The 246411-nt window shown below is 42.0% G+C and overlaps 1 protein-coding gene across 5 annotated transcripts; it reads right to left on the minus strand.

The window, feature by feature from the left end:
* Window positions 1–6129: 6129 nt before the first annotated feature.
* PRKAG2 (protein kinase AMP-activated non-catalytic subunit gamma 2) lies at window positions 6130–227152 on the minus strand. 5 transcript variants are annotated; one of them, XM_086741804.1, is made up of 16 exons: window positions 226586–227152; window positions 161351–161422; window positions 148928–149207; window positions 79475–79689; window positions 58693–58771; window positions 39339–39448; window positions 24619–24700; window positions 23038–23096; window positions 18701–18746; window positions 17938–17992; window positions 16496–16622; window positions 15580–15745; window positions 15201–15238; window positions 12312–12458; window positions 9904–9997; window positions 6130–7256 (listed from the first exon to the last, which is right to left on the minus strand). In XM_086741804.1, exons 1-16 carry the CDS (start codon window positions 226685–226687, stop codon window positions 7225–7227), a joined length of 1704 nt encoding a protein of 567 aa, XP_086597930.1. In that variant the 5' UTR covers window positions 226688–227152; the 3' UTR covers window positions 6130–7224. The 5 variants fall into 5 exon arrangements, with proteins under 5 accessions (XP_086597930.1, XP_086597931.1, XP_086597933.1 ...); XM_086741805.1 differs by lacking the exon at window positions 226586–227152 and adding an exon at window positions 174895–175020; XM_086741807.1 differs by lacking the exons at window positions 161351–161422; window positions 226586–227152 and having other exon boundaries at window positions 148850–148986.
* Window positions 227153–246411: the final 19259 nt, after the last annotated feature.

Below are 246411 nucleotides of genomic sequence, written 5' to 3' on the forward strand. Positions count from 1 at the left end.
GCTGCGGTAACTGACGGCGTTTAAAGAAAGGGGCGTGGCCGGCCAGCAAGGGCAGGCGGGGATGCGGATTGGACCGGAGGGAGCTTGGAAGCCGCGCGTGCGCACTGGCGCGCGGCTCTTTCGGGGGCGGTTGGTGCTTCCCGCGCCGCGGGCTCCAACGGCCGTCGCGTGCCTGGGGTGGGGGGGGCCGCCGGGGTCCCCGTTCCTGGGGGTTCCTCCCGGGCAGGCGGCTGCGCGGCGTTAACCGGTGAATCGGACCCCGGCGGGACGGGGAGGGAGGGGGCGTCGCAGGCTTTTGGCGACGGACGGCTTCCCCGTGAAGGCGGCGGGGAGCCGGCGGGCCCCGGGCCGCGCTCGCAGCTCGTAGAACCGGAGGCTCCAAGGACAGCGGTGGGCGGGCCGGCTGTCCCGGAAAGGGTCGCTCCGCCGGGCTGCGACGTTTGTTTAACGTCGTCTCAATGCCTCTTCAGAGCGTTGCCTTCGTGCGCAGATAGCTTCTGGAGAAGCATCGTATCTGAGCCCCTATAAAAGTGCTTGCAATTGCATGTGGAGGGAAGGGGAGGGAGTGTGTGTGGGGGGAAATCGTTAATTACGGAATCCAAGCGGTGGCGAGTTTTCCAACTTTGCACAAAGTAAGTGCTGCATGTGCTAATGGTGACCTCAGCACTTAATGGATGCCGGGTTTAAGGGAGAAAGGCAGGAAGAACAGGAAACTTGCCCTTTTCTGCATTTACTGCTACTTATTTTACAAACATTTTTGGTCATATTAACCCATTGTACATCTTACTGAAAAATGAACAATATTTAGAAGTAAAAACCATGTCCTCTATGTGCATCTTGTCTTTTTGTGAGCGTGCTCGTATCTAACATGATTTTGGTGGGGTGCATTGTTAGAACTATACCAATCTAAGAGCTTGATGATGTGAACAGCAGCGGGTTTTATTCTTCCTGATCTCAACTATTCATTCCCATGTACTAGCATTCATCTAACCTGGTAAAAGGGCAGGGAATTAAAGCAAAAGAAAGCTAGTTATACACAAAAGCAATTTGCTTCTGAAGAAGCAGACAAGCTTTAAGGAGGTATCTGTGTTTGGCATAGTCTGATTGGACATTTTCTGGATTATAGGATCTTGAAGGCTGAGTACCAGTAACTGAAAGAGCAGGTGTGCCTTCAGTGAATAGGGGTGTGATGAAAAACTAGATATTTGATGAGAAAATGGGAGTTTATGTCCTTTGTCAGTGATGGCTGTGGTGGATGTCATTCCGCATGCTCTTTCTCCATCTCCAGCCTCTTTTCCACTCGCTACAGTCCAGATTCCCACTTTGTCACAGCTCTGGAGTAGCACAGCGCAGGGATTGGTGCAGTGCTACTGCACGGATGGATTTGGTGGGGCTGAGGAAAGAGCAGCGTTCAGAAGTCCTGCCTTCGTTAGCAGAGTGGTCACGTTCGCAGCTCCCCATGAGGTGTGGAGGGACAGCCCTGCCTGATGCGGGTCACTGTATTCCTTTTTGCCCTGCATGTTTTAAAAGATTTAAGTCTTTTTAAACACGACGTGAGGATTGCAGTAGCCATAACCCTGCAGGACCATCACTTGAGCAGTTCTGCAGCTGTGCTGTCATCTTTGCACCCGCTCCCTCTGGAACTACGGCAAGGTCCAAAATTTGGGCTATTTAGTGAGCCAGAGGACTGACAGAACTGAGGTAAGAGGTACCTTCCAATGACATATCTGGATTTGGAAATGGGTGAAGTTTGTGGTAGTTATACTTGCAACTTCCATATTGTTACAGTTCTTACAGCTTGGCGTGTTTTATTTAGGCACTGTGCATTGCACTCTGCTGAAACCTAATTACCTTTTCAGAAAATACATTCAGATCTTTCCACAAGCTCAGAGCAGGGAGTGGCAAGCACCAATATTTTGTGATCTCTGAGAGTTTCTGGTTTTGCTCCCTCCCTGACACCTCGCTTCTCTTGTTTGGATATTTTCCCTTACTGTCTTTTTCTTAACCCACCCACCTTTTGCACCCTTGTCTCTTACTTTTCTTGTTTCTGTTAACTTGCACTTGTTAACTCTCTACTTGTTTCGGAGAGCTCGCTGCTGCAGGGTTTCTATCCCCCTGCCCCGCCTCAACTGCTTTATTTACTGCCTCTAACTGCAACAGTCCCACCTTAGGGTACCCTCTGTGCTTGCTCAGCCAGTGTTGCAGCTGGGTCACAGAACTCATCCTTCATGGGCACAGATGTTTTTTAAACTCACAGAAAAAAAAAACCCGATGACTTTCTTTTCTTCCACTGGTTCTTTAGAAGGAAGTGTTCTGCAGCAGCGGTAGCACTGGGAATTAGAGCTTTGCTTGTGCATTCCCTGGTCCCGCTCCAGCTTCTTCGTCTCTACAGGGGTCGCAGGTTGTGCTGTGAACTACAAAGGAGTTCAGAGAACTTTAGGACAAATGACCTATGCCACGCACCTACGCGCTGGCCCTACTCCAGGCCTGCCTCATATCTTGCTTCAAGGTACTCCTTCAAATCAAATGTAGCCTTCGTTATCAGTTCAGATGATAAATTATATTAATTTGAGTAAATGAGTTAATGGTCAATGAACTCAATGCACCAGGTATGGCCTAGGTTCTGAAAGAGAAAATACCGCAAGGGAGAACTGCAAACACTAATGGAGTCTGTGTGTGCAGCGAGATCCGGAACAGACGCTGAGGGAGGCTGCAAATATGGAACATGTCTGTCTTTTGCTGCCTGTTATCTGCTTTTTTGTGATGGAGGAAAAACCACGATGAATTTCATGTAGTAAATGTAACTCAACAGGGAACTGTTTTTGCGATAATACCGTACACGGAAACCCACGAACACGCTGCTGCTCAGATTCAGAATGCAGAACCGCTCTGACTTGTACGTTCAACTCCTGTAGCAGCCGTTACCACTGCAATCGCCTGCTTGTCCGTTGGCAAACCAGGACCTTCCCGAGGAGCGTTTTGCAGTGCGCCCAGTGCTCGCATTGGGCATGCTTCCACAGGGAAGCAGAGGTTACAAAACATATGCAGTGCAGTCTTACACTTGTTCCTGCTCTCTCCTGCGTTTTCACAATGATAGTATTTTTCAATATTCAGATAGAAACACTGGCAAAATATTTGTGGAAGCAAATGAAGGAACTAATTCAGCTCACAGGGGCTATTGACTTCTCAGGCTAATGCCATGCAGGTCCTTCTATGCAGCTGGCTGTGGTTTTTTGGGTTTTTTTTGTGGGTTTTTTTGTTTTTTTTTTAAAGGAATGAGGTTGATGTATAAGTACAGGTCACCTCCTGTTCCCGTTCACTTCAGTGGGAACAAGTCTGACTGCCATCATCATAAAACAAATGGAGACTCAGAAAGTGACTTTCAAAACCACATATTTGAATTAAGACCTGAAGTTAAGAGTAACGAGCAGTGTCTGCAGAACATTCTTTTTGCATAAATGTATTATGTGGGTACAAGGGTAGTTGTTATATTATTTGGAATGACATTTTCCTCTGGAAATTACCACTAATAAATGTTCAATATGGGAGCATAAGGCATGAAAGTTCATAGCAACTTTTGAAGTGAACTGGTTACTTCTAAAACTGACAGGAGAGCTGAGTGCGAACAGTGACACAGCCTGCTGTGTGACAGGACTAAGCACGCGCGGTTTCACTTCTAGCTGCACCAAAGCTGAAAGACTCCAACTTGCCCTACGCCATCTCGAAAGATGGCGAGGAGCGTTCTCAGAGCAATGCGCCGTCTTGGAACCGCTTCAGTCAGATTCCTCGTCTGCTGTCAGGACAAAGAGCTCAAACCTCAGAAAGTGAGGCTATTTTTTTTTTTTTTCTGTGTTGCCCAAACATTCCCAGCAGAAAAATATTCTTTAGTAAAAGATGAAGAGGCCTCAGATATGCAAAAATTGCAGTTCAGTTCCTAGCAAACAGCAAATACTGTCTGCGGGGGCTTAAAGACCTTTTAACCGCAAGGACTCCAGTAGTCAAACAGGAAAATGCTTTCATCAGTCCAATGATCCATGCCAGCAAAGGGTGATGTTCCCAAGTTAGGTCATCAGAGCATCTCTAGCTACTGAAAATACTGAGGGCTAAAAAGTCTACCAAGAAACATTTTTCTTACGCTTAAATGGCTAAAAATATCCAGAGTAGGTAAAACCCAAACTTAATCTGCTCCCTTCCAAGACCAAGAAGCACTTACAGAATAATCTGTCAGAGACATCTCTCACTGGGCAAGGAAATGCACAGGGAAGCACAGAAATCAATCATGTTTTACAGTCCTGCCGGTTAAAACAGAATCCATTTCGACAGGGTCTCACATCCTCAGGAGGGAAGATTGCCTACGCTATTGAACAGGCTTTCGGCAGTCGCAGGGGAAGCTCGCTGCCATCTCTGTTTGCAGCGTGGCCCTGTCGGTGGGATGAACGGGAGCACCTGGAGCCACTGCTGTGGTCTCAGATCTATAAGTACTGGTTGCTGCCTGTCCAGGGGAAAAAGCGTGCGAGAACTTGAGTCTGACCATTCTTTTCCATGGCTGAGGCCTCTCATGAGCCACCTGAAGAGTCCCAGATCAAAGCCCTAGTTGCACTGTCACTTTAATCTGGTACATGCAGCAGTGCTGCTGAGTCACCCCTCCTATCTCTACCCTCACTTATTCCTGTCCCTCCCTTACACTGAGACAAGAATTTTTCTAGCTTTGTAGCAAACTGACCTGTATTAAAAATGACATGATTTCTTTAGTTCTGTTTACTGCAACAGCACTGGTACTTGTGCCAGTACAAGCCGAGTGCCTTTTTGATAGCACGGCTGTTTATTCATGCTTGGGGAGTTACACTGTGATTCTACTTCCCACAAATTCAAAATTCAGAACTGAATTCCAGAAAATAAGGGTGGAAATTCTCTAAATACAGTTTTGTATCTGTGAAGAGGCTGCTTTCCATAATTTTGCTAGTCCTGTGTCCAGACCACGTCAACAGCACTTGTAATAATGTTAGAACATGAAGTCTGTACGTGGTTGCTCAAAAACTGCAAATTCATTCTGGCTTTCTGCATACTAATTTATGCAAACAGGCTCAAAGCTGTCTGGATGGAACAGGGCCAAAAGGCTTAGTGCTAAAAAAAAAAAAAAAAAAACAGGAAAAAACCCAAACCTATCATTGGCTCAACTCTTCATCATCTTTGAAAATACCCTGAACACAGGGCTGAAGAACATGCTCCTGCAGGTGAGTGATAGGTACAGACAGATCTCACGATGCATTTAAGCAACTCCTAAACAACAGTCAGGCATCCCACCTCCCAGAGGAGGCTCCAGTGCAGGTGCCGGAGCAGCGCCTGGGCTTTCCCAGAGTTGCATCTGTGCAGCGTGGGTGGCACTTGCAGGTAGCACTGCCGACCACTTATCCACAATACAAAGTTCTCACCCACCATAAATTGTCCCCTCCACACACCCCGTAAAGAACAAGAGCCGCTATTTTTAGTTTCTATCACTCCCATCTCCCCAACAGAGATAATCAGAGCTGTGCTGATGTCACCTCCAATGGCAGCAATCGCACCAGACCCTCAGGTCACCGCTGTTAGGCCAAACTAGTATTTCAATTCAATACACGCTGGAAGTCGCTATTCACCCACTCAGAAAAGGTGCCGGAGAAGAGCTGACAATGTTTTTCACAGAGTAAGAAAGTGAGAGAAAGTCTAAGAGAACAGTTTCCATTATGTACTACAGGAATATTTTTATACAGGAAAGATGTCAGTAAGAGAAAAATTTTCACTCATTTAGTTCAAAATCTAAATTCTTATAGAAAGTGGAAAAGTTCTGAAGAAAGGGGTTTTCATTAATATTAAAAATGTTGCATTTCCTAAGCAAACTGTTAACCCTTTACCTCAATCTTTAGAAATTGAGACCAATCTAGAAATAACAGATCAGTGTACTCCCATTACTCCAGTACGGTACTCAGGCTGGAAAAACAGTAAGAAGCACGGCCTGCGTTATTCCATTAGCATAAGCCGCCTTTAAAGTCGAAGGAAAATGAGAATGCTTCTGTACTTGGTTTACACTAATCAAAATGCACGTACATTTATACATGCAGAAGAACTCGGCAAGAACTGCTAAAAACAAACTGATGTTGTAGGGTTTAATTTCTTCCATCTACAAGAATCCACAGTTATAAAAGTCTCATCTTCAAACTTTACAGTACATTTACATTAGCAAATACCCCACGGCTTTCCTCACTCCTCCACCTCTGTACAAATCATATACAATAAAAAGTTTCAGTTTTGTTGTACAAACATCGTTTTACACTTTAATACAGGCGAGAATATTGTTCTCTGGCACCTCATTTCCTCCGTGGTGCCTGTGTATTACAGTACAGGGCTCTTTTGATCCATGCTTCTGGAATCTTCAGCTCAAGTAATATGGACTGATCAACAGGCCACAGCTTCTGCAACTCCAAAGTTTTAAATAATGAGAAAAAAATCTACCACTTGTTTGTATAACAATCAACAGTTTATTAATGGATATGGTGAAATTTTAGCTATCCACCAAGGATGTGTAAAAAATTGTCATGAAAGTAAAAATAAATAAAGCTGTTTTTAAAATCAGTCTTGTTTTACATCTCAGTTCAGAATGCAACATTTAACACAAACCTGTCATTAAAGTTTTAAAGAAGTCTACTGATATTCAAATTACAGCTTTTACGACAAATCGAATGAGAACTGAAACTGATTTGGTTTTAGGTTTAGAGACTTTCACATTCAAATACAGTGTCTCGTTTAGCACAACACTTCCTTTGACAGTGATGGGCAACAGTGATGACATATTGCTGTATTTTGACATAAGGCACTATGATATGAATATGCCATACACTCGCCTTATGTCACATATATCCGTTGCTGACCAGTGACTTCTGTCAAATACAAAATGAAAAAGTTTCAGGATACAGTGCATTTTAATGAAGGACATCGGGTGAAGTCTTCCAGCAAATGTTTTGAAGACATTTTGAAATACAAGCCTACATTTTAACATAAGCTTTTGTCATGCTGCTTTTTTTTTTTTTGCGACATCACTGGGGGGAAGAGACTCATCATCCATCGCTAAGTCCCGATACACATTCTCAACCATCCTGCTCTGTTCTATTGCAGTCACTGTTCTTGAGACAAACTTGACCCAGAAACTTTGTTCAAGTTCTCCTACAAACGCGTATACGTTCACAGCAGTCATTCGCTCTCATTCTCCTTCTGTTTGGCACCTGTTAACAGAAGAGGAAAGCATGCGTGATTTCCTTATGCGTGAAGCACCTGGCTTCTGGAAAAGCACAGCTCATCCTGAATGCTGCAACTTTGTCTGAGCACGTTACCAGAATCCCAGCACCGGATACCATTTATAAAGAATACGCAGCAGAGTTGCTAAATGCTATCGTGAACAGAGCGAGGAAGGCCTTGAGACCATTACTGCTTCTGACTTCATTGGCAAGGTAGTCTAAGTAACTCTTTGAGGAAGTTACTAAAAGTGGCTTTGAAGATTCTCCCCAGCACAAAAATTTATTTAAAAAACCCAACCAAAAGCTACAGCCCAAACCTGTCCATCAGCATAGAAGCCAAGCTTAATCATCATAATAGCCACAAAAATGAAGTCCTGCTTGAGAATAAACTATATAGGAATTCAGTTTAACTACACTCTGTTGATGGACCCATTTTTCCTGGCTCAGAGGCAGATTTTGCTTCCAGCAGGGATCCGAGAGACCTGTTCAGCAGGACTGCACAGCATCTTGCCTCTTCTCCAAGTACTCGAACTAGCCACATGCTGGGCAACGACTGAAGCCTATGGCGAGTTTGGCTTCAGCATCCAACTCTAGAGAGCAAGAATCTCCTGCCAGCAACCTGGAGTTGCTACTTGTAATGTATAATCAAACACTGAAAGATTCATTAAAAACATCCAGATCTCGCATCACAACTGATACTTTTTTCCCCTAATGTAAGCTGGTCTTAATTGCTGCCAGTCAATGAATTTTCCTTTCTAGTCTGTGAAGAGAAACGGACCCTTTCAGCACATGATTTATCTGGTTGTTCTTACACTTCCACTTTAAGAGGTGAATCACAATCCAGACTCTACAAACCAGATCTACATTGCAGACATCCTCACTTCATGAGACAAATCCCAGTCTAAAATTGGGCAGTTCCCTGTGGAACTGCAATCTAATGCCTAACTGCTCCTAAAAATGCCTTCCCTCACCCCATCTCTTCCCGTGGCATAATCCTGCCCCCTCTGTTGCTCTAACCCCTATACGCAGTACTAGATTGTTCTATGAGCCCGTTTAGTGTGCCAAACTGACAAAACTCTGCAGCTTTTTTTGCTGGCTCAGTTTCCTGTTAGATCAGTGAGTTACAGCAGCTCACAGAGGGATCTCCTGAGTGTGGGTGCTGCCGCACACCAAATGCCAGAAGCACATGGCCCAGAGCATGGGCACAGGAACCGCCCTTTTTAATCACAGAGCACTGTTCTATCAGCTCACAGAGTGGCAACTTAAGTGTCCATGTAATTCCAGTATAGCAAAGCTCTTGGTTTGTCAATATCCAGATTCATCTCTTCCGGCTAAACATTGCTCCATTAATAGTAAGATCTACCCTCCTTGGATCTTTCTACCCTCCAGTCCTGGGGGAAACGACCTCCTCAGCCTGGAGAGGCAGCATCTGCCTGTACCTCTCCCTGGTAGCAGGGACATACCCCTCTCCATTCTCTTCCTAGGCAGTGAGCCCATTTGACCCAGGCCTGATTCCTGATACTCATCCATGCCTTTCAGAAAGCTGGGTCACTTGCTCTTCCAGGCCAGTAAAAGGAACTGGACGCACTGACACAGTATTTCCAGCAGTATCACTGACTACTACTTTTCAGAGGATAAATTGTACTATCTTAAAAAGCTACATTAACTTTTTTTTTAAATCTGCAGAGGAGAAGGACTTCTGCATTATCATGTCGTTATTAGTGCAGAAAGACTTTTTCATTATCATGTTATCTATCAGTGCAAGTATGAGATCCCAGTTAAGCCTGCATTTAGACTTTCTTTTTAAAGGACATATTCAGCTCCATTTGCTTAGTCTGATATTTTTTGGAGGTAAAATTGTAATTCTCAAGACATTTTTTTCCTTCCTCACAAAGCCAGAAGAGGGCTTTGCTTTAGTTGTGACATTGAAGTAATTTATGTAGTCAAAGTGAAGTTACAATTAGGAACATGAAGCAGGTTAGTAACTTGGGCAAAATGTAAAAAACTCAACAAAATCAACCCCAATCCACTCCCCCATCCCAAACCAAAATAAAAATAGTAGAAATTTTGGCTTGTTGGATACTGTCATTAAAAGGAAACTGATCGTGTTTAGTAATACACTAGAAATTTCTACTGGAGTAATTCTGGGGTGACGTCTCTGACGTAGTTGTGCCACCCAAAACCCACAGCGTAGCTGGACAACTGCTGGGCTCCCAGGAGGGGGTTTTGCAGAGCTCGTGGGAAGCACCGCTGCATCTACACTAGGAGCACTTGGCCAGAGCACAGACAGTCAGGAAGGTGGGGAAGGCGCCCCGTTGTAGATGTTGTCTATACATGCAACTTTCAACTTCATCCTGTTTCTCCTGTTAAAACATTAATCGAGATCTTTTGTCCTAAAAAGGAGCTATATGGACAGCAATGGCGTTCAGGAAGCTTCTGCATGCATTCCTCAGTAAGCAAAAGACTGACAGTTAGTATTTTGCCAGCTTTTTCCTAAAGAGAAATGAAAAGTGTATTTAAGAACTACGATCAAACACTTACAAAAGTTGAAATTCAGAAGTTTGTCATTGTCAAATGAATTAAACCACACACTACCAAATAATTTATGGCAAAGCTCAGAAGGCAACATCCGTACCTGCTGGTGTGAGTACCAAAGCTTGTAGAATGTCAGAAAGGGAGATGATTCCCACAATGCTATCTGCTTCATTCACTACCACCAAACGATGAACCTGCAAGCAGGGAAAATATTTTGAGATATTTGCTCTATTTAAAAGAATAGCTAAAACAAAGAAAAATAAATTAAAAAAAAAGTTAAAGTAATGCAGTATGAAGACAAATAGGAAAAAAAGAAAAAAAAAGAAAGAATGGGTCAAAATACTAGCAATACCAATCTTACACAATAGTACAAACTTGAGTACCCTACACAATTGAAAACTAGCGCATGTTTAAAAAGCACACAGCTATCTGACATGGCAACAAAATCAGATTTGCAGTGACAGCTGAGCCAAGATCTAGGCCTTTCAAAATACTTCTGCTCTTAAAAAGTGGCACTCACATCGAACACTTTTCCCCAGCTTACAGGCTCTGCCCAACTCAGCTTGCAATCTCAAAAAAAAAGATACTACACAATTGAAACTGAGTGCCAGATCGGTTTTAAAATCCTCATTTTGCATGAAGACAGAAAACAGCTTCAATTTATCTGTGCAAACTCACTGTAGAGTTAATAAACACAAGGATACAACTTGGAAGAAAGACTTATCAACAGTAAGACTGTATTTTTAAATAATGACTTTATCATTACAAATCTACTCTAGGAAACATTTTATACTACAAAGGCTTTGTCCTAACTGTGAGGAAAGTAGGTGGATACTCCTGTACCCTGAGGCTCATCAGCCAGAGCAGGCTGGAGCAGTGACAGACCCCTGCAGAACCAGGAGAGTGCCCCAGTGTCAGTCCTGGCACCAGAGTCCACTGCAACTGGGCAGAGCTGTATAACCTAAACACCGCAGCTGAACCAGCTCGTAAGTAAGCAATGCCAAAAAGGGTGTTATCAAAAGTTGAGACCCTACTATACATTTACTTTTTACTTAAGTGAATTCTCTCTCTTCAGTATCTTGAGTTCAAATAATCAGATATAATGGTGAAGAAAGTGAGGAGAATTTTTCTCATCTTCTCAGAGGTGATTATCAAGAAAGCTGCACCAGTCTTGACTTAATAGATATGTTAATTTACGGTTGAGGTCAACCACTTAATTGCTAGTCAGAGACAAGAAAAGAGGAGCTCTGAATTATTTGAGCAGTCATACCCATCTGACAGGGAGGAAAGAAAAGGAGGGGGAAGGGAGAGAAAAATATTGTCTCATTTTCTCTTTGATGAAACTCTGTTGGTGATACTTTAGATGGGGTTATTAGTTTTTGTATATGCATGTATTTAATCATTTTATTCTTCTTTCAGTGTAATGAATTCAAGGAAAATGGACAATATAGTTGTTTCATTCGTTTCATTTCCAGTAAGATCAAGCACTCGTCTGGCAGCTAAAAATAGCTCGTAGTTTTGCCTGACTCAGTTTTGCATACAATCTCACTATATTTAGACTGAACCAAAGGGTAGGAGTTGTTCTTAAAACCTACATGTCTAAAGCTTCCTAAGACAATAATAACACTATCCAAATTTGAAATTTGTATATCAGTAATACTAAAATTATTCAGTTTTAGGAAGAAGCTCAAGCAGATGCGGGAAGTTACATGTAAAAATGGCCTAATGGAGGTTCTAAGGGGATCTTAACAAAGTGGAAGTTTTACTCCTATCAAGTATATATATGGTTACAGCCCTGAAGATTAACAAAAAATAATTATTGAAATTGAAGAAATTAAAGCATCTAAACAGAGCTGATCACACTTTGGAGAGAAGTGAAACTGGTAATACTGATTTTCTTCTGCAGAGACACATAACAGGGAAGGAAGACCTACATACTCATTCACCTCTGTGTGTAAGAAAGTTCCCAGTATTAACAAACAAGATAAACAGCACCAAAAGAATGGAAAGCACACAGATAAATCATTTACAAGAGCAGTTAGTGAAAGCTTATTCACAAGAATTTATTTTCTGGCCCTGTTTCACAGTATTTGTATGAGAGCACTGCAGGACTCTGTGCATTAAATAATTGTACCCATTAAATTTCCTGAACAATAGGCCAATCAACCTAGCTATAAGCTGGAGTTTAAAGAATTATTTGTCTGCAAAACTTGTGGCAGGCTTGGAAGAAACGTGATTCTTTCAAAAAAGCTTTGCATTCAGTTCAGTTAGTGTCATAAAACAGAAAAGCAAATAACCCAGTATTAGTACAGATGTGCTGTACAGTATTCTGCACATCTATAAGCAAGGTCTACAAAGCAAACTGATACCTAATACATCTAGGTATGGAAAAAAATCCTTTAACCGAGTAACCAAAATAACTTAGAAAAGATAAATTTGTACTATTTATTAGTTTGGTAATACAACTTTTAAACTTACAGTGAAGGGAAAAACAGAAAGCAAACTCACCTCAGCCTTCACTATTCTATCCACAATGGTCTCCAGTGTTTCCAGCATACTACACTTTACAACACCTTCAAAATACTGAGAACGGTGCTGTAGGGCTTGCGTCACCGTGATATCTAGGTTATTATATGTTTTTTCAGCAGCAAGATTCTGGAAAAAAAAAAACAAAAACAAAACCCCAAAAACCTAAGACACATAACACGCATCAGTACTTCATAATAAAGTACTCATTGGCATCAAGTAAATAAACATTTCTGGTGTAAACTGAGTCTATTCTAAGTCACATATTAAACAAAGCAGATGCTCTTCAGCTTTTTGGAATAATCAAGCATGCAATTACGGTAAACACCGTATGACAGGCTGGGTTAATTGATAAAACTGTTCTGTGATATGCATTAGGCCAGTGAAAAACTCCTTACTTTGCTATCTGATATTTGACTTGATGTCACTCATCCTGCTTTTGTCAAGAGCAGAAAAATGTAAAGATGAAGTTCTACAGTCTTTAGAATATACAGACTATACTTTAAGAATATACAATTTTTTGTTGTTTTTCATAGGACAGGAGGGGACACCAACTGCTCTGAACACCAGCCACGCGTAGATCTTAGTGGAGATCGAAGAAAAATAGTAAAGGTCGTCTTCACCTTTCTTATTTGTGGGCTCAAACTCCCTCTCCTGGACTGTGCTGGCACTGCCATTTCATAACAATTTTTGTGTGTGTGTATTTTTTAAGAAGTACTACAAAAATTATACCAATTAAACCCCATCACCACCACTGAAAGAAAGAACATTAAAAAAAGAGTATGAAAGCTGGCATTCTCAATTTCATTTTAAGAACAGGACCACACTTGCAGCAAGAGGACTCTGTCCAGACCAGCAAAAGCCTTCTTTGTAGGTGAGACCATAGCAATATTCTGATAGCGTTGGCACATCCTGCCCTATTGATTTTGTGTACTGAAGCACTGAAGGAAGAACAAAGATAGACCTTAAAAATGAAAACACTGAACCAAGCAATAAAATTAATTTTTGCCTAGAACATACTGACATTGGTCAAGGTTTTGGATTGGATTACACTGAACGTGACGCACTAGTTTTAATGACCGTGAAGATACAAGCAGTTTTAATTAAACTCATTTAACTCATTCCTGATGAAGGACAACAGGAGAACATGAAAAGTCTCTGCAAACTGAGCTCACTCTACACACAGTAACTAGTGTAATACAAAGCTATTTCTATGCCAACACACCATTAGCAGGTTTCTCCCATCAAGAACTGGAAAATTAATTTAGAACTCTCTTAAAATGAAAGAAAGCTATGAACTTAGCCAGCTGTATATACAGGCACAGCTTGAAACACTGATTTAACTAAGCATATTAGCCACAAAAATCACTAGTTGAATCTGGCAAATTCTATGTTTATTTGAAGATCAGGTCATATCTCAGATTTTTTTTTTCTTCTTCTTTTAAGGCTTAAACATCAGGTTGAAGCAGACTGATGAAAAACTGGAAGCCTCGGAGGTGCTTCTTCACATTTAATAAGCCAACTAGAACATGAGAGGAAAATCTCAAATAATCGATAGATGCCCTAACTCTTTCCCGTGTTACTAGCTGGAAGCAAACAATTATATCTTAAAGCATTTGCAATAGTTTGGTTTTTTTCCCTGTTTTCAATACATAGTTTTTCCAACTAAATGATCCAGCATCTCTAAAATCCTACGGTTTTTGTTGCCTCATCACTTAAAATGAGAAAAGTGAAAAACACGAGGAACCCTCTTCCTTTCTGTATCTTTTTGAAACATGTCCTGCCTGAAAAATCTAATGCAGTTTTAAAATAAATTGAAACACTGAACTCGCCAACTGTGAAATTTCATTGTCTTTGGTATGTTAGACCACTCTTGCTACAGCTACTACCTATTCCCTGTTCAGCCTTATGGCAGAATAGCATCTTACACAGGAGAGAATCCCAAAGAAAAAGACAAATGCCTAGAAAAGACAGGCAAGAACAGTGACATTGCAAAATTTTCAGTATTAAGAGCACTGTTTGCAGCCAGAGATAAGATAAGCTTAAAGTATTTCCATTTGGGACTATTCCCAGATTTCTAAAAGCATTGTATGCAGCGTTTCCGACATCTGGATTCTTCATTGGCACTAGTAGGCTGGTGGAATAAGCAACTTGGGCACTTAAATCCCTAAAAAATAATGTAGCTATTAGAAGTTCCAATTAGAAGGCAGGTGCATACAGCTGGGAGGGGGACAGGGATAAGAAAACCTAAACATGTTGTCAAGTTTCTGAAGATCACAAGAATAGAAGAGCCCTTGCTCTCCAGCGCTGGCAAATCATGGCATGAATCTGAGTATGCTGTTGCACTCCTGAGGGAAAACCAGAAACAGTGGCCTAAATTAGATCTAATCCAGAAGGAATACAGATGCAATAGTGTGGAGTCGGAGACTCGCACAAAAGAATGGGTCATGTAGTTTTAATTCACTGAGAAGGTCAAGTCGTACAAAGTAGCCAGACTGCACGGAGAAATCTGCCTTCTCTTTGAAACAGACCATGGAATGTCAGTGGCTAGGAAAAGAAAATCCTATCTCAAAACCACAAACAAACACAAAATGCCTATTCCCTCTTTTTGTAAGAGTACAGCCAGATCTAATTGCAGGTAACATCCAGAGCAGTAGGTGCTTGTGTGCAAGTAGTATTACTAAGGATAGCCTAAATAGTAATAATAAAAAAATAAAATGCTGTGCAGGGCGAATTGCATCTGCTTTATTCAGTCTGTTAACTAAAGCCTAAGGAACAAAATAGCAAAACAAAAATTGACATATTAACACATTAATTTGCAAATGCTTCCTGTATATAAAATATTTAATAGAATTTAAGAGGTATACTTACTATTACATCAAATTTGGAATAAATATCTACAACTTTTCCTAAAAAGAAAAACAGACATTAATAAAGTTCTTAAAATACAAAATTAGTTTTCTTGCTTCCTGCTTTTATTTATTGTCTTATAATTACACAGAAAGAAAACAGACAGGTCAAGAAAGAAAGATGGAAAAATTCCAAACAACCTATCAAACCATGAAGTTTTCCCAAGCCTCTCAACCTACATCTTGCATAAGTATTTCTTTTTATTCCCTTTCTCCCCTCCAACTTTTAAAATTATTTTTTTTTTATTATTCTTTCCCCTCTTCCCCCCTCCCGCCATCAATCCAGGGTTCAGCACCATTTACCTTACCCCACTTTTGTGTACAGAAGACCCAACACACACCTGACTCATCCACAACGGGTAATGCCGATATCCTTCTCTCTACAAATATATTCAAGGCTTTAATGATAGGAGTGTCTGGATGTATGAAGGCAATGTTGTGGTAAGTTCCTATTCCAAGTTCATCCAGATTCTTCTTCATAAAGGCAGGCTTTGGCATCTCTGACATCTAGGAAAGTCAGAATGAATGTATTTACAGCGCAGTTTTCAGCATCTACCATGTTTCCCTGTGACTGGTAGATACATTAAGAAATCCGTGTTCACTCATCCATCTACAGACTCAAAATCATTGTTACAGATTGTTACGGTAATCTGATAATAGATCAATGTAAAGCCAAAACAGCTCAGATCTAGAAGCATTTCTGTTCAAAGAAGTGCTAAATTAAAACTACGTAACTAAGTTTTTTTCTCATTTATCTATTTTTGTAGTAACCAATCACTAAAAGCTTTTGATCCTGAGCTATGTCATTCCCATTGAAACTGGAGAGAGAAGACAGCAACACATACTACACGCTGAATGCTTATTTTGAACTCTTGTTGCTTTGTTTGGCCTCCTATTCATTCCTGTGACTAACATAAACTACAGTGAGTAATGATAATCTCGTCTCTGAGAGACAATTCATTTTTCTATTCACGTAAACAAGCTTCTGAAGCTGAGCAGATCTTCCAGAAAGGGCAGCGAACTACTCAAATAGCCATGTCCTTGGTCTTTAGGTTTCTTTAAATGACTAAAATAAAGTAAAGGTAACTTACAGGTCCTACATCAAGCTTTAATTTCTCTCTTATCAAAAAAAGATACACACAAACACAAGTAATATGGAAGTTTATCAAGAATTTTCTGTACTAGGACTTAAATTAAAGATGTCTACTGGGGAAAAAAAAAGAATCAGTTCAGCAAAACGTAACTTTAAATACTTACAAAAAGCTGGAGGAACTTGAGGATTCTTTTATGGGTAAGAATATAAAGTGCATTTCCACTGACGGGATCTATAACTGGCAATCTGTGGATTTTGTTTTTGATCAATGAATATACAGCGTCAAAAAGGCTGAGGAGAAAAACATTAGTTTTTCAAAAACAATTCTATTTACATACCCCCATTTACAAACCCCCATTAAATACGTATCATGAGCAGTTATTTGTATCATCTTTAATGTTATAGGAAACAGAATTTAAAGGATTTCAAATTAACTTTTGCAGCTCGTAAACCTGATCAACAATGATATGCTCCTGAACATCTACAATGAGTAAGAAAATGTGATGGAAAGTGACTTTTTGTGGTAGAAAGAATGGCAGAAATGTTTCTGCACAAATGTAAATTGTTTTTCCAGTTAAGTGCTGTGCTCACAACATCCCTGCACTCAGAATGGACATTTCTGTTCAGAGACAGACAAACAGCGAAAAACAGAGTGTTTTTGCCCTTAACGCATCTCAATCCCAAACGTCTACAACATTTTCTAGGAAAAGCATTTTTGTGCATAAGTGCATATATGCAATTAAGCCAAAACAATTACCTAATCATTTCACTGAATTATTACTGGGGATTGGCAAAATCTTGTTCTCAGGAGATCTGAAATAGTCCTACACACACTGCAGACTACAATTTAGTAACACTCCAACCTATGCAAGTCTGCTCTTCTTGCAAGTCACGCTTTTTTTTTTTCTTTTTTTTTTTTTCCTATGGTCTGAGTAAGACTATGATAAAACAGCTGACCACCAATTGCAATAAATCAGTGAGTAATAAAGTAAGTAAAACTTTGATAAAGGCGTACTAGCTGGAGTAGGCTTCTTCCCACGTACAGTAAGCTGCATGTTCTGAGGCCATTAGAGGGATGAGCTATCCCCATTTGACATACGTGGAGACAAGATTCCCACCACTGCAGTGCAGATTCCACTCCTGGAATAAGCATTTAACTGCTCCTAAGTGCTGCAGTCTGACTGTCACAGAACCCAAGTCCGTTTCTGGGTCAGTTCTTGAGTTGACTTGCTGTACCCTTTTCTACACGTCCTATTGCGTCTTCTTTATTGCAATACTTCTCTTGCTTCATCTTTGACTGAAAGCAATTATACTATTTTGTTCTCTTAACAATATTCTTGGCAACCAGCTACCACTCAAAATACATTCCTTATGACTTCATTGAGTGACCTATTCACGACTTAGAGGCAATTCTGTTGAGGATTTAAAAGTCCTAATTTGCAATAAAAAGCTCTCACACCTTCTTGATTACATGAAAAGGCAGCCCTTCATTATTGTACTCCAGTCTACAATAAATTGTTTCTTATTAGATAAAGAAGTCTTGAATTCAGTGTTGAGCTGGAGTTAGTTTATTTCAAGTTAAGCAAACTGAAAAGGAAAATCCTACCTTGCATCTGGGGAGATGTTCACTAACGGTTTAAATGTCTCCTGTAAATACAGCTCTGTGTATAGAAAGTTAATAGACCAGTTAATTTGTACTAAATTAAGTGGAAGCACAAGAGCAACATACAGTTACTTGAGATATTCTACCACTAATGCACACTCCTCTATCTTAACATGAAAAAGACAAAGTTTCACGAGCAGGACTAAACTGATTACCACCAGGTGTCACTGCAACACCAGCGAAGAATTCTTTACCAGTTTTCTTTTATTTCATGGCATTTAGTCTATTTACATAAAGCTTCCTCTCTGCATTCAGCACTTCTGTTCACATCCAGCAAGTTCTATGAATTCCTGGTGGCATCATGCAGATCACTCAGGCACAGCTTGTTGCTCATCCGTCCGTTCACTCAATACGTAGGGTCGTCTATCTGTTCTGCATCCCAGCTCTGATACGTTTCCATCCCACATACACCCATCAACTCTACAGCCATACACGCCACCTTGCTCCAATTTCTCTCTTTAAGAGCGAGATGGTAATAATCATGAACAAGCAGCTAAGTGGTATATAGCCCAGATCACTCCAGTCCATGTCCTGTTTCAAGTAGAAAAATAAGCAGCAGGAGCCAATGGACAAGCTTTTACTATTCCTGCTTTGGTTAAAAAGTATGCAGAGAGAGACAGGCTAAGTCTATGATTAATTAAAAATCCACTATACTGAAAAACATTAGAACATTTTCAATTATTAACCAAGTAGTAAATATTCTTACCCCTCCAGGTTTCTATCTTATGCTCCTCCAATTCATAAATCTGAACCTACAATGGGTAGATGGAAAGTTTAGCTTGAAATATTAATTTTAAACCCCAAATCATTAACAATATGATTAATATCTGAATAATTTCCTTACATTTCATTGCAGACAATCTAACAGAGTAAGAACAGTCCAGAGCAACATTTCTTGGCAGTAACTAGAAGAAAGGGTGCAGTCCTGCTCAATGCAGAGTACGATACTGGACCTATCATTTCAGGGCACAGGAAAGATCTTTTACCTGCCTAGGTTTGTAGTCTAGATCTCTTTTAGACTCAAGGGCATCTCCTCAGTAATTTATCTCACCTTAAAACAATCATGCCAGAGTAAACCCTCTGATGATTCCTCACGCACCCAAACCAGTAAAAAGCTTACCCTGATCTTGATTTCTTAATGGTAACAGAGATTAATTTTACTGTTACTTGATTACAAACAAGCAAGAGCGCTTGGTTTAATGCTCAGTTCAATCAGAAGAACCACCATCATATCCTCCCTCCAAGATTAATCTTTTACTGATATTACATTCTTCAAATATTTTTGGATGCTGTATCTAAGCCATGCATGTTCTCAGCATTTCTCCTGTGCCAGCACTGTTGCTCATCTGACTTGTGTTCCTCTAGGCCCAGGAACCAAACAGGCAAAAAAAAGTTACAAAAATGTTGTTAGTTTTCTGCTGGTTTAGCTTCCTTTCCTGGCTGACAAAAAGGACAGGCAAATGATACTGGACAAAGGATGCAGCAAGTCTGCACCTTTTGATGGCAGCTTATCATGAGATCAGATCTCAGTAACATCAAACCACCCTCCAGAGTCCAGTCTTTGAAGTTTAAAACAAAACCAAAAACAACAACAACAACAAAAAGACATGGTCACATCACCAACTTCCTGCCATTCAGCAGCTATTTCACAAAGTTCTTTCTCAAAAGACCGCATAACCTCCCTACAGTAGCTCCTTCCATCTTGCTGATGGTTCTCTGAAAACGTTTTGGATGTGAAAGCTTCCTTTCTCTAGAGGTACTTTACTTGTAGTAGTAATTACACTCGCTATAGCCTTGGCCAAAGGTGTCCATCATCCCCTGCGTGGCTCTTTGTCAGGCACCTCTGCAAACACTGCTGAAGCTGAAGAGTTCACAGGTGAAGGGTAGAAGTCTCCACAAAGCCTACTGCATTTATCTTTGAGCTAAAGGAGACTACACTTGGATTACTCTCTGGAATTAGCATCCTTTGAAGAGTGTAAGGGAATATGAATATGTGACAGTATAACTAGACTACTCAAATATACCATTCTTGCCTGACATAAAAGATACCTACATAAGTAAGTTAAATAATCTTTTAGGGCACTTAGCAAAAAAGGGCAGTTAAAGCGGTGGAGTGCAGCTCAGAAGATCTACTGATGCGATCAGAGTAGGAGACCGCTTTCGATGCTGATGAGATGAGGCTAAACCTAGTTCTCAGACCACACTGTAGGAAGAAACTACTTGGATACTCCTCGTTAATAATTTAAAGATATTAGCTAGTACATGAACAGCAACATGCTTCACACTGTATGTGTTGTGATGTATTTAGAAAAAATGACTAAAATACTTATGATTTTTATTTTCAGCATAATTTTACCTATTAAGACTAGAGTACTTCCTGATGGAACATTACTTTTTTTTTTTTAATAGAAGACTGCATCAGTCACATAAATCAAATGTCGTCACTTCTCAGCTACTCCTCCTTACTGCTGCACAACCCATGGAATAGGACATTAGACAATGTCAACAGGAGTGAGAACAGTCAGATCTAAGGTAAAGCAAAGGGCTTTGCAAAGCGTTTGACACTGCCCCACACAACATCCTTCTCTCTAAACTAGAGAGGCATGGGTTTGATGGACGGACCACTTGGTGGATAAGGAGTTGGCTGGATGGCCACACTCAGAGAGTGGTGGTCAACGGCTCAATGTCCAAGTGGAGACCGGTCACGAGTGGTGTTCCTCAGGGGTCCGTGCTGGGCCTGGCCCTGTTCAACATCTCTCTCTGTGACACGAACAGTAGGATAGAGTGCACCCTCAGCAAGTTTGCCAATGACACCAAGCTGTGTGGTGCAGTTGACACGCTGGAGGGGAGGGATGCCATCCAGAGGGACCTTGACAGGCTGGAGAGGTGGGCCTGTGCCAACCTCATGAAGTTCAACCAGGCCAAGTGCAAGGTCCTGCACCTGGGTCATGGCAATCCCAGGCACAAATCCAGGCTGGGCAGAGAGTCGACTGAGAGCAGCCCTGAGGAGAGGGACTTTGGGGTGCTGGTGGATGAGAAGCTCAACATGAGCAGGCAATGTATGCTTGCAGCCCAGAAAGCCAACTGCATCCTGGGCTGCATCAAGAGAAGCGTGGCCAGCAGGTCGAGGGAGGTGATTCTCCCCCTCTGCTCTGCCCTGATGAGACTCCACCTGGAGTACTGTGTCCAGTTCTGGAGTCCCCAACATAAGAAGGACATGGACCAGTTGGAGAGGTTTCAGAGGAGGCCACGAAGATGATCAGAGGGCTGGAGCACCTTTCCTATGAGGACAGGCTGAGAGAGTTGGGGCTGTTCAGCCTGAAGAAGAGGAGGCTCCAGGAAGACCTTAGAGCGGCCTTCCAGTACCTAAAGGGGGCTGATAGGAAAGACGGGGAGAAACTTTTTAACAGGGCCTGTTGTGACAGGACAAGGGGTAATGGTGTTAAAATAGAGGGAGGTAGATTCAGACTGGACATAGGCAAGAACTTTTTTTACAATGAGGGTGGTGGAACACTGGCACAAGTTTCCCAGAGAGGTGGTGGATGCCCCATCCCTGGAAACATTCAAGGCCAGGTTGGAGGGGGCTCTCAGTGACCTGGTCTAGTGGAAGGTGTCCCTGCCCATAGCAGGGGGTTTAGAACTTGATGACCTTTAAAGGTCCCTTCCAACCCTAGCTATTCTATGATTCTAACGTTACATGGAGAAATTGGTACTACTGAGGTTGAGAGTCATTATGTTATGGAAACCATTTTAAGGAAGTTACCAGTGTGCAATCGTTTTTAATTTGCTTCTCCCCTCACCTCTTGTAAATCCCCAGGGGGAAAAAAAAAAGAAAAAAAAAAAAAACAAAAAACCAAAAAGAAAGGACAGTGCACCACACTATTGGCATCTGACAAGAATTTCACTATAAATTTTTAAAAATAACATGAGCTTTGAGAAGCTTAGTAAATCAGATATCTGCTTCATCCAACTGTTCTTGATTTTCTACCTAGTAAAACATAGTACATATGTTTTAATTGGTAAAGGGGGAATTGTGATTTGATGGGAACAAGACAGGGATGTAAATGTTTGTAAGAACATGCAAGCTAGAGAATTTCATCAACTGACTGCCAATGGGAATTTTAAATTACAGTTAATTGAAGTCACAGATCTCCAACTGATTGTGCAACTCAGCCATGTAACTAAAATATTTGCATCTATTTAACTAGTTTAACTTGTTTATTCTACACCATCACTCCAAGAACAGAGTAACCTTTCAATGCCTCCAAGCCTCTGTGCACAAGCATCCTGCTTAACTCCGCATAGTCCTTTCAGAATAGCTCTGTCACAGTTAGGAGACAAAGATGATTATACAAACACGAGAACCACACATAGCTACACACTTGATTTTTTTTAAAATACAATGAAGTTTTTCCTGTAGGTTAAGGAAATCTGTCTCAAATGCTTTTTGGTTATATTTGCCATTTATATAGAACTCTGATTACTATTGAAATACATGCTTTGAAACAACCTGAACACAAATAAATACAGTGATCAATAATCAACTACTTTTCTTCATACTTTTTATATCACATCTACCTTTTAGTGGCTTTAGTTAAGCCAGGTCCTTCATCCCAAATGCATTATTCTTGAGTTGCAACACTAAGTGGAGCCTCGTATCCAAAACAAAGGCTATCATTATGGTAAGCACTACACAGAACATAGTAAGTGGTAGTACTCACTACGGAAATTCCTCATGTTTATGCACGTATAACTGAAGCAGGCAGATTCTGTTATCTGCCCTATACAACCTTCATGGCTAAAGCTGGGAATGGAACCCAGGTATCCAGATACCACTCCATTACCTAGCTCACAAGGCCATCTTTTGTTTCAAAAAAACCCCAAAAAAACAAAAAACAAACCCCACAGTGAGTATGCCCATGACATATCTAAGCTTCCAAAGACTTAAATACTAATAGCAATCATCATCAGTCTTTCAATTTGCTATTTCAGTCTCTGTACTGTATGGCAAATGATAAAGGTACAGCTTAACATCATACTTACCATTGGAGACTTATAGTATCTATGCAGTATGTTAATGAAATCTGTAATTGTTAACATTCCTGTAACAAGTGATATATAAAAAAAAAGTTCTTCAGATACATAGTTAACATATGGAACTTCCAGCTATTTTCTCTCTATATATTCATAATATATAATCTAATAAACATTTAATCCATGTAACATACTATTTGTGTTTGACTAATCAACAGTGGCATTCCAAAACTATGTATATTCACTGTCACATCGATACAATGCTTCAGACTAAAACCACACATCTTAATTCAAATATTCAAAGTGATAACCTATGTGCTGCTTCTCTCAATCTCACTCAAAGAAAACCTTGAATACAGACTGCATCCACCCCCAAAAGCACAGAAAGAAAAAAGGCAGTTTAGAACATCCTGAAAGGCTGGAGATCTACCCTTGCCTTTCCTTTTCTTTTTGAGTGAGACACTTTTTTATTATGTACTTGCCAAGGCAGGCAGACTCTCAGACTCAAATTAAGGAACACTATAATCCATTCTCTTGAATATCACTTAAATAACTTAATTCAGTCATTTCCATGGTAAACCTCAACATCTGTACTGAAGTGTGACTTTTTTTTAAAAAAAAGAGATAGTACGTCCATAGTATATACATTTTAACTACCAACAAACTATGTAATATAATATTTATGATTAGTTTGGTTACCTGAAAACATTAATCTTTTTTGATCTTTCAAGTTCTAAATCTGAGAAGATGTAATTGCTCCACTGTTTACTACTCCTACATCTAAACTGAAGAAGCTAAGAAATGGGGAAGGGAAAAATTAATCCGGAGGTCAGCTTTAAATCACTAGAGCTTAGTTACAGACACAAAATGAAATGAAATATAAAAGAAACAGAGCATTCCTATGATGTATTACACGAAACTACTGCTCCTCCCCCCTTGGATTTAAAGTATTTTAACAAATGCTTTCTGAATTATCTACCATTCATTTCCAAGAATCCTCAATCTACATTCCAGGTCACAAGAAGTATATATACTAATATCTGTAACTGCCACTGTGACTCTGTTTTCTAACTGCAACAGAGATCTCATTTTGGAAGATTATTGTGGCAATTAATTATATGACTTTTTAAAAAGCGATACATAGACCTAATGTTTTTTCCCCAGTATGGGACACATCTGTAGCATTCAACATTAGTTCTGGTCTTTAAAGATTTCTCAGTGCACCTTACTGAGAATGTGCAGAGACAGACATGCCTGTATTGCATGTATATTAGGACATCGTAACATTAAATTCTTTTTATAGTTCCTATTTTCAAATTTCCCTTTTGTGACTGTTACTTTTATTTTTAAATACACAGTGAAATGCACATATTAGAGACCAAATTTCAAAAGGTGAGAACCTAAAAGAAACATCGTGATTCTCAAGGCACAGCAACGCTATGAAAGCCAGCAACATTTCACTCCTTACATGGAGGAAAAAGAAACCCTCTTTGCCACTAAATCTCTAGGATGTTAGACCATGACTAGCCCCAAATCATCTTCTACAACAGTAAAGCACCCTGGAAATTCAAGTAATCCTGAACTACTTACCTACAAAACTTTGTTTTTTACTCTCCCACAGTGGAGCTGCTCTCACACCATTTGCCACCAAGGCAAAAAAGGCTTTCTTTACCTGTAAAAAGAATGAACAACAAAATAAATCTTTGCTTTTAATGTAGCATACCAGACACCAACAGAAGGGTTTCCCCAGTTACTAGGAAAAAATGCAGTATAAACAGGTAGCTGGTATTCCAAACAGAACAATAACCACACACACCAAACAAAAACCTTAAGCCTTTTGCTTCTAAAATGGTTAAAAAGCTTAGGAAAAAAAAAAAAAACTTAACAAAACAAAAACAGATTTGGTTTTGCTATGTGAATATTCTTACTTCTCTGATGAAGAAGTAAGCTGATACAGCTGAAAAGCTATGTGCTAACCTCAAATTTATTCCCATTTGATATTATCCATAAAAGTAGCCCCCAAATCATGACATGGAATAAATCTGTAATGAACATAATTATCACAAGTGTACAGTTTACTGATATAGCTTAATATTTGAAGACTTTGCTATATTCTATCTAATGTTCACTGTAGCAACACTTGTATTAAAAAAGACTGAAATAATCAAAGTCTCGTTTCTTCTCTAGCTTTTAGACTCATGAATTATACAAACTGAAAGGGATTGTTTGATTATTTTAAATATGACTTAAAGTTAAAAGGACTTGCTAGCCTGTTTTGCTGCTAAAGAAACATAACCAAATCCTTTCATTTTTAATGAATTAACTCCCCCCCCCCCCCCTTCTGAATCAGAGGTTATAAGGTTATAGTGTCATTCTCAAAAGAAAAGAAAAACTTCCTTGTGAACACTAGTTCTCTGAAGCATGGAGCAGTTGGGCTCTACTGCACCTCAAAATCCTGATCTCTTGGTGATATGCATGAGCATGTTATTGTTCCTGTCCTGCCCACAACCCTAAATACATCTTCACATGTAAAAAAACCAACCAACCAAACAAAAAACCCACCCAAAAAACCAACAACAACAAAAAAACCAGTACAGTGATGGTTCTTGTCCAGGTCTTGACCTAGTACAAAACTAGGATATAGCCAATCTTTAAGTCTGCATCCATGAAATTGGTACTCTGCCCAAATACCACAGAAGGAGCAGTTGCAATTGCTTGACAGTTGCAATCTGAACAGACCGTGATTACACAGTGGTCTCTTAAGTGTCTACTTATTATGTGCCACGGAGCTCCTCTCCACAAGAGTCAGAAATAAAAGGGCTTCACAGTCAGTGGAATCAGCACCCAAAAAAAATAGAGGCACACAAAAATGTAGGCAGAAAGAAAAAAAAAATAAAAAAATTTAAGTCTGCCACTGTTAGCTACAACCTTCTTGGAAACACTTGCAAAGCCACTCAAATGATAGGCAGATATGATATTTGACAGAACCTCCATTTAGACTCTACTTAGCGTTAGAATGTAGCAGCTTAAATTTCTAGAAATTAGCAAGACTTCTACTTTGCACCAGAACACATCACCCCAGGACCACAAATAAGACTGTAAGATGCACACCATGTAGTACTTATCTAGAAAACGGTTAAGTAAAAAGGTCCCAGAGGTATTCAGCCACTTCACTGACACAGGGAGGAGTCAGGTAAAACAAACTACCAAATCCACCCCAGGAGCACACTAACTCATAAGGAAGACTGAAACCGCAAAGAAACCCTCCAGGCAGACACATGAAGCCTTCCCACATAACAGCATCACACTGACAGTCACTGCAGCGAAAGCTGACAGCAGTGAGCTATTTGGGGAGCAGATATGAGACAGAAGCGAGTTCACACAGACCAACTCCACCTTGCGCAAATCAAGTAAGTTCTACCCATTCTTCATTAAAAAAAAAAATATTTAAAAAAGGGAAAGTACAGTCTAACTGCCTGAAACTGAGCTTTGATATCTTCCCATAAGAACAGCTATCACATAAGCTAACGGCCACTGTCCACTCATGTTCCAAATCTTCCGCAAGAGTAAGATGTTCAAGCTGTACCAAAGCAATAAGGTAACAGCTCATCTACTAAAACCAAGGGGGAAACAGCCTTCTTCCAGACAGCGATCATGCAACAGAACTCCTCAAGGTTACAAACTCTGTAATTGATAACCTAGAGAAGAAGCATACCCACAACAGAAAAGAAGCGGAAAGCCAACTGACTTCAGGCAACCTCCAAATGCTTGCTACTACTTCTTTCTCAGACACAGTAGCAGCAAAGAACACCACCTGGCACAATGTTCAGATGGGCAAGATGGTAAAATTGGGGTAGTATTTTAGATTCAGAAATTATTCTTCCGAAGAGACAATTCCAAAGATATACTGGGCAAGAAACTGAGCTTGTAGACAATCCAGAAGGAAAAGAAAGTTTCCTCAAAGAATCAGTTCTTGCCCCGATTCTTTTTGATTTATTTGCAAGTTATTTGTCTCCAAGAATCTCAAGACTTTTCTGTTAGAGGCCAGCTTGTTTAGCTTTAAAAGACAGATTTTGGAAAAATGGAGGGTTGCTGAATAGACACAGCTACTAAGACAGCTCAGACTTAAATGCTTCATAAACACAAGGAGTTCAGCTTGAGGATTAGGATATTAAACATTTGACATAAAAAAATCAAACTTTAGCACAGTCTTCTTCAGTTTCATAGTAGAAAGGGATATACAGTTACCTTTTAAACAAAATAACAATGCCATCAGTTCTTAACGTTAATACTTGTCTCTTATTTAAGTAAGGTAATTAGAAAGCAAAAAACCAACTTCATTATTATCTGCTAAAACTGCTCACAAGCACAAACATACTCTCATCCACTCACACTTCCCTTCAGTTTCTGTGGTTTAACAGTTTCAGTTGCCCAAAGTACTGCTTGATGGCCAGCCAAAGCACTGGGGTGTGGAGCTGGGCTTCTGTCCAGCACATTTAGATGTTTCAGTGATGTTCATGCAGAAAATACCCAAAAGGACCTTCCTTTCAGATTATATCTAGTTTGCAGCCTTTGAAGATCTCTACCATGTCCCATCTTTGGACCTCCAACAGCGCTGTTAATTCTCAACCCCACCAGCGCTGTTCTTTCTCTGATCTTGTGTTGGACTGGCCTGACCTTCACAAAACCATTGTTCTTCAGCCAGATCCCATAGATCGTTGCTGTTCAATACACATGTACATGTACAAACACTCTTTAAACAAAGCACTTTTGTTCTTACTAACCACGTAGTGGTCCTAACACACACAACGAACCATTAAGAATGGTATTTATCTACCCAAATTTAGAGGTTGTTCTGACATAAATGCTGACCTTGCATATTCACCGCATCTCTTCACAGCCAACCGGAGGAAATAGTAATTTCTGTAGCATGACTCACTAGCCTTAGATGGAGATTAAGTTATATGCCACAGACGCCATTTCCCCTCTTACTGACTATTAGATGTCTAGACGTTTACAATTAGAACAGCAACTGAAATTCTAGAGGTATCGTACATCACCTAAACAATAGATGCTACTACACTACAGCGAGCAGAACAGGAACAAGTTTTTCTTACTACAGGAACTCACTACGCCAACTGTGAATATGCTGAATAAAAGAACAGACTAACTTAGCTTAGACAGGACTTGTGGAGGTTATTGCTTCTGCAGTCCATCCAAACATTTCCACTTAATGAGGACGTAGCCTCTTTCAGCATAACAGTCTTTACCAAGAAAGACTGAGTTAGACGCATACTTAGGAAGTCCTGTTCCTCAGGTAGTAGAATATTTGGAAAATCTTGTCCCCACAGTTAGTGAGCTCCAAAATAGCTTGATTATCAGGCAGCAACACCAGAATACACAGAGAATTTCATCTGACTACAGAAAAAGTTTTTCCTCACTGATGGGAAATACTGAAAGGGACCTTCCTCATTACGATACACCAGACCAGTAATCTCATGAGCCCTTGCAGAAATGCTCTGTCAAGCAAACACCTGCGAATCGTAGAATCACAGAATTGTTAGGGATGGATGGGACCTTCAAAGGTCATCTAGGGACATCTCCAACCAGATCAGGTTGCTCAGAGCTCTGTCCAGCCTGAGCTTGAATGTTTCCAGGGATGGGGCATCCACCACCTCTCTGGGCAACCTGTGCCAGCGTACACAGTGTACCCTCAGTGTAAAAGGGTGGTAGAAAGAGGGAAACATCTGAAAGGAAAACTGAAGATGAGCTTGTTTCAAAGAAATCAGTGTGTGTACACACACACATTTTTATCCTGTTTTACTTAACGACCGTGAAAAAGTCTAACTACACGCATAAGTGAGCAGTGGGGTTTGAACTTGTCTTCCAGAACTGTACCATAAGGTAAGGAGGGTGACTGCTGCTGTTGCAATCACAGTTCCTGGTGCCAAAGGGTCAGTGCTGGGTAGAGTAGAGAACGCTAGTGTGCTGAAAGACACACAACTTGGCACCATTGTCTCAATGCCAAAGTTAACTTGGAAAAGCCGGAAGGTAACAGAAGTAAGAAACATAGGTATGGAACACCTTCATATATGCCAATACTGCGCAAGCGGATGATGCAGAAAACTAGTAGTGTGGACAGTGTTAAAAGATCTGTCAGAACTTCTGTGGTACGGCCGCCATACAAGGGTAAGATGATAAATGTCTCTCTCTTTCTTGCCTCATCTTTCACTATATAAACCCACACCAGGGCACTGGTTTTACTCACCTGAAAAGCCCCGAATGTAACCCCAAGAAATATCTATTTTACCAGACTGGAATAAAAAGTAAGAAGCTCCTGCTTTTATTTTTTGGCACAGAGCTCCCATAAAAGCAGTATCAGATATAGTTGATCCTTGACACTTTTATCATCTGATTCCTGATGGACGGACGGATGGATGATGTCCCTGCTCCTTGCAGGGGGGTTGGACTAGATGACCTTTGAAGGTCCCTTCCAACCCTAACCATTCTATGATTCTATGATTCTATGCTCAAAGGCGAGCTAGAACATTCATCGTCATTTTCACTGGATACATTGACAATTTCCTAGTCTTGTCTCACGATGATTTTTAAAGGGCTACAAAACTTAGAAGGAATACTTGCCTCAGAAAATTCACATGTGGACCACAGTGTCAAACCCAAATCTTTCAAGCAGTCATTGAGAAACAATAATCCTTCCTAGCATAACAAAATACAAAGTTTCATATGTAGTTAAAAGAAATTTGCAAGAGGAAGGCATTCAGCCTTAGCAAATTGAGTAAAACCAGCTGAAGAAGTACTGCAGAAGGTTAAACTCAATATACCCATGTACTCACATGCTCTAAGCATGAAAAAGCAAGGCATGGAGTGCCTTCTCAATGGGTCCCTTGGGGAAAAAGTTTTCCATTTTCAAGGGATAACAGTATATATATCTTCACAATATAAGCAAATATAACAAAGTTGCTCTAGAATACAATCTTTGTTCTCACTGTTAGAGTAAGAAGGCAAAAGAAAAAGTTACTTCTCTCTTAGAGACTTAACACTTGCATTTCAGTAGTTCTTACCAAGTAAGAAGACCAAGAGTAGTACAACCAGTCTTTGTTGTAACGGGAAAACCATCAGGCCTCTGCTGTGACCTTTGTATTGCATAAAAACTGGGCAACCTACACTTTACTCCCTTGGTCTGAACGTGTTTATGGGCTGACTGACTCTCAAATGCTTTTGATGTGAAAACATGAGGAATGGGGCAACAGTTTCTAGTCCAACATAAACAGGACTACATTTCTTTAAGTGGCATGCCAAGTTCTCTGACTGCCCAAATCTTGGCAGATCTTTAAGAAAGGAAAAAAGTGAAGAGTCCCAAGTACTGCGTATGAGGGAGATCTGCATACTGCGTACGCCTGATGACCGAGCTGCAATAAGACAGGTTTATAACACTTCTCCCCTGCAACTCCCTCACATCACTAGGATTTCAGGTAGTCCTTCTTCTGTAGCAGAGGTTGTAAGGAAGACCTCATACAAGGAATTAATCACTGGTTTTGTATACTTGTTTGACAACACAGCCAGCAAAGAGGTAAAACAAGGTAACTACTTGAGTCACGCTAACACAGTGTCAAATGGGGTGCAAGCCCACTCTCAGGTCCAGCAAATGATAATCTTTTCTTATCTGAAAAACACTCTTCAACAATGACTGGAGGTGCTCACATTGTCTTTTCCCCCCTTATTCACTCTCAGCTTCTACTGAAAATCTTTAGATCCCAGGTAATGTGATACAGTCCACTGGAGAAGGCCAACCACCCAATTTTCACCTGAACAGTGGCCTGTGATACAGCATTTGGCAACATAAAAAAACCCCACAACACTAAGCTGAAAATATCACTTTGCCACAGAAAGGTCTTTAGGCAACCCTCCTCTTCTACACTAGCAGCATAATCTTCAAAGGATTTATTTCTATGGCCTGAAAATTTTTGTAAACTAGATTGGAATCAAGGACTCCAGCATTCATCCCTGGATCCCATGATTATCACCTTGATATACAAAAGCATTACAAGCCAAATATTCTCCAAAGAAGTACCGCACTTCTGCTTTGAAGCAATTCGCACCCAGATGGCAATGACATTTAAACACCTTCAGTTGAGGAGAAAGTAAATTTTCCCAAACTTAAGATCTGAAGCAAAGAAATTTCCATGAGCTAGACCAATTTTCCAGAGAATCTCCAAATCAGCTTTTAAAGTGGTCAAGAGGAAACTGAAACACACTTCTCCTAACTTGCAACCTAGGGACGACATCTACTATCAGGAAACAGTTCAAGTTCTCACAGGAACTGCTCTCTTACTTAGAGGATCATTAATTGCTTTGTCTTTATGTTTCCCAAAAAGTGGCCAATAAAACATTAGGAAGGATATTTAATATTAACTTGCAATTCCTTTTTTCCAAATAAAGCTGTAATGTCCAAGCCAGACATCTCTTTGAGCTACGGAAAACTACAGTCCTGTAAAAGAGCTATTTTGAAAAGTTAAAAACCCTTTTTGAAGTGCATATATATATAGTTCAGTGTTTTTATAGATTGGCTTGTCTAGAAGGACTAAACCAGTATGCAAGATGACAACCAACCATCTCAGTGTGATGATTGTTGCATTCAAATTTATTTTCCAATTATTTTCTTCTTTGGTCTATCTGGTAGAAGCATTTCCTCCTTTGAGGAGTATGTCTTTAAAGAAAAAAAGCTACTTAAGGACTCAGCAATAAAAACTTTTGCCTAGGGCGAGGGCCAAGCAGATCTCAAAGAGAAGAATTTCCTCCTTTATCACACCCTCAAGTAGAGAAAAATTGGACAAACCTGTTATTAACGGAGAGTCTACGTTTGCTTTAACAACTGAAAAACCTCAACCAACATCCACAAGCAGCTCCTCTAGCTCATGTTGAATCTTGGAAAGCTTACATGAAACCAGATCAAAATTCAGTTCTCTTGTCCGTTCACAAGAGACAGAAAGGGAACACTCCTGACAGATGATGTACTACTAATGGCCACAGACTGCTTCGTAAAATTTAAGAGCTGATGGAGTAACACCCTTCAGACCCAAGCCAAACCCCAGAAATAATAGTGTCTTATCCCCAAGTTAAAGTACACAGGCACATGTTCTAGATTTCTCTACGGAGTTTCTAGAAACTCTATGTCAATGTGCCCATATTGTAGCTGGCAATTAAGGTCTATCCTCTAACACCACACCTGCTGATTTAATCCAGATCTCTTCTGGACAGCCGCTGGTCCATCACTACAGTCAACTCTGCTACTAAATTTGATGAGGTATTCTGCTGATACTTACTTCCACCTGCTGTTTGAGGGAAGCCTAAGCATTCCAGCTAAAAAAAAAAAAAAAAAAAAAATAGCACAGCTCTGTTCTGGGCAGCAGGGAAAACTTCAAGCCAGAATTTCTACTGCTAGATTTCATGCCACAGTGGCTAGAGTAAGACCTTAGGTAAGCCTCATAGGCAGAGGCACTGGGAAGGGTACAGAAATTCTTTCACAGAAAGAATTACCAGAAACAGTGGTGGTGGGGTGGGGAAGGCAAGAAGAATGATGCATGACATTCACTCAGCCAAGCACAAACACCCTACCTACACTCTGTGTAGACCAAGAAATTTCAGCTTAATTGGTACAATGAATTTACATTATCTTCCTTCAAGATCCAGGACTGAATGCTTCCTATTGGTTTTGAGAGCTGCAGGGATTAAGCTACTACGCTTGTTGTGTCCAAGCAACAGGAGTAGCCCTGAAAAAACACAGGAGTCTTCCCGTATTATGCTACTGATTCCAGCCTGATCTCAATGAAGGGCGCTTTTATGTGGCTTGTTCAACTGCCTCAGCCCACATGCCAGTTCAAAGCTAAATTACACCATTATCTTACAGTTCTGTGTTCACACACCTCAGAAATGCAGACAGTATATTAGTTTAAATTTAGCAACTTCGAAGAGGAAAAACCTCAAAGCCAATTAAGGACCAGACAGTCAATCCTTTTGTAAAGCTGGGAGAACTCTGTTGCGACAGCAGACCCAGAGTCTGCTGTGTGTTTCTGGAAGCAAAAGATTCTAGAGCATTCTTCCTGCAAGCCTGGTCTATCTCATTACCTTGGAGAGAGGCAACACCCCAGTCAAGAATGACCTGGAGGGAACAAGAATAATAAATCAATTTACCGAACAGAGTCAGCAAAAGGAAGAGAAATAAAAATTCTCTTCCACTCTTCTCATGTGGAATCCATTGCATGCTCTGCAGAAGTTATATTTACTTCCAGCTTGTTAAACCACTAAAGAAGCTTCCAGAAGACTGTTCCAAATATTCTTCTTGTTATGTGGTAGAAAAATAAGTATTTGAGCTCTTACTAGCATGTGACAGTTACTGATAAAAGCCTACATTAGTGGTAACATCTGGTCCACTACCAACTTAGATAATTTGGTTTAATAGAAAGGTAATCTAACCATCAAGTCACGCAACTGTCCAAGATTTCTTCAGGATATGAAAGGAAAGAGTCTTTAGGATTCTTAAAGCTTATTTTGACTACTGTTTCCACATAAACATGATTTATTGGTTTATGAAGAAGTGCTGGACAAATACTTTAAAAACAGCTTCAAGGTCATGGTGAGAAAAAGCTACATATGTTTTAGTATTAAAACATAAATTTACTTTTAACTGGCAAGAATATAATTTATTCAAAGGTTAGGTAGAGCTTTTCACCCCATGAGAGCTTATACAAACACAGCCACTACATTTGTTAACATACTGTTCTCGAGACTGCAGATTGCTGCACAATAGGGAGCAGGTAAGTCCCTGTCTTACACTTACCTTTTACATTCCTCTGGGAGGGTTAATTGCTCTGTGCTGCAAAATAAACTAATCCTTCTCACCTTTATGCAGGCTAGGCAAAGTCAAAACAAATTAATAAAACTTGTTTGAAGGCCAGACAAAAATCTGGCCCTAAGAAGGTTACGGAGAGACAAGTAATCCAACTGACAGAATGTGAACGAAGTGCTATATATTGTTGACATTTAAATTTAATACAGGAATTACTAAAATTCTTGTTTTCCTTCCAAGAATTAATATCAGTTTCAAAGGAAAATAAAAGACCAGATTGCTGTGTCACTGTATGTACCTGATACAAGTTAAAAACAACAAATAGAAAGTAAAGGCAGATCTGGATGTCACCTTATTTCCCCAGATCATTGCCACACAAATGCATTAAGAGTTGCTGTGCTGAAGTATTTGAGTGCTGTCTCACCACAACAAGCTGGTAACCAGTAAATCTGCATTCAGCTCAGTGTTTTCCTGGATTCTATTATAACAATAATCCAGATCCAGTTATTTAACAATTAGAATGAAGAAGAAGAAGAAGTGGATGCTCATTCACAAAGCAACCCTTCAGGGGACAACGCTCCTAACTCCCTCAGAGGGGCTGTGAAGTGTTTGTTCTCCTATTGTTTGCATCTGGGAGATGCACAAGAGATCAGAAAGACAGTTTATCCACTGCAAGCTGCACACTGTTGCAACTTGCCCAGTTTCCCCACCATCCACAGAGTCAAATTTCCAAACTTCACAGGATAGCTCATAACATTTAATTGTTTCTTGACTCCCTTCCTGGGGCAGATCAGACTTTTAAAGGTTTCTTTAATTTACGTCAAGCAAAAATAGCATCTTCTCTGGGAAAAGAAAAAGGCTGAAGCTTGTCATGGTCAGGGAATATTCATGGGTCACACGCAGGGGAAAGCCACAGCACTGAAGTGGAGTTCAATATGTTTCTATAAATATTTATGAGGAGCAAATACTTGCAGGCTACATCTGTATTAGGAAGCTAAAAGGGTGAAAGAACAGTCCACTATCAATCTAAAGAAGAGACCTGTGCCAGTTAGTGCTCTCCCAGACAACATCTGCCACCTCTCAGGGTTCAGTACAGGTCAGAGATCGTTTCAGGCAGGCAGACCAGGTGCAGGTACTCTGCTTTGGGGGAATTATAAGCTAAGCTATACTAAGGCAAACTGCTGTGTGCAAGTTGGTCTCAGGCAGGTAAACAGACCTTGGCTCAGTACATTTTATTTATTTAGTACAGATGTTGCTCAACTGTGTGCCAAGCGACCCATTCTCCAGCTCAAGCACAGCACAGTTGTCCCTTACTACAGGATCTGATGCCTAACGGAGGCGCAGGAGATGAACCGCTGCTTTCACAATCGCCAAGTGTAGGTGCCAGTTGCACAGGTGTATTCTTGACATGCCAGACCAGACTGGTGGGGCAGCACTAGAAGCAGTAATTGCTGGAACCAAGAGGCCCCCATGCCTTCTGACTGACAAATAATCAGGACTGAAGCGACTGTCCACCCATTCCTGCTCTTTACGAGCTACTATTTTTGTTATTTAAGGCCTTCTTTGCATTTCCAACGTTATGGCACCTTACCATCTCTTCTCTTACACAGAGTTAAAACAAGATTCCTTAAAAATCCTTACACTAAATCCCTCAAAGACATTGACACTAAACATGGACTTTTATGAATAGATATTTCTTCAGCAGTATGCCTTGTGTCACATTATATAAGTTAACATCTCCAGTTTTCCCACAGCTAACAACAGTTTTAGAATACTTTCCACAGTATCTCATGAATAGTTTTCCAGGGTAGAAACATGTGATGTGTGCTGTGATTGCTGACCAGTAGATGGAGACGGGATGCTACAGTCAAATAAAAATCCACCAGCAGACTCTTCCAAAGGATGCCATTAGAACACAACGCAGCTTCATTTTTAGTTCTTCTTCCATTGATTGCTACTAGGTTATGCTACGGGAGGCAAAAAGTGAGCGCTCATATGTTCCATTTTAGCTCTAGCATTATTAAAACCTGAATTCAAACCTTTGGAGAAATTTTTGAAGGCACTAGGCTTTTGTTGTGGTTTGGTTTTTAAGTTAGGAGAAACACTGATGTGAGTAGGGGTGCAACAGCTCCAGGGAAGACAAATATCTGCAAAATCCTCTCAGTCTGAGAAGATTCATGGACACTGAATGTTTCACAAAGCTTTCTACTACGTTTTCAAAATAAGAACCGATTAAAAGTCCTGAATTATGGGAAAATAAGAAATTTATACATTAAAAATTAAACCACAAAGAACATTTTAGAACTTTGACTACCCTTATTAGGTGCATTCTCCACAGAGTCCTTATTTAGTTGGGTTTTTTTTTTAAAAAAAAAAAGCTATGCTATTTTTATATTCCAGACATCAGCCCATGCGCGCCAGCCACACTATCAAGCTGAAGAAATAAAACGTGTTTTGAAGATACTGAAGGTGGAACATTAATTCAAGATGCTAGGTAAAGAACGACAGAGGGAATTACTGAAGAGAAGAATTTAGAAGACCTCCTAGCACCGTAGCCCAGGATAAGCATTCAGATCAATCTGTTTAATGTTCTCTTAAATAACCCTGTAGTCTACTAGTTTTGCAAAACCTGCAAAGTTGGAAGACAGTGCCAATGCTGGAAGAGGACTACTGCTTTACAATAACATTAAAAGTTTATAAACTAGGAATAATGCAACTGGGATTAAATGTAATGGCGCAAAGTCCCAAAAATGCAGGTTGGGGGTGGGGGGCGGGGGAAGAAGCAGCTCCTTATCAGTAATCCAGGTTCAAGATATGGTCCACATCTGTCATATACTAGTCTGAGTAACTAACTACAGACTCCCCTTCTACCACCACTGCTTTCAAATACCTGGAGAAGCAGACTGAGAATACGACCTCAGGATCACAGACCAAGGCACACCTTGTTCTTCTCCAGCTGTAATCCATGATCATCATTAGCGATCCCAAACAAGGCAGGGATTTTTGTGGAGTGTTGGTGAAAGTTTTTTCCATTACCTGTTACCTGTTTTCCTTTATAGTGAAAATTCACAAGGTTCATTCACTCACACTCTCGTTCTCCAAGTATTACCTCACACTGGGTGACCAACTGGAAATGAAACTCTAGCTTCTTTACATTAATCTCAACAGACCTCCAGCAAAAAAAAAAAACAAACCAAAAAACTGGTATCTGGCATGATTTTATGTAATTTATCAAGAGATCTGGCAATCCAAAAGGAATGATCTGCCCCAATGGCCCCAAGATTAAGTGGTTCCTGGAGTAAAAGAAAATTCATCTTTCCAGTTGCAACAGTGATCAAGCTCAAGCCTTTGACCCAGGTGACCTCTGACAGCTGAGAACTCAACAGGTTGTGGGTCATGCCAACAAGCTGCAAGTACCAGCTCCCAACAGATTATCTCATAGTGTGAAAATAAATGTCCCCTGGAATCAAAAGGAAACTAATGGTCTTTGAGAAGAGCAGAAAGTGCAACAGTAAACACCATCATCCTACATTTGACCTTTCAGGTCAAAGGAGTCTGAATTCTTTAGTTCAGAGTTGACAGCCATTCTCTCTTTCCAGCAGAAAAAAGGAAAACCTGCAGAAGATTTTCCTTCTTAGACAGTGAAAAAGTCAACACAATCAACCTCCCAAAGAAGTAAGCTTCTGAGAGACAGAGAAAGAAATCTCTGAAAAGGAACGTGGCAAAAAGTATTCATTAATATTGTATCTAAATGGAACAGACACTCTTTGTTAGAGCTTACAGTGCTTGCACAGTCCATGCGACTGGCGAAATGCAAGAGCACATGCAGTTGAAAGACTATCAAAGCAGTTAAGAAGTAGAATATACAAAGAAAATCAACAATATGAACATTTAAATTCTGTAGGACTGACGTCTGTGCTTGACAGCTCGTCCTCTAAGACTACAGACTACCTTTTCCATCTCCAATCACAGATGAGGTGTCTTTTCACTACAAAATCCAGTGTCCAGTAAAGCACATGGAAGAACCCTAGGGAAATAAAGTGACTGTTCCATCGATACCAAGCTGCTTAAGGATAAAAAGCTTCCAGTAGAAGTCTGTCTTTCTGGGCACAGAAGGAAATAACCTGACAGGAGGCATTGGTGACCAACTGTTACATTCAGCATTGCTTTCTTGTCTACCAGATCAGTTAGCAGCAGGAGGTCCCCTGGCACACAGGCAGAATCTTAACCACAGCCCTGTTCAGGTTTTATCATAATACTGGTACTGGATAGGATACCCATCTTTAAGGGCTCAGCCAAGCTATCAGAGGCAACATGTTGAAGCCTCGGCGTGCTCAGAGTTTATGAGTTAAGAGATGAAGGAAATCCCCTCACTAGCGAGACGTCTGGATAATCAGAAAAAGTCCAGTGCTGGAGTTACAAAGTTGATTTCTTTTGTACTGAGCAGTAACTGCAGCGTCAGTGCTCTTAGCTACGCTGCAGAACTCAAGAAGGATGCTGTCAGTCACTGTACAAATAGATTAACACATGTGCAGGGCTCTTGATCCATCCCATTACTTTGCCTTGTTGTGTAATGTGGGCTTTCCACTTCTTAGATCAATGCACCCAATCTAGCATTATGTATGATTATCTGATACGCAAGATGGTTCTGTGAACATTTTGGGACTAAGTATCTACTACATGACTGCCTCTGACTGTGGAAAGCAGAAGTCTAATTGAGCAGTACATTCCAGACCAAAATTACTTAATGGGCTTAGTTAAGCCAGAATTGGACCATCTTTAAAAGGAAGAAAACACACCGAAACAAACAAAAACCAAAGCAAGCCAGAAAAACATCAATTGTAAAATCCAGGAAACAAAAAGAAAGCCACAGCTTTCTACCACTGCAGAACAGATTAGTCTGTTTCTATAGCAGGCAGCTAATGCCTTCTTTTGGCAAACAAACTCTTCAGACAGAGCCAAGAGTCTAGCAAATGATTTACTCATTAAAAGTAAAATGAGAAACTGAAAACAAAAATTTTCTGGAGAATGTAATAATTTGCATAATTAAGCCATCCATTTTAGTCCTAAGTTGTCTTACCAGTATAGTGCCATACACCAATTGCACAGGGATCTTCACACAAAACATCTTTATATAAATTCTGATAGCCATGAAGAAGCCAATCTAAGTTTGGGGTTGTCTGAAAGTTTTTTAGATAGTGATTCCAACCGCAAAACAAATTATATCCTCTCTTTCTGTTCTGCTAGGAAGTCTTAACCCCCCCGCTCCTCCTCTAGTGTAAAATGAAAGATACAGTTCAAACAACATGGTTTTGTACAGTCAAAGCACAGCATTATGGGAGAATTTCTCTTCAAGAGATCAAATTTCATTTAACACTCAGGAAACATTCAGTTAAAAAAAAATGAACTGCAAGCAAAGGCAGACTGAAAGGAGAATACTCACTTGTAGCGTAGTGTCGAAAACAACAAGCTTAGAGCTTGTCGGAACAATGTCATAACACTTGTGTGACCTCATGAATCGCACATAAATGTCACTTTCCGATTCTTCAAGTGCTGTAAGTAAAAACATTATGTTGTTTTATTTAAGCTTAAATAAAAGGTAAAAAACATGCCAAATCAACTGAACACCACTGCAAAAGGACAACCCTAAAGCAAAACTCAAATTCACACTTTCAGATCTGGGCAAACAATCATAGTTTTCCACTTTGCATTTCAGACTCATCTTTCCTTTCAAATTAAACAGAATAAAGAAAAAAATGCATCGTTCTCCCTTGATGAGAAAGGACATCCCTACTGAAGAGTTGTATTTTTAAAAAGTCTTGTTTTTCTAACAGCAGATTATTGGAATATGCATCTGAACTCTAGTTATGTACAGAGGAAGCCAGTTTGAAACTTAAGTAGTGTCAGGCTTGACTAACTCAAGCTCCTTAAATTAATACTTCTCCAATCTCATCCCTGTCCAGTCCACTTTTCACATCCTAATTTTGTATTTTATGAAGAGGCAGCAAGTTCTGTAATCTGTTCCATTCTCTTCAGGCCACCTCACATACAGCATCACACATCCAGCACGTGCTTTATGAAAACAGGATCTGTTTGACGGGAATGATTTTAGTGCGGTGTGTCTGTAGCAAGGAGGCACAACCCAGTCCATATTAACTTTACATTACTTTGCATTTGTCAGAGTTCAGAGGCATAAGCATATGTTATTCGGACCTGCTCAGCTATGATAATTTTTTTTTAAGCAGTTTGGTCTTCCGTTCTTTACAGCAGGTACCTGTAACTTGGTCAAGGTTAATCCCTCCATCAGATATGCACCCTTTATATTCTGTACTAATGCACAAACTTGGTCATATGTTAAACTTATGAAGAGTGGGAAAAAAAAAACCAAAACAAAAAACCCATTTGAAATACCTATTGATCAGTGAAGTACTTCATATTACGAAGCTAAAAAACTCAGAAGTCTTTGCTAGATTTGCTCAGAATCAATTATCTAGCACTGGAGACATTATTTGTCACTTCCACAGAGTGGCTCAGCTCAGCTTCTTGAGCCCAGTTCTACAGAATCAAAGCTGGACATCCCCTGCAAGTGGCTACTGTAGGATACAGGCAGTCTCTTCTACATACTAAGAAAGTCCTTTATCTCCAATACTCACTACTCTTTTAAAAAAAAAAAAAAAAAAAAAAAACAACCCAAAACACCCAACCCTTTCCCCACTGAATCACAAGCAACATGAAATAGAAGTTGCATAGGAATACAGAAGAGAGTGTCTAACTGGGAGGAAGTAGAAGGGAAAAAGAAAATAATTTGTTGGATTTATGTTCCCATAAAGGTCAGGACCAGGAATGAAAATAGCAGGAGCTAAGAAAAACTGATAAGAGATTAGGAAACCATGTGAGCAATCTAATAGCAAAAGGACTAGGACAACGCTGGTGGGAAGCAACCTTTATGAGATGATCCCAAAGGAGAACTGGCACTGACTAGTAAAGGGCACACAGAGAAGAGGCTAAAAAGGGTAGTTTGGGACAGAGGAACCTTTATAAAAGTCCATAATCTACCAACATCTTATCATCCTCTAACTTCTGCAACAGTAAAAACAGTTACTGTCTGTACAAAGTGAATTTAATGACCTTGTGATAGAGTGAGTTGCTGAGAGGGGTTTGTTGTAGTTTTGGGAGTTTTTTTGTTGTTTTTTTTTTTAAATACACAAACTAGAAGCAAGGAGGGGACAACACTAAGCATTCAAAACAGTATTATAAGAACATTTAGATTACCTATCAAGAACTCTGGTCTTTAGGAAGTTAAGGTTGCTTCTACAATCACAAGTGCAGTCCCTCTGTGCAGTATCAAGAGTCCTTATTTCATCTCAACTCTTTCCATGGGCCAGTACACAATGAGAACGGCACTTGAAATGGTAAATCAAATCACCAGTAAATAAGACTGGCTACTAACATGATCAGTAACCACTGGAGAGACACTGCACTGTCATGTTTTTCCCCAGCACAAGAACTACAACAGTCAGCATATGGAATAGGATGAAACTCCTTTCTTCCAACTTCAGTCCTCTGCCTCTTTCATGAGGTACATTCCAATTGCTGCAGCAAGCAAGACAGTGGTCCAGCAGTTCTGCATCATCTGCAGACCAAATCTATTCCCCACGCTGACTGAAACAGAGGTTCCCCAAACCTTACCAAGTACCCAGAAACTACTAGAAGCATATGTAGCCAGGGAAGTTACCATACTAACTCTGAATCTGTACTTCCTATTGATTCTGTAGCCTTAACAATGTGACTTTATATACAATTAAGTACACTACAGGTAGAAACAAGCCTATGAACATCTCAAATGGTTGATAAACTACAAAATAACCAACTATTTTTGGCTAAAAAAAAAAATTACACTTTCAGCAGAGGACATCATTGATCATTACAGTCTTGCCAACTTACCAACAATTATGTAAACTTAAGGTATTACAATAGCCAGCGCAGTCGCTGCAAAGCAGGAGATGTTGCCAGATTTAATCAGGGAAGACTGTTAATGGCAGCCACAGTTAAGGATTCTATTGATCAGCAGAGTGAAGTTGTGCCTATAAAACTTCCTCTCACTCACTACAAACTCCCACTCTCCAAACACACAATTTCAACCGGACCTCAACAATCCTCACCCGCTTAGGGTACATGGGATGGGTTAGGTGCTATCTCAGCCTACGTTGTCTTCCAACTCAGAGAAGGCACCACAAAGCAACTGCTTCCCAAACTGACACTGGGAAGTTACAACTAGAGGTATTCTGAAGCTATCTGTGAGCGCTATTTAACACCCATATAAACAGCTAGGAAACCCTAGCAGGATTTGAACAAGGATCCCATTGTCCAGCTGGAACCGAGGTTTATTTCCACAGAAGATCCTTACACTATAAATAAGTACAATGCACTACTTTATTAGTTACCAACTAAACATGCAAGACATAAGCTGAACTGATCTAACTCATATGTCCTATATGACTTCATCAAGTGTCTGGTGGAAAGGATATTTAAGGCCTTGTAACATCTTCAACAACTCGGGACTACTGAACAGGTGCCATAGCCTAATTCTTTGTACAGGCATTGCATGTGCATTATGTGTATACAGCTGCTCAAGGCAGAAGAGGTCTCTCAAGTTGAAGACTCAGCACACCTCGGGGTGCACTCACACCCATCTTTCCCGCACAGCACAATGGACAGGGCATAGTCTTCTTTACAGTTCCTCTCACCTCCCAGAGGACAAACTTACTGCATTCGGTTGTATCCAACCACCACTGTGCTGCAAATACAAGTCATCAAATACAAACACCCCAATCTCCATTAGGATATTTCTACTTTATTACCTATTTATTTTCTAGTTCCAGTCTTATTTGTTTTTCCGATAAATGCTCTTCCTTTCTGGCTACTATTAAGCTTCTGCAGTCTTGTCCAGTACCTGCAAAGCAGTACCCCCTTCAGATGGACAAGAACAGATGCCTTTCTGCTTGACTTAAAATCTCAGTCTCTGCATGTAATATCTGATCTGCACAGACCACGTGCCCAACATGCGGGACCTATGTATATATACTGGCCACTCTTTCACCATAAAGTCAGTAACACCTTCAGATGTTGGTATGACAATGGTGTACTACATGAACAAGAGGTGACAAAAATCTCTGCTCCTGCTTGAGGAAGTGACTGAGGTATCCAAAATCAGATTTGCATAAGAAGCCTCGTTTGCAGAAGCCCCAGTTACACTAATTTAATGCTTAAGATTTCCTAAGCTATGTCACACTGATAGGTGACAGAACAGAAAGACTACATGCTACAGCCCAAATTCTTAGATCAGGAACTTTCTAAGAGAGTTCTCCTCTTCCTCAGAAGCTGAAATGGAGCCACAACAGTGCTGAGCATCATCTGTCCTTGACATTCCTGCCAACTGTATTCCTTCTCCCTTGGTCAGATGCCCCATGCACGCCTTTCTCATATTGCTTCTGCAACAACTCTTGCGAGGAACGGGAAGACGGAAAGGCACCAGACGATTACGATTGCCCTGTCACGGCAAAGGCAGTTGCAGATAAGCCTTATGGAACGCATTTGCTGGACCTCAGCTTAGGTCTAGACCAAGACTTAGGACACTGCCCCTAGCCAAACCTCAGCTTTTGATAGTTCATGATCTGTAAGTCAGCTGGCTCACAGACAGAGCAGACTCCCAGCAAGAGGCATCTTAATCTAAAGCAGGATCAGGGGCGGAGAAGAGTCCACTAACAAGCAGTTGAATGTATATTTCCATGTGGGTGTTCACTTACGAAAGCTTATTTCTTGAAGATTCACCTGAAACTTATTTTGCAAGTGGACGTTCTCCAAGTGCACTCCCTCTCTCCCAAAGTCATAGACGAAGGCAAAAAAACCCACAAATCCCCAGTTCTGTTTTCTCCAATTTTTAGTAGAGCACAGTCACACCTCTGTTTTTAAAAAGATGCTAGAGAATTAGTTTTACAGTTAAAGACAAAAGATATTTTTCATCCTAATGTTTACTACAGAGCTGATCCAAAAGCAATAAATTAGGTGAAGTTTATTGGTATAATTATACTGATACTAAAAGGTTATACCAAGAAAAGCACTCTATACTATTCTCTCTTACATCACTTAGTCAAGGAAAAGAATTAGTCTTTTGTTAACACAGAAAAAAAAAACAACCCCACCAAACTTAGACAAACACATATCACTACAGTGAAAACAGGAATTGGGAGAGTTGTTCATGTACATCTGGCTTAAGCTGCAATTTGAAAAAGAGAGATTTTTCACATCCCTGGCCAACACTCCTTTGTCAGTAAACACAGAGTAACTCCACCTTTCCAAAGGCCAGGTCTAAAGGTGTGGCTCCACAGCAGCATAAGCAGCAGCACAGCACAGCACCAGGAGCCGCTGATCCCTCCACACTGGCTGTGTAATTCCATTCCCTCCCTCACACTGCTTCTGGATCTATACAGAACTGTTCCACAAGTTGGCAGGAAAAGCTGAATTTGTCACAAGCTATCAGCTTCGTGATAGTGCCAGTTTTAGGTCTATTCAGCTCCCATATCTAGCCATGGAGCAAGCAGATTATTCCTGCCCTTTCCTTACGCTAGAAGCCATACAGTACAAGGACACCATCCCTGCTGTGGCAGCTAGCCATGAGATCAGCTTAGCTAAGTCAAATGGTGCCAGAAGACACCAGGGTGACTAATCACTTACACAAGCCAGCGCGAGTTCCCCTCTCTCCCTACTGGTACAGGTAACCCTTGACAGAGGATACAATAGGTAGAAGACGTCATTAACCTTGTGAATTGTTCTTCTGCCTGCATTTTTATCTGGAAGTTGTCACCAGAACTGGGTATAAAGCTTCTGTTCATTCCCAGTCTGAACTTACTGAGTTCCTTAATATCCTTGACAACCTCTCCCACAGCTTTCACAATGCAGGAGATGGTAGTAGCAGTAGTAGTGTAAGTCATTAACACAACACCTCTAACAGATCTAAAGAACCATCCAGAATGGATGTAGTTAATCTTCTCCAAGAGTAACAGTGACACTACGTAGCAAGAACCACAAACTATTCTTCAGATGTCTCTACAAGCTCACCAACAGTCTCCAAAACATGACTTTTGAGGAAAATGGAGGCATCTAAATGAAGACATGGGGCTTCAAGAAAAACGTTTCAGGAATCAAAATGTTCAGGTTGTTTGTTTCCTCAGCCAAGGGACAGACAGGAACAGATTCTGAACAGGAAGCCAGTACTACGCTGTGTACAATATGTTGCTGTGATCATGAGCAACAGCTTTACTTCAACCTATCTTCTACAAAAGAAATTAACTCATCTGTTTGATTTTTAGATAGGTTTGAATGATACATAGACAAATTAAAGTGTACATGGCGTATCCTGTGAAAAGCATGTGAACTGAGAGACTGGGAGAGAAGAACAAGAAACTGCAATTTTGTCACAGAATGATGCAGTGAGGGCATGACTTTTCAGTCTGCTGAGCTGTCTGCTAAAGAGCCAAGAACACTGAAAACAGTGGACAAGAAACAAGATGCCAGAAGCTGAATCACTGTCAGACTTGGTAGGAGAAGAATACTAACATCATTTAAGAAGTGTAAGCACAGAAAAAAAGTGATGTTGTTTCATTTGATTTCTGCTTAATCAAGAGTAAACTTTTCTCAGAAGAAAACCCCAAACCCTCACCAAAATAGTCACCCATGTAATCAGTCACAGGATAAGACTAAGTGGTAAAAAAAGATCAAAAAAGTGGGAAGAGATGGTTACAAGGATGACTATTCTAAGCAGCAGGAAATAAATAACCATGAAGTTTTTAGAACATGCTCGGCACAGAGATGGCAACCAATGCTAGCAAAAGGCTATTTCCAATTTTAGAGGGGAAAACACCCAAACAGGTTTAAAGTCTAATACACAGGAAGTAATATGATGACAGTGATAGGAGTTGGCTATTCCATCGCAAGCCAAAAGGATTTCAAATGCAAGGAAAGGAGGTGATTCTCCCCTCTGCTCCGCTCTCATGATATCCCATGTGGAGTACTGCGTCCAGCTCTGGAGCACCCAACAAAAGAAGGACATGGACCTGTTGCAGTGAGTCCAGAGGAGGCCACAAAGATCATCAGAGGGCTGGAGCACCTCTCCTATGAGGACAGGCTGAGAGAGTTGGGGCTGTTCAGCCTGGAGAAGAGGAGGCTCCAGGGAGACCTGATAGCGGCCTTCCAGTACCTCAAGGGGGCTGATAGGAAAGACAGGGAGAAACTTTTTAACAGGCCCTGTTGTGACAGGACAAGGGGTAATCGTTTTAAAATAGAGGGAGATAGACTCAGACTGGATATAAGGAAGAAGTTTTTTACACTGTGGAACACAGCAACAGGTTGCCCAGAGAGGTGGTTGATGCCCCACCCCTGGAAACGTTCAAGGCCAGGATGGACGGGGCTCTGAGCAACCTGATCTGGTTGGAGATGTCCCTGCTCCTTGCAGGGGGGTTGGACTGGATGGCCTTTGAAGGTCCCTTTCAACCCAAACTGCTCTATGGCTCTATGAACCGAAAGAGAGTACGTCGTGACAGAGACAAGATTTTTTTTCCTCTTTCTGAGAGCTGCAAAGAGCATTAAAACATTCTGGCAGACCACACATTAAAATTACACAGCAGCATTACTCACGCAGCCACAGGCTGTATCATACGGATGTTGCAGATTGAACGTTTCCCACCCAGATCTAAAGGAATGCATGAGGTGGCAGCTAAAGAAAGTTCATAGTAAGTTTACAGATGTAAGATACTCTGATACAAAGAAGTGATAGGAAGTGTATCTGGAGATCAGCATCAGAAGCTTCTTCAGTGATCCAAGGTTAATTCAATTACATATTACAGCATGAATATATGACATGACAGGAAGAATAGGATTTTAGAAGAAGCGTGAGCAGACAGAGACAACATTAGAGTCGGGAAGCTCTACCTTGCTAACTGTAGCTCATCTTACAAATAGGTAGAGAGCCTAGAGGCACACAAAAGAAGAGGGAAGACTAGGTACATTAACAAGTAAATAAAAATGAACAGAGAAGTAAGTGCATACTGTCTTGTTGCTAGACTCTTGAGAAAAACAGGTTAATCATTTCTAACAATACAAACAAGCTAAAAGAAACCCTAACAGGTCTGAAAACATTTCAGTTCAAGAATTATATTCTTAATTGCTTAAGACACTTTCAGACATAACATTCAGGATTACTTGCATCTACACCTTTTTTTTTTTTTTGGCATGTTTCCGTATGTCTTTTGAATTCTAGAGTGTGTGCAACTGTTTAGTCACTTTAGATCATTAAGGTAATTGAGATGTTTTCTCCCCTTGTTACAAGGAGTTGCTTGATGCAGAGACAGCAGGTAATTACGTGTGTGAACAGGAGTCATCCCAGTTAAAAACAAGCATTCCTGAACTCTGAAAGTTCATGAAGAAGAAGATACAGTACCAGTCAAAAGGACAGAAAAACAAATTCAAAACCAGTCAGAATTCTTAGGTAGGTATCAAAGCAAGTTATTAAAAGCAGTGTATCCTACAAAAGAAGCTCATCAAAAGCAAAGAAGAAAGCAAATACGGTTGTGTCAAGAACAGTTCAGTTCAACCAGTTTTTACTCAGAATAAAATGATCAACTGGATGAAAAAAAGAGGGTGGACACAAAATAATTTAGAAAAAAAATCAAAAATCACAGCACACTTGATACACTGATTTCAAAGCAAGCTTGGATACTACTACATGTGGAAAGGACACAGTAGAAGCACCACAAGGTAGCTGCATAACAAGGAATCCTAGCTGCAAAAAAAACCTAGGAGGATGCTCTTCCCCCCCACCCCCCCCAGTGGACTTGCACAACTGCATGACAACTGTGTGTTTTTAAGAAGAGATGAACTCCAGTTCAAACTCTTCTCAAAGTTGGAACATTTGCAAGGTCCATCTTATGCGACTCAGCTAGTGCAGAATGGCATGCCAGTTCATGCTACGTCTTTAGTTTTCTACAAGTCACTCTGGAAGAGCTTTTACCAGTAGCTTGACATTTCACAAGGAAAACATTGCAAGAGTCTCAGAAGTTTGGGGCTTCATTTTATTCAGCATTCAAACCAGGAATAGATCTTCAAACCAGGAATAGAACACGCTTCAAAGAGTTTGCAGTAAGAGTTAGAAATTGTTACAAGACTTCAAACCTGACAATATCTTCAAACTGAATTCATAAGTGGTTTGGAGTTAGTATGATCTTTCAGACAATACCAGAATCTGAAAGGAACACTCAATTGGAAGAGTGCAAATTAGGGGAGAGACTAAATATCACTTCTACTGAGAAAGAACTACCCTGTTATTAATTTGATCTGCTATAGCAGAAGTAGGGAAGAAAAGCCATGGTTTGCTTAAACAAAATAACAAGCAAACAAAAAAAACCACTCCAGCTGTTAGAGAGCTATTAATGCATTCCAGGAGCTGGTTAGACAGAACAAAGCAACCTTAGGGCATTGTACAGTCTCCTTGCTTAAAGGTCCTAAACACGGAACAAGACAAGTATCCGCAACTGCAGAAGCACATCCTGCTTTAGTGAAGAACAAAAAAGGTTGTTAGTTCCAGAGAACGCTTCTGAAGATCCACTTCTCTGGTTTTGAGGTTTAAATATCTCCACGTCTTCAAACTTCAGTAGTAGTCAAGACTTGTAAAAGAAAACTAATGTAAATAGCTGCCTCAAACAATGAAAGATTCAGATTGTGTTTCAACCTTCCTTGTACTCATAGCCCTCTAAAAATGAGAAACAAAATGCTGTGCAAAATTTTGGAGTTAATAAGTCTTGGTAAATGGACAGAGAAGTTAACACTTCTTTTTTACTGTAGCTCTCCACTGGCAATGTGGATAAGCAAATGATTACACGGGATTTGAGGCAGACAGAAAAAAAAACCAACACCACCAAAAAAACAATAGTGATGAGCAGTGTAAGAAACTTCACATTCCAGAGCTAATCATAGTAACTCTGAAGTTTCTTGTCCAGGCAGGCAGAGAAACTTATTTGTTTATAAGCAAGAGCTGCCTTGTTTACGGAGTAACTGGTAAATAGCATCCAAAGTCCAACTGAATACTTTTGAAACAGCCCACTGTCTTTTAAATCAACTTTTGGTCAAAGTTAAAGATTTGTACTTTGAGGAAAGTCACATCACCGTGGTTTTGTGAATAAGGGTAGCAACTTCAGCCTGAAACCTAATAATTCTTCTGAGATTATCACCACAATAAAGATTAAGTTGACCTGAAGAATTCTCTAAAACATGTTCAAGATCTTCCCTTGACAACAAGCACTATGATGTTTCCCTACGCACCCCAACCAAAGATCTAATTTAAGATGTCGCCTGTCTGGAATGCAGGCATGCTCTTCAAGATTGCGAGACGCAGGCCACAAAACACAAGAAACTAAAAATGGTATTAAGCCTCTGAATATTAATATCAGCAACCAAATGCTGGAGAGTTGAATTCAAGGGAGGTTTAAGGTACGTGATTAATGAAAGAATAAAACAGTCTGTATCCTTAGTATCTATACTGGAAGACTGGTAAACAATTTGAACTTTTGCTATTTCTTTTGCTATAGTTTGCACACACTTCAGAAAAAAAAAATATATAGCCATTTAAGTCTTTTAGTAATTAGTTTAAGATCAAACCTAAACAAGCAGCTTAACCAAAGTGCCACTTCACAAGACAAGCATTTCCAAAATGAGTACAGGGCATCCTTACAAACCACAGCCATATCCTTACTGAACAGGGCAAGTATCTAACCTTCAGGTCCCCCACTGAAGACTAACAATCTAAACTCAAAACATCATTTATATAATGCTTTCACGAGAAAACCACATTTTTAGGCTTAAGTCTTAAGGACTTGGGACTATGTTTGCTTGAGAAATAGTTTTGTCAGGTCTAATGAACTACTGGTCTCAAATCCTGAATGACTACTTACAATATCTTAACTTGAAGCTTTTAATAATTCAGTATTTACGTGTTCATTTCTTTCTAGTCTTCCCTTACACACTTCTTCCCTCCTATGCACGCCAACATTTTCTAAATAGCTATTATTGCTGTTTCTTACTAGAGTTTATGAATTCGTATGCACACTTTAACAGATTATGAAGTACTGTTTCAATATGCCACTTAAGAGACTTACCTAACAGCAGGTATAGCTTGAAGCTAGACAGAAAAAGAACTAGCAGCTTCCTAACTCAAGTAGGTGAGATCCAACACACATTCAATGCAGTATATTTGGATACCACTTTCTGGAACCTAGTCTAGAAGTTGTATTGATCCATTCTCTATACTACCAATAAACGGCAACTTCACCCAAAGCTGATCTTCCTCTGAACTCACACAATGTCCAGCACCCTTGGTTTTGTTTGTTTTTAAAGGAACTGACTCAAAAATACTAGGGAGTTCAAGTAAGCCTATGGCAGGAGAGATGCATGCAAGAGCTCGTGTAGAGCAGAGCATTCACCTTCTGCACTATGGCACTCAGAGTCTTCTATTAAAGGCAACCACCTAATCCCTTTCACCGAGTGATCCTGCTCCATCCTGAGGTAATTCAAAGCATTAGAAGTCTATCCTACAAACTCACTCCTATAGTAACAATGCTGGAAGTTAGAACATTATTTCAAAGCTTATACAGGAAAACTTTATATCCATTTGTTCTTGTGCCAATGTTGTTCTTCAGCTAATTTTTCTCTTTGGTGTTTACACCCTTCCCACCCCTTACAGGATGTTTTCATACATACAGTGTTATCACATCCCTTCTTGTCTTTTTGTTTACTGAGCTAAATGAGCAAAGTCTTTTAGTTTCCTCCTTTAATACAAGTTCTATATTCTTGGACTGACAAATAGCCCTTTTCTGTGCCTATCCCAGTTTGCTCCCATCTCCAGCACTGCAGATATCTTCTTCCTCTGTGTCTTTGCATCAGTAGAAATTCATCAAACAAACTAAGCAGCAGAAAAGAATACCACAGTGTAAATGAATGGCAGGAAAAAAAATAAAGTTTGATTCTATTTCTTAAAATATCCACTGTCGGAACTGACTAGTCAGTCACAATACACAGAGAAAAGCAAAATATTGTCAAAAAACTTTTTAAAAGTCACCCTTAAAAGGGGCTAAAAAAAAAAAAAACCAAAACACTACCACAAATAATATCACTGGTCTGCAGCATATGAAAATTGCTTTTAGACAAAATGTAGAAGTGCCATTTAACTTTTTCCACAGTAAAAACTGGCAAGGCTTAACTAACAACTGAATGCTTCACCAAACTGGTTCATATAAACCAGCAAAATCCGTATAGAATACAGCAGGAGGAAAGAGTCTAAAACTAAGTGATATGTATTCAAATAGTATTCAAAAGCTACCTTGAAGATACCCACATTAGAGTCAAAAACCTCTTAGATGTGAATCACTCTTAGAAGGACAGGGTTATTTATCTTTCCAAAGCTCCGTCTAGATGCCGTGCTGGACACCTAAATGTCAAATTCAACTTTGCTCTATCATAGTTATGCTTGTATTTGTATTAAACTGCTTTGGCTATATGTTAATACTAGCCATCGGTGCAACCCTTTCACAGAAGGATTTTCCCCTGAACTTCCAGATTTTAATTTGTGAGTCTTCTCAACCTGTAGAAGAGTCACAGTAAAGCCCACCACAACATGCATCTAAAGGCAAACAGTACCAGTATGGAGAGGTACATTTTGTTTCAAGATGCAAGAAATGTTACCAAAAAATGGTACCAACAACTCTTGTTTTTATGTTGGAAATGCTACATTCCTTAAGACGCTTCAGACTTACCTACCTTCCCCCAAACCCATGCAATGCTAGTATAGTTGTAAGTTCTGGAAGTCCAAATATTCAAATCAATAAAATAACTGCAGGCAGCTTAAGCGCTACCCAAAGAGCAAGTTCCTAACAAAAAGCAGAGCAGACGTAAGTGAGCCAACTTAAAGACAGGCTCTACAGACAAAGCCCTGTGATTGTCCACCCTCAAGTTATCAAAAACACAATATACATTACAAAAAGCCCTATCTTAAAGGACAGTCACATCTGCTGCGTATGATTAGCAAGCAGAAACATTTCTTCTGACTGTTTAGCAACAGCTAGATTGAGACAACTTATGTAAATATTCTCCTATCAATCTTGTCACATTGGCATTACTGCAGCTTAAAGCAAGTCACCTTCATTTAGTACTCAGGCACGTCCCAAGGCACTAGGTCTTCCAAGAGCACTGACTTGACCATGACAGCCAAATTTAACAGCTGAGGTTATCAAACTACCAAGACAATATTGTTTCATCTACAGTGTCCTCCCGCTACACACAGGGCGTTGGAGAGGTCTATCAGATAAAACATTGCAGACCACCACCTAGGAAGTTTCTTGAGCAACGGCCTCTACAGTCACCCTACTCAACCCTGGTAACACTCAGCAAAGCAGCCATGGGCAAGGAACAGGATCTTGTAGTCGTCTGTAAGCCAACACTGATACTGTCACGTCTTCCATGTCTATCGTTACTCGAGCATGCAACGCTGTAAAATCAATACCTCTAAATCAGAGGGTTCTCGGGACACCGGGAAGTTGAAGTGATATTGTCCAATGCCTTCAACCTCATATCAAGCAGTGGTTTACCAGCTGTGACAGCCCACTATCAAACAAAACAGCTTCTAGATCAAGGAAGTTCTGCATGGAGGTTATTAGCAGACTTGACGTTGTCCCTCATCTGGTGCAGATGAAAGTGACAGCACCAGCAAGAGTGGCTGGTAAAGGTTACTGTAAAACAGGACTTCACGTTGGCCACCAGATACTCACACGTATTCATACACCCGAAGCAGCAATGCATTTCAAGTGTAGGAGAATACCAAGTTGTCTTGAATATTCCTCACAGACAGCCACTTGCCAATAATGGTTTTCACTTGGAAGACAAGATTTGCAAATCATGCAGGTGCAACACTACCTGGACACAATCAGCCCCAACACTTCCTGTAAAACTGTCTTGAGTTGCTTGCAGCTTTGCCAAAGCAATTACAGGGACTCATTGTCATGGTTAGCATTTTTGTTTACTTTTTTTTCTAGGAAGTTTCAGCTAGAATGGTTTCACTGTTTCCAAAAACAAGTTAGGGAAAATAAAATTTTAACGTGGTCAAAACATAACGCTTTTCCATCAAGAAGCTCCTGCATCCCCCCCAAGACCCAAAGCAGAGAGTTTTAGAACATGTCCTGTGTAACAGGGCTGTCTCTTCTGCTGTACTAAAACGTCACTTCCCAGACTGGTAAGGCTTAAGAAGTTTTGTTTCCTGAGAAAGGCTGCATGCTTTAGCTGCTATGAACTGGTTATTTCCTAGTCAGAGAGAGTGGCGTTTTCCTCACTGTAAGACTAAATAGCATGTTAAGAATAAGAGTCATATCTTACATAGGACCAGGAAAGCAAGACTGCTCCAAGGACTACACTTGGAGATAGCGTGCACTGGGCTGACAAGAAGAACCACGTGCAACACTTGCACAAGGTAAAGTGTGCGGACTGTGGAAACAATCTTCATCTGAGACAGCAGAACTCCCAACAGCTTCTTTTGCACTGCTCAATTAAAGTTGTATACTTTCAATTACCTATCATTCTACACATAATTACCAACTTTTAAGGTGGAAATTTCCAGGAGAAAAAAAAAAAAAATTAAAAAATGATGTTACTATAGAGCAAACTGGCAGACAAAGGACATGAGGTTGCCTAAGACAATGGGGCACTTGATCATAATTTCTTGCACAAACTAATAAAGTTGAACATTTGAATACTCTGGATATGTTGCTCTTTAACAACTCTGGAAAGTACATCACAGGAAAGCTCATCATCCCATTGATATCCTTTGTGGTAAAGTAACAGAAAAATATAAGCTGAGCAAATTCAGTGGAATAAGCGGTTGTCTGTAGTTTCAGATGCAAGTGTTCAGTATTACTTCAGATCAGATGGCCAGGACAAACAGCAGTAAGAGTAAGATTTTTTTAGAATCTGCTATTGTGCCTCTTATATCACATCACAAAGTAACTCTAAAGCAGGAAGACAAAATAATCCCAAACTCCAAGACTGTATGAAGTCTATTAATAGCAATTATGATGTCTGCTTAATAATGTCTTGCTATGTCCACTTTGGATTCTAATCTGCTGTGGAAAAGTTCATGTAAAACATCCCCTGTCACTCTTACCATGTGCCCTGATATCTCAAAGCACATCTTGCGGGCAAAATACCATTTCTGTACTGCAGAGATCATCAGCTTCAACAATCACACAATGAATGTTTATTAGAAATTAATTACAGTTGCAAAAGAATGCCTTGTTTACTATCCGAACCAGAGAACTTTATCCTTCAGTCTTAAGAATTAAACAACATCTAGTATGCACATTAACATGCATTGTATTACAAGCTTCTTTTAACTATTTTTGGCCCGAAAGTGACATCTGTTCTCATACCTTGAATCGGATATTCAGTTGACAGCAGGAGGCTGGCAGACAGGAAGAGCTCAATAAGAAACAACTCTTAATAAGAAAGAAAGTCTGCAGAGCAGGGAAGGAATGACCCCAGACACAACAATTACTTAAGAGGAGATGCAATTACTGGTGAAAGTCTATTTCAGGAGACAGCCAGAAACGAGCACGTGACAGAAGAGATGGATGACACAGGAAGTGAGATGACGGCCAGAGCATTACTAGCAGAGATTCCACTCTCATGCAAACTGTTTATCAAATAACTGTCTAAATGCTGCTTTGTGCAACAATCCAGAAAAGCAGAGCATCCAAGAGGGAGTACACCAGTCCCATGACGCTGATGCTACAATTGCTGCACGCACTTAGCAGAACTTTTTTCCAGACTAGGAACTGAGCAGAGAATCAAGAGAACCCTGCAATTAACTTAACTCTGCAGAAAATACCTTGGAAAGACACCCTGAGTTAGCAGACGCTACAGAAAAGTAGTTAACGCTGCTTTCAGTAGCTACTACCCAAGCTGAGCAAACGGAGGAGGATTAACGTGGATGAGAAGTAACACTATAACAAAACTAGTTTACAAAATAACATGCTAAAACTATACCAATTAAATCAGGACAATTGACAAGCATGCATTTGCTACCCTAACCCAGTTGCTTCTCTCACAGCACAGGTAGTTGTTGCAACACAATCATTTCTGGAATTCCAGCTTAAGAAATTGAAGCTACTAAGTGTAAATCGTTAACTAAAGCCCTTTTTAATATTAGATCTTCAGAATAATTTCTCCTTGCTCTTTTCCAAGATCATCATATCCTCCATAAAATAAAACCCAGAACTACTCTTGATATTGATCAGAAGTAAAAACAACCTTAATATAGAAACATGACTGCGCAAACACTAGAGCTGAACAAGCAAGCCCACAATATCTGAGAAGATAACAAGTTTTTCATCATTTATATACACTCGTGAGAGGTCTCTCAGCACTAACCTATTTCAGGCTACAACGAGAAACTCCACATCCATCAACAGGTAGCTTTCATACATTCTGAGGACATGTAGGCAGGTCATTCTCATCCAATATTAACAAGCAGGATGAGTTCAGAATATTTCCCTCTAATAAAGTTTTCTGTTTATTTTTAAACAGGCCATCCTTCAGTTAAAAAGAGGCTCTGGAATTCTCACACGAGTTTTTACTTTCCTGCTCTGACTGCTGTTGGAAAAAGGTCCTTTAGGGAGTCCTTCTTCCTGAGGACCATCCAGTGCTTCTCCTCTGTGCTCATCATCAGCCTACCACCCATTTCAGCTCTCGTGCAGCTGTTCAACAGCATCTCACTAAGATCTGCTCTTACACAAAAGTCGTACTATTAAACCAACCCTAGACAGACCTAGTGACCCACCAATAAGAAGTTGCACTGATCCTAGAGAATCCAGCCAGATATATGAAGTAAAGATGTTTTAAACCAAAACCAAGATGATCAGCACTTCTTTCTGCAAGAGCATCATGTCTAATACTGTCCACACTAATTACATACAGAATAGTTTACATGCATTCTTTGTATATAACGCATATAATGAAAAAAAGTGCCCTTCAGTTGACAGTACCACTTTATTTAGAAATCGCATTGTCAGGCTGGACTCTGCATATTTCATTACAGTACTACTTAGACTACAAGTCTTTCTAGTACCATTTTTTCAATGTAACCCTCCTAATTAGAACCCAAATTAAATGAATGCTTTCTGTGCTATCACATTCCCATTTGTGTATCCTCTGAGGAGAGTGACAAACAAAAATCCATTTCAGCATACTGGATGGCATTTAGTGCACACATTGAGCCTCATTTTTCAACTCTTTTTATTAAGATCTCAGTTTCAAGAAAACTGCAGCATAATTTGATACACAAGATAGTTAGCAACTGTTGATGGATACAGAAACGGGAAAGCTAGCAAGAGCAAATACTCAAAAGTACAGGCAGTCAGGAGAGCAGCTTCAAAACAAGTTTCAAATTTCTCATTTAATTCACAATTTCAGGTATCAGTGGAGAGACTTTACTTTTGACAAAAGATCATCAGTTACAGTGTGGCTACTGAAATCTTATCAACATTTCAAATAAGTTTCTCAACTTCTGAGCACTTACTACTTGCCATCCCACAAGAAAGTGAACACCATCAGATGTCATTTTACTCACTCACCCCCAATATTAGCATGAACACAACTACAGCAACTAGTGCAAAAATTTAGGTCACAAAACACACATTGCAATTAAGCTGTCACATTTCCATCTGCATCTCTATTTTTTATGATTCTCCTTCTACACGCCTGCTCATATAGAAGCATTCTGGGCAGTAAGTTTTGGTCTGACATTCATACTCTTAATTTTACTTACATCTTGAATACAGAACATCTGTTGAATACATCTGCTGAATACAGAACTCTACATCCTTTCCACTTGGCTTTAAAATTAGGCATAAAATCAGGTTTTCATTAAGCCTGAAAGGCTAGCAACATGACTATTTTCTTTCAAAATTCACATACTACTTTAAACTGAACAGAGGTTTGCTAGACACATCCCTGAACTCCTCTCACCCACCCAGGCTGAGTACTTACAGACAAAGTCTTAGTTTTAAAGCTAAATTAATTGAGAGACAAAGTGAAGCAGAAGCCTGAAAACCAGGGGAAAAAAAAATTAAAAATTAACAAACTTTCTGAAGAACTTGAGTATCTTTTTGCAGTGTTTTAGAAGACATATAAATATTCAATCTGATCAAGTGCCTTCAAATAATACAATGTTACACTGTTAAAATAGCAATGGTGTTTCAAAACGGAAGGGGTTTTTTTTTTTTAATCCTTTTCAGATATCTAAATTTATAAGATGTTTAAAATAGCTTTTAAAATGGCTTACCTATTAGAGATTCAGCATGTTTTAGGATCTCCTATCTAGCACTAACAAGATTTATGTAAAAATTAATACCTAAGCCAGTAACTTTCTAACTCTCCATAAGCACAAAATGAAACCCTAACTAAAAACAGGAGGGAAAAGATCTACAACTTAGCAACAAATCCTTTGCACCAAATAGTCACATTTCATCATGTTTAGGATTCACAAAGGCACAAGTATTTCATTGCAATTCAAACTCTGCCTGGATTCCTTAAAAAAAAAGCTTAAAGAATTCAATTGTTAAGAGCCTCCTTTTCTCACACACAGAAAGCTTAAAATAAAGGTGTTACTTTTTCTGACCAGTCCCACAACTGTAGACAGCAGGCTAGTAACCATGAAGCTGGCTTATTAGCATGCCGGCTTAGATATTTCTTTGCACAGAATGACTCAGCCTACTATTTTCAAAGTTTTCCTTAAATATTTGTCCTACATTTTACAATAGCAGTTACCAACTACAGAAAAACACATCCCATGAAGTCTCAGCCAGTTTACTGAGCACAGAGATTAGCTATGCGTCCACATTTGCATCCACTAATCTAATCCTTTCTGAAAATGAAAGCTCAAGATATTAAACATGGATCTTTCAGAGGTAAGAGAATGCTTTGTGCAAGTTCGAGAAAAAATATTCATGCTCCTCCACTGCACAGTTTAGTACCTGCAAGAGAGAAAAACTTGCCAGGAGTTCCCCTATCAAGAACAGCACGCTCTGTTAAAACTGCAACTCTTAACAGGGCAGCGAAGAACAATGTAAGCCAGCGGCCACATAAGGAAAATTTCGTTTACAGCTGTCCACTTCAAACAGATGTATGCATATCCATAAGGAGCAGAAGCGTCAGTTGAAAGAGCTTTCCATCATTGCTCGCACCTCGCTCTCAAAGTCTATATTTGGTATCGCAGACGGATTCGAGGAGAATGAGTGTTTTATGGGGAGGAGGAGGAGGGGGGTGCCACGAAGGGTGCCTTCCCCCCAGTGCCCGGGACCCCGGCTGACGGGACCTGCTGATTAAAAGCAGGCACGGCCGAAGCGGCCGCGGCCCGGGAGGCGCAGGCATGCGCTGCCATCAGCTTCCAGGCAGCGAGCGAGCCCGGCTGCAGCCACCGGGACAAAAGGACCGCAGAGGGATCGGCCCGGAGCGGGAAGGTTGCGACCCGCCCTGCAAGGACACGGCCAGCGCGGGCGGCGGCACGGCGGCCGCCCCGGGCATGGCGCAACCCCCTCCCCGGGGCGGGCTCCTCGGCGGGGATACCCCGCTCCCTTCCCTCTGCCCAGACCCCGCTGGGAGTGCGAGTGTTCGGCGTACCCCGGGCCCTCTCTTCCTTGAATTTTTACCTTCATCTTCGAGCTCTAGTTTCTCCAGCATCCCTTCGGAGGCGGCCGGGAGCTGAGAGGGAGCCGGAGCCGCTGCCGCCTGCGGGAGGGAAGAGAGGAGAAGGAGATGAGCATCCAGGCGCGGACTCACCGGCCCCGCGGCGGCATCGGAACAGCCCGGCGCGGCGAAGGGGAGTGGCGGCGCTGAGGGAGCGGCTGGCGCGGTTCCCGCCGAGCGCTGAGGGGAAAGGAGGGCGGGACGGCGCTGAGGCCGGGCGGCGACGGCGGCTGCCCCTCGGCCTCTCACACACGCACGGTTCGGTGCGCGCTGCCTCTGACACACACCGAGGGGGGAGGAACCGGGAGTCGCCCTTCCTCCCCCCTTCGCGGCGGCTGCGCCCAGCCCATTAACCCTACGGCCGCCGGGCTCCCCGCCACCGTGCCTCCGGGAGGCGCCGCCTCTGTCCCTCACGGAGGGAGCGGCCGTCGGTAGCCATTAGGGCGCTCAGGGAGGCCGGACGCCCTTTCGCAGGACAGCGCTTCCCGCCACACCTCGCCGCCGCCTCTCCCGCGCTCCCCCCCTCCGGTGGAGAAATTGGTACGTTCCATTTTGCTGCAGTCAAGCCCGTTGGTCAGCAGCGGGAGGGGAAGGTAACTACCACTTCCGCGGGCAAAAGGGAGGGCGAGGAGAGAAAGGTTTACTCCCCCAAGCGCTCTGCCAGGCCAGCCGCCTGTCGCAGCCGGCTCTGCAGGCTCGGCTCTTTGCCTGGCTGCTTTGGATTAGGGCGGTGCAAGACGGGGCGGGAGGGGAGGAAAGCCCTCTCCTCCCCCTGCGAGACGGGGTTGGTATGGTCCCGCGCGTTCACCTGCAAGGCAGCGGCGGGGAAGCCGACAGTTCCACTGCCCTTCGGGGGGTGGGGGTACCCAGGGGGTTTCCCCCGTGTGTGACAGGGAGCTCCCGCACTGGGCCGAGCCACCGTCCCGCGGTCCCTGCTCTGGAAACAGACGCGCTCGTTTCCATTTAAAACGTTCGAGAAGTTACAATTCAGGATTAGCCCGAATGTCGCGCCTCTGTCAAAGCTGGTCGCTAAGCCTCGGAGCAGTCTCCTGAGGAGGAGGGAGGCGGCCGGGCGGCCTCATAACCTGCTGCACCTCCGCCAGAAGTTAGCGGGATTAGTGACTGAAATTGCAGTTTACATTGTGCAGCAGATCAGACGAGATTATCGTACTTTAAAAATCACTCCTGAAAACCTCCCACAAAAGTGAGTGCCCTGCTGTTGCTGTCGCTGTAGGCGGCAGCGGCAGTTTTGGAGCAGTTCTCAGCCGCGCTGGTGTGAGATGGCGTGAGGCCCTGAGCTCGCCCTCAGGCCCCTGAGCGCAGAACGCCGACAGCCCAAACCTCTTGCTGTTACCAGTGGCTGAAGGACGGCATTCCACTTGCCAGCGTTCCGCTTACCAAGAATGGGATTGATTGCACCCCACAAGACTGCTTCTGAGCTCGTAAGCTAGGCCACAGCAGAATCAACAGAAATAATGAAATATTTGAAATAGATTCATAATTTAGATTTATTTAGACAGTGAGATGTGGTAAGCTACAGCTAGTCTTTCTTACTGCGTCCAGCTCTGGGATGCCCAACGTAAGAAGGACATGGACCTGTTGGAGAGGGTCCGGAGCAGGTCACAAAGATGATCAGAGGGCTGGAGCACCTCTCCTGCGAGGACAGGCTGAGAGAGTTGGGGCTGTTCAGCCTGGAGAGGAGGAGGCTCGGGGGAGACCTTATAGCGGCCTTCCAGTACCGAAAGGGGGCTTACAGGAAAGCTGGAGAGAGACTTTTGGCAAGGGCATGTAGTGATAGGACAAGGGGGAGTGACTTTAAACTGGAAGAGGACAGGTTTAGATTAGACATAAGGAAGAAATTCTTAACTGTGAGGGTGGTGAGGCACTGGTGCAGGTTGCCCGGAGAACCTGTGGATGCCCCATCCCTGGAAACATTCAAGGCCAGGTTGGATGGGCCTTTGAGTGACCTGGTCTGGTGGTAGGTGTCCCTGCTTATGGCAGTGGGGGTTGGAACTAGATGATCTTTAAGGTCCTTTCCAACCCAGACCATTCCATGATTCTATGATTCCTTAACTGTAATGAATAGGTCTCCACTGACTGTTCAGGAAGCTCAGCAGGACTAGCTCAGACATGGACGCTGTAGAGGTGGATAAACCGATTATTTCTTTGGCAATGGCAACAGATCTTGTGGGCAGGCATGCATGCATGGTCCTCCCAATGAGTCACAGGAGCCATTAGAGAACATTTAAACTCTATTGGTCCCTAAGGAGAGGCTCAAGCTTCAAAAGTTCAGCAAGTCCTTCAAGGAGGGAAGGTTGAATAGATCTAGGATAGCACACTAACGTGCATATAACATAGGAAAGTATGAACGGTAATTAGAATTAAAGCTATGATGGGAGGAGAGAGACAAAAATTAAGGGAAGACAGAAAGCTGTCTGTCATTTCTCAAGTCTAGAGAAGTTTCAAGCAAGGAAGCTAACCGCTGGTGACAGCTTCTTTTTCCCCAGATGCCTCTTTCTAGGGACACTTTTAAGGATAGACTAGGAATTTAATATCCGGTTCTTCCTTTACTGTAAAGATCCTTTGGAAAGAAAATCCTAAAATATTTCATTCCTGGTTGTATTTTTAAAAGACTTCCAGGATTTCAATAAATACTCTAATTGACCAGCCACAGAAGATACCAAAGCAGTTCATATTAATTTATAATATTTTCAGTCTACTAATTAAAATGCTTTGGAAGCTTTTCATTATCTCTGGGAGCTATCTTTAAAAGCTCTAAATAACTTATCTTCCTTATCGTGTGCCTTAATATTGGTAAGAGTTTTTAACCTCTTTTGCTAGCCGAAAAAAGAAGAAGGTGGTGATATATCTGATTGGAAATAACCGTCATGATTTTGTTTCTTTTTTTAAAACAAGAAGTATTTACTCTCCATAATTATCTAGTAAGCACCAGCCATGAGGAAATAGAACTCCGCGGTTGTTTGTAGCCGGAAGTGGCACTGAATCTTCAAAGGTGTGCATTGCATTTCGCCTGCTACATACCATGAGCTACACTGTGCTGTCAATCTCGGAGCTTGCTGCAAGATCAGGGTTTTACAGTGGCAGAATCTATATCCAGAGCAAGAGTACTATGAGAAACTCAAGATAATATAAAGGCAGTAATTTAATATATAACAGAGATTTGTAATGGAAACATTATAGCTATGTTGTAACATCCATGCTGCTCAAAAAAAACCCAAAGGAAATTGAGAAATTTGTTCAAACCAATTTTGGAACAACATGCTGATCATGACATTCATTTTGCTCCTCGGTTTGCATCCCTTTGGCTCGTAGGCAACACGGTGAGTCAGATCAGGAAACTGATGCAGCTGAAAACCACACGGACCAAAAGAAAAGATTGGTTTTTATCCAGATCAGTTCCTGATCCAACTCACTGCGCAGTTCTACCAGCTAGCTACCAGCTACCTTGGCACAAGGAGTGCCAAGGGCAGGAGTGACAGTCGGACCACACTTTCTGGAAACAACACACTCTTCAGTCAGCTTAAATCAATGGTGAAAACACCGTCTAGTTCACTGTGAACTACTACAGCATCACACAAAAAAGCGGGTCTTTTTAACAGTCTTAGGTATTACCTCTCTCTGCAAACTCTGCCTGCCATTTTACAAAAGGATTACTGGTTAGATACAGGGATCTTTCTTTCAAAGGACCTATAATTCCCACCAAGATGATATTAATATATCGTAACATTTCAGTATCTGTTTATTGTGACTCTTTGTTCTACTGCCACAGGAGCTTTCTGTGAACTATAACCAAGGGATTTGTCATGGTTTAAATGTTTGCTATCAGAGTGTCTCCGGTAACCCATTTTAACTGTTTGGGACACCCAGCACAACAAGACAGTATATACTTTGTGTACTAAATACTGCTAAGCAAAAAAAATGTTATATATAAAAGTTTAGAAGAGAAGCATATGCAAAACCAAAACGGCCTGAATACATTTCTTCTTTGCCGAGTTTCAATTCAGTTTCTACAGGGGCTTTACTTATGCCAGAAAGCATGGACCTACGACATAACGCTAATACACAGGTTTAATACAGCACTGCCAGCAATCTTTATAGAGGGAAAGGAAAACAACTCAAGGTTGAAACACCAGCTAAAGTCATAAAAAGGTAGATGTAAACAAAAAAGGTTTTAGGACTTCTGGGAAGGCGAGAACATAAATTTTAATAGGCAACTGCTTCCTTTGTCTCTGCCTGTTTTCTTTAGCTTTCTAAGGTAAAGGGAGTTACTAATACTCTGCAGAAGTCCTGTAAATTATATATGCACTTATAATGAATATGATAAAAGCTATCTGATAATCTAGGAGTCCTTTTAGTCCCATGACCTATTGAAGGAATCCCATTATTTTCATAAGAATACACTACGTATTTAAATTGCAGGGACAGTTCAGGGATCTGAACAGCAATTAACATCACCTGATGATTATTTTTGATGTAGTTTCCTCCCATCTTGCTTCCCTGAATCAGCAGGAAGGCATCCACTGGGACAGGGATCTATCAGTGGCACTCATCAGACCAGCTATATCAAAATGCTGGGAACGACACCTGCTGTGTAGCTTTTTATATTGAACGAGTTACCCTGGGCTGCTGCTATTGTGTAAGGGAAGGTGGGGGGAGAGAGCCAAGAAATTATAAACCAGACAGTGTAACTTTGATTCCAAGATGGCTAAGAGAACAAATACACCCATTTTAAGTGGTAAGGGGAAAGAAAGATCATCAGTAACAGCCAAGGTGTATAAACAGTGCCAAGCCAATCTCCATCATGTTAATAACAGACTACAAATCTTGCGGTAAGCAGTTGCAGCACGAGTTAACAGGACTTCTGACACTATCTTACATGACACTCACGTAAGCAAGCCAGATAGTCTGGATGAAACAACTGCTAAAGGTCACAGCAATACTCACAAGGAAGGCAGTAAGATTTCTTTATCTAACTGGAAGCGTTTAAGAGAGGGTTCCATGGAAGTCTGTGTCCTAATATCATTTTGTGTTTTCACTGATGACTTGATGAAGGAATAATGAATAACCTGATCTTATTTTCAAATGATGCAATGCTAAGAGACTCTGTTCTTGTAGGGACAGCCTTAGAACTTAAAATAATCTTGAGAATTGCTGCAGTGCTTTAAAAAACAGGATGCATTTAGATATGGGGCATGTAAAGTGCGTTACACAATAAAAAATGCAAAATAAAATGGGAAAAGATTGGCTTGCAGCAGTCATGCAAGTAAAAGACCTGAGAATGAAACTTACTGTCAGACAACAACGTTAGATTCTTGGAAAAAAAAAATCACAATATCTACCACTGTGTTACGGGTAAGACATGGAGAATCTGTTCTATGCATTCCCTGTTAGATGCCAGCCAGGATACTGCCTTCAGTTTTGGGCACTGAACTGAGAATGAACCAAGAGAGTCCAAAGCAAAGCAACAACAATGATCTAGGAGTTCAGAAAACATAACCTGTACAGAAAGACTTGAAAACCTCCTGGTTTCTTAGTCTAGGGGAAAAACAAAACAAAACAAAACAAAACAAAAGAGGACTGAAGGAAAATATAGTATCTCCAAAAGCAACGTGTTTTTGCAAGACGGAAAGTGATAAACTGTCTTCTGGGTTCACTGGTTATGGGATAAGAAGTTACCTACTTAGCCTTCAGCAAGGAAGTCTTAGGTTGGACTTTGGGAGAACTTTCCAAATGTAACAACAGTGAAGCGCCAGCATGCTTTGCTGAAAAAAAAGTAAAATCTCTGTCACAGGAGGTTTTCAGCAACAGGTTAAAAAAGCATTTGTTTGGATTATTTACATATAGTTGATTGTGCTCTGGGAGAAAATGAATTTTTAATGTCCTTTCTAGACTTACTTTCATTTCTATTTTTGTTCAATGTCTAGAAAAATATATTTTGTCTCATTATGATAATTCAATGAGAAATCTTTGTATGTATGCTTTATACAAAAGCCAGTTTACTAACAATCTAATACAAACGTAAATTAGCTTCACTTCCCCCCTAAACAAGTAGCCTTAATTCTAAATTAGAAAAACTCTACAGCAAATATTGTTTGAGTAATAATAAAGATTATGTATTAGTCTTTGATGACTGGGTAGGAATAGAAAGAATAACCTAAAAAAAGAAATACTGCTGCAAATCACAAGTCTGCGTGGAACAGAGTTATTCAAAACAAAAACGTTACCTGTGCTTTATTTAGAAAGAGGCATTTCCAGGTAAATTCAAAGCTGTCTGTCTCAAAGCTTTTCCTGACTTTTTTACTCCTCCTTTCATCCTGATCAAGGAAGGCAGTGACATAATAGCGATGTGGTAGGGGTGCCACCTGCACGGCTCATAGTTCACCAGTAAAACGGAATGCCCTTCGAAGTACTTCAGAAGGGAAAAAAAAAAAAAGCTACTTACCTTATAAAAACTAATGGATTGAAGAGCAACAAGAAGGAATTCACATCTAAATGCAAATCAAGGCAAACCCATTTTGAATGCAAGAGTAAACTACAAATGGTAATTTTCCCACCATTTGCTACTGCTCCTTACTACAATTACAGTTCTGTACAACTCGAGTAGTTAACAGCTCTTCTGATGAGCTGTCAATGAACAACTTAGAATTTTTCCAAATGTATGTCATAGATATGCTTATTCCGTTGCAATCTGGTTGTGCAAAATTAATTTAAAACACTTACTGCCAATTTTTGGTTTCATTTAGTCTGGTTCATGAAGTGCAAAAAGACAGAAGTTACCAGAAAAAAAAAAAAAGGTTTCATCTGCTGGTTAAACTGCAAATCAAACTCCTATTTGTTTTCTGCTAGAGCATGATAACTGATACTGTGGTTTACGGCAGCTGAGAACACAAGAATCAGTGAGGCTCAGATTAGGATCCCGTCTCGCATCCCTTCTGTATTCAAAAATGCTAAAATGAGGGGATGCCTCATACAAAACACTGGATTCAAGTTTTTTCTTCTGTACCTGGAAGGAATGCAATAAAATTTGCTCTAGACTTAAAAGGCTTTTGAAATATTAGATGCTATGATCATGTCAGTGTGTTGCATGTATAAATGAAGGTGGTGACAACTCAGAGATTACAATTTGTTTAGAACGCAGTAACCAAATTTCTTAACAAAACCTGGCATCGAAAATGCATTCCGTGTCGGCAGCGCGTGTTCTCCACTGGATCGTAACTGGCGTGGGGTCGGTGCTCTGCAAGGCCCTCGAGGAATTAGAGCCACAACTACCCTGCAGCAGGTATGAAAGGGATGGAGCGAGTGTATATATTCTATATCTATTTCTAATACTGTATGATGAGGTTAAAGGTAGCTCTAATGGTTTAATTTTAAAACAGCTCAGACAGAGTTTGCCATTAGATAAGAACCCTGAAAGGATTTTTTTCTTTATCCCAAGATCATCATCAGAATACAAATTGCCTAGTCGTCCTAAGCAGGAGTCTTTTGACATGGAATACAGATCGAATATATATTACTTTTATATTTTAGAACTAGTAACTAGCCTTCGACTGCAGATATCCTCCCACATAACAGTAGCTGTGACATTAATTACTCTGTAGAGTTAATTATTACTGATAAGCAGTCACAGTTGGGGATTTTTTGTAAGTTAAATGGATAACATAAATGGAACAACAATCAAATTTAGCTAAATCCTTAAAAAAAAAAAAAAGGAATACAGGAGTGCATTCAGCACTAGGAAAGCTGATGAAATGGAACCCTGCATTTCTACTAAATCTCCACTGCAGTTACAGTACTGTGTGTTGAAATCTGTTTACCCTGAAGACACGTGAACCGAATGTGCAGAGTGATTTCACATTTTTAATGGAGAGCCCTTCCTAACTATTTCTGTATGGAAATGAACTTGCAGTTTAATCCCAGTGAGTTCTGTCACCGACTTAATTGAGAAACAGGAGAGATTTACAAAGCTTCCTTTGATCTAACACCAGAAACAAAGAACCTGTCTTATACACAAACAGTGTCCTGCAGCACCTCACCTTGAGAAAGAAAACAAAGGTACCAGTGACAGAAGAGTTAAGCACTTTTTAAAAATAAACTTCAAAGGAAGTAGGAGACCAAGGAATAGTCTAGATCCCCAGCTGAATTCTGACAGAGAAGGTAAGGCAGAAGTGGAGAAGAGGCAGGATTTGTTTACGTAACCTCTAATCTCTAGCTGTGTGTCTGATCCCATATCGCTCTGCAACTCAGATAAGGCAGAGTTTTGAGTCAAGGGTATCAGAAGCAGTCTCTACATTAAGCCTTTGTGGCGAATAGTCATTCCTCACATTACTCACGTAGAATATAGGTGGAGTCCAAATAGATATTATCAGCATGACACGTTATTAGTCAAACAGGCCAACAATTTAAATTCTGTCCTTCTGAATGCAAAGTCCAAGAAAGTTGAGTACTTGTGAGGAACTGACCTGAATTTGTTAAGAATACTGGTGTTACAAGTGCACTACTGATTCTGCAAACACATGGATCCCACTTACTGTTTCAATCTATTCTAGAGTTTTTAAGTGTTCTTGTCTTCAATGTTTGTCATCCTATATGCTTGAAAAGATACACTTTAGCTCTTTTCACACACATGCTTGAGTGCTCCTTAGTCTCTCTGAAGTGGGACCTAACCTCTTACCACGCTGAGCGGCATGGCGAAGGGCAAGGGGAAATTCTTGCTGGAGAGAGCTGCAGTAATCAGGTAAGAAGCATAATTACAGTAGATATATTGTTGTGACAAATAGACATAAAAAAAACCCTCAAAGAACAGACTAAGGTAATACTACTGGTAAAAAACAGGTAACTATCCTCTAATTGAAAGTGAATGGAAAAGAAGAGTAAGCGTGAGGCCACATTTTCGGGTCTTCATTCACTGGCATTGAACACAGGATTATTTGTGTTAGTTAAAGTTAAGCACTCACTTAAGTACTTTAGCTGGATTGAGGCCAGAGGACTGATGAGTAATCTGCAGAAGGAAGGCCACTGAGAATAACAAATTTAAAAAGAATACTCAGAGCCAAATCTGATTTAAATCAACACATTTACTATACACCATTTCACTTTCTTCATCTTAGTGTTATGTTTCAAAGCCTCGGTCACGCATAGTGACTTCACTGTGCAAACACTTATTACACCAGCTTTCAATGACGATATTTTTTAAACTTAAAATGAAACACCTTTTCCCTAACAAAGCCTGAAGTTAATTGATACCACACTTCAGGCTTGAGTAAACTCTGCAAAATTCTAGTAACCTATTAGTAGCCTACCATTAAAATGCAATTTTCATGATCATCAGCAGTTTTGAAAGGCTGGAAGCAGATCTGTTGAGCCTAGATGTTAGCAGGATGATGCAGGTCAGAGTTACAAGGGTGGTTTGCTGGAAAAATAAAGACGACCTTCAGCTCAGAGCTGGATCACCCACAATCCCGACAAAACTTCTCTGGGAAATTTACATAGACCTGGACTGAACAAATAAAATAATCACTCTGTGGCATGAGCTGCAATAAGAAGCAGGTAACTGCAGATTAAACAGAGCAAATGAGCTGGGCTTTGGTGGCCACTTTCTGCAGAGCTTATCATGGCTGAGCATCTCAGTACTCGATAGGACTCCAGAAGGAGCACTGGAGGAGCACTGAAAGCTATCTCAAGGAGGCAGGCAAAGATAATGAAGTATTTTTCAGTGCAGTTCTAGGAGGACATTAAACACCTAAGCAGGATTTCCTCGTAGCACTCAGGGGCTGTGTGTTTGCATCAGATTGGAATGTCACCCCAGAGGTGACAAACTCTACACATGAGTGCCATCAGTGGCCCCACTAAAGCTTGTGAAGTCTGTTATTTCAGAGTGGCAAACCAATACATTTTAAAACTTCCTTCAACACAGAGCCTATGGTTGACCTGTAATCTCCAAATAAATTAATTTTTTACAAAAAGCTGGTTTTCAGGTAGCACTGAATCTGTAGCTTGAAGAACGTACCCCTCTTCCTGAGTTACTTCCAGATCTACTGCTGATCAGTCCAGGCCTAATTTTTGTGCACTGCTTCTTTTTTTATTGTTATGTACAGAAGAAATCTGCAATGACAGCAACACACAATGGAGATCTTCCTTCTGTCATGCCTCTTAACTCTATCCTTCTATCCTTTCAGCTACACTGCAGTGAAACAAGATTGTCCTCTGTACTGGTTCTGTGGTCTGGAAGGACTGAAGCAAGGCCTGTGCTAAGCAAGAAGCGTATCAAGTGTCTGAGCTAAATGTTCTATGACTACAAACAGTATCATAAAGACACATGGAAAGACTGGTAAGGCTTTTCCCTGTATTCCAGGAACCAGAATTGAAAAAAAGTCAAATTAGTTCCATGCTAAGGACCAACGATACACCAGCAAGCCTGCCACCATGTTCACGTTACTGCAGAGCTTGTGGAGATGCGGATACCAAAGTGTGTTCCTGGCAGCGGTTGCTGATAGTGTGGCTATGGCAAACACTGGGTTCATAAGCACGTAAGCTCAGGTGCAGACTGAGTCTGTAGTTAAATGTTTGCCAAGAGCTGAAGTTCTTTCTTGACATGCTTCCCTAGGGCTTTTTGTTGTAGCTTATCACAGGCTCTCAAAATATGGAAATAAATCATTGCATTCAATATTCAGTAGCCTGTTTGAGGAGACTTCTGTATTAACATAGAGTCATACCTCCCGCTTCACACAGGTACGAAAATGAACTGTTTAAATTCTCATTAAGGTAAGGTAATAGTTGAGTCACATGAGGAGGTCCCTTCCAACCCTAACCATTCTATGAATCAGCCTTTCTGAAGTAAATAGAAAAATTGGCACTGATTTCAGTAGAGTCAGGATTAAATTCTATTGACTGTACATTGAGTTGTGTATAAGCCCTGTGGAGAGGCCTCTTCGACTCTGAAGCACACTTCAGTATCCAACTGGAAATTCAGTGTCACTTTAACTTAAACGAAAAAAAAAAACAACAGTTGAATATTAAATTAAACAGTGCAGTCAGTAGTTTGAGATTAAAGTGGTTGTTTCTGCCAAAATGATCGCACAGCAAAGTTAATCATCTTTTCAGACAAAGAGCGTCATCTTTTGAGATGAAGAGTTCTCGGAGCTTTGGACCTTTGTGTGGGCGATGCTACCGGTGAGGCAGCCAGGGAACACGCGCATGGAGGAGCGATGGCAGCGCAGGAGGGAACCTGCTGCTGGCCGGGTAGTCCCAGGGCCACTTTCTGCCCTGGGCCATTTGGGTCAAGTTGGAGTTTCAGCTGGGCTGTTCTCAGGAAATGCCCAAGTAAGGCCTTGTGAGGGACAGTATGGGACATTCCTGCAAGGAGAGCTGGTTTGGCTTTGACATTTCAGGGATTGTTGTGTTCATTTTTAGTTTGTTTTGATGGTATTTTAAGCTCTTGAGAAAGGCACACTGAGTTTGGAATAGATGCCTGGCCATGGACCTCTAGAAAAACATTAAGTATTTATTTAAGGTCATTGCTAGGCTTAGGTAGACATTACATTGATTCATGGTTTTAAAGTAATCTCATGGCAAGCTGTAGTAAAAACAAGTAAAAATGAGCAAGTCTACATTACAGTGCACAACACCATTTTTGGGGAATGCTTGTATATATACTAATCTTTCTATAATGTGCAGGACAATGTCCTATGATAATTCTCTGAAAATTATCAGTTCTTGAGAGTGTCTGAACTGTTTTAAGTGAAGCTCTAAAATAAACATAGAACTCGGAAGAGCAGCCTATTTTACAATGAACTTTTGTGTAAATCTTGATGTGCTTTGAAAACATGCTGTCTTCCTACACATTATTGCAGTCTGCAGTGTAAAAGCCTTGTTGCTACAAACTTTAAATATAACACATGCAATCTATGGTTAACTTATCTTAAGCCACTTGTTCGAGAAGTACCTGAGTTCTGTAGAACTTTTTTTTTGTGTATTTATCATCATAACATCTCTTTGACTTAGACAAATATTTTTTTTTATAAATAAGAAACTGAGGCATTGGGAGACCAAGTGACTTAGGAGTCGCACAAGTGATCTCTGATAGGGCAGACGGTTGCAGCCAGCTCTCTCAAATCTTCAATGCATGCCCTAGCTATATTTTTCTCCTTTCTAAACTCTTTTCTTTAAAAACTCTGCAACTGAAATGCGCTTTGAATTCCAAGATTTCTTCTCTAAAACAGTAACAGCCAAATGCTTGAGCCCATGAGGAAAAGAAGGAAGGTTGAGGAAGGCACCCTTAAGAAATCAGCTTTGGCAGCATCCTGTCCCTGTGTGCAATAGGTCTGGTGGGATGGACTCTTGTGCGGTCACGACCAGCACGCTTAAGGGAGAAGGGCTGGAGAGGAATCTGTCGTCTTCTTTCATAAGCCATTTCTTCATCAATAGCTGTTTCCATTTAGGTAAGGAGCTGGATCCTGAGGTAGTACACACCACGAATGTTTCCAAGTAAATACAATTTCAACACCCAAAGCTTGAAAGGCCAAACACACAACAGCAGACAGATAGCAATCTCGCAGCTGCTGCTCTCCCTGCCACTCAGTGATCAGCTATTTTCCGTTGTCGCCAGGAGCTCTCTTTGTTTCTGATTCCCAGGTGCCCTCTCTCTCACTTAGTATTTTCTGAACCTTTAATGTTTTCCCCAACTCTTTTTCCATCCTCTGTCTGTCCATCAGCTTCCTTTCTCATCTTCAATACTTGTGCTAGTCATTTCTAAGTGTTTTAATAGACAATTAAAATTGTGCAAAGACCCTGATCCAGCAAAGTGACAAGGCATGCACATAGCTTTAAGTGCTCTACTACCGTTGACTCCAACAGGACTATCAGCATACTTAAAATTAACCACACATTTAAGTGCTTTCCTGGATCAAGGCTATCATCACATTGACATTAACCAAAACAAAACAGCACCTGAGATTCAGCAACACAAATACATAGCAACCCCAACCAAACTCAGTGCTGTAACCTTCAGGTTACCTTTCTTCAGTGCCTTCTGTCATTGCCAGCTGTGTTATGGCTACACTTAACATCTATTCTGCAAGCACAAACTGGAAGCAGTGCTTAGGAACAATCCTGTTTAAGCCAATGCTTTCTTACGGTTTTAGAATTTGCCTGGCCTGTTTTGCTAGATCAGGTTCTTGGACACTAAGGTCCTCAGGGCAAGAGTCATGTTTATTTTTCTACTTGCATCTTACATGCTCGTATACCACGAAATAGCAATTAGTAACTTCTTGTTCTGAGGTACAAGGAAGAAGACTTTCTATATGCCACAGATACCCTGGCTTGTGCAGTTATAAATTAAAAATTACGATAGATAAAAATTTCAAGCCGTATCACTGGTAATTCACTGTAACGCTAAACATGCAAACCCACTAAATTAAAACCTCCCCTCTTGAATTCTGCCCTCTCCCGTTCCTTTGCTGACCTTCTGAATCTGTTACCTTTTCTCTTTTATTCTCTGTTGATTGCTTCACCGGTTTACACTTCAGCTTACAAGCCCCTTATGACAGGAGCCTTGTCCTTTGTTAATCATAAAATAAGATTATGCGTACCTTGGGCACTGGACAAATCATTATTGCCTTCCTACAAATGTCTTCCACCTGGCCCCACCCTCAGTGCCAGCTGAGAATGCTGCTGTGAACAAGCTCAAAGAACAAATATTTTGCATTCATTTCACCAGCACAATGGAAACATTTTTCCAAGCTGCTGCCAAGATGGTATCTAGTCCTCTTCTGAGTCAGCAGCCCATGCAGCTGACTTTCAAATGGCCAAACTTGCTTGATTGTAATCTTAAAAGAAAAAAAAAAAACACAGGCACAAGCTGGATTTTTTAAAGAGCTGCATTGCTCTCCTCATGCTCAAGCAGATAGTGACACTGTAAAATAAAAAAGCTGGGAGAAAGAAGCCATACGGAAGTGAGTGTTGGTTGTGATGTCCCCCTTATTTCTCCCAACTTCAACAGTTTATTTTATCCAGTCAAAGGAAGGGACTGGGGAATGTGAGGAAGTGAGAAAGGAACATCACTGCTTTATGTCGTCCACGTCTTTTTGGTATCAACCAGGATTTTACATTCTTTAAAGCTCTGTTGGCTGTTAAATACAGTTTATCTAAAAATAAAATATAGATAAAACCAGGCTAGGAGAGATGAAGATGGTGTAATAAATTTGTAGAGTTCCCTCCCATAAGCATTCTTTGCTTATTCTTCGCTGTATTTTCTCTCTAGTCCACATCAGCAAGCATGGTGCCAAAGAAGAGGTTCAAAACTGTGCATCTCTCCTCCTTTGTCTTGGAAACACTTTGGTCTGTAATCCCTACTGCTTTGTGAGTAAACAGCCGAGATGGTAAATAGTTTTTGTGTTCCAAAATTGCCCAGATATAGCTGGTAGGAAACTGTCAGCGATCCTATATTAAGCTGCAGCTTTATGTTAAATCAGAGAACATGTACCCAGTTTCTAATTGCTAATAGACCTTAGTCTTACAAGAAGTTCCAATCTTCCAGCAGAATAACAGGCTGCTTATTAAACTAACAAGTCTAAAACTCAGAAATATCCTGTGCCTTGAGAAATGAGTTCAATGGGTAAAAACCAGGCTGTCAGACTTAAAGCACCCTCTTACGTCACATTGCTCATTCAAAAGACACCTATTTACATAGAGAGATGTGGTTTAGCCTTTTATACCACGCATAATTAGGGGGATATAGGACTTAGGGTGGTAAAGGTAAAGCTTTAAGCCACTAACTCTGTCTTCAAGATGCTGGCGTCGTGATTTTGGTACCAATGTGTACCTTAAAAGAGATTCATAGGTGCTCTGGTTTTAATTGCCTTAGCTACTTACAGCCTTATGAGCTGTCAAAGCAGCTGGGAATCGATGGAACTCAGCATTCTGGCTATTCATCCTTTCCACCTAGCCTTCCTCCTTTTGATCTAGGACTAGCAGGAACAGGAATTGTAGGATTTTATGCCATTAAAATAAATTCTCCACTGAGTGAATCCGCAGATAGTTGATTAAATTATCTCTGTGGCTGCAGAAAAAGCCACAAGCTGACACAGACACACGTTGCCTTAGGGCAAAAAAAAAAATCATCTTTATGCAATACAATTTCTCTGCATCCTAAGACTGATTGCCATGAATCCGAACACTGCAACCAGAATACAAACACATTAGGAAACCAGTGCTTCAGGACGTTGTGACTGAACATTTTTTGCTTCTAAACCAAACAAATAACTTTTTAAAAAAGCAAATTAACCAAGAGAAAATGGCTAGTGGGATGTTTGTTGCATACCTTAAATACTAAGAGGGAGAAGGTGAAGTGAGAGAACAAAATATTAATAAAATGGGAGCTGAAATTAAAAAGAAGTAGTGTACTGTAGCTGAAGCTTCCTATTTTTGTGATGTTCAGTTCCAAATGACTTTACTGGTTCATTTCTTCTTTATGTCCCACTGAATCTCACTATGGACTTTCCAACCACATTAAATAATTTTCCTGTGGGCCTACATTCAAGCCAGTGGAGCCACCATGATGCCAACAAATCAAGTGGGCTGAAGACATTTTTTGATTAATATGGTATCTAATTGTTATGTAGTTCATCAAAAAGCTATTCATTTCCTATGCTTGCAACTAATTAGTTACATGCCAACAGCTGGACAAATAGATACCATTTTTAAATTAAACGCACTTTCTCGTGGACAGCAACAGTTCCAAGAGGGGAGAAGTTTAAATAACGATGCCTCGTTACAGCCCACAGGATCTGTTAGAGAACAGCATCAGCTCCCAGAAGGAGCGCTGGCATTAAGGCACTTAAAACCAGCCCGGACACAAGAAGAGTGCAAGAGCTTTCTTCACGGGGAAATGACAGCCTTTCTGGCTCTCATGTCTGTGATCAGTTACTGTGGTGTAAATCAAAGCTGAGTCACAGGAATGTCTTGGCACTCTCCTGGATTGCCTAAACCACACGAATGCTGAAATAGGGAGTTCTTGTACGTTTGCAGACAGGAGTCCTTTTTTCCCAGCCTGTCTTTTTTTTTTTTTTTTACGACAACATTAGAATCAAAGAACACTTTTCTGTTCCCTTCATGAGATTTAAATCTCTTTAATCAGCCAGCTAGATTCTGGAGCTCTGATAGGCAGCACGGCTTTTTGGAGAGAGCCGAACTGAAGGGCCGGCTGCACGTACCCCGGTTCCCAGGCTCCCTGCCAGCAGCAGGGTGTGATGCAACAGCCTTTCACGCCGAACAAGTTAACAGCCTTGGTTTTGAGTTTACTACATTTTGGCTAAGAAACAGCATGAATAGCTTTGCAGGGAAGTGCTACTGTTTAACAAGCAAGTAGCTGCAGAAACAATCTTGTTTCCGTCTCTGTATCTAGGACTGGAAGAGTCCCAGCTGTACGCTGTGTCTCTTCCGTACGCCGGAGCAGCAAGGACTGTGTAAATGGATACAGACCAGACCCTTTCAGTCCCTCCCGTGTGCTATATCTGCAGTTTAAACAGGACTTGCCCACACAAGTTTAGAGTAAGTCTCAGGCTACCTTCTGGCTGAGAGGCCATCTTTTTAAGAACGTTCTGGGAAATTGCTTGGCTCAGAAGTTACTTGGAGAGCACCGGTTAACTGCACAATCACATGGAAAGAGCCATTCCATGATTCTATGATTTGTAAGCACGTTCTGCCTTTGTCCCTTCTTATGAGCAGAGGAAGCCCCAACCCTGTTTTTCACCAAAAAAAGAACTCAAAGGCAACTCCTCAATTTGGAGCTAGCATCTTCTTTCTCTGGCTTGGACTCTTCTCATGCTACGATAGGAAAAACCCGTAAAGGCCAGGAAATGATGTACCACAAATATGTTTGTGTTTGCCGGAGACAGAGAATACTGCTATTTTCACAGTGTCTTATGCATCAATGGAAGAAGAAAGGATGAAAAGAAAAGGATACAACCACATTAAGCTCAACATACTACATTCCATTTCAAAATACGGGCAAAGCGGAAACAGGGCAAACATGTTCGTTATTGAATTTGCAACCTCTCTACATTCCTTTCATGGTTAGTAATGTCACATTAGAGAAGAGTTATCATTTACCACTTACTGCCTGAAGGTTACACAGTCCAAACAATGCAAGGCCAAAGTACAGAGTCATGAACTGTACTGTGAAAAATCAAATTGCTCCTTCCCCGTTTAATGCGGTGCACGGTAATCGTTTGGTACAGCTTTGATGTCTTATCAGCTGAAATTCTCATTATAACCTTCTAATTCTACTAAGAACACCTACACAGCCAGAGGAGAGCCCATAAGAGCTGCTGCAACCGTGTGTCACAGCCTCATCACATCTAGCTTTGGGCACCTCAGTTGGAAACGCAACACCCGGAGTCATTTCCTTCAGAATCGGCGCAAAAGGCTCTTCAGCCCACCAAAGAACTGACTCATCCCCTGCAAACGCCTTGCTGGGGGATACAGAGACAGCTAGAGCTACTGCACTCCCAACTTAAGCAGCTCAGATAGGTTTCTAAAGTTAGGCGGGATAAATCCAGACCTTGGTGATTATCACAGACATCCATTTAGCACGAGGTTTGATGCTTAGGTTCGTCTGCTGTGTTGAGATGATACTCGCCGCAGGAGGATCTCCTTCCATCGGGAACTGTTTCTCACTTTTTATTCCCTCAGCAGAATCTAAGGCTTAAAAATCACATTAAAATATACACTGTTGTAAGTGCTACTAAAAAATTAAAGGTTTTGATTAGATCTGCTGGGCAATAACTATTTTTATTCTTTCCTCCATGCCTTTTCTCTTACTGAACAGCTCTAACCATTCTGTGCCAGAGTCTCTGACACACAAAAACCAAGTACGCACTCAGCTTCAAATGCAGTTAATTATAAAAATGGTTGAAGGTAAGTTCCAAGTCCTGATGCTACACCTTCCTATAGTTATCTGCTGTTCTGTGGGTTTTTAAAATAGTACTTCCAGCTCTGGGTCCAAGGGTTTCTCCTTGATATTGCAATATATATAGCAATCATGAATCATTTATAATAGTTCTGGGATCTCATACATTATCATCGCTAGTTAAACAATATAATAAGTAAATGAGATTTAAGTTGACAGAGCCCTGTAGATAAGAGTCAGCTTCTCGTTTCAGATGTCAACATAGAAGCTTCCAGTCATTAAACATCATCTAACAGCATGGCCACTATGAAACTATTTATCATCTAATTTACAGTGTGTTTTTAAGATAATTGGAATTTTTATTCTAAGAAATGGTGATATAAGTAAACAAGAAATTGAGTTTGCCTTTTACAGATTTGTTTACGGTATGTGCATTGTGAAAACATGTATTTATTAGCACACAGCTCAGAATACATGAAATGTTTGAAATACAGTACTCAAATCAAGAATGCTGGTCTACTGCTGTCATGCGTGTAAACGAACGCCAGGTAAATCACTGACAGGGATCGAAGGACACAACAGTCTGGACTGAACACCCATCAGCTTCGGATTCATGCCTTGCTGCAGAAACATAGCTTTTCTCTACTCTAACAGTTTCTCCCCCTAGAAGAGCATGGCAAAGCTCTCTCTGGTGTCTGTTGAAAAGTAAACATCCAGGGCTTTGTTCCCCACAGATCTGCAGCTGCTGACATTTGTTCCCAAGTAAACCAAAAAACTAATGATTCACTGGCAGCCCTGCACACTCACTATTCTGAGATATAAATGAGTACAAAGGGTACAGACCAAAGATAATCAGGTGCTATACATCCTATATATTTTTATATATATGTCTGCATCTTCTGAACAAGAGATGACTGAGTCCAACAGATTGAGGTTCCATCCAGACTCTCTCTCGTACAAATACACAACCACAACAGTTGATAAATACTTGCTAAGAATTCAGTTTCTTTATTCAGGCATCTTCTACTCAACTTCATATTGTCTGAATCAGCAAATAATTAAAAACAAAACAAACTTTTCAGTCTTTCAGTCAGTGGAATGTGCTAAGTTTATGTTGTTTCCCCATTTCTATTCTAACAGGTACAAAGACTCCTCTGTAGCTGCATAACACAGATAAACACATTCATATGCAAATAATGACTGACTGAGTGAAACCTCCCAAAAATATTTTTGTGTCCTACAAGCCTTTGAGTTTCATAATTCATGTATCCCAAGACTACTACTCACATGGAAAGGCAGATAGTTGGCTGGAGAAATGTTACTGCTGGAGTTCCCTAACTATAAATGTAGGATTTATTTTATTTAATACTTTAAATATTTACTTTTGCATAGCAGCAGAATAGAAAGTCTGTATTTTGCAGGGAGAGTTTGGCTTGCTTCACCTAGAAAAACAAAGGTTGGCTACAGGTGCAACAGGATGTAACAAACAATGAATGAAAATGGCTATTAATTATAAAAGCAAATGGTGATAACCTGTCCTCGGAAAAAAAATAGGTTGAAAATCAGAGGCTTCCTAACCGTTAGAGAAGGGCTCCCCAAAATAGGGCACGTGAACACTGATCCAGCACCTAAACACCTTCAGCATAACACCGGCTGCTGCGGAAGCACCTAACACAAAAGCCAAAAGGTTTGGGATGGCTGTATTGTGCATTCAGACCCTGGAACGGCTTTCCCAAGGGTGACTGGGAGGAAACTTCCTGCTTTTACCTAAATCACCAAGAACTGGAACGAAAGAGAACTTGTAGTCATTCAACAGGGAAACGCACCTCATGAACCTTTATGTCTTTTACAGTTCTAGATTTCTAGATGCAGAAAATGTCAAAGATCTTAAATTCTGAGAGGAAGAAGAAAATCTGGGGAAGACAGATGCAGGATAGTTAACTCTGCTGTCATATCACAGCCTGCTAGTTTCATGAGGTAGGGGAATGGTGAATAGAAAGCTACAGTTAATACAAAGAGATTAGCACAAAAAAGAAAGAAGGAGCAAAAAGGCAGAGGAGAAAAGAAAAGCACAGCGATGCCTCTGAGGCTGCAGCTGGCCAAAGGAGAGGGGAGGAGGCACAGCGGCATGCTGGGCGGATGTTGTGGTGGAGGATATCAGAGGCTGGAATTCATGTATTCCCAGGAACCGCTGAGTTCATGCATTCCCAGGAGCTGAAGAAACCACTCTTATGAAGACACCTCTATGAGATGGGGGGGCTGAACAAATACCCCAGTAGTGCTGCCCTTCCTCCTCTACTCTCTGAGCTGGGACGGGAAGCGCAATAGCAACCAGTGCCATTAATCACCAGCTGTCCCAGGCACCTCAGCCTCACAGGCAGCAGGAACTCACACCCCCTGCAGCTCATACTGTGGGTTTCTTTTTGATGTGCGCTCCTTGGCAGCCAGCTCTCTCATCAGCTCTTCTTAAGGAGATAAAAGATGATCCTAAAGAAAACTTTATCCTTCTCTAAAGTGGCATCTCAGCAGCATGTGCTGGGATCTGCAGCCATAGCAAAACTTGCTTGAGAGCAGCGCAAAAATGAGTTGCTATTTGGGTAAATCAGAAGGCGAGCTACCACCTCTGGATTCCTCGTGCCCTGTCAGCTAAATACTGGGAGACGCTGAGACAAGTCTGAAGTCAAAGGCCCATGACAGTGTTCTCGTTCTGTTGCACAGCATGGACACACATGCTCTAGCCCATCTGTTGTACTACAAGAAACAGTTACACACAACCCTGTGTATTTCCCAGTAGAAAACCAGACACACGCTTTACTTACTGGTTTTGAGGTAGCACAGGGAGCTGGTGTCATAATAGGAGGCTTGGCTGCACTTTGAGATGGAGGCAAAGAAAATCTCTGCCCTGTATCCGGAGGTGAAGAACAGTGAATCCGTGTTTCTAGTCTCTCGGGCTCATGCTTGTAGGATTCAAGAGGAAACGTGGGCTGCTTGGTCACTTGTGTCGGGGTAGATGGAGAAGAGGAGAGGCCAGAGGCTGTAAACAAGAAGAATTACCAAAGGTCAGTTCAGAAGAAAAGCAGACAGAAATCTCAGCTTTACAGCGAACTTCTATTTTTTCATCACTTCCCCCAGACTAAAAGTACGTGTCTCACCTCCTTGTTTACGAAAGAGAATTGCTCCGCCTCGCCATTAAAACTCTTTCAGTCATTCACCTGGTTGAGCTGTCTGATCCGTTCACAGGAGGCATAGTGGCAAGAGGAGAGCGCTGGAGGTTCGTGTTTTATTAACCTCCTGTCTGATTGCTTATTTCTAAAATGATCCTCAGCACTGGTATTACTTTATTGCTATAATTTTAAAACTCCTGTGAGTCTCAGGATTAGCTCTATCTCATGGCAAACGGCTCAAGAGCTTTAGCGGTTGCCTTTTTTTCTTTTTCATTATTTTAACAGTATCTCAACCAACAGTTAGAATAAAATTAGGAGCAGAGGCGAAAAGAAACAGGGCATATTTCCCATGAGCTTCATCTGCTTTCTATAAGACTCTTGGCAATGCCTTTATACAAACTAGAGTTGTTTTCAGCAGCCTTTGAGGAGAATGTTTATTCATATCCGTTGCTGAAAATCAGTATCAGCAGCAGATCATGTCTCTTGTGAGCATCCTGTTTTTATTTGACACATCTATCTACCCCAGCTGTATTTTAGGTTACGTTCTTAGGGCAGTTCTGAATTGTGATCAAACAGATCATTTAAGCTATATTTATTATCCAGAAAAGAACCAGAAGACATCCACATCCAGTTAGAAAATTCAAGTGACAACATCTGTGTTTCTTGCTGCATCTGTATGTACGTCAGCAAACAAAGGATGATTCTCTTATGCCAGCTTAAATCAGGACAGACTTAACTGCATAAAAACTGTGAGGCTGAACAGAGCCACCTTTTTTTTAAGCGGCCTATATGATCTCTGAATTTGCTTCACTCCTTGTACTTCCACAGATTTGTGTAGATGATCCAGAGGGAACTCAAGTCCATCAAAACAGAGCAGACAGCATTTCGTAAGCACAAAATCCCAAGCCATTCAAACAAGTGTTTGAGAACACGATAATGCATCTTCATGATAAGTCTAGCTCATCTTCTTGGTGTGAGCTTTCAAGGCTCCACCAGAGATTTTTGCACCAGAGATTTTTTTTCCCATTCAAAAGCTTTGCACTGGTCTACATGCAGTCTCCACTGGTCCTTCCTTTCCACCCAGGGTAAAGTGCATTAGTGCAACTCACTTTACACTCAGTACCTCTCAATGTCACTTTTACCTCACAGACAGCATTTTCAAAGAAAAAATCGTATTGATGGAAATTAAGAATAAAACTCGGTAATAACTAAGATGCTAAACTCAAGACTAGAAATCCAACAACTCAGGGCGGGGTCTACTACTTGAAGAAACTATTACTCCTGACATGTCTGGGGAAGAGTTATCATATCTTATGACTAAAGCAATTAATGAGGAATTTAAGTAACTGTTCTAATAGCTATCATTCTTGGATTGCAAGCAGCCCTGAGAAGGACTTGTGGGTAGTGGTGGACGAGAAGCTCAATGTGAGCCGGCAATGTGCATGTGCAGCCCAGAAAGCCAGCCGCATCCTGGGCTGCATCAAAAGAAGCGTGGCCAGCAGGTCGAGGGAGGGGATTCTGCCCCTCTACTCCGCTCTGGTGAGACCCCACCTGCAGTACTGCATCCAGCTCTGGAGCCCCCAACATAAGAAGGATGTGGACCTGTTGGAGGGAGTCCAGAGGCCACAAAGATCATCAGAGGGCTGGAGCATCTCTCCTGTGTGGACAGGCTGAGAGAACTGGGGTTGCTCAGCCTGGAGAAGAGAAAGCTCCAGGGAGACCTTAGAGCGGCCTTCCAGTACCTAAAGGAGGATTATAAGAAAGCAAACCAAACTATTCTATGGTTCTTCATTGAAAACAACCTTTCTTGATGGCTTTTACATGTGAAGAGACTTGACTTTAAGAGAATAGAATCACTCATCAAGAAACCTCCAAAATAATTAGGTTCTAATGTGTTTTATTGGTTGTGGGTTTAGTGGTGCAGTGTAATTTATTTCTTTTTTTCAAAGAAAATCCTAACTTTCACTTAAAAATTGTAGCTTTGCTGGCATCAAAGTGACCCCCTACCCAGTCCCTCTCTTCAGTCCTTTTCCCAAATTGCAGCTGTGCTCCAAGGACTTCTGTTTCCTTTCAGAAAGAGCAGAGCAGCTCTGCCAGTCAAGCAGCAGTAACCACAGCCGCAGTGGAGGCTGGGTGCTGCAGGCAGATATAAATGTTGGCTAATGTGACATGCCACGGGGTGAGGCAAGAAGAATAACCCTGGTATCTCAATGTCCTCAACTTCTGCTGATTTCAGTGGTACCGGAGAGTGTTCCACATCCTGAAGGATTAGAAGGATGCCTCACTTGCCTGTTCAGTTTTTACTTACAGATAAATTCAGATAAACAGTTCCAGGGAAGATGCTCTTATCCTCTGTGTTTATGGATGTACAAATGTTTCCTGAGCACTCAGACTGGGGTTTGAGGTGGATGGTGGCTGTAATTGATGCAAATGTAAAGCCACTAAAAGGGAGAAAAGCACCATTAGATCTTCAAGTCTTGCTGCTGGGATGTGTGTGTTGTGCACTAATGTATTCAGCAAGTCTACAAAAACCATTTCCAGTATCAACATGCTCTGCCAAAAGAGCTATTACCAGATGTAAGGAAACCACATATTCACTGTCCTGACAAGGCTGGCCTGCCAAGTGTAGAGGACAGTTGTAGGACACAGGAAGGTGTGGATCAAAGGAGACCAAGGAAGTAACATCTCTTACATCCTATGAAAACTATTGCCACCTCGTTATAGATGTGTAACAGCACAGCCAGGACAGACAGCATGGTTTCCATTTTATAAGAACATTCACTGGTGGTCGGTCTCCTTTTGGATGCCAGCCTTGGACACTTGGCGTGAATTGTTATGGAGAAAGAGCATCTGTGATTCCAGCAACTTTACTGGGAGCACTCTGAGCCTTAGAACTGTCTGTTTCAACTAGGCACTTAAACCATAAGGTACTCACCATGAGGTACACCCTAATACACTGGAGAGTCAATTTTTCTGTGACTCAGTTTCCACACAGAGGTGCGGGGCAAATTGTAACTACTTTGCAGGGAATTTGATTAAATTATGTAATTAAGCTTTTATTTTTTGGTATTTAAAAGCCTACCTCATAGCATTATTGTGGTATCTATGTTGTTTCCATTTGTACAATACTGAGATTGAAGAAATAATTCCGTAGGAAATGTTAAATATTTTTATGATTATTTAAAAAAATGACTTTTGGCTGCTGTGATACAGGTCAGCACCTTAAATCCTAAAAAGGATTTTATAAAAGCCTGCCACATAAAAGAATGAAAATCTGTAATATAGCCCCAGACCAAAATCAGTTCAGGAGTAACAGAACTTTGTATTAACTTTAATCCCATTGGACTGCCATCTAAACAGGCAGCGTTGGTGTAAATGTAATTATATGTACGTGCAGTAGCTGCCCTGTTCTCCTGCAAAAGAAGTCCATCGAAGAGACAAGATACAGGCATATCCCATCGCTGAAAACAGTTCATGTTGGAGAAAATACGCATAAAACAATTAAGCTGTGAAAACTAGCGAGCAATTCTAGAGTCTTCTTCTAGTCTTCTATAATGAAGCTGAAAAAAATCAATACGTACGTAGGATTTTGGAGAAGAAACAATCTTTGAGATGGGCTGCAAACTCTACTGGTTCTGGTAACGAGATGAACTGATATGGCCAGTAATCCTCTCTTATACTAACGTTTCTTTCATGAGACAGTGAAATGCATAATGAAATGTGATATTTTCATGTTAAGAAACTAAACAGCTCTTCCTTTTTCCAGGACATAAACCAAGAATTTTAGATTTAAAAAAAAATAAGAGAGAGAAAAAATCTAGCTGATCAGTTACTACGTCACTGGTTAACACAAGGGTTTGTCCTATGTTTTCTATTGATCATCCCCGTCCAGTTTTAAAACAATTCAAGAGTTTTGCTTTGTTCTGATTCATCCTGACATTTCCTTTCTGAGGAGAAAACAAGAGCAAAAAAAAAAAAAGAGGATAACTTTGTGGTGTTGATGAATCTTAAGTCCTAATATTTGCATAATTGAATATGCATATGAATAAGAAAATTCATAAGAGTATATGAATATGTGGGCAAAATTGCATTAATGTAAAGAAACAACTTCTGTATTATAGAATTTCTTTACTCAGAATATGTATGTGAGACCCTAACAGAACTAAATAGCACCAGTCTGATTTTTGAGCAAAATGGGGCCATCTCCAGTTGCCTTCTCCCTGTGCCAGCGTTGCCTCCGACGGCATGCAGTGATGGCCCCGCGTTCAGTTCTGTGCCTGTATCTGAGCAGCTTCAGCCAGGATCTAGCCGCACATCACGAGCTGGATGCCAGAGCCCCAGCCCAGCCCACGCCTTCAGCCCCAGTTAGCACCCAACACTAGCTGGTATTTAGTTGGTCACAAACATAAAAAAATATAACGTTGCTACCCTTCACTCGTTTCTCTAGGTATTTGCAACTATTTCTTTGAAATAAAGCCCTTATTTTGCACAGCATTCAGTTCTCCACCCGCCTACGTAGGCATTCTGATCCAGACCAGCCCTCTTCTGACACACAACAGGAAAGGACAAAGCACTACGCTGTCATTCACGCAGAAGGGTGGCTGCCGTCCTAAATTTCCTACAGTCCCCGGGTGACACCCAGAATTAGTTCTGTCACCTACATTTCACACCTGACCTGGCAGGATGTATCTGGTGGTTTCTGGGAGGAAGGATGCTCACAGCCCAGTGATTCCTGCCAAAGCCTGCCTCTGATACCAACCCTTTTCCAGAAAGAAAACCAGCCCCTGCCTCCATGAACCTTTGGAGCCACCTGCTCACAGATGCTGCTGCTAGGGACTTCGGGGATGTGCTGACGCTCGGGTACGAAAAGGTGGCTGTGAGTGCTTTGCAATAGTCACACCCCGCTGTTGAGGGCCCGAGGGATACAGCCAGCAGCCTGCCCTCAAACTTTACTTTGTATTTGTGCGCTTAAGATGACGTTGCTAAAACTGGTGAGAGTTACTGGCCATGAAAACTACATCACTTTTGTAGTTTCCCTCTTCCTAGGAATTACACTTCAGTATTCTCTCGTCCTGTACCTGATCAAGCAGATAATGCTATTGCTCACATAAAAAACTGCTGCTAAAATAACTTTCCAAGTTTACATAATGGCATATATTCGTTTACCACGTAGACCGAAACTTCTCAGAAACAAAAACCAAAGGAATTTCCATTTGCAGTGGCTCCATGTGACACTTTTCGTCTGATTCCTTCCCAGGACAACACTGTCCTTTCATTTCCATTCCTCAGCTGGCAGTGAAACGGAGAAGGCGGCCGGCTGCGGCTGCTGAATTTTAAGCAGTTAGCAGCACAAGTGAACCTGAGCCGAGCTGGCTGCTCATTAAGCTGATTGAGACACAATGCTATGTTAATTTTGACACATAAGCAAATTGATGCAAATTATGTGAAATGAAGTTTAATGCCACTTAATGGCAGTAAAACTATGAACCCATAAGCAGGGAAATGGCTTTTGGCTGTTTCTATTCAAACAGTACCAGTGATATTGACACTAAATGTTGTAAAATACCTGTTAGTTAAAAATAAATAGATAAAATTAAGCCTGTAAAGTAATCTTAAGAGTTACTGTACCAAAAAATATCATAGATACTGCCCAGGAAATTTCCTGCTGTATCTAGCATTTTCACTTACACCCCAATTTTGAATGCCTCCCACCATGCAAGAACGACAGCTTCCACTGCCAACCACGCAGCCTGTACGTGTGATCAGCAGCGCACCACTCGTATAACGGCCAGGCCTTGCAGTCCTTCGTCTGAGCTCCCTGGCTCCAGCTGAGCAGCATCTGTCCGTGCTGCATTAGTAGGCACACTTGTTTCAATCTTACTGAAACAGCTCCATGGCTTTTCATGTACCTGATACACCATTCGATGGGAAGCTTACTTGTTTCCAAAAATGTCTTTCAGATTTTTTTTAAATGAAAAGTACACTCTTTAAGTCATTAAAATCATAGAATCATAGAATCATTAGAGTTGGAAGGGACCTTTAAGGGTCATCTAGTCCAACCCCCCTGCCAGAAGCAGGGACATCTCCAACCAGATCAGGATGCTCAGAGCCCCGTCCAATCCGGCCTTGAACGTTTCCAGGGATGGGGCATCAACCACCCCTCTGGGCAACCTGGGCCAGTGTTCTATTTAGCTTAGCACGTTTTTGAGATTGAAACCTCCACAGCAAGCCCACACTTTCACACTTAGTTCTTAATAGTTATTCACCACGACATGAGCTTAAAAACTTTCGGTTTTACATTGCCTGTTTTCAACAGACTTGCATTTTTCCTTTGTTCAGCAAACAAATTTCTATCAGAGTATGCAAGTTGACCACGAGCTTGATTGTCAGGAGAGAGGTGGCTGTCAAAGGCTTTGAACTTGGGCTCTTAGGGCTACAGGCAAGCTGCAGGAAGTAGTATATAGGATCCAGAGATGTATACAATTATGAATGTGTCGCTTTTAAAGCAACAAATACACGAGAGCCAAACACAGCAAGCACAGACCATAAATCCTGGCATAGAGCATCCCTCCCAATGGGATTTTTCTAGTTCTCATTGGCAAGAAGGTTCCAGTCTGGCTTCTAACTTGCAATTTTCTGCCACCTCTTCTCCTTTGTCTTGCAAACACTGGAGAGAATACCATGGGCAAATAATTCATGGCAAAGAAACAGAGATCAGCCAGGAGCTTGATGGCACAGAATGGCTTTTTCTGGTTTCGGTTTTTTGTGACAGTCAAATGCACATTCCACTGCTGTTTGATGGCCTGACAGGTGAGAAATGAAGAGCTCCCAGTGATGGTTGAGGTAGCTACTGAATAAGTGCCTGAGCCAGGCATAAGCAATTAGCTCAGCACAGTAATTATACTGGAAGCCTCAGCACCAAGACTTCATCAGACACCATATGGCTGCGGCCAGCACGCACTGTCAGAAACTCAGGCACAAGTGCCAATGAAAGGAGCAAAGTATTAACAATGAGCCTCAGAAAGTAACTGTGTGATGGGGAAACATCCTGTAGAACCAGGAGAAGCAGAAGGAGAAGGTTTGGGTATGCATCTCTAGGAGAACGCTTTATCCTCCTGGGCACCCATCACCCACAGAGCACAGCGTCAAGAAGCTTGTGAATACCAGCTTTCCACTTTCTGAACCACCTGGCTAACTTTCCCATCCTGCTACTGACAGCAGAGCAAGAGGACTTTAAGAACGCCACCTTCCAGACGGCTCCTGCCGTACACAAAGCCAGGAGAGCCGATCGTGGGATATGACATTCCGTCAACGCTGCCTGGGGGTAACTGCTGGGTTGCAACAGCAGCGAACTGTGCACTACTATGACACCAATGTAAAAAGTCCCTAAAATGAAAATCAATCACTCCTCTTCATTCAAACGGCACTGGAAAGACACCTGACACCCGTGCAAAGCCCGGGTTTCTTTTCCTGATCCAAACCAGATGACTAATGAGCGTAAGCCAAGCCATGCAAATCAGCCACGTGCAGCAGCTGGCCCTTATCGCCGCACCGATAACTGCCGAGCGAAAAGTCTCCTCTGACTTCCCAGCCCCGTATCAGCACGTTGGCCAGGCACGGCACTGCATCACATGGCAGAGATTCACATGCTCACCGGCACTACGTGCTGGTTAGAGCCGGCTGCCGGGAGAAACAATGCCTACAGCAGGACTCCTGTATTTACTTAATACAGCACCTGGCATTTCAACTTTCACAGAGTACTTCGTGTTCAGAGGCTTTAATGAAATAACTTTTGTTTTCTATTTTAGCAAAGACGTCTGGCTGCTAAAGCTAACGTTTAACAGCTCTTTCCACATTAACCTCAGTTGTCCTGTCTGGGCTTTCTTCGCTGTTTTGGGTCAAGTTGTGCGAAATTCTCCCCTACCACGGCAGAAAGCTGCAAGCTGCCTGTCTTTCGTGACACATCAGTGGTCAGCTCTGTCTCTCCATCACCCTGTCCTCTGCTAGAGGTTGCTATATCTGCTTTCTGCCCCAGCACCCTCTCTACAGCCTGTTTTGCACAGCCAGGCTTCCAAAACGCAGTTCCCGTCATCATCGTTCACGTTTTGCTTCCGGTAGGACCCGCTGTGCGCAGCACGCTCCACAAACAGAAAAGATAACGCAGGCCCTGACCTGAAGGGTGACATTTTGACAGGCAAAGGGAAAGAGGAGGAAAACTAACGGGGGAAAGGTAGGAGGGGGAATGTTGTATGCACAACATATAAAGAGAAGTTTGAAAGTAATTACTTGTTCTGATGCTTAATCTTCACACTTTGGGATTTCATACTTAATCACTGCACTAAATGTCAGCTTTTCAAAAGCAGCTGCTTGGGGGGGTTGCAGAACCGGGTAAGTTGTTGCTTCTCCTATGATTTATGATATGCTCCTCCAACCTAAACTTAAACAAAGGAATTGAGGCAAAGGTTTTCTTAGCTTGCTTGCTCTAAATCAGTGCCTCAACCACGTACCTTGTTTCTGTAACACACCAAAGCAGAGGAACACCCCATGGAAACAGAAAAAAAAAATCCCAAACATTTTACAAATATGTCATTAGAGGCCCAAGTTAATGAAAAGCACAGTCTAAATCCAAGCCTGCAGAACCCCACTGGAATCACTGCGGGTGATTTCATCTGCATAGCACATCTACTCTCTGCGCAACCCAGGGACAGAATATTAATGCCCATGAGGACGACTAGGATATCCATTTACAGCGTACGCATGAGAGCTCCAGGGCTGGCGCCGGAGGAATTCATACCGGAATGCTGCGCACAGCCACCGCCGCGCAGCGGGAGGCAAGCGTTTGGACCCTGCCACTTCCTGAGGTTGGGAATAGCAAGGTAAAAGGTTGCAAGACTGGCAGAGCAAAGCCTTCAGGACTCGGGTCCCGAGCCCTGCTCTCTATTTAATTTATCATTTTATATTGGCCTCAGTTTCCTACTCTTAAAATGAAGAAAATAGCTCTGGAGGTGCTAGCAAAGGCGTCGGAGTTACAGCTGGATTGCAAGTCTCACAGCACAGTTTACTTTTGTTTATTTTCTGCAATGCTTACAAGGGCACTGAGCTGAAAGTAATTAAGTATTTGCAAAGTACTCCAAATCCTCAGGAAAGCTGTAGCTAGAGAAAGAAGCTGTAATTTGCAATTTCTTGGCTTCTGAAATTCATGCTTTTCAAACCCTCTCTTCTTCTCTTATTAAAAGAACAAAAAATCTCCCTCATTCTAGCTCTTTTCAAAATTCAACAGGAGTCTGAGCACTGCTTCAGCCCGTGGCATTCGCCTCTCCCCGCTGTGTCTGACTCAGACTTCTGTCTCATCATCGTTCCGATCTTGCTAACCTGGGAATTAATCTTTTTGTGCCCATATGGCACAGCAGAGATGGCACAGTGCTCTGTAGCACACCTACCAGAGCCTTCTGAAAAAATAACTGATGACTTCATGGCTCTTCTTTGATTGGAAATAAATTGTTGTGGGCCTGCTCCTGCTCCTTATGCCACTTGCTGGTATAATTTCCATTGCCCGCACTGGTGCTGGATCAGCTTTTAGCTGAACGTTAGTGCAGTAAATGGCTGCTTTCTCCAGACACTAGCTTGCTCAGAGATTAACCCTCTCCTTCCCATGAAATGATCCACACAACACTGGCTTTCTTCTGCCTTTCACAATTAGATCTCACAGTGATGTAGATTACCACTAACCTGTCCTTCTGGTTAGCTCTAATTTGGACTGGTTTCCTGACGCAGTTCAAACACGCGTCCTGGCACAAGCATGAGGGCAGCAGGAAGAAAGCAGAATCACTTTGTACAGTGGTATTGCTGGTTTCTACCACTTGCAGGGCACAGAAAGCCCAAGTTCTTCTAACAATTTCTATGAACACAGTTGTCCATCTAGGATCTGGCTGAGGGCACAAGGGAGAAAAAGGGGAGCAGGCAGGTGCACAGCCATGTACCAAAACCACAACTAGATCAAAAGACTTAAAACATGCCCTGAACTGGGATGTACTTATCTACCACTGGCAAGTCCACGCTTCCCATATATGAGGCATCAGTTACCATCTTATCTACTTTTCCCAGCACAGAAGCTGGGTAAGCTTAAAATCAAATGAAGCCCTGTCTTCTTGCTGTGATTCTCCACACCCTTACCAGTGAAGCAAGTACTGTCATGATACCCAGCAGTGAAATGAGGCTGAAGAGCAGCAATATCACACCTCTACCTCAAACCTTCAGGATGGAGCCAGGAGGTACCCCAAGAGGTTATCTGAGGTGTGCTAAAAGGTGTATCTACAAAGTTTTAGATGCTGGTGCTGCCACAACTGTGCAAGTCAAACATGCTTAGCAGCATGCTACATGCTCAAAAGAGCCATGAGCTCTCAGGTCTGTCCTATTCAGAGAAAGAGTTCAGCCAGAAATGAATCCCTACTTTGTTAACAAAAGCCTAAAGGGGACTGTAAATACATACCTGGATAAATATCAGTGACACAAAATGAATAAACACTTACCCTGGGATATTTAATGATCCCATCATTTTGGAGGTTCCGTTAAACTCCATCATCTTATTCTTCTTATCTGCCCAAGAGTAAAATTCAAACTCACAGCAGGGGACTAAACCTCAATGATGTCCATTGCACTGGATCAACCAACACCTGGTCCGATTTCATATCTCTATGCCAAGTGTTTATATTGACCACAAACATTTCTGATATTTCTGTCAACTACATGACACAAGCTTGGCCCGTGCCTTCCCATCCACATGTGCCTTCCTGACTCTTGATCTGCCTCCTTCTTCTGCAGACCAAGCATCTCCTCTCCTCTCTACACTTTCTGCTAAAATGTGAAGTCTAACGTTCCACTTCAGGTCCACTAGAGAGTGATGCTATTGGAATAAGTTAGAGGAATTCCTCACACATTTCCCTTTTTTTTTTGTTATTTCACCTTCTGTTTACAGGCTGATTTAAACCTTCCTCATCCACTTTCTTACTCATCAGAGAACCTGCAAGACCAGCCGCCAAAGCATGGCACGAGGTGGCTTCTGCTGCTTGGCTGCACAGCGGGTTGCAGCTGATACCTCCTCTCAACACCCGGCTCCGTGGTGCTGCAGGCTTCTGGCAGGAAGCAGCACAAGTGCCCTTCAGCAGAGCAAGCTTACATTTTCCAAAAGGCTGGCCAGGCAATTTTCCTCTCCAGGAAATCCTTCCCCTCCCTTGTCATCCAACCCCAGCTTCACCCCACAGCCCATCCCAGGTCACTATTACAGCATGCCTCCAGCACATGACAGCAGTCACATTCCTGGCTTCTTTTACTCCTCAGAACTGTCATCCTGCTATAAAGCACATGAAAACAGTAGGAGCCAAAAGGACTCAGCATGTTGAGAGTGAGTACCGAAACAGCAGACTCTTTGGAGCAGGGGACACCTTCCTGCCAGAGATTTCCCTCACTCAGTGGGGAAATCTGATCTCTTCAAGCAGATCTACCTTTGCCCTTTCATTCTGCCTTTCACCCCCCATCACCTCAGTTCTCATCCTTTTGCAGGTGTCTCCCTCAGTCCCCAGAGACTTTGGTCCCCTTCGTGCACACCAGTTCACACTGACACTCCAGCTCTCCTCATTTCACACTCAGCTCAATACTCTAAAGCAGGGTAGGGATCTCACAGCCATGACTTCAGTTCTCAGGCTCAGGAAGGCTGAGCCATGTCTGTTCACATACAGGACAGCTACGCGACAAACGCAGAGGACTAGCACACTTCAAACTGCAGAAGCGAGGCAAATCCAGCAGCCGTAAAAATCTCATAAGGCGAACGGAGTGCTTGGTGCTTCCACTGCACCAGGCCAAAGCTCAGTGCATCTCCAAAGAGGAACGTTTGCAAAGGCCCTTCCTCCCAGCTTGCTACCTCTCTGAGGAGGACAAGGCACCATCTGAAAGCTCAGACAGAATATATGCAGACAAAGCCGATGATATGGACGTTATATATACTGCAAGGGGAAAAAGCAGAAACAACTCCGACTGGCTAACGTGCCAGAGGAGAAAAGCATGGGCAGCTCTTAAATATCTGATCTCAGTGTCTTCTTCCCTAGATGGATCAGTAAGAAAGCTACATCCACTACTAGAAAAGATCTGTGTTAGAGAACAACCTGTGGGCAGTGATCTGACCGTCTGCTCTAGTGTTTCCTGTAATTCAACAATGGCTAAGGAAAGGCAATGTCCAGAAGACACCTGTGCTTTAACCCCTCAAGAATCTGTGCACACGAGGCAGACGTGGAAAGGGGCTTCAGAGGAGGCTGCAAGGAGGGATCCTGAGGGCAGGACCAGACCTCCTGGGGAAGGGATGTCTCCACCAGTCACGACCAGATGGAGCAACTGGTGAGGCTGCTGCAACAGCCCTGGCAGAGCCGCTGTAACGCTGCTCTTCAACTTGGAGTAGATCCACCCAACCTCCACCCCACCACCCTCTCCACCGGCAGAGCTGGAAACAGACAGGGTTCAGGGCTTCAAACCAGGAAGAAAGTACGTTCCACCTAAAACCTTCTGAAGAGCAGGAGGCCTCTTCACAAGACAAGTGTGCTCTCAGCAGGAGGAGCAGGAGCTTCCCTGCTAACCTGCCCCGGCCCCCCGTGCGATGCACAGGCAGCCGAGTAGGGTGCTGGTTATGCAAGTACTGACTCAGATGTCACGGAGCAAAGCCAACACCGCAAAGGCCACGGTGAACAACTGTCAAATGATAAAAGATTTCAGTCACTGCTGACTGAAGCTGGATTTAACCTAGCAGGGAAAGGCTTTGTATCTCATTACCAACCTGCTGCGCCAGTCACTTCCCTCCCCAGCTGCACTATTTTGATCTCATTTCTGAAAATAAATGATGAGCTGTTTTCTCCATGTAGCCAGTAACTATTGCACTGCAAAGCTGACTGTTTTCAGTTGTTAAGGCAAGGCAGTGCTGCAACCTGTTCCTCGAAGCACGGGCAGCCTCCCACACGAGCATCACTACCCCAATCCCTGCATATCCCCTAGATACTCAGGACTCCCACTCAGAAAGCCATTGAGATGGAATCTGCCTCCACAAACAGAGCATGACAGGTTTTGGGGCACTTCTGAAAGGAGTAAATTGCTAAATATTACCCCAGTTTACTGGACGTGTGTGAAACTGTATGTGATGCTGGGAGTCGCCTGTTGCGGCTCAAGACGAAAGAACCAGTCAGATGGTGAAAGACCAGTTGGCTTTGAAGAGCCATCTAGATAAGGGTTCATGGCTGATAGCTCATTAGCTGAGCCAGCTGAGAAAGAGGACTGGTGTTTAGTCCTTCCAGTCCAGATTCAGAGGACATAAGATAAGGAGACTCTGCTAGCCAAGAAAAAACACATCCTTTGCTTTCCTGAGCCTCTTTTTTTTTTTTTTTTTTCTGACAGCTGATTATGTTCCTGACACCTCCAGAAAAATAGAAGATGACACTGCAGAGACAGCATGAACATACGATCCTTAACTCCTACCACATAAGAGCTTACAGATTGACTTCAAAGAACATCAGGAAGTTCTGCAATATTCTCCTTTCAAGAGAGGACAGTTTATTACCGAACAACACTGATGGCTCTCCAAATGTTTCCCTAAGATTTATCCTTTCAGGCTCTTGTCACAGCAGGGAGCTTCAGCAGTTCATTTGCACTGCTCGTTCCATCACACTGTAAAGCTGTGACCCCAAGAAGCTTTTTCTTTTCAAATTTTTTTTTTAACTATTGCATTCATCAAACAGATATAAGCTGCCAGAGTTTCACTACTATAAAAGCAATTCAGTCATTGTTTTGTGGAAGATAGCTGGTACGTAGCAGACATTTTTTTTCTTGATGCAGAACTGAACATGAAGCATCACCCTGAAGTTCTGTTAAACTTGAATGGGATTCAGCTTGGAACAACTCAGCTGTATCGGTGTTGGACTGCAGTCAGTACAAGCTGAACACCAGCCCTGGCCAGCTGAGACCTCCGGACCATCACGTGGCTGGCCACTAGCCTTGCAGAGCTGATGGCCAAGGTATTCACACTGTGTGAGGCCACGTGTGGGATCTCTGACAGGGCTGGCCTTAGCCCTGTCCGTCCCGATGACGCAAAAGGAGCGCTCGGCCCTGCTCCAAAGCACAGACTGTGCCATGTTCTGCCACCCCACAAAGCCCTGGAGTCTGGGTGAAAGCACTTTCCTAGCACAGACTTCAAACTTCACAGGGTTAAGACTAGCAAAGGCAGTTTTTGGAGAAGGCACTGACTTCCACTCAAGTGTGGGAGCAGCAAAAGTGGTAGCAGGTTTAAACCAAGAAGAGACGAGAGCTGAGTGTGCCAGTACTGCCGCTGCCGAGTCGCTTGGCAGAACAGGAGGGTTGAGAGTTCAGGAGCTGAGGGACAATTTCACCAAAATTATGTTTATTTGTGTTACTCTGCGCTTTGAGCGCATTGCTTCATCTCTACAAATAAAGCCACGATGAAATTAAAGGGCTCTGACAGCGAATCAAAACTATTTAGTGTGAAGGAAAATAATCAGACCTGGACAGGGGGCTTGGGCACAGCTGGCCGCAGAAGGAGGTGAGTCCTACAGAAACAAAAAGGATATCAACCAGAGCGGGCTTAGCCGCTAACATGGCCAAGGTAAACAAGGCACAATCTGTGCTAGTCCCTCAGCAGTGCGCAGTTAGAAAAAGGATCCCTGACAGACATAATTATGTAACTTTGTCATTGCTGAGACATGACGGTGCTAATCGATGACCTTGCTTCCCCATGCCCTGTGTCCTACCAGTGGTGAAGGTGCTCCCGGCAACTGTACAGCTATGTACTACGGCAGCATGCAAGGAATGCATAGAAATAAATCCATGCAAGAACAATAGAGCACATTACTAACTATATTTTGTTTCATTCCTTTGATCTGTCACCTGAAATCAATCAAAATCAAAAAGAAAATATTCCAAACCTGTGCTTAAAAATACATATATCATACTGTTTTCATTCACATTGATAAATCCTTTTCCATTTTTCTCCTCTTGATGTCTAGAGATGAAGTTTTAATGACATTTTGCTCTGGCTCTGTTTTTAACACCACCAATGATAAATACGTGCCAGCAGCCGGCCAAACAGTTGCTGCAGATCCAGTGTCAGAGTGTGACAGACATGTGGACGTGAGGGGACACGCAACCGGGGACCCTGTGATTCCCAGTCACCTGCCACAACGTGATCAAAGAGAACTGGCTCAGTCCTTTCCCTCGATCTCCTTCCTCTCCCCCTCCCCTTCCCTAAGGACCTGTCAGCTTTCCTCTCTCGCGCTCGGAGCCATTTGGTTTGACTGACACAGGGGATTTCCCTAAATTAAATTAAACCGAGGCAGGAGAAATGTGGGCTGAACACAAGGAAACTATCTGCCAGTGATATGTATGAAGGGAAGGGTGCAGTGTTCACAGCCATCCATGGCCACTTCATCCCTTCTTTCCTCCGCTCCGGGCTCTCCCAGAGATCTCTCAGGCAGATCTAAAACCTTTAGCCAAGGGCTTTCCCTGGCTCCCCAGAAGGCTTTCCTTCCTCTCTACTGAGCAACGATGCTGAGGAGGGCAAGGGCAAGGGCACCCTTTCCTGCTGCTTGCAGGCTTTTCTTTACTGTTTGCATTCTCTCCAGAGCAGCGCTCTGCCCGGTTCTTCTCCTCCCCATCCCCCCTCCAGCACCCAATGAACAGGACCCAAATTCAGGACTCAGTGCGCAAACAATAATGCAATGGCACTGGCAGAAAACAAATGTCTTTGGCGACATCACTAGCAGAGACAGGGACCTTGCTGGGAGCCAGGTGCCGTCCCTGGGGGGACTTCATTCCCTCCTGAAGATTACAGGGCTGATCTGTGCTGAAAATGCTGACGTTGCTATGTCCTCCTATATCCCCATGGGGATTACTGGACTCTGCTAACAAACCTCCACCTTGCCCTCCTCCGCCGGGAGCATCCCAGCACTCATGGTGCTCCTGCTCCCAGGCTTTGCTGGGGAAGAGGATGCAGGAGCACAGCCTGCTCTCACCATCGCCCTCCTTGCAACTGGTACCATCACCTACACGTCAGCTGGTGCTTGGCACAGCACGGGAAGGTCAGATGGCTCAAAGCACAGATTCAGATTTGTGCAGATCCCAGGAGAATTGGCATCAAATACAAATATGTCCATCCAGCTCTGCAGCAGTACCACGGACCAGAAAAAAAATAACCAGAAACCTCACAATAGAGCTTTTCTGCAGCAGATTATTAGCACTACATAGATCCCTTCCAGGCTGCAGTTTCCTTGTTCTGTGGAAAGTTATTTGCCAATAAAAATGCCTTAAAACATGTGGCAATACATGTTTTATCTCTTAAAAGTGATAATATATTGCTTAGAACAATGGGCATTTTTAAAACCAAAGCCGCATTTGGTGGTGGAGGCCCTGCTAAAGCAACGTGGATTCACGATTCAGCACTGAGAAGTTCTTCCTAGGTAAGTCCTCCAGCCACTGAACCACTTAAAGTGTCAGTTTAATGCAATAAGGGTGTTTGTACCTGTAGCACACTGCGTATCAGTTGAGCAAACTGCAACTTCAAAGGGGTCTCAAGTGCTTGGAAGCAGCAGTATGGCTAATTAATAACGTAAACCAAATGCCAACAAAGGCAAGACATCAGCAGTAGAGTATGTGGGGCTCTGCAGAAATTAGCTTCCATTAGACGTAATCAGAGCAGCATCCCTTATTCCCCTGAGAACACCGATGCAATTTATCCCTTGAGCTACACACTCACTTTTAGAGTCAGACCCATCGTATAATTTACATCAAATATGTAGAGCATTATCTGCAATAAGATGTACACCAAAATAAAAACCTACACATCTCGGCTTATTAAACTGGGATTTATATTTTTACGGTTAAAACTTGCTCTCCAAATAGGGGGCAGAGGCACAAACTAGTCCATAACCATCCTTTTCCGAGAGGCTCCAGCAATGCCGTCAATCCCTGTTCCTCGGCAGAGACACGCATTAATTCATGACTTTTCCTGGGCAGCCAGGGCTGGCTGAGTTCCCACCGCGCCGAGCTGGAATGCAAAGCCGCCCTGTCCTGGCAAGCTGCTGGGGTCAACCTCTGCCATTGACTCAGCTGCCCCCGTTTGCACTTGGGTTGCTCATCGGACCCCTCCGGCACCATGGAGATGAGTCCTGCTCAAATATTTGGCTTCATGAGAGGCCAACTTGCAGACAATGTGTAAAATGGAATGTAGGATATAAATTCACGGGAAAAGCACATGCTTATCATGATGGAAGCACATGGGATGTCTCTAGTCTGTAATATGGCTAATTGCGGCTTTGTTTGTTGGTTTTCTTTTCTTAAAGAGAAGCTTTCTTACTCTAGGGAACTTTCAGATCTGATCTGCTTTCCATTTTCTGTAAATTTCATCCCACTCGGATAATGAAACAGATTCTCATTTGATCCCTCCTTACTCCAACTGGCAGCCTAGCTTCCCAGTTCTCCCACATGAGCGCGAAGCTGCAGTGCACAGGTCTGCACTGTAGACAGAAACAGATGGTCTGAATTTTATTGAAATGTCAGGAAACCTTCTTCCTTGCGTTAGCATCTGTAAAACATACACATTTCAAAAATAAAGCATGTACACTGTTTTCATTTCCCCCTGCTCCAGTCCAACCCCCAGGGGATTTTTATGCCTTGCCTCTAATGCGGACCCAATCCTTTTGGGCTGAGGATGCTTGGGTCTGTCTCCGCTTCTGTGAGGAGACCTAAAAATCTCCGCAGCCATTCTGCTCACGCTGATGGTGGGTTTTTCTGTGATTTCAAACTGAGCTGCTCCCCTTGTTCAACACTTGTTCAAAACCCAAAATTCCCTCTGGGATTCAGAGGGGATGATTTACACATTAATAAGCCGATGCAACTGATCTGGGCTTGGATTCTTAGGCTGTGTGTACCCAGTACATGCAGAAGAGAAGACCATAGTTTCTGAGTACTGTGGCTTCTGCTGGCTGTAACACCATAGAGCGGTCAAGCTGAACTGGCTCCGAGTTTTCACCTTGTTTTGCTCAGGGTACGTTCAGGTCTGCTGGCACAAACGCCGCATCTCATGCTCTGAGTATGGCATAGCAACACCAACAAGCCGTTTCCCCTCTAGAATCTAAATACACCCCAGCATCTCAATAGCTGTGTTATTGTAAGTGGCCTTGATACGGCCGCAGCAGAGCTACCAAAACACCGGATTAGATGTAGATGTTTTACAAGCCGATCCATTTTTAACTCATTCATTTATTGGCATCACACACTGTTCAGCTCCCTCACTTGAACGTCGCACAACGGGGAACGAGAGCCAGTATTGCAAAGCACCGTGCCTAAAGCTACACAGGGGCAGTCAATGCAGTGCAGCTCTGACAACGAAGGTAATGTCTCGTTTGGATGCTTGATTTTCCATTGATATGTCCCAGGATTAAACAAACAAAATTACATTGTAACTATGCAGCTATTTTAATGCATATGGTCCTACGGTAAGGAACAGCACACTGGGATGTACACATTGTATTCATCAGTAACACTGGTTTCAAATGCCACAAAAAATCACCAGCTAACCCCTCAAAGTGTCACAGTATTTAAACCGATAAATGTCAGGGTTCCTATCTGCATTTTGTTTTTTGAGACGTTAAGTCGTCCCAATATTTTTCTGCACCCAGAAGGGGCTATAAAATTCAAAGCAAGAAAAAAAAGAAAAGCATTTTTATTTTAATTTTCTTTTTTTTTTAAAGGAAAAAAATGAAAACTTTTATAAAGTAACATGATTCCAGAAGACAGGGGCATTAGAGACTCCAGATTCAGTAAGCTGCAATAAATTTAGACTTGGTACTTCTGATTCATAAACTGCTTTTGATTTCTTTTCTCATTTATACATGCATATAAAAAGGAAATGTCTCAACTTACTCCTGATTTGTACCTATTTATGAAGCAAGAATCAGACTTACATTGTACATAATATGATCATAAAATTAAAAAGTATTTATGAGTTATGATCACAGAAATCATTCATCACAAATACCTGTAAATGTTTAATTGAGTCATGGTACAGGTGATAAAAAGAAGGGAAATTGAAGAGGATACCAGCTCCTCCAGCAAATAAGCAGATTCCTCTGATTCTGCCTCCCTTTCTGCAAATGCCAGAGACATTTCTTACCTACCACACCGTGGTGATTTATGACTTGCTATGTGACGCTACGGATGCACATGAAGCCTCTAGAATTTTACACAAAAAAAAATATTGGGGAAATGTAAAATAGACTACTACATCATCTTAGCAACGCTGGAGTATGTGCTCCACACCTTCAAAACTGATGGGACACATGGCAATAGGCTGATGTGTTTCATCATTGTCCTTCATAAGTGAACCCGCACTTCAGGAGAGGGGAAATGGGTTGTGATTGATACCTTCTCTCATTTCACTCACAAGCAAAGGCCTTGATCTAATTCTCAATAAAAATCAATAAAGAGAATTCCAGTGATCCTTAACTAAACTCCAGATAAGTTAGCAACTTACTCTATGCGTCTGCTCATGCAGTTCCTGCCGAGTAACTTCTAGAGAAAGTTGTTCATAGCTGACTTGCGCAGTATTTGCAACTTTTACTCCTCAGTATTTCAAAAGTAAAAAAGAACTTAAACTACTGTATTCAGGGTTGGGTTTCTTCCCCCGCCTTGAGCACAGTTGGTCTTTTCCATGCATGCATTAGGTTTCTACAGCAATGTATGCGATTACCTAGGTTGTGGTCAGGGATCATATTTTCATTCGGCTGTGACATTTGATTAGTCACAGGCCAACTTCCAGCTGCCTGTACCTGTGTGTATGTGTACACTACACATGTGTACACATGGATATAAGCAAGTTAGGGAGAAAAAAAATCATACCTCGCGTTTTTAGAGCCCAGATTTGCAACCATTACATGTAAAACCCAGGCTGGACACCTTTCAGATTTCCCATGAGTAAAAGTGTCCTGCATCTTAGAAGAGTTAATTTTGGGGAGTCTAGTATAAAGCCATGTTCAAGAAAAATAAGAAAACAAAGCCTTTCTCTCTGATGTCCCATAAGGTGTACTAAAAAAACTGAAGCTGAAATGAAGATTTAATGCCTACTATGTTAAAAAAAAAAACAACCAAAACCCAAAAACCAAACCAAACAAACCAGAAACAGAAGCATTTATACACCAATAATGTGGAGAACAAGAACACACCAGTCCCACCAGCAAGTACAAAGAGTGTTTGTGTGCGTTAGGGAAGGACTATGGAATTCAGCTCCCTAAGAAGTCAGTAAGAGGAACCCTATAAACAGTGGAAATACTTTTAAATTCGTACAATATTTATCTAATTGATTGCCACTACACATAACGGCACTGCTCTAAACTTTACCACCAAACGCGTAACAGAACGGGGCTGTGAAGGCGCCTCATCCATTTCACAGCCGCACTGATGATTCCTTTATGATTCCTTTCCACGATTCCTTTCTATTCAATTTTACATGCTCACACAACTCCCAAACTTGTCCCGATGCCATTTAATTAATTGAAATCACTCAGCCTGAGACTGCAAACTGAATGTTGTAATCCCTCTTGTTTAAATCAAACTTATTTCAAATGTAGGCAAATGCCATGCCTGGTAGGTGTGCCTCTCTAAATATGTCAAAGAATAATCTGCGTGCATGTCCAATTGCCAAGCCACACGGCTTGGCAGCCCTGCTGTAGTGGTATAAATATTATGCCATTCAAGAGCAAAAAGACACCTGGGCTTAGAGTAAGCCTGAGGGAAGCACCGTGAGGTTAAACCTCTGATTTTTACATTTGTTGCTCTATGCTGAGAACCGAGCACATACTTTCTTGCCACGGCCAAACCCGCCAGACACGGAGGTGAAAGGTCTCCATAAAATCAAATAGATGCAGTTTGAGGAGGGCAGGCCACAGAGGGGCTCTGCAAAGGACATCACTGCCCTCTGCACAAGCGAGGAGAAGGGCAGAGACGGGCTAAACCAGCCAAAGCATGGCTGAGGCCTGGAGGGATGAGTTCAAACCTTCCTCTTCCCCAGCAAGAGCCTTGGGTGGTCGTGCTCCTGTGATAAGGAGCGGCTTTGCCTCGGCAAGTCTTTTTTCTTTCCATCAACTTTGTGGCTGCATTGGGTCCATCCTGATGGGCTACAGATGCTCTCATGGAGGGGCAAAGACAACCACAGTAGCTGGAACACTCGCCACAGCCCTGGATCATCTCTGCTGCTGCTGCTCCCCAGCCCACAGAGGGGATTCTCCTGTTTGCTCCCTCCGACAGCCTGGGCACAAGCCTGGTTTACAATTTACGGGGATCCGGACAGAGACTGATAATGTATTCTTAGATTTAAGTGGCTGCCAAAAAAATCCTCATGGAAATCAAGCAAAGCTGCTTGTGAGACCAGTTGAAGACAAGCTAGTGTCTGCCAGACATCTACAGATAACTGCCAGGCTCAAGTACTCCAAACAGTACCAAGAGTTTAACATTTATTCATACAAAATGCTGAAACCCAGCCTGCCAGACTGACAAGCCCTGTGTTTTTTCACAAGGGTTAAAAAAGAAGAAGGTTAAAATAACTCTGCTGGTTTTAAACAGTGGAAATGTAGAAGGAAAAGTACGGTTTGATGCTTGCAAGCAGGGAAGTAAATTCAGCTCCTGTGGGAAAAAAAGTGTAGCAGCAATCCCAGGCAAATGTGATTGTGCAGTAAGAAATATCTGAACATTTCTGCCCTGAAGTCCCTCTGCCAATTGCCACCTCTGACTCATCTGCCCCCACACCCGTATTTCATTATTATCCCCTATAAAAAGTTGAGTTCTGTAATATTAGCAGGACAGATGCTCTGCTCCCTGTCCTATCAGTATGGCAAGGTTTATGCAAAATAAAATATATATCCTTAGAGCTGATAAACAGTTATTGCTATGTACAGTCCCTCAGTGAGTTATTCACACGATGAAATATTTACAGTGTTTGAAAAGCCAAGCTCAGAAATTCTGCTGTGATTTTTAGTACAATGAAAACCTACATTTACTTAGAGCTTCAGTAACACATGGATGCAGAATAACTCATTGAAGAGCACAATGGGTTGTATCATTAGATGGTGTAGACCTGTTTTGTCACCAGTACCTTGTGTACAGTCACATTGCTTTAGACTGGTGTGTGCGACACCTTAAGGCACCATTTCTTGAACATATCTAAGATATTGTGCCTAATATGGCATATTATTTGGGTTTAAATCATAAGACAACCAGAAAGCCTAATCACATATATTTTATATATAAAATAAAACCATAGGAGCTTGAAAGCCTACAAGTTTGTGATCCATAGATCATATATTTCAGGTTCCCACCAGTGCCCAAGCATCACATGAGCCTGATTCACATTGAGTTAGCTTCTGGAAGAGTCACGCTGGGCGTGTGCCAAAGAAGGCAGGACAGGAAACCAACCCAGAGGCTCCACCTGGAAACCTCTTCTATCAGAGGATGAAAGGCTGAAATGATGGAAACTGTACGTCAGCTGATGAGCACTGACAGAAGCAGTTAAGATTTTTATAGCTGGATTGGATGGTGAGAACTCACCCATAGCCCATTAAATCATTAGGATGAAACACAGAGAAATAGAAAGAAAAAAAAAAAAAACAACCCAACTTTCAAAGTTTCTCCTCCTTTCTTTCCAGTTCTGGGAGTCTGAAATTTCCTTCTGCTTTTCAGAAAACTCTTAGAAACCTGTTTTCTGGAGAAAAAACCTGTTGGTTTTTTTTTTTTCGGTTTGGTGACAATTGCATTACTACTTATGCTACCAAGACCTCCTTTCTGGAAGCATCAGCACACCTTTGACTTTTGGACTCTAGGCTGTGTGTCCTGCCTCTCCCTCAATTACTGCATTGGTGAAATAAAGTCCATGAGCTCCAGCACAGCTGCCTCCTCCTAAGGAAATATCTACGGCAGAGGATGCTGCATTTCCAGACTCCTTCCCAGAACTGCAGGATGATCTGAAACTCACTGGGGATGCAGCAAAGATTTACATGGGAGAGCAAATACAGGCTGCTTTTCTGAAAGCCTTACAATGCATTGACCAACATTTCACATTCATCTCAGATCAATGAACCTTCAAATCATCATCCTATATTAATGTGCATCAAATGGTGATAGTTTACGTAAATTAAATTAGGGAAAATTGGTGGTAATGGTGAATACACTAAGATTCTCGCGAGACGAGACTCTCCCTCCAGATTTATCACTCTTATCAAACATAGCCTCGCTGTAGTGAGCTCTTACTTCCTGGGGTTTTGCCAGCTGGGTAAACAGAGAGGTTAAGGCAAGAACTGTAAGGTTGGACCTGACACCCAAATCCATAGTACTGTTTGAAATAATTGCCCCAGCACCTTAGCTGAGGCACTAAGCACCCACTGGATTGACGGGCCGCTGAGGACACCCTGCACCAGTGAAGACTGTTCTGGCATCTCCACAGAGCTTTAGGAAGTGAACTGCCAGCACCTGAATGGGAATATTTTTATCTGATGTATTCAAGATCACTCAGCAAGCTCTGATCAAGGAACAAAATCTCAAACCTTCATTTCCCCTCTCTCTCATTCTAAGCAGTATACGCCTTAATGCCTCCATCTGATACGGCAATCCTAGTCATCTGAAATTCAGCAGTGTGCTTTCTTGAGCATCCTTTTAAACCTCATAATAGAAAAAAAAATCTGGGTAAACAACGTGCTGACTGCAATAAAGAGCATGTCTGTACCGCAACCGAGAGATGTGAAACAGCAACTGTACAGCCACCAAGCCTGCCAGCACCTTGGGGTGTTTACGCAGGTGGCTGGCTGAAAGCTCCCTGCACAGGGTTACCTGCTTTAACTCCATTAAAGCGCGTACCCTCTACACCTGCAAGGTGGCTGTATGGAATCACAGCGCGTCAGTCACACAGTCCCTCAGACTTCCTCTGAGTGGGGCACTTAGCAAATTAAAAATACGCTGGTTTCCTCTCTGTATGTTCAGTGATATCTGCTGTTATTGTGAAATTAAGGATTATTCTATATGTCCATTTAGTTTTCTCAAATACAAAATATAACCTCACATTTAAAGGGCTACAATACCCACAAAAATCCCATTGTGCCAGAATTTCTCCGCTTGCTCTTACTCACCTCGCTCCCTTCTGACACACACAGAGGCTAGTTTAGAGAAATAGTTTGCTTATTCTGGACTTTCTTACCATTTCTCAAGTATAATCATGCTGGTTTTCCCCTCTGCTTGTGTGGAATCAGAAAGATAAAGAGCTTTAAAGTGGGAAACATCCCCCCCTGAAAAGTACCTGGAAGATGTGAAACCATTACAGAATCAGAAACAGCTTTTCTGTCTGGAGTATCTAGACTCCAAGTTGTCCCTTAAATTGTGAAATACACAAAAATCAGTGTCCCCATCTGTCAAAAATGGGCGACTGCAGTGAAATCACTTGCTTTGCAACCCAAGTAGGAGATATAATTTGTCTGGCCTACCCTCAAAAGTCTCCCCAAGCAAAAAGAGGGGCAAATGAATCATATGATGCAAACATGAAAACAAAAAGTGGGAGATCAGCAATGCTAACTTAAATGGAGCATTTGTTCCACATAAACTACACGTCCACAGTGAGCCAGCAGATGTGTCCCCTTCACCTGAGCAGAGAAGCTCAATCTGAAATAGCAGGTCTTAGGCTCTTTGAAATAAAATTTAGTTCTGGTTTTGATACTGAATCCATCTTGGCTGAATTCCTTCATCTCTCTGTGGCTCAGGCTCATCACCTTCTGTAAAAAGGTGGAAAGAAGACTGAGCACGCTATTGCTATCCCAGACCACAGTACATTATGGCAAATAGAGAACATGGATCATAAAGACTCTTTTGATCTGCTACAGTAAAACCTCCCAATTGAAATCTTTAGGTAAAATTTGTTTTGGGCAAGTAATGCTAAAAATGTTATGTGTACATCCAATCAGGCTTTTCAACCTCTCCTGTTATTAACTAACACCAGTCCTGCTGCAGTCCCCCACGACATCCCCTTGTTACCATCTTACCCTATTGAAACTGGACTATTTGTGCTTCGAGCCCTCTCTCGTAGAGACTGTCTTCGCTGCCACTCTTAGCCAGGATTTACTACATTTGATTTCTCCCCTGTGAATGAGAGCAAAAAACCAAAAAGACTTACTGACCTGAGCAGCAGCACCCCCCCTGTGATTTTGCTGTACCCTCCCTGCTACAGTTTGAACGTCGGCAGCAACCCGCTCCCCGCTGAGCAAAGCAGCTCAGCTTTAAAGCATCTCTTAACCTAAGTTAGAAACTCCTGCGTGTGAGTAGGAGTCAGCTGGGGTGAAACTCAAGCTACCAGTGCGGTGAAGACAACTCCAATTTTCATCTGCTACAATAATTCCTCTTTTGTAACAACTCATTTTCCCGAACAGCCTCTCATACGGGATTTTATAATTGCGTCAGTCAGATTTCGTCAAGTCTTTCCTCAAGGTTCAAAAGAGGTCTAGGAAACTGGGGCAAGGAGGGAACCAGTCTGCATCATCACATCACTTTCGTGCAAAATATTGCATTTGAATACAATTCAGCAATTTTGTTCTTACGTCCTTCACAATGCCCGAGCAAGCAACACAGAGCTGAGACCTGTTACTTTTTCAGTGTATTACTACATTGGTCATCTTGTATTTCTGTTTAACAAGAAGGCATCTCCTCAGTGTCTTTGATGAAGAATATTATTGCAAGGACATAACGAGCTTCCCCTGCATCTTCTTGTCCTGAAACGTTCCTTTTGCCGCTAGATAATGGACTAAATCCAAGATTTCCATGCGAGTTCCTGTTTCCAATCCATCAGCGAACAGTGTGTTCTTGTGTCTTAGCTACATGCTCTTCCAACTGTCTCCTGAACTGCAGGCGTTGAACCTCCCTTCACATTTCTTGTTCTTCAAGATGCCAGTTGAGCTGGGAAGAGCTCTGACACCTGCTGCTTAAACACAGCATTTACTACAGTCTAAGAGTGAGTAGGATAATGAGCCTGAATTTTAGAAACCAAAAAAGGGAAACAGACCTGTCCCATATGCCTTTAGACCTGCATATAGGACTTTTTTTTCCTGTAACCTTCTCTCAAGTTGTAGTCCTGAGAACGTAAACATCCAGCTTTCACGGCAGGAGGGTCGCGTAACCCAATACAGGGCAGAAGTCTGCCCCATTGCAGGTGAGCTGGCACTTAATCTAATTTTTAGTTATCTGAAATATTAAAACACACAGAACTTCTGCCAGCTCAATTTAGCTGATTAACAGCTTTTGGGAGGAGAATGCTCTTAATGTATAGAGCAATATCATTTTACAAATATAGATAATTATTTTCCAGGAATGGCTTAAAACGACATACATTACAGAATAGGTCTGATAAGCTACGTCTGCCCCAGGACGTATGTCAGGACAGCTCTTGTCACAAAAACCTTTAAAGTGAACCAGCTCTGCATTTCAAGTCTCACCTATTTCTGCCTCATTTTCTGACACACTGGGTATGGGCAGGGGCTGAACACAGAGACTGAACTGTGACACACCAGTGCTTGCCCTTCTCCTCCTTCAGGCAGGAAAGGCATGGTAGCCATACAGGGCTACGATTAAATTTAGGATCAGACTTTGCTGAACTTGTCCTACTCATCACTTCTAACCTTGCTTTTATCTCCTCAGCACTTCACACCTTCCCTCTGCAACATCAGCTTTTTCCTTTCAGTCTCTCTTTACACCTTGATAACCGTGATGCTCATCAGAATATGGGAAGATAAGAGTCAAGGAGGATTTAGGCAGAAAACCTGCCTAAATCCTCAACCTGAGACTGGCCAGAACAACTGGGTGATGAGCACATTGCTTAAACAAGGAATCAGTAACAATTTAGGACATTAAGGCAGTATGAGGATCACAAAGTGAAGGTCTCTGTAGTTATTAGTAACTTCCACAACATCTTGATGGGATTGATCAATATTATCAGAATTATACAGATGGGAAAATAGGTTTTCTAATCCCAGCTGTGGTCTCCTCATCACAAAACTGTGGGCCTACCTATACATCAGCGACTTTTTCCATGGCATATACATATCTATATGCCTCTATTTGCCACACCACCTCACAGGTGACCTTACCTACTGACTGAACACAGCGTAGCTGTCGCCAGCATACTGGAGCAGGTCTAACCAGACATGGAGGCACCCCAGGGTGAACTGGCATGCTGTTGGGGAAGCGCCGCTCTGAGAGCAACTTGCCCATGGTTATAACATATCAGGAAGGAAAAAAAAACAACCCAACAACTCATTTGCACATATACGGGTTTTTTCCTCAGCTAGAGGAATGCAAATGCCATGCAGCCTTTACATTGTCTCTAACGGTTTGGCTGATTATCGCCCCTCTAATTCCAGTTCACACAATCCACACAGCACTTTCTTATTATGGATGTGCTGCTGACATGTACAGAGACTGATTAGATAGCTAGGCACAAGCCAAAGAAATAATAAATACACAACTCCTCTTTTCAGAGAATTATTTTATGATAGGCTCTTGTGGGCACAGTTGAATTCGTCATCATAATTTGATGTCTGCCCTTAGCAAAAAAAAAATTCCAGCTATTGAGTTAAATCTTCCAGATAGATAAATCACATCATAATATTTTTCAAGTTTATCATTTTTCCATCTGTTAGACAGTGAAATATTCTTGACTATCCTCATTATAGCTCTTACAAAGCTACCTTCCTAATCCTACAAGTGGGACAAGAAATGCTTTCCCCCTTATATACATGTCCCACCTTGCCAATGTACCCATTCCTTCTAATCAGTTTAGGAGAAAACTACACCACAAAGGCCAAGCACACTTCTTTTTAGGTAAAAAGACGCTTTGGTGGCCAAGAGATATCTTCTGTTGACATGCCAGAGGGGTCTGGCTATGAGTGGACAATCTACACAGGTAAGTGGGTGGGTTGCAGAATAAAAATAGCCTTCTCTTGGAGCCAGCTATACTGGTCAGGCCCCAGGGTGGCATCAGTGGTGGCCTTGTCCTGTCTAACTGGTCACTTATGGGCTGTGCTCAAAGGCAGCTTCATAACACAGAGGTGCAGAACGAGCCCAGGCTATACACTGCAATAGATGACCAACCACAAAGAGGTTGGTTTCTACTCACCAACATCAAAAAGGGCTCAATAAAACTAGAAAATATGCAGTTGGTAAGGTTGACTGAAAGTGCAGAGTAACTATTAAGCTTAGGAAAAGATGACTGCACGGAAAGGATATGACAGAGGTCTGTAAAACCAGGCGTGGGACGGAGATGGCAAACAGGCAGTGGAGCATCAGATGAAAGCAGCAGGTGGAAGGCTCAAAACAAATACAAGGAAGTACTTCTGATATATTATGTTCTTAAATAGCAGAACAGGTGCTGTTGTAGGTGCTAGAGGTTGGGTTTTAAAACACAATTGGACAAGATCATGGAAGAAAAACTCATCCAGGTCTACCAAACACCAGCTTTAGCTCAGGACTTGAGCCATAAACTGCTGGAGGCTGGGAGAGTGTAACAGGAAACATCCTCACATTCTTGTCCTGTTCTTGCACTCCTCCCTGTACCTGTGTTACTGGCAACTGGCACAAAAAGAGACTGATCCAGATGGATAATTGGCCTGACCTGGTACATTCATTCTTGTGTTGTAACTGAAAATGAATTTCAAAGCAGTAAAAATAGTAAAGTAACCTCACACCTAAGCAGAAGGTGCCTTTATATGATTATTATTTTCTAAAGCCTAACCTTTACCATTTGTAAAATGCTATTAAGGGTATTCATCTTTTAAAGATACTCCAAGATCTACAACTGAACCAATAAAACAATGACAAGGAGTTACCCATGCTATTAACGAAAACCTCTCAGCCACTGAGGTGTGTCAGTATGTGCTGGTGCTCAAGTCCAAATAGTCAAGGGTCTGTGACAAGGACTTAAAACAAGACACAAAAAGATATCAGGCATTAAATTTGATTTTCAGAAGAACCAACTGTCACTGAGCATTTAATGCCTTTTGAGGTAAAATCCTCCTTTTTGTGTTTATTTTGGAATCTAGAACAGAGGGGCTTCGAGCTGCTGTTTTCAGAAGCGTGAAGAGTCAAGTCCAAACCTACGTGGCCTGTTTACGGTTATGGGATTTTGCAACACCAGTGACAGGATCAAACCTGGTCGATTCCTGACTCCTATCAGGAAAGAAGGTGGGGAGGAAAAAGCAAGCTGGAACTGCACCGCCTGCAATGCAGAGAAGATGTATCCAAGTCACCTCTAAACACAACCCTTGGATAAGCCGTGTCAGCACAGCTGCAAAACTTGCCTGGGAAGCAAGGTAAATTACGAACGCCATTACAGGGCAGTTAGGAAGCTACTACTCTCCTTTAAATTAGCTATTAGCTATTAGCTAATTTAATGTTGGCTTCTGTGGAGTTATTTTGCACAGCAGGGACTGCAGAGAGGCACACTCATGTCTACGTGGTCACTCAGGGTTGAGGCAGTGCCATGAAGCTACCCTGGCAGCTGTTCAGCTGCAGTGAGACTCCTGCTATTCCCCATACCTGCACAGAAAAAAACCTCTGCTATTGTGATTTCTTCACTCTAATTCTTTTCTAGTTTAAGCTGACTTTCTGCTCCATGTATGTAGCCCCATAGCTCTAATTTCAGCTGAGAGCAAGCACCAAGCGTATCATTCCAGGTCCTGAGCAGCCACCAGCTCCCTCCAACAGAGAAGAAGCACCTCTCGCTCTCCCAAACAGTTTTGTAATTAAATTTTAAAGAGAGCTGCTCACTCACCCTTTTTTTTGTAGTATGTTTTCATTTCAGCTGGTGGCTCACTCATAACATCATCATTTCTCTACGAGTCTTCTCACGATTACTTTTGTCAATCTTGAGTATTACAATTTTTCTGTATTACTCTCCTATGTTTCAAGGTTAGTTTATGCTGTCGGGATTTCTAGGGAACTTGTTGCTTTGCTTTGTGCTCTGTATCATACTGGTGTTTATTTTTGGAAAAAAAAATGTAATGATTTACAATAAGACCCTTGTTTTACAACCTTCCAGTTTTAAGTTCAAATAGACTTCACACAGTCTCTAGTTTTCCTACTACCACTGCCAGGAAGGAGCTGACTGATAGGAAAAAAACCCTCTGGTATCCTTTTAGGAAGGAAGAAAATAAACCCAAATCTGACAGCAATAGAAAGTTGTCATCTGCTCTGGGGTAAGGAGGAGATTTCTATTGCAGCCCAGTGGAAGCAGCAGTCTCTTTAGAGACAGAAGAAGCACTTACAGTGTCTTGCCAGCTAAGTGAGGTAAAAACCAGTTTACTGTCGTGAAAATACCATATGGGGAGAGTACCCGAACTGAGAACTCTGCTCATTCCTACAGCAAATCTTGTATCCGTGCCAAATCTACTGACAGGCTGAAGCTGCGAGTAAAAGGACTAAACAAGGCATTTGCTGGCAATAAGTCCTGCAATTTCGGGGAATTTTTGCCTTTTGGTGTATGTAGCACTATCACGTCCAGCAATGATGACGAACATCTCCAGGAGGCTTGGCTGACTATGGATGCACAAGTCTTTGAATGAGCATGTACAGTGACCAAGGTTCATTTGCTCTCATCTCCTTCCCATTAATGTGTCTTAGCGACCATCAGCCAAACGCGCACATTGTAGAAGCTCTTCCTCCCCAAAATACAGTCACAGAGGGCCAGAGTCATGCCTGGGGTAGGTTTATGGGCTTTGCATCACTGGACCTTTTCATTGAATGATTTTCTTCTGCTTAAAAGAACTACATTTTGGTTTTACACCTCCATGCATGTCACTACCGAAAGCTGCTATTCTTAGTTCTAAGACGATGAACTAAACGTAAAAGACACAGTTCATAATACAAAACAAAAATAAGAATCAGAATATACAGGGCAGGGACAGACAAGTGCCTACACATTTCAATATCAGCTCTGTCTACAAATTGTCAGCCCTAAAAGGTCATTAAAACGATCTGTCCTTTTATCAAGAGCAAACTCTTGCTGACTGATAATGCTGAAAAGATGATGCTAATTCCAGCCATCTCTGGAAGCTAATTTAACCCTTTCCTGACCATCATACATCTTGCCTGTGATATATGAGATATCTTCATGCAAATTCAGTTATTTTCCCATCAAAGGCATTTTCAGTTAATTGTGTAGCTCTTCAAAAGGCTTTTCATCTTGTCGCTATTTTGCCTTCACACCTACTGCCCTATCTTCACAAGGATTTCTTCTGATCCCTTCAGTAGGCACTACCTGGCTTTGAAGGAAAAATAAGATCAAGTATCATTTGCACTTCCCTTACAGAGGACCGTGTCCCTGTCAGGTGCCAAAACACTCAGCTCCCATTAACTTCAACACGAGATAGTGGCGACTTCGCTAACAATGTTCAGCTTTTTTTCAGGTTTGAGTCCTTCACATATTTCTGCAGATACCAGCAACAATTTCATTAATGAGTAGAGATTTTGATAACTTACACACGAAAATGTAGAAGGCTGTAAAGTCTAATGACAGAGCTGCAGATCTGCTTACTCAGAAGATAAGATCCCTTATGCGTCTTAACGAATCTAAGCAACATCCCACACGTTTTTCAGCATCCCGTGCGCTGGGCGATAACTGCAAACACATCCCTCTGATAAAACATAACGTGTGCCCTTTGCTAAAGCTTCAAACCTGCTGACACAATGGGGTTTCTCGATTAAATAGATTCCCCTCAAATATTTGTTTTACATGATAGATTATTTATAAGAGGTTTCAAATGCTCGAGCCTTCAGTCAATAGCTGACTATAGCTCTCTCTACTGCTGTCCCTTTTGATTTCCTTGGGTTTTCTTTCCCTGAGATCAAGGTGATCTATTTTTAGTGCAGGGACTAGTTAAGTGAGGAGTTGCTATAGTGACAGATAGCTGATACAAACCAAGTCCCACTGCAATTCCTCCAGCTGGTAAATGAACACTACCCAAGGTTGGGCAGCCGGTTTGGGGGACGTTAATAACTGCCCAGGACTCTCAAGGTGACACTTAATGTATATGAAGTAGCCAAAAGGCAGCCTGGGTGCCTTTTGTATGAAATACACACTCGCTGCCTTTGTTGGCCCAATAAATAAGTTAGTGTTGGGTTTGGACTTCACAGTGGTCTCCTTCTGCTGGTCTGCTGGTAGAAATCAGCTGTACAAGCAGCCCTAGCTGCCTCTACCCGAGAAGTCACTCTGTTCTTGAAAAATTATCAAAAGAAGAGCAGTACGCCAGCATTGAGAATTGGGTGGGAAAAGATGCACAATCAGGTTATTTGAAACTTCAGCTCTCCTTGCAGCTGAATAGCTAAGCATCACAGAAATGTTGGTTGTAAAGAATGTCTGTAGGCCTCTTCTCCAATCTCCCGCCCAAAGCAGGTCTGGTATCAGCCAAGACCAGGTCAGCCACGGCTTTGGCTAGCTGAGTCTTGAAAATCTCCAAGGATGGAGAGGCCACAACCTCTCTAGGCTACCTGTGCCAGTGCTGCACCACCCTCTTGAGGGAGTTTCTGCTAACATCTAGTCTGACCCTTTGTTCTGGTTTTGTTTAGTGAGGGGGGGCCTAAGCTGGTAGCTTCTGTAGGAAACTGCTAGAAGTCGCTCCCCTTTGTTCTGTGGACTCAGCCAGGCCTAGGGCGGACCTGCTGCTGGCCAAGGCCGAGCCAATTGGTAGCAGAATGTCCCGTGATAATGCCTCTGCGATAACATATTTAAGAAGGGGAAAACTGAAAAAAAAGGAGAAGATGTGAAGCAGCTGAGCGGAGGCAGAGAGGGGAAGGCACGAGCCTTGTGGGCCTTGCAGGCCTCACCCTCTGGCGTCCCACTGGGCAGCTGACTGGGCCTGACTCGGCCCGGCCCGGCTGCAAGAAGTGGAGAGGAGATGAGAAGTGAACAAGATGTAAAAAGGATCCTGAGAGGTGTCTGCCAGCGTGTTGTGAGGAACGACTGCAGACGCCAAGGTCAGTGAAGAAGGAGGGGGAGGAGTAATGCAGCTCCTGGCCAAGATTCCCCTGCAGCCTGTGGTGACGACCATGGTGGAGCAGGTTGTCCCCCTGCAGCCCATGGAGGTCCACGGAGGAGCAGAGATCCACCTGCAGCCCGTGGAGGACCCCACGCCAGAGCAGGTGGAGGCCTGAAGGAGGCTGTGGCCCGTGGAGGGCCTGCTGGGACAGCTGTTCTAGAGGGACTGCACCCCGTGGAAGAAATGACCCGCGCCGCATGAAGGACTGTGGCCCATGGGAGGGACCCCACAACGGAGCAGGGGAGGAATGTGAGGAGTTCTTGCCCCGACGATGACGCAACGGCATAAAACAATGCGTAATAAACTGATTGCGACCCCTATTCCCTCTTCCTCCCTGTGCCGCTCGGGGGGAGGGGAGAAGGTAGTAGAGATAATGTTAAGCCCGGGAAGAGGGAGGGGTGGGGGGAGGTTATCAGTTCCCTGTCTCATTCTCCTGCTAGTTTTAGAAATAAATGAGTATTTTCCCCCAAGTCCAGTCTGTTTTGCCCGTAACGGTAACTTTAAGGATTTCTCCCCATCCTTATCTCAAACCTTGAGCCGTTTTTCCTTATATCATCTCCCCCCATTCTCTCGGAGCGTGGGGGGAGGGAGAGAGAGACTGCGTAGTCGGGTCCCGATCAGGGCTGAACTATGACACCCTTCTCAGCCAAAAACTCAAATGTTTTACTCGTTTTATCATCTGCCACTACTAAGAAGAGTTTGGCTCTACTGCCTTTGAAATTGCCCTGCAGGTAGCTGCAGGTAGTTGCAGGGTTCTGTTAGATTGCCCAGTAGCCTTCTCTCTGATGGACAAAAAACCCTCAGTTTCCTCAACCTCTCCTCACAGATCCCAAAACATCAGCTCCAGGTCACAAAATATCCTGATAGTCCTCCAGGGAAACTCACTCCAGTTCCCCAGCATTTTTCTGATGGGGAGACCAGAAATTGGACACCCTATTCCAGGTGCAGCTCCACCAGCACCAGGTAGAAGGGGATAATGACGTCTCTTGACTGGATTGCTCTGTTCCTCCTGATGTAGCCCACCCAGTATGTGATTCACCCTATTGGTAATGATAGCACATTTTTGGCTCATTTTCCAGATTATATCCACTACAACCTCCGAGTCCTTCTCACTGGGAGTCAGTCATCAGTGCCCAGTGTGTACTGCTGCACGGGTAGCTCTTCTCGCTCACCATCCAGGTCACTAATTAACATTATCAGTCCCCATAATGATCCCTGGATGTCGACCATGCCTAAATTCAGGTATGTCCCTTGGGAAATGTCAACAGTAATCCAGCTTCTCATCCTTTCAGCTCAGTCCTTCTCTCAAGGAGGCTGGTACAATCCTCGCCTCTGAACACCCACCTGACTTTTATTCCCACTATTGCAACAAGAACCTCTCCGTTGCAAGCTTTTCATCTCCCTCATAACTCTGGTTGACTTTCCAACTCATTTCTCCCTCATCTATATTTCTTGAATTGCTTTCTTGCTCTATTCTTGTTTATTATCTGTAATTATACTACATACAAGTCACGGAGATGTCACAAATCATCTGTTCTTCTCCAGGAGCATCGCCCGCCAGGAAAGGCAGGTTTGTCATAAGAATCCTGCGTACGCTATCGTAATTCTTGCACTGACTGAAATAAAAACGTGGGGCCAGATGGGCAGGATCTGCTAAACAATCCGGTGACTGTAGCTCTGAGCGTGTCAAAAGGGCCCTTGTTACCCCACAGAGAACACAGCACTAGGAAGCAGCTGTTTTCCGATGCCTGGAAAAAAACTCTGAAGAAACAACAAGATGCTCTTAATTAATGTCAGCTAATCCTATCATCCCTCCTCCAGCTAAATCACCCCAACTTTATCAAAGGAGGAGCAGAAAAAAAGCCACAACAGGAACTCCTCAGCGCAAGCGTGTGATGCCGCGCTGGGCTCTGTACTGACACCAAGCAGGGCTGTGTGACCTTTCCGGCACGGAGGATTCAAGCCTTTAAGCCAAGCCTGCCAGCCGCACAATGGTATCTCACAGAGGAGCCCTTAATCTCTCAAGACCTAAGCCTTCGTGTTTCAGTATGACTCTGTAATGACAATAAAATAGATAAAACAATTTCAAGGCATTAAATCCCACCTCTCTGAGCCTTTTTGAGTCCTTGAACTGCTTTTAGGTTGGACAAGAATAAAGGTGAAAGTAGAAAACAGCTGAATCCTGGTAATTCCTGGGATTTGCTGATCCAATAAACCTGACAAACAAATTGCCTTAACAACATCTTTGAAATTGCACTCTTGGGCAATTTGCTGAAACTTTGAGCAAGGAGTCAATAGTCCAAAACATCGATTTCTAATTAAACAAAAGTACCCACCTACATAAATACTACTGTCAAGTGGAATTTTAGGCTGTGAAAACAGATCTGGGCTTGAAATTTGCTTTTAAAGCCTGGCAACAGCATTTGCACTATAGATGCATTGGAGTATAAATAAATTGTCGTCCAGCTTACCATGTTCAAATCAAGTACAAAGTCAGAGCAGGATAACACTTCCTCATACAGATATTTTCTGAAAATCAGAGCCCTTGAAAAGCACAAGTGAAAGAAGCAGGGGAAAAAATGATCCCTACACTGCTCCCACCTGGTGCACTAAGGATGAGAGAGGGTGCATGGAAATGAGTAATTCCAGTGATTTTTGGCATGTAGGTTGTGACCCTCCAGCATTCACCATGAAGGCACTCCAGGCTGCGTTCATTAAACTGAGGTGTCATACATGAAAGCTTTATCGACATTATCTTCTTTTCACCTCAAAACCAAATCAGATAGTTAATTATGTCACAAGGTAAGAGAGAGAGTGTTCCAGCCTTATACACATATCAGAAGTGATCTGTCAACAGAAGATAACAGAAGTGGAGGATGGAAAAAGGAAATCCTGATAAATACTTAAATATCGTCTGCTTTCAGAAACAGGCAGTGTCTGCATCTGCTTTCACTCACAGTCCGTGCCTGGCTTCTTTCTGCCTCGGTTTCTCCTTTTCCCCCTCAATGAACCCCTCTTCATTCTTGCATTTCACAGCTTTACCTAGATTCAATCCCAAGATTTGCTTTCAGATTCTCTCTGTCTTTCAGGACCAACATTCATCCTGCTTTTCCAAATGACAGCATTCAAATAGAAGCAGAATTAAAGAAAAGTATCCTTAAGACAGTAAGAAACTGAGTATCTATGATGCTGCTGTGTATAGGGGACGAACACCTGCAGCCACAAGCACCAACAAGGTCTGTAACCACATGGACTCCTCCCAGATGGGAGCTCTCCCTGCCCAAAACTGGAGCAGTTTGTAGAACAGCCTGCGGGAAGGGAGGCTGGCCCTGCTGCTCCCACCCACCACGTTGTTGACAACAGCACGTCAATGCTGAGTAATTCAGTCATTTAGAGTAACCTAAGTATTTCTGACCAAACTTTGTGACAAGGTGCACAGAGCTGCCTGGAGCACGACTGGGAAGAAACATCGGTGGGCAGGTTCACCTGCAGCACCGATCTGTAAATTTGTGCCTCAAGAGAACATACTGTATTTTCACATGTATAACCTGTCCTTCAGACAAAACCAACTGTCTTTGAAAGTAAATTACTAGGAGAATTTGCATTATTGGACAACTCACCGTAAGGGCAAAGAGTCTACATCTTCTTTAAGCCCACAAAGAGCTGCAGAGGAGGAAGATGCTGGGCTCCGCACCAGGGAGGGAGCGAGGGAGGAGTCTGGGGCAAAGCGCTCTGCTCAATATACCTCCACTTCAATTTCTACCAAATCAGTGGAGGTGTTCTGGGTTTATTACTATCTGAATTTACCAGTATCTGCTTGAAAATACCTTGCTGATATTATTGCTTCATGGGCACAGTCCTTTCTCCTCTATGCAGAATGCTTCAAAGCTGTGTACAAAGATGGGATGTGCCAGAAAACAGCAGCACAGCGACGATAAGGAAGCAGAAAATGGCAAAATAAAGTGTCTCAAATATTTCATCAGGCTCATTGTTGGTTTTGTTCTTCCTCACAACCAACTGCAGAAATTTCAAAGCCTCCAGATCTTGGAGTTCTCTGTAGTACAAGATTAATTGGTACTGATCAGCCAGGGCTGCGCATTTTCTAAAATCACTGTCAGCTCAACAGAGCATGAAAACCAGTAGAGAAAATCATTAACAAACCAAAGCTGTCTCAGTTTCTCATGCCCAGTCTCTGACGCTGGTGGTTTTAAGCTGCTTTCAGGAGCAACAGGATTTTGCTCTTTCAGTTGGTTTACAGCAGCTGCTGAAACGTGCAGCAACCCCCTCGCTCTCATTTATTTATCCAGAAATTTTTTCACTCTGGTTTCTCCCCCACTGCCTCAAAACAGAAACATCCCACTAGAATGAAAAAAAAATAAAATAAAAAAAATTTCAGCTTCGGTCCTCCCACAAGCATCATCATCCGCTTTGCGGAGAAATGGTGGATGATCTACAGCTTCTCAGGCTGGAGGGGCAGGAGATCAAGTCCTGTCTCCTTTTGCAATCGCTTTTCCGTTCTCCTCCCACACGTTTTCTGTCCCTGTTCTCAGGGCAACTATTTACAACCCGGCTTGTGCCGATAAACAGTGATGTGAGCCAGGCCCTAGGTTTCCACTTGCACTTGAAGAGGCTGTGAACCATCTGCTCTTTGGCTTGGTGTAAGTCCTTGCCCACGGACTGCTGTCTGAGCTGATCGTATCGTAGGGCATGTTAACTCCATGCAGCGGTCACTGATGCAGTCACTGCATCTCCGCTGTCAGGAAGGAAAAATATCATTTCTCCATTTGACACATGATCCACACTCACCCTCGACTCCAGGTTGGGAAGGTCCATGGCAAGTGATGGAAGAAGACCTGTGCATTTTTGACTGAAAGAGGAAGACATTTCCCCTTGGGTTGAGTATCTAAAGATACTCTAAAGTACAGCACCTCCCAGATCCGCTCTAGAGCCTCAGCAGCCCTCCATCCCATGGCGGTTAGCAGGCACATAGGATAAAACATGTGCACTGAGTGCCACCAGCATGGCTACAGCAAGTTACGGAGCAACTCAGGGCCAAGCCCCTGCCCTTCGCACTGGGACCGATCAATTCATGTGCATGGGGGTGCAGAAGCATGTTTGCACATGTATGTACTGGGATCAGAGTAATTCGGCAGGCTCACTCCTAATTTAGTCCTAATTTGCACCTGAATTAGAGCAGCTGGCAGGGAAATGATCCTTGTGAGCATTATTGAGGTGCGACAGGTCAGGGGCTGAGGGGCAGCACTGAGGTTTGCTTGGAGCTCGTTGGACCCAGCTTGTCGAGGCTCAGCTTTGGCCCCTGCTAAATAAAATCCATGGCCACAAATCCCAAGAGGAGCATCATGGGCAAGGAGAAGCTCCTGGGCACTTCCATGTGGCTAAAAGCCTCCAAAATGAGTGATTTGAGGTGAAATGCCTGGGCACAAGGCAGTGCTGGGGGTCACAACAGCCGCATGTGCCGCAGAGCAGCTCCTTTGCTGGGCACTGACAGCTCGGGTAGAGAAGAAACACTTTTAACTTTATACCTTTTGCATGTGTCATTCAATCCTTCACAGAATAGATGGTGTCCTTTAAAGGGCAGAGAATTAGCCTCGCTGGGGCCAAAACGTTGTCCCCTTCAGAAATGCCACTAAGCGTATCTACTTACAACACATCAGGCCGCAGCAAGAGCCGGCAGGCAGAGGAGCTGCCAGGAACCCTGCGCAGGCAAACAGCGACCACAATAGGAAGGAGGAGACTCTGCGGTGGTGATCCAGAGGTTGGAAAAATTTGGGGTAATCCCAGTCCCCAGCCCTGCCAAAATCATATTGCATGAATCGGCTTCCCCGCTGTTTGGCGGATGGCTCAAGCTTTGAGGTCTCTCTGTTGGCTGCTCCTCTCCTGGAGCAAAGCTGTGGGCTCTCTGCCTCCACCCCATGGCTCTCTCTGCTCTCGTTTGCTCCTGGGGCTCATTCAAGCTTTTTGCCTTCCCCTCTGTGTGCTCTCTGCTTCTGTTTGGCCACACTAATATCTCCTCTTCCTGTTCACTTGGCATAAAAGGATTGTAAGGCTCCAAAACTAGGGAGCTACAGGTATGCTCATTCTTGGCAATGCCACCTTCCACTTCTCTATCAGGATCATAGAATCATAGAATCATAGAATCACATGGTTGGATGGGACCTGTAAGATCATCTAGGATGCAAACCTCTGCAGCGGTGCAGAGGAAGGATGGAGTTTGGCTCAGCCAATACGCAGAAGAAAGTACTACTTGACAAGTTTTTGTTAGCTTTAGTTGCAGTGGCCTGATGGTATCTATCCCTGGGAAGAGAAAAAGCCATGCTGGCCCAATCCTATTTGCAGTGACTGGAGGACTGTTCCTTAAAATGCCTACAGAGATGGCCAAGAAAAATAATGAACTCTGGATTCAACTAGACCAAGTGACAGAGCACCCTTTTCCAAGGCATCTAAGGACTTTTTCCTCTTCTTTCCTTCTCCACTCCTTTTCCCAAAAAGAAGCACTCCTGCACGCCACTAATACTGATCATAAAACCCGCTGAGCGCCGGCAGTTCCCTTGAGAGCTGCTTAGACAGTGTTCAGCAAGGCGTAATAGCTACGAGATACAGATTCAATCTAGCAAATCATGCAACGCTTTTGTTTTGACATTTCCCTGCAAATAATTAAGGTCATTTGTGAGGGGGGTAAAAAAAAAGCATTTGCAAGTGTTAACCCGAAAGGAAAGTATATTCTGCTGGGACGGCAGAGGCAATCCCCATGGCAGTGCATCCGAGGAAAGTAGTAATACATATATCCCATTTGCTTTTTCCTCACTCTTGTGACTTGGTAGCTCTCTGTTCATGATGGAAACACAGGGCAGGGAGCTGACCTGGTCATGCTGTTACAAGCATGGCATCTGCAAAATGTGTAGAGTAAGTACTGCGCAGAAAACGCTGCTTCATGCTTGTTGTGTACCACTGGAGTGGGCTACAGAGCTGGATTAATGGGAGTGAGGAGGAAGAGTACTTTTTTTTTTTGCATTTCTGGCATTACACTTTCAACTTTTTTTTAATAACTCTGTTACAAACATTCCAGTTCATATAGCCAGTACTCTTGGTGCAGGACATTGTTTTTTTCTCCATGGAGAAAGACAAGGATGGAGTTTAGAGCTAGGCTCTGAGGAGGACTTGCAACACTGTATTTGGTGCTTCCAGCAGCAAATCCTTTTGCACGTGTTGACTATTCCCATCTCATTAACAGAACTACAAGAACAGAGTGATTTCGCGGCTCAAAGTGCCATTAATCACTCAATGAACAAATCGCACGCATGTTCCTGCCTAGGTGAGAATGTAGGGGTTTTAATTAAAAATTTTGAATCAATTTGACATCTGGGCAATCTGTAATCTAAATTTTCCCCTCTTCTTGCATAAAGTCTGTTACCTGTCTTTGTGCATCTTGTTGACACTGTGAAACTCCAAAGACCTGGGTCACATTTCATTTACATCACCTTGACCTCATACCACCACTCCAGCAGAAGCCCTCAGAAGGGTTTAGGGGAATGCAGAACAAGGCATGGTACCTTAGATTTAAAAACACTTAACTGTACGAAAAGGAACAAAAGGAGAAGCATTTGCAAGAAAGACACTTAAAATTAACACAACTGACCACTAAATAAATTGCAAAACATTAAATAACAGAAAAACAAGGTTTCTGGGCAGCCACCCATCCATCAATAGCAACTCCCCATCATTAAATCTGTATGTACCTCTGCGCCGTCCGTATGACCCAACACAACTCATACCTCCGTAATTCTGCTGGATTTAACGCAGTGACTCCTGACCAACAGAGTAAAAAAGAGCCTTGCCTACCGGTTGTACGAGTCAGCCTCTCAAAACTCTGCCTTCTTCGGCTGATTCAGTGTAACACCAGTTTTAAACCTCTTAGTCACAGGACAGAATCTCAGCAGCACTCATGGTCTTTGGGGAACCACAGAGTTGTAAAACAGCTGCCATTAGTCCATATAGGAAACGCATTAAACATTACATTTCTTCACTATTCTTAAGAAATACATCCCAATCCCGTTGAAACACCCCTTGTCTCCTGGCCAGCTGATCCCTGTGTGATACACAGAAGCTCTCTGACACACACCACTCAGCACCTGAACTAGAGTTAACACTCAGCAACCAGGAAAAGCTTTTGATTAACAGAGAAAGGTCTCTAATTGAAACCCAAACACAATTACATTTGCAACTGCAGTACCAGAAAGATACAGTTATAAATGCATTACTTATCAGATTGATATGCAATTTTTCTCTACTGAAAATTCATCTTTGAATATACAGTGTTGGCCTAAACCTAGCATTTAGTTACTATTCTTCAATCAAAGTAACATTAGTTATTACTATTAGTATTAATATTAGTAATTAATCAACAGCCTGTTTTGAATGTATTTCATAGCATTTACTGTAAACCTTCCCGTAACGTCACTCCTTTCCTAAGGTTCTATCTGATGTGTATTACAGGTGTCAGCTCAGATGTTCATCTCTGGTGCAAACCCACACAGAAATAACCTCCACACAACAACTGCAGATTCAATCAAGGAAATTGGGAAGCACAATATTGTCGCTCAATTATTCGTTATCCCCCACTCACTGCCCTCTCCCAAGACCAATGTCCCTCCTTTTCGGATGGGTAACATAGATGGTCCCTACCGAACAGGCCATGAGGATCGGAGTGGCGCCTCTCCGAGCTTTTGCACTGCTCCTTTCTCTTCTTGCTCCCTCTAAAGCTACCAAAGCGCTTCATGAGCTGCAACATGCGCTCGCGCGGCAGCTGTCGGTCATGCCCAGGACTGAAGAAAAAAATCTCAGATGCGATCCAAAGGCACCACAAGGGGCAAGGAAAGGTGTTGCTTACACCAGCCTCCCAGGTGCAAGAAAATAAAGCTCCAGAAATACGATGTGGCTGCAAAAAAAGTCCAGCTTGCTGGCGGTTCAGCTGTGAGGTACTTGGTTGTGGTCTTCGTGGAGAGCCGCTCCGCAGCAGGCTGCCAAACTTCGCACGCCAGGCGCTTCCAGTGTTAATTCCAGCGTACAGTAACTCGCCTGCAAGTATCTGTGGGCACGGGGAGACGTTCAAAGTCTGCCCAGCTTGCAGCCGTGGAGCTCTTATCCGTCATCCGTCAGAAGCCTCGGAGACCGAAGCAATGTTTCCCAGCGGATCAGCTCATGCGGAAAAGGTCAGGAACCGGCTGATAAGCTCCCTCGTTTAAAAAATACTAACTATGCAAAGGAGCCACAAGCCCTCTTGAAGGGAATTGTCATGTGCAGCTCAGCATGATGACTCTTTAAACAGGCTGTAAAAGGAAACCACCCCTGGACAGACAATTCCTGGCAGCGAGCGTCCTGGGCACACTCGCACCGTGACATGACATCACCCAACTATTTTGATTCATGTGCACTGTTGCAGCGACAGCATAGTCCAGCTGCCTATTGACGAGCTCCGAAATGCCCAGCCCCCCGCGACTAATGACTAATGGATTAATGGGAATGAGCTTCTTCCAATTCATAAAAAGAAGACTGATACTTTCTGGAAACCATAGCCGGAGAGATGAGCTGGACTTTCTCTAATGACGTGCCCTCCTCATGCTATGCCCATTTATATGCTCTGCATAGATGGCTCCATTCAAATTTGCTAGCTGCAAAGCAAAAGGCGCCCGGGACAGCTGTTTGTAACACAATTGAAATCCATCTCATGGTCTTTTCAATGAGGTAAACATTCACGGGGCTGTTGCTCATCCCCACCGGCCGGGGTGTATTATGTTAGGCTCCAAGCCTGTACATTTAGAGCTGTTTATTTCAGGAAAGGGTTGAGCAGCGTGGGCTCAATCTTGAGTAGCTGGAAAGGGGAGCAAGCACAAACCATGGCATGGTCGAACTACCACAGCCAATCTTCCTAAGATTACAGTAAATGTTCTGTTAAATCAAAAGCTTTTTTTTAAAAAGTCACAGAGCACCAGCCTTTCCTCTGAACCTCACTGGAACTTGAGGCTCAGAACTTCCAAAAATCAAACCCTTTATGAGTAATGAGAGCCTTATCTTTTTAATTCCCAGGAGGAATTAAAGGTCATACCACCTTTTTCCTCTACAAAGAAGCATGCCTTTTTCTTTGTGCCCATGATTGCTCCTGGGACTTAATATCATGAGAAAGGAAAAGAAAAAACAGCTGTGAATACTGCAGAAAAGACTTTTAGCAACACAGATTTCTTACAAGCTCTGGTCTTTCAGAAAGATGGCTGTCTCCAAGACATTAATGCAAGGATGTCCCAGGACTTCAGAGACCCTAAGAGAAGGTGCAGAGATGACAGCAGGTTCCTCTGCTATCCTCAGCTACCAGTGACTTCCCTCAGTCTACCCTATGGAGAACGTGAAAGAAGACAGTACAGAGGACACCTTTGTTCTTGCACCTAGAAACTAAAACAATCAAACTACTAACAAGACGCTTAATTACCTTCCAGACAAAGCTTTCACTGATATTCAAGTGGGGAACCACAATAATTAATGAAAGGCTGTTCCCAGCCTTTGCCCTCCTGACTTGCCCTCCTGCTTTCTTTTACCCTCACATTTGTGGCTTTGTTTCAGCTCTGCAAATGCAGATCCCAGTGTTTTTCACCAAATAACAATCTTTTGCATAAAATAGCCTGTCAGCACAGTGCTTTTAGAGAGCCCCTTCTCCAGGCCCTCCCTTGAGGCTCAATGTTCACCCAACGCAGAGGAGAAGCAGGAGGAGCAAGAGGAACATTTAGAGATTGGTAGGGGAAAGTGTCAGTGCTACTTAAATATTTGTTTTAACGTAGTTGAAGGAAGTGTCACGCTTCTCACACCCCATCCGGCCTTGTGTGACCACCACATTTACCTCTGCAAGCCTGTTCTTCACTGTCCCTTCCCTCCATTCTGCCATGCTCAAGTCATTGCGACTGAGACAGTAGCCGTAGTGGGACAAGCTCTGGCTCTCCCCATAAGCATGTGTCATGGGCCAGCTCTCAGCTTACTTCCATGAGACCCATAACCTGCACAGTCCTTCCATTTGAAAAACAGTTCCCCAGTAGCAAAACTGACCTTGCTGCAGTTTAAGCCTACTGCTTCTTGTCTTATTTGCCACGCACATGGAGAGCATATTGTTCCCTTCTGCTCCGGAGCAGCCCTTGACATATTTGAAGACAGCTATCCGGTTCCCTTTCCAGCCTTTGCTTGGCCAAAGACACAAGAAGTGCTGCCTACAACACCCATGCAATCTAGACGTCAAGTTTCTCCTCCTTAGAAAAGCATTCCTCATTCTTCAGTGGCCAAAGGACTGCTGAGAATGACTTAATGTCATCAGAAGCCAAAAAATTCAAATCCCTTTTTAATGAGGTAAGAATTTGTATTCCTTCAGCATGGAAGCAGCCCTCTTTTTGATAGAGGTCAAGGATAAATAGTAGCTTATGACCTTTTCAAGCAGGGCCATCACACCAGGAGGGCTCATTTCCCTTTATTAAGGAAAGCAGCAAGACCCTAATGTTTTGCACAGCTACCAGAAAACGAAACAAGGCTGTTTAACAACTGACTTTCACAATGATTTGTTAAAAAAAAGCACTAAGTGCTTTGAGTATGATAATTTTGTCTCCCACAGCTAATGGTCTAACAGATACTAGCACATTTACACCACATACTACATCTTTTTAATGATTCCAGTGGAAGGATCTTATAAAACTAATAATAAAAAGCTGGGCTTCAGAGTTCCTTTGGGGCCATCTATGTTCTGGAGATTAAAAACACAAATCCCTTCCAAACAACCATGAAATGGACTCTTGTCAAGCTACTTTAAAGATTCCCAACTTAGTTCTAGCATATCATGTTTCTTGAGCGGCACAAGCATAACTCCATCCCCTTCCCAAAACCATACCCAGGCTTGCTCTGAGAGGTACCAAGTACTGGACAGCTTAATAAAATTATTTGGGAGCAAAGAGCAAACAAACACTCATGCATGTGTGTGAAATCCTCCCCTAGTCCCGCCGCTCAAGCCGTTTCATGGCCTTAGAGCAGTCTCTATGCTGACAACTCGCCAACTTGCCTCCAGCCCCACCATCCTTGCCCCAAATCACCTGTTTCTCTGACAGTTTTACTTCAATGACCTAGTGTCCAGTCCAAAACAGAGCCTAAAAAAAGGCTCTAGAGCTAAAAAAGGCCCCACATCTCCTGGAGCTCTCCCTTACACTGATTCTTGCCTTCATCCCATCAGTTGCTTGTGTGTCAAACCCACCCAGCAATGTCCTCCCCTGCTCATCCCAGCCCTCCATCCCCTTAAAACACCTGTTCATTGGGGTTTTTTTTAAAGGAAGGCTGGAGCACAGAAAGTAGAAAAGATAAACCTCCTTCTACTGTTTTTTTTTCACTAATTCACAGGTCCACATAAGTCTCACAGCAGGAGTCGTCTGCAGTCCAGTCCAAAAAAAGCCCATCTGTGGCTGGGCTCCCTCTTCCTGATGGTTCTTGCTTTTCAGTTCTGCAGGACAAAAGAACCTTTTGTACCTCCCTTAGTGATTTAATGTGACTCTTCAGGCAGAAACATAAAAAAAAATCTTCCTTTCTCTGGATGCAATGTGAAGATTCATTCCATGAGCTAGAATTCGGGGTTGAGTGTTCAGATTTGGTCTCCAGGTAGGAAACATGGAAAATGCCACGGCACCAACCGAGCGCAGCCATCACAGGGTATCTGACCCAGCTGTCAGAGCTTCGGAACACAAACCGATTCATCTGTCTCGCAGAGGTGTAAATCCTGCACCGTGGTGAAAATACTTTAAACACCGCCATTTTGAACCATTTCATCACTTGCTTTTTTAATAGGAGATTTAACCTGATGTAGAAATGCAGCAGGTGCGGGGCAGGCAACAGGAACCAGTTAGTCCCATCAGGTTTTATTCTAGTGTGAAAATGGAAAAAACAATACTTTCCTCCTTCAAATTTAAGAGCTTATTTAGCACAAAACAGGAAGGCTAAAAAGCATATGTATCCCCTTTGTGACAATTAATGCTTCAACTGGCTTCAGACTGCAAATCAGCAAAACCAAATATTTCCCTTTCCTCATTGCTGAGAAATTTCCTTGTTTAAAATTCCCTCTTTTTTTTTTGCCATTACTCAAAGAAGTAAAGTTTAGTTACCTTAGAAGGGTAAGGCACGAATCATGTTTGCATTTCAGCATGGATCACATTTCTCTGCCTTTTTCTCTGAATTTTTCTACATCAGAAATCAGAAATCAGAATTTTTCTAAATTTCTCTTCTCAGTTCTACAGATGGATGTTCACAAAATTAAACATTTTCTAACACTGTCAGTGGTGCTGGGACATGCTTACAGGCCTCACAACACCAGGCTGGCTTGAACTGCAACTATATTTCATCTAAATAGCAAACCTGGAAAATATTTCAAAATAACATGCAAATAAATATGTAAAAGAGATCTTTGCTCTGAAAAAACCCCACTCAAGACTACAAGCGATGCCATGTGCAATAACAGAAGCCTGTTTTGCCTGAACACCATTTGCAGGCTGGTTGAACAGAGCACGCAGCCTGCGTGTTCAAAGTGAAATCCAAGCTATCACTTTCTCCGTCTGGTCCAAGTCCAGCTCACACCCCATAAAAGAATTGCAAGTTTATGACTCCAAGCTGGGCTCAATTACTTCCCATAATCATAACCAAGTGTTTCACCGTAACGAGTTTTTGTCTTTATCCCCTGTTTTTTATACTACTTCTTGCTGCTTTCACTGTGCATTAAGAAAGACTTCAATCTCTGAAACTGTCAGGCTGGCACTAAATTGGTTTCAAAAAATCTGAAAGTTTAATTTCACTTCTTTTTAGCGATCTCAAAGGTGCACACTAGATTCTCCAGAACTCTTGGTAAATTACTTATAAATTACATCCTGGCGTCTTTGTGATGTTTTTCTACCCTACCTTTCCAGAGCTTATAATATGAACCAGCAGGAATAGGAGTAAAGGCAATGGTCGCGTTGGCATAAGTAAGAAAAACACTGTGTTTCAGGCTCCGAGCCCCTACCCCAAAAGACCGATAAACTGGCACAGATGACTATGATCCTATCCAAATGATAATTTTATCATTTCCCCACATCCTACTAATAAACCGTGGTGCATATGTTTCCAGCACTCACTTCTTTAGCAATTTCAATTTGTAATGTGAAAAATGGAGCCGTTCTCATATACGCCACAATCTGGCTGTGCTCAAAACAGCAAAACAGTATTTGACGTAGGAAGTACAAGATGTCTGGTGTGACAACACAACTCCTAAAATTTAATAAGTTCTCAGCTAAAGGAAAACATCTCAGCAGTAATTTTTACCAAGAATAATAGAGGCAATAAAGTTCCTTAGAAGTATTTTTCCACTAGTGCTTTTCTCATCTCTTCTTGCTTCTTTTTCTTCTTGCTTCTATCAAGTCTTTCAAACATATCCTTCCATAGAACCTTGAGAAGAACATAGGATTCATGGGAATATCACTAAACTCTTTTTTGTCCTCTTCTTGTTCTCCTTCCTTTCCTGCTTCCTCACTTCTCACGCAGGATTGGAACAGATTAAGTGACATTAAAGTTGTAATGGGCATTGTAGGGTTGAACGAAATATCTCCTTCCATTTAAATTAAAGTCTTTCAACCAGCACTGAATGGCTCACAAAATGAATGACAGCAAATGAATAAAGCCATAAATTACTCCAAGAAATTAATACATTAGAGATGGCCAGTACCTGGAGAGTGAAATTCAGGACACCACTATCCCATACTGAACACCCTGAGATACAAGAGACTAAAATTCAGAGCACCCTGACTCCAAAGAAATACAGTCCTCCACTGGTTCTGCCTCAGGAGATCTGTTTGGAGAGAAAACCCACTGAATTAGCAACGGTTTGCAGCAATCCTCAGCTGTCCTCAGATGTCAGCCCTACCAAACCCAGCCAGCATCCCTGTGTTGCACAGCCATAGCCACTACATTTGCAATTCAGAAGCGAGTAGGAGCATTAGCAGTAAAACAGCTCACACAGATGTACTGCGGTTTTAACATTCATGCTGGCACGGTTATCACAAAATATAACTTTAGTGACAAACAAGCACATTGGAAGCAATGCCTTCAACCGAAAATCTAGATGGGATGATGAGATTTCAAAGTAATTACAAGTTCTGTATCCCTCTGCTCCCCACAATTAACATGTGTCTGACAGCTAAAGCCAAGAAATTATGCACAAAATAAGATGACAAAGAGACCCTTCTCCTGGCTTAGTATTATTATTATTATCTGCTATTTTTGGTTGAAAATGATCTTAAGTGTTCCCTAATGATAAAAAATGCCAAGAGGGCAATTTTGGGGTTGCCAGGCATCCCACAAATGACCCATTCCTCTGCCACAGTGAATACTGTAAAGACATATGTGCTACATACATTCTACACATAAAATTAGAGACAGTGGTCAGCAGTGTCCCGTTAAACATGTGAGACAATGCAGAAAGGCTGACTGAAAAGAAAATTGAACCACACCTTGAAAAGCTAAATGCTTAGCTAACGCTTGAGAAGCCTTTCTCATTCCTGGCTCCCGCCATTCACTGATGATGCTCCTGTTCTTCAGTGATAAAAGAGGGAGCTGCTTGGGTTCAGCCGCAAGTGAGCAGCAACTTCCAGAGGACCTGTGAACTCTTAGACTCAAGTCTGCTAAGGCTCAAGGGTGAGGGAGTTTGCTCGTGCCTCTTCTGCTCTTAGCTGCTGTGATGGTGCAGGAGAGCCTGAGGTTGAACCTATGTTCAGGTTACCTACAGGGGTATCTACTGCAAGTATTTACACAGAATGGACTTTTTCCATGAACTATTGAAAACGTCATTTTGTGACAGTGAAAGAAGGGCCTCATTAGCGTTAGACCAGCGGTCAGCTGAATTGCTCACTGAAGTCAAACTCAAAGCTCACCAAATCCCCATGACCAGCCAGGGTATCCACAGGAAGGGCTTTAGCTACTCATTATACAGCCACCAACAGTATGTTCACATGAAGTGAGTCCAGACGAGGGCCATGAAGATGGTCAGAGGGCTGGAGCACCTCTCCTGTGAGGACAGGCTGAGAGAACTGGGGCTGTTCAGCCTGAAGAAGAGGAGGCTTCGAGGAGACCTTAGAGCGGCCTTCGAGTACCTCAAGGGGGCTGATAGGAAAGACAGGGAGAAACTCTTCAACAGGGCCTGTTGTGGAAGAAGGAGGGGTAATAGTTTTAAAATAGAGGGAGGTAGATTCAGACTGGACATAAGGAAGATATTTTTTACACTGAGGGTGGTAGAACACTGGCACAGGTTTCCCAGAGAGGTGGTGGATGCCCCATCCCTGGAAACATTCAAGGCCAGGCTGGATGGGGCTCTGAGCAACCTGATCTGGTTGGAGATGTCCCTGCTCCTTGCAGGGGGGTTGGACTAAATAGCCTTTAAAGATCCTTTCCAACCCAAACCATTCTATGATTCTGTGATTTTATGATTCTAATAGCTAAGGACATCGCAGAGGACTAGATCCCAGTCCGATGAACTAAACACAGGCGTAATGCCAAGAGGGGAAATTCCTAAAGGATCACTCAACACTGCATTGTCATTACAAGTGGGATTGCTCCAGCAAGGGGATTATAATAGAAAGGGAGGAATCCACCATCCGCAGACATGGACTGCACTGAAATCCAACGCCCTGCGCTGCCTCTTTGCACTGCATCCAGCTCCCTCCATCTATTTGTTCAAGCCACCCCTAACAAATACAGTAGATCTTCATCTGGTGGTTAAGAAACAATACAAGGGATTTAAAAAAAAAAAGACTTGCACAAACAAAACCCCAAGATCTATCTTGATTTTCTACCCTTACTCTTCCAAAGAATTAATGATTCTGAAGCATCATTAGTTGTAAGTAAAGGAATAAACCCAAGCACATTGCATACTTTAATGTCATAATGATTGAACAACTGGCAAACTGCCTTGCTGACTTCCCAAGATAAACATCTCGGCAACCACCGCCATCAGCTAGATGTCATACAGCACTTTTTTATCTTCAGCAGACAAGAGGTAACCACCATGGTTTGTAGTGTCTATGCACAGGGAAAAGCAAGTTTCCAAAAGTCCCCGTGCAGGAGGCTGGCACGAGGCCGGCAAGGAACAGAACAAGACGGACATCTGTTGGACTCGATGGCTCTGCTCCTTCCTTTGCAAGAACATGACGTATCATTCACACTGCGTTAAACCACGATATGTGTGAGGTGGTTGTCTCACATGCCCCAGCGCCAAAGAGATTACTAGAATTAGTTGCCTAGATTATGGGAGATCTGCCAGAGCAGATGGGAGGATAGAGGAGGAAACATTCGTTATCACATACACGATGTCTGGAAGAGAAATAATTCCAAATCTTTCTGTTTTCTCTTTCCAGGTTGTTTTTTTTGGGGGGAGGTAGGGTGTTGAGATTTTTTTCTATCCAGATTAAACACAGCAATTTTGTTAGCAAAAGAGACTTTACTGACTTTTTAAGAGAGGTGAAACACAGTGAGAAAGATACTCTGCAGCTTACTGAAATGGTAACAGAGGTACTTCAGCAATCTGCCAGGGGACAGATGGGACAAAGACCGAGATAGTGGACATGTAAGGGAAAGCTGGCACTGTTTTACTGTCTACAACGAGCTAGAAACCATCCAAGCCCCAATATTTCCCATTTCTTGATGATTCTACCAATTTGTGTGACTGACAGACCAATAACTTGGAAAAAAGCATCAGACACATCCACTGCATCCAGCTGGGAAGCTGCTGCAACCTGAGCCACAAGCCTATGATGGGAGTGAGTCAAGGCACAGTGTGGGACAGCCTGGGTGGTAAAAAGTTCCCTGTTCATTCACCATGCAAGTGAAAACACTTGGTAAAACTTGCAATTTGGTGAAGTTCAGAGTTGTTATATTTAGGACTGTGTGAAAAATCTCAGTGGGTTGGCTAGGACCAGTGCAGATGTGAACTAGAGAAAGCTTTTTGAGTCTTCATGCCTAGACGACAGAAGGGTTGGAAACCTGGGAGCTACAAAGCAGTAAGAGAATATTCCTGGTAAAGCCAACCCTGCCAGTCTGCACACACAATAGCTGGCAGGAGAAAAAAAAAAACAGTCTAAAACCTTTTCACAACAGTTACTGACAAAGAAAGAGACTGAAAAGGCTGTCAACTGTGTCCTTGGGGTGACTGCCTGAAAGCCAGAGACAGAGTGGGGAAGGGGCAGCATCACAGTAACTCCTTGCACAACAATTCCTCTGTTATTTAGGGTTTAGGATGCCTTAATTTGCAAACACTTAATTTCCAGTCAGCATCCTTCCCTGTTCACTGCATCAAAACATATCAAGCCTCAAATTTAGGAGAGATTTCTGGAACCATGAAATGTCTTTTAGTGGTGACTTAGCAATGCACTGGACAACTCACACTACTATTGGCACCTTGTAAAGTCATTTGAAAATGATCTAAACTAGTATCACGGATGACCAGAACTTGTTGTACAGTGCCATCTTGTCAAAAGTCAGCACCTTGCAGTGGCTTCAGTGCTTAAAGTAGAAAGCACTCTACCAAGTAACTCCAACATCATTAATCAGTTTAAATGCCACATCAAGAATCAAAGCAGAAACTCAGTGTTATGGTTACAGAGCTCTGGATATATTAGGCAGCACAAAGCCCACCTCCTGAATTTCTTGGTCTGCCCCAAAAGCATCCTGCGTCCTTAGTTCTTCACTCAGTTGTCTTGTGTTTTCAGGGGCACGTTTCTAACACAGCTCTGTGTGCTTTCCATAACGCAGCCTGGTGCAATTCTGGCTCTCGGAGCCGAGGTTGCCAAAAACAGCCTGTAAAAACCAACCAGTGTTACAGATTGAATGCTTTTGTTATTATTATATAACACATATTTATGGGAAAAAAATACTCCCTCATCACCTTGGCAGCTAGCAATAAAGCCTGGCAAGTCTGACAGTCATCTTATTTACAAGTGTGTCACTGGAGAAAAAAATATTAAAACTCTGTGCTAATAGACACAAATAGAAATTATTGCTCCAAGCTACATATTCCTGTAAACCAGGTAGGTTGTTTCCAGTCATAATAAAATACCAACAGGGCAGAGGAGGGAAGGAAGGAACACTGAAATGGGGCTGAGTAAAGAGTTTAGAGACTTTGGTTTTATTCTCAGCTCTGCTACCGGGCCACTGCACAACCAGGGATAACTCACATCATCTCTGTGAGAGCTTCAGATGAAAAGCTGTCCTCAGAAGCTGTGTTACTGCATTGCGAGAGTATCATGCTTAGACCAATCCCTTTTCTACCCTTATTAACCAGAAAGATAATTAAAAATCTTGAAGAAAACAAAGATCTACAGCAGATAAAGTACATATTTAGGGTGCCCACAGGTTTCTGGCTTTCCTCCCTGTTTATTTGCTGCCTACATCCATTACAAGCCGGTGTGTTCAAAGGCAAACAGCAAAATCCTCATATCTTCAGGAATCACTCGGAGCAGGGCAATGCAAGCACAGGGCAGAGAGCATCAGCCCTTGGCTCAGGAGACCAAGCTCCCACTGGCCTCAGTACCAAAAACCAGGCTCATTGCCAGCAAAACTGAGCTTCTCAAGAAGCCTTTATATTAATTTCTGAGTGTTTTGTTTCCTGTACAACATGTTAAAAGACATAATGTGAGCTGCTGTGTCAAGCACAGGACTGACAAGGAAGGTCCTGCTGGTCTTCATTTTGAGTCATAGCCCTCAGCATCACCAGCCTAAACCAGTCCCTTCAAATTCCCCCTGCACCCTTCACCACTCCCTGTTTACAGTCACCTGCTCCAAAATTCAAACTCTTAGAGACACAAAACGTGCCGCTGTGCCTGAGGAGCACTCAGTGCTCCATGCAGTGGTCCACGGTGAAGAATGAGGCTGGCTCCTCAACACACCTTTAACTTCTCAGCTCCAAGGAAAAGTTCATGTTCACTGCATTAACACTTTCAGCACAAAAATATTTGTGTTTCAGGAAGTGGACACAGCAAAGCAGCGTTGTTCTCTACCCACCCGGCAGCATGGTCCCTAGAGCCCCGCAGCGCTGAGCCCATCAGGCCGCGTATATTCTGTGCCCATCAGTCCCACGTTACCCCTGTAAGACTGCAAATGCACGGGCTTCTTCCCTTCCTGTATTAACATAATCAGCATATCAATGAAGTTCCTAACCTCATTTGGCCACTTGGCTTTTGCACCATGCAAAAAGAACGAGGAAAGAAGAGGTGGAGGCTTTCTTAGCCCAGCAAAGGCCTGGGCAACCCCTGCAACCTATAGTACAGTGGCAGAAGTTGCTTATAAATTGCGTAATCAAACGCAATACACTTCCTAATGCACAGTATCTGTGTTCAAGGGAGAGGATAAGAAACTTTGGGGAAACAAAGTGCCACGTTTACAGAGAAATAAGGAACCACGCATCTTCCTAGCCACTAACTCATCAAAGGATTTTTTTCCCTCTGAATTTTTGCAAGATGTCCATGTGCCACATGTTGCCAAGCCTTGCATGTGTTGGACAGATAAGAAATTAATTTCTGAGAATTTCAGTGATATCAGGCTTTTTTTTTTTTTTTAATGTGACCATAAAGCAGCAAAAGCTGTCAGCGGCGCTGGCAGTAGCTTAACAAAAAATGTTGACATTGCCTGGATACGGAGTCCCACTCCAGTCTAGGATTTGCCTGCGTGTCTGTATTTGACAGCCTTAACTCCGTGGGATTTTAGTTTTTCTTTAATATTCTGAGAGGCATGCAAATCTCTTTCCTTATTCAGATCCCTCTCCATCTCCCCTCCTCCACTTCTTGGCTTTGTAAAATGCAAACTAATTCCTCAACGTAGTAAAGTCATAAATAAAAAGCCGTAAAAATATTTTTCTGGCCTTCTTTCTCCAAGGTTAATCTTTTCAGTTATATAAACACTTTATAAAATAGCACGGGGGAAGTATATGAGAATCTGTTTATGCGATTAAGACTTGGCTCCTTCTTCACCGCGGCCCAATGACGATATTTTACGCTTTGCATTTGCCGCTGCCGAGGTTCACTCAGCCGTCTCCCCGTGACCTCCAAAGCAGAAGGCAGCAAGATTTAACATTGCTTTTCATGGGGCGCTTACAGTAAATCGTTACTGGTGGGTATCCACAGAGCCTTGGGAAGAAAAGAGCATTATTAAGTACCTGCTAATTGTTTGTTACGGTGACTGGATTCCAGGTTTCACTGATGGCAAAAATCCAGCTACTCTGAAGAGAAACAAATTTTCCCCAGTCTTTCCCTTTACTGCTGTCCTGCTCCCAGTCTGACTTGTGCCTTAGTGTTTGAACAAACAGTTCTGGATGACATTTTGTGAAGTGCTGTAGTGCTTTATTATCTTTTATGGTAAAGAATTTGGAAGGACTTGAGAGAGAGCTTCAGGCAGAAAAAGAAACAGGACCAAAGTGCATATACAAAATATAGCACTGAACTCCTCTTCCTGTCAGCTAGATGACAGAGAATTAAAAAATCCAGTGCCGATCATTTTTCCAGTCCTTTCCCTGACGTGGTTCCTAAGTGAGGAACGATGCAGTTATCCCGGTGCTCTACAGCAGCAGATTTCAGGACCCTGCGGGGTTATTTTCCAAAGGAAAGGATGTGGTGTTCAGACACTTTCTTTAGTGCCACTTGTTTTATTTCCTTACTAATATCAAAGGCTTTAAATACGCAAGCAGCCAACTCTCTCTCTCAACAATCCTGTCTCAAACATCAGCACCCCATTCCCGCGGAGCCTTTCTGCACTGGGGAATGACTTGCTTTAGCATGCTGCAGCAAAGGGCATACTCTTCTGCTCCTTGCCATTGCTCCTCCAAAAAAAAAAAAATCCACGTATCATAACACTAAACATCACAACAGCATCACCTCAAGAGAGCAAATAAAGCTTGAACAGGACAAGAACGTATACCACAACCCTGTAACTCCTTCCAACCGATGCCAACCACAAAGCAGTGAACATGTGAGGGTCATCTACACAACGTAATTCTGTTTCTCCTCTCATCACAGTAGTAGCAGACATCAGATTTTGAACACTGCTGGCTTTGACAGCTCTCCAGAGAGCAGAGGACACCTTTCTGTCGTAGCACTCCCAATTCTGCAATTTAACCACGGGTAAAAAATTTAGATGGAAAAACTACTGATGCTGTCAAAAAAACAGATAGAAAGCCTGAAGCAGAAACAAGCCCTTAAAAATCTTCTCTTCAGCTTTAAAACTGGAACAGACAAAGCAATACACATCAGAAAGAAAGGTGGAGATGACTCAACAGGCTTGGTTTGTGGCGATGCCTTTTGCTATTGCCTTGCCCAAGCCTCGTGTGGCTAGGAACCATAAGAGCACTTGGATGGTTTGAAGATGCAAAGTCTGGTGCATGGAGGCAGTGCCAGGGCGCATACACGGAACACACACCAGTGCATGAGAAAAACTCACCTCTTCCCAACTGCACACCCATTCTTAAATACAAAATGCAGTAAAGGAGTGGTGTGAATTATGGTGCGAATCCTGAGAATCATGCTCTCCAAACTTCTTTTCCAAGCAGATGTGAGACACCCAGCCCCAGCCCAGGGCAGCTGAACCCTCTCTTGGCTAAACCAGAACCAAACTATGGCTAAAGGTGCAGCACAGCTGGTGCAGGTCCATGCTCCGCTGGCGTTCCTGCTCCCCCGGTTTGCATCTGAGCTCCCCAGGGAAGCAGCTGCATGGAGCAGATTTAAGTTTCCCCTTCTGCAGCCCAGCTGTCTGCTTTGCAAGCTCCTCCACCACGTTCACTCTACCCATATCCCAGCTTTCCAAATGGAGAGGCTATGGGGGCTTCCTGGGATTGCCACAGTGGCTTCCAGCTACTTCAAACAAAGCTCCAGACACTCTGCCTCAAAGCTCATCCCAAAATGATGGGGCAGTTTAACAGCAGTGTGACTTCTCATCAGCAGCTTGTTTGACTTTAATGCGATTTAATTGCAGTGACATGTCTTAATAACAAAATCCATGCCAAGAAACCACAGTTGGAGAAAGAGCTGACCTAAGGCCAGTTTCCCAAGGATTTTCACTCCCCTCTCCTCCAACTTGTGGCCCCCCGTTGCTGCACAAACTCTCCCAGGTCACCGAGGTGGCTGCAGCCACCCAGATCTCCTCCAGCCCCTGCCACAGCCACACGTAATGAGGTGCCTTACCCTGAATTTCACCCTCTGTAACGACCACGTGCTTCTCTAGCACCATCCTCTGAGGTTGGGGACAATCCCAAAGTAGCCACCATCCTTGAGTCTCCACCAGGGCTTACTCCTTAAAAAAATACCTGAGATTTCACCTCCCTTCATCACCCCTGAACTCTGTGGTTAAAGGAAAAAGTGGAACATCACCAGAGGGCAGAAACCTCCCTGATGACATCTCCCTTGCACAGAAGCTCCACACCACCACCCCCCTAAAATCCAGGGCGGGTCTTATCTCTCAGGATTTATCTGACTGCATGGAAATGTGCCACTATTGTTAAATGAAGATGTTCCATATAACATGCAGAAATAAGACATGATAATTTTTTTTTCATATTCATACTCTAATATTTTTTACACATTCTTTGCCCCAGTGGTCTGGATAATAATGGAGAATAAGTCCACTTTGGTTAAACAAACTTGAAAGAATCATGGCCGATCACAAAGATTTACTACAGCAATGGTTATGAGTTAAAAACATTAATGGAATTAAGAAAAATGCTAAATCTCAGTTTCTTTCTTGGTGTTTGTTTCTACAACAATGAAAACCAGAGAACAACAAAAATGTTCCTAACTACTGCAACACAGCCCGCATCAGGTACCCCACAGCAATGGCTTTGACCATTTCTCTAAATTCAGAACATCTCTCCCTGCCTGCCTTCCTTTACCACTAGTAAGAATTTGCTGATAATCCACACATTTTCCTGCAGACTGGGCTTCTGATTCAACAAAACCTAGACAGCTGTACAAACTGGTTTGCATTAATCCCCACCATTTGCTTGAAAGATTTCCGCGAACACCAGCGAACATACAAGATGTCACATCGGCGATAATCCTCATTACTTACTATTTATGTTTTTGAGGAGGGAAGAGTCATAATTAGGCTTTTGGCAATGAGAGTGCCTTTCACTGCATTGGAAGAACGGGCTTTCCTCTGGCTTTGAAGGACAAAACCCAACAGAATAAAACTTAGATCCTCACGTAGGAAACTATTCCTTATTGTTCACCACCTTCATAGGGGTGATGAGCAAATATTGCTGAAATTAATAAAAATATTTCCTTTTTTCTTATCTTTTTTTTTTTCTGTTAAGAAAGTCTTTTTTTTTTTCCTCAAGTCAACTGGCTTAGGTGTCTCAGCAAGGATTTATACTATTAACTTCAGGCACTCAAGTCTGGAAATTGTTCCACTGTGTTCAGAGCCCAATGGTTAAATCTTCCCCTGTGTTACTCTGAGAAAGTCAGACGTAGTAAATCAGATGTGTTTAAATACACATAATACAGAAGAATTTGATCTTCACAAGGCTAGAAGCCACATTTTAATTAGTTTCACAGAAAGGAGCAATACTTCCCTCTAGAAGATGAAAAAAATCAGCTAACAGCTCATCTAAATGTTCACATAATTCATTTTTGAGTTTCACTCTCCCAAACAACTTTAGGCATTTGTTGCACTGCAATCAAGTGCTGCTGCTGAGGACTCCTGTGCCAAAACCCCATTTTTATTACGTAGCTACATGTATCAGCCACTGTTTATGCTTCTTGTCTTTCAGAAACCTTTTGAGGTGCACCTAACACAGCCAAGCTTAACACTTCTCTAGCAAACTCTACTTTTTTATAGGTTGCCCAGCTAGGTGGTGGATGCCCCATCCCTGGAAACATTCAAGGCCAGGCTGGATGGGGCTCTGAGCAACCTGATCTGGTTGGAGATGTCCCTGCTCCTTGCAGGGGGGTTGGACTGGATGGCCTTTAAAGGTCCCTTCCAACCCAAACCATTCTATGATTCTGTGAAACATGAAGGAGGCAGGCATTTAATACAGATGCTAAACTCAGAATAAATAACACAGGCACTATTTGCCATGTGTAGCTACTCCCATTTCCATATTAAGCATTTGTTCATTTGCAATTCTTTCACTTCCTCTCCAGAAAGTCTTGACCTTCATAGTGTTTAGATGGGGATTTTTTTTATTTTGCATGGATTAAAGCTGGATTTGGCCTCCTGCTGCTCTGCACTACGGGGGTACATCTGCGCGTGACAGGAATTGGAGCAAGCGCATAACTGCAAACAGCGTCATCCTGTGGGAGGTACAGCTCGGGTTGCCAAGCGCAGCTCACTCACCATAAAACAGATCCGTGGAAAGACTGGGAACATGAAGAGCTATGGAAACCTTACACTGAGGTTAAGCAAACAAATCTGACACCAAACCTTCTGACCCAGCTCAGGCAGGCAAAGAAGCAGATACATTCACAGTGACCCTGAAAGAAAAACGGTCAGGATTTCCCAAATAACGGCATTTGTTGAAGAACACATGATTAATGTCTAATCTTCACACATATTCCCTAGCAGAAATTAATTACGTGAGGGTCTATGTATTTGTCAATGCAATTAAATGTCTATTATGATATTGAGGGCCATATCCTGATGTGAGGACAATGGCAAACCCGCCAGGGAGGAGGAGAGGAGAAGTTGGTTTCCTGAACAACTGCTGAAATTATTGCTGTTACACATGTTGGAGGAAGGGATGATTTTAGCCCCTGCTGTTTCAATGGGTTTAGAAGCAAAAAGAAACCCAACAAAGCATAATAAAAGGTCCTTAGCATCCTGCTGAAAACCTAAGCCAAAGCATCTCCAGGCAGGCAAGGCAATCCCAGCTTCTCCATTCAGTGAGAGGAGCAGCGGGATGCCCATAGGAGCACATCTATGTTTCACAGGAGCTCCCAGGGACAGGCAGTTTGGGCTCACACAGTGCGGCACTGTCTGGCACAGCTACTTGCACACACTTGTCACTGCAGTCCTGTGTCACACACCTATGTGGTGCTTTTAAAGCTGTGCTTACATTTTGGGCTCTGAGAGCCATAAGCATCAGGAGATGCTGCAAGAGGCAAACTACAAAGAAAGTCTGCTGCAAACTGCCGCAGTTGCCTGCAAATAAAATGTGCTTATAGGAACCCCAAGGAAAGCTTCAAAATAATTTAACTAAGAAATTGAGGTGTTTTGATGCTTGATCATCAATGACTCCGAGTATTTGCTTCGCATATCAAGTACGCACAGATCAATCTTTTTCCATAAGCTAAGCTAAGAATTTTTTAAAGATAGAGAAGAGTCTTCAGATGCTGGGTGTACTGAGACAGAAATGAACATAGCAGAAAAAAAACTGTGAAGAAAGAAAATAAATTCTTTTTTTTTAAAAAAAAAAAAACAACAACAAACAAATTCCCAAACAATATACAACTCTCTCTTTAAAACTGAAATAAGAAAGGTCCTGTTCAGATTTCATTAAACACTCGGTGCCCCATTACCCAACCGGCCAGCCCTGCAGGGAGGGGAGGGCAGTCAGCCTACTGATCCATCCTAGAAATCCCAGGCACAGGGACCTTTGTAAGCTCACTGCTGGCTCAGTGGTTTTAGGATTGTCATAAATCGATTAGCTCCTGACATGTGGGCCTTTCCAACAATGCTCTGTAGATGTGCTGGTTTAGCTGGATAACAGATTCTACCATTCAGAAAGCGGACCAAAGAGAAACAATCTGAGGAGAATACCGTTACAGATTATTGCTTGTAGCGTGCAGGTGACTCTACAGACTAAAATCTTGCAGATCGCTATTCAGGACGTTACTCTCAAAATTACATTCACTACCACATTTTTATTTATCACAGCTTCACACTGTACCCATCACGAATCCTCACCTCGCTGCCCCATCCTTTGCACTTTATTTTCTAGAGCATCTACACACGCCCACTTAGCAGCACAGCTGGCAAAGCATACACAGAGCTTCCAAGCATTTTACAACCCCCTGTCCTGCAAATCCAAAAATGGTGCAAACTTTAGAGAGCACGGACCTCCAGCTAATGTGCATGTGTGCGCCTGTGGCTAGTAAAATGCTTTTATGAACCTGAATGGAGTCCTTTGCAAGGTGTCATCCTTCACTGTGAGGCTGGCGAGGCACTGGCACAGGTTGCCCAGAGAAGCTGTGGATGTCCCATCCCTGGAAGTGTTCAAGGCCAGGTTGGACGGGGCTTTGAGTGACCTGGTCTAGTGGAACGTGTCCCTGCCCAGGGCAGAGGGGTTGGACTAGATGATATCTAATGTCCCCTCCAACTCAAACCATTCTCTGATATGATCCTATGATTATATCTCACACTGTGCCAGTGAAGCTTGTCAGAAGTTCTGCTGGATTACCAAAGCACCTGCAGTCATTGTTACTGGCTCCTGATACATGCATTATCCCATTGAGGGTACATTATTCAAAAAAATTTATTTAAAGGTTCTGATGGTTGAGAACCATTCATCAATCAATGTCAAAAAATTAGACCCAAGACACATTTTCTGACATGAGTAGAAGACCTTGCCTGTCCTCTTTTTATTTTAAACTAAGAACATGACTTCCAGCCTCCTCCAGCTGACATGTTGATTATTTTAAGAACAATAAAATCCAAATCAACTAACTCACTAGGCTAGAAAATCCTAAACCAATTAATTTTAAGAAGTGGCATCTTTGTTCTCCTTTGCTTTGGCAAGAGAAACGTGAGCTTCTATTATAAAGCAGAGCTCTATACTAGAACAGATCTTCTGTGCTTTTCCACATCCCCTTGTCTCAGTAACAACCAGCCTGCATTTCAATTTGCTGTTTACACCAAATGGGCCAATGATGACTCCCCAGTTAGATTCCAAGTTGCTGTAAGGTGCTCCAACACCTGACTGCATCAAAATGGGTGCTACAGGCTCTCTTTGCCCAGTTGACTCTGCCAGTGACTGCTGGAAGTTACATTGTGCTGAGGTAGATGCTTGGACCTCATGTGACGGTTTAGACGAGCGAGGCTGCAGTGAAGATAGCCTGAAAAATCCTTCTTGCCTAGAAAGAGTGATAAAGAATATAAAAGCATACTGGATGTACTCCACCCATGCAGATAACACTGATCACGGGAAACTAATGTGAAATGGGAAGCACATTGAAAGATATCTCCTAATATACTAAGACCAATCACAATAAGCACGTTTTAACTGGAAAAATAATCTGCTGCTGACAGCAGATGTCACTAACTGGCAGGACAAATGGTGCTGAACGCGGCTGGTCTTTGGGCAAGCAAAGCTATGTGCGGCACCAGCTCGGCTGCAGTCGTGCTGACACATGTTGTCTGCAAAAAGTCATTTTTCTAGTGTAGGCGAGACTGAAACCAACAGCGTCGGTCTCCCTGTCTGCCTCTGCGGGCAAACAAGCTTGCAGAATTATGATTAAATGTTTTTGCACAGCAGTATTGGAAAATAAAGCAAGACAAATGGCTCTGCTTCTTTCCCAGGTTTTATGGGATGACAGTGAAAGAGCCTATGCCACCTTCCCAAGGTGAACCTGGACCAAGCAGCACCATCCTTCCACAACCTGCTCCCCTTGTCCTGCAGGGCAAGGGTAGTCACAGCCAGAAATCAAAGCTGCCCAACAGCCTTCTCCTCTGGCATCCCACCCTCCTGCATGTTCAGAAGGCAGGGGAAATGTGAAGACAGATGAAAAACTGACAACGAAAGAGGCCTCAGCTATCTGCCATCCCAATGCAGGCTATAATTAATGGTTCTCTACTCTTGTGGTCTGAAGGCTGGAAAAGTCCAAGACCTTTCCAAGAAAGGTCAAAGAGTTGTGGTCAATGGCTCGATATTTAAGTGGAGAGACCAGTGACGAGTGGCATTCCTCAGGGGTTGGTATTGGGACCAGCCTTGTTCAACATCTTTGTCATTGATGCGGCCAGTGGGATAGAGTGCACCCTCAGCAAGTTTGCCAATAACACCAAGCTGTGTGGTACCGTCGACACGCTGGAGGAGAGGGATGCCATCCAGGGGGACCTTGACAGGCTGGAGAGGTGGGCCCATGAGAACCTTATTAAGTTCAACCAGGCCAAGTGCAAGGTCTAGCACGTGGGTTGGGGCAACCCCAGACACAAATACAGGCTGGGCAGAGAACACATTGAGAGCAGCCCTGAGGAGAAGGACATGGGAGTGCTGGTGGATGAGAAGCTCAACATGAGCCAGAAATGTGTGCTTGCAGCCCAGAAAGCCAACTGCATCCTGGGCTGCATCAAAAGTGTGGCCAGCAGGTCGAGGGAGGGGATTCTGATCCTTCACTCTGCTCTTGTGAGACCCTACCTGGAGTACTGTGTCCAGTTCTGGAGCCCTCAACATAAGAAAGACGTGGACCAGTTGGAAAGGGTTCAGAGGAGGCCACGAAGATGATCAGAGGGTTGGAGCATGTCTCCTATGAGGACAGGCTGAGAGTTGGGGCTGTTCAGCCTGGAGAAGAGGAGGCTCCAGGGAGACCTTAGAGCGGCCTTCAAGTACCCCGAGGGGGCCTACAGGAAAGATGGGGAGAAACTTTTCAGCAGGGCCTGTTGTGATAGGATGAGGGGTAACGGTTTTAAAGTAGAGGGAGGTAGATTCAGACTGGACATGAGGAAAATTTTTTTTACAATGAGGGTGGTGAAACACAGGCACAGGTTGCCCAGAGAGGTGGTGGATGCCCCATCCCTGGAAACATTCAAGGCCAGGTTGGATGGGGCTCTGAGCAACCTGATCTGGTTGGAGATGTCCCTCCTCCTTGCAGGGGCGTTGGACTGGATGGGCCTTAAATGTCCCTTCCAACCCAAACTACTCTATGATTCTATGATTCTGTAATTCTACGACTATGGGACAAATTTATTGATTTAGCAAAGAAAAATTCAAATATAGACTCCAGCAGCTGGCCCAAGGGACGGCAGCCGACAGCACAGCACTGAATGTTGCAGGAAGGTATCCATTCCTCAGGAGTAACAGTAGGAAACAGCTTGAGCCAACAGTACCTGAGATGCCTGTGCCCAGCTGCCAACCCTCCACAACAGCCTGTCTCAGACTAAACCCCACTTTACTGCACCTAAATGTCACAAATATGGAGGAAAATCTTTGGAGGAAATTCATTTCAGTATAAAGCTTGAAGAAAAGCTTTAGCACAGATCAGCCACAGTCAGGAGGCCTTCAAGGCAGCAGAGCTGAATGCGGCAACGTGAAACTGGAGGGTTTTCCCCATTTCTTCCCTGAGGTATTGGAAATGAGAGCTACTTGCTCCACCTATGGGTAAAAACTAGTACAGTCATAAGCTTTTCTCACAGAGGGCATAGTCTAACCACAAGATGTTCTCCAAGAAAATAAATTATTAGAATGAATGAAATATACGACAACCTTTCCGTACTGCATCTTGCAGTCTTCTGAAAAAAAAATACTATCTGTCCTTTATTATTGGAGCACCAGAAGCCCTCCTTACGGATTATTTTGGGCACCACAGTTAATACTATTGAATTCCAGAAGCAGAAAAATTACTAAGAGAAGGCAGAAAATTAAAACTTTAAATTGAAAAACATTTCCTTCCTCAAATATAGTGCAAATTCACTGTGATTTAAATCTAACCACCTTCAAGGTGTTTGAAAGTGGCGTAATTTTTGATTCAAAGTTCTGTAAACAACCTTTAATTCTGAGCAAATTTTTTCCTTTGATCCCATCCACCACAACCCAAAGCTTTATGTCAATGGAAACCTTTTAATTGATTTCCTTCGCTATTAAAACTGGCAGCACCACCCATGTGTCATGAGTATTGCTGTTACTTGAACTGATGCTTTTGAAAGGGGAAACAGGACTGGAAAATGCCCTGCTGTCCTTCAAAAGGGGCATTCAGCCCCATGGAAAAAGCCCCATTTTAACAACTTAAATTTCATACAACCATCTACTTTTAATAAAATATTCAGGGTATTTGATTTTAACCTATCTGCAGGGGTAGCTCCCTAGTTTCCACTCAGTAAAATAAAGCTTTCCTCATTTATTTGTAGATGTCTTGGCTCTGAAGGGAGAGCTCATGAAAGAAAAGTGTAACCTGAATTGTGTTTTCCCCCCGTGTAGGTCATCCCCCTGAATTTACTTTGGGTGACCTCAGTTTGCTTTACCGAAAGTAAATTTGTGCCACTTCTTCCTTCTCTTAGCATTATACCGGCTCTGTAAATTTGTACACAAGAGAAATGCACTTCCTTCACAGACAAGACTCAGTAACATCTTCGAGCATCAAGTCTTCAGCTGATCCTCGTGAGAGCAGTTCATGCAGTTTTCAGCAAACCTAAGACAAACTGGGAAGCGGTTTCACAAGGCTAATTCTGAAGTCACTTTTCATAGCACCTCAAACTTCAGCTTGCACCTCTTCACTTGTACTTTGCTCCTGCTGTCCCTGAAAAACATCTAGGAAATCAGTGTCAGCTCTGTAGAAGCCTTCTGCCAGCTACAGGTCACGAGTGCTATTCTAAAATTAGAGAACTCCAATTTACTAATTTTTTCATATCCATTCATCTAGAAATAATTAAAATGCAATTGTTCGTTGTTCCACGGCTGCTCAAGCACCTATGCTAATAAGTAAAACCCAGGTACCGAGCTCCACATGGCATAGACCCAAGTCTCCGCTTGCAGAAAGCACCCGGCTTTGGGAGGTGTAAGGTGGGCAGCGCTGGGTGGGACTGCACGTACCAAGCTTCATAGTGTGGGGGAGCTGCATTAGCAAGGCCTCTGCACCACCTCAAAGTTGAGCTTAATTAATCCCAAATCCATACTCAGCTTTCAACTGTTGGTCTAACAGTGCTGTTGCAAAGAAATTCTCAGACAAAAAAGAAATTTAAAAGCCGACAAATAAATTTCCAAAAACTTGTACAGAAACCCAGCACACAAAGAGCTGCCTTGGAATTTACTGTGGTGAATTTCCAGAACCAAAGGGGCAACACCAGTGGCCAGGCACACATCTCACCCAAAAATGACCCTGCAGAGCCTCTGCCAGGAGGAGACTGAGGTGGATTTGTTGCCTTTTCAAAGGTGGGACACTGGACGTGAAGCCCCAACCAGCAGCTTACTGTTTTGAAGCTGTACGATATTACAATATTACAAAATACCTGAAGTGGCTGGCAGCCAAGTACACGTTGTGGGAAGGTATTTTTCCTTTTGCCAGAGTAGAGCTGTGGGTTTACGAGCAGATGCTGAACCAGGGTACCCAAAGGGAAAAGACACAAAGATGAGGTTTTGGCTATTGCCAAAACAAGTGATACAATATTAAAGATGAGCAAAAGCTTTAAACTCCGAGCTGTAAATGGAAAATGTTTTAAGCCTCATGTTTGCAAATCACTTCTTGTTTTAATGTTGTCCTACTCTAACCATGAATGCCCTTCCTAAACTGCATCTATTCAAAATCAAAATAACTTAGCTGGGAAAAGAGCAACTACATGGGAAAGAAAGCACTGCGAATACCACACATAGCCTTTAGAATGAAAACAAGCCAGGAAGAAGTTGCTTCCAAGAAAAACAAGGAATATGTGGAGTAACAGGTTAGTCTGTGTTTTGAACAATGCGTGGGAGGAGGAAGCGGAGGGAAGACGGGTTATGTTATTTAAAACAAAAACTGCATATACTTCCCCCACATACCACTCCACGATGCTAGGGAAAGGAGTAGAGCACAGACTCATTTCAGACAAAGTGGGGGACAAAAAACCCCCAAACCACTGTGAACTTTTATTTGGTGCTTTTTTTTTAAAATTGCAGATTGCCTGGATAAAATACAGATTTGCTAAAAACCCAAAGGGGATGCTCCGGTGCAGAGTTTCCCAGAAGACCTGCAGCTGGGAGGAACCTCTGGAGGTCTCTGGATCAGCCTCTGCTCAAAGCAGGGCTTCAACTTAAAATTGGGGTGCTCAGAGCCTTGTCCAGTCAATTTAGTAAAATCTGGAAGGGCAGCAATTTCACAGCCCCTCTGGACCCCGCTCCGATGCTGTATTACTCCCATCAAGAATGTTTTTCTTACACCTGCCTGGAGTTTCCCGTGCTGCCTCCTGCCCTTTCACTGGGTATCCCTGAGATGCCTGGCACTGCCCTCTCCATAACCACATTAGGTAACAGCAAAGGACAGCAAAAAGGTCTTCTCCTCCTTTTTCTTCCCCCTACACCACATGCCCCAGCCTCTGACCAAGGTAGTGGCCCTTTACAGGACCAGTACATCCCAGTCTCTCTTGTACTGGGGAGCCCAGAACTGGACCCAGCACTGCAGGTGTGTCTCACCAGTGCTGAGTAGAGAGGGATGATCATCTCCCTTGACATGCTGGTGATGCTCCTCCTCCTGCAGCCCAGCAGAGACTTAATTTTCATTTTAACACTATTAACCCAGCACCAGCAGGGCTGTAAAGGCAGGCAAGCACAGCAAGTCCATCTGATTTCACTGCACTCAGAGCTTCAGAACTGATAAAGCAACCTAAGTCCCATTTACTTCTAACACAGGTATCCCAAGCTGCTTGAGAAAATAGGATTTTAATCACATAGGCTGTGAAAATTTTGAGCAGCGAAGCATTTATGCACCTTCAGGAACGTGGATCCGTGTGCTGGTTTAGCTCTTCTCATAGCTCTTCAGCACAGCATCTGTGCAAAGGTCTGAGACAGCTGGTCTGAGGAACGTCTGAGAAGTCTTGTCACTCAAGAAATGATGTTCAAGCCACAGAGACTTTGTTTTGAGTGGGATATAACCAATTAACTTAGCGTTTTTTAATACACGGGGTCATTCTTTATTTACAAAGTAGCAGAATGCAAATGTTTTGCTTGTGAAAAACTACATAATACAACAGAAATGCTAACGCACACATTTCCTGAAGTCCTGAAAAAGTTTTGTTAAATAAAATTCAATAAAACTTAATTAAATAAAGTAAACTCTAAGAGTGTGATTAACTACCGACCCCTGCTTAGCACATTCTGAATAAAATTTATTTTAATGTGGTAGCGAAGGGGATGCATCTGCATCAGTCTCTCCATAAGGGAGCTAAATGATGTGAAAGCTCACAGTAAGAAATGTTCTGTGTTGCAAAAAGCTGCAGAATGGGAAGAGTTATCAATTTAAACACCAATTTTAATAATCACACCCTTTCCAAGTGGCTGTCTAAAGAACGACCACGAATACCGAAGCCCGGTGCAATTCCTGCAACCCTCTCTGGAGCAGCAAGGTCATGGGCTTCTTCTGTTAGCTCAAAAATAGCATGGCCCCATTCCAAGCCTATCCTGCAACAGTGACGTGACCTTATCAAAAGGATTTTGCTGACTAGCGGAAGATTCCTTTATTTATTATTCTGTTATACCTAGCTAGGACTTAAACAGTGCTGTTTGCTTGGCTAGCTTGCTTAAAAATTCACAAGATGGCTTTGTTACACAGCGTATATTCCTACTATTCATGTAGCAGTGAGTCCTTCTCCATGTACTCAATCAGCAGCATACTTCCTATGCAATACTTAAGCCGATGTGGATGAGCAAAAAGAGCTTAAATGAACTTTAATTATTGTGAGGCTTAAAAAAGAGGGCAGCATAAAAAGCATACTTGAACTTTAAGCAGAGAAGAACAAATGTCCTTGAATAGAAATGATGCTTGGAGTCTACTTGGAGTCCTCCAGAAACACTGACTCTCCTACTTTCAATCTCCTGAAGGTGTTTTAGAGAGAGGCAAGGACTGGAAAAGATGCCATTTCAGTTCAGCTGCAGCAGAACATAAAGGAAAATCTTATATGGGTTTCTACAGCTCTGTGCTTGTGCACAAAAGTCACTATGAAATTACTTGTTCTGACTAAAACCAACATTTTAAAGGGAAATTCTGATGAATAAAAACAAGAAGGTCCCTCTACACTATTTAAAAGTCACTAAAAGCTATCAATACATTGCAGGAAACATATAGCCAAATATAGGTATATGCATCACTAATTCTGTACCTACGTTGCCACAGGAGATTTAACATCAATTCATCATTGAGTTATTTCTTCTGTTCACAGAAGGAAAACTTGCTGTGGTCTGACAATCCAGCACCCCCAGTGGCAAGATGCTATTTCTCTCTTTCCCTTCTAATTCTGTCTCCTTCCTACAGCCACCAACGCCTTGGGTAGACCAGATTTGGTTTGTAGACCAACAGTGGCAGTCTTTATTCAGCAAAAAAAAACATTTAAAATTGAAGAATTTTCTCAATTCTACTCACTGCTGAGTCCTAACGGTATATTAGCTCACGGGCTGCTGCAGAGCTAAAATTTGTGCCCGATATAAAGCAGGCAAGTGCTCTGAGCCATGGAGGTCTACGATGCCTTTCATATTCTGTCAGAGAAGCTCAAGCACTCCCTTAATGACCACTTGACTGGAAACACTTACCATTTACTTGTACCTAGTAAAGGTCTCTCCCTCCCTACAACAGGGTAAAGAAATATAAATCTAATATAAATCTACAGAGTCTACAGAAGTGAGCCTCCCATAGCTCCACCACAAACCCCACGAACCTCTACAGCTGTTCTCAAGCCCCAGCACTGATGTCCAACCAGCCTTGGTGAAACCACCCAGAAAACTCCCACTAAAGTGGACACAAGATTTCTAATAAAAGCTTTGAAGTGTGATTTCCCTCCTCAGCCCTGCGTAAGTGTCCGTGGCCCTGCAGAGGTCATACGCTAATGGCCAGCATGTCAGAAACCCAAAACACATGGTCAGTGAAAGCGATAACGAACAATTAGCACATGCCTCATCTGCACTTACTTCACTACCGCAGGTAACGAATGGGCCAAGCCCAGAGGTACCGTGTATCTTCCTGAAATAACATGAGCAATTTCTTACTTTTTCTTGATCTGGAGAAAAACTTGATGCCCCCAGGAGAGGTAGATGGGTTAGAATTGGGGGAGGACTCTTTGGAGGAGGACCTGAAGATCCCACTGAAGCTCATTCGGCGTGGGGAGCGCGGGGGAGACTCCTGGTAGGGGAAGGGGAACACTGTTTTGGGTGAGCCGGGGCTATGTTTGGATCTCACAGGGGCAGAAACAGGGCTGGAAGGTCGGTTCTGGAGCCCTTTTGAGAATAGACCTTTTGAAGGACTGCCGGCAGAGTAGCTTTCTTCCACCTGAGGAGGAGAGAACAAGGAAGAAAAAAGAAAAATCAGCATTAATTCAGTTCAGCTCAGGCCATAAGGATTTTTGAACTTGTCTCAACACAGTCAACTTCTGTTTATTCAGATGGTGGATTAACCAGACCTCACCTTCCCCAGTGCCTGCCTGCACTGACACGCAGATGCACATGTGCCACCTCTCTGGGCTCCATGCTGCCCTTTGCTCCTAAAGATGCCCTGAATTTCACAAAAAAAAAAAAAAATTCAACATGTGTGCATACATTATATTAACACACATATAAAGCAAGATTTTCTTTACTAGTTTTATTTGCCACACATCCCTCTTCCTTCCCCAGACAACTGAAAGATGACTGGCAATGAATTTATTTAAGGTAATGAATGATTGTCACTAAGGAAACACAGTGCCTCAAAGTCTTCCTCCCAGATTTAAGCACCCATCCACTTAAATCTTAAATCTCCATCACACCTTGCGACACAGTGCACGAGTTCCCAAGCACCTGACAGGTCTCTGCAACGCCAGACACAGCCACAACTGTGGGGCTGCAACTCCAATCCCAAAATAGAGGAACCATTTTAGAGCGGTGACATTGCCATTAATTAGCCAAGCCTCTAACCTTTCTAAGAGCTGTATCTCTTCTGGGACCTGTGCTGGCTTTCCAGCTAGCGTGACTATCCGTGCACAACACAGTACTGCACTGTGCGGCCTTGCCCAGCAAAGGGAGGAAAAAAACCCAGAAAAACAAACAAAAAAAGGAGCAAAGATTAAATTCTCTCCGCATACAATTAACAGAAGCTGACCCAAAAGTTCTGTGGGATTTGCCTGTGCCTGGGCTATATGTAGAGTTTACTTCCTTCTGGATGCACAAAGTACTTCTGTGGGCATGAGGCCGCTTTTTCAGCCTTCATGAATGAAGGGCTCTGTTCCCGGCACAAGGCAGTGGTGGGTTTCAGGTCTCCAGGGAACATATAAGCAAAGGCCACGGTGTATGTGCCCATGGGTATGGTGGGCCATGGAGTTTCAAGCCCTTTGCATGCCTACTTCTTTCTTCTCAATTACGCAAAACAAATGGGAGCAGACAGCAACTTCTACCTGCGAAGATGCCAGGTACACTGGATAGGCGCCAGTCTAGTTAGGTGTGGGTTTTGTTGCTATGGGGGTCATTGTACAGAAAAATAATGTATTTTATTAGAATGTGTTCTGGTTTTGTTAGTGAGGGGGGGCCTAAGGTGGCAGCTTCTGTAGGAAACTGCTAGAAGTCGCTCCCCTTTGTTCAGTGGACTCGGCCGGGCCTAGGGCGGACCCGCTGCTGGCCAAGGCCAAGCCAATTGGTAGTAGAATGTCCCGTAATAACGCCTCTGCGATAACGTATTTAAGTAGGGGAAAACAGGAAAAAGAAGAGGAGAAGATGTGAAGCAGCTGAGCGGGGGGCAGAGAGGGGGAGGCGCGAGCCTCATGGGCCTTGCAGGCCTCACCCCCTGGCCTCCCGCCGGGCAGCCGACTGGGCCCAACTCGGCCCGGCCCGGCTGCAAGAAGTGGAGAGGAGATGAGAAGTGAATAAGATGTAAAAAGGATCCTGAGAGACATCTACCAGCCTGTTGTGAGGAACGGCTGCAGACGCCAAGGTCAGTGAAGAAGGAGGGGGAGGAGTAATGCAGCTCCTGGCCAAGATTCCTCTGCAACTCGTGGTGAAGACCATGGTGGAGCAGGTTGTCCCCCTGCAGCCCATGGAGATCCACGGAGGGGCAGAGATCCACCTGCAGCCTGGGGAGGACCCCACGCCAGAGCAGGTGGAGGCCTGAAGGAGGCTGTGGCCCGTGGAGGGCCCGCTGGGACAGCTGTTCTAGAGGGACTGCACCCCGTGGAAGAGATGACCCACGCTGGAGCAGTTTCACGAAGGACTGTGGCCCGTGGGAGGGACCCCACGCTGGAGCAGAGGAGGAATGCGAGGAGTTCTTCCCCCGACGATGATACAGCGGCGTAAAACAACGCGTCATGAACTGACCGCGACCCCCATTCCCTTTCCCCCGCCCGTGCCGCTCGGGAGGGGAAGGTAGTAGAGATAATGTTAAGCCCGGGAAGAGGGAGGGGTGGGGGGAGGTTATCTTGTTCCCTGTCTCATTCTCCTGCTAATTTTAGAAATAAATGAATAGTTTTCCCCAAGTCGAGTCTGTTTTGCCCGTGACGGTAACTTTAAGGATTTCTCCCCGTCCTTATCTCAAACCTTGAGCCGTTTTTCTTATATCATCTCCCCCTCTTCTCTCGGAGGGTGGGGGGAGCGAGAGAGAGACTGCGTAGTCTGGTCCTGATCGGGGCTGAACTACGACAGAATGATATAGATGAAAAGAGATCAAAGAAAGCCTCAAAGGTACAAATGCCCTCTTTTGGGTCAGTAAAGGGCTTGTGTATATGCATCCAGCTAAAAATGGTCAGTTGAGTTTAAAGCATGTAAGCAATTAACTCCCTTCTCAAAATAATGTTTAGCCACAGCTCCAAAAGACTTGTAGAAATACACATGAGCAGCACGATGGCCAAACAGCTGCTCCCTCCATAACACAGGATCCCACTTCTCGTAACCCTTTCTGTCTCCTGCACACGCATTTTGGGCCAGTTCCTCTTTCCACTTGGGACGAGACAGAGCTGGAATGGGTCCTGCTCCATGGGAACAGAGAGCCCTGTCTCTCATTTGGGAAGGTTTGTAACCTACAAGGCACTTGGGCTGGGAGATGGATACAAACAGTGTGGGTCACTAGGAGGAGCAGGGAGCTGCGTTGGCACAGCCCTGGACAGCTGATGAATTCCGCTCTGTGCTCCACTGTGCAGCACAGAGATGGCTGGTAAGAGGCACAACTGCTTTTTATACCTGCACACTTATTTTTGACAGCATGGACAAAAATATCTCAAAAATATACCTGTCCTTTTGCAGATGAATTTAGGGGAGCAGTTGCCCTCAAGGGGACATTTTTGGAAAGCACAAATCAATTCTAATTGAAGCACTGGGTACCAAACATTCTGACAGTATCCATGAGAGAAGAAAAAAGTAGTGTTTCACGCTTAATGCAGTGCCCTGAGCCTCAGGTTTACCTCCCAGCTCTGTCACGGGTTCTGTGTGCAATCTCAGAAACTGATTTCATATTACACATCTACTCAGCTGTATCTCCTTTATTCCCACTCCAAGCCCTCTGGCACACAGACGTCTCCCGGTGAGTATTTATCAAGAATAACAGCGCACAGTCCCTCGACTGAGACCTGGAATAATAACCATACTATAAGTAAATTACTATACAAATAGCACTTTTGTCATGGGTAGATAGGCCCAAAGTGGTAGCTTTTTCATAAAACACCATTAACCTTAATAAAATATAATCTGTAAATAATCTGAGACTACTTATATGTTGTTCCCTTCACAACTACATAGTCCAGGAAACAATCAGCTAGCGCAACGGCACCTTCTTTTGCATTGTGATTTAAACAGGTCTGTTGCCAAACCTACCGCCTGCAATCAGGGAGTAAGAATATTTTCCATTTCATTTTAATCATAATACCAATCTGCCACTACTGCCGTAATTTAGGACTGCTTCCAGGATGGCAATTTAATTATAATTTTTCCTAAAGTGACAGGCCATGACATTTGTAAAGCTGAGGGAAGGACTCAATTCCGGTGCCACCCTTAATATTTCACGTTATCTTTTTTGCATGTTTTGCATGCTTGCTTGCTTAAAACGACACACTGATAGAGACACTTTGAAAAGACTATGGCATCTTCACGCGTTAAAGCAATTCTAGAAATGTAAAATGTCACGCAACAATTTGTCACATCGCGTCAGTATTCCCTTGTGTGCACAAGATAGACATGAAAGCAAATTGTTCTCCATTTTTTAGCAGTAACAGTGAGATGTTTTTATTTATTAGAATAACAACTGGTTGCTTTCTCTCCATCGTGCCAGGCAGATGAATTAGCTAATTGTCGGAGCACCAGGGGCACGCTGCTAAATACACATGTGCATGCTACTAAATTAAAGGAAATTACTACATCAAATTCTCCCCCAGCCGCTCCACGCGTTAATTATACACAGGTTACACCCACCATTTGAGCAGATAAATACCTGTGATTTTGCTTTGGGAATTACAAAAGGGTTGCTTTCTTAGAATATTGTTTGAGGCTAATGGATTGTGAGTTTTAAAAGACGATTAGGCACTTCTATGAGTAAAATCAGCAGCAATAACAGTTATCACAGCGTATACAGGAGTCACAAGGCAATGTTAATTGTCATGCTTTAGCTGGGAATGCGGAAGAATCTGTGCTGTGGAATAAACCGCATCATTCTACGCAGAGTCGGTGTGACGACTCCAGCAGTGGTGCTGGAGGCAGGTTACACAGCGAGATGGATCATCTGCCTATTCTTCATGGGTTTTAGACTCATATCCTGAAGCTATGACAGGCAGGTGGGCAGAAAACTCCCACATGTGCTTTGGAAAGATAACTATTCCTCTAGCTGAGCTGTAGCAGCAAAAACAAAAAAAAAGTCTTGCATCGTGGTTTCTCACATTAATAATGCTTGTACATCAGTTTGTGGTGGTCCAGGAAAAGCAGTAAAGTGAGAATGGACAGAAATATAAAACACACCTAATAAACGCATACGGAGATACGGCTCGTTTGACCCTGACCGGATAATCGGCCTTTTGGAGATAAGGAATCCAAACACACAATGCAAGTACAATACAAATCAATGCACAAATAAGATCTAATCAAACAAATTGAAAAAAATCCTCTAAGTCTGAAGACTGTTCAGCTAATTTCCCTGCTTCTTGTGGGGGGGCGGGTGGACTAGATGACCTTTAAAGGTCCCTTCCAACCCAAACTATTCTATGAATCTGTGATTTTAAAAAAAGTTACCTTACTGAGTAAAATATATCCTAAAACGCTGTAAGATGCTACCAGTTTTCATGCTTCAGAGCACAAAAGGATCCTCAGCTGGGGACCAGGGAGAGGTTTTGCTATTGTATACACCAAATGATCTTAGGCAGGCTCCTAAAACACATGCAGAACTGGCACTGCTGAAAATAAAGCCACAAAATGAGACGTGTCTTACAGTGCTTGGCATCTAGCAGACTTACTTTCAATTTTTTGAATAAAATGTAAAGTGATATCTTGGCACTTGCCCTGAGCTGGGCAGCTCTAGAAGATTTCAGATCAAGAAACAGCATCCTCAGAGCTCCCCTTGTCATTTCACCTGGACACAGGGATCTTTCTCTCTTCCTAATCTCTTCCTCCTTTCTCCCAGCTACACACATTAATGGCTCAGAGCCATCCTGTGATGGACCAGCAGACCCACATCTTCATTTTCAACAGATAAACTCCTAGATGACAAAATGCCAACATAAACCACTACCAGTCCCAGAATACCCCATGCCAGTGAATGAAACAGCTGAACACAGCCTCAAACCATCAAGCAGTGGTCCATACGGCTTCCCTGCTGACTCGCCATCTGATGGGGATGTGCCATGGGCACTCCTCGGATGCCGCCTGGGCTCGGGGAGAGCACAAGTCAGGGACAGTCCCAGGTTGCATGTGGCCACCTTGCTTTAGTGTGTGCAAGAGTCTGACTCTGCAACAGAACTGTGTTCAAGCCCTTCATCTCCAGGCTAAGCAAACAGTCCTTGACCTCTTTTGTTTATTGCTCCTGTTGACATATCCCAGGTGAACAACCTTGTATCTTGTGCTGTCAAGAATCATCCAGGTCTTTGTGTATAAGGTCCTTCCCTATGATGAAAAAAAACACCTGTCTTTGCATAATCAACAAATTTGGTTAGAATGCTTCTATTTTTCACCTCAGCTTTACTAGCAAAGATCAGTCCAAGGACTGGGCTTGGGGAAACCCCACCAGTTCTGTCCCTCCACCCAACAGTTGTCCTTTCAATACTAGCTTGCCATCTTTCCCTTCAACTGTTTTCTTACCTGACTCACAATTCTGCATCTTATTTTACAAGAAAGACTAAAGTGTTATTTAAAAAATTTAATCACTACCATATGATAATCCCCAATGCAATGTGCTAAGAGATCAAACTATTCATGCTTCAACACAAACCAGTCTCTTGTCATCCATACACCATCCATCTCAGACCTGCCTCTTCTCACTCACAGGCAGAAATTTTCCCAACCCTGTAGTTTTATTTCCCGTGCTTTGTATTGAGAATCAGATCCCTCCATTTTACCAAATGAAGTCATTTCTACTCCCAAATCCAGAATTTAAGGACCACTTAACTGCAAGGAACTCAAGTGTCCTGCCAAAGCGACATTCCCAGAAAAATGAATGAGCTCAGCTGAGATGACCCTGACCACAAACACAGGCTGTGTTGGAGCTGGGGGAACCCAGGCACCGCCTGTGTCCTTGCCACAGCACCTCTTTGCAGCCATCTCCTCTGCTCCTCTGCTTCCTTGCCAGGGTGCTCCAGCAACACGTCCTTTCTTGGGCACACAACCTTCCCCAGAGGATGCCCTCCCTGAAAAATCTCTGGCTCTGGTTCAGAAGAATTTAGATTCATTTTTCAGAACAGTCTGAAAACAAACTTGTCTGGAATATGTATGGGCTCAAGCTAAACAGCCTTTCAAAATACTTCTGAATATAAGTGAAAGTTATTAAACACCCCTGAGCTCCGTTCCTTCTCCAGCTCTGAATAGTTAGGACATTTGAGTTCTGTTTGCTTTCACAACAGTGAGTTATTTGACCTTTATTTTGCCTCATCACTTAAAAAAAAAAAAAGTTTGAAAGGCAAATAACAGAAAAGGAATTGCCTCCTACCATCCTTGACAGGGACAGTAAACACAATTAGAGACGATACACCAGATAGATGTCTGCACTTGTTTCCTGCCCTTCCACTGAATCTCAATAAAAAAGCCCTTTGATAAAGTTAATTGGATGATTCTCTCATTCTGCTGGAATAAAAGAGCTCACAGAAACACAAGAGCTGACTTCATTAGACTGAAAGGTAATGAAGGACTTACTCTCCCAGGCACCATGTGGTCACATTCACCACCACTAGTTCCCTTGGTTCTGCATGAGCAGTAACAATTGAGATGACAGCCTATTTTATGGGATCAGAGATGTCACTTCCCAAAACTAAAGTACAATGACACTTCCCCAACTTAAAATACAATGGGATGTCCCTGGCTGCTCTGGCAGGCTCTGACAGCTCTGCATTGCTGTATGAACGGTCGGTGTTAGGTTTCTAACGGCGAGCAGGGCTGCTTGAAGGCAGGAGTAGGCTTGATGAAAGGTGAGCGCAGGGTTGGCTCTCAGTCCACTTCCTAACCCTTAACTGCATTTATTTCAAAGCAGGAGACGGGAAGGAGCCATGCACAAGGCAGTGCACACGCGTCCTTGCCCTGAGGATCACTGCATCCACTGCAGGTGCCCCATGCCAAGGCTGTGACACCATCCAGGACACACACCCCATCCTCACTGCTCATAAAGAAATGGATAATTAAAAGGCTGGAAAAAAATAATCAAAAGAAGATTTATTATCCAGTGAAGGGGGGGGGGGGGTAAAAATGGCATAATTTTTGCTTCTCATCCCTGCTCCAGGGGTGGCTTGTGCAATTCCCATGAGTCACTGGACAAAAAAAAAAAACAGTGCTGGGATCAGAAGCAGGATAAAGCAATCCTTGGAGTCCTTCAATAACAGAGTCACTCCTTGGATGTTTTCTGATACTAATTTTTCAGAACACTTTCCTGCATTACTGATAGCAGAGCTGGGAGTCAGTGCCAAACGTAGTCATAACAAAACCTCTGCTTTTCACCCTATTCCTTTGTTCATACATCCAAAAACCAAACTAATCCTTTAACCACCGTGTCACGCCCAGAATTCACATAGAGCTGATTACCTACAGCTATTCTCAAAATCTAATCGAACCTTTGTGACAATAAAGTCTGCATTATTTAATCCCAGGCATAACTGATCTCACTTTGGTCAAACTGAAATGGGCTGTTTGTTTGCAAAATGTGTTTTAGGTGACTCAGGTCATCCTGCATTGGAGAGTTTCCAGCTCAGAATTTACCACTCTCTTCCTCCTCACCTTTGTATGAACTACAAATTGTATGAGTAATGAGTCAGTATTTCTTTCAAGTCACTGATAAAATATGATACAGTATAGCAACAGAAAGTTTTGTCTGCCCAGAAACAAAATTTTCTACTGATGAGTCTCAATTTATTTTATCAGCCAGGGTTTTATTCATTTACTAGGCTCCATGTTTATTCAGTATCATTCCAGTTTCTTAAATCAAAATGTCTTGTGCTATTTTTTTATACACATGACACTGCCACTACGGCATTTTCCAACCAAATTTATAATTCATTTTAAACCCCACATTTGTTCAATAAGAACTGTTTACCATGAATTCCAATCCAAATAAGTCTATTCTAATGGCATCATTAACTATCCAGCATTAGAGAGTTCATTGTTTTGCCCAGGACTAATGTTAGACTGACAAACCTGTCAATTATCCTAATTGCAAACATTGTAAATATTAACACAGTAATTGCTTTTTTTGCAGTCTTTTGGAACTTCAGCTGTGCTCCAAGATTTATTTAAAATCAGCACTAGTCAGAGAAAGCTGTGCCAATTAATTCAAGGGTGTTTTATCAGAGTTGTTTGGATTTAATTTTAAAATGTCTAGCTTTAGCATCTTCTGCTTTAAATACACTTCAGTCATTAACATGACAGTCATCACTATCATCTAAGATAAACATCTCCCCAGCTTTTTCCCTAGGTAGAGAAAATAACTTCTAATGTATCACTTATTTTCTAAGCTTTCTTCTATATTTTTATGACAATTCTATTATTTCCATAAAGGAATTGATCAATACTATTCTCCAAACTTCTCTTCTTCCTCCTGTTCCCTCCTCCACCTAAAATTTGCTAGCTGCCTCCCCATGGACAATTTTCTTCTTACGTCATTTTCTTCTCTCTAATAATTCACAATCCCGGGCTTTCCGTAGAAAGCCATGGCTATAGGTTTCCTATAATTTCCACACCTTATCCTTTAACCTACATTTTAGATGAAGGATCTATAAGCATTCAAGGTGCTCTAAAACTGATAGAGTCGTTTGGGTGCAGAGGGGTACTCATCCCTGATGGCTGCCCTGCCACAGCACACCAGAATTATTTTCTGAATTATGCTCCACATCATTAATTATTTTCCAGATCTCTAAATTGCCTCTTTTCCACTGTCTTTTCCCAGACCGAGGAAATCCAATAAATCTAATTGCTTCTTAGCTCAGGGTTATCCTTGTCTATAGTGCTGTATTTCATGATCCTCTAAGGTCTTTCTGCGAGAAGGATTCAAGCCATTTCTGGAGAGTTCTAGCTTTGAGCATGGGGCAATCAGCAACACCAGTTGTTTTAGACAAAGCTACCAGTACAAGTATTAAGGTACTTTATCAGGCAATAAGAAGTGTCAGAACACCCGCCAAAGGCACAAGAGCTACCTTTCTCCATCACATCACGCCAAAACCTTCTATGCAAGTCTTCAGAATATTATATTCTCCATCTTCAGCTGAGGAAGGTGAAAACTATCCCTATCCCCTTCCTGCCATCAGTCACAAAGAAAAGAAGAACGCATCTTTTATAATAGTAGCCATGTAAATGAGAAGTAATTAAGGCTAACCTTCAGGAAATATGTGCCACATTCCCACTGCTGCCAAAAAATTCCTCTGTGAACCTAAACAAATAATTCTGCGCTTGAGTTTCCTAGCTGTGTAATGAGGTTTGTTGTCACAGGATAATGATTGAGAGACACTTGCATGGTAAAGTGCTGAGGATCTCTGTGAAAAATGGTAATATAGTTTCTAAAAGCCTTTCACAAAGAATAGGAGGATGAAATTAATGGTAGATTGGAAAGACACGTTGTGAACTACTCTCCCCTGTCTTGATCTATAGCCCAGGTGACAGAAGGGTTAAGTGCAGGAAGAGAGACATCCCTGATGAATTGCCAGTCTCCAACATGAGTGGTGAATCGAAAAGCTATGCTACTGATGAAATATTGACTTTTAATATACAAAAGTTACACATCACTCTGATTTCAAACTTGGAAAAAAAAAACCCATCTCATTCGAAAGTGAACAGCAAGTTGGGAAGTTCTTGATGTAGCACCAGCAGGGACTGGCAAACGTTTAGTTAGAATTAAATAAAATACTGCAGCAGTATTCACCAGCAGCAAAGATTACATCCTTCACATTGAAGAAAATTATATTTAGGCTGAGATATGTGGCAATGGATTTTGCTAGTTGAGCTCTTTCTTATCAGAAGTTGGGCACTGCCAGTTGGCTTCTTACCACTTTGTTGCATGTGTTGAACGGAGCTCCAAGTATGATGTCAGAAAAAACTCTGGGTCTTACACACTCAATCAAAAAGGTCAGTTAAAAAAAAGCCATTTCAGATGTTAAGCCCCAGTTGCATGAATATTCCAAAGTGAACTGCACCTCCATAAGCAGAACTTGACTCAAGTCTAGGGAAAAAAACCTCAGCATTTACCAAAGCTGCAAAAAGGGGCAACTACTGAAATGTTCTTCCAGTTGTGCCCAAGACAAACAGTCATCAAAGAGAGCCCCAAGACCAGTGAGAGAAAAAAACCAAGGGCCTCAAAAATGGTAAAGTGGATGTCATTAAAGATATCATGTAATACTATGCATGAGTGAGATTAGCTTTGGTATATTTTTTTCTTCAGGACTTAGATTCATACCACTTTCTCAGTTTTATTTGAGAAAAAGAGGTGATAAATGGAAAAATCAAGTTTTGGCTAGAAACCTCTGCCTTCTTCCAGCATGACAATCCTTTTCAAAAACATCACATTGTTCACTTTATTCAAACCCACCAAACAAACACCTTTTGCTAACACTGCATATTTTAGCTTCCCTGGCATCTACAAGAATTCCCCTGCGTCAGTGACTCCTACGTCAGTCTTAAAAGGTCCAACGCAGAAAAGAACAAGGCCAATGTTATAAACATATTCAGTTACTGATGGATTGCAGAATTTTGTGAAACAGCTGTCCCTTCCTGTGAGGTGCAAAGGAGTAGAAACTCGTGCTGTCAACACAGCTCAGTTATGATTGTTCTAGATGCAGATTAGCTTCACTAAGGGGATATTTATTGCTTCATCTGCCTTGAACTATAACTGCAGACTCTTTCACAAACGGCTTGTAGCAGGTTAAATCTTCACAGAGGTCCATAGCCTTGTCTGCTGCGTAGCTATAGATCAGCTTTTGGGGTTATCTACTGTTTGGAAGAGTATCCCTCTTCACCAAGCACATAACAGCTGGTAAGAGGCTTACATTTAGCAGACCAGCTTGTACTTTAACGCTTTGTGAAAGTTATGAGGCCAGGACCTGAAGATGACAGATTCCACCCACAATTTTTATTGCTTTGAAGATTGTGTAGGTGCTGTATAACCATCTCGAATGTCATCCATTGAATATGCTTGCCTGATAATTTTAAACCAAGCAAACTCCATTAATATATTGGTTTAATTCAACAGCAGGCCATCAGAAAACCAAATCATAGCAATGCCTCCAGAATGACAACCTTGAGTTCATGCCACATCGAGGAGGAACCTTCCTACCTTGCTTATGGGAAGACTCTACTGCTGTGGCTTCAGCAAATGAAGGCAGCTTATTTTGCCAGTGCCAAGGACAGATACATCAAGGACACAGAACAGTTAAAACCCCTGTAGCCAGAGAGCAACCATCAGGAGGCAATTCCAGAAAAATGCTGTCAGCCACAAACACCTCTTTGGGCACTATATTTCTGTAGCAACACCACAAATTTTGTTAGCCAACTATATTCCTGAGAATACAGTTATGCAATGTCACTTTATTGAATTACAACAGGGTTAGACACAACATCTGTGGCATTTAAAGCAATATCACTGGAGATTAACATCATTTACAGGTCATCCTGCATAAGCACTGTCATAGTATGGTCTGCAAAAGTCACTGTATTTGCCCTATGGTATCACTGTCAACAGGTTAATAGTATGGCAGGAAAGAATACAACCTCAAGCTTTTTAAAGCCTAATAAATTGTATTTACCACCAAGGGACTCAGCCACTGCAGTGAAGGTGAAGCTTAGGAAATATCCTACCTTGCGAGAAGCATTTTTGTCTGTGCTCTCCACATCACCGTCCAAGAAGGGCATGGCAAATGAGCTGAGATCCTGCCAGGACAAAGAAAAAAAAAAATGATGTCCCATATTAATGTCTTCTTCCTTCCATCAGAGCATCCCATGATTTTATTTCCGAAGAGCCAATTCCTTTACCTATTGTGATTGCTGGTAAACCACAACACAGGCTCTGATCATTCTTCTTGGCTGGGAACTCAACGGCAGATGTAAGTAACTAGCCATTGGGAGCCCTCAGCAGCACTTGCACTACGTCACCGTGAAAAAGCACCTACACAGCCAAAGTCAAAAGTCTGGTGATAAACTTTCAAGGGGAGGTAACCAAAGCCCATAGAAAAACGCCTAGGAAATTACAGGTTAAATACAGCCACTTGCTCAGCAAATGGCCTATCTTGTCTTTAGTGGGGTTTAAATTCTTTGTTTAGAGAGTATTTATGGCAATAAACAAAATGTTGCTGTTCTCAAAAATTCGTAGCTTATATAACAAAGAGGGAGAAAACTGCGACATGGTGCTCGGGGAGGAAATTACCAATTCACTTGCACAGATTGGACAGGAGCACCCAATTCTGCGTGACTGAAGACAATAAAGCCATAAGAAAAGCACACATGTTCATCTTTAACTAACAAAAACAAACTGCAATTATATTCTACCTCCCGCCGTCTGTTCTGTTTATGCTACTCCGTGTTCCAGCTAGAGGGTTTTTAGAACTCCCTTCTACATGCATAAGGAAATTATGTTAGTGTCAAGTTTAGCATCTGTTTGATCAGAAAAGTAGATAATGAGTAACTCTGTGAGCAAAAGCATGGAGTTGCCTAATGCTGTGTGCTGCAGAACTGAGGCTTGGATCTCAAACCTTGAGCTAAATGTCACAAATACCTCCCCAGCGCGGAACCTCCCAGACGCAAGGCATCACCCTTTCCATGTAGTGATTTAGTGCTTCTCTACCACCACATCTGCATCCCATTTAAAATAGTTCCAAACATAAATAAATAGCAATTTCACATAAACCTAATCTGAGATTAAATAGAGCTTAATTAAAAATTAGCATCGGCCGGGAAGTTTGCAAGGCTTGCTTGCCTTCAGAATTCAGAGCAGCCTCAGGTCTAATCAAATCATTGTGTAATCATACTAAATCCAAAATATGCTCAAAAATGTGTATAACTCAAGCATAATCCTTTCAAGTGTTTGAAAATATTCTGGTTACATAACAAAAAACAAAAATAAGGAACAAAATATTGAATTACTGGAACTGAAGCACATGGGAGTAATTCATGCCAAGCTGGAAAGAAAAAAAAAAAAAAAAAGCAGCAGCAGCCAGGCTGGGCCAAGCTGGCCCCAAATCATTAGGCCACAAACCAAAGTATTCATGACGAGTTAGGATGCTCCCGGCTCTATCTATGCACATTCAATGGGAAGTATCTACAAAGGCCCAAACTACAAAGCACCCAACTCTGTAACGTCACCCTCATGGCCATGCTATGACGTCTGCGTTTCACATCACCTTCCTTCGCAAAAGAAAACACAAGGAAACATCTCAAAACCAAAAGAAGAGGCAACTTGTTGGTTTAACATTACACTGTTATCAAGATTTGATGGAGGCTGGACCAGGCACTGCAGGACCTTAAAGAAAAGCTTCTATATTAATTTGCTTATTCTTATAATTAGTTAAGATCAAAATTACTTACATACTCCACATAAAATATTCAGCTATAAATGGCATTTATAAACACTGTCAATAAATGGATTATCATTATTACTCCTACTTCATATGTTACTGCAAGACTTAAGTGAAGAACCTCTGTGAAGAAGTTGAAGAGTCTATTGGAAAGTTACACAAAAACACATCCCCTCATGTTTAGTTTAAGTTAGCCAAAGGATTTACCAACATTTTCCTCTCCCCATCTTCGGTAGTGCAGAAGTTGGAATCTGATGTGTGCTAAGTCATTTTCCATGGAATAAATCAAGGAAATAACCTCTTTTGAGCTCTACAAATTACCATCCCTATATTACTGCTTGTTGTAACCCACAGGGAGAAAACCTGCTGTTTAGGAAGGCTGGAGACTGGATGGAAGAAACTGGGTTTCAGGAGACACATATCTAGCAATCATGGTTGAAAAAGTTGTTCAGAAAATGTAGAACAGCTATCAGTGAAACCATAACTTCTTCTCTTGAGCAGAAACCTTTAAAAACAGGAGAGGGGAGGTAGGTACAACTATTTTTCTAGGTGCCACATTTCAGTTCCCTGTCACAATTCCAAGCTTAAAAACATATATATATTAAATTCCGAGGTCTAAAAGTATAATGAAACCCAGCTGATGACTCTATTCTAATTTGTAGCTCTCAGATATCACAGAGGTATGCTTTCTTCATCTATCTTTACATGCAGAACAGGAGATCTCTACTTGTAAGCAGAAATAACTGGAGCTACACTTCTCTGGACAGCATGAGACCTTTCTTTGTTAATATAGGGCTGGAGAACATTTTAAACAGGATAATAATTGTATTTTTAGTCCTGTGACAAAGTCTGTGATTGTAGCGGCTACCTAACAATTTTTTCATCTTTCACTTCTTCATGGGATTCTATATGTGAAGGCATCCATTTACAGAAGGAAAAAATACCTATATCAAACGCCAGGCTGCAAATACTGCTCTTTCAGTTCCAGCCTGTTGGTTAAGCAAGGAAATATTAGATGCTTATTTCCTCTTTGCATGTATCTCTGCAGAATATAGACTAGATATCTATTTCTTTCTTGTGTTCCTCTTCATCCAGAAGCAGATGTGACAATGCAGTTGATGATACAGTAACAGTTAAAAAAAAAACCAAAACAACAACTACCAAAAACCAGAACGAAAACTGCTCCAAGTGTTGCAAAACTTCTCGACAGGCCAGTGGTGCAGCCCCAGCTCCTATCACATAGCTGACTGCTCTGATCTCACGCCAACAGATACACATTGAAGGCTCGCGCTGCTATTAACCTGGGATTGAAACAGCTTCTTAGACAGCTTTCCTCCTCTCCAGCTCTGCTTTACCGCACTTGGAACAAGTGCCCTGGAAGATCACATGGCTCTGGAGATATTTAAAAGACTTCCGCCACAGGCGTCCAGTAGCGTCTTGGTATGAGGAAGAGTCCTTCACATTTGCGACTGCAGAGCCCTGGCTGAAGAACAAGCAGCATCACTCCCTGTATCCATCAGTCCTGCATTGTATCCTGGGACAGACAACTTCCATCGAGACCACAGCCTACGACCGTTGCTGTACAGAACAAAGGCCACCAGAGACTGCAGCTCCTAGCGCTGCTAACCTGGAATTAAGAGCGTGCAAAGCCTGTTCTGTAAAGTTTTCCCAGCTTTCCTCCCATGCTCCTGCTCCTCAGTCAGTCCCTCACATCGCCCAGCGCCGCCCGACAGCCAGACATCACTCCTGCCATCCCCGATTAGAAAAAAAATTATCTCTTGAGCAGCTTAGATTTACTTTACAGCCACAAAGCCCCTTCAGATTTATTTTGTTTTCAACCCACTTTTATTTATAAGAAGTTGTCATGGCAGCTGCTGTTACATTCACTGAAGAACACGGCCCCAGGGATATCAAAGCGCTTTCTGGAGGACAGCAGAGCTGTGACACAGCAGAGCCGCGGCTCAGTGCTCCGGCCACCAGCCGGCCTCCCTCCTCGGGAAGGCAATCTCCCAGAACACCTACTCAACCGGCAGTGTTCCAGGACTTTTCTTATTGATAGCACAGGAGGTTAACAGATCGAAAAAAAAGCAAATAAATTGACTTTATTGTTGTTAACGGGCTTGTCTGCTGCTTTAGTTTTTGCAGGGTGTAAGTTGGAATCATTCTGTCTGCAAGTGCACATTCCTTCTCTACCACTTCTTCCCCTGTTTCCTCCTGGGGGAAAGCAAATATCTGGAAGGCTACAGATTCTACACACTAATTTCTCCTCCAAAGGTCATCCTTGTCTGGGTTACCTTTAGATCTAAAGGGTGATCCTTCCTGATTCCATCTCTTTTTCCTTTGACAGCCTTTATATCAAAATATTTGGGATTACATGAAAAGAAAGAACAATAAAATTTTTGCTCTTTGATATCTTGGGAAAATAAATAACCTTTTCTCAGAACTGTTTTGGAGAATAGGAAAGAAAACCACATTTTAGGATACAGAAACCAAATATATTGGCTGGCATAGCATAGTCAAATAGCAACAGGAGCAAGATCTGGTTAGCCAAGCCATTTTTCACCTTTTCCAGCTGGTTCCTTTCTGTACTGAGGAGGATTCCTGCCAAAAAAGGCTTGCCCAGACACACTGGTCTGGATGCTGCTGCACCTGGAGATCCTGGTGTCAGAAGAGGGCTTCCAGCAGTTCTGTTGCAGAGGCTTAAGGCTTAAACAACAGACCACTAGAGCCTTGATTCCAGTAAACAACACAGAATAAACAGGATTCTTTTTTTTCATTATTGTTTTGTTTCAAGGCTACTTTGGCAGCCAGGCTGACAAAGCTTCTCTGCAATGGTGGAGTCAAGGAGCCAGTAAGCCACTCTGGGGCATGCTGCGATTGACAGGTCAGAGACCAATTTCCAAGGTATTTTGGGTAGAAGCAGGACCTTTTTATGGCCCTCCTCAACAGTGGTCCACAATTTGAGGGCTGGGTATCAAAAGAATATTTCACAAACAGCTCTCTTGCCATCCTTTGTCCATATGAAGGACATGGACCAGTTGGAGAGGGTCCAGAGGAGGCCATGAAGATGATCAGAGGGCTGGAGCACCTCTCCTGTGAGGACAGGCTGAGAGAGTTGGGGCTGTTCAGCCTGGAGAAGAGGAGGCTCTGAGGAGACCTTAGAGCAGCCTTCCAGTGCCTAAAGGGGGCCTACAGGAAAGATGGGGAAAAACTCTTCAGCAGGGCCTGTTGTGACAGGACAAGGGGTAATGGTTTTAAAACAGAGTGAGGTAGGTTTAGATTAGATATTAGGAATTTTTTTTTTTTACAGTGAGGGTGGTAGAACACTGGCACAGGTTGCACAGAGAGGTGGTGGATTCCCCATACCTGGAAACATTCAAGGCCAGGTTGGACGGGGCTCTGAGCAACCTGATCTGGTTGGAGATGTCCCTGCTTCTTGTGGCGGGGCGAGGTTGGACTGGATGGCCTTGAAAGGTCCCTTTCAACCCTAATGATTCTATGATTCTATGACTCTAACTGTCCCTTCAAATACAAGATATAACCACGAACAACAAGGCTGGGTGAACTCCTATGCCAACAGTGGTGGCTCCATGACCCATGGCAATGTTTCAGAGGTGACTCAGCTCAGAGTGGCTTCATGGCAGCCCCATGGACCATCTCTGCTGAAAGGCTGGGCTCCTCAGCAAAAAGCAACTTCACAGTGCTAGTGTAGGTAGCATCACACAGGCCTGACTACTGATGGTGTCACCTATGAGACATTTTTCTGCTTCACTAAGTTCTATATCTGTGCTAGGATTGCATTAAATTTAAGGAGTGAAATGCCTGCCAGACATTGCAGTCTCTTCTTACAACCTAACTGAAGCAGGAGGTGACACTTTACTAAGACAAATATGGGGAGACAGCTCCTTTAATAAAATAAACAAAGAAAACAACATACAGAGACATTAAGCTGAGTGCTGTCAAGAGCCCCGATCTCACAAACGATTGCTAAAAGCTGCACTCCTCAGCATCACACCTTACCAGGGCTCCCGAGGGCTCCTCCTCAGCATCACACCTTACCAGGGCTCCCGAGGGCTCCTCCTCAGCATCACACCTTACCAGGGCTCCCGAGGGCTCCTCCTCCGCTAACGTTACTGAGCTATGAGCACTTCAACTATCCTCCCAAGGACAAAGAATGTTGGGAGTTTTATTAAAATTAGCTGTGAACGGTTTCTTTCAGCTCAGTCTGCACACCAGCAGATTTTTTTTTTAGCTCAACCTTGGATTTGTACGTATTACAAGCCTATGTAAAACTCTGAATAGCAAATAGGCTACATACGCTAATCGCCTGCAAACAGAATCCAGAGTTTGAACTCTGTGGAATAGAGGGCATAGCTTGGTAGCTGTGATTGAGTAGAAAACTTTCTTTTTTTGAGAACAATCTTATCTGGAAGCCTTTGAGGATTTGTTTCAAATCACCCAATTATTGCACAAGGAAGGATTCAAACCTGACTTACACAGGAATTTCTGTCCTGTTGTTTTTATTTCTAGTCATAGTATAGTGTTATAAGTCACAGTATAGCATTATAAGACTTGCTACATCGCTTTATTCCTTTAGGAGTAGGCTGCTCATTGCTTTGCTTCTCTCCCTCCCCCATGCCATCTAGACTGCAGCATGTGTTTTGGAGACAGATATGTAAGTCGTACTGTGAGACTGAAGATGCTGGTGACTAAGTCTCGGTATGACTCAATGGGAGTGGGCAGTAACAGATGTACAAAGCTGGTTAGATTTGTGCAAGCCAGCTTTGTACTTTACAACGCTATTCCAATTTATTTGTTTGCTGTTGCTTTTAAGGCTATTTAAAAAAAGAACAATTGAGTGGGTCTGGAAAGTTTGAGATGGTAGAAATGAGATCTAGGCTCTTTATTTTGTCCACAGCATGAAGATTACAGAGGCAGCATGGTCCAGAAATCACCCGGGTGACTACGCAGGACCAGCTATGTGCACTTCAAAGCCAAGGTGGATACAGCATGAAATTCAAAATAACAGAGGGTCAATCACCTTATATAATGTGCCTGGAAGAAATGGGAAATATTCAGTCCCAAGAGGCACAATCTAAAAAGTCAGGGGGTTATGCCTGGCTGAAATCTAACCCAGATCTCGGTATGTGAAAATCACCATCCATCTGGTGATTATTCAATGTCATATATCCAAAAAATTGCATACAAAAACTTTGTATAGGAAAAGCGTCCTACATGTAACGTAAAGGCATTTCTTTCAGCTGCAACAAGAAGGAGGCAAAGTACTGAAAAGTTACTGAAGGCACTTCTCCCCTGGTCTCACCCATGGGTCGTCTGGCTTGGATTGCCACCAGTCTGAAACAGCTGCTAACACTGAGAATTTCTAGGGGAAGGGGCTAAAGAGAGCAATGAAACCAGTAAGTCCTTGATATTTCCCTGAAAACAGCTGTCTTCCAAGCTATGCTTCCTGAGTTATCCTGATCACGGGATACTGTCAGTCTCCAGCACATCCTTCTTCATTCCTAAACCTCTTGACTGACCCTGACAGCTATTAATGTCCAGCAGTCCACAGTAAATTCACCTTTTTTCTTCTGAGGCTGTAGACAAGGTTCATCAACAAAACCTGCTAAGAGACTGAATTGTTTTTTGTTTTGTTCTCAATCACAGACTTCAATCACTAGAACACATTCCTATGCTGCTCATGGAAAAAATGAAATTTTCTTTCAAGCCTCGTGCTCTCCTGCCAGGAAACACCACTGTATCTTCTTGGTGATTCAGCCTTTGCAGATGAGCTGAGCACAGACAGCCCAGAGTGGGATGCAATCAGTTCTGCCTGGAGCCCCGTAATGTTTATAACATCCAGAGAGCTCAAGGGTGGATGGAAATGCTGTGATGAAGGGTGCTGCTCTCCACCTCCTCAGTAAATCCCAGACCATCATTAGGGGCTCTCTGACAAAGCCTGAATACGATGCCCATGCGCACGACCGCCTGGTTTGTCAGCTCCTTCACACCACGAACCACACAGCGCGGTGACTGGCAGCATGTGTATTACAACGGCAGATGGACAACCTAGCAAATGTGTAAATAACAAAATGTCATTTAAAAAAAAAAGGAGAGAGAAAGTCAGAGAACAGCAGAGAAAGCAAGTGAGGGAGGAAAACAAAATTCTCAATATTCCCTGTGACACCACGATCCACATACAAACTCATCATTAAATGCTATTCCTGGGTGCTCAGCCAAAGAAAACCTTTCTCTGGTGAGACATTTCCTCCAAGAAGCTCCCAAAGTTAAGAGACACAAAGTGAAAGCAGAAGATAACATACCTTAGACCTGGAAAACGTGGTCAGAGGGGTGATGAGGGAATTAAGGAACAACCAAGAGACACGACTATAGGGAGGGACTGCAGGAGACTGGAAACGTTACCCTTCAGATGGCACGTAGTCAGTGCCAACAGAATGGCTTTCCAACAGTTATATGGTCCTCTTACACAAATGAGGCACAAGATCCGAATGTATTCGCCCGAAAAAGCACACATTTGCTATAAAACATAACTTCAGCCGCAGTGAAACACAACTGCAGGAAACAAAGATGATTTTGCCATAACGTAAACACTTGAGATGCTGCAGCACGGGGGCAATCTGAGGGGGATTCAAAGCAAGGATCATAATGAAGCTTTCTAAACCATCTCTACACTTCAGCTACTTTAAAAGTCACTGTGTTTTGTATTTTTTATGTTTTTCCCTCTCCCTAGAGGCCAAATCTCTGAAAACCATTTCCTCAAGGAAGGGGAACAAACAAAACAAAATCAGAGCTGAAAATCTCCAGCTGATGTCCTTATCTGAGAAGGACTTGCAGGGTCCTCCCTTGCATATATATGACTAAAAAAGGTGACATTCACACCAGGCAGAAAATTTCTGCCATAAATACTCAGACGGCAACTATTTTTTCCAGTTCACTTCATTTAGGAAGACAGCTGCCTGTTGCCTCCTCTTTACATTCTTGTCAGTTAATAACTGTGAATAATCGTAACAATTAGAAGAAAGCTTATAGCTGGAAAGCCAGGCAAGCAAGGGACCTACTCTGATCAAGTGGTCCCTCAACTTAAAAAAAAAAAAAAAAAAGGAAAAAAACATAGAAGTGAAGAGAAAATTAGGCAAGGAAAGGAAGAACAGGATGGCTCTGTGCTTGGTGTGCTGAAGACTTGAATGGGAGGTCAAAGGGGACAACACGTGGAGCCCACGATGAGGGAAGATTCCCCTCTTGATGCTTTCCTGCCACATTTTCCTACATCACTCTGCAGCTGCAGAGAACAATTTCATGTCCACAAAGTTTACAGTTACTTTGCTATAGCTTTTCTTATAGTTTTAGCACCACATATAAAAAGATACCAATATATACAGTATGCTTTCTTTCAAAGACTATTTTTTTATCTTTTCCTGAAAGAATTGATGTCTTCATTCTTCACCCTCTGAACTCCTTACTTAAAGGTGCATTTTGCTGAAGCTGGCAACATAAAAAGCCCTTGAGGACAGAAGAAAGCTCAAATTCTCAGAGATAATCTAGAAAACATTATCACATACATAGTACAGTACTCTGCCCTAAGTGATGAGACTTTCATTGCCTGCTCCGGCTTTCTAGTTTCCTCTGGGATGGCATCAAGGATGGGATATTTATTACCTAATTTCAGCCATCCAAAACAGCAGTCATCCACCCTACACTTTTTGTCCAGCCTAGAGAGAAGGGAAGAGCCACCATCTCCAACGGGCAACGCGGTCCCATTCCCCTTATGGGAGAGGCTAGACAACTTTCTTAAACTTTGCATGATCCAACACAGGATAAATGAACCTTGCCTCTTACCTCTCCTTCTTTACTGCCTATAAAGTGGGAATAAAATAACTTATTTTCCTTTTTGTTGTCCAGACAAGGGATTGCATCTTTCTAGGAGCACGTCTACACGGCAATAGTAAGCGTGGTTTACACCAGCTTGCTTTAACCCAGCTCTGCACAGCACCGATAAAAGTGTAGCCATGACAACACACGGGTTAGCATAGGCTGCAAAATCCCCGCGGGAGGCTGAGTAAATACTCCGGTAATTTAACTTACTTGGAGCTCCTCGCTCCCACCGTTGTACGGCTGTCAGGACTCAGCCGGGCTAATTTAAGCCCAGCTTCAATCACGTCTTTGCTTGCAGTCTAGACGCACTATAAGTATCCATACAAAGGGCAGCACAATAAGGTCCTAATCTCTGTTGGCATTTCTAAGTGTTACTAAAAGGTATATTTTCTTTACAATGCTTTGGCTGCTGTGTAGAAAACACGGTTAACTCTTTGACGGGGTGAGTGCCCACTGGAGTGAAAATGAAGGAGTCACTGTGTCCAATTGAAACAACTAGAATTTAAATTTTAAGAAAGCAGGCCAGCTATATAACCTCTGAAAAAAGCCTACTTGTTAAGAGAATTGGCGTGACCCAAGGGAAAAGTCCAAGGGATAGCACATCTTGCACTTCCAAGCCTTCTCACACCAAGCCCTGGCCACTTGTTAAGGCTCTCTCAAGGGATGGGCTTCAAAAAGCATCACAGCTCTGCTTGGAAAAAAGTCTTAGAAGACATCAAAGACCATCTCTGGAAGAAAGATGGGTAAAATATTTACCCATCTGGAAAATCTTGTGAACAATGAGACAAATGGAAGAACACAACAAAGGGATTACTCACTCTCACTTGAAATAGCCATCACTGAGAATAAATTTTCAGTGGGTCCAGTTTGGAAATAACCCTTATATGGAAAGGGAAGGAAAGAAATAACACATACTGAGTTTTTTTTCTAATTACTGTACATGCAACACTAAAATTTTAAGGTAGATATTTCACCAAATAAACGTCAGGCTTCTTTCAAGGGCTATCGCTTTCATCGGTATCTACTATTTTTTTTTTCCAGAAATTGTTCCTAGTTTAGATCCAGTGCAGGGGAAAAAAAAAAACTTACTAATGAGCCATATGCACTTCTGGCTTCTTTAGTAAGAATCTTCTAATTTTAACCGTTTTATTCTTCATGTGCCCATGTAAGCATCACGATTACAATAGACCTATCTGAATATAACGTGGAGAAAAGTAATTCCAATTGAAAACTTACGCTTGACACCTACATATACATGTTGCCAAAAGTCATTTCTGCCCTACACAATGGTTCTGAAACCCAGCAGACACTGGTGAGCTGAAACAGACAAATCCACATTTGATTTGGCTGGCACTTTGTGCATCAAAATGTGTTGAGAAGCATTTGATCGTGCTCGGAGAGTGCGGGAAACATTTCCAAATTAGCAGGACACCCTGGACACGGCGACAGATGGGCAGAGTATGAGCCTGGCACAGGAGAGGCCATTTTATAACTGGCTGTTTCTCCAAGCCGTGTGGCAGACAGTCCAAACCCATTTGTCACAAAAAAAAAAAATGAAAGCTCACACTGGAATTACCAAAGCAAGGCTCAGGGAGAGCCTTTGCCTGCAGTTCACCCCAGTACGGACACGCATCCTGCCAAGGAACGTCACCAAAACCTCCCACAAAAGAAAGAAGCACCCAAGCAGGAAACAAAACTAAGCAAAAGACAACCAAATACTTTTTTTTTTGAAGGTGAATTAAAACCATGAGCAGGAAATCTAGATTCTGAATAACATTTTTAATTGTTGCTTTGCTTTCTCTTTTTGTTTTCATAGAAAAATACTGATTTTTCCTCACTACCAAAAATTAAGTTAGTGCAAGTAATACAGCTCTAAAAGAATATTGGTTATTTTTTTTTTCTCATCATGAATGTTAATTTCTACCTATATGTATCAAATAGCTGTACATTTATTGGTATACATTTAACTTGAAGTTTTATTCACATTTATTTTGAGCTCTATCAGGAATGGATATTGGACTTGGAACTGCAATCAGGCACTAAAAATATTTAAATACCCATTAGAAAAGTGCCTTTTACATCAGAGCAAGAGGGTAAGGTATCAAAACATGTTTCAGATCTAAAAGCAAAAGCATTAGCACCTACAGTGAGAAACAGAAACAGGCTCTCACTGGTGACTCTGTCCTCCCAGATGTAGATGTGCTAGAGCTCACCTCAAAGGGCATCATTTTTTTTTACAAACATATAAAACATGCTGTCACATAGGACAATACATATGCTAAATGTATATAATCATACACTGCATGTATACAGACATGGTAACAAGCTCTTAGAGTTTTTTAACTGCCATTTCTTTTAAATTTTAGATGATTACATATTGCTTGGCTCTGAATCAAATCAGCTCGTCACTGGACCTACCTGAGTGGCCAAACATGCTGAAATGACACAGGGCTTTTCTTCTCCGGATGGAAAATCAGTGGCTGTTTGCTGTCTGAAACACACTGTGGCTACAGGTGATTTCCACCAACTCTGTGTTTGCCTTTAAAGGTACAATATTGCTTTTAATTCTCCTAATTTCTTCTTCATGACTGTAAGACATCCTAGTACAGATTGAACGGGTGGGTTTTGGGGGTTTGTTTTTTGGTGTTTATTTCAAACTGTGGCATTTTCCAAAATAAATAGTTTTATTCCACTCCCAGTAATAAAAATGGACTAACTTGAAGTGCAAGAGACCTCATTTGCTGGGTTTCCCGCTGTCTCCCTTTGGATCAAGGGCTGGCCCCATGTCAGCAGGATCCATCCTCCAGCCCATCATTCCCTCTTCTGACAGATGCTCCTGCCCCCCAGACTCCCAATTTTGGCAACTTCAGCTTTACCTCACCTCCTAGGGCTGCTCAAAGGCAGTGCAGCCACTGCTTTCCAGCCTCTCCTACACTCCCAGCTCCTCAGCCCATACGTGGGATATGGCTGAGGGTGAAATTTCTTCCCCAAAGGCAGATATCCTAATCTCTCCTGAGGCCTGTAAACAGCAGCTAAATCACAGTGACCAACAAGCAAAACAAACAAGATGCTGGCAAAATACCCTGCATCTTATACTAAAACAAATTTCAGTTGCCATTCACCAAAACCCTCTCATTACCCCACAAAAGCAGCACCTTTAAACCCTTCAGGCTTCGGATCTGTCCCCAGGAAAGAGGCAGCCTCGTCGTTATCGGACATTCATTATCGCACAGCTTCATTAATCGCAGCGCAAACTACGTGTGCTCACCATTAAGTCTGGTAGCAGAAAGGGAAAAATGCAAGAAGAAAGCATGAAGCCTGTAATACACCTCTTTATCCTGAAAAATCACGTCAAATATCAAATTAAAATCAATAAGCAAAAGAGGAGTTCCTGAAAACCTGCAATTTGCGGGTTGCAATGACGAGCCACGGCAATTAGTTGCCCAGCAGTTCGGGCTGCTCTGAGATGAGCAGTATGAGAAACCAGGCATTGCAGGATGCAGAGAGCAGATGTTTTTAGGCTGAAATTAAATAAACACCCCCCAAAAGATAATCTCTCTTTCCAAAACACTAAAGGAAAAGTTATGCAAGGGAAAAAAAAAAAAACCTCCAAGCTACATTCTTTAACTAGATAAAAGAACATTTAGTTCAGCCTTGGAGTATCTATTGTAATTAGATGCTCTAAAAAGAGGACAACAGCCCTGTGCCAGCCGTGCATACAAAAGAGACAAAACACAATGAAAAAAACCAAAATACCCAAGAACCAGGCATTTCTTACACAGCTTGAAGAATGTCTGCCTCTCAGCAGAGTCCTGCAGTGCACTCAGGCATCCACCTAAATGAATGCAAAACCTATTCCCCCTGCTAAGATAAATAAATTAAAAAACAAAAATCAAATCCAAAGAAATCCACAGACAATCAAACCCCGTTTTGACTTACAGCTCTGAAAAATCCTGCAGTCTGGCTGGAAACGTCCATTGAAGAACTGCATTCAAAGCTTTTCCCTAAAGGCAAGCGCATTTAAACATCTCGGGCTCTGCTACTGAAGCCGACACTGCAACAGATGGGGACCAGGGCTGGGTGTGTTCCTCCTTCCCATCGCGGCGCTGCGAGAGGATGGCAGGAGCAGTAGGTAACGCAGGAGAAGGCAGGCAATGGTTTTCTCCCTCGCTGCGGGCTCCCTGCCAAAAATGCTTTAGGCATCGCAAGATTCGATGAGACGACTGCAGCAACCTGCCACACTCGCTCTGACGGGGGCCAGCGACGCGCGCGGACGGTACGAGCGGGTAATTAAGCGTTGCATTGAATGCATTAGCTAAATGTTGTGGGTACACCAGGGAAGTTAGAGAGTTCAAATAACCACAGACGTTTTTAATGCAGATGCATTTTCAGCTGCCGGAGTAGCTGCTGCACCGCAAGCTCCCTACTCCCCGCTTAACCACAAGCCCACTTTGTAGCTGTACAAAAGTCACATTATTTTTTCCAGGCTTCAATTTTCCCATCTGCAGCATGAACACGGGAAGACTTTGAGTTTCTAATTTATTATAAAGATCTCACTGGGAAAACACAGTGTCTGAGTGCAAAGCACAACATTACCACTAAAAATAAAGCTAACAGCACAGATTTGGAAAGGGCATTGTGAACAAGAGCGTATGCTGGCAGAGCAATGCAAACTCTCCCAGTAGGAGCTGAGAGATGGTGGGGATTTGAGTTTTCTTCTTCATCAAGAATTATTTGAAAAATCCCACTTCATAATCACGTTCAGCTTTGATTACTCCACCAACCAATATCGCAGCGTCCTTCGTTAGCAAAGAAATCACTCCCCAGATCATGGGGCCGTATCCTTGGCCAAGACGCTATCCAAGGCTGCCACACATGAGGTCACCTCTGGTAGAACAAAGCTGACATGAAGGCAGAAAGATCATCTCTGCAGCTTCCAATATTTTAACAAAAGGCATCAAAATACTCGTACAATGAACTGACACCTCTCTGGAGAAACAGGTGGCTAGATCCTGAGCTATGAAGCATTGCCAGTCCTTTCTTGGCAATTTCAAAATAACATTTGTGATGATTGAAATCTCTTTAAGATGGAGGGTTTGTTTTAATTAATGGCTACCGGTCACAAAATCATTACAGTGAGGTGGGCTTGGCTTACGCATCACTCTCAGTCTATTTATCCTATTCATTGCAGAACCCTGCCCCCTTTGCAACTGGGTGCAACCAACAGTGACTTTAATTCTATCTAAATCAAATGATAAATATCACTGAACCCAGGCAGTTCATTTCCTTCAGCAGGAACAGAGGTGAGGTCCAGCTGATGCCCTTTATGTGCCAGGCAGAGAGCGTGTCGTACGAAATGGCTGCTGCCCTCCCTTCCCTCAGCATGCTGAGTGCTCCTCCATCTGACAAAACAAGTCCCTTCGGAGCAAAAAAGCTGAAAATGGTCCATAGTGTTCCTGCACAAATGGCAGCTATTACTTGAACCATTTTAAGACAAGGTCAGTGGCAGCCCTTTTTAACAAAGAAATGAACAAATATTTAGTGTTTAGAAAGTTTCCCCCCAGCTAAATGAGTATTTTATGCATGCAGAATATACAAATAGTTAGGAAAATAAACAAGCTTCCTCTTAAATTCTGTTTCAGAGGTACCAGAGAAACCAGTCAACCAGCTGGAGCAAGCAAAACGCATTGGCATCTCTCCTACTTCAGCTGTAGTAGAAAGACAGACATCTGTGGCTGACCTAGAGAGGGCAAAGGGGAAGACTGGATTCATCCCCTCCTACAAGCCAGACTGCAAAGCAAGGTTCAGCTCAATTGCTTCCATGTATAGCTAACTTAAAAGGATTATTCTGATTAGAGATCAGATCAATAAAAGGGGTATTAACAGCCAGGAAAATGTCCCATATCCCTAAATCACTCAGAGGACTCGGTTTGATGTAGCCAATTTCAAGAATCACCCAGACCTATTAAGGTGTTCTTTTAAAATTAATCCTCAGAACTGGTTCTGGTCTCAAAGTCTGATTTGGCACAAACTCTACCTCAAAAATATGCCTTTTCCTCCCCCATCCTTGGATAAGGAGTACGAAGCAGGAGAAACAGATTGCACAACTACATTTCAGATAAGCAGAACAGTTAATTGTTTAGATACCATTTCATAAATATTTGCTGAACTAGTTTTTGGATTCTATCCAGTTTCTGACATCCATTAAAAACACTGAATAATTCGTAATTTTCTTTCACCCTTCTGGGATGAAAAATAGGCAGGGAGGTTTTATTGTTATCATTTCTTACCATTATTTAGTGACTACTCACATTTACGTTGATGTGTCCTGCCAAAGAAGCCTAAGCTTTTCTTGAATCTACAGGCCTGAGGTGTCCAAATCACATTTCTGTAAATATTTATGTATTATTAGTTAATTAATTAAAACCTCTGTGAAATATCTGTACTCCTGTGTCGCCGGCTAGGCAACTAGTGAAGATCTGAGAAAAAAAAAAACTGCTTTCTGAATAAATACCTTGTTTCAAACCAGGATTTCAAGTGCGCATGCTCTATTGGAGATGCTGAGGCTCAGGACGGAAATGCAGCAGCCTTGGTGACAAAAAGTAGCAGTTAGTGTACATCGTCTCGCACAAGATGGTGGAACATGAGAAATCACCCAAATAAAGTTATTAAATTATGTTTTCAGTCGTACCTTATCATTCTAGTTTTACTAGTCTGTATGAATAGGGATCCAAAATTTCAGCTGTTTCCTTAAAGATAATTTAGAGGCCTCCAAAAAATCTTTTATATAATCAACTTTCCATGCCAATAGATTTTTCAGATTTAATTTTTTTTTCAAATTCTTAAGTCTTTACATTTCAAGCTCAGCAGTCATTATTTATTTTATAAATATATGTATTTTTAAAAATCTCATTTTGGAGCACTTCTAGATGACTCACGTATTTAAACTGACCGTACGATTTTCACACTTTACCAGGCAGTAATGTTGGGGGAGAAAAATCAACAAAACCCACTTCTGCCTTTGACAGTGAATCAAACACTCACGCTCCAAGGACCAAACTATGAGAAAAGCAGATTCATAACTATCACATTTTCACCAGTGCAAAGCTACAAAATTACTTGCCCAACTGAAACAGAGTCAGTGTGGTACCAGCTGGATCTTGTTTTTCCATCTGAAGGGTTTAATGATTCCGGCTTGCAAAAATTCAGAGCTCAATCAGCTTCAGATTTGGTTGTACACAATTCCCGCGAGCTGTTCCAAAACACCAAATCTGTGTCATCTTTTTGGTCCAAGTACAAGCCTAAAGTATCATAAATTTCAAACTGGCAGTACAGCAACCTTCCACAATTTCTCAGAGGAGAATGAAAATGCCTGGCTATTGGTTAGTGTTATTTATATTTTATAATTTTCCACAAAGATCTGGTGGTTTTGTAAGTACTACATAAATTAGATGACTTCATGGGGCCTGTTTCCATTATAGTTTCCTTGTTCTTACTGAGCAAGCAGCGTCATGAAATTAATGCACCTACCGTCTATGAAGATACTACTTAGAAACATGGCATCATATAGCGATTACCAGAGCACAGGGCATATTCATGGTTGCCCTATCCCCACTCCAACTGAGCACAGGGAGCAGCAACCAAAAGCGACGTGCAATACAGATGTGCAGCACAGCAGCCTGCGGCCAAGAAGCCAACACACTTCAGAGATGCTTGGGTGAAAGAAGCAACTCCTCAAAGGGCAGGAAAAGTGACAGCAGTGGTTGGAAGACCAGTAGAGCCCAACGGAAAGATGAAACAGGGACAGAAAACTCCTGAACTGCACCATAAACTACACTGGTTCTTAGTAGGACACTCAAAGTAGTCTCTTAAGCGTTGGTGTTTGGTAAAGGACAGCTGTGATCTGCAAGGGTTGGAAAAGGGAGTACCAGAAAAGAAAAGATTAAGCCCCAAGAACAAAAGGTGGAGATGAACAGTGGAGTCCATCCCCCCAAATCAGGCAAACTTGGAAATCAGGCTGGTGGAGATAGAATAAAATGGAAGGATAGAGGAGCAGAGAGAAATATCCCATGAAAAGCAAAATCCACAGTTTATTCCTTTATTCATCTCAAATAGTCACAGGGTTTTTTTTTTACAATTTTTCAGCATGATCTGCTGAGCAACGAACTGAATTGCTGGGATTCCTGACTCACTGTTGACAAGCCAGAAGGAGAGCATCCATGCGAGAAACACCAAAGCCCAGTGAGTAAGTGCTCATCTCTCCCAGGGGAGGGAGCACCCCGCAAGCCTCTGCAACAGAAGGTGGATCGCACTGCGCCAGAGATGTCTCCGCCAACTCGGGTACCAAAAACAGGATAGCTGCACGCTCGAATTAATACACCTAGTTCTTCAGCAGGACTAAAGCAGAGGGGTTTTTCTTCTGTATTTACATATATTCCCAAATGCAAACGATATTGAAATGATTAGGTGTCGTTCACACAATGACAGTACTGGAGGTTGCACAATAGCAGCCTTGTGCCCTGCTCCACACTGGCACTTCCCTGCGCCTTTCCCACCTTGCCCCCGTATCTAGAGCTACACAGACAGAGGGATGCAGCCTCTCTCCTGTATCACAGAGGGGAGGAGGAGGCTGGAGGCCTTAAGGAATTGGCTGAGAAACACCATTTGTGGGACAGAAATAGTCCCACAAGACAAGATAAGAAGGATGATACTGCAGCATCTTGAAATGGAAGAAAACCACATGGTGGGTTGAGAGTAAGAGCTCCAACCATGGGCTTCAGCATAAAATCCTGGTATATCTGGGTGCACACCCAAGACTCTTTATTGGAATCTACACAAATGTGCATGCTGCAGTGTGACTTTTCAGCTTCACTGGTCCCAGAGTGAGACATCTAAGGACCAGCACTTCCATGAGGACACAGCAACAGCAGCACAGACAAACAGAGATGCCTCAGCTCTGCTGCTGCCTCCTTGATCCCTCTGCCTTTGGGCTGCTTCGCGCTCCCTCCCTTGGCAACGTGCACTGCTCCCAGGGGCTGTGGCAGCAACGGGGGTAGGGGAGCCAGTGCCAAAAAGCTGGGGCAATGGGGTAGAACAATGAGGAAGCAAGGAGAAAAATTAGCTCCCTCATAAAACCAGCCACACTTGAACTGTTTATAAAATTTTAAGCCTGGCTTAGAGTTTGTGGTTGAGTACATATAATGCTACAGCACATCTGCAGCTCTCTGGAGAGCACTAATTATTTACCCAAAAGAAAACATCCTGCTGCAATAACATCACAGCACAACTATCCAGGAGTTAAGATGCTCTTGCATGCTACACAGCATGTTTTATTTTATTTGAACCCCGTGACTATTTGTCACCCATTTTAGGACTCAGTCGTGCTGGATGCTGAGGTATTTCATCTAAGTTGTCCCCGTGACTCCAGGGCACAGGTAGATTACCCACGTACTCACATCTCTGCACAGCCTGGCTGGGGACAGTATGTTCTTTACATTAAGGATTCTGGGTTGTCTAAGGCACCATGTGCACGTAGCAACTTTGCTGCACGCAGGTTTAAAGTATGCAATAAATAGTAACCATTAACTCTAAATTGAAGTAAGAGCCCACCTAGAAAAGGATAAAGTGGCTGCCTACATACAGTAATGAGCAGTTAAAATGTCATCAAAGGTTTAGAAGCTGAAGTACAAAGATCTTTGCTGGTGCCAATTGGTTGCTGAAAAAAAAAAAATGGAGGCAACAGCACCCTGCAGCATTTAAAGTAGGTTAGCACTGCCAGAAAATAAATACTTTTAAATAAGTATATTCTGATGCAGAAACCTGACACAGAGTCACAAATTCACCATAAAGAATGTGGTGAATGTATTTGTCAACTTAATGAAAATAAAGTAAACCAGTTTATCCACTAATTTTCATTTACAGAGGCATGCTGTGGTTAGGGGCTGAACATAATGGGTACAAGCAACGTGGACATTTGCAGACTGGCATGAACACTTTAGGAATAGCTACATCCACACCATTATGCTAGTTCACATCAGAAAGAGCACTCAGACTTTTAAACTAACTACAGATGATCATAGGGATTTTTGGAATACAGATGGACCATTGACCTGAGAGCCAGGCTGTTTCATCTGCTGCCACAACACCTGCAGGTTGCCCACCTCTCAGGGAAGGATGCTTCAGCACGGGTCTGGGCTGCCAGCAGAGCAGGGAAACGGCTGGCGGTCCAGGTGCCCAGCATCCCACCCCTAATAACGAAGCTCAGAGACTTCTCATCAGAGCCACGTTTCCTCCCCAAAAAGGATGCAAGATGTTTGGAGGCAAAGCCCCACTGTTTTATCATGGCATTCACTAGCACAGTGGAAACCATGTGGTGATGAGCTCTGAAACAGATGCCATCTATGATAGAAGTTCAGTGTTTATTTAACAGGCAGAAGCTTCCAATTAGCAATTCTGGATATAGGATGCACATGGTGAGAATGCAGTTATTTTAAGATTAAATGTTTGATTTCTACCACAGGGACTTATTTACAAAAAAAAAAAAAAAAAGAAAAAAAAAAAGAAAAAAAAAAGCCAACAGAAAAAAAAACCACAAAAAACCAAAACAAAACCCAGAAACCAAACAAGAGCACACACAGAGTTTAGGTTTTACTTCCTAATTTTGCCATGTCAATGATAACTTAAAATAATCTACGCACACCAGAGAGAAAAGTGTGCTCTTGAAGTCTCTGACCACAGGCAACAGCACTTTAAATACATCACAGAAATAAAATTTGCCTTAAGAAAAGTGAATGCAATTTGATTTTAAAGAACCTAACAAATAAACAACGAACAAAATTTTAAAAATAAAATACAACCCAACCGCTTCCCTCCAGCTGTCAGCACCAGATTAGCTTCTGAACAGGAACAAGTCCCATAAACAGCAGGATCACCCGTCTTGAAGGTTGGAGACTGAAATCTTGTTTCTTGAGCAACATTCAGTAATTTAAAGCACATTCTTATGTGTTTGATAAAATGTCTTTTCCTTCCTTTTCTAGTATTTATGAGTCTATACAGATTTTTCCAACCACAGCAGGCAGCTGGTGGTGGATGCAGGTCCCAGCCCCAATCTCGACGCTACATGACCATGAGAAACAGCACGCTTCAGTCTGGCAGGTCTTATTTGCTTCCACTGATTTATCAGCCAAAATCACTTTTCCACACCAGGCTGTAGAGTCACTTTTGCAAAATGCAGGAGTATCAATTTAGAACAAGGCAGCATGATCACAACTCTTCTTTATTTGTAGTTATCATGAAAAAGGAAAAATCATTAATGTCTGCTCTCACAACTTTTCTGTATACAGGATCTTTTGCATCACCTCTCTCATTTCTCCCCTCCTGGTTGTTCTTTGCTGCTTCTTTAGAGTACACGCTATTCAGAGATACTGCCTTTTAACAGAACATTATACAGGAACAAGTATCATTTAGTGTGATTATGATATAAAGATAATAATACGGCATTAAATAAAGAGGCATAAAAAAACCTGAGGAAGCATTTGGCCATGACATCAGGAGTAAGGATGACAAACAGCACCTTTGGATGATGATCAACAAACAGCTTGTGGTGGAGGACTAGGCAAACCACTCCAGAAAGTCTTTCAACCTTGCCCTTGTTGCAGTACTCCTGCCAAAGACAATCTTCCCCTACAGCTCATTAATATATTCTGAAGATGGAATTTTATTTACTTTAGAATATGTTAATTACTATATGTATGTATTATTAGAAGCCCTTTTTTCAAGAATGCACAAAGTGGCAGCTATTTTGGAAGAAAAAACAAACAAAGGAGGAATCACAGCTACAAAATACTATTGGATTGCCCTCTCCTAGCACTTCAAGTGAAAACATTATGAGTGTGGCAAAATATACCAGTTAGAATTTCCTGAAACAGAATAAACATTTCCATCCACGTACAGCTTGAGATATTTGTTTCTCCAGGACCACTGCCTCTCTTCTTGATTGCAAAGCAGCTTTTGAAAACACATTTCCCAGTCCCTCAGCCTTCCACTCTAATGCTCCTGAAATACCCATGTTTAACAAGTTGCAGGACGTCTTTGGGGACCTCCTGCTGAAACTCTGACAGCATACAGGCATGTGTAATAAACTGTCTTCCACCCCAGCTAAAGCTTTTTTATGGAAGGTTTTTCTCTATAGAATTCACTCTTTGGTGTCAGAGCCTGATTATCTCCCTTAGGAGCCCCAGTAGAGATTTCCACTGCACTTTTATCAGCAGACACTATTTCAGGGAAAGGAATAAAAGAAATATCTCTAACTTGAACTTTGCAACATAATCTTTCATTGTTTTCGGAAGCTGGACTGTGAAGTGAGATTTTTGTGTAATACAGTGACATTTGAGCATCAGTAGACACAGATCTATTTTGGTTTACTTTCTCTTGGACAGAAGGAAGGGAAGCAAAAAGGAACTGGGAAAAGGAAATTAAACCCCTATAGCTGCCTGGAAAACACCACTTCAAATGCTGCATTTCAAAGTCATGGAAGGAAGTGACCACTGACTGGGACTATATTTAAACGTAATACGGAGCTTAACACTGTACTTATTTTTAGGCAAGAATAATAACTATTCCCATTTCTTCTGTACACCTGTTACTAACAGGTGTCCTGTCCAAAAGGTGACCCAGGGCACCTTCTAACATTCACAGGAGCACAACACGGTGCTATATGGCTGTCTGCAGGAATGTTGAGGTCTGTTATTTTTTCCTACCACCACAGAGATGTTAACAGGGCATTTCCAAGGTGGAATTTCCTTCCCCAGGGCCAAGTCCAACATCTAGACCAGTCAATGATGATTCAGGTATCGTGTCAGACTCTAGACTACATCCCAGCTGAAAGGCAGCCCAGTCAGTATCCCCAGAATCTCACAGGTTTTACTTAGGTGTCTGTGGTAACTTCCAAGCTACAGTTTGCCCAGACAAGTGATTCAGAGCCATCCAGGGAAAACTGAATGCCAGCAACATCCATTAATTTATTACATGACCGGTCTTCTTCCTGGATCCATTTCTCACTTCAATTTTACAAAAATAAATAGTTTTATCTAACTTAGTGCTAGAGTTCAGGTACTGAAAGGACAAATGTTATGTTTCTGCATGGACTGAATATGGGATCACTGCGAGAAGAAGAGGTGATTCACATGCTCAAGGTTAAAACAAATGGAGGAGTTTGGGACAAGAGGGATTTCCTCTTCTTCCTTCCTTCCTGCCTCAATGTGAAAATGCTTTGTTTGGTTGTTTCTCATCTTTTTATGTGTGGTCCCTTTTCCATAGCCACCTGGGAAATTTATCTAACAAACTCTTCCTGCTGGAAAAGTAAATTTCAAAGTAAAAAGTTGGTAGCACTCTTGATTACTCCAGCACCTTTCCTGTAGCATGTTACGGCAGTAGCTTCTGGTTTCCATGACAGGTCTGAGCCTTGCCACTGGAAGTCATGACTGCTGTGACATTGGCAGAGTGCTGGGGACTCTTGTGTGTCTCTGTGTACAGGGTGTAATAAAAATTCTGTAGATCCTTCTAGCATGAAGCCTTCAGAGACAGCCAGTACCAATGCTGACAGACAAGCACCTCTTAGAAAGAACAGAAATAATTCACATGAACAAAAAGCAAGCACAGCACTTTGATGATGGATCTTGCAGTTTCCATCTCTCACATACATACACAAACCCATAACGATATGCTCACTGGCAACAAGTGCCATTGCACACAGATCTTTTTAAGAAACTCAATTTGTTGTTCTAAGCAACCACCAGATCAGCTTGTTCTTCCAGATGTAACCGCAAACATTCAGCTGCTTAGACTAAGCTCTCAGGCCAAGTCATCTCTTTTTTTCATCAAGGAAATGAGGTAACAGGACAATACAGAGCAGTCCATAGTGACCTTACCCCACCACTGAATTTCTTCAGTTTATAAAACTTACTAAGAGGCAGTTCCTCTGTCAGCTACTCAGAAAGCTGCAGAGCAAGTCAGCAGCTCCAATACCTTACAAAACTAGCTGTAAAGTCATAAACTTGATATATGGCTTCAGCTACAGCCACATGCTCAAAACAGGGTTTGCATCTGAACCTCCTATTCGGCAATTCCTATTTTAACAACCTGTTTTAAGTTGCCTTTAAGCCTTGCCAAACCATAGTGAGAAAGGGCAGAAATTTTCCGAAGCTGCGTCTGCCCCAAACAGGAACTGGCTGGGAAGGCTTCAGTCAAAATATTATTTAAGCCATTTCTAAAAAATGTCAGAGAAAATATGTCATTTCTGTATAAGAAACAATTTTCCAGTGAATTTTAGAAGGAGATTTCTAGCTCCTCCTTGGTTTGAGCCAGAGTTTTGATTTGGCAGGGCAGACTGCATCAGGCAAACATTTCTGTTCTCCTTACAAAAATGCACTTAAATTCAGCTACTTTATACAGGGGCTTTGACACACTGGACAAGCACTGGCAACAGAGGCAGAGGGGCTGAACAACTGAGATCCCCGAAAGAAGAAAGAGAAGGAGTATGGGAGTATGGGGGAGAAATTGGCCAGACTAGCTAGTAAGCAGCTACAGTGTCTGGAAACACTTCAAAAGGAGCAAGAGATCGAGAGGCAGAGGACAGAATCTAACATTTGCTGGGCGAGGGGATTAAAATTGAGTTCAGACATCTACAGAATGGAAACTGTGATTAAGAAACAATCATGAGGTAGAGACAGTGCAGAAGGGGGGCAAGCTGAAGGCATATGATGGGCATGAGACAGCTTTGTTGGTAATGGGCAGAAGAGTCTGTTCACTATTGTCCACCTCCAAAAAATTAAACAGAATCAACTCCTTCTGAAAAAAGAGTAAAGATATAGGATTGGGTTATCTGACATTATGGGCAGGAGTCAACTAGTATTAAGACACCTAAACTCAGGTGTCTCACCATAGGTGCCTACAAACCCAGTGTTTAAACTCATAGGATAGTAAATGGATATTAAGAGTGGCATTCAATTGTCTAAGCAGAGACCTCTCAGATTGCCATCTGAGACAACAGAGGACAAGACACAGGGCTGACATCTGCCACAGCATCTGCACATCACCTGCACTCTACAGGAGAACACTTCACCAATTTGCCTGGCATCCTCTTGCAGGAAATATGTTATTCTTCTTTGTGACTGACATATGCTCTCCAAAGAGGGGACAGAAGCTGGTAGCCCAATGGCAGTATATGTGCCAACAAGGAAGCTGAAGGCCTGGCAGGTTACCTTAGCACAACTCCAACGGTATATTACAGGCTTATACATGGGCATCTTACAGAATCTGTAGAAAAGAAAGGAATTTAAGTTGGACAAGCTACTTGTATCCAAACATTTCCTAACTTTTCAGGAACTGACTTTGTAACTTTACCAATATTCTTTCAACGCTTCTTGTGTATGCTTATATAAAGTCCTTATAAATTAATTTAGACTGGGATAGTCAGAAGCATCTAACAAAATTCATACAAATGCTCTTTGATTAGTAATAGTCAATAAACAACACCATGCATACATAATGCATAGGATGTTCTCTACTGATGGGTACCTTTACCAACTAAAGCAACCCCAGAGCTGGTTTACCCTACTACTGAAGACAAATGTGGTCAAGCAGATGGTTTCTGAAAGCCAATAGCAAGGTAAGATTGCCACTGAGAGCAAGGCCAGTTTAGCTTCATTTCTCTGCCTCCTGTTTCTCCGTGCTTAAGTAAATCAAACTGACTGAAAGCTCTTTATGTAACTCATGAAGACCAAGAGGAAGCTCGAAGCACCGCAGAAAGATTAGTGAAGAGAATAACTGACAACACATACATGTTTTGCACTATGTTAATCACAAACAATTTTTGTTTGACATCTCAAACATAAGATCAAGCAATTCAGGCCCCAAACCTGATGTGTATATTTGGAAATCACCAATCTGCGTGCAAAAGAATAAAGAAACCCCTGCTCTTTGTACTGCTGTTATAGCTGTTTACTTTCTGGCGTGAGTTTGCAGTTCCTGAGATCTTATAATATATTCTGTAACCACAGAGCTGCAAAGGTTTGAGAACTTTACTAGACCTTGGGCCAACAGTTCATCAAGCAACTACAAAAGAAGAGCTCAGATCTTCAAAGAGAAAGAGGAAGGAAATCAACTGTCAGCTAGCTCAAAAAAAAAAAAAAAGGCAAAAGAAGCAGACGATTTATCGCTTACCAGTTTACTTAAAAAAAAAACAACCCTAAGAGCCTACGAGGCTAATTATGAAAGGGAATCAAAGCTTAAATTTCCCCTGTGCAAGGGGACAGTATGTCTTTTTCAGCAGGGATGGGCTATGGGGACCTTCACAGAGCCACTAAAGAGCAGTCTGTCCCAATCCCTCTCCTGCCGAATGACCAACATCTAGGCAGCCCCACCACACTAAGCAGCACGTATCTGTGCACCTCTTCACATGATCAGACCTGTCATGCTCACACAGTGAGCACTGAAATGACCTTCTCCACACTCAGGAGAACCGACACACCACATAGCTAGGCTGAAGGAGCCCTTAAGAAAAGCAGCAGATGAAATGTTCTGCCAGACTGTATCAAACTGTATTTTTGCCACCTCTGCCTTAACTGTGGAGAATACCGGAGATGTTTAATGTTGGTGATCTACCCAAAGCTAGAAGAAATCCCGCATTTCAGAAAAGGAGAAACTAAAAATCTTCAATGAGAAAGAATCATTGCTCACACATACAAGAGAAAAATATAACATTTGGCTTACTCTGCATATCCCAATCTGGGGAAACAGAACTCAGCCAGGACTTACCTCTAAATTGCTCTTTGCACCTCTTGTGATCAGGGGAGTCCCAGACACAGAAACTGAAGTCAAAAAGATCTTTTCTCTATGCTTGCGTTGCTGATCTCAAAGAGGAGGAAGATGAAGCCTGACTGGAAAGCACAGGAGTGAAAAAGAGGCACAGAGGTATTACAAGAGTCAGAGAGTAAGATCAGCAAATAACAGAACAGCGTGGAAAGATATAAAAGAAGAGTGCATATGAATAGAAGCAAGAGAACAGGAGAACACAGAGATAAAGGAAAATGGCATTGCAGCTAGGAGAATGTCCTTAGGAATGGACAGGAAGCAGAGAAAATACGAGGCAAGACATAGGGGATGGGAAACAAGAGAAGAGTCAGAAACAAGCAGGTCTGTCATTTCACAAATAACGGACTTACAGGTGTTGGCTACATGTATCATACATACAGAAAGGTTAAATCAAAGCCCTCTCAGCCACCTCAGCTTTTTAGGCCTGATTTTGTAACTGTACAATATTTCAACGAGAAGTTCACAGCTCCACGCCAAATCCCTTAAGTGGGAATGTACAGGTGCCCTTGGAAAAAAACTCCACAATATCCGTAGGATAATGCCAGTGTGTCATCCCAAAACTGTCCTAAAATCTAATATATTTCAACTGATTTTGATATTCTGGTGCTGTTTCTTCTGACCAAAACTGTCTGGCTTGTTGCTTTCACTGAAGGAACAAGATGAGATAGAAAACAGCCAACAGCACAGAGAAGCATGGGACCCTCAAGACCAAATTAGGAATCAATTTTCTCTGATTCCTCTTCTCTCTCTTTCTTTTTATCCTCCCATATTTCAGTTGCCTTATAAATCTCCCATGGTTCTTACAAACTTGTAAAAGGTGTACTACAGAATTTTTTTAAATTTTTTTTTTTAAGCATTTCTCAATTATTTAAGAAACTGTATTGTTGCTTTGGGAACACGTCTTCTCTTCTAGCTTTCTCCATTAGTAAGCACATATTTTTCCCACAGTGGAAAAACAGATATCTCCAAGCAGCATCATACAGGACTTTTTTTTTCAGATATGAAAGGAAGTTATTGTATCAGTGACACCACCCTCGCCTTAATCAATACTGGGTACTTAAACTGGCTTCATCTGGTTATGATACACCGTGGATTGCTAAATCATGTCACTTTAGGGAGTACTTCATTTTATTTAGCTAATCTATTGATACACTGCTATCAATTCAGCTGGCTAATTTTGGCAAGAACACATTTGCCTGACTTTCTCATTATCACTTCTTTTGCTCCCTCTTATTTCTGTCCGTTCATCATTTTGTTCTGCCAACTAACACACATACAAAATACAAAGTCTTTAACTTTTGTCCTCATGAGATATCAGTTCCCCGTCTCTACACGCACGTTCTAGTTTCACAAATAGGATACAATCTATCCCAAACACATCCTAAAATGAACATATCCCAACATGATTACACCTTTTCTCAGTCTCAGTGTTGTTCCAGTCAGGCCTCAGTTGTACCACAGGTCAGGCCTATGACGTTAATTTCGTGGTCTGTCTTTCAGGGGCTGAAAGTTAGGATTATCCTGCTTAATCTCAGTCTTTCTCATCATCACCTCTGCTAAAACCTCAAGCTCACACATCTACTTCTAGAGGACTGTGAGCGGAGAACACATTCCCCTGAAATGTGCTGCTTTCCAGACACAGGTCTATAAGAAAAAAAAAAAAAAAAAAAAAAAAGCTTTGGAGACAATTGCAACTTGGCCCAGCACAGTTTCCCTCACAGCACTTGTCTCTCCCAGTGAGAGCCCACACAGAGGCATCACCAAACAACCACATTCCCAGTCCATCTCTTACACCGACCTACAGAAAAGCTGAAAGCTCACTGGAAGTCTGCACATCTGACTGGACCAAAAAAAAAGCTCAGGGCATCATCAGCTGCTTAAGCTGGACTCACCTCCTGTTAGTGCCTGCCCACAGCACAACAAAATCCTATGTAGATCCCATGCAAGTCATGTCTCAGGCCTTGCAGGTGGCATCTAGGTGCTCCTGCCTTCGGAGTCTTCTTGGAGACTCCAGGGAGTGCTAGGATATCTCCCAGTGATTCTAGGGGTTCCATCTGTATCCTGATGAAAAACTAACCCAACTAGTTGAATTAGTCCTTACAAAGACACATCCCCATCCAACATTTACTCTGATTCAAACCAACAGAGCAAAACCAGTCAGAAATGACCACATTTATCATTTGCTCCAACGGGCCAACAGCTATTACAGAAATGCTCTCAGAATTTTCCTTCCTCTTCATGCTTGTTTACGTCAAACACCCCAGTAAAGCTGTATATGAGAAAAACAAGGCAAACCTCCAATCTTATCATCCATATCCACAAAAACTACCCAAGCTGAAAGAAACACTTCAGGCACCCACGTAACTCTTTATAGGAATCGTTACTGGCCAGAAGCTGAGCAAGTGAGATTTCTACTATTGATGGATGGGATACTATTGGATACTATTTTCTTGTAAGATCTACAAAAAGAAGTGACAGTCTACAAATCACTTCATTTTTCTAAGTAGGAATGTAGCAAGAGAAGGGGAAAAGGAAAGCTTGATTGAGAGTCCATATGTAACACAATATGTTTCACTTAGGTGATCTCAAGAGCACTGCAATTAGTGAAAAATAAAGTAATTTTTTTTGGCGAAGAGCTATCACCAGCTCAACTCACAATAATTGTAGTTTCAGTTGAAAGAGTGCAGGGTTAGTTTAGAGAATGCAATTTAATGTTATCCCAGATGATGAGGCTCTTAAGCTTTGCTAGCAAAAAAGCCAAAACAGCCCACTGCAGACCTGCCAAGGACTGATGACTCTCAAGTACTGATTGTTAACAACTATCATATATTAATACCAATAGCAGTCAAGAACCTGCACGATATTGCCAACAACAGCAATTTCCACAAACCATGTTTCCCTACCGATATCCATGAATATTTTTGACTATAAATAACCGCATATTACATAAAACTAAAGACATTTTTACATCAATTATAGCAACTAAGAATGGCTCCAGGAAAAACATCCTACCTTCCTCAAGTACCTCAACACCTTACAATGATAATTTGGTTCTCTTTGTTGCCTGTCCCACATGATTGTAAGGTTTTTGAGCAGTTCCTAAATAATGCCACCTTCAAGACAAAAAGGTCTAAATTCTGGAGGCCAGGCAGCCTAGCAGGCAAACTCCCAGAGTGCTAAAGAAAGAAACTCTAAAGCCAAAATGCTATTGAGAAGTTTGAAAATAAGTTAGGAATTTCCCCCAGAAAAGCTCTGCAGCAAAGAGGCCTGGCTGAACTGCCAGCTGCCAAGGAAACGTGAATCTGGACGGCTCTTCAAGGGACAAGGCATTCACCTGCTGCCAAGGAGCGACAGGTCTGCTCCCATTCCTGAGCTGCTGAGAGGCTGAAGTAGCTTTTCCAACACACAGGGCAAATCAGCATGAAAAAGAAGTGCAACAAATTAAAAATGTTATGAAGATGAAGGGAGAAAGTGGTCACAAATTAGGATTTTCCATGCTGTGACTGATTTGTGGGTTGTTCTTCAATTATTCTGGGTTTATAAGATTGTTAATATAAACACACTCATTAAGCCACTGCAAATATTTGTTGAAGCTGCTCACCTAGTATTCGTTTTTATGGACCCGCATAAGATATTTGTAGGCCAAAGTTTAACATTAAAGTTCAGAGAAATGCTGACCGGGTTAATAAGGAGCAGAGTTTACGGTAACATGCAAATAAAACTTCTCACACCTAGAGAGTTCTACAAACACATTCTAATTCATCCTCACAATAGCTCCGTTGAGGAGATAAGGACAAATTGCACTCCTTTTTCGAAATTAAGGAAAGAAAAGCAGAGAAAGTCATTTACCCAGAGTGACTGTGGGAGCGAGCAGGAGCTAACGAGCTTTCCATCTTTAGTCACGCACTAGTCCGCACATGTCTTGGATCTACCCAGGCACTCGTTTCTCACCTCAGCTACCAGATCTGAGGCCAATTCTTCATTGCAAGGTCTGTGCCCGTCAATACTGTCAACTGAAATTTCAACAGAAAGACATGGGAATACTTTCTAATGAAAGAGTTGGGCAGTGAGATGAATTAAAGACTGATTCTCCTTGCAGGCTTGGCACGTAAGTCTCATTAAAGTTAACAACAGATATAAGACTCATGTGCAAGGGAAAGCGATTACAGCCTTAAATCCAATCAACGTCAGGTTTACTGCATTGTTCAACAACTTCTTCACTGCCTACACTGATGCTGCTTTCCCAAGGAAGTTTATTTGTACTTGCGTTCTTTTTTGGCAGTGATTTTTCTTAGACAAACGCAAATATTCTGTGTTTGGCGTTGCTAACAGGGCTGCCTCTATGAGTAAAAATGGTCACACCTGGGAAATTGGGAAGGTGAGGATTAGGGATTGTTACAGAATTAAGGACTTCAAACAAAACTATAAGCAAAGCTTGTAATTCAGTGAAGGCTGAGAAATGCCCGGAGGGATGAAGATGTACACATGCTCTTTATTTCTTTGTTCAACATGGCAAAAACGTGCCAGGAGATTTTAGGAAACATCAACTTTCTTCTCAAGCAGCAGGACTCCTCTTTCAGAGCCAGGACAGCTCAGCAGTTCACATCTCACACACACTAACAGATACAGTTAAACTAGCGTTCAAATTAACCGCTAGACATTGTGTTTAATTCTTTACCAAAAATTGCTAAAATCAGCCCAGGGCACGGCTACACAGTGGCATTTTGACTCCACAAACCTCACTTTGCCTACCCGCTTAGCATGCGGCTGCTCATCACCTCCCCACCGCCCACCAGAGCCCCTCTCCAGGTTTGTTTCCGCACCCCAGAGCCTCCAGGTCACAAATCAACAGTCAAGGCTGCTTTTCGAGACCCTTCCTCTCTTTACCTGGATGCAGTGGAAGCTTACAAACGGAATATGTGTACTACACAAGAATTAAAAATAAAGCTAGTCAACAGATGCTGTAAGATGTCAGAGCGGACATAAATTAGGGAATATTTCTAGAGGTGCATGATGTGCTACATGATAAAACAGTTTTAGATTGGCAATAATACAAAGCTATGTCATTTTTAAGCACAGATAGAGAAAAAAAAATGTGTACAGAAGCTTCTCAAACATGTCTGTAGCCAAAGGAATTAACGCTCTGCTCCCCATAAGATGCACTTTCCACCCTTCTCAAGGAATAGCCATCCTGTCCCCTATGTGACCACCAACATCTGCAGAGGAAATCTTTAACTCTTTTTCTCTCAATTTGTATACAGGCAGTAAACAAAAGCATCCAAAACCACACTTTTTTTTTTATATATATACACACACATAAAATAGGTATGACTACATTGTAATTTTTTTCTCTCTGACTTGTACTTTTAATCTTTCAAATGAGGGAGTTACAGACCGGTAGGCACAACCCTATTCTGTAATTTAAGATTCTTTTCGGGGATCAATGAATTACTGCAGCTATCCAGAAGAGAAGAAGACAAATACCTTACACAGGTTTCTTAAGAATAAATCACAAACTAATCTAATTTAATCTGAAGCAGGAAACAGCCTCTAAGTAAAGAAGAAACAGCAGATACAATACACCTTGAACTCTGTAAATATTCTTACGTTGCCACATAGGACATTCTCATAACCAAGTTAGGAAAATAAGGTATAGACAAAAACCACTGTGACAGTGCCCCCCTCAAAGAGCCCTCAAAAGGGGAACTAGTAACTCATGACACCTTGCCACAAAGGCTGGAAGGCTCCTTCATAGCATTACTGTTGACCTCGCTGTAGGCAGTGCTTTTATTTATTACCTGGATAACAGATTAGAGAAGATACTTCACAATAATTATGAAATAACTTCATTTAGACTGCGTGAGGCTTCTGGGCTTTCTCAGGAACAGCAAGAGCAATGAGTACGATCTTACAAACTGGATAAATGATCCTCATCTGTGAAATGAAATACTACAAACTAGAAAATGCTAGAGAAAGGAGGAAGGAAATGCGTAAATATGAGGTAGGGAACAGCTGGGTATTAGCTGGGCTGCTAAAAGGGATAACCACTTCAGGATGAGTCAGTGACAGAAAACTGCTGCAAAAAAAGGACAAATGTCAGAACAGGTACACTAGGAGAGCTGTCAGACAGCATTAGGAGCATTTTTTCCACTTCAGAAGGCTTTTGTGAGTCCCCTGCTCTATCTTGTTTGTCAAGAGCTTTTTCAAAGCACAGGGCCCCAAAATGGAACAACAAAGAGAACAAGAGGAGGATTATCAAATACGGTCTGTATGTTGACAGAACTGGGGTTTCAAGACTAGGAAAGAGAAAACAAGAAATAACATGTCAATGGTTGACATAAGGATGTCAACTAGTCTCCATGGTCACTAAGCCAAGAACAAAAATAAATCAATTAATTTCCAGGAAATAAGACTTAGGTTGGACACTAAGTATAATTTTCTGTCAAGATGATGACAAAGTTTAAGGGACTACCAAAGGATGCTGCAGAACCTGCTGCTTTGGAAGGTGGCACACCCTACTAGTAAGAACCTCTATCAGAAATGGTTTAGCTACAGGTGGCCTGATCTTGCCAGTTCTGGAGGCTGGATCCAAGTTTTGTAACATCTCACACTCTCCACTTTCATGGAAAGGGTGGTCGTGGATGAGGGAGGCCGTAGCATCATCTCCTCCTCCCATCTGGATTCAGCAGAGGCAGCTCTTCAACCTGTACACATCTGTGTGCAGGACCAGGATAAAAGAGTTGGTTGTGGGAGTGCCATGTGGTGTTTAAGCAGGTGTTCCCTCTTTTTATCAGCCATCCACAAACTCAATCCAGTCTAGCTACACCTACCCTGCTTTAGTGCAAGAGGCTGGACTGAGCGATCTCCAAAATGGGAAGCCAATGCTTCCAGAAAGTGTGTGACAGAGATGGGGCTTAAGACCTTGATTTTGATTTCATAACGGCTGAATCTGTTCTAGTTTTAATTGTTTTCTCCCACAACAGACAATATAATTCTGAGCTGTCCGATGATGCACAGCAAGAACTAAATACAGTTTTTGTAACATCAGACCTGGGTCCCTTCACCACACATCACACGTGGAAAGAAAAACATATTTCAATAGTCTTGGTCTTAAGTGGCTCTAATAGCTGTCTCACATGTCATAGTCTTCAACACGACCTTGCAGTCACAACATTTGTACTAATTTTTTTTCCCTTTCATGCAGTCCTTATGTATTGTATATGTACTGTGTATATAATTAACACAAAAAAATAAGCCCTGAGGTACATGAACAAACATAGACACCGATACCCATTCTTGTTTGTTCCTTCAACCACATCAACTCCATTTTCCCTGGGCACTCAGAACTTTAACTGAGATTGGTGGGCAGTGGGTTTTAGCCAGTCCTCCATTCCCACGGCGAATGAGTAAAGTCCTGTAGGTGCCAATCTCTTTGTCTCCCAAGTCCTCTTGCCTGCACAATCCCTTCTGTTCTTTGGCACCAGAAACATGGCAGAAATTGCATCTTCCCTTCAGCAAAACCAAAGGATCACTCTTGGGAGAGAAAGCTCCAGAAAAAGTACAAAGTTTAACTCACAAACAGGTCAAGCAGATTTTCTGATCAGGTCTTTTTTTTATTCTATGTTTACATTACAAAATGCTCCAACCAGGCTAAAATCCCGCCTGAGCTGTTCACCAAACACTTTAGCTACATCTCAGCATTCTTGCAAGATACGCGAGCACTTTCCATTTCGCTTATGGTGAGAACTCGGAACAAATACCGCCCATAAAGTCAATCACAGATTCAGAAGCAAAAAGTGTTCTGACTCATTAATGTTCCTCAGCCAACACACCCTTCTGCAACCAGCTCCATAACCCATGAGAAGATGAAGACTGGATTTGGGAGAAGCGAACTCGTCACCGCACCGTAACACTAAGTCACACCGCTGTCCTTGTTTGCTTTGCTGCTTATGGATTTTTCCTCATACGCTGCCTGGGTAACACTGATGAAAGCCCTGTTCCACCATAGTGGGCTTGCTGTGGTAATATTTATATATGATAAACAGGTGCTGAGAGTGCAAGGGTAAAACATGACCCTGGCACAGTATGACATTTAATAATTAAGCAAGTTTTGGAGTTTCAAGGTACAGAAACATTGGCCTGATTATTGTCAAAGCAGTAAACTCTGCCTTTCAAAGTGTTTTATTATGGGTGCAGAAATGAGGAAAGAGAATTTCAAGTAGCTAAAAATGTAACGCTTTCGTTTCAACACAGTTCTCTATTCCTTTTGCTTTCAGCTGGAGAAACACAGGCACGATACAATGCCCAATCAGCCATGCAGCAACCTGTCCAATTTCCAGCAGTGCCTGGAAATTCAAGGTTTTCCTGTGGGTGCCGACAGTCATGATGCAAAAGAAAAGCCACATGACCCATTACAGCACACACTCTCTCTAGATACAAAATTAAAAAAAAAGAGGTGGGGGAAAAAAAAACCCCAAATTTTCCTGTTTAGGTGGAGTTCAGGAGGTAGATAAAGAGATTATACTCTTACACAAGTCCATCTTCCCAGCCCAGACTGATGAAGATGTTCCTCGGGATGACGACAAGGAAAAATCCCAGTGTAGCGACAAGTCAGGCAGGCAGAGGATAGTGAGTTGGCCATCACGAAAGCAGGACACGCTTCCTTTGGCCCCTAACTCCCCACATCTCAGAGGCAGATTTTAACTCTCTGGTTACCAATGACAGATGCCAGAAAGTGCTAGTGAGCGGCTTGGTCACCTTCTCATTTAGAAATGGCCTTATTTCCACCAAACAAATTTTGATCCACTAATTTCTAATTCTGGTCATCTCTTCTTTACAATTAATTTTCATCAAGTAGCCCTTGGGGGCATCACCAAGCCTAAATCATTCTTCTGTTCTGAACTGTATTGACCTCTATAGAAAAACACATCTTGCTTCAGAGAATTCAGAGAATAGGCCCCAGGCAAAGCTTTCTATCTCATTTTTTTGGAGGACAAAACCAGATTTACAGTCTGAGACTTTCTGTGTCAAACTCAAAATTTAAAAATATAGGTCATATTTGCAGTGTAAGAACCTTAATTTTTCTTTTAAAACTCAATCTGTGTTTTCCCAGAGTTATCCTGTAATGCACCGTACGAGTAACCAGCTCAACTGTACAAAGGAGGCTGAGAAAACAGAACAAATTTTCACCACGGCATTAGAGACTGACAACTGCTGGAGGCAGGTTACCAGGCGTCACTGGCAAATTATTTCACCTGCTACTGCAAATTCTGCATTCCTAAGTACTTTAGACAAACCTCTTCATAAACCTCTTAATCTGTCACTTGAAACAATTCCCAGGCTGGAACATTCAACTCAAAGTAATATAAAGTTAACCCTCACCGAAGAAAACTCTCAGCTTTAAAAATGCGTGCTCTACAGCAAAACTAGCCCAAGTCAGATACTTGCAAGGTCATTCAAATCTGACTGAACTGTAAAGGCAGAGGTTTTTCTTTTAAGATGGGAAGAATTGAAAGGAGGTTAAAAAATGTTTAAGATAAAAATCATGGAAATGAAGAAGCCACAAAGGAACAGGATCTGCCAGCCAATTATTTTTAACAAACCTGAAAATACCAAGGTGTAACTGTAAGTTTGAAAAAGGTAACTCATTAAGCTGCCAATATAGATGAATTAATATAGCTATAAAGTTTTCCTTATCTGTTTTTAAATTAAAATATGCATCTATAAACCTGTCCAGGTCAACAGAAATTTTACTCCTGTATTAAGATGATGTTGTTAGGTGGTATAAAAACATCCCAGACGTAGACTACAATTCTTAAATCCTGGAAGATTGCATCGTCAAGTCAACAGGACACTGAAATAAGAGTAATCTCTGTTGCTGAGATACTTTCTGACTTTCAATAAGTCATTTCTCCTGTGTTTGTTCCCGTTAAAGCCCTTCCTCAGCTTTGACCATAAATAACAAACTCTTCACAGCAAGATTTTTCTTTCACTGTGTGTCTATACAGGGCCTAGCACCAAGAGGAACCAAGATTTTACTTTAATGCAAGGAGCAACAAAGAGAGATTCATAAATCCCTCAAAGACTGTTCTTCCCACGTAGTTTGATTTCTGCAGAGGCCAAGGAATGTTATACAGCAATTTATCCATTAATCCCAAGCACTTGTGTTTGACCTGTTGTATCCCTTCCACCGGTGATCTCCAATTCTGAATGTAACTGCCACTGAAGCCTCAAATACATGAATCACAGATGGTTTTAGTCAGTTTTGTCTTGAAAACCATCAAAGATTCATAATCTTTGATGATCTGAAGGAAGCAACCCCCTTTTAAAACAACACAGGAGCTTCTGGCCTCAAAATAAAGGTTTTGTGTGCTATCCCTCTAATCCCCTCTGACATGGGAGCATTATGTTACTGAACTGAAGGTATTTCCATCTCACCTTCTCTCTTTCAGCCCAGCAGGCTCAAAACACGTTTGCAGTCTTAAAATTCACAGATGATAGAGTGAAATTCTGGGTCTACATAAGGTGAAGACGGAATTTCCTCAGGTTTCAGTAGAGCCTGTCCTTAGCTACAGGGCCCCAAATATGCAGAGATATGAACATAAACCCAGAAATTCCTCTTGGAACTACAGATAATAATTATATTCATTTTAAAGAGACACATTGCATTTTCAGCAGCATTTCAGTTTCTTATTCAGCAGATGAGTCTAGAAGGCTCTAAGATCCAACACAGGACCATAAGATCAGAGGATAGTTCAGGCTGGAAGGGATCTACATAAATCTTTATCCCAATCTCAAGTTTAAAGCATGGTTAGCTATGAGGTCAGACCAGGCGTTTAAGAGAAAATTATCTCTCTATCCACATCCAAGTGACTCTACAAACACCCTATAATTCAAAAGAAGAAAACAAACAAACAAAAAAGATATTTAAATCAATAACATCTTAGTTTTTGGAAAACACACTTGGAACATTCAGTTCTGGTTACTTAGGAAGAGAGACAATATTGGGTGGACAGTGAATTGGTTTGGTGTTATATAAGACACTGGTTAAAAATCCATGTGACTTCAAAGGGAGATTACACAAGATTATAGACCTAGAGTGAAATACTGGCTGCGATTAAAATCATTGGCAAAAATCCCACTGGCTTGACCACTGCCAGGATTTCACCTCTGATCTGAAGTGTTCATGTTCTACCATGCAAACCCACACACAGAGACCCAGATGTATCTTACAAGTGCACCTCTCTCCAACAATAAAGCCTGAAAAACTTATGTGATCTCCCTCAGAGCTGTGGGTTTTTCTCATTTTTAAGATATTCTCTCTTCCACTGTAGATTTTTTTTCTATACAAATTAGGAAGACTGTGTACACAAGCAAAAACAATGGAACTGTCTGGGAAAAAAAAGCTGTGAAACAGATTTTTCTGTTCTTTCAAGCCGTGGCTTTAGGAATAGGGAGGACCACAGAAGCCTTCCTCCTATTTCACTGCCTTTCCCACCACTGGTGAAGCTGGAGAGACCATGCTCCATCTTCAGTAATGGCACAAAGCTCCTGACACACAGTAGCTTGCAGCGCATCCTTTAGAAAAGCACCCCGAGACCAGCACAGTGCCTGTGAGAGCCAGGTGAACGTAGAGGTGAGGTGGGAATACTGTTCACATCATTTCATCCACACTTCCGACATCCACATTTTCCTTTTTAATGTCCACTTACCTTTCCCACAAGGACCCTACCAGGGAAACAACTCCATGACTAAAAAAAAAAGTAGTCTAAGAGCAATCATGGAAGCACCAGTAATCATTCTTTGTGCCACAAATAATGTTTCTCATGGAGACCAGCAGACCAAAGGCAGTCCGATTAAAAAATTCTGATCCTGATTCTTAGTGTTTCCTCATTCCTCCACGCAAATCCTGCTTGACAGTTCCAGCGTGCCCTGCACTAGCAAGCTAGAGAGCACGAGGCCAAAACTTCCACACGTGATCAACACAGCAATGGAGAGAGACCCAGGAACTGCCTTCCATGCCATTCCAACAGGAGCTCATCCACAGCTGTCAGCGCACAGTTAAACACATGTGTGGTACAGCCCCCTCGGATGCTGTCCAGGGACGCTTGCTCTTCCCAGCAAGTATAGAGGTTATGTATTACCATGTACTCCTCCCTGCCAGGTAAACTCAAGGCATCACAAATTATTTTGGCAAAAGACATAGCTGGAGTCCATCCCAATGCCACCAGCCGTTTCACTCACGCTGCCAACAGCGTGCACTTCAGCAAGAGGTATCCCCAGCTAAAAAATGAGCATAATGCTCATTTACAACAAAAGTGTTATGACAGTTAACTGTGTAATGCTTGTAAAGACCTCTGAAAATACAAATCATACAAAATTAATTATTAACCTTGATTATTATTGCTTATCCAGAACTTTGAGTTGGGGTTTAAAAAGGCAAGAGAAGATTAATTATAACTTGTCCTAAAAGCGGAATAGGAGGAAGTGGAACACCCTCAATTTTGCTCTCATGAAAAAACGCAGTCAGTTAGGGCAGCCTGGAGATGCTGAGACTGCCAAGCCCGGTACCCAGCATACAAGCGTGCTCAACTGAGCACTAAGCACACAGCCCACAAAAAAGGGATCGGTCAATTCCTGCCTCTCAGCAGCACGCAGACAGCAATACAGTTTCCCAAACATATCAAATGCTCCTTCTCAGACTGGCCCAGTGACAAATCTTAACACGTACACAGCCAAAAGGCATCAACTTCGGAAGACCTTCTTCCCAAAACCGCAACTGTGAATTTTGTCAGCAAGTTTGCTTTTAATCTGTTACTGTCAGGAACTTAACACAGCAACAATAATTTAAATTCTGAGGTTAACAGAAAGTATCAGTCTTCAATGCAAGTTTTAAAGCTTTCAGTGTTTTAAATATAAGCAGTGTACTCTTCTGTGCACAGTGCAAATGCGAGGGGACCGTTACACTGCTGGGCTGTGGAAGGAGCAGAAGTAGCTGTGGTTGCAGGGAGCTTTGTGCTTTATTAGTGTGTGCTCAGAACTGATATGGAAAATCCTACACAACTTCTGTGTGAAATCACACCCCTTGTTGTTCTGGAAATGTCTAAGACACAGTATATGAAATAGAGACAACTGGTCTTACTTTTAGAGAAGTTAAGCAACTGTCTAGTTTCTTCAACAGGCCTGTAGGATCCACAGATGTTTCCCCCCCCCTTCTCAAAATAATCAAATAGTAGACTTAAAATCTATCACAGACATCTTGCACTATGAACTCTGCTCTCCAAAAGTATCGACATCTTGTACTTACCATTGCCCAAACAGGTGAAAGAGCTAAATAACAAGAATAATCCATGGCAGCACAACAAAAAAACCCCAACCTACTGCTAGCAATAGTCAGTCATTTTTTACCTTTATCATATTTCCCTAAAGAAGGAAGCACTGCACTTTAGAAGACTTCAGTACAGAGATTATTAGAGCTGAGCAGTTCAGGTAGCTCTAAAAATGAAACTGTGGTTCCTGTGCTGATACTGAAAAACTTTTGCTGGCTGCAGCAGCAGAGCAAGCTAATTTTGTCAGAGGACGGGGGGCTATTAGCTTAGACCTCTTTGGCTGAACACACTGTATGTGCTAATCAGAATTAATATGCTTGATTCAGCCACTATTTCTTTATTTGGATCTAAATGTTCACAAAATCAGCAGGGATTTTTTTTTTAATCTTGCTGCAGATGGAAATTTCCATACTACAGTTCTGCAATGATTGTAAACAGGAGACTGGTTTCAACATCATCAGATCTTAACCTTTTAGATAAAGAATAGTGGCTGAACGATCTGTAGGGAAGGGAGATCAGGGCAATCCACCAAGGGCTCTGTGCAAAAAAGACGAACTGAAACTGAGAGCTACATTTCTGCTCAGCTCCCCATTTTTAAACTGCAGCAAAGACAAAGAAAAAAAAAGAAAAAAAAAGATAAAAAGAAGCAATGGATCACTAACTTTGCAGGACAACTTTATAGTTGCTCTTTATATACTGTAAAGTATATAACACTTTATAGTTGAAATCTGCATCTGCTCCTTAACCCAATATTATTTATTAGCTTGCACATGACAAAGGAAACAAATTATAAGAAAAAAGCTTATACAAATTCTACAGGACTCCTTCCAACTCCCTCACCTCCTAGTTCAATAGGTATATACACTTAATACTGCATTACTTCATTTTATAATGGCATCCAAAATTTGACATCTTTAGTCTTTTCTCTTTAACCTGAAGAGTGAACAGGGACAGAGTATGCATCCTAAAAAACAATCTTGCTCATTCACATTACCAGACTGATGTGTGGGAGCAGAAGCAGACGATGCTGTGGGCTTCCTCCCTCCATCTGCCGGATCCCTCCAATTTGCTGTAAGTGCTGGAGACGTGGAGAAATACGTGTACACAGGAAAAGGAGTCAGGGTTTCAGAGTTTCCAACTCTTGTCCTACTCACTGCAGTTGATTTTTAGGCTACTTCAGGATTTGCCTCAATCTTCAGACATCAATGGAGAGATTAAGTGTTTCAAGGGTGTATTTATATAATCCGGGTCTAAGTTATCTGAGGGATGGATTGTCCCTGCCACGCCTCTTCAAGGCAGCAGCCACGCAGGTTTGTTTTGTTTTCTCTCCAGAAGAGAGTAAAAAATAAAGTAACAGTTTTAAGAACCCAAATATCTAAAGAGCTAACAAATTTCATAGTGATTTGGGGTTAAATCCCAAATTCTAGGTCTTCCTTAAGGCTTAAGCTATAAATCAAATGCAAAACTGTCAAAACCTTGAGTCACATCTAGGAAATACAGACAAATATTTCAAGTGTAGAAAGAACATTTCAAACCGATCTGGTTAGAAACACCCATTCCCCAAGCAGAGATGTTCCAGTTCATGACTTCTGTACTTCGTACTGAGAAGTGATCCAGCCAAGGCAGCCCTGTGCAAAGTTTGCAATCCACATTGGAGAAGATTTCCCCTAAAAGTCTCTCTTGAACATTCTCACCTTTCGTAAGATTTACAAGACTTGTTTACTGTCTGCTGTTTAACACGATATTCTCACAAAATCCTCCTGCTATGCCGTTACCGCAGCCTGAATGAAACCAAAAGCAAGATCCAAACGTTTAAGCCTCCTTCTACATCCAGCATATTTTTGCAACCAAGGTACTCTCATGTGGTCCCTATAGTTCTACATCCACTAATTAAAGAGTGCATCTCATCTGCACTGCAACATTAACTGTGCAAAACCAATCAACCATCTATCACACTTGTGAATTGAAATCTGTGAAATATCGCACCACCGATAAAACCAGGTACCGTGTCCTTTCAAAAGATGAATCTTCTCCCTCGCGGAGGGGTTTCCTTTTATTTTTTGCTTAAATGTAACCAGAGGGAGCTGAAAAGCCTTTGTGAGTACCAGTTTCTTTAATTTCTTGTCTGAGTCTGCAGCCTATTTTGCAGATTTTGATTAATATTTATTTAACCATTTTGACTTATGGGCCTGGTTTCACTAAATTGGCAATGATCCCCGTTAAGTTACATTTTGTATTTTTATAAGCAGTACCATGGATACTTTTTGAGATTGTGTTTTTATTTATTTAAAAAAAAAAAAAAGCGCTGCACACAAAAATGGCTACTTTCATACACATGCGAGCAGAGGCTACGGTTTGCTGCTGAATTATTGCATAGATTTGAACACTGCTGAGGAAAGATCTGTAATTGTTTAGCGGTTGGGCTGCTGGCAGAATTCCCTGCCTGGGGCTGTTTTTATAAATAGGCCTGAGGACAAACAAACAAGCTACTAATAACAAGTCGACTGTTCTGTTTTGAAGCAGCTCTGCTTTGTGTTGTCCAGCACACGAGAAGCTCAGATAGCAAATATAGCCAAACCCATGGCAAAAAGTAAGGGTAGATCATGCCAGGAATCAGCGGCGCTTGTATTTCTCTAAAATGCTAACATTTCAGTTCACTAAAGTAAGCTTAATTTGGGGGAAATACCAAAATATACAAGGCTGTGTATTGCTGTGCTATTTCAGATCCCTATTTCCACTATTACTAGGGAAAGTGAAGAAACCAGGTAAAATGGCTTATTACTAAGAGACATCACCAACTCCAGAAAGCCTGGTGAATCCCTAAAGCAAGCTGGTCTTCCTTTGTCCTCCAATTCTTTCCACCATGTCCCACTCATCACTGCATCAAAGATTTGGACAATACTCAGGACATCCTGCTTGACTCTTAGGAAGTTTTCAGATTTGTCAGGAACACTAAGGTATCTCATCATAGCTTTTACTGGGAGCTTCTCTTTCCGTAGGTAATCCGTTGGGTACTTAACCAAGAGCAGGATTCAGAATTTCTGCCACCTCTATTTCAGTCTGTTCACCTAATCTCATCACACTGCAATTTTGGGGGTTTTTTTGCCTTTAATGTTTTATGAAGGTGATTTAGGTTTCCTAGCTAAATACCATTTATTGGTCCTTCAGTACCTTTCTTTGAGAAAGACATTTCATCTTGGCTATTTTTCTCTGATATTTCATATACTTCTTTCTCTTTCAGGAAATAACTACAACATCAGTAGAAGATACTTTTCACCTTTGGCCTTGAAGCTTATTTGTTACCAATCAATGGAAGCCAGGGAACTTTATACGGAAATGACCCATCCTGATGCAGTAACTCTTCCAAGTAGCGTAGCTACAGTAAATAGTTTTGGAGGAAAGCAAGGAAAATCAGGCCCCTTACTCTTAAATTTCTCTTCTGTTGCTTATGGATCTTATCTCTGTTACTTGGAGGATGGTCTTCACCAGCTTCTAATGGCCCTGGCTTCCTTGATGTAGACATCATAACTTTGCTGCTTGCCGTCTGTTTTCTCTGCTAAGCTTCCTCTTGGAGGAGCTTATTTTTTCTTTGCATAACTGCTTTGGTTTTGCTTTGTTTTGTCTTTCGTATCCTCCTTGGAGAGCATACTTTGTCCCCACAACCCTCCTCAAAGACTTAGCAGCTCTCTTATCTCTTTCTTTATGTCATTCAGCATTAGCAGCTTAGTCTGCGAAAACAAATCCTCTTTTTTGCTGATAAGAAGAGCCACTTACGCTCTTCCTTCCCCTTTGTTTTCTCCTCTCTTTGGAGGGAAGATCTAGCCAGTTCTAACGCCACTTCATGTGATGACGCAGGCAAGAACATGAAGTCTAGCAGACCATATGCAATTGCTACCGAGGTGAGCACTTTTCTGATAATACCCAGAAACGATGGAGTCAGCACGGATTAAGGACAATGAAGAGCTCAGCATTTGTGGCAACACACTGACGCATTTCAGGGTACGTGCTGCAGCCCCAGGGGAAGCAGCAGTAACATTGCTCGCATAGATGAAAAGACTCTAGGTAATAATATAAAAAAACCTATTTTCCCAGAAGAAAATCCTCTCTAGTAGAACTACATCAGTCCTAACAGCAGCAGAGAAGAAAGAGGAGCTGGTAGGAATAACAGTCAGGACAGCAGCAGCTGGTTTCTCTCCAGAATCACCAGCCACAGAGACACAGTTCCCTTGGCACAGCAAATGCCATGCAGCCCTCCCAGAGAGCACTCTCATAAATCAGCTTCGCTCCCACAAGATGAATTTGTACTTGGTTGAATTTCAAGTGGTCCACAGTCTGCAACATAAAACCATCACAGCTTTCAGCAAAGCCTAACTTCCCAGACCTCCACAGGATGGTGGTGGGGTGAACAGACACCGAAACGGACACCAGCATCGGCCTCTCAAGAAGATCCAGATTGGCAGGTGAGCCAAAGGCAATGCCAGGCCAGGGGCCAGGCAGTACCTGCTCTCTGGGTAAAAGAACTACTACAGGGCTGTTAATCCAGCCACTTTTCCAGAAGCACTGAATCCATAGGAAAAGAAAAAACCAAATCATTACTAAAGCATAAGCATTACCAAATAAATTACTTAAACATTCCACTACCTTAGTTTACCTATATGCAAACAGCTTTGTTCTTGAAATCTTGCTGCTTCTCAGCAGGTATCTAACAGCACAAGAAAACCTTCAGAGCACCTACTTACACAAGAAGGGGGGAAAACAACATCCTTTTTCAGCTTTAATGAAACCAGTTGTTTCTGCAAGTTTCTGCCGTCCTGCTATGCCACAGCTGCTCCAGCCCCATGGTCAGCTTTAGCCAATTGTAACTCATCAGTTTTCAGCACACAATGCAGCTGAAAGCCAACGCGGCTGGTAGCACTGTTGGAAATGAATCATTATTTGCCCAGATTTTGTATTAACCTTTTATTTCCCTTGAATACCACCACTGAAAAACGAGAGCTAACAACCTTCAAAGAGACCAGAGAAAACAGATAGCAAAAAGAAATTTTTTTTTTTTTTTTAAAAAAAAAAAGGAGGTAAGACAGGAAAGCAGGGAATTATAAAAGTTTATAAAATGTAGCAGAAAGAAAAAGGAAACAAAGCTTTAAAAATTATTCGAAGTATTAGCAGCCTTTCAAGCCACCTGGAGAAGGTCCTGAAGCAGAATCTCAGCAACTTCTACTGCAAATGAGCTTGGCTTCTTTCAAGAGTTATACGCCTTGTCAATAAAAGAAGTGTGAAAAGCAGGTTATCCTAATCAAAGGGCGAGCAGTGTACAAGCAGGCTTAGCTCCAAAGGTCGTGTTGTTTTAGCCACCACACGTCCACCCCATCCGCTTGCTCGAATCAGTCTCTGTACTGTAAGTTTAAAGCTCTAGACACTTATACTGCTGCAAGGGTAACGGAAGTAGCCCTAACTAAACACATTTAATACTGTCTTAACAATCTGGTCAGATAATTAGTTTGTCTTCCTGTAAAAAACTGATCTATTTTCACTCCTAGTTCTGTAACAAGGCATCTATAGGCTATACCACCTATAGCAAATGCTACACAAATACTTAGCAAACATAACCCCTGTTTTAGTGGGCTATAATTCAACAAACTTTGACAGATGTTCCCCTCAGATGTACATTTTTTTCAAGCTAAGTTTTACCTAAAACCAGGATAAAAAAGGCAAAGTTAGAAAAATAGCTTATTTGTCAAATTAAAAAAAAAAAAATACAATATTGAATCAAAAAGATCTATCACTGTCACTATGACCGTGAAATCTGGTAGGGTCTCATGGCGTAACACAGGTTTGTCTTGTGCCATCTCTGTGAGACTCTGCCCAACTCTGGCCAGACAGCTGTGTGCGAGATCTCAATTCCTTCATAAATTCTTCCAAGATTTAGTCTGTACACAGCAAACCCTTTGTTACCCCCTGCACATCCTCTTGCTGTTTTGCTTCACCACATTGGGCCACTCAAGTGCCAGGTTTCAGAGCTGAGAGTAAGGAGGAGTCTCTTGTGCTCTCTCTTGCTGGCATCCCAGGCAGCATGAGGACAACTAGGAATTTCAAGTCCCTAGCGCAAAGAGGAGCAATAACCTTTCCATGAAACAGTTTACTGAAACCTAAGTAAACAATCTCAATACGTTTAAGCTAAGCCAGACACCTTGGTGATGATACCAAGCTTCTGGGCTCACTCCCTAATAGAAGCACCAGAATATCTCACAGGAAGGACCAGATAATATCACAGAGCAGAGGAAGAGAAATCAGGTTAATTTAACCAATTTAATTGAATGAATTTAGTTTAATCCCTGAATTACGTACTTATGGACTATAATTTTGCCTAAAACTTGAGCATTCCATAGCTAGATAGAGACAAACCAACGTGCACCTGTCTCGAAAGGTTAACTAGGAGCTATCACTGTAACGCCGCTATGGATAAAGCACGCGTGACTACAGCATGCATCAGGAAGCCTCCAGAGCAAATAAAAAGCTTTAATACCGTATATATAACCACTGTGAAAACTCATCTGGAATAAAGTGTACAGTTCCGGTCATCTGCGCTCAGGAAAGGTTAATTCAGCTGGGAACAGGTGCACCAAGAAACTATTTTGACAATGAGAGGCACACAGAGTCTCTCTTGTGGGACGTGACTAAAAGAGCTTGGCTCACTTAGTTTCCTAGCTGACAGCTGAGAGTGTATGCGATGCCTCTCCAAAGTTACGTAAGGTGGATAAACACCAACAAGGGAGAAGATAGATAAAAGACACTTTGTGGGTGCAATTAGAAAACGGAAACAGATTGTGAATAAATTTGGGCTGGAAAGTAGGAAAGGAAAATAGTGACATTCTGGAGGAATGCTCTAATGAGAACAAGAAACACAACTGCTCTTCAAGACTGGTGAAGTTTTTTACTGGGAAGGTGTGATGGGGCTGTCTACAGGAGCAGGAAATGGAAAAAATGGCAGGTTAAAGGCTCCTTCTTGCTTTATGCATCTTCTAGAGCAAGAAGGGAAAGGACAAATAATTATTTCTCATATTTTTTTCTAGGCTCCAAAACCAGTAGCTGACAGTGGTGTAGAACAGAAGCAGTCCAGATGTCTAATGACTGAAGATCAGGAAGGGCTCCAGACATCTGGAAAAAAAAAAGTCATTCTATGTATAATGTGAAGGTCAACATAAAAATATAGGGTGTTTCAGAAGGTTAATTCTGGACTAATTTCCAAATCTGTAAAAAGTGGTATGCAACACGTGCCCATATGTCGGAGAGCGACCCTTTCAGTGTTCAGAGTTTGCCAACCATATTCTTTTGCTAAACCTGCATCAAAACCTACTAAATCTGTCTTAAGAAGTCCTTGCTCCCAAATGCCATGCTTCTGGTCCTTCTCAAAAACCTCACGTCAAATGTGCTGCAAGGATTATATGCAAAAATACACACGGAAATATGGGTGTATGCAGGCACACCTATACATGGCAAACACGGGATACTACTCATAAAAACACATTACCTGCTTATACAAGAGTCTCAAATACCCCAAGATTTCATGAAGAGCTGTATAATGACTCTAAAGTGGAATCAGGATGATCCTACCTATGCAAAATAATCAAGAAGCAGAATTGATCTCTGTAACCTACTGAATAGCCTGGAAAAACAAACAAGCAAGCAAATGCTCTTTCTGTGAATCTGAAAGAATTTTAAAAATACATTTAAAAGAGAAGCACAAAAAAAAGGAGGAAGGAAAAGCTTTAAAAGTGAAATTACAAGTAAAACAGGACAGAGAGAGAAAAGAAAAAAAAAGAAAAAGCTTCCTGAAAATGGATGGGAAAGACAACATTGGTTGTTCTTTTTCTATTTCGAACATTTGACCAGCCACCAGCATGGTCCCTCCTTTCACCTGTCTCAGCCACCTGGAAGACTACTTTCATCACATCCAGAAAAACCAGACCCTCACTGGGAGAATGCCGAACTGATTCGTCACCGTCTTTCCAGGTTCAAACCACAGTTCCCACGGTGAGGGCCGTCCTTCGCAGCACATGCTCTTCCTCAGCTCTCCCCAGGGCTTAGGAAACAGCCGGCTCTCCAGAGGCATCAGCTGCTTTAACTTTGGGAGTCTGGTGACCTGTCTTTTAAAATAGTGGGAGTAACTTCCGTTGCTCCCTCAGCAGTGCTTTTACGGAGCCAAGAGCATGCCAAAACACTGCTTGCCCTTGCACACAACTCAAGTAACAAAAGAGCAGCTGTACTCAGTTTAAGGCAAGGCCATACTTTCCCACCCCTTATTTAACACTGGCTTATTTCCACCAGCTTTAAGAACAATGAATGGCAGAGAAGGGATGTTTTATGAGGAGCCATAGGCTCACGGTGCTATCTGATTCTGCCTCAGCTGGGTCAAGGTGACTTAATCCACAACTGAAGGCAGTAAATCTATTGACACAAGAGTCTGGCAACAGACCTCATCACAGGTAAACTCCTGAGGCCAAAGGCAGCCTCATTATAGATGATCTTGTGTATGAAAAGCTCCATACAGAGTCCGTGCAGAATCAGGAGTAGAATGGGCCAAGACATCTGCCAGTGCCGAATTACCTAGAACAGTCTGGCTTTAAGCACGATGGGTTTTTCAGCTTACGTATCAGACCAGGGAACCATTGAGCTCTATTTTCCAGCTTGCTATAGACTTGGGCAAGTTACTTGTTACAGTTTTGCTTTCCAAACTTTAAATAAGAAATAATGATACTTCCAGGGCAACACAAATATTATTAACTCAACCATTTCTCTTAAACATTTTGAAATCTGCAGAAGTAAGGAGATGGAGGAGGGCAATGCATTAGGGTTATTATGTTATGTTGGCTCTCTGACAAGGTTTTCTTTTGAGGAGAGATTTAAAACAAATACTTGGATCAAATACCCCATCAATAAAAACCTGGATATCCTCCAAGAGTCCAGTTCTTTGGCAAGCTCAAATAAAGCAGGTCTGCCTGTGTTTAAGGTACAAGTGAAAACTTGTGCGCACAGAAGGTTGATACTAGAGGGTACACTTGTCTGATAAAGAGCTATGATCTTCAGAGGATAAACTGAATAGCATATGGATAACAAGGTAAGACTGGGGAATATTGATACCTGGCATGTACCCAAGAACCGACAGTCCAATGATTGGTGATATTTTACATTTCAGACTCCGAGTAATTAGGGCATTGATATTACTTGATTCACTAGGAACCTCTCCAAACCTGGGCCAGTGCAGGCAGGCAAAGTGCTATGGAGCCACTTGAGTTCACACAGAATGAACAAAAACATGTTTTTCTCTAGACACAGAGAAGTAAACCACTTGTGTCTGTTCAAGATCTCACAACACTTTCATTTAGAAAATGAATTTTGACTTCAAACTCTGTTTCACACATTGCATTTTTTGGCAAAGTCCTCCCTATCAGATATTCCAGGTGAAGTAATTTTCTTGAATTCTTGCATAAATTTTCCTAGTACTGCTAAGCACCAGTGAAGCACCTAGTGCTCTCTGTCTCAGATCTATCTATATGTCAGTCATATATGGCAAAACATAACTTCTAAAGCACTTCAGAGCTCTTCATATGAAAAGGTTTGTATCATTTCCAGACTTTACTCCACATACTCTGCACCCAGCCAGAAGGTCAGTGGAGCGAGTGCTTGGTTTGGGCTCCATGCTACCTTCAAGATCAAGAACAAAGCCATCTTGGTGTTACGGTCAAGATTGCAATGTTTCATACTTCAACGATATCCTCTTCCTCTACAGCCCCGACACGTGGAAGGAGAAGCACAGCTGGATCCAAGATAAAGCAAGCTTGTGGTTAGGAGGGTTATACAGCTCGCAGTCTGGCTAGACTTGGCTTTAACCACCAAATCGAGGGTGTATTTTTGGACTGGTGAGGAAACAAGACATTCATGACCTGATTCAGAAACTAAAGCTTTGGACAAAGTTTTAGATGAATCTGTTAATGAATTACCAGCAATAGCTGAGTTTATGTTTGACTGAATTTCTATGGTCAGCTTAATGAATACATATACTTGGAAAAGACTTAACCAAGATGAACATTTGTACTCGCTTTGCTTTGAAGTGATACATAAAATATACAAATATGTTGCACCAGTAGCAGTTGCTTTACACGTAATTTCCCAGCAGTAAAAATTCAAGAGCAAGGAAATGTTAAGGCTATTGCCAGAACATATAATTACATTTCCTTCCCAAATTTATAATCTGCTGGGCAGCCCAAGCAATGTGCCAGGCCAAGAACTCCAGCTCCAGCCACTGGTATCACAGATCCTTTTCTGAGCACTTCTGTAAAATGACAGACAGTCAGACTCTCAGACAGAGGTGCTGAAAAGCCTGAATAACAGAATATCCTAGAAAGGAAAATATTAACTTCTTAAGTTCTACTTTTAATTAATTACCAGATGGAAAGAAACCTTTCTTGGAACTTCTGGAAGCTTCTCAGAAAAGTCAAGCTTTCCTAGGATCTAGCCTTGTGTGCATTTTGAGACAGATAGATAAAAGAAGGGGTTTTTTTCTGTTAAATAGATCATGATAAATTCTGACACGATGCTCAGAAAACAACATTAACTAAATCACTGTGATGATTCAAACAAAAAATATCAAGCCAAACACATGTACTATACATAAAAACCCTCATATATTATGCAAACATACCTAAACCACTTTCAATTTACAAATCCTCAGCCTGTGCAAAAAGGCATACTTTATTTAAATGACTGCTATAAATCCATATAAAGTACAGGACTTAGCCTTATAACTGTCTTTTGATCTAATATAGTTACCAGGCCTCTCCTTAAACAAAATACGGTCTGTCAGAATTGTTTGGCCTGTTTGTATTTTGCCTCTACAAGGGGGATGTGAAAGAGAAAGGCTGATCATATTTATTCTCATCTGGGCACTTTGCCAATGCTCACAGAGATATTTTAGGTTTTCTGGCTCACAGTGAGTTCAACCTCTTACCTGCCTCCTCGTTTAGACCTCTGGAAGAAACCGCAGCTACAGAATTACAGTTGTAACACCATCAGAATAGCAGAGAGGGTGAATCATAGCCTTAGCCATATATTACCACTCTATGCTGGTCTCACTCTCCCATTTCCATCACAGATCTCTTATATCAGGCATTTTGCAGGGTCCTGTTAAATGTGGTAAGATTTGTGGTAAGCAGTGCCATAAAAGGTGTCTGCAAGGAGACAAAGCTCTCAGCAGAACATCCAGAAGAAACTTAGATGTTTGTCAAATTGAATAATTTCAAAATTGAAAAAAAAAAAACAAACCCTGATATTTTTGTATTCATTGATGAGGTATTTACCAGTACACCATACTTTGGGCATTTATAATTTATACACTTACAAGCTTTAGGTGGTTCCTGCTCCCATCCCTCTAACCTGTAGAGAGGCATAATGAAATCTTAACATTTTCATCTCATGCAGAAATAGGGCCTCCAGCTCGGACCCAGCTGATGACAGCAGGTTCAGTGATGCCAGGGAAAGTACTCCTGCTAAGGCAAGTACCACCAGAATCACACCCAGCATACCTACTGGTGAGCAGTTCATACAGCTGGAAATCTTCCAGCAGGTTCAGCTGCTACTTGCTCTGTGCTGAACAGGTCACTTTAGCAAAAAAAAAAAAAAAAAAATTCTTAAAATCCCCTAAAATGCCAATTGTGAGTGTCCTTCATTAAACACCAGGAGCCTTGTAGGTCCCATTACCAGTAAGTATCCCACCCTTGGGCAGCCAAAGTCATCAAAATTTCTGAAAAACCTGATATTCATCCCTAAAGTTAGCCCACGTCTCAGAAATGTAAAAAAAAAAAAACCACTAAAAATCCTTTCCATAAAGACCCAACAGGGATCTCTGTGAGACTGATTTTTGTGGTCTTTGTATTTTGTGATTGTGGTGGTTTTTAGAAATTGTATCTAGAGATAGCAGCTAGCGCTTTTGGCTGGGGGGGACACTAGTAAGGGAATATTATTTGCACAGAGGGTACAGTGGCTTTTGTAAATCATTGGATTACAAAAATAGGAACAGATAATAAAGAGAAATCTGATGTGAAAACTGGAAGACTGGGAAGAAGACAGAGAAAATAAGATCTTCTGGCAACATGTTCAAAATCAGTCTTAGCAGCAGAGATGTTTAGGAGATCACTGTGAAATGAAATTCCCAGCCCAGTGCCAGGAAGTCAGATTTCCACACTACAACGATAAATTTCTTCAGTGGTAATTGCTGGAAGGCCTGTCCTGCCTGTCAAAATACAAGCACCACAATGAACTGTTGTGAGGAATTCTACATGATGAACCTGAACTGTGCTCTGAGCCACAAATCAGTCTTCCAGGCTGTCCTTGTGATAACTTTCACAGCATTGAATTCACATCATTTTAACTAAAAAGGGATAAATGTAACTCCTTGGATAAGCCATCCCACTTTTCTGCATTCTCACTTTTCTGTGATGCTATCAGTAACCATATTTCTATCGGTAAATAGTTTTCCATCTTCCTTAACTCTGTTATCATCTTCCATTTAAAACACACTTTGACACAATCAGACTGCTTTTCAAGATCAATCAGCTCTGGTGGGAACAAGTATCTATCTTGGAGAAAAAGCAATTGCATTGGCATAATCAAGTTACTAATGATAGTTCCATTACATAATCAACAAATTGGTGTTTCTGCTGGCTATTCCCTTTCCTCTTGCCTCCATAATAGTTCTTGGTTCAGTTGAACATTTGTGATTCATTTAGTAAATGGATAAAGTAAGCATTTGGATTTGTACCAACTGTGTTGCATTGTGCTGATTACTAATTGCAGCTGTTGCCTTTCACTGCAGAAATACCCACCTTTCAGCGTAAGTGTGATGATCTTTCATGATCTTTCCCTCAAGTATGTATGCAAGTGCCCTGTGCATCACTTGCGTTCTCTCTTTCCTTGATTTAAACACTCTTTTCACCTCCAGGGAATGATGAATCCCAGCACAGGCTGGTAGCCTCCCTGTGTAGCTAAAGTTCCACAGTGTAATAAAGTATAAATCTACTCATTTTACTTTATGAATCTCACTAACTTTCCTACCTTTGTTTTAAAGTGCTCATAATTTTGTACAGCCCCAATCCTACAGGATAAATGTTCAATTTTGAGGCTCGTCCTACCAAACGGTCATCCCTCCATCACTGTGTTTACTTTTAATTTTTTCAGAGTTTAAGCAAAATACAGCATAGATATTTCAACACAGCAGTTCTTGAGAGGAAATTCTGGTTTTCATTATGACTAAAATCCCTGAAGTATGTCAATTTATTCTATATAATTAATCTGCAAAGCACTTCAGCCTGCTTTTGGTTAGACAACAAGGCAGGGAAGAGAGTCACTTAGATATTTAACTCCACTTCAGCAGAACGTATTTTTAAATGCCACTAGCATTAATAATTAATAATTCATTAATTTAAATTTCCTATTCCCAATATTCAGGCAATATCAAATAAGCAGAACCAAAATTTAATAGATAACTTCAAGATAGCTCAGCTGTAAATTGCCACTACCTGTTACAATTCATGGCTGCTGAAGTTCAAACCTCCCAAAAGCCAAGAAAGCCTCTAGAAATAAATAAATTAAAAAAGAAATCTTCTAAAATTATCTGGCAGCAGCAGACTAAAGCAGAGGATTCCTGTTGTGGGAGTTCTCCTGTGCAACGTGTACATTGCCAATGAGCAAGCCTAGGCATATTTGTTTTCACACAGTCATTTCCACACCAAGACACATTTCCATTCCCCCCTCCCTCCTTCTGCTTTTGTATTCCATCGTCCACATCAACAATTAGTGGAAGCGACTGGCTGTGCCTCTTCACATTGTTCACAGACTTTTCTCTCCCCCAGTGAGCTCTGAAGACCATGCGTTATTTGACATGACATGACTTGGAGGCCTCCTACAGCAACGGCCGTACGCTGGGAAGCAGAGCGAGACAAGGAAGAAATTTAGTGCTGGTTACAACTGTCTCGGACAGTAGGACTCAAATTAATACGTGTTAATCTTTTAGCACAATAGCTCAGGTGACTGGACTTTATATTACTCAGTCTTGTAAACCAAAAAAACCCATACCCCATCAGAAATAAAAACAGCCTAAAGGTCAAGATACAAAGTCAGCTCATTGTTCTATTTGTTTGGTGACATTAAAACACAGGATATGAAATTGAAAATAATGTTAGTACAACTAGAAACTAACTCCACATGTTTTAACATCAGGCAGAGGCATATTCATAATGTGGAGTTTTTTTCTGAAATAATTAAATACGTATTGCATTTTCCATCACAGCTCATTTCTCTGAAACACGAGCAATTTGCCATCTTGTACGTACACACCGAATGTATTCAGTTTATAGTAAACAGCTGCACACAGGGCAGCTCTCCTTCATACACACACACACACACAGAGGTTCTGCACGTGTGTCCTTACATGTTTTTTAAATTAACCCAGTCAAGTGCACAGAACATTCAGGACCATAAAGCATAATCAAAGATACCTACTGCTCTCTGGAAATGAACTCTTGGAAATATCTTCTCTGAAAATGGATCTTAATATTTCCACTCATTTTGTTGCTAAAGTACAGAGAAATTAGATTTTAACATTCATCTAAGAGAAAGTGATCCCCAAATATATGTCCCCAGATGTTCAGCTTGTGTGTTCTAACTCTCATCCACTACAGTGCATATACTGAACGCTGATATTACCAGTCTTTGCTGTTCACATGTGTGCCTCTTCCTCAGTAATTGCAACCCAAATACAGCCAAAGCTAAAAGCTTGTTTTACAACTGATATACAGAGAGAAATTTCAACGACTAAGCTGGTTACCGCATCAGCTTCTCACAACCTGAGGAGCTCCCCTGTGTCCTCCCGTCTCTCTACAGTGACCTTGACAAGCAGCAGCCCCTAAAACAATGACAACAACTTGCAAAAATTCCAGTAGCTCCAAATACTTTTAAACCCAAATATCTCTGCTTCATAAACATGCTAACAAAACATATATAGAGATTATGGCAGTGAAATACATATTTTCCTTGTAAAATAATTATATTTGACAGTAATTTTTATATAACTATCCACAGTAAGTATAAACACATTAAACACCTACAGTAGTTCACAACATATTTTGAAAGTTTATGTAGGTAAAAAATATATAAATAAAAAAATCATCTGAAATTGTAAATGAGTGCAGCTTTTTCTCAAGTTACACTGAAAAGCTGAAGGGAGCAGAAAAGGAATTTCTTTCTGAAGTCTTTATCATATGTAATAGTTGGTCACTCTCAGACTTTAGCATGTCACAACAGATTGCGCTGCACTACGTATCAGTATTAGTTTCTGTCTTTATCATCAAGAGAACAGCTGCTATTTATCTCTTCCCAAATTACTTCCTGGTATTACTTTCACTCTCTTTTCCATAAAAAAAAAAAACAAGCTCTGATTTGGGTTTTTCCGGGGTTTTCTTTCCATTTTAGCTATTAGGTGCAAGAGAATGTAATTGGGAGTGGAAAAGTAGGAAAATCACCTTCTGTTTTGTAATACAGATATAAATAACAGAGGGGGAAGAATGGCATCATGAAAGCTTTAAAGATGTAAAGTTTGATTTTTCGAGTGTATTTAAGCACATTCTGACGCAGGCAGACCAGTAGATCTTCAAATACTGCAAAGCGACCTAAACTGCTTAAATTATTTTGAAAATCTCATCTTTCTAAACTACTAGGCTTCTTACCACCTGCTCTTTTTTTTTCTCAAAGATTAATCTTGCGAATGGCATTTCAAGTAAACTTGAGTCATCTGTTCTCAGATTTTTGGATCTCAGATTATAGACAGATGGACAATCTGAAGCAAACAAGGCTTACCAAGTTACCAGTCACTTGTGGTATCTGACAATGTACACCATGAAAATAAAACATGTTGGCTAACTAAGAAGGCATTGTAAAGCAACGTGCTTTACTCAGCATTGTAGTGGGACAGGAGGATGCACACAGTCTGTTGATAAAGCCAAACTGGAGAAGAGCGGCTTGCTTTGCCTTGCTAACTATTGGTTGAGGTCCACCAGGAAAACTGATGGATACTGGGTGAAAAACATTCTTGTCTTACTAAGTAATGGAGACTAGCCCCCTACACGTTAAATAAGGTATGTTTGCTTTTTTCTTGACTTCAGTGTTTTACAGCTGAAAACCAGAAGAGTTAATTTAACAGCAACTTTCACATGCCAAGTGATGCTGCCTCCACAGGTCTGCCACAGTGAAAGGAGCCAGAACTCTTTAAGTACACATTACAGAAAAAAAATTTGAAGTAATTGCAGTTTTTGAATTACTGGTATTATTTTACAAAGAAAAATGCTGGCATGTACCCTCCTGCCTCTGCATAGCTTACAGTGTACACTCATTCTCAAAACCATAAAAAAATAAGGAAAATGTATAATTAATTGTAACACAACAAAAAGAAGTCTATTAAATTAGTATTTACCTTTAACATCAACTGGCTAAATAAAAGGGCAAAGAGAACAGCTGAATAACATCTTCTACCTCCCATTCATTTCAGGCTATAAATCTTATGTTTATGAATAATGTTGGCTCAACTTTTCAGCTGGCAGAAGCTCTCTCATTTTCCCATAAAAATGTAGAGCTGATCTAACACTAGTGGAAGGAGTATCCAAGAAGAATAGCGTTGAGACCATGCTGGTATTTTCCTGCACTAGCTGGCAGCAGAATTGGGGAATGCCCAGCTCCAGCAACTGGAAGAACAAGTCAGTGGAGTGCAGGAATAGAGAGGATACCTGAAAATTCTTTGGAGGGTGCTGTAGGTTGAACATGGCCGATAAAGCATTGTTTTGGATGTCCCAAAGCCCATCTGCTTGAGTTTATAGACAACTACATGCTAAGTGGCTGCAGATGCCTTGTTTCAAGAACTCTACCACTGATGAGCTACCAGCTATTCAGAAAAAAAAAAAAAAAAAAAAAAAAAAAACAACCAACCAAACAAACAAAACCCCCAAAAAACTACCATTTCACAACTTTCAACAACTACATGAACAAATGGAGGGTGTGATAATTAGGCACACTCACGCAGTACCACTTTTGATGCTGCAAGTTAATATAGTCTCCTCTAATTTATCTAATATCCTCAATCCTTGGTCTTCCTGATCAGACTGTCAAAAGAATTGTAATAGTATTACTTTAGGACATGGCACAACTGTGTGTAGAAATAAAACTGGAATATTTTCATTTCACATGTATTTTCAAAAAGCAAGAGAAAAAAATACTTTCCCTCACTGCCGACTTAGGCTGAGCTTGTACATGGATCCTTATGGAACAAATTCCATAGGAAGAAGAATGGGATTATTGTTAAGATAAGTGAACTAGGTCTCAAGACTTCATGAGTCCAACTGTCACACTCCCGTACAACATAGTGCAAGTTGCTTAAACTCCGACCACCTACTTGAATATCAGTACTGCAGGGACAACACAGTTTTCTTTCACACACCTCCAGTCTGTAACATCTATCAAGGCTTTAAATACTTTAGAGATTTTGTCTTTACTGATATATGCATCCTTATGCACACATAGACATCTAGCTGAACATTCAGTCATGAATGGAAAGAATGTCCCATAAGATGTTTCAGTATTTCACTGTGGCACACTGATAAGTCAAAAGTAGAACGTAGTTTACCTGCCACCATGTTAAAACAATGAAAAGATGAAACAAAAATTCTTATTCTTTTGTTCTTTATGTGTGGAGTATTCTTTGTGGTCCTCAAGCTTCAGCCATTCATTAATGGAAAGCTTACTCTTCGGACTCTTGGACTCTTTTCTGTCCAACCTCAGGCAATACAGCAGATAGAGATTCAAATAGCTAGGTGGTGATGTAGTGCTCTTATCCCTGAACTGTCTTTCCTCATGCCTCTTGGTTCAGATCATACTTACAACACAGAAGCCATGATTAATACTCAGTAACAGCAAATCCCCCTCCAATTAATTTATGTAAAAGGCATGACAACGCATAATGAAAGCCACATTCCAGAAGACTCAACGCTCTACTGAGAAGCTGGCAAGCTCCCATACATACTGTGATAACACTGACTAAGTACCATTTTTTATCACTTCCCTACTGTCCCCTTATTCCACACGCCTTGTTGGGACCATTGTGTCCAGTTTTTACGCCCATCTCAGAGCATGATTTTCCCAGAAGTCTCTACACTACATGGCCAAATCCAGTTTCACTCCCCAGATGGATACTATGCTTTTGGGACAAGATCCAACCAGCTGTGAAGTTAAATTCAATGTGCCTATGTGCTGGCCAAACAATATTTAGTCTCAATGAGCTTTCACTTGCCCAAATAAATTACTTCAGAGCAGTGAAAGTTGTGCAGTTTCCATACTTGGAGATATTCAAAATCTGATGGGCCACAGTCCTGAGCAACCTACTCCAGCTGACTGCAGGGTCAGCAGGAGGATTGGACTAGACAGTCTCCAGGTCTCTTCCAACTTCAACTGTTCCATGATTCTGTAAAAACACTTGTTAGCAGTTACATCTTTTAAAGGCCACATCACCAAAAGCGAGACAACACAGGCTTAGCAAACATATTAAATGCACAACTATTTAAAGGCATAGACAGTCCTGAATCTGTGGAAACTTGGCAAAGATTATGGCTAGGTAGCAAAAACAGAGTCATTGCGATACACTTCAGGATTCTATGCATAATTCCAGGTGTCTTTTCTGATTTCCATGTGAAGTCCATTCAAAATAAGTGGCATGCAGGTAACAATCCATTTCTTCCACTAGACACGTTATAGGCAATGCTAAGGGCACCTGTTTAGTCCATCACAGTCTTACAACTACACCTTTCCAATGGAGAGCTTGTCTTCATCGTGATGTTTCTTCATGCTTGGATCCAAATTTTAGCCCTAATCTAGCTCACCAAGTATTAACTTCTAAAATTTCTCAAAAAACATGTTTCCAAACTTTTCTAAAGAAATCAACAGGCACACAACTTCCACAAACCAGATCCAAACTCAGTGATTCACAAAAGACAATTGAGCAGGAAAACCCTGAGTGTTGTGCTGTAAGCCAGCACTCTGACCACTCAGCTTTTCTTTCTTCAGCCTCCAGAAGCAGAATATTTTCTTATTTTCATGGTTCCAGCAGCATTACTGACATGAAAAGATAACTCAAAATTGCACAATGCTTGTTGTGAGTAAATGATGATAAAGGCTTCATAACACAGCAGATAAGGGTTATAATGCACACATTTCCTCTTAATGAAACTCCAGGTCTATGAATGTGTTCTCCAGCAGCTTAAAAAAAGGCATATAGCTCTATCACCCTGACTGCAAAAATAGATTAAGTCTTCAGCTTATGACACAGGTTCTGGTTTTGGAGCATAAGGTCACAGGCACCCTTTACAATAATGACCATAAGGTCTGAACAATCAGAGTGAGTAATATAAATGACAACCATGAAACACATAATGCAATGCATTTGCTATGCATCCCACTAAGTCACGCTTACATAATGTAATTTACTGTCATGCTAAATTATATGAAAATTTAAAGAACCCTATACACCATTCTATGAATCCTCAATGTCAAAAACGGAAGTACCATGGTATGTTTTGGTTCTCTACCACGTAAATACTGCTTTCACGCTTTGACGATTTCATATGTAGCTATATGCAAACAATTTAAGAGTGACAGTATTACAGAAGCAAGCAGGAAACTGAAGCATTGTATTTCAGTTCCTGCCAACACCTAAAGAATAAACACAAAAATCAGTCTGCAGCAGGAATTGTCATCGACATCGGTGTTTCGACTCACTGCTAGCACAAGAAATAGTTCAGCAGTAGCATAACACTGTATCACCAAACCACCAATAATATTTTATATTGATTGATGGCTTCTTATATTCATGTGTATACATAAATTCTCCTTTCCAGGAGAAAAAATGTACTCCATTCAAGATACATTCAACCTGCTTTTTCTTTTTGTCTTTGAAGACATGCATAAGTCTCCTTATTTGCTAGGCTATAACACTTTCTCCAGCGCATCTACAGTGCAAACAATAGTAGAAAATTGAGACAGCCATCCTCTGCAACCAGATCAGGCTCTGAAAGCAGGCTAATTGTCAAAGCCCGATGATCAGTCTAAGGTAATGTAGCCCACAAAGGGGTTATTTCTGTGCCAGACAGACATATTCTGTGACATCTGTCTGCTACTGATGTCATCTTGATGCTTCATTTCTCTTGTAGCCAACTCTGCTATTTTGTTATTCCCTATGCATGGGATGCCTTCTGATACAAACTCAGCTCTTCTTCAAAGGAATGAGAATTCTGTGTGGTACTTCACTCACATGGACATTCATAATTTGGTCTAGCAACAGCCACGCGAACACAGTTTTGGCTCCTTTGTACTCCCATCAGCCCTGCCAAGCCAGCACATAACTGTCCATAGATTATCAACAAAATTATTGTTGAATAGTGTCTTCAGAATAGTGTCAAATTCTGCCTCCATTCACATCTGAGCAGCTCCCTTGAGTGCAATGTGGTGCCCAGATGAAACTGGGCATAGGTTGAACCTTGCAGATCTGTGACAGGTACTGGAGCCTCCCAGGTGGAGATCAGTACTTTCCACTTCACTCCTGATCTCTGACATTTTCTTCTGTTTCAGTAATTCCCAGTACCTGCATGGTGTGAGTAACCTTGACAAGGCCAACAGTCTCACCAACCACGTTTCTTTGAAGTTTCTTCCACATTCACAACTTTTTCCTCCAGGGAAATCCACACTCCTCTGAGCCCACAGTCCTCAGTACTTTTCAATAAGCTGATGATCAGTTTGTGTTATGCTTTAAAACCAAAAAGACTAAGAGCTTCTTTAATTACTGTGGCAGCGATTATGATTGCAAACATGAATCCTTTCTTTATTTTTTCTTTCAGATAGATGTGAAGTGCAATCTCAAAGCTCCTGAGCAAATATCTCTTGCCCTTTCAGATCCTTATATATCGGCCCTTCAGGGAGGAATCCAAATTTAAGCTTCAAGGCCACAGAGGCTCAAGACAACTCAGAGTCTGCCCTATGAGAGCAAGGGGGAGGACAGCTGCAGATTTAATTTTAAGAAACATTTCTGTCTCCTCTGTCTCCCTCTCCCCCCACCTCCTTCTCACAAGAAAACATTTTTTTTCGTTCTTAGATCACATTAGAAGCCAATTCCCTCATCTCCTTTGAAAGAACTGACCAGTTTATTCCTCATCATTTAGCTTCCTAAAGTGATCCTTAGACTGAAGTGCTGTTCTCATCCGCCCACCCAGCAATGATTGGGAGACAATAAGCACCCTGCGAAAACCGTGACAGAACAAAATAATTTCACAGTGATTTATTAGGCATGCAGCCATTAATGACTTTGCAAGTGTGGAAAGCACGATGGAGGGGCAGAGCCTGAGCCAACACTAGCTGTCAGAACATCATTGTCGTCTATCGGGTTAGAAATATTTAAGCCATCTGATGTTTCAGCCTGGCATCCCAACATAACAACAGGCCTGGAAACAGCAATAAATTTGCACATTGAGGAGCCTGTTCAAAGTCAGAGAGGCTGACAAAGAAATGGGAAAAAGTGTACAGAGCTGTTTTTTTGTGTGACATTGAAAATAAAGGGTCATGATCTCCAAGAGCATCCTTCCAGTGCATCAACTCTGCTGTCAAAGCTGAAGTATCAGAGGCAACAGACACTTCACTGAACTGAAAGATGTTTTTATATTCATTTGTAGATGTTATTTTTGTCCTTATTGTGAAAAAAAACTCTTTGTTCTTCCAAACAAAAAGTCACCTTGTGATGCATTTGGGAAAAATCCAAGGAAGTACCAAGGTTCTGCAGTTCCCACCTCCTGGGAGCAGCAGGTGTTTGGCTCTTGCCATGGTGAAGCTCTTGAGACAGGCTCTGCCCTTGGTTGCGCTAGTGTAAATAATGTAACTTTGCTGGCACTGCCTGAACTATCCCAGTTGAAATTCAAAGTAAGCAAGAGTAGAATCTCTCCTCTTTTTGTAGCAACATGGAATTACAATGGTAAGGTTAACTTTAGAACCGATCGATTTTGCAAGATGACAAAAGAACATACTGATCTCACCGCTGTGAGCTCCTACTCAGCAGGCAATTGCATCCCATCTTAGAACAGAGTTTTAAAAACGCTCAAGGCAATGCGCAAGCATTATCTTCTAATGGCTTAAAATGGAATTCTATAACGCTAATGTCTTCATATTGCAGAAGTGATCCATCTAGAGAGCAAAGATTTCTATCCAAATCTGTAGCAGCTTGCAGGGATGTTTGGACCAGAAATTTCCATTTACGCATCTCTAATTTCAAGACTTCAGAACATACTACTGACGGAGGTTACTATGACCTCTACTTTACAAAAGCTTTATGGTCCACCTAAGTAACTAGTGTTTTAGTCAGTTGTGTATTTGCAAAGAAAACAACAAACAAGAAGTTGTTCAATCAGTCCAGCAATGTAGCAAATACTTCCCTGCCCTGCTAACAGAATACAGTGGCCCCCACTTTACTCTTGGCTACTGAACGACAAATGCAGAGCCGCTAGGAAACCCAGCTGGCAGGAACTTGGTGGTCTACTACTGCTTCCAGAAGCAAGGAACACCCACTTGTACTGAAGGAGACTGAGCACAGAAAGAAGGTGAAAATAGCGTTTCCAGACTTTTTGTATCATGTCTTGTTCTTACTTGAGAAAGATGTACCTGATAAATGCCCTGGAGTGTTGCAAGACACAAAACCAGCTTTCTTAAATTGATCCATTTTTCCCACTGTCACAAGCAAACCCAAAAAAATAAAAATATATGGGAGAGGGAAGAAAAGCATACAATTTTTTTTTCAGACATGCCTATTATTCCATAGTCCTTTAACCTAATTGCAGCGTATTTTGCATTATTCTTTTCTTTTGCACAATATTTGTCCTTCTTACTTTTTCAGTTAGCATTTCTATGTGACTAATAAATATGTTTTAGAGTAGCCTGCATCACAATAGTACCTTTCTGTCCCACTGCTTTCTCTTCCAGAATTGACTCCTCTCTCCCCTCCTACTCAGACCTTGTTAGTCCTTCTCTTGTTCCTAATTTGAAGATCTCAATGAGCAAGAATTACATGTCTCAGCAATAAACATGATCTCACAGCAAAACAAAGAAGAGGATGAACAAAATAAAAATTACTGTCTGGTGAAAGCTCCCTTGACAACTACAGCTACACTGACAGGCGCCACTGAAATAATAGGAATGATGCTTCAAAACAACAGCCAAGAAAACGTTATGAAAGAGAAAAAAAAAAACAGTCTAAATGGATCTTTTCAAATGCAGATTCCACTCTCAAATGAGGAGAATGAGAAAAATGTTCTTTCTTATAGCACAGTCATATTTAAACTCTACTAGATAACAGAAAACCAACAAAAATGTGAGTACAGCCTGAAAGACCCTAAGTCCAGTAGTCCATTTCAGGAATGCTAGAATGATGCAGAACGGAACAGAAGGATCATATTTTGGGGATGGAAAGGAGGGATGGAAGGTGTTATCTCATTACCAAATCTTGAATTGCTTCCAGCTGGGTGAACAATAAAACCCATGTCGACTTCAGTGCAATATTAGGCATTCGCAGGTTTGTGTCTGAGTAACTACTACTACCAAGGTGACAAACTGCATAGCAAAGAAGCCAAGAGATTAATTAAGATGAAAAATTACAGCCCACTACTAACGATGTTCCATCTAAGAGAGAACTAAGGCAACAGTCACGAAGAAAGGCTGTCTACAGTCTTAGGGAGGCAATTAGGAGAAAGCATTAGCCTTTATCTGTCCATAATTCTTAAGTGTGAACAAGTTACTTGGGCACTTTTTCCACCTTAGCTTCACAACAAGAGATCCAGCTGCACAGAGGTCCCCGGCTAGACTGAGTCAGAGGTGGGGGCTATGGAAAGAGATGGCAGAGACAATGCAGCAGGCAGGGTGGAAAGGAATATGCTGCACAGGGTGAGTCGCGCTTTGTGTGGTACATTTGATTTTCTCAGTATTTTACATCCCTATTGTGAAGTACTACTGGTAACATGGCAAAGATTATTGCCTAAAACTCCAGTCACAAATGCATAGGCAACACCCATGCTAGCAGAAACAGACCCTTTTCTCCTAGAACGGAACGCACTCAGAGCTCCAGAAGTTTGGCTTAGGCTCCTGGGCTTGCATTCCTCTCCGGAGAAAAATGAAATCTGCAGAAGAGCCATGTATTTCTCCTCCATTTTATTCCACACACTCAAGACACCTAATAAATTTGCTTTGACTTCTTATTCTTCCCTAAAACAAAGGAAAAACTTAGAACCAGAAATATCTTTTTGCTCCCTAGTGGCCCGGCAGAGACACGTGTAGGACTGTTTCCCACTTTTATATAATGAGATTTTAAAAAAAACCAATCCCAAAACAACAAAACAGATCGCACAGAAAAAGATAGAGTGATTCTGCCATTTCTTGCCAGAAGCACTGAAACCAAAAGCACATCAGGACTGAGAATAAAAAACTAAGTATTTACACAGATAATAAAAACATCCTAATAGTAAAGAAAAACAATAATCAAAGTTTTGAAAGGCATGTAAACTGAAAACAGAGCCAGCCAGCCTTTTAGTGCTCACTGGGAATAGAGAGAAACTTTTGGTCTGAAGTTATTCTGTATCTGTATAATATAGTTTCTTGCATGTTTCTTTACAGTGTGGATATACAAAACAGAACGGAGTCAGTGAACAGACTGCACGGCTCGTGAGTCTGCTCCACCATAGCCATGCAACTGTTGCTGCTCTTTCGGCAACAAACAGACTGCTTGTGTCCCAATCTGAGCAAGCTCTGGCTTCCTCAGCCCTGGGAAATTCAGATATGGATTAGTCTTGAGAGAGGGATGAGTCAGATTAAAACACTCTGATTCAGCCTCAAGGCACGGACAGTTCCCAGAGCCAAACCTGGGGATGTCGAGGTCAGCATTTGGGGGTGAACAGACCATTCGCTAAACCATACTGTGAGCCTGCGTGTGACCTGGATGAGGCAAACCCACAGCCCAGGACAGCAGAGCAGTGGTGCAGTGAACTTACCCTCACTCCTCTGTCCCACAACCACTACACCCCAAGCTCCCAGCACTGCATGGGGGGCAGAGATCAGGCCCCTCCAACCCACCCAAGATGTGGTGACTTGCCTGTTGCATGGGCTGCACCCCAGCCCAGTATCCCCCCAAATCCACACCTCAGTTGCAGGAAAAACCTCTCCCTGCTTTTCGCTGCACTGCATGTTAGAGCAAAACATGCCCCAGTGCCCAAGCCACACCAGCTGCTGACGGGGAGGAAGAGCAAGGAGTCACTTACGGGGATGTGCACTCGCAACATGAGTTTCTTCTGGCTGGAGCTTTTCCTGCTGCTGTTGCTGCTGGAGGCATCTTTCTTCTTGTCCATGGCAGTGCTTCCCATCCCTTCACCCAGGCGTGGTGCTGAGCGATGGATCTGGAGAGGAAGGCTCCTCTTCTAACCTCACTGTCCCACCGGCCGCAGTTACTCCAGGCTCCTTATTTTCTTTTTCCTTTTTTTTTTTTTTTTTTTTTTTTTTTTAATGGCCTTAGGAAATAGGGGTGGGGGGAGGATAGGAGAAGCAGAGGGAAGGGGAGGAGTTTCTCCAGCTCCGGCCTTTAATCCCAGCGGCGAGGTGTCAGGGGGGAACTTCTCAAGCGCATGAGATGCCCTTACAAACGCTGTTCGTTTTCTGACTCTTCCGCCCTTTCAAAAATATCCGGAGCATCCTGGGGGGGTGAGAAAGTTTCCTTCCCCTCGCCCAGCCCGGCAGCACTCTCTCCGAGAGAAGAAACAAACAAAAAAAAAAAAAAACAAAAAAAAAAGAAAAAAAAAACACCCAAACGCCACAAAAACCCGAAAAGGGGGAAGGCGCTCGGGCGAGCTCCTGGCAGAGCGGCGGCCGCGGAGCACGAGCGCGGGTGTCCCGCGTGGGCCGGCTCCACGCCCCGCGGGGAGCTCGGCCGGGGAGGGAGGAGGTGCCCGGGCGCTGCCCAGAGCCCCGCCGGCTCCCCAGGAAGTGCAAACCGAGCGAAACACAACTTTTCCCCGCGCCGAGCTCCGCAGCCCTCCGCCTGCCCCGGGCCGTCCTGCCGGCCCCTCTTGGGAGGGGGGCGAGAGGGTGGGAGCTGGGGCTGTGCCCGCATCCCCCAAGATGTGGGGAGGGGGGGAGGCGAAAAAACGGAGTTTCACCTTGCCAAAAACGCGCAAAGGCTGCCCGCAGCCCCCGCCTGGCTCCCTCCGGCCGGGCAAAACCTGCGGGCTGCCTTCCCTCCGGCGGCCGGGGAACCGCTGCCAAGCCCGGGAGGGCCCCACGCCGCTCTGGAGCGCAGGTTTTTCCGCTCCCACCCTGCAACAAGCCTTCAAAGGCGAGCAGAAATTCAGCCGAGCGAAAAGAGGCAGATCACACCCCGCGGGCAAACGATTTTGGCGTTCGAGAGGGTCGGGAAATGAAAAGCTTTCAAAATCCACTTCACCTGTGGCGGAGCCGGTTGCTGGTGCTTGGGAGGGCGCTGGGTTGCAGCTACAGAGCGGAGCCGTGCCAGTGCCACCCCTGCTGCCGGGCAGGCTCTCGGGGCTGAGGTTTTTGGACAGCAGAGAGAGATGTCTGCCTTACAACAGCAGGTGGTTTTCATCCACATAGAAACATACATTCTGGATCAAAATAGGAGGTTTTGGTTTCGAAGTGACTCTTCTTCCCTTGACAATCTCTGCAGCGTTTTACACTGTCTGAATTTGGCAATTAGACCGAGCCTGTACAGCCACTGACCTTTGATCACGCCATCCAAACACAAATTTTCACTGCGGTCCAAGCTGTGCATATAGGTATTCATGGAGTCCACACCGTAATTACCTCTATCAGATCTTACAGGAGTCTATAAAACAATAATTTGTCAGCATCGAGGGGAGAAGGGGAAGCGTTTTCCACTAAAATCTTATCTTCTGAAAAAATACAGGATTGCAATGGCTGTCTTCAAGAAGTAGAAGAATTCAGGTTTATTTCCCTTCTTATGGAAGTCTCAGGATTGAACAGATGCAAAGCTAGGTCAGGTATAAAGCCTGTAGTCACTTCTGTAAAACTATACAGAATCAAATAAAAATATGAACCCTCCTTTTTAATGTTATCTATAACTGTCCTATAGGTTCCTACAGGGCATCATGGAATGAAACAGATCCAGAAATGAGACCACAGGGGTTAACAACATTGTCACTGGATCAGAACGGGATAGTAACGGCACAGACAAACAATGCCCCCAGGCAGTAAACGGTGCCTGGGGCAGCCCGGGAGTCCCCCCCCCAAAAAAAGGAGTGGGGTCTGTCACACGCTTTCCCCCAACATTTATATAAACTCCTCTGCCAAGGGAGATGGGAATGGCTGACTCCTGGAATCAAGAAGTGAGAAAATTACTAATAAGCATTTGTATCAAAAAAGTGTCACAACATTTTTAATTGCCAGCGTGGTGTTGAAAGTTAAAAAATAAGGGGAAAAAGGTAGGATTTCTGTAGAAGGATTTTCTATGATTCTATGATTTTAGCACTAGGCACTGTAAGCAAGCAGATCTCCTGGCTGTCCTTTATTAAATTAACAAAAATTAGAGGTGGAATAAAATCTACCACATATATAACCAATTCCATTATTTATGCAGAATTGTTTCCTACAATATTATCCTTTATTTTCCACATTTACTATTTTAAATCTAAATTAACTCAATTTCTTCGTGTAGATTATTTAAATGAATAATGGTGGATAATGTAAAATAAGTTTTAGGAACTAACAAAAAGGCACTATGGCCCAACTCCCAAATCTAAAAAAAACCCCCATGAATCAGCCTCTCTCCCCATCATGATATTGCCTAAAGCATATTTATAACTTTAATAATACCACAATGTGGGGTTATTCTTATTTTTTTTGCCTTTGATCCTCTAAGATCCCAAATACGACCTTTGATCCTCAGGCATATTTTTAAATTTTTCATTGCAGCTCTGAGGATTAGAGACACATTAAAAAAAACCAAAAACAAAAACACAACAAAAAAAAACAAAGCCAAAATCCTCCTACAGCTGCTACGCTTCAGGAGTTTGACTCACCATAACATCAAGTGTTAAGAAGACCCTACTATAAAATAAAGGAATCACCAATTATTTCAGACAGTAACGCATCATATTTTTATCCTCCTTTTTTTTTTTTATCTTTCAGGGACAAATGCAGCCATCATATGAACAAGCAACATCGTAAATACTTTTAAGGAGAGATGAAATTATTTTTTCCACATTAAATCCTGTTAATTTGACTACTAACAACCATGTTTTCAGAAGCACGTAAGCATCTAAATTACCAATTTCACGGACAAATGGGTACCAAAATACTTTTGAGAATATCACCCTAAGTACTTAGAGGTTTCGTGCACCCTCGGGGCTGGGGGTGGGGGGGGGGCGAGAGGCAGCAGAAGAGGATCTCAAAACACACCAGCCTAATTTTGCCTCTCCCTAATACCATCACCAAGTCATACCTGTAACTCAGCAGAAGTAGCATGTGCATTTTGGACCACACTCCATCACTAGACTTGCCCTAGTTATTCCTCAAATACAGGTTGAGTCAATTTTTCCATAATAAATTCCCAGAGTACATTCCTAAATTTATAAAAGAGTCATAAAATTTTGCTTTGAGCCTTGGTTGTATCAATTGTAGTTGCTGTAAGTAAAATAATATGTTACCAGCTAACTTTTGTGCTGAAATTTCACATGCAATATAGAGAGATTTTTAAAATAATTTAAATTTAACTGAAAAAGTGTGTCTAAAAAAAAAGTGGTGCATGGGGAGAATTATGTGAGTTGCTGATGATTTTAAAATCTTTATTAAAACCAGCATTTTTTTGCTAATGCTTTAAAGCTTGTTGTTAGTAATATTGCCAAGCACTTACATGTTTTACTACAGAAAAAAAACAATCTATGAAAATAACTACTGTTCTTTCACTTCAGACTACATATATTAATCTTACTGTGAGCACTTCTTGTACATTTTTCACACATGCATTCTCTAAGTATTTTGCAGCCGCTAAAACCTGCAGAAGTCCCATTTTCGTTGACTGAATTTCCCGCTATAAATAATGCCTATCTTACACCAGGATAAACAGAGTAATTTCTCAGATCAACCACATCATTTCTTACGTATGTGTATACATACATTCTTACTTGGGACTCTCAAACCTTTTAAAAATGTTTCAAGGCAAATCCTTGAAAATCAATGTATTTTGGAATCTGGATGCCGAAGAACATGTCGTTGTTACTGGTATCCAGTATCCCAGCACCTACTATGCTTCCTCACAGCTAATTTTCTCTTTATTTAATTCTTATGTTAACTTTTGTCAATGTTGGTGTCCACAGTTTCTCTTCCACCTGTCCCTTTCTGCTCTGCTTCATATTCCACCTCTTTTTCTCACCTTCCATTTTTGTTCTCCAACTTTCTCTGTTCTGCAGTTTGCCCCTCACTTTCCTGAGCATGCATAAGTGAATTGTTCCGTTTCTGTTCAACATATTTATTAGATTGAATTCGACCCTGCTGCGCAGGGCTCCTTAACTTAATCAACAGTGCAATGTAATTAGCACGATGCAGTATCAGGATGCAGCAGTCCCTGCACAAGTCTTTTCTGTAGAGGCCAGTGAGGACACACACCCCTACATGTGTCTGCCCATACTCACGCTCTCACCTGCTACGCATCGACACTCAGCACAGTGTAGGAGCAGTTTTCAAGTCGGGTAGGATATAGTCAACACAAGGAAATATCTGTAGACAGCTAAATTGCATTGTTTGCAGCAAAACTGCAATTGAAATGGTCTTCCGTGGGGAAATTTGCAGGGGAAATTACAAGCCTGCCAGGAAAGCCTAAGTGGCTGAAGTAAGGTGAGATAATGAGGTTAATGAAAGAGGAACCTCTGATCCCCAGAAGGTCCTCAGGAACTTAGTAGCAGCAAAGACTGACTAATGTTTACGCTGAAGAAAAGAAGTTGTGTGGCCAGGTCGCTGCGCTTTCTCTCCAGGCTGTCAGATGCCTTCTGGTACACTGACATAAATCCTCTCTCATCACCTGAAGCCCAGCAGCACACAATGGTGTTTTAAAGCTCTGTGCTGCAGTTGAGCCATTCTGCCCTACAGCTGTCTCCCTCTTGCTCACACCATTTCTGCTGGTGTGCTGGTCACTCAAGCACCACTGCACTGATTCATCCACTGAGTCAGCGAGATGTCTTCTCATCCGGACCATAACAGAGAGGAGAGGAAGTAAGAGAGAAGCAGTTTCATAGGAACTTTCTAAGCTGTTTCTCTAATTTAATCTGACTGCTAATTTCTTTCCAAGCGACCAAAGGCAGGGGCGGATTTTTGAGTTTTCTTTCCTAAAAGTGTCTCAGTTGCAGATCTTGTGCAGCTTGACAATTGATCTTGGGTATCAAAAAGCTTCAGAAGACTTCATTTGAAATGAGTAGGCCCATGCAACAGATTAGTTTGATATGCTGAGTGCCATAGCATGGTTGGCATGGGCACTGGTGCAAGGATTGGCAGGAGGCTTCTCATTTTGCCAGCTGCAGTGCTTGCTTCGTTATCTCCCATCTTCACGGCTCCGGTCATCATCCTCCCGCAGTTGCCTGCATACTCCGTAGTACTGACACCGCAAGAACAGATGCAACCACAGTAAATCAGATGGGTGCATGATGATGTGACCTGAACCTCATTGCATGGTTCATGTTAGTGACAACACTGTGATGGTAAGTTCAGATTCTCATTTGCATTACTATAGTGTAAGAGTAATCTAAGAATAATAATCTCAGTGTCATCTCTGCATAGAAAGTTAGTGTCTGGAGACCTGATTAGGTACAAACATGAAAAACACATTTTATTTTTTGAACCACGACAGCTTGATTAATCACCTCGAAGCTGATTTTTTCCAGGTCACACAACTTCTGGTCGTTCCAAGAGCCAGGAGCTTTCCAATGATCAAAGTACCTTCTAAGATAAATAATATCTTTTTTTTTTTTTTAAATATTGGTTTCTAGATACAAAAAAAAAATTCCATTAACTGGAATGATGCTGTTCAGTCTCACATTTTCTTAGTACTGAAGAATTACAGAAGAAATGGACAAAGTCCTTTAAAGCAGCTAATTTTCTCCTTACTGATACAGGAAAATTTCTCTTGTATTTTCTACTGATTGTGATTCAGATTTTCTGGCTGTTAGGCAAACACAATACTTGGTGCTTTTTGATTTGCATATATAGGCCTACAAGTTAGACAGATAACCTCAGTCAAAATGTAATATAGCAAATTATATGCGAAAGATACTCATTTCCCATATAGTGTGATTTTTGTCAGTCCTGCAAATTAACACAGAGAAGTACAAATAGGCTTCAAGAGGAGTCTGCTTTTCATGTTCTTTTTCATTATGCAGTATGCATAATGCAGTATATTACGTTAGCTAAAAGAGCACTTAAAGGAGGCAGAGGCATAGTTCTACCAGATATGTGTGGGCACAAGAACAAAAACTGTTTTCAGCATTAAAAATCTGAAAATACTTCCACGTTCTTCTCAGTGAACTGGGAAGAATCCAGAGAGCTGGAGAATTACAAATGCACTTTCTGTGAGCCTTCTCTGTGCGATAATCTCAGAATTTATTCCTTGGCATAGAGTGTGTTTGGTCTCAGACAGTACAGTAGGCAGTAACAACACTTTTCTTCTGGAACAAAGTGGGTGAGACTGCCCCAAAACGTCAGGCTGTTACTGCTTGGTGATGCAGCTGTGGAAAAAAAAGGTGAGGTTTCCAAAAGCAATCATAAGCAGTCAATTCCAGGATGGTCTATAAGATGTCAAAGAAACAGATTTTTGCATGTGTAACTTCAGATTTATTATGCTGCAAAGTATTGGTGGCAAGGTGTCCCAGAATACTCTGCAGAGTTTTGGCTCAGGCTAACTCCCACTCTCCAAGACACTGCCAAGGCATGGTTCAGGAATTAACACTGGTCAGGGATCATTCGCAGTAGGAAGCTGGAAATGGTTGCTCTGTCTCAGAGATAAGACTTTTACTCCAAGCCTTGCTGTACCAGTTGGCCTTAAGACAAGAAAGCCATGTGAGGCCTGCATCCTGGACCTGCACTGAGAGGATGGAAATGTTAGATCCTGACTTCCCTGTGTGCTTGGGCTCTCTGCAAACAAAACTGAAGTTGCTCCTCAGACTTTTCAAGTCCCATCAGCAAACCACTGCCATAGGAAGAGACAAACACAAGGTCCTACTATATGTCTACTGTTTTCAGCAGAAAAGGAGCGATACAAGGAGGAACACTCTTCACACACCTTCACTGAGGTGTATAATGCTGAAGGTAGCAAGGGTCATAATTATTAGCAAATCATTCTGACACATGAATAGCAATGGATATATCCTGTTGAAGACTGCAGATTCCATATTACCATAGCAACAACGGAATTCCAAAAGAAGTATGTATTTATAAGGTAGTAAGTGCAAATTTAACACATTTCATTTTTCAACTCAGTCTCAGATTCTAATGCTAGGAGAATAGTGTTAAATCTCTACAAGTGTTAGAAAATGGTCAAAATGACAGTAAGGGAAGATTTATGGTAATATAATTTCACGTCAGGAAGAACTTTTGTTTTGAAATATCGCAAAATAACTGCATCTTTTTCTTAAGGTGATGGTCTAAAATCTTATCAGAAGAGTTTTAAAAGCAACAAATGTCAAGAGATGACCGTAGAACATAAAGGTGCACCCCCCCCACCCCCCCGGATCCAAAGAGCTCCCAACAAATGCTAGTTAGTGCGATTCAGTGTAGCTTCATTGAGATTATTAATTTTTTTTTCCATTAAAATGTTGACGACTTCAGAGTCTTAAATGAAAAATGAAAAGCTAGCACTAGAGAGATGTGTATAAGCTCAGTAGACACATATAGCATAAAAAGCGAGTTAAAGAAAAGGAGTGGCTCAAGAAGAAATCCTAGGTGTTGAAGATAGAAGACATAACAAAAAAAATCATTACTTGATTGTTTTATGTCTCTGATGAAGAGATTATACTTATAATGTTCCTAGGTAGGGCATGAAATAACATAGGAAAGGCATGTGGTTCAGTTAACATGAATCCTCGGAGGTATACTGCCCATGCAATCAGAATATTTTCTACTGAATGTCTCCCATAAAATGAAAAGAAAACCAACATTTTAAAAGAACAGTTCTTACCTTCGTAACTGGTAACTGATAGGTCCCCATTTTGGGCCAGCTTAGTTCTCTTCAACAGAAAGCAGTCAGTCTTCCCAGGTCTCTGGGTATTTAGCACTGCAGGGAGAGCACAGAGAACAAGAGTCTTGAATTTATGTTACTTTAAGTCAAATTGACTTCCCCATTTGTGCTATTTACTCCTTATTCAGCAGTCAGTTTGCAGAGTCAAACAGACAGAAGCTACCATCTGGAATACTTGGTTTTAGTGAATGAGGAGACATGGTCAGAAGCTCACACAAAGTGCTGGGAAAGTGTGGAAGACAATACAAAGTATTGATAGAGTGTAATTGCCTTCAGGAATCATGAAGGGATGAGATACAAAAGATCTGCTCGGAAAGAACAGATGTCAAGGTCATATCCACTTCCACAGGCCAAGGAAGTCACATTTCCAGTGGTGAGCAACAGGGTCAGGTGCTGGCGAGAAAATTGGCCAAGAATCAATGCAGAAAGCTCTCTTAGCTGGAATATGTGACAGACAGCTGCCAACCAGACTGAAAGAAAGTGGGCTTCTGGGTAACAATTTTGTAAAATAGCATGTAAAGAGTAATAACAAAGTCCGAAAACGTCCTGATGCCAGCCCTAAGAGCTCCCCACCTACAGACTAACAGCAAGCTCAAGAAGGGGGCATGTGCTTGAGCCATAATTTAGAGACAAAGATCATCAGGTCTTTACTTAGCAGGAGAACTGGTGGAAAGTTAAATGTCTGAAAGGACTGTAGTATCCCCTTAGCACCACTAATACAGGACACTTGCATGTGGTGACATGATTGCACTGAGGCCAAGCAAAGGGCCATGTCTGCTCCTCCTTTCCAGTGCCCTTCCCTTCACAGAGCAGCTAGATCTGGCAATGTTTACTGTGATGAACTACTAAAATCCTGTAACAAAGCAGACCTCCTAGTGTGAAAAAGTGGTACTACTGTATGACAGATGATTAAAATCAGCAAACATTTGTAGGAGAGCAAGAGAACCTACATACTGGATGAGAATGAATAGCGTGAGAGAGATCAAAACAAGAAGATCAAAGTCCTGTATCAGGTGAGATGCAAAACAGTTCTGCATCTGTTTCTGCAAGCTTTCCACATGACAGGAAATGTATAACCTGGAACTTTCAGTCTTCTTTTAAAATATACATTGATTTTCTTTTGTTTTCTGATATACATAAAAATGTGGGAGGCTCTAAGCTGAGTGAAATATGTTCATTCTGCACCGGCATTACTGTGGTCCACACAAGACCATTTCCACTGGGAGATGATCATGGAGTGAGGAGTCCCAGGAGTCTTGGTGCTCCATTCCAGTGTGTCCCGGTAAGCAGTTATGGGACCACAACAGCTTGGGTGAAAGGAGGGAGAGAGTGAGCAGTCGTTCTCCTGTCAAATTTCTTCCTGCTCATCAACACTATTTGTGATGGCATGAGGCTGATCATGTGGATCAGCTTATTACTGTGCACAGTAGTAAGCTCTACCAAGCATTATTCTATTACCTGAACTTACAGTACAATTGTCAGTTATTCAGAATTATTAGAATTACGAATACCTAAACTGATATTTAATATCTAGGAGATTATAATGGCAAGCATATTGTGCCCGGGAACTCCAAATCAGAACTGTAACACATCTGTATTTTGACTACCATATACTACAGGAGTGATTAAATAATGTGTAACTAATTAAGAATATAGGAGAACCATCCATATGTAAAAATCATCATAAACAGGTCCAATTTTATATTAAAGGCAATGCCAAGGTAAAGATATAGACTTGCTAATATGCAGACATAAACATATGTGCATATGTGGCATATGTATCTCAAAGCGGTCTCAAGCGTTCCATACAGAATTGGCCCCAAGGTAACTGCATTTTCTAGTGAGCAAAAAGTGTTGGTAGTTTTTGCTGGAAGCAGGCCATTAATTACTAAAGTTGGGGCTAATTCTGCAATCTTATCATAACGGAAGTTTTGTTTTTATCAGGACTTCAGGATCCATATTAAACAAATATTATCCCACTGCCAAAATAAAATGCAAAGTACTTGGTACAATGTGTTTGATTTTATGGAATATTCAGATTTGTTATTCAGATGCCACTCTTAGGCACTTGATTTTACTTTTTGGTATTTGAACTAACAATTACACTATTCTTCAAATCCCTAAGTTTTGCTATCATTCAACTCAGTAGCAAGACTTGACTCCTGGGAGTGGAAACTCGGACATTTCATTTTAAGCTGTCTGGAGATGAAGGGACAACTTTTCCCATTCATGTCTTCAGAATCTGACACTAATCCCTTAGCAAAAGGCTTAGTCCTACCAGAACATAGATGTCCCATTAAATTAGGGCAACTTCAGGAAAAATATTTTTAGTACATTCTGCTCATTAGCACTAAAAGAGAAGCTGAGGAAACTCCAATACCCTAACAAGTATATATCAAAGTTCACACAAATATTTATCACTGAATCACACAAAAAATTACAGCTTCAGCGGTAATGTTAAGTGAAGGATACAATTTTTTTATCTGTAAAAAATTATGTCTCTCATTAATTATTTTCACAGTAAAGCTCCTTCATTATTTATCCTCTAGGTAAGCAGTTACTAACAAAGTTGATCATGAGTAGTACATGCTATTTTTCTTTTTAATACCTACTACAAGAGACCAGATATTGCAAGTTGCAAAAGCCAAATTAAAACAAACTCCCCAAAGAAGGAATAATTGCTCTAAGCAAATAAAAAGCTCCTGGTATCAAAGCATCACGGGGAAGGAGGAAACGTACTTTCTCCTCGAAGAAAACTGGGGAGCATCGAAATGACAGATTCATAAGCTCTTTCAAAAAAGCATCAGCCTGACTCTGAAAGGGATCTCAGCTCCAACTCAAATCAATTAAGCTGAACTGTTGATACAAAAACAAATGTGGGGAAAAAAATGACATGTATACATTTAGTCTAGGAATTAGAAGTTTCTTATATATAAGAGCAAGCAAGTTCTGGGATGGATTTTCAATGAGAAACTGGGTAAAAAACCCACAACTACAATATATTAATGAAAGGGATTATATACAATATGATATGGATAGTAACAGGTGGAATATGTTCCCACACAGAATGTAAATATTAATCTCAGAATTAGGCCCAACAAGGTGTGACTTCCTAAAGATTAGTGTCAGACTCACAGCTAGATGCCACAACTGAGTCTGCCCTACCATTGTATTGTTTAAATACAGCCTCCAGCTTATCTCTTATTCAGAGAAAAAAAATGTAACCCTAAAATCTTGGTGCTCTCAAGCTAGAAAGCCTGTGTTGAAAGCACCACAGATTAGCTCATCTATCAAGCTCATTTTGAGTTATAAACTGAAATGAAATAATTTACTCATTTGAGTGAAAGACCATTATTCCCTTAGAATAATGTGCATAGAAGCTAAACTGTTTAAATGCTCCAAGTCCTCTGAAGTTTTCCCAGAATATGTGCTTGCCCAGAAGGAAAGGTGAGTTCTCCCCAAATTCACTGGGAAAGGATAAGAGTGACTCATTTACCATAATCCTACAGACTGTGAGATAGTTCTGAACATTATGAGACTCTTTCAGAGGTCCTGGCATCTCCTGGAAGTACCATTAAGCCAAAGAAGGTATGGCAAAACCATGAATGTAGCAACTCAAAATGAATTCACAACCAAATATCAATTAGCCCAGCAAAGACTACTGTAATGAGAGTAAATCTTTTTGTAATTTTAGGGAAGAAATAGTCCTGTAGTATGAAATCTGTGGAAGTTAAATATATCCAGGGCACAAGGCAATTCTAGCTGGAGGAAAAGGAGTACAATCAGTGAATTATAAAAAAAGTACAAAAGTTAAGGAAGGCAAACAAGGGTGGAGGCCAAATCAGTTCTGAGGTGGCACTGGACATGAAAGTCCCAGGCTACATGCCCTCTGCCACTAGTATTGACACAGGAATGCATTGTCCTCCTTGTGCCCCCAAAACACTGCAAGTCACTGAGAGCTTCTCCTCCGAGTCAAATGTCACAGTTAAGCTTCAGTTTTATAGTGGTTTGCAGACACAGTTGTGTAAATGCTGAGCGCCTCGTGGAGCCCTCAGAAACTTCCTGAAATCAAATGCTGAACTTGTCTCTCGTGAGTAACACAAAACCACAAACCAGTCTTTTCATGTGCCTTTATCACATTAGATCTTCAGCTTTTTTTTTGTAGTCTTACAGCGACCCAAAGTAAACCTATTTTTCATGCATTACAATTAACCTATAAAATCTACATTTTCCCTTTTGTTATACAGAAGAGTTTTGGAGCCCTTGGTGATCAACATTGATAATCATTGCTCAACATTTTAAAATGTGCCTAGTTAAACTTGGTATGAGTATTCTGCAGATTTTTTTAGTGTCCCTCCAAACTATTTGCATGCTTTCTACAAAGAAAATAAATAGAACAAATATTATGGCACCACAAGTTGGTCAATTATTAGCCTTTGCATACCCAGATCACGGCCTTTCTTTACAAGGACACACGTTAATATATAATAGAAGTGTATTTCACTTCTTTTTAAATTGATTTTTCAGACTCATATTGCAATCTTTAAAGGTCAGCTGGAAAGTAAGTTAGTTAAAGAGAGGCCTTTCAGAAAAATGAGACACTAGCCACACATAATAAGAAATACAACTTGTGCTAAACATACAAAAATTATTTTCATTTTGTACCAGTCCCAGGCTGACAGCTGACATGCACTCTACCAGCCTCACTTAAGTCTGGGTGAATTGGCCATAACAGTCTTCAACCATGACTCTAGCACTTCTCAGATCAGAGAGATGTAATAAATGTAGTGGGCCAAGTTTACAACCCACTTTTTCAGGCTACTGGCACCTACCATGGCTATATGGCTATACCTGCGAAGATGCAATTGCTATTTAATATATGATCATCCTTTTGAGGATGTAGAAATAGTAGCATTTGGGAAACTGCAAACAAATTTAGTCTGATCTTGTGCATAGAAAATGAGGTAGCAGGGAACCCAAAATGGCCAGGCGAAGAACACAGGGGATTCAAAATTTCTGTGACTATATTCAGTGACAGAACTAGGAAAATATGACAGAGAAAGGTTTTATTCTGAGATGGATTAAGGCAAGTCAGAGTTGTGAACCAAAATATTCCTAACATATAGTCCCAGATAAAAATGACCAGAGAAAAAATAAGTAGAAGATTATAGAACGGTGGCCAGAGAATAGCAAACTGACTCATGCAGCCTGAAGACAAAGACTGAGCCAAAGAACCGGAGACCAAAAGTAATCTGGACTCACCTGGCTCATTGGGGAACTTTTGATAAGATAAAGAAAATTGTATCAGACCAGTCCAGTTGAGCCTTCAACAAATTGCCTGAACTTTGTACTCTTGTGTCAGATACAGGCCATTTTAATGCAAGGAGGACTGTATTACAGGTCATCACACTGTGCTGTGACAGAATACGTTTATTCTGTATCAAGTTCAAAGTCTTACAGAGGTAAAACCACCTGAAAATGTTACACCAGAGGTGTGAAGGTATGAGGACTGTACACTCCTATACGCAACCCTGCACACAAAACCAAAGAACTCTCGAGTGGTACATTCAATATATCTAGTGGCCAAACTCTTCCATCTCTTTGCTAAGCACAGGTGTGAGAGGCTCAGGAGGAAAAAGGCCCCTGTAACTAAGAGTTCCTGAAACTGTCTTTCTAGAAACTCCAGTTCCCACTTTTGCCATCCATTTATCTTCAAGAATTGCATTTAAGTTGCTAATAATGAGCTAACTGTAGCTGCATTTTCAAATGGAATTATAATAATTATTTATTATTAATGAATTGCACATTCTATATTTATAAGTTATGACTTGCAAAATTTAGCACCCTGTCTGAAGGAATCTCTAAAGGAAAAAAAAAAATAACAAACCACACAAGACCAATTAAAAAATGAAGCCAGGAATGTGTTTGAATCAAAGTGTACAACAGAAAAATTAATAAGGCACTTTAAAGAGGGTAGTGTACAGAAATGACCTGATCTTCTTCATTAACGTGAGTCTGAGTGTCCTGTCATAAGAGACAAGAAGGGAAAGTGTTACGAGGTGTAGGTGACAAGACAGTCTGCTTTTGGCTAGAACAGCTGTTCCAGGAGACTCTGACTAACCTCTTTATCACTAGAATATGAAAGATGTAGCTCTAAAATTTTCTAGGTGAACCAAGTCTGATACAGACAGCAGAAATGAATCTGTCTGTCAGCCTCTTACTGGATGAGCTGTCGGAACAGCTATGAAAGGGCTTTATTGCCAAATATAATCTTGGTGACTCATCTTGTGTCTTTTTGTAATTTTCTCCATTATTGAAAATCTTGTGTTCGTAAGTACTGTTTTATCCCTAAATCCTCTCCAGTGACAAAGTAGATTCTACACATCCAACATATGAATACAGCACTTCTTTCAGCATCGTGAATCTATTACTTGGTGGGTAGATGGCAAACTCCTCAAATACTTATCGCACACCATTTGTCGGACTCCCACAAGTCACCAAGGGGATCTACCACTGAGCTGCAAGGTCTGAGCCACAGGCAGACAGTTCCTGGGATGAAAAGCAATGCTTGCTTAGCAAGTTTTAGTACAAATCTCTTTGGCAAGCAGTGAAGGTTGAAGATTTAGGGTCACCACTACAATGCTATTTTTTTTTTTAATCTGACAATCTAAATTGCATCTCAGCTTATTCTGATGAGATTCTCTAATGTTACATATCTCATGTAATACATTAATGAGATGCAGGTGGATCTAATTAGATTCAGAAACCTGACAGGAAAACCAAAAAGAGTTTGGAACCATCTGGGTAAAACTAGAACAGAAGCCTGAATGCAGCAACCGCTTTTCTGTTTACATTGTCTTGAGGTTTAAAGTAAGTTCATCTGCAGTTTCAGATGGGTCCACATGCTTTATGAGTTTGTTTTTCATTTTGTTGCATCAGAAAAAAAATCTATATATAAACCTGGAAACCTGAGATACCCAAGTTTCTTTTAGCAGTGTGGACTTTAGCCTGGCCATACAATGCATACATGCTATTAAAGAGTAAAGTTTCTGTCTCTTAGCAGCTGTGAGGAAAGCCTCAAGAATTTGATCAGTACAGACAGATGTGCAAGGAACCTGGAATAAGAATTCTGAGCCCTCTATATTAGTTTAAATGACTCCTAACAGCAATTTGAATGCCAGCATTGTTAAGTAAGTTAATAATTAACTTATTAATACGCTTATCAATTATAATTTTTTCCTCATTATCATTTGCATAAGAAAACAAAGGCAGGTCAAGACTTACACACAAATACCTGCTTTGGTACCCCAAATTGGGTGACGTATCTGCTATTGTGCCACGTTTTCTATCTTCCAGTCAGGAAGAAACCAAGGTAACTAAATAACTGAGATGTCCACTAGCAGTTTTCTTACACGCAGTTAGAGGATGTCTACTGCCAAGTCATTTGAGACCTGCCTTTCAAGAGTACTGTGTGCTCACAGTTTTGATTGAAGTAACTGGGAGCTCCAGGAGGCCAGGTTGTATCTCCTTGTCCTCTGTGTTCACAGCATGGACCTGATCCCACATAGTTCATTCCCCATCACTAACATTAGTGGTCTGGGGCAAGAACAAAGAGGGCAACAGACTCCTCCCATGTGGGAATTTTGTCCAAGAGAAATCTTACAGGGGTTAAGTTCTGTGCTACTGTTTTCTCATTTGTAACTCAGGCCTTATAAGTCTTCCCTGTTTCAATGGGCTGTGAAATGATAAAGGGTTTAGCACAGATACACTGCAGTAATAACATAACATGCTACATATCCATGAAACAGCTTCTGAGAGCCTAACAGAATCAGACAAAAACATTTTAAAAAGCCATAGCTGGAAAAGCAAAGCTATCTTTTCCTTCTGTTCTGACTCAGCTTTGGCAGAAAGGGATATACTGAGAAAGCACATAACAATTTTGTGCTTTCAAATGTGGAAGAGAGTAAGAACTGTTACAAGAATATTAAAATATTAATATTATAAAAGAATGATCTGAGAAAGCACACATCGTGTGGTTTACATAAATATCATTGACCTTACAGGCTTTCTGGTTTTTGTTCAGGCTGTCTCCTGGACAGCACACAAAACACCAACGATCTAGTATCTGCTAACAGATAAGCACTGAATTTCAGGTGAACACTTTTGTCTATGGAGAAACCCACTGAAGCCAGTGGAGCTCACTATGTACACAAAAGTATGGTAATGCTGTAATCCAGCTACAGCATTAGACTTTTGGATCCTGACTTTCAGAGCTGTTCAGCATATTGCAGTGCTCCAAAAGCAACCTGTAGCAGCTATGGACAGGCAGCTAAATGATTTTAAAATCAGGCCCTTAGCACCATATTGGACTGGACCCTTGTGGCTTAAAGTTTGCATGACAGGGCAATATGTATCACCATTACTCCAAGGGAATTTCTCTCTTCCGCCTGCTTTTGCCAACAATGTTGGCTAGTGAAGAATGCTGTGTAAAGGAAAAAAATATCCCACAGCTTACTCTCTTGCTTCCAATCCCTCATCCCTAGAACATGCAGATTTAAAGCAACCTTTCGTGCAACACACAAAATAGAACAGCTGGCTGCCCAGAAGGCTCCACCCAAGAGAAAACAGTAACAGTCCTTCAGTTAATCTATCTCCCCATCTCAACCAGATGCCAAGGAACCCAGAGCCTCCTAGAGTTCTGGGAAGCAAGCAAATATCCTAAAATGCCATAGGTCAAACCACCTAATGCTTCTTTGCTGTCTCTGAACCACAGCTGTTAGGGAACTGCTAGTCCTCAGACTGATGCCTATTGCTGATACGCTGGTGGGAGCACTAGCTGGCAAGATGCTGTCACTGCTAGGATTGTGCTGTTCCTCTTTACACAACAAAAGTGAAATCACCTCCCAGATGGCATTCCAGAAAAGGCCAGGTAGCTGAAATTACCCCTTTGTAAAAAAGGGTGGGGGAATTAAAACAGGCAAATAGGAATGTCTGCGTACTTTGTTGAGGTTCTTTTTTTTTTTGTTTAGCTAAATACTTTTGGTGTGTTGGAAGTAAAGAAATAGCTTTGGGCTAATACCTGCAGATTAAAATGTGAAGTTGATCACTATCAAAAATGTGATCTAAACCAAAGCTCTAAGTAATCACCACAAGCAGCAGTAAGCAAACTGAAGTACTAAACTTCTTTAAACCATCACAGTGATGTTGTCAGACAGAGTACTCAAAACTTAAGTTCCAGTTTAACTCTGACAGCTTAAATAGTTTTTACTTCCCATGTTCTAGCTTTCTTCACAGGGATGGATTTCACTCTTACATAATGTGATTTGATGGCAGTGTACCAGCAATGCTCTCCACATTTATCTGCTGTTAGTGGCAACTACTCCTGCCATTTCAGTCCTGTGTTTCAGTTATTTATATGGATCTCTATTACCAGAAAATCAGAAAATCTCACAAACTTACTTCCCATCACTCCTTATCTTCCTTTCCTGTAAGTCAAGAACATCTTATTCCCATTGAAGAGCTGAGGAATGGAGGCAGAGTGAGAAGTGATTTGTGTATGACAGTTGGTGGTCTAAGAAGAAACTGAGCATACATCTACAGAAATACTGGTTGGAAGCCAAATCAGTTGACCACATTTGAACCAAATCAAACTAAATTATATAAAGGCTTTCTGCAGCACTCAGCACGATGTTATTTATGCTTTGAAATAGCATATCTGTTTCCCAGATCTTCCTGTCCAATTATTTAAACAGAGATAACATACAGAATCTGACTGTCAAAAGATCTGCTGCCAGCTGCGGTCACCTGCAGGGACTGGGAAGAAAGACACGTCTCATGATAGCATCAAGACTTTGGCTGAGACTGTTAAGCTTCATAAAGCTGTCATTGTTTGAAAAGTGATGTCTGTTCTTTCTGCATCATGATGGAACCAGCAATGATCCATCCCTTGGATTTTACACAAGGAAAGGCCAAAGAGAAACATGAAAAACAAAGGAAATGAGCCGATCGCTGTTGCCTGCCTCTGCCCCCAACCACAACCCACACGAGCTCAGTTTGTTGTTTTGGCAGGAGAGCAGGCACTGAATAAGCAAGAAGAGCTGCAATTGGCAGAACAGTCAGAAAAGTATTTAGGGTTGTTTATGTATGAATGATTGCAGGGTGGGAAGGGCAGACATCTTCTATTTGGATAGATCAGGTAAAGCCCTGGGGGCAGCGCTGAAAACAGAGCCCTTTGCAATCAGATGAGCAACATGATCCTGGACTGCTTTCTCTTTTCCCAGTGTGCAAACTCCAAGTTACAGTCGAGCTTTGCCTTGGAGTCCTACTGAAAATTGCATTTGCAGGCATTTGTTAAACCCTGCTGTAGCCTAGAGGATGCCTACCACTGTAATCCTCTTTATTAACAACTCTCAGATTTTCTGTGTTGTAGCCAAGGTTTGCTTGCTGACTCTTGGTCTCAAGAGGCCATGGAATATTTATAGTATATATTTACCTCCCTCTGATTTCATTACAGAAGTGATACTTGGCGCTTCTATACTACCTCCTATAAAGGAGGGACAGGTCTGTCACCGGTAATATTGGTGTGACACCACCAGCTGTGCTTAATTGCATTCAAATTCTGAGTAGTAAACAGGGAACCAGTCTAAATGCAATGCCTGTTTTCCACAGCTAATAACCTGACCGAGAAATTGCTAGCATTTGAAATGTTTACTGTCGCCTTTATTGTGAAGATTATAACACCCTTTGTAAACACAGCCACTGTGGGGCAGCAATACACAAGCATTCATCAATGCACATAAAAGTTTAAGTGTGCTTTGCATTCCCAGGGTCCTGATGAGGCTGGTAAGTGCTGTTACCTTCTGCCTGCAGAGAAGGGGGTTGATGCAAAGGTTAAGCGGTTAACACCCTATGCTGGAAGCATATTTCCCCAACCAGGCTGACTTAGTGACTTAGGAACGATTACAGTTTTTGAAAGTAATTCTGAGATAAGGCAGCGCCAAAACTGCTTTACGTAGTTTATATGTCTATTCTGAGAGATGTTGTCAACAACTCACAGCTTGAGGATGTTTGAACTTCAATTACACATGGTGCCAAATTATATGTTCGCAGGAGAATCACGCCTACATGCAAATAGGCAAGTTGCTATTTGCTTTTACCAGTTTCCCAGAGGAAATGATGGTGCCAGACAAGTGTGAGCAGACCAATCTCATATAGTATGTCTGGCTTTGTGGTTTGTAACTCTGGAACTAGAAATGACGAGCACTCCCACTACATTTTGTGTAATTGCCTAGGGACGCAGAAGGGTGACTCTAACCCAGGAGAGCATGAGATCCTTCTACCTAGATCAAGTCTCGAGGTTTAGACAAACAAGAACTTTCTAAATCTGAATCAATTTTTTATCAGAATTTCTCACTGTTCCTCATTGTCAAGGATTCCTAAAGCATTTGCACTCAGCCTAAATGTGGATGTGGCCCAGAGCTGAAGAATGGAGATGATTGTAACTGATATTTGACATAACCAGGATTTTCTAAGTTTATATACATTAAATAAAACTGATAATAATTATGAATATAAGTTGGTTACTGAGTAAGAAAACAATCAATTTTAGTTTTCAGCTTATGTTTGTAATACATAATGCAAGAATTTTCTAAACCTTTCTTTGTCCTCTAAATATAAATAATATGAAACAAAACCTTTAGTTCAATCAAAACTTGAAGTTCTTGCTAGACTTCCATATGAACTGTCTTACCATGTCAAATAAGCAGATGAAATAGATTCATTTAATGAGCCTGGATAAGAGGGGGAGCAAAAGAAGAAGGAAAGTTAAAACCAATTCTT

This window comes from Chlamydotis macqueenii, chromosome 2 (assembly GCF_036417535.1).
Source record: "Chlamydotis macqueenii isolate bChlMac1 chromosome 2, bChlMac1.mat, whole genome shotgun sequence".
Classification (NCBI taxonomy): Eukaryota; Metazoa; Chordata; class Aves; order Otidiformes; family Otididae; genus Chlamydotis; species Chlamydotis macqueenii.

Bases quoted from the DNA above. Each gene is read 5' to 3' on its own strand.
- PRKAG2 (XM_086741804.1), bottom strand. From the start codon at position 226,687: ATGGGAAGCACTGCCATGGACAAGAAGAAAGATGCCTCCAGCAGCAAC. The intron at 16,623-17,937 runs GTAGGATTTTCC...TTTTCTCCTCAG, and splicing joins AACATCTCCCCAGATGCAAG to CCTTTTTGACGCTGTATATT. The intron at 15,746-16,495 runs GTAAGTATTTAA...TGACTTTCCTAG, and splicing joins TCAAGTTCCTCCAGCTTTTT to ATGTCAGAGATGCCAAAGCC.